At 38.9% G+C, this 288,358-nt stretch overlaps 4 protein-coding genes, 1 long non-coding RNA gene and 1 other non-coding gene across 9 annotated transcripts; 3 read left to right on the forward strand and 3 right to left on the reverse strand.

Moving 5' to 3' along the window:
• Positions 1-94,929: 94,929 nt before the first annotated feature.
• TRNAI-AAU (transfer RNA isoleucine (anticodon AAU)) lies at positions 94,930-95,006 on the forward strand. The gene has a single exon. It is a non-coding gene; the product is annotated as a tRNA-Ile (tRNA).
• Positions 95,007-114,012: 19,006 nt separating this feature from the next.
• Positions 114,013-177,027, reverse strand: BRD1 (bromodomain containing 1). Of its 4 annotated transcripts, none has more exons than XM_075727742.1 (13): positions 176,996-177,027; positions 171,290-172,670; positions 158,183-158,339; positions 151,462-151,593; positions 147,097-147,225; positions 145,971-146,283; positions 144,927-145,187; positions 141,216-141,320; positions 125,999-126,134; positions 124,550-124,677; positions 118,989-119,098; positions 117,043-117,197; positions 114,013-115,942 (listed from the first exon to the last, which is right to left on the reverse strand). In XM_075727742.1, exons 2-13 carry the CDS (start codon positions 172,654-172,656, stop codon positions 115,759-115,761), a joined length of 3,177 nt encoding a protein of 1,058 aa, XP_075583857.1. In that variant the 5' UTR covers positions 172,657-172,670; positions 176,996-177,027; the 3' UTR covers positions 114,013-115,758. The 4 variants fall into 4 exon arrangements, with proteins under 4 accessions (XP_075583857.1, XP_075583854.1, XP_075583855.1 ...); XM_075727739.1 differs by having other exon boundaries at positions 141,216-141,704; XM_075727740.1 differs by lacking the exon at positions 176,996-177,027 and adding an exon at positions 176,102-176,146 and having other exon boundaries at positions 141,216-141,704.
• A 3,119-nt stretch (positions 177,028-180,146) lies between these two features.
• On the reverse strand, positions 180,147-186,267 carry LOC142597157 (uncharacterized). Its single transcript, XR_012831989.1, has 4 exons — positions 185,716-186,267; positions 185,295-185,398; positions 183,569-183,731; positions 180,147-182,006 (listed from the first exon to the last, which is right to left on the reverse strand). It is a non-coding gene; the product is annotated as an uncharacterized LOC142597157 (long non-coding RNA).
• A 23,094-nt stretch (positions 186,268-209,361) lies between these two features.
• ZBED4 (zinc finger BED-type containing 4) lies at positions 209,362-212,881 on the forward strand. The gene has a single exon (XM_009484208.2). The coding sequence runs from the start codon at positions 209,362-209,364 to the stop codon at positions 212,878-212,880; it is 3,519 nt and encodes a 1,172-aa protein (XP_009482483.1). The 3' UTR covers position 212,881.
• An 8,138-nt stretch (positions 212,882-221,019) lies between these two features.
• On the reverse strand, positions 221,020-231,863 carry ALG12 (ALG12 alpha-1,6-mannosyltransferase). The gene is made up of 9 exons (XM_009484207.2): positions 231,684-231,863; positions 231,400-231,532; positions 230,695-230,868; positions 229,133-229,327; positions 227,745-227,848; positions 227,038-227,261; positions 226,145-226,314; positions 225,871-225,946; positions 221,020-222,323 (listed from the first exon to the last, which is right to left on the reverse strand). The coding sequence occupies exons 1-9, from the start codon at positions 231,846-231,848 to the stop codon at positions 222,092-222,094; spliced, it is 1,473 nt and encodes a 490-aa protein (XP_009482482.2). The 5' UTR covers positions 231,849-231,863; the 3' UTR covers positions 221,020-222,091.
• Positions 231,864-236,578: 4,715 nt separating this feature from the next.
• On the forward strand, positions 236,579-250,534 carry CRELD2 (CRELD disulfide isomerase 2). The gene is made up of 10 exons (XM_075725037.1): positions 236,579-236,734; positions 237,922-238,004; positions 239,036-239,146; positions 242,095-242,186; positions 243,202-243,378; positions 244,666-244,764; positions 247,001-247,078; positions 247,873-247,968; positions 248,826-248,966; positions 250,476-250,534. The coding sequence occupies exons 1-10, from the start codon at positions 236,579-236,581 to the stop codon at positions 250,532-250,534; spliced, it is 1,092 nt and encodes a 363-aa protein (XP_075581152.1).
• Positions 250,535-288,358: the final 37,824 nt, after the last annotated feature.

The following is a 288,358-nucleotide window of genomic DNA, read 5'->3' on the forward strand; positions in this document are numbered from 1 at the left end:
TTCAGAAATCCAGGATTTCCCAGAAGTTTCACTAAAGACACAGAGACGCTCCTGGGCTGACCACTGAATATGCCACCACTTTCACATTTTCCTGCTTTTTAATCCTCTCCCAGAACTGATTTTTTTTCCCCTTTTTTTTTTTCTTATCTGTGTATTTCTAACGCCTTCAAAGCCTTCCTCTCTGATTCTTTATTTCCTCAGCTTTCCCAGCAAAGTCATTAATGTTGCCAACTGGCCCTCTTCTTCTTAGTCTAAATTCCCTTTTTCCATTTTTTTTCCTCCCTAATTTCTTTCTTTCTTTCCCTATTTTCTTTTTTTCTCTTTCTTTCTTTCTTTCTTGCTTTCTTCCTTTCTTTCTTTCTTTCTTTTTTTTATTTTCTTTCTTCCTCCTTCTAACTTTATTCTGTGCTGGGCTAAAAGAATTTGAAAGTATCAAGACCAGAGGCAGATGCAGCCCTGAGATGAATGGGGAAGGAACACAAAATTGAGTGGCTGTATCTATATGATGTGACATTTCTACCTGTGCTATCATGACTAATTCTAAAGAGCAGGAAAAATGTATGCCCCCTTAGCCATCCCTCTTTCCCAGAGAATTCAGACACTAGGATTTTTCATCCCTCCCTTTTCCTGTATCTGTTTCTTCTACCCTGTTTTCCCCTCCACCCCCTGTTCTACCTCCTCCATTTAGCAGCATGATCCCTATCAGTCCATTATAAAGCCCATTTTATTGGAGGTAGGATTTAATAAAGCTTTGAAGAATATTTTCAATATATTAGCTTGTTCTAAGACAAAGGAGCTGGAGCAAACTTCTGCCCTTGGAAATGTCCTTTTTTGCTGTGAAAAAATGATGGCAAACATTTCTCTGCCCAACAGTATGCTTTCAGACATTCTATAGGAATCTTATTTTCCTGAGAAGCTGACAGGTATAAAGTGTAATGTGGAATGATAATAACAAGGCCTCCACACTATTCTTCAACTGCAAGTCACCTCCTTCTCTAGTCTCAACTGTAAATGGCTGTTATAAAAATAAAGTTTCAGAAGCTTATTGCTCTCTACAACTACGTAAAAGGAGGTTGTAGTGAGGTGGGTGTTGGTCTCTTCTCCCATGTAGTTAGTGATAGGATGAGAGGAAATGGCCTCAAGCTGCATCAGGGGAGGTTTAGATTGGATATTAGGAGAAATTTCTTCACAGGAAGGGTAGTCAAGCATTGGAACAGGCTGCCCAGAAGTGGTGGAGTCACCATCCCTGGAAGAGTTCAGAAAACGGGTAGCCACGGCACTCTGGGACATGATTTAGTGGGCATGGTAGTGTTGGGTTAATGGTTGGACTGATGATCTTAGAGACCCTTTCCAAACTTAATGATTCCTAGTTTTTACTTTCATTAAAAAATAATGCAGCCACCAAGCCAGGAGACATGAAATTATTACTCTGCCCTTAATTGGTTTAGTGGTGGACTTGGTAATGTTAGGTTAATGGTTGGACTGGATGATCTTAAAGGTCTTTTCCAACCTAAACGATTCTATGATTCTATGATTAGGTGAATACCAAGTTGCTTAGCACTGTTAAACTGGGAGTACTTCTGGTTTGCCTAGAAAATTACTCTTAAGCATTCCAGATGTTGTAAGGTTAGCAATGAATGAAACTTTGGAATTCATGTACACATCTATCGGTAGGCAAATGGTGGGTTTAAGTACAGCAATTTCAGACTTTTGTGACTTATAACCTGTTAAAGTCCCATTGTAGACACTAAATCCTTCTTGAGGGCTTCAAAATCTCCTAAGTGCTATGAGCAATTTTATCTGCATTCCCAGTTTTATAATGATATCCAACTCGAATAAAACATGAAGGGAAGCTGTTTGTGGCTTTAGACAACAAGCATGCATCCCTCTAACTATGTAACTTGTGAAAAGCAAATGCTGGAGTAAAGCCTATGATGAGAAATATATAGAGGTATAGTCCTCTTACTTCCCAGTTTCATACCAGAGACCTGGTACAAGTTCCTTCTAAATATTCCCTACAGAAATGCTTATTTCTCTAGGATCATTGTAAAGGTTTGGAGTTCCTTTTTTAACATGAATTTCTGTATCTTGAACTTGTTAAATCTTGAGCTTTGTCTTCACCTGCTCTATTATGATTCACTCCTAGGTCTTTTTTATTTCTTCTTTCACATAGATAAGGCAAAAAGATTATGAATTTCTTTCTGGAAAGGGTCATATTGATGGCTTAGTGCTTAAGTTCCCAGCTTTGCTAGTGAACAGTGAAGTGACTTTTCTATCAAATACTAGACTCTAAAACTATAGCACAGGACACACCCATATCTCTGAAAATCTGCAAGGCAGAGACAATTTGAAGATGGTCGTATTGTATTTTTTTGTATTTTGAGAAACATACCCACCTCCCTTCTCTCACCCTATCTGTTGCCATGTTCTGAGTGTAATCAGATCAGTATAAACTCATCAGCATTCAAGCCTTTAATCAAGATATGCAATTGAAGAAAAATACAGGCCAGAGTAAAAGCAGCAAGCATACTTTCATTAGCATAGCACACAGTTAAGTGGATCCAGTGTAGGAAATTAAATGATCCCTCCAGATAATTCTTCAGCTTGCTTATATGTTCAGGCCATTCCTTTGACTACTATCACCTTTCCTCTGCAAGTGGGTTAGAAACAGAAACAAACAAAAAAAGACAATATCATCCCTTCATCCCTAAGAGTGTATGAATAATATCTTTGATTTCTTTACTTCCATGCATTGACCGTTTTGATCTGTTAATGCTACCAGCCACCAGCTGTAATGGACAAAATGTTCACAGATTTTTTTTTGGTAGGAATTACAATAACTGATGTCTATTTTACTACATCTCCATGACACTAGAAGTAAGTTAAAGATATCCTTCTGCGTTCTGTTAATTTATCCTACTGGGGAAAAAAAAAATACAACACCAAAGCAGATCACCAGACTGACGTCTAGTATCCTAATTAACACAAATCACATATTACAAAAATAGATTGAGAATTTGGCTCAGTTAAGGTGAATGAGACATTCCAAAACAATTGACAAGTGGTTTTATGTAAATAAACAGAGAGAATTAATTTAAAAAAAAAAAAAAATCTATTCCTGTGTGTCTAAACTGGAGACAGAAAGCATTTGGAAAAGCAGAAGCTCACATATGTCTTCCCTACTGTTCATTTCCTTTTCTCTTTTTCCAGAATTGTCCAGTTAAGCCCAGTTAAGTTTGCTGTCAAATGAAATAGTTGATAGTATTTACTACAAGAACTGCTCTAGATTTCCAATGTTAAAAGAAAGGAACAGACCACTCTAAAATTTTGTGTTGAGCAGCAAATCTGCAAATGAATAGCATAACCTAACCTCTCAGAAAAAACAGGTTTAGAGATTCATTTCAATGCTACATGCTCATGAGAGAAAGAGGAAATTTTCTCATTGCCCAAAATAAAGCTGCAGTATTTAACAAGTGTTCATTATAAATTAACTCAACACAACACAGAATGTCCATGTTACTTAATAGCTGTCTTAATGAAAAAATATTGCTGGATCAAGTGTTGCTGCTTCCTCTTTACTTCTTATGAGAAAGAAGTCTTGAGGTTTAACAGCACTGAATCCTAGCACATATGTTCAGGCGGTCTTGGAGTTCAGACTCAAGAGGGAACACTTGTGTACTCTACCACAAACCTTTGTTTGGTAGACCTTTGATGAGAAATGTCATTTGTATGCTTGATTCATTAGCATTTGCCTCTAACAAGAAGCTAATGAAAAGAGCTCTATTACCCATAGATCTGCAGAGAACTCACTGAAATTTTTCTACCACTACAACTACAAATAAGGCTGGACTGTATCAGTAACAAAGAGCATTTTAGAGTTCTGGGCTGCCTGTTATCAGGCTTTTGCTATTATAGCTGGGAGGTCAATAGAGTCACTCACTGAAGAGCTTTGACCTGGTATACATTTGTGTTTAACTTGCTTCAATTTATTTTCAGATCCTGTTTTCTCTTAAGGATATTAATTTAGGAGAGAATAGATGATTTACAATGAGAAGAATCACTTAATCATATTCTAAGTTTCTACCTCAATTTTACACAGGAGATTCTATTATGGCCCTGTGTCTCTGCTATATTGATCTGTGGTTGTGCTTTATACCCTCCTGTTAAATAAGCTGAAGCACTGAAATGAACAAAGTAAGCATACTTCACACAGTTCATTATCCCTGGAAGTGTTCAAAAAACGGGTAGACGTGGCACTCTGGGACATGGTTTAGTCTAGTCTACCCTTGATTGGTTTAGTGTGGACTTGGTAGTGTAGGTTAGTGGTTGGACTGGATGATCTTAAAGGTCTTTTCCAACCTAAACAATTCTATGATTCTATGATTCTATGATAAACCTGTGGAACTCATTGCCATGAGATGCTGTGGATGTCAAAAGTATAAATGCTTACAAGTCATGGAAGAAAAGTGTGTTGAGGACTGTTATACAAAAGATGCAGCAACAGCTTTCACCTCAGGAAATACTTGCACTACAGCTTCTCCAAAGTGAGTGCATTTATCAAGGGAAGTACCACTCTATATGGAGCCTTTCCTCATCACCTTTTTCTAGAGATGGCTCCTATCAAAGACATGATTCTGGGCTGAAGGGTCATTTAGTCTGTTCCAGACATAGCCATTTTTCTTCCTGTTCCTAAACTGCCTATGTGAGCTAGCACTACAACCCCATTTGAATGACTGCAGCTCAAAGGTAATTGCTCTTCCAGAGCTACTAAAGTAGCTACTGTATCCAAGAAACCTTCCTCAGCAATCAACAAAATGAGACATCTGTCCAAGATGCCCCATACTTTTCTTTGCTTATGCTTTATATCTCCTATTAAATAAGCACCACGTATGGAAGGAATGTAAAGCACACAATCAAGATATTTTCTGATACACAGACAATAAAACTGTGATTGTGCTCTCTCCTAGTTCATTGCAAAACTGCTATGCTAAGATGTGCTACAGAGACGTGTAAGTTGTGCTTTTCACATAAAACATGGTTTGGAAACTGTTTTAAGTAGAAACAGATTTGGACTTGTAGAAAGCTCCTGTGATTTCAGTGGGTCTCTGCGTGAATGCAAGCACCCTCGCAGAGGATGCCTAGAAGAGGCACTGAAAAAGCTTTTCTTACACAGTCAGTCATCTGAGGCTCAGCAGCAGTGCCTGTCCCTGCATGCCAGCACAGAAAGGCACTTCACTCTGTACAAGTGAGGAGGAAGGAGTTGCAGTTGCTGACTGGTTGGCTTTTCCCATGAAAATCAGCTACAAAATTAAGACACCACACTTCTCAGTGGCAAACCAGTCTTCCAGTCCAGAATTACCACAGTTTTCAACATGTGGTAGCATAATGGATGAAATAAATTTCTGCAGTTCCCAGTTTCAGTGACCTTTTTTTTCTAAATTTGCCTGATGAGATTATTAGAAATCAGAATTATCTGGCACTGCTCCCTGTTCAAAACACTCAAATTACTTCATATTGCACAGCTTTTTTGTATTATTCATTTTTCATCCTAATTCTACGACATGTCAGTTCTCTTATACTTAATTAATATTTTCCACCTCCACGCTTTATTTGGTAACTTTAACATATTCCTTTCACACCTTGTCTTCTGTCAGGGCAATTTAGATTATAAGGACTTGACAGAAAAGAAAAAAAAAAAAAAAAAAAAAAAAAGAAGCTATTAATAAATTTGGCAAGACTTGTAAGAAGGAAAATATATTTTTATCAGGATAAAAGTAAACAGTGTATTTTGGGACAATCACTGTCAGTTAAACAGCTATGAAAATTGTTATTTCTCACAAGTCTGGCAGAAACCTGGGTATAAATGTTTTAATACCTACATGCTTAGTCTGAAATCAAAGCCAGGCAGCAACCCTCCTTTAATAACATTATACATTTTATTACAATCTCATCCCCCTTTCAGAGAGACCCAAGATATTTACTTGGTCAGAATACTTACTTAAATATTAAATAGCAAATTTAATTTATACTAATATTAAATATTAAATAGAAAATTTATTAATACTGCTACCTAAAGCAGTATTAATAAAAAAACTTTTAAGGCTATTAACATTATAAATAGTTGCAATGAATCTTTGCAGCCAGGAACCTCAGTCTACCCAGAACACAGTTAATTATCTTTGCTTCATTAAAGTGCTATTTGTGGAAAAGCTCACCTAATTTAAAACAGTGTTGTTTCAGATATGGAACTGTTGCATTTCTTAGCTGCATCCTCAGCTGGACTTTGGATTTTAATATGAAGTTTCTTATCAGCCCCCAAAGTGACAACATCATCTACATACTATTTACATTTCTAACTGTTCCTCAAAAATAAGTAATTATTTAGTAGGGAACAAAATTGGTTGATTCCTTTAGTTATGGGTCAGCAATTCCATAGAAGTTCATTTAAGAATAAACTACATTTAGCGGGGTACCGGCCTTTACTAGTGGCCATGTACCTTTAAAGCTATCTCTAAAACCCAATCCTCCTGGTAGCCAAAGGAACAGCAACATAATTTAATTTTCTCTGTTCTAATCTTCAGGCTCTTTCTCATACTGCAAAATGGTAAATAAATGTCAACTCAAGAAGGAGCAGCAATTTATATTCTTGTACACTAGAAAGTCAGTTCCAAGCTCTTAGATTTATTTTGCTTTTACAACTCTTAGATCATACTGCCTTTTTGTTATTTTTAGGGTTGAAAAATAGTTCTCAAGGGTCTAAGTTTCTTTGTATCATATTAACATTGTGCACCATTCACTCCTCAAATTTGTTCCTTTTTCTTTTTAAAGATTCCATATTTATTCTGAGCATTAAAAATAGAAGTAAATTTCAGTTATGAACCATAAATTATTGACAACAAAGCAGTATTCAAGTCTTGTTCAAAGTCACTTTTTTTTCCATGTGACACTAAAACCACTGCCATTAAAGTCAACTTAATTTTGAAAGTTTAAAATAGATCAGTATTTCCCTTTTAAAGCAGAGGGACAACTTTAAATGAGTTTCCAGAGCTCCTACTTGTACAAGAATAGAGCACATATTTGTTTCCACAGAGGTAACAACTATTCTGCATCCAACATGTAAAAGCATGTCTCCTGTGTAGTATCATTGTGAAGAGGAACCTGCCAGCCTCCCTAGTCTTACTCTGCATGAAGCCCAATTACCCTTGCTGTAAATAGTACAGAAAGCTTCACTTTCACTGAACGTGAGTTTGTATACAGCTACCATCAATTGAAATTAGAAACCAGTTTAGGCTGGTTTCTTGGAAAACTGCCTTTCATATTGTAAGAAATTAATAGATTGTATGAAATGCTCCTGGATATAGGCTCTTATATTTAAATGAAATTTTTTCATTAGAAAGAAAACCAAACAAAAATCCAGTTCTGTATGTCTTCATTGATATCTGTTGCACATCCTGGGAACCTTTATTTTTTTAGACTACCACCTTCCCTTTTGAAGCAGTAAGCTCCAGAAGGTGATCTTTGAACCACAGGTGATCCACAGGGCCAGATGGTGCAGTTTGTAGCTGTCTCATGCATTGTCTTAGATTGTGTTTCAATTAAAATTGTGAGGAGAATGCATGTGTGCATGCATGGAGGTTTTTGACCAGCTTTGGACTCTGGTCAGAGTATTTGGCTATCTCTGTTGAGGACATCTAGAAGGTACTAATGAAAGCTTTCTTTACATTGCCACTGATATTTGTCAAAGTCACTCACACAGGTCAGTTTTTAAGGAAAGGAAAAGTGTTTCAATTGACTGAAAGCTTCAGGTTCTCCCCCAATAGTCAGCCGATAAAGATGGCATTCCATCTTTACAATTAATAAGACAAGTATGTGCAGTAACAGGAGATCATGGTACTATACTGTTAGGGTCCTGAGGCCACCAACAGCCCTGACTGTCCCAGTCCAGCTCCCCCTCGTCCCTCCCCCCACCCTGCCCATGCCCAGGACCCTATTCCAGACCCTCAGGGCCATCAATCCCTGCCCCAGAGATGTTGTAGCAAGGCCAGTCTCCAGCTCCCCACAGCTCTGCCTTGACCAGCCATGGGCCCCATCGAGCTGGGCCCACCCACAGGTCCACATCCCAGCCCAACCTTGGCCCATCACTGGTGCCTGGGGCTGGGGCTGCCCCAGTGCCCCCCGGCTGCCCTGCTCCTGACTGGAGGTGGGACAGCCCCTGGCTGGTGAAATCCCTGACCCGCTAGCCCCTGTGGGCAACCCCTGTGGTTCCTGGTCCCCACCCCCAGGGAACCTCCAGCCCTCAGGGCACGCTGACAGTACAACTAGATCACTAGAATAAAATCAAATGTTTTGGGTCCTTATTTATCCTTTCTTCAGCTTCTCTTTCCAAAACTCCATGTTTTCCAGAATGCAACAAGCTGTAACTGCTTGGCAGCCCTGACCATCAAAAGTGCATCACTCCCATCTCTGCTTTCAGTGCTGGCTCCCAGCTGACTATGATTTAAAGCTCAGTGTTTTGGTCCTAATCTTGAAAGGCCAGCATATGACTGGCATTGGCAACCTAAAAGATGGTCTCAGTCTCCCTGATCATCACCTCCCATGACAACTGTCTTCCTCTGGGGAACTGGAAACGTCAGACATCAAATTAAGACCCATGACCATGGCAGACAGTTTTCTCAGCAGCTGGCTTGTGACTAAGAAATTCACCTTGACAGAGATCAGAGTGACCACAAACAAAATTTAAAGCTCAGATGTTTGACCTAGCTTTCCCAACATCATGATAAAAGGAAAAACATCCACTGACAAGAGGATGAAGAGGAACATTAGGACAGATCCTCAGCTGCACTAAAGGTGTATTGTTTGGATAAAGCCAAAGGAGATGAGGATCCTTAACCTATGGGTCCTCGCATGTATATTACTGTTGCTAGAGAAAGTTTTGCTGGAAGATGTGTCTGGTAGAAAATGATGATTTCATGAAATGGAAGGTTTTTACCAGAGTATGTTAAATTTTTTAAAGGTATGAGAAATAACAGAAGTAGTGTGTTCTGCTAGTGTTAATATACTTTATTTTGACCTTATGGAACATTTTAAGTTCAATGAAGTCAAAACATGTCAACTTTTATGTTAATTTGATGTACTGTAGTGGTTAAACCATGTCAACTATTGCATTATGTCAAGCTAAAGTAATATAATGAAATAGAATATGACACTTTCTGTCATAATATAATATTTCCTGGCATGTTTTGACATATTCTATTATTGACATCACATTTCTAAAATAAAATAAATTAGAAGTAATATTTTAATTGTTGTGTCACAATAGAAATATTTCTAATCAAATTACCAGTATAGCTATTTCATCAGTTGCTTACAGTCACAATAAAAATGTCAGCATTTCCAGTAGAGTGGAATTTTCAAATTTCAAACTTTTCTCACACTTAATTTTTATAATGCTTAGATGACTAAATACTTCACTGGTAAGTATAACACAATAAGATAGAAAAATCAAATGGCATTCACTGTCTCCTTGTTTGTGTCATAAATAGCCCTAGATATTTAGAATGACTGGCAATGTCCAACCCTTCAAAGATGTTCAGATGCTAAAAATTATTTGTAAAAGCAAACAACTATGGATATGTTCTACTCACACAAGAATTAACAGTTTTCCCTCTGTAGTTTAAAGGCATATGTCTCTGAAATTTCTCCTTTTACGACATGCAGATGATGAAAAATAACCTTATCACCCTAAGTGATTTTAGATATTCATCACTAAATCTGTATTTGTTATGCACAGAATCCATTAAGGAGGATTTGTCTCTGTGGTAAAAGCCTGGGTTTTGTAGGGGTTGCAGTAACATCTGTGCAGTCATCCTGATACTTCCTTTACAGTGTGACACAGGCCTGGATGATAGAATGTTGTTAAGCACTAGGCATTTCAAACAAGGCCTGCAACAGTAGGTAAGTGATGTACATAAAAGCTTTGTCTGATCCACTGTCATTAACAGCAGTGACATTGTTCTTAAGGCTTACAGTGAATTAGGGAACACCAGAGAGGGCGTCATTCTTAAATTCTGGTTAATGAAAAGGCTCTGTTGAAGAAAATAGCTCAAAGCACTTGATAAGCTAGATTTGCAGTTGAAGTCAATGTAAGAAGTTCAGAGAAGACGTCAAAGGAAGGAGTTTATGTGGGATGGAGAAAGAAATTTACCTCTTCTCTGAGGCTATTTATCATCAGTTTCACTCACAGGCAAAACTGATGCAGTTATGCTCTGCACAGTGTAATACTCCAAAAGCGTTACATATAAACTCATGTTTTACAAGCCCTAGTATCCTTAAAGAAAGAAGAGAACATTCACAGCTTTAGTGCTATATGACTTTATATAGTCTTAAGCAATATCTCAGGGTTTACTTACTTAAGAAATGGAGCTGGTTGAGGAACAGCTTCCAAACCTCTATTCAGATAAAGAAATGTCTTGTTGGACCAGAGTATTAGAATCAGAGAAATCCAGGATAGGGAGAAACCTCCTGGTTCCATGAATAGTAACCTGCTACCATATCATCCAGTTCTTTTCCTAAGTATAATCCTTAATAACAAAGATACAATAACCACCTGAGGCAGTTCCACAGCACGAAAAAAATGGGGATTTTAAGACCATAAGTTGAAAATTTAATAAGGTCCTCTAATCTGTCATACTATTAGTATCTTGACATTGGTAAGAAAATTAAGGTCTTGATAACATCTTTTTAAGAAATAATAAAAAGCTTTAAAGACAACATCTTGGATCTCTTCCAGGATGAACTATTATCCAGTAATTTGAAGAAAACTTTCTATTTGGTGTTACTTGAAGCTGCTAAAAATTACAAACAAGCATTTTCCTTTACATGTTTTGTTGATGATAAGAAACAGTCAAAAGTTTAGTAACACATGAAAATATTTTTTTGTACAAATTACTTCTACAGGAGGAGCAGACAGGGCATAAGCTAATCATGTGAAAAACCTTGTTCACCTACCTGTTTGCATCTTGAATCCCCACGAGAGTGTTCAAAGAAATATTGTTCCCATAGATAGAGGAAAACTTTCTCATTGACTTTACTGGAAGGATGTCAAAAAAATAAGATATCTCCAAGAGCTCTTTAGTGATAAAGTCTGTTCCTTTCCTATGGCTGCAACACACATGATAAGAATAATCTCTACCTTAAGCTATACACTTGAGGTTTTGGGCTGTTTGAGGCTTTTGGGTAAGAAGTGAGAGGGTAAGGAAGAGACAAGCAGCAGCTGATCTGTAACCTAAAAGCATAGTTTCCCCTTTCCCAGAGCCCTGAAGATCAGAGAGCAACATTCGGTGCTTCAGGCTCCATGGGACTTGTTCAGGCTCCATAGCTTCTTCTCTTTGCTAAGAGCTACTTTTTCAAATACCTGGAAAAGATTCATTGTAACTTTTTTATTACAAAACTACAGCTTCATATGAAATCAATATTTATAAAATCTGAAAATAAAAGTAAGAAAGAAGTGTTATGTTCCTATGTAGACAGGAGACTGGCTTCAATAACCAGAATTTTTCTGGAGGGGTGCAAGGACTAGTGTTAAGATATAAATTTCCTGCTATTCAATTTCTCACTGTAAGGTTTTGTGGGAGTTTTGCTTTATTGCTAACTGCCTTGCATGTGTGTAAGTTCAACTACTTAACTCATAAAACAACTTTGCAGACTTTCTTAGACAGGATGCAGTCCTTTGGGCTGAGGTTTTACTCCACAGTTAGTCTGTTCAATGGGTTTCCTATTAACATTAAGTTCTTATATAGCAACAAGCAATATCCATGAATACACTTATCAAGAGAAACCATGACTAGGGTCACTCAGCACATTTTTTGTCAGTACAATCTATCTTCTAGTTACCAAAACTACAACAAAAATATGTGTCTTACCACTCTATTCACTGATTTCTGATGGAAAAGGTCTGTTTTACAAAGTTCCCATTGACCTGGACTCAGTAATCTAAAAGATCACTAATGCTCTGGCATGAAATATGTGATCAGTAATCTTTCTAATGAGGAACAAAGGACCAAAATTAAAGTTCATTGCTACAGAAGACAATTCTCTCACTATCCTTCAGGTGGAACTAAGAGGAGGCTCAAAGGTCCATGCAAGCATCAGCATTCTCTGACACAAGTGTCAGGTGAATTTGTGTGATTTTGATTCTTTTGATAAAAAACCACTCAATGTCACATCCATAACAAATTCTCCATGAACATATAAATCAGAACAAATACCAAAATACTGTCCCACAGTCATAATTCTTCTTTATGGAGAAATAAAGAGGAAAAGACTAAATCTTACATGATGGGAACCAGTGATGTTATTTAATTTACTAGTTTAAGGTACTCACAGACACCACCAAGCCATCAACAGGATAAGAACCAAGACAGACCAGGAGACTCCTTTCCAGTTGATTAACTTTCACAGCTACCTCCTTTTAGCATACAAGAAGTGTTTCTGCCAGACTTCTCTGCTTGCTAAGTAAAGTTACTATCTCAGGCATACATAAGACTCCTGCCCTGAAAAGTTTACAGTATAATTAGAAATAGCAAGGAAAATAAATATATATATATGATCACAGAATTATTATTAATGCATTATATTTCAGAAGGGGAAGAGATCCACAAGGGTGCACAAGAGTTTTAAAGTGGAATTAAAGAATTTAAGTCTGTAAATAAAGAACACTTAAAAATCTGTAGGATACAAAATTTTAGATATTTTAGTATTTAAGTGCACTAAATATACAGAAGTAGCTTAGTAGCTCTGCAGCAACTTAGGACCTATTTCACACCCTAATCTATGCTGGGCTTTTTAAGGTTTGTATACTCTGAAACAACTGATCCAGCAGATGTGCTTTAAAGATGTCTGTTTCTTGTCCACAAGACCAAATTCTTAAAAAAACAAAACAAAACAAAAAAAAAAAAACCCAAACACAATGGTGATTTTTGTTCAAAAAGTTGTGTTGGTGTCATCATTCCATGAAAGTGAAAACACTTGATTTTGTTGTTCTCAGATTGTTCTTTTAAGATCAGGGTCAAAAAGATCCCTTTAGGGAAGGAGATTCTTTTCTCCCAAGCAAGTAAAAGGTTCCAGACCATGAGGTATAGCAGGTAGGTAGGTGAAGCAGTGAAAGTTACAGCAAGTAAAAGCTAGGAACATAAAAAAAATCTGAGGACGCTGCAATGAGGAGCAGACTCAGATGCTCTCCAAGCTTCAGAGGCAGTGGAAAGACCCTCTCACAGGTTAATCAGGAACTATGAAAAGTAACCAAAATAAAATGTATAAAAAACCCCAGACCAAAATACATTGTTACTACTGTTCTTAAAGAAAACTACAGATAAATCTTGAGGAAGAAAATAACCGAAGGGTCACTTCTTACACTCAGATCCACAGCTTGACTGTGACAGAAGTCTAGTCTTCATATTCAGCACCCTAATATACATGGGGACAACTAGGTGTTTGAATACTCCCAGGTATAAACCACAACTGTTCCACAGCCAGGGTATTCAGACAGGCTGCCCAGAGAGCCGGTGGCCCCTCCACCCTCAGACGTACTGAAAACCCCCGTGGAATGGAGCCCTGGGCAACCTACTTTAGGCAGGTTGGACACGATGACCTCCAGAGGTGCCTGCCAACATCAGCCGTTCTGTGATCCTGTGATCTCACACAGCACCTGTTGTTACCACACAGTGCGGGCCAAGGCAGGGAGCTGGGAGTGGTGGGGCTGCCAGGCATTGGGCACCCCCCTGGTGACAGGGACGGGCTGAGATGTCAGCTTGTGGGTGGCTGTGGCTCAGCAGGGCCCATGGCTGTGGGGCAGCGGGAGCTGTAGCTCAGGCAGGGCCCAGGTGAGCGTCTCAGCTGAAAGTGGCTCCCCTGGGCTAGGGCCAGCCCTGGCAATGGCCACCTCATGGTGCCTAGAGGTCTCTCCCAGGGTCACAGCACAGAAGGGGCCGCCCCCAGCAGCACCAGCTCAGAGCTGGCCCCTCCATCTGTGAGGTAGGGGAGGTCTCCTGGTGCACCCTGATTTGGTATTACAACAAATAATAAAGATATACTTTCATTTTCACAGGAGCTAAGTGCCACTAACTCTGGAGAAGAGGAGGCTGAGGGGAGACCTTATCGCTCTCTACAACTACCTGAAAGGAGGTTGTAGTGAGGTGGGTGTTGGTCTCTTCTCCCAAGTAGTTAGCGATAGGACAAGAGGAAATGGCCTCAAGCTGCATCAAGGGAAGTTTAGACTGGAAATTAGGAAAAATTTCTTTACGGAAAGGGTGGTCAAGCATTGGAACAGGCTGCCCAGAGAGGTGGTGGAGTCACCAACCCTGGAATTGTTCAAAAAACGGGAAGATGTGGCACTTGGGGACATGGTTTAGTCTAGCCTACCCTTGATTGGCTTAGAGTAGACTTGGTAGTGTAGGTTAATGGTTGGACTGGATGATCTTAAAGGTCTCTTCCAACCTAAACGATTCTATGATTCTATGGTATTATGCTCCTGAATGCCCATCTCTGCAGTGTCTGAGAGACTGCAGACCTCAGCCAAGAACAGTAACAGGAATTCACAAGCAATACAACTGTGCTGCAGAAATGAGAAAAAGAGATGGGCTGAAAGAGGGTGAGAGACAGTTCAAGGGTATTATTATACTCGACTAGGCAGGTCAGGTTGAGACAGAGGAGTCCCTTAAGTAAAGAAACAAAACCCAAGGTGTTTCCTTTCAGTGATAAAGGGCATTTGAGTGAATTACTTGGGGACACTGAGTGGGCCTGCCTATATACACTTTGGGAAAGTGTAACTGCAGTGAAATTAATTCAAATCACTGTGCTTTATGCTCAAAGGTCATGTAAGTCAATGCCACACCTTGGAATGGAACTGCAGTTTCTGGCCAGAGGACTTATTTCAACACTGAGCTTGCTAAGCTTCAAAGAGCGTCTACATAATGTCAAAAGTCAAATTGATATGTATGTCAAATGGTAGCAGTGGGCTAGACTTACCCATTCCAGGCCTACATTTTTTACTTTTTCCTTTGGAGAAAGCTGTCTCCAAAAATAAAAAACAGCAGCAACTATCAGCTTTATATACATTTGGAAGAGGTTGCATAGCAACTACTTCAGAGCTATCTTCCTTCTTCTTGGAAATTTATTACTGTCTGGGTGACTAGTGGGATTAATTACCTGTTTTGCTACCTTTTGTCTCTCATGTACTTTGGAATTAACATCTGGAAGAAATGGGTTTTTTTCAAAAAATATTTTCCATTGCTCTAAGAAAAAAATAGACTCTTATCACACTAAATACAAAGTAAGATGCATATTAGATGCAAATGTTACAGCCATCACTCTCCATTGGTGATTATTAACAGTCAACTGGAACATACAAGGTTTAACTAAAGTCCCTGCCATAAGCCTAAGTATGACTTTTCCAAATCAGAAGTAATAAATTCCATGGACTATTGAATAAGGAAAAGTAGGGACATAGTTTCCCACAAATGATGTGTATGCCACTCATTATTGATGACACTATTATGCTATTGCACTTCCGAATAATATGGAACAGATGTGTCTCACTAACACTTTCAGCTGAGAAAGCAACCTATCAAAACTGGGAAACAGATTCTATGAATAACTTCAGTTTCAACAAGCTTACAGGTTTGGTAGAAAAATAACATAATAGTTTTCTGAAAATTCTTGTCTACTTATTACTGAAGATTCATTCCCAGACTATAACTGATATTAAACTTATGTAAACAGAGTTTATATGTGTCTAGCATGGAAAATAAAGAGTTTGTTTCTTAATTTCTGGACTGTAACACCAAACAAGTGAATTTACCTTTCTATTGCATTCCGTTGATTCTGTTACAGCCACCATCAGGGGATCATTAACACTGGAGTTTTGGAACTTTAGATTTCTGTTCACATACTGTTCACATGCAGGCATCAGATGAAAATATCTTTGTTGTTGGCTATATGAGTAACTGAGAGATATTGAGCCACCTAGAGCAAAGAACTTAAGTATCCTTAGCAAGGCTCGACTTCATCATTCTCAGGCACTAACCTTTGGAAGTGTTTTGTTGTACAACGCAGAGATTCCTGTGTTAGACTAGGACTAATATGGTAAATTTCTCTACAAACTATTCTTCATGCCATAGAAAATCCTGTGCACTGTGGACAGCAGTCAATGCAAGGAGGATTTGGTCTTCGGTGTTACACTTAGAATCATAGAATCATAGAATGCTTTGGGTTGGAAGGAACCTTGAGAGATCATTGAGCCCAACCCCCCTGCAGTAAGCAGGGATTGAACCTGTGAACTGGGCGTTATTAGCACCATGCTCTAACCAACTGAGCTAACCTGGCTGGTCTTAATTGGTTTATTCTTTTAATGTGAATTTTTAAAATACAATAGACACAGCAATAAATTTTTAATCTTCAGTATCTTTGTATTCAATGATTTTTTAAAAAGCTTGGATGAAATAATCTACATAATATGATAAACCATTCATTTTTAAAGACTGACTCAAATATGAAGAGAAGCAAAATAAAAAATGAAGGTTTGAATCATGTTTATTAAACCATAGCATTTCAGCTCTATCCAAGTAATTTTTTGTTAGAACAGTAATTTGTTGTTGTTGTTTAAAAAAGAGAGCTTTATGATATGCAGAAGTTTGGGACTGTCCCATGAAAGTAAAATATTCCTGACGTGAAGAATCCAGAGATACTGTTAGTCTCCTGCTACTGTATTTTGTAAAGTTTCTGCTGTGGTTTGCTAAGGTATGAAAGACAAACCAAGCTCTGTGATGTACTTAGAATAATTCTTCCTACTTTAATGAGATCAACAACATCATCTATCCATGTCCTGGCTGGTCAGCCACTTGATCCTCTGACTAGACAAAGTATATCGTTTGTCTGAATCTTCTTGCTTTTGCCATTTTTCAAACCAAGTTCTAACATGTAGGTTTGCTTTAACAAGCTTTTCAATGTCATTTCTTAGCCAAGCATTATCTTACTGCTGACTCTATTCAATACATCTTCTAGGTCATTATTCTCATCTTAAAAACTTCCTCCTGAAGTTGCTTCACATTTCCTTTTTAAATTGTTTTCAGCTAAATACAATTTCAGCTAAATACTCTAAATATAGCTCTACTGTATATCCCTAAGTGTACAGAAGGTAGAACAAAACCACAAACTCGGTAGATATTTTCTAACATAATTTTCAAGAAGAGGAAAAGTCTAAGTAATTCAAAAGGAACTACTGCATATATCTGCAAAGAGAAGTCCATATAAAGTGGGCAAAGATGTAATAAAGTTATATTCAGCTGTAAAAGATAACATAATGAACTGCTGAGTCCCAAATCTCTTTGAAACTGTGTTAAAAGAATGATGACAACTTCAAAAGCTTAAGTTAGATTTACCAGTTCTAAATCAATTTGTATACAACACATTTTGTTACCCCTTACCGCTGTATGGCTATTTCTTCTATTCTTGAAGATCTGCAAGGTTTTACAAGTTAAATAAATTGTATTTCCTCACCACAATAGCACTGGAGAACTGAGATGGGTAATGCCAAATTTAAATGCAATTACTTACAATTATGAATTTCAGAATATGATAAATCTTTCTGATGAATGTCAGTGCTCAGAGTTTGGTGTTTTTCCTCAGACTAGACTTTCAGAATGAGGTTAGTTCTATACTGATAGATAACTGATACCAGGCACATTCTGTTAAAAAGTCTTACAAACAATCCATACTGTCACAAGAAGTCAGGACACTGTCATTAAAAAAAAATAGCAAAAATGGTCTTGTACAATAAAAGCAGTTAGTGGGCAAACTGTAAAAGGGTTCATAAACTTTCAGTCTTTCAAATCTTGTAAGTTTGAGTACAAGAAAAAAAACTCTTTGCAGGATGAGAGTCTAAAATACGCCTCAAACAAGAACTTTGAGTATTCACATTGCTTTGTTCTTTTGTATTCAGAGTGACCTGTGAAATGCTGAGAATGCAGAAAAAGATGTTAAGCAAAAGACACCATGGGATAAGCAATAAGACACACTGGGGGACATGAATAATACTATATTACTTCATGCCTGGCATGTTGTTAAAGACAAGTGCCATTGGTGCAATGAGGTATGAAATAATACTTCATAATTCACACACAGAAGTGTCTTATTGCAATTATGATTTTGTGTTGTAAAGTGTGATTTTAAAAAAATACTTGCGTATGTTAAGAAATAGGGTCCATAAACTACAACCAGTTCTTGTGATCATAAGATCACTCAGTTTCTGCTGTCTATTTTTAATGACAATTAAGCATGTCTTCGATTAAAATCATACATAGACAGTTGTGTCTTCCAAACCTCTTTAAAAAATATTGCAAATTTTCTTTCCATTTCAATGGTCCTTTTTTTCCCCTTCTTTAAGTGTTTCTTTTTAATGTTTTAATAGAGTTCTTTTTTAATGATTTCTTGTTGTTTGATTTATAATCAGTTTAAGGCATTATTGTCATTGTGAATCACCTTTGTCTAAGCAGCAGTATTGAAATAGATCATGTCTCCATCTTTCTATAATTATGTGTATGTAGATGTGTGATATTTAGGCTCAGTCTTCAGGTGGTCAACTAGCCTGAGCCACTGAAGCCAACCTTCCCTGTTGACCTTATTATCATCCTTATCCACACCAAACTGACTTCTTATTTCTTGAGCCTGACAGTTCTCTCTCAAGTTTCTTTGCAGAGCTTTCCAGGTATTAATCTACAAAATACTTGTCTGTGTGTCCCTCCAGATTTGTTTCTGCTCATAGGCAGTAGAAAGAAAAAGTGAGGCACAAAGGGAAGTAACTCAAAACATAGAAAAATCTGTGCTAACGAATTTCTTGTGCTTGAAGACCACTCTGTAATCTCCAGCCACTCTGGAGTGGGAAGGTTAGGGAGTAAGCAGTGAGAAGCCAGCCACGTATGCAAGAGTTCAGCAAAGCCTGCAGGCTCCAAGAAAACTGTCACTGGAGATTATGGTCAAAGATTTGAAAGTTACACATGAAGACAAGCCTTATACAAAACATGGCCTATGTAACATCCCATGGCCATTCTTGCATGGCTCACCCTTGCAGATGGCCTGCATAACATTTGTTAAGAATATGGGTGCGGACACTATGGGTGAATCAAACACACCAAACTACCTGGGAGGACATCTGCCCCAAACTGGTCATGTTGAAAAGGGAGATGACAATCAACTGGATTAAGCAGTTACCAGGGGATTACCAAGGGACTTCTGGTAAAAAGCCAGTTCCCAGGCTGCCTCACCGTGGGGCGGTGGCTCTGTGGGGTGGCAGGGGCACCCCTGGAGCCAGAGCGTCCACCTCTGCCCAGGGAGTGCAAGGGGGCACCCACACACTGGGGAGGGGATGGGGAGAGCAGGGTGCGTGTGACTGTGTGGGTGTGAGCCGGGGGAAGGTATAACTTTGGTGGATTAGCTATAGAAGGGTCTTCAGAAATTTGTGGGCTTTTGTTAATATTTTGTGTGTGTCTAGTACTGCTGTTTATCTGGGGTTTTGTTGTTGATCCTGATGTTCTGAGTCTCACATATTTATGTCATTAATAAATCAAATGGCTTTCATCCTTATTTGACCTGACTACATGAACTGAACAGTTTTTTCCCTGTAACAGAATATATAGAGTGTTTCCATATATATAACTAAACTGAACATGCACGACTTCTGTCAGACTAGCCTGGCAGACATGTGATCCATATCAGCTAACCAGAGGCTTTTCATGCACACTTGACTGAGACTGCTAAGCACTGCATCTCAGCCTGTGAGGACCAAAGAAAAAGGAGATAATACATGCTAAAGGGAGAGCTGGGAGGAAAGTGGCATTGGGAGTGCATGAGAGGATTGAAGGAAAGTATCATATGTGTGTCTAGGAAGGATTACAGGGTTGAGGAAAAGGAAATGAGATGAATGAAAGGTTGTAAGAGGAAGGGAAAACAACAGTGCTATAATTTTTTTTTTTTTTTAAGGGGGAAAAAAAAAGAGTGCTAATAAGCTGTCACTTTTAATGGCTCACCTATTGCTCGAACAAGGCATTCGTAGCATAGTTGTGGATCTGAGGAAACCAACATATTCAGTCTTTACTAAGACTATGCAGATTCAGACAAAATGCCATTTCTAGGGAGAGCTGCACATCCATTTCTTTTCTGCTCTATGAAGATTTCCAGAGAAGAAGCTCAGTCCTCATCTTCAGAGAAACCCCAAGCCTATTGGTCCATAGTATCACTATGGTATTTGGTGAAAAAATATTGGTATCGGTTTCCTTGATCATCATTGTCAAAAGTGTGTGAAAATGCTTGGATGTTTGATGCTTTTCACTGGTGATGAAGCACTCCTAACATGACCATAGTTTTCGTATTTGCGTCACCCCATAGACAAAATGTATTGGTGTGATTATAGTTAATTCTTGGCAGTTTCAACTGTGTAAAATTATACTAAGACAGAACTTGCATTCCAAATTTATGCCAGTTGAGATCTTTCTTGACTTCATAAGGATGTGTGTCTTGCTTGATTAAGCCCAGTTTTGTATATAAAAGGGGATTTCCTTTGGGATATTTAATTAGATTGAATATGACTTGAATTACAATAAAAATTCAAACAGAATGAATTCATTCAGTTCTATTTCCAGTGTTTTCAGGATTCCATCCTGATCTGTGAGGTCTACATTGAAATACTCTAGGGCCTGGGACTTGTGAGTACAGCTTCACTGAACTATGGGTAGAATTATGTGTTTGAATTCATATAATACACATCTTGCTAGAAAAAGTTCTTTCTGAAACTGTCTTTACAAACCTTGGAAGGACTCATGAGGACTATTCAGCTGCTTCATGACAACAGCTACTTAGAATATTTCTCTACAGCTGGAAATTTATGCACAAGCTTGAGTCAAAATGACAAGAGACCCCTGGGATATTCTTTGGAATAGATTTTAATAACACAGTTACATCAAGCTTTGCATTTGTAACAATATAATATCAGAATGATTACTAAACAAGGCATTTTTCATGCATGCAACATAGCAAATCCCTTTTATATTGCATCATGAAAGCTAAATTTATTGATCTAAAAACTTTGGTAAATGTTACAGTCCTGCATAAATTACATTTTCTTGTATTATTCCTATTACAGAGGGAAGATAAAGAAGAACTGCTTTGAATAAAAGAGATAGAGTATAAATGAAGCAAAGTTACACTTAGGCTAAAGCTGTTTTGATTACCCGGAAATAAGACATGAAATATTTCACTGAATGCACAACAGATATAACAAGCCTCTGATGCTTCTCCCTCCCAAGCAGACAAGGTGAATTTGTATTAGTCAGGGTATTTTATCCATTCGCCTTATTTTAAATGCATAGGTCTGGAAAAACTGAGTATCCACAAGTCTTCTGAGGAAAAGTCCTGGAGCTTTCATCTGCCTCCTTATTCTTTAATTCTCATGCAGGTTAAATGAGAGGAGGGATGCTTTTATGTAAACTCCATTTAATTATGTTGCAGTCTTTTGACTCTTTTTGGTCATATTCGATTTGTCCAAGGAATTGATGGCCATTACCAAAAGGGTTAGATACAATAATAGCTGTTATCTATTTGAATTGTGAAGCGGCAGTTAGTGACTCATTTCTCCACTACTGAGGGTTTTTTCTAATGTGTACATGTACACATACACACAAGCATATATATATATGCATAGAATCATAGAATGCTTTGGGTTGGAAGGGACCTTGAGAGATCATCGAGCCCAACCCCCCTGCTGCAGTGAGCAGGGATTGAACCTGTGAACTTGGCATTATTAGCACCATGCTCTAACCAACTGAGCTAACCCAGCTGGTCATGCAATGCTTGAGCTCTCCTCAAACACTACAATTTTCAGTCATACAAATGTATATTATCAAAGGAAAATAAAACTCTGTAATCAGAAGATGTTTTAAATAAGAATTCACTTATATACTTGTGTGATGGTGTGCTTCCTCTCCCACCCCACACCCCCCACCTTTATGTCCCATAACCCCGCTCAGGTGATAATCACCAGTGACAGTCATAATGGATGCATCTGGTCATGATGGCTGCATCCTGCTCAAAGTGGATTCAGGAGACAGATAACACCACAATAGCCAAGGGCTATTGTGCAATGCGCCCACCTAATCACAGTGAAGAAACTAAAACCTGTGGCCAGTATGCAAACATGGCTATGAGTCAGTCATCTTAGCCCCCTTAAATAGTGAGCAGCCCAAGAGCCCTCTGAGCTCTCCTGCATGGCAGCAGGCTGCGCGCCAGGATCTCCCCTTGAGTAGGGATACCTCTCAAGGTTACTCCTCGACGTTGAAAGATTCCTTGCCACAACAGATCCTCGGAAAGTGACTACTAGCATGCTAAAATTTGAAACCTTAGCTAAGTAATCAAAAGGATTGATTGTGCATATATAATCCTTTAGACATAAACCGTTGACCAAGTCTGGGACTAGTATTGGATCCAGCCCCACCTAGACTGCTCTCTGAGGAAGGAGTTTAGAAAGAAAGGGGGTCATTTCTGAACCTCATGGCTCAATGGGGGGGTCTCCCTGACAGTTTTGGCTGACCCTGTCCTCTATGCAGTAAATAATCAAGTGTACCTTGCCACCGAATCTTGTCAAACCACTGTCAAAATTGCCATTGAACTTTGTTAACTTGCTGGTTTATATCAATAAGGTATATTTTTGCTTCTCTCTCACTCCATCTGCGACAACTTGACATACCTAATAATGCTTCATTTTGTGGAAACACCATTTACATAAGATCCTATGAATAAAACTGCTGCTGTCATGATATTTTCTATGGTATTATCTCAGGTGAATAAGTACAGTAAGAAAGTGGCCCTTGTTTTCTTTTCCAATCTTCAATTTCTTCAATAAGGTATTATCTTCCAACCTAAAACTTATGACAAGAAAAGTAAACCTGTTACAACCACTCTGGTAGTTTTCTTTTCAGTTTGATCCAATGTTTGAAGCAATTAAAGCATCAATCTTGCTAATTACAGTGTTCAGTGTACACGGTTACCTAACAGGTAAATACTTCGCTGCACATGAAAGCAATATTCATTTTCAGTCAAAAAGTAGGATAGTGTTACAAATGCACAAGCATTTTAATTCCAGTTAATCAATTTGTCCACAGCCTTATTCAGTGTTAACTCACCATATATAATACAACATTTTTAACAGTTAAATTTTGAATCCTGGTAGCTGCCAAGTAAATGAACTTCTCTGCCAACATATCTTAATGAAGGGTGTGACTAGACTTTACATAAACTTATCAAGGGTGTATTAAATATTGTTCTCCTAGTGTGCTGGAGCATATCATGTGCTCATTTATTCAATTATTAGATTAGCTCTTTATTTTAGGATTAATTTTTTGAAGCACTTGAATACAAACTTCACTGTAAATAAACCATTTGTAATTTTAGTTTTAAGTGGAAGACCAGGCAGCAATGTTCTATTGTTAGAGTCCTAAACTATAGAGCTGTCCTTTCTGTCACATTTTCACATTTATATATTCTGTATGCAATCTCAAAAGCATACAATACTATGAATCAGAAGTGCAACAAAATGTTTTGGGATGTGACCCATGCTTAAGAATCAGGGCTAGATTAGTGACAAGACCTTGCTAAGCACACTGAACGTTTGACAAAAAAAAAAAACCAGAAATATTTTTCCAGAAATTTACTGGCATGATGTATACGTTAACAGTTATCTTCAAATAAATTGCCACAGGACTGAGCCCGGGGCTGTTCAGTCATATTTGGCCAACTTCTTGTCTCCAATTACACACCTCCTGGGTGCTGCTTCTCCCTATCCTCAAAGCCAGAACATTTGTGGCAAAAATCATCCTACTGGCAGGAGCCTCCATCCAAGCCTGAATCTGCAAATCTATCTCCCTATTCCATTCCCCTCCCCCCATCCCTTTCCCTGCATTTTAGAGAGCAAAAACTGTGCTGGTTTCCTGACCTTGAGTGAACAGCCACACTGCACAACTGAGCTGGGTGATACTGTAAGGACAGCACACTCTTGACCTGGTTAGAATAAAGTACTAAACAAATATGAAGTGTTCCTGTAATAAATAGCTGGATAGGTCTGAAATACTTTCTGTGAGCTTTGCAGTATTGTCTGCTTTAGGCTGGCTTTCCAAGTTTTTTAGGTGATCATACCACATGGTTGCATATTCATGTGCTGTAGCTATTACTTTCTCAATAACTTTCACATTTATTGCTCAAATCTAACCAGTGGGATAGAGGTTTCAAAGATTATAACCCCTGACAAATGAGTAAATGGAAAAGACATTTACTGTTGTCCCTAATGAGGAAAAATGCTAATAATCTTACTCAGGCCTATCAGACTCCACAAAGAGAGAGTTTTCCATGGCCCTGTTCCTCACAGTATGCCTGTACTTTTCTCAGTTCTTCTCACAGAGTTATTTTTGCTTACCACTCAAGGAGGCTGAAATAAAAAAGCCAGCTCAAGGCTTAAAACCTTTCTTATATGGTATTGCAGCTGTAGATTTAAAGCATCTAATTGGACATCTTCAGAAAGAATGTATTAAACCAGCACTTCAGGAGCCAAAGAGCTTTACCATCTTTTATACCTTCCTGACAGTGGCCTTAAAGAAAGAATGGGAATCAATGGACTCAAGGAACTAATGGAACTGCCAGTTCTCTGAACATCTCTAAGAACCATGATCTAGACAAGTGACCAAAGATAATGAAAAGAGTGAAAAACAAAGGCACAAGAGAGAGGAGAATTAAATCTCTTCTGAAGGTATTTCAGCATTTTTTTTCCATTCTCTTTTTCTACTGTGCTGTTTATCTGCCTTTGTCTCTTGACTATTTATTGTGATTCAAACCATTTACCACAATGTCCTGGTTTTGGCTGGGATAGAGTTAATTTTCTTCCTAGTAGCTGGCATAGTGCTGTGTTTTGGAGTTAGTATGACAATAATGTTGATAACACACTGATGTTTTAGTTGTTGTTAAGCAGTGCTTACACTACTCAAGGACTTTTCAGCTTCCCATGCTCTGCCAGGTGCACAAGAAGCTGGGAGGGGGCACAGCCAGGACAGCTGACCCAAACTGGCCAAAGGGTTATTCCATACCATATGACATCATGCTCAGTATAGAAACTGGGGGGAGTTGGTCGGGTGGCAGCAATCACTGCTCAGGGACTGACTGGGCATTGGTCAGCAGGTGGTGAGTGGTTGCATCATTAATTTTTTCCTGGGTTTTGTTTCTCTCTCTCTGTTGCTGTTCTCCTTTCATTACAATTTTTATTACTATTATTATTATTGTTATTTTATTTCAATTATTAAACTGTTCTTGTCAACCCATGAGCTTTCTTACTTTTGCCCTTCTGATTCTCTCCCCCCTCCCACTGGGGGGCAAGGGTGAGCGAGCAGCTGTGTGGTGCTTAGTTGCCAGCTGAGGTTAAACCACAACACACTATGAACAGAGGTTACTGGAATTAAATTGTGAAAGGACCACGTATTTTTTTCTTTCGAGCTCTTGCATTCAATAAAGGAACCACATTTTTAAGTTGAAGTGCATTGTGATTGAAGTTATTTGTTGTGGTTTAACCTGGTGGGCAGCTAAGCCTCACACAGCTGCTTGCTCACTCCTCTCCAGTGGGATGGGGGAGACAATCAGAAGGGTATAAGTAAGAAAACTCATGGGTTGAGACAAAGACAATTTAATAGATAAAGTAATATTTTGTGTGCAAGCAAAGCAAAATAAGGAATTTATTCACTACTTTCCATCTTAACCATCTCCAGGAAAGTAAGGCTTCATCACATGTTAATGGTTACTTGAAAAGAGAAATGCCATAACTCTGGATATTCCCCTTTTCTCCTTCCCCCAGCTTTTATTGCTGAGCATGACATCATATGCTGTGGAATATGCCTTTGGTCAGCTGGGGTCAGCTGTCTCAGCTGTGTCCCCACCCAACTTCTCGTGGACCCCCAGCCTACTCTCTGGTGTGAGAAACAGAAAAGATCTTGATGCTGTGTAAGCACTGATCAGCAATAGCTAAAACATTGGTGTCTTATCAACAGTGTTTTGGTCACAAATCCAAAACATAGCACCATACAAGTTGCTATGAAGAAACCCTTGAAATTTTTAAGGTACCATTGTCAGGTACCATTTTGTCTACGGAGACAGAAGAGTATACTTGTATTGTCATTCTCTGTTCACAGTAGCTGGATGGAAAAATCAAAACAATGCTTGCCTTATAATTAATAATGAAACTATGAGAACAAAGCTTTCTGCCAAAAATCTGCAGCTTATATATTTTAGTAGATAGAAAAAAACCTTTACTCTAGGTGATGCAACTTTCATCCCTGCCACAACTTTGTTACTCATCCTAGCAAATTCTTTAGTGATGGACTTGCCCCATCTTCTCTGAAAGCCATTCCATAAAGTTCACTGTACTTCAGGAAAAAAAAATGTAGCATTTTCTGCACTCCAGGAAACTGCTGATAAAATAAAGGAACTCAAACCACAAATAGATGACTTCTATCTCAGGAAAAACAAATCAGCAAAGTAAGAACAATCTTGCCAAGATATAGAAATGCGCTCTTTGTTATTTCCTTTTTTTCCCCACTAAAGAACCTGTCACTACAAATCTTTCTTTTTCTCTGACTTTCATTCTGATCTCTACTGTAATTATCCAATCACTAGCGATGAAGTGCAGCTAAAACATATTCTTGACTGGATTTAGAATTTGGTCTCCCAACATTAGATCTTTTGTTGTTCAACACTCTATTAAATATCAGAGATCACTGCTATTTCTACTCTGAAATTCTGTACCTTTTAGAACTTTTGGAAAAAAAAAAAGCCCTTCTCATCTGTATCAGAGAGTGATCTAATCTGAGCGAGGTTCAAACAAAACCTTATTTAATTTAGATAACCCAGCATAGACCTTGACTACATAAAATAAGGTTCCAGAGAAGGAAACATTATTTTCAAAAAGGCAAACTTTGTAGACCTCTTTTCTTTAGTTGCTTTTCCTTTTGCATTCCTTGGGTTTCTTTGTAATGATGCCAGGCTAATTGGACAATTTGCTTCCTTGCATCATTCAGACTTTGTCCATGCTATAATTCCAGGATACAGTCTGTACTGCTGGATTCTGCTCATCTGTGAATGTCTCAGCATTTTTACCTGACCTTTTTTACTTAAGTACACATATAATAGAATCAAATCAGACAGAAAATGATAGCATCAGGATATTATTCTTATTGATAGCTGATCTGTAGCTTGGAATTTCACTGGGTGCAGGGTAGAAGACAAACTGAGAGAGCAATATTAAAGGAATAGGAAAATGGAAAATGAATAGATGCATATGGAGCACATGTAACTGAAAGGAGTAAACTGACATATTTTCATCCCCCCTAGAAAGGATCTGTGGTAACACAGGACTAATAGAAATGGAAGCAGGGTAGGAAATAGACTTGGCACACCAAACAGAAATACCATATAGAAATTTCTCACATAGGAGGGGAGGTTAGAAATAACAAGGGAAAATATAATTAGAGTACCAGCAAAGGGGGGTGGGGGTGGGGGGAAAGATGGATTGAGATAAAAAGAGAAAACTGGAAACAAATGATTAAATAAGAAGGAACAAATAAATAGAGAAGATCAGACTGCAACATGCAAAGGCCAAGGACAAAAAGCTGACTGGGAGATGGAAGTGAAACTACAAAGAAAATAGTGGGCAAATAAGAACTAGTAAGAAGAACATGTTTTGTGGGACAGTTAGATAAAAATAACAGATCTTAATAAAAAGACAGAGAAGGATGGGAAAGAAGAAAATACTTTTTACCAAAGTGAGAGGATGCTAAATATTCTATGTGCTGTCCAGCCACTCTCACTACCTAATGCAGCAATATACAGACAACAGTATTTTGGGTTAAAGTAGGAGACAATCAGGTCTAAACATCCAATAAATATTGAAACAAAAGGTGATGAACATGAATATCCATCTGAGGAATGTAGCTCTTGACAATTTCCTTCTCTGTCAGCTGTTGATTTAACAATAGCGAATAGAAGGAAAGGGGAAATAAGTTAGCATAGTAGCTAGAAAGGTATTCTTATTTCTTTTCAGATATGCAATTCACAGTTCTTGAAACTCTAGGAGAATGGAAAATTTTCCTCTTCATACAGGTTTGGGTTATAGCAATGCATTCCATGCATAGGGCATCTGTCAGATAAAGTCCTTTCATCTTGAGGGAAATCTGAGAATGTTGTAGTTACCCTACAGGCAGAGGGAAGAGAGCAGACCAGTGCCATACCAATTATACTATTTCTCAGAGGGATCCATTACAAGCGGTTAAACTCCTTCAATTCTGCTTCATAAAGGCAGTCTGTGTCAAAAGCTGAAAGCCACTGGTTGAATTCTGAGCTGCAGATCTTCACTCTCAAGGATTTGGAGGAGTGGAATATGACTGATGCCTCCCATAATGATGAATAATCTTCTTTGAAATGTTAACAATCATGCTGCATGTCCCATATTTCTCTATTTGTGCACAGTTCATATGCAGCTAATGATGGATAAAATATGCAGGGACAAACAGCTATAGTAATGTTTTTCACATTAAAAAAAAAAAAAAGAGAGAAAAGAACAAAGACAATGAAAATGTTTTGATACTTTACTTTGAATTTAAATTTCTTTCTTTTTTCCCATCCCTGGGTGGTGCTCATTAATGATGATGACTATCTGTTGAAAAATAGGTCTTTATAACCTTTCACATATGTGTGTTGTTCAACTTTTGGCAAAGTACCATTTGTAATTTTATGCAGGATACTAATCAGTCCTTGGGGAGAGCAAGAATTCATTCTGAGGTAGATAGCAAGGCCCCTATTCTGTCCTTGCACAGGTAGGAAGGAGGTAAAGAGGTCACACCACAGCAGAATAATTTAGGCTAGAGAGAAACTCTGGAGGTCATCTCATCCAAATCCCTGCTCAAAGTAGGGTCAACTTCAAAGTTCAATCAAGTTGCTAAGGGCTTTGTCAAGTAAATCTCTGGATATATCTAAAGATGGAGACTCCACAGCCTTGGGCAACCTATTCTACAGCTTAACCATTCTCTTTGTGAATATTTTTTTTCCTTCCTTGGGGTGGATTTTGTCTTGCTACAGCTTGTGCTCACTGTCTCTTGTCCTTTCACTGTACACAACTGAGCCAAGGCTGCCTCCACCTCCTGTATAACCTCCCCTTCAAGAGTTAAAGACAGCAGTCATGTCTTCCCTTAGCCTTGTCTTTTTCAGAATAAAAAGAAACAGTCCTCTCAGACTCTCTTTGTGCATCACATGCTCACCTAAGCATCTTGGTAGACCTCCGTTGGAACTGCTCCAATGTCAATCTTGTACGGGGGAGCCCAGAGCTGAGCACAGCACTCCAGATGTGGTCTCACTACCTGCCTCACTGACATACTAACTCCACATTGAGGTGGGATGATTTGGATATGCACTTTGTCCCCTCAGAAAGTTTTAAAAAGTAATGCTCATGAAAGAGAACAGTAGTATTAGCAAAGGAGAACAAAATCAAGGAGGACATTCCCCAACATTTAGGCCCAGGGCCATAAAACAGGAAAAAGCATCATCCTTGGCTAAGATTAGACTACCTCCTTTATGGTTCATGGACAATTTTTCTAAATGTGAAATATGAAATTTAAGAAAGGTTAATTTACTGGGGGTTTCCAAAGATCAACAAATTTCATACAATGAAGGAAAAAAAGATAATTTTCTATAGAAAACAGGTGTTTTGATAAAACTCATAATTACCGCCACTATTACTCAAAAATCATGGCAGGATATATTATGCAGTTCTGCTAAAGCTTGGGTCCTGGACTTGGCATTCATATGAAAAAAGATGGAGGGGGTGCGAGAGCTAAAAATGGAGAGAGCAAGGATGTCTGAGAGGAATGCAAAAGACTAAGTGCAAAGGCATTACTGAGAGGACACTAAGTGTCATGAGGGACTAGTGGTGATAAAATTGGTGTGTGGGGCTCATTCTGGGGGCAGATGAACTGCTGGGAGATACACCCAAGGAAGGTAGCTCAGAACATCTGTCAGCACTAAAGGTCCAGGAAAAGATTTTCAAACATACTTTCCTACAACATATTATTAAAATTTGTTTATGATTTTAGGAATCTTCCAAATTCCTCTGTGCAGAATGTATTGCATTTCAAAGAAAGTGTGATTAGCTGAATGGAGAGATGTTGCTCTCCCTATTTGAGTGAAAGCAAGGAGAAAGGAGGAATTAGTTTCAGCTGCATGAAGTGCAAGTATAACATGGCAAAAGTGGGAAGCTATGTTACTTATTCTTTTTATTCAGTGCTCATCTCAACGACATCACTGTCTGTGCCTGAGAATACACAAAGCACCATACTCCAAAAGAATATAACTCCTGAAGATACCATCTTATGCCAAGCCAAGTTCTCTGAAGAGTCTTGCAATTATGTTCCCCAGTGCTACCACTGACTGTTAGGTAGATGCCCTTGTTCAGACCAGAACCTGTCCTCATCTGCTGTCCAACTGTGTTGCTGCCTTGAGCCTGTCAACATAGCAATGTGAATGTCTGTAGAAATCACAGACATTCCTCTCTCTCCACCAAACTTAGCTTGTGCTCACTGTGGCATGTACCCATCTTTTGCCTCAGCAAAAGAGAGATGCCTTCATCAGTATACTTCTTCACTAATTAAAAGTCTAGATTAATGCCAAGTAATAAAATTATTTACCAGGAAAAGCTGCAGGAAACACTCCGTTTTTTATGTCCTGTTTGTATTTAGTGCCAGAAAGGAAGGGGCCTTGTAACAGAGAACAGAAATCAACAAGCACCTGAGGCACCACTCTAAATTGGATGCAAATTGATAGAATAAGAATTAAGAGGATGCAGTCATGCAAATATTTAAACAGAGCAATCTGCCTTAATCTATAAGGAACTCTATCCTCAGGTGTTGTAGTTCTTACCTCTAGATATCAGCTCCATGTACTTTGTTAACTCTAAGCAACAGAAAAAAAAAAATCTGTCCCCTTGTTACAGACAGAGGGTATTGACTAAAGCTGCCTGGAAGAAAAATAGTTTTATTACACCATACCCAGAGGAGGAGAGCCTATTTTCCATAATTTTTTTTTTAACCAACCACTGTTTAAAATTATTCTTGAGATGGTTTGTTTATTCCTCCATCCAAAAACCCACAGAGGTTTATTTATCAAAAAAACAGTTTTCACTAAACCATTGATAACAATCACAATTAAATTTAACCTGCAATTTGAAGTAAGTCAAATTATGCCCCAAAGCTCTGTGGCATGTTCACTGCTTCTCCATCAAGTCTCATTCCTCATCAAACCTTGAAGTTTTGCATTCCCCTTGGACTGCATTTTCCTTTCTATCTTTTAATGCTATGAACACTTCCAACACTACAGAAGTAAATAATTTGTTCATTAATCAGTTTCCTCTGAATATCAAATTTGTTTGTTCATTTCTCTTGTAACTTGCCAAAGCAGGATTTTTATTGTCTTTGTTAAAATGCATTTACCTTGCAAATATTCAAAATCAGTTCTGTTATTCCATTTTCTGGTCTCATTCTTACATGGTGGTACTTCTTGTTGAATAATATGAATGCAATTTCCATAATGAAAATATAAAGACAAATTAAGTGTAATTTGTTAAACATATGCAATATGGCAGCATCCTGCTGACACCGCTGCACAGATGTGGAAGCAATTTAATTATCAAGATGTTATTCTCTCTGTAAAATACTGAGAGCTGCTAAGAAGCAAGACATACACAACACTTGAGGTTAGTTCTTTCCTTTCTATTTCACCTTCACAAACATCACATGCATTTAAAGATAATGAACATGAGACAAAAACCAAACAAGCTTACTCAACCCTTTGCCAGTATGACTCTGTTCAATCATGGTGTTAAATTTATGTAATTAAAGTTTTAATGGTCTTCAGATACATTGTAGAAAAAAATCCTCTATTTTTATTCACTAGTTATAACCTCATAAAAAATTTATTTCCAAATCAAGTTATATTCTCAATGGAAACACTCCTTTTCACTAAAGAGCATATATGAAGTTCAGGAACAATGCTCCTGTCAAAGTGAAAACACATATTTACAGTGATAAATCTATACTTAAAAGAGTAGATATGAAAGATATTATAAACCACATTACTTCTGGCTTGTGACTTAAATATTCTGAAAAACAGGAGGGAAGGGGTGTGAAGAGTATGCCTACAGATTATTTTCATTCAGAGATATTGTTAATCTAACATTTGTGAGTATAAGATATATAATGAAGATATGCAAGAAAATTATGTCTTCTTATAGTACAGCAAGTATATTTTTAAGAAAAAGACAACACTCCTGGTTACACAATCAGGTACAAAACCAGCCTCCTCCAGAAAGTCATCTCATATATGACTCTTTTTGAGGTCAGTTTAAAATGGGGTTTGTATTCCTGCTGCCTTCAAAGTCCTGGAGCTAGTGACACAATCACCAGCTCATGAAAAGTCACTGGTAAGGTACTAGGTAGTGATTCACTATGGTGTCCTGTCCAGCTCCCTTTGCTAAGACTATAGGACTTCACTGTGAGTTAAAGCTGGCTTCTTAGTGCTTTTGCTAAATGAGATTAATTGGAGCAATATGAATGCTGGATTAGGAATAGGAGAAGCTCACTTTTTATGCATTGCAACTCAAGTTTGATTTGGTTGTATGGTAGCTACAATTAAAGGAAGATGCTGCCCTCTTTCCTCAATTCTGATTCAATATATCAAAAGTAAATGCAAGCAGAAAAGTCTCTGAGAAAGGAATTCCTGAGGAAGAGACTTGTAATAGCTCAGCTGTACAGATTTGTGTACATTAGGTGAAGCATTGTAGGGGCAGACCTTCAGCTGGCATTTCAGCTCCATTAACTTTCAATAGCACTATAACAAATTACACAAGCTGATGATGTGCCCCATGTTGTTTAATATCTGATGACTGGAGAAAAGTGGCTTAAAGCAAGATCAAAGGCATATAGGCTCCTAACTCTATATAGATCAGTGTGAGTTTAAGCTTAAATTTCTTTGTAGGTTTCATCCTTCAGTTATTTCAAGTATCTTATTCAAAGACAGCGAAACATTGTTTAGCTGAGATAGGGAGTCAGGACGATCATCCAGTTATACTGTAACAAATGTATTAAATAGTTTTCTACTTGCTTTTCAAAAAATAATTCAGTATTCGTTTAAAACTGAAAATATTTTGTGTTGTTTAGTTTATCACATGATATATAAAACATTTAACATATTTATATTGTACTTGAAATTTGCTTTTTTCCTACTTGAGGATTATATGTATAAAACTTCAACTATCAATTGCATAAACTTTCAGTATATATCTATAACCATTTGTGATGATACGGTACTGATTCTTGTATTGCTAGTTTAGATCTCAGACTTGAACTACAAATTTTCATATATAAGAGGCATTAACACACAGATTCACAAAAAAACTATAGAAAATTACACAGTGGAGGAAAGTAGTTACTAAGAAAACAAAGAATTTTTTAAGGTTAAATAATGCCTGCCATTTCAAAGCACTTTTCCCTCCAGAATCCCAAAAGCAGTATTTATCACTGGTAAATATATCCTGATCACAGACCAAAATAATGTGCACCTTTATCTAAGATTTTTTCCACTAGGATATTTCAGATTTAAAAACCAAACAACCAACAACAACAAAACACATAGAAACTATTTGATGTCAAGCAGTTTCTAGCATGCCTGTATTCAAAATGTAGTAAAGTTGTAATAAAGTTTTCTCAACCTCCTGAAACTCTTTTTGATGAATCTAAGTACATGTTGGAAACTGTATCCTTGCAGGTTTCCTACTCATTAAATTGCATATAAATAAAACAAGGCTTTCCTAAAACGGACTGAAACCTAGAGTAAGAGATTTGTTAACTGAACTGAGTTATCAAGCTAGATAATTAAGGTATAGTGCACCCTTCTCATATAATTGTCATAGACAAGGTCTGTTTATAAAAGCTCTGTTTTCCAGGTGGAAACAGGGATCTGAAAAATTTCATTTGCTTGAAAATGAACTACTTGAAACAGAATTGAGATGCCTCTCTGTATATACTTTATTGACAGTAATTCAGTATGGTACACAGACTGTATAGATTGTCACACAACAGGCTTATCCTGGATTCTTCAAAGTATTCTTCAAAGTGATTTTACCTTTTCTAACCCATCCACCCTCTCCTCTACACCAGCAAGTATAGCAGTCATTTACTTGTGCTCCACTCAGGAACAACCACCAACACAAAGAGCTGGATTGTGCCAAGATACACACCGAGCTCCTCACATTTAAGAGCAAAGTCATTGATATGAACAATGAGACAAAAACTATTCCTGCATTAAATGAAAAAGCTTCTGTGCAGTCATCTCGTTACTACTGACTGATAGCAAAATGAAGGCTGAGCAGCTTAGTGGCCCACTTACGTGAAATAAGATCATTTAAATCTATATTTCAAGTACCTTCATTCTGTTTGCACAACATTACTAACCATGTGTCCTAGTAATAAGAAAGCAGGGTAGAAAAAAGTTCTGCGACCTCTGTTATTGTAGAGAAGATTATTCCTAATAATTTATGTGCTTAGATTCCAAAATCATCAACATGTTTCTGTTTTCCCATGCAAGTTTTTGGTAATAGGCTTGTAATTCCTGTTTCAAGTTACACAAAGTCTAACTTGGTGGGAGAATCTGAAGCCCAAGCCAAAGCCAAAGCATTAGGACGAGTTTGGAAAGAGTGAAGAAAATGGTGGTGACTAAAGAGAGTCAAAAATTGGTTTCAGTTTCTCCTTCTAGATTGATTCCTCACTAAATTAGTCTTTATCAAAACCATGTCAGCTGAAGAAATAAAAGTAAGCCAAAACAAATCTTCAAAAATATTATCAACATTCAATCAAGAAATTACACAGAAAAGTATTCATGATCCCCCAATTGTCATACAGCTTAGTCCCATGAAGGAAAAGAGGTAAACTGATTAAAATATAAAATATAAGAAAATTTGACCCAATTCAACCATTGTGAAGTGTGACTGTAAATTTATGTGGCTGGAGAGAGGTAGAGGGGCAAAAAATCTAGATCTGCAAAGAATACTGTTTTTCTAATTACATCTGGAATAAACTAGATTTGAATAATTTCCCTATTAACAAGATATGATTTTCAATTTTGACAAGATTCCTCACTATGTGACATTGCTGGATACCATGCTAATACTTTAAGGCAGAAAGGGCTAAACTCAGCATCTTTCTAGGAAGCATGTAGTAGGCTTGAGTAAAATCAGGATTAGATGATACCAGCAAGCAGAGGGATTAGCTACAGTTCCACTATAAGAAAACATATGTGGCTGCTTATATTTAAGAAAAGGGTGAGGGTCATTTGTCTGAATAATGCAACTATGGCAAAAAAATTAATTAGCAAGTCAAAACTAGGTGTTAACCATTTTTTTCACTCCCTTATGAATTAAGTCACTGTGTTGATGAGACTAGAATAATAGTTTTCAAATATATTCTGTATATAACAGCAGTACTCAGCTTTCATTTGAAATGGATGCAAATTGTTCTCTACTTGAATCCTCACTTTTAAAATAAATCTGCAGCAGAACTGCACACAAATCTGACCTGTTCAGAGATCCATATCTCCTACTATTAATACAAAGTGCTTTATAGTATAATTCATACATTTATATTGGGGTCAGAAAAGTCACTTATTGGGATATACTTTATATCAGAATGTGACAATTTAGTTGAAAACAATTAAGAAAAACTATGTTTTATTGCATAGTGTCAATAATGAATTGGAAAAATTATTAGTCTTTTGTCTTTTTTAGTCCTACTTTGGCTCATGTGCTAAGAATTTCTTATAATGTGGTCTTTTTATTTAGATGACCTACATTTCCACAGCTATACTGTTGTGGTTTAACCCCAGTTGGCAAGTAAGCACCACACAGCCGCTCGCTCACCCTCCTCTCCCCCAGTGGGTTGAGGGAGAGAACTGGGGAAAAAAAAGTAAAACATGTGGGTTGAGATAAAGGCAGTTTAATAGGATAGCAGAGGAAGAGAAAGTAATAATAATAATTATTATTATTATAAAAGAATATACAAAATAAGTGATGCACAGTGCAGTTGCTCACCACCCGCTGATCAATACCCAGACAGTCCCTGAGCAGCGATCGCTGCCCCCCAGCCAACCCCCCCCCCAGTTTATATACTGAGCATGACGTCATATGGTATGGAATAGCTCTTTGGTCAGTTTGGATCAACTATTCTGGCTGTGCCCCCTCCCAGCTTCTTGTGCACCTGGCAGAGCATGGGAAGCTGACAAGTTCTTGACTGGTGTAAGCAGTACTTAGCAACAACTAAAACATCAGTGTGTTATCAGCATTCTTCTCAACCTAACTCCAAAACACAGCACTATGCCAGTTACTAGGAAGAAAATTAACTCTATCCCAGCCAAAACCAGGACATATGCTTAGTAAAACTGATGAGAAAGTTCAAAGAAAAAAGGAGGCCCGATATTTCAATATCTATCTGAAAAATGTCTTTAAGAAACTATCAGTTTTGGCATGTATCAAAAGAAGATTGATATGCCTTTATGCTGGAAAGTCCATTAAATACAAATCTGTAATTCAAAAAAGTACACCAGTCTGTTTACAGGCTTCGACACTGGCTTTCTGTAGGACATACACAGCATCAACTGAATCTCTTCTCAGCAAGATCACTTTTCACAAATGGAGACAATCAAAGATAATTGCACTTCACAAATGTATTTTTAAATACATTCCATGATTTGATAAAACATGTCAACCTCTTTCTGTACTTCTACAATGATACAGCTTATGAAACATTCAGTAACATTTTCCCACAAAGAAATTACTGTGCTTACACAATTCTACAGTTACTAGCTGGAATATCAAGAATCCAAGATAGTTAACTCTTCAGACTGCATCTAGCAAGTAGTAATTAGAAAAGGAAGATATATGGTTTACATTTAGCTTTGGGAGAATTTGGACCTACGTGTATGTTTCTCACTGCTGAACCTTCCTTGTAGCCCTGGTGATGGGACTTATGCAGGAAACCCCAGAGGGACCACCAGGGACTGTCTTCCCTGAGCCAGTTTTATTCCACCTCGCTGGGTGACGAACGACTAGTGAAATTCTGCATCTTATATGCACAGACTGCGAAAGTGAAAACAGTGATATTACTGATTTTATCTAGATAGCAAAATCAGGGTTATACTGAAGTTAATCAATGTGTGCAATCAACCTCAGTTAAGTACAATTCCGTATTAGCACACAGTGTGGCCTCCAGGGAGATCAGAATGAAGTTCTGCAGGAACACCAGGGCAATTTATTGGCCACCCAAAATATATTTGCATGTTAATTTAATTTTCTGCACTTGAACAGCTCCACCAAACCTGGGGGCAGGGTATACTCATGTTTATGAAGTTAAGTACAGGTGTAAATGTTTGCAGAATCTGTGTCCACATGCTTCACATATTCTGCCATTTCAAATGGTCACATTGCTTAACATTTTCCTGCTAGTCAGAATAACCAAGAGTGCATAATAATCATTATAAATTTATGATGTGAATAATTTCAGGGGGAGTGTTAAAAATCTTTTGGAGCATAAAATGCATCTTACAAAATGTCAAACGTTGGTGGCTCTCTCAATTTCTGTAACTAAAATATGGCTAATTCAAAATGTTGTCCAAAAACTGTCTTCTGGACTGAGAACATGAATGTCAGGTTTAAACCCAATGAGGATTAAAATGAGATTTAATAATGGAAACACTGTCAGATCCTTAACTATGGCAGAGCTTCCAGGCACAGCAATAATACTAGCAACAGTTGTTTGCAGATGTTCTTGTCATTTTAATCATCCAGTTAACAGAATTAGCAATGATCCACAATTGTCTTTAGTATTCTGTTTGCAGACTGTTACATTGTGAAAAGATGAGGGGAGTCATGACAGTTTAATAGAAAAACATTAGCTCTTTATAAAATTTATCACTTACGGTATTTAAATGTGGAGTGCTGGTAACACTATTAAAACTTTTATTTCAGGAACATTTCCCTTATATTTTTTATTGCAATTTTTATCTAAAACAAAGTTAGACTGCTTGCCTTCTGTAACTGTTACTGCCATATATTCTTGCACAGTAATGCCCCATGTAGCACATAATACCAGGTTATCCATTATATGCATTGCAGCCATTGCCTTTAGTGTTATCAATTACATATCGAGCATATCTTAAAAGCCCTATCAAGATGTAATTGAGGAATGAAAATAGCCTCCACAGAGTTAAAGAACAGACAAAAATACATTCTTGTAAACCTAGGTTCTGTTTCTTCACTAGTTCTGTCTATTCTGCAACTTCGTCTAGATTTTTTCTGGCTAGTTTTGCTCTAGATGGGATCAGGTACTAAAGAAGTCAGCTGCAACAGCTATGAAAGGCACACATAAGGTGCCAGCTGAGCATAGAAAGCCCCAATTATCATGGCCAAATTGCTGTCTGTCCCCAGGCAAGCTAGTTTCAAAACAGAGTTGGCATGTTTACAGGTGGTGCAGTCAAGCTGCTAGACTGAAACACAAACACATTAAAGTTGTGCTGTAAGTGAGCAGAGAGATCATATAGCCTGAGAATTATGGCCATACTTTCATGCTTCAAGACATCTTCCTAAATACTTATTACCATTAAAACAGTGCCTGCAGTCCAGCCAAGAATCAGACTCCCCGCTATGTTAAGCACAGTGTAACCACAGAATAGGGCTGCATGCTCCTTGAGGCAGGATTTAACAAAATCTCCAAGTTTGCAGATGATACTAAGCTCATTTTTGTCTGATGGCACTAACAAGGCATTCCAGAAAGAAATCACAGAAGTGAGTGGGCAAAAGGTAACATCAGATGTTCTTCACAGTAGCTGAATATAAGATAATAAAGAAAAATAGGGAAAAATAATCTAAACTATACCTACACAACGCTGACCTCAGAAGTAGCAGTTGCAATTCAGGAAAGAGATGTTGGTTTCATCAACAGTTCACTGCAATCATCAGTATTGTATGCAACAGCAGCCAAAAAAGTCAACAAGATATTGAGAAGAATATTGAGAACAAGGCAAACGTATCATTTTGGTGTCATGTAAAACTGAGAAGTGCCCGTATCCTGAATAGTATGTGTTGCTCTGGTCCCTGCATGTCAAGGAGGGCCTAGCAATGTTAGAGATCAGCTGAAATGCTAAAAGCAATAAAGCAGCTGCCTTACAAGGAGAGACTAAAAAGTCTGGGAGTCTTCAATTTGGAGAGGAGAGGGATAAGAGATATGATCGAAGTTTACAAAACTCAAGGTGGCAGCGGCTAAGACAAATACCAAATGAAATTCACTCACGTCCTCAGTACAAGAATAGATGGTGCTTGATAGAAATAGTAGGAGTTCTATTTCAAACAGATAAAAATATTTCTTTACAAAGAATGTAAGAGTGTAAGTCATATTTCTTTCCAGAATGTAGTAAATTTCTGGAATGTGCTGCCACAGGAGGCTGTGAAAGCAGACAGCATCAGCAGGTTCAGAAAAGGATTAAAAAATTGATGGGCAGCAAATCCATAAACAAATATGGTAAGTGATATATCCTTTTACATCTTTAACATGATGGCTATGGGTGCCAAAATGCCTATATGAAGAACAGACCACAGAAAGTCGTGAGGCTGGTGCTCTTCCTAAATAGCTTGTCTTATTGCTACTTTTTTTCCCCATTTCTGGAAGCACTGCAATCAATACCAGCTAATACATGGAGTATACAGAGCTAGCTAGCTTCTAGTCCCAGCCCCAAAAATCTACCTAATATAAAGTTCCCGAACCAAGGACTATCAGATATTAAACTGGTACTAACAAACTGAAGACTAGATTGACTGGGTGGTTATTTTTACTATTCTTAGATAAGCTTGAAGCCACAACTTCTTGATACCTCTTAACTAAGTCATTTCTTAGGCTCCCAGTCTTCAGTACCATGTCTTGTTACAGTACAGTTCTATTTTCCACAGTGCCCTTCCATTAATATACTTAGGACATCAGTCCCCATTCCTTGAAGCAAGTGTTTACACTGAGGCCTCAGTAGGTTGCACACTCATCCTTTGCCTTTCATCCAATCCAAAAACCAATACTAATTACCTCTTTTTCCTCCAAATGTCCCCAGTTTTTCCTTTAGAAAGAGTATAACAACCACTCCAGGCTTTTCCGGGTGAAACCATCTTATTCCAAATAACTTCCCTGCTTGGCTAATTCAGGACCTCCATCCTGAATGACAATAATCTTTTCATTTATGGCTCCATTCTCTTTGGACAATACCCTTATACAGCAGCTATTTTGGGGGAAAGGAATTTAACAGCAGCCAGTGGAGAAGATTAAGCTCTTCATTTCCAAACTTGTCTCAGTTAACTTAATGTGGGTCCTCTGAACAGAATGGTTCAACAAATGTCCATACTCCAAACACTGCTGGGAATTCAGGGGAAGCTGCAGCTACACACAAATGCAAGGTTATACAGGTATTCTGCTGTGTCTTGTAAGGTGGTGACGACTCTTGCTTCCATAGTCTCCAGCAGATTTGGCAGAGTAGGCTAGCTTGGGATTCATCTTGTACAGAAAAAAACGCATGCAGCTCAACAGAAATTTCCAGCAGAAGTTGGAACTGGCTGATAAGCAACATCTGGTTTATGTGAGAACTAATACATCTTAATTCCTCCTGGTTGGAGATTTTGCAGTAGCATTGTGCAGGGACGTACTGTTACTGTATAAAGCAGTGATTTGTAGCTTCTCACCCAATGGGGTAATAATACTTACCTCACACATTGCCTGTTGTTAGGCTCTGCTAAAATTATCCTAGTGTACATTAACTGTAGAAATAAGACTTTCATAGGTGTTTGGTTTCAAATTTGCAAGGCTGATATATTTAAATTCTGACTATTCATCTTCAATTTACCACTGGATTGCAGCTTAAGCCCTACACGGTTAAAATCTTTGACAAGGTGCAGTTGCAGCTGTATATATAAACTCTCTGACTTTGCTGGGATTTCTCATGTGCTTAAATCCTTTTTTGAAGTGAAGCTTTAGCCTGTTAGAAAAGTCAACTATCTGAGGCTTTGAACTTTTGAAAAGAAACTCTGTAATCTCTTTATGTTGTTATACACTTGATCTGACAGAGGGTTTACAAAGGAAAAGTGTGGATCCTACTTTGCACTGGAACAAAATCTGATTTTTGCAATCCCCTCCAAAAAGTACAGCAAAAAGAGGGATTCTATACAACACTTTCATGCCCTACGGGAACTATGGGCCAATGTGCTGAAATTAGCCTGAACACAGGAAGAAGGTGAATTATATGGATTCTACTAATATATACATACTTGGCCAACTATCAGAAATATGTTATATACTGACAACAAAATATTTTTCTTTACCTTTTTTTCCTTTGGTACAGCAACTCAGGCAGTCTATCACTACCGTATTATTTTAAATATATATTCTGAAGGCCACTATGACCATCTGTTGAAATTAAACTCCAGAAGGAGAGGCATGCTTTGTAAGTATTCATTAGCTTATTGATACATTAGTTAGCTTATAGATGCATTATGTTAGTAGTGTATTTCCTAGGCATATATAAAGAGAGAAACCATGTCTTTGACAGTGCATCTGTAGCACAAAGATAACAGGCTCCTCATCAGTCAGTGTTCTTAGCATCCAGGAAAGCAAGACGTGCTGAAAGAATGACCTTGTCATTGCACTAATTTTAGCCAGCATCTTGCACAGGCTAAAGTACAGACATACTCTTACCTCTTTCAAGGAAGCTAGTACTCTATATTCCTTTCCTTAAACTTCTGCATTTTGGGCAAACCAATAAAGTGTCCTTGAAGACTTTCCATACCTCTAAGTAGTAGACATTCATGCTTCAAAATAGCATAAAATGTGATCGTTGCTTTTATTTCTCTCTTCTTGGCAGTGTGCTTCATTTCTGAGTACAGGTGAGAATAGAGGAGTGACGCAGAGTGCAGGGAAGCCAAACTTTCACTGCCACTGGATTTCTTCACAAGCTCTTCAACCATTCTTCAACTGGCTTAAAAAAAAAGCAGAGGAAACCATTTTCTGTTATGCAGAGGCTTTTTACTTTCTCTTGGCCTTCCCATAAACAATTTCATAATGACTCCTGGTTTTCTCTTTGCAATTTTTCACCAGTGCCAATATCCTTGCTACCGCTGCTGTAGCAATGCCAATACTAGAGCATTCCAAGAAAGCAGAATTTTTTATTATTTACTATATTCAAGGGATTTTTTTCTCTCTAAGTCTGTGTGTTTTATTATAATTTATGAGTCTTTATAATTTACTTGGATAACATTTCCAAGCAGTTCTGTGTACCCCCTGCAGTGGGAATTCCCTGTATATTAGAAAGTTACAGAAACAATGTTGAGCACCAGTAACACTGGATGTTCTCAATTTCTTTTACCAGAAAAGCACAAAAAGTCATGCTCCTTAAGGACTATCCATTATAGTAAAGGTGTGTATATTCCTAATTTTTTTCCATTTTCTAGGATTCTTCGCTGTCCTAACTTCCTTTCTGATCTGAAGCAAGTAGCGCCCACCATAGATGAAATAGGTAGCTTATGTGAAGACTAGTTTCCCTCTCACTGTCAGTATTATTACAATTGTTCCTTGAAGACCTCACTGTGCTTTGCTGTATATAAGTATGTTAATTCTTAAGCCAAAGCATTTACAAATTCAACAAACAAAAAACTGTTAAAAGATGGGAAAAAAGAATATTATGTTGAAGATGAGAAGATGGGGTACAGGTTAATTACCAGCAAGCCAGACTCTCACCAAGACTGAATGAGTTAGTGAGAAATACCAGTCTCCTCGATTCAATTATAAAATGCCTGAACCAGAAAGCCATCTTGAATCTTAGTTTACAGATGAAATGGAAAGACCCTACCTAGTGGATTACTTCTGTGTACACCGATTTCCCTTATAATTGTTCCAATTCATATAAAAGAATGGATCCCTGGCTAGTTCACCGAAACAAGTGTCTTTGGTACTACTAAAGAAATAAACTCATTAATAATGTTTTTATTATTATCAAAAGCCTGGGTAGAATAAATCCAAGATACTCTTGGTTGTGGGAAGGTGCCTCTTTGGAAAAAAGTGTAATTAGGTAAGGAATTGTTCAATAGTCAGTGACTGAAGCTGAAATTTCAAGTATATTGAAGCCTTCTACCAATGGGATGTTAGACTTGGTTTTTTTCAAAGATTACATATATTGAGATATTACATAACAAAGAAATCAGTCACCTCAAACAAACCAGACACCAGCCTAAGACACGCAGTAGCTTAATTTTTAAAAGACTACATACCCAGTGATATTTTATTTTGAAATAATCCAAGTTAACTTTCAAAAAGTTTTCCACCACTAATCAAATACAAAACAACCATGACTATATTGTTCATCAGTGACAGTCTAAATTCTCCAAAATTAAATAAAGTTGAAGATCCAGTTGAAGTTTACAGGTCAACCAGGGGATCAGGCCCAGCCAGCATGGGTTCACAAAAGGCAGGTCCTGCTTGACCAACCTGATCTCCTTCTATGACCTGGTGACCCGCCTGGTAGATGATGGAAAGGCTGTGGATGTCATCTACCTCGACTTTAGCAAAGCTTTTGACACCGTCTCGCATAATATCCTCCTCGGGAAGCTGGCAGCTCACGGCTTAGACAGGCATACTCTTCGCTGGGTAAAGAACTGGTTGGGTGGCAGAGCCCAGAGAGTAGTGATAAATGGTGTTAAGTCCAGTTGGCGGCCGGTCACGAGCGGTGTTCCCCAGGGCTCTGTTTTAGGGCCAGTCTTGTTCAATATCTTTATCAATGATCTGGATGAGGGGATCGAGTGCACCCTCACTAAGTTTGCAGATGACACCAAATTGGGTGGGAGTGTCGATCTGCTCGAGGGTAGGATGGCCCTGCAGAGGGACCTGGACAGGCTGGATCGATGGGCCGTGGCCAACTGTATGAGGTTCAACAAGGCCAAGTGCCGGGTCCTGCACTTCGGTCACAACAACCCCATGCAACGCTACAGGCTTGGGGAGGAGTGGCTGGAAAGCTGCCTGGCCGAAAAGGACCTGGGGGTGTTAGTAGATAGCCGGCTGAACATGAGCCAGCAGTGTGCCCAGGTGGCCAAGAAGGCCAACAGCATCCTGGCTTGTATCAGGAATGCTGTGGCCAGCAGGAGCAGGGAGGTGATTGTCCCCCTGTACTCGGCGCTGGTGAGGCCGCACCTGGAATACTGTGTCCAGTTTTGGGCCCCTCACTACAAGAAAGACATTGAGGTGCTGGAGCGTGTTCAGAGGCGGGCAACGAAGCTGGTGAAGGGTCTGGAGAACAAGTCTTATGAGGAGCGGCTGAGGGAACTGGGGTTGTTTAGCCTGGAAAAGAGGAGGCTGAGGGGAGACCTTATCGCTCTCTACAACTACCTGAAAGGAGGTTGTAGTGAGGTGGGTGTTGGTCTCTTCTCCCAAGTAGCTAGCGATAGGACAAGAGGAAATGGGCTTAAGCTGCACCAGGGGAGGTTTAGACTGGAAATTAGGAAAAATTTCTTTACGGAAAGGGTGGTCAGGCATTGGAACAGGCTGCCCAGAGAGGTGGTGGAGTCACCATCCCTGGAGGCGTTTAAAAAACGGGTAGATGTGGCACTTCGGGATATGGTTTAGTCTGGTCTACCCTTGATTAGTCTAGAGTGGGCTTGGTAGTGTAGGTTAATGGTTGGACTGGATGATCTTAAAGGTCTTTTCCAACCTAGATGATTCTATGATTCTATGATTCTATCCTCCACATTTCAAATGTGAGGATCAACAGCTGTGATTATTGTGTCATTTTATTTTTAATTAAATCAGTATTTGGTGTGCCACACCACGATACATGCACTATTTCTTCTTCAATGTCCTAACCAGTAGGCTAGAGTCAAGTTTTTGTTCATTGGTTCTTTTTCCTCTCTGTAATGCACATTTCGGGCCCCACAGTGCCCTTCTTAATTGCTGAGGTGGGTTCTTCTACACTTGCCTGGCAACAGACCTTGTGGTAAAAGAGAAACACTCATATCCCTGGAAGATACACTCTGGAGCATTCACAAATGACTAATGTCTGATGAGTTTGATGCCTCCTGAGACAGACAAGTAGACTGGAGAGCTGCCTAGACTTAAAAGGATTTTTATTTGTCTACAATCAAATTTTGTCAGGATTTACATAGACTGGATTCCACCCACCATGTGTTTGCAGTGGCAGTCAAAACATGATTACCACAGCTTCAATGCAAACCAAGACACACACTGAAAACGCACAAAAAATTGTGACATCGGTATACTTCATGTACTCCATATACTTTATTCATTAACTAAACATTTGGTATCTGAAAAGCATTGCTGGAAAGGAACTATTGTTCTTTTTTTACAGATAGAGCTGAAGCAGATAGATGCAGTTGTTTGGTTAAAAAAGAAAGTTTAATAGATGGATTAAGCAGTGCACTGATGTACAGGCTTAATTTTAAACATATATGTATTATCACTGGATACAATTACATATATTTGATCAATTGAGAGATAAGTTATCTACTTTGGTGTCATTTAGATAGACATTGAGATGAAATTTTTGGAAGAAAGAGAAATCCAAAATAATCATGCCATTATAAAACAGGTATTGAAGCTTGGCTTTGTTAATCTTTAATAAAAATATTCTTATTCTTTCATAGAATCATAGAATAATTTAGGTTGGAAAAGACCTTTAAAATAATCCAGTTCAACCATTAACCTAACACTACCAAGTCCACCACTATACCAATTAAGGGTAGAGTAATAATTTCATGTTTCCTGGCTTGGTGGCTGCATTATTTTTTAATGAAAGTAAAAACTAGGACTCATTAAGGTTGGAAATGATCTCCAAGATCATCAGTCCAACCATCAGCCCAACACCATCATACCCACTAAACCATGTCCCAAAGTTCCACATGTACCCATTTTTTTAACACCTCCAGGGATTGTGACTCCACCACCTCTCTGGGCAGCCTGTTCCAATGCTTGACCACTCTTTCCATGAAGAAATCTTTCCTAATATCCAAACTAAACCTCCCCTGATGCAGCTTGAGCTCATTTCCTCTTGTCTTATTGCTAACTACTTGGGAGAAGAGACCAACACCCACCTTGCTACAACCTCCTTTCAGGTAGTTGTAGAGAGCGATAAGGTCTCCCCTCAGCCTCCTCTTCTCCAGGCTAAACAACCCCAGTTCCCTCAGCTGCTCCTCATGAGACTTGCTTTCTAGACCCTTCACCAGCTTCATTGCCTTTCTCTGGACACACTCCTGCATCTCAATGTCCTTCTTGTACTGAGGGGCCCAAAACCAAACGCAGTATTTGAGGTGCGGCCTCACCAGCGCCGAGTACAGGGGGATGATTACTTCCCTGCTCCTGCTGGCCACACTATTCCTGATATAAGACAGGATGCTGTTGGCCTTCTTGGCCACCTGGGCACACTGCTGGCTCATGTTCAGCCGGCTGTTGACCAACACCCCCAGGTCCTTTTCCGCCAGGCATCTTTCCAGCCACTGTTCCCCCAGCCTGTAGCGTTGCATGGGGTGTGACATTGCCTATCACTTACAGGTTTTTTCCCAGTTTGTTAAAGAAAGTGGTCTTCATTGTGGCATTTTCTCCCCAGGACTGTATGGTTGCATGTTGTCCTTTGCTTCTATAATTTTATATTTTCCTAACTCCTAGTTTAAATTGGAGCTTCTAAATGAAAAGAATGCTAAACCTCAAACAGAAACTCAGTTAAATCCATTAAATTTCATCTGCTTGAAACTGAAACCATGATAAATTATGAATTTCATCTGGTCTCAGTAAAAAAAAAGTAATAAATTAGCCTGAGCAAAATAGACATTTGGGTTTCACACTCCCTAAATCAAGCAAACCAGAACACTCTCAAAAGTTCCAGGTAGGGTCAATGAAGTTCTGCATTCTCTTCTGCTTATGAGGCTTTTGCATACTGCCTACTATGTATTGCCTGAGTTAGTTCTTTATCTTCAGCATCCTACAGCAACAGATCATATAAAGAAAAAATAAAACCTTCCCAAAATGATAAAAAAATATTTATGTTTATGCTATAATGATACTGAGTTCCTTGATTTCTTTTCACCTAATTAAGCTTCAATACCTCTATAAAAGATAAGCACTTTTTTGCTACCATAACATTATTCAACCTGGGGGTTTACCACTATTGTCTGCAAAATCCAACTATTTTTACTCATACTCAAATCACTGGCATTTAATTCTTAGGGAAACTTTTTGTTTCACCAGAGAGACTTCCTGTAGAGTGAGATCGCCCAGGGCCTTGGCTTATATCTCATGGAAATATAAAATGTGCCTTGCGCTTTGATTCAAATACAATCTATGGCTTACAAAACGTATCATTGTTTAACAATGAGTAATGTGATGGAAAAGATAAAATAATATTCTCTAACCAATATCAGTGAATTAGCAGATAAGGAAGCAGTGATATATAAATTCTCCTTAATCTTATAGAAAACTACAGCTTGATAGAGAAGGATTACATGACACAAACACATTATCGGACATTTGCTTCTGGTTTATCATAAAATATTTGTCCCAACAGTAAGAGTTGAACCAACCTGGAGCTAAACAAGAAAGGAGGGAATGCAAATAGTTTCTTTAGTCTCATGTTCAACACAGAAATCAAAAGCAGAACATCACTTAAATGGTTTAATTTAAACTTATTAGGGCATTGATACCTGTCGCTGCTTTAAGAATTGCATTGCCAACGAACAAAGGTATTAAATGCACACAAAATCTTTAATGGCACTTACTGAGATTCACAAATGTAAAAGACTAAACCAATCAAATATTTTTGTAACAAACAGTAAAACTACAGAAGACCTTTATTTTGAAAAAAAAATCAGAAATTAAAAAAAAAAATATTATTTCAGGTAGCTACTCCAGAGAAATCTTGTAAGTGTTGTATCTCCCACCTTTCATTTGTAAAGATATGTTTTCCAAATTGATAGGAAACTATACTTCACATTTTCCATGCACTTGAACCATTTATAGTTTAGAACTGTTCTCTATCTTCTCCTTGATTAATTTAACAGCTAGCAGTTTTTTATAACAACTGTAGTAAAAGATTCTGTTATTCTTGTTATTCTGCTTGCTGGCATGAATAAGAAAATTAAGATAATGTTGCATGTAAAATAATACATTGTTAGGGGTAACTCCTCAACTTAGAATGGATGACTCCCATTCTTAGATTTAACCATTACTTCCAATAACTTCATGGGGAAGGAGGGAGAAAGTAATGAGGACAAGTGTAATTTTCAATTGCCAAAAAAGTCTAAACTGAGGCTCATTCTACATGCATTGTGGGAAATTACAGGAAATAAAACTACTTAGGTGATTTATCAATATGCCCAAGACAATGCAGAAAAAAGCTTCCAATCTCATGCAGACTCCATTAAATAATCATTCAAGTTGTGTAAAGTTCTGAATGATCTCTACTGTGCTTCCAATATGGCAGAAAATAATTCACCTATAAATTTAGATGGTTTATTTGAAAAGTACTTTTTTAAAATTATTAACCAGATTTATAGGTAGTCAGGTAACACTGAGGGATTTGTTTATTGATGATAATAATTCTTGCCTTTTAAATCCCTTTTACATATTTGCCGAACTTTGAACAGTTGTGCTTTTCAGAATATTAATAACTGTTCTTGATATTACTCAGAAAGGCAAAGACAAAGATAAAATAACAATGTTATATTGTGTCATTTCTAATTCCAACATGTCAGAAATACATCACCATAGACTTCATACTGCTCGAATATTAATCAATGAATGGCAGAACTCCTGTTGATTGCAGTGCCCTAGAAAATAGAACACAGGATGAAATTCACGAGCTTTAACATATTCCCAGTTTAAAGTGTCTATACATATGTATTCATTTCTATTTAAAAATAGAGGGAAAAAGCAATAAAGGGTACAGAACAGATCATCTACTAATGCCACCACCATGTTTGTGTGTTATATGTCTTTTCCTGACCTTGGCTGTGGAATTGGTCCGAATATTCACACTGATGTCAGATGGTGTAACAGGGGACTTTCTGTAAATGAGGGGATGAATAATTGGGTCTACTCTTAGTAAATCTCAGATTCAGATAGTTTGTCATACCTCTTGTATGGTATCTTGGGCCTCTGCAATCCCTACCCTATACTCCTCAAGTGAATGTTTGCTATTCTATGTATAACATCTAGAACAAAGAAGCCTCTTCTCTGCTGGCTCTTAGGCACTACTGTAACATGAATAATAGCAATAATATATTACAAATGAGTTATCAGCTGTGCGGTGAAGGCATTTAGTGCTTGTGGAAGTAAAGAAAGGACCACATCATCTAAGCCAATGTTTTCACTGAAGTCAGGGAACAAATCTGATTTAAAAACTGTAGCTGAAGCTATATTAAATACCATCAACACATTTGAAAAAAAAAGGAGTGGTATTTTCATTGTAAATTAAATGGTAATCTTCTGTTCTTGATGCATCTAAAATTGCCATGACAGTCAAGGAAGCAGTGAAGGAGGCCTATCTATAATGATCGGTGAGTGATTAAGGCACTTTGAACACTTCTGTGCCAGAAGAAAGAGACCTAGCTTCAGTCATTCTACCTATAAATGTGATTTGAACCTGGATCTTCCAAATGTGAGAAGACTGGTCCATGCTTCAATAGAACTTAAGAGTCAGGTACATTTTCTGTGGAAGGGCAGATCAGATTGGGCAACTTTAGGTGAGAGCTTGTAATTAAAGAGTAGAGACAGACTCCCAAATCTCTGAGGGATAGAGTATGCACCACACAGCCATTCCCCAGGATTTCACAATGGTTAGCTACATTGCACTGCATATTGTTAGGTGCTGAACTTTGATTCTCCTGCATTGCATGGTGAACACAAAGCAAAGACCTGCTTTCCAGTAAACTGCAGGGTTCCTACAATGCTTTGTCTTATACTGATAAGTCTTCATGTGTGTCTTACTCTGACACTTTCTGAAGATGAACTCATGACAAGAACATTATCCTCTTACAATGTTTAAAAAAAAAATTACTTCGAATTAATTTGAAACAAAGCAAATTCATCATGTACTGAATTATGGAGGATTTTTTTTTTTTTTGTCAGAACCAATTTTCAAAATGAGAATTCCCACTTGTACTGGTTTTGGTGAGGATAGAGTTCATTTTCTTCATGGTAGCTCATATGGGGCTATGTTTTGGATTTGTGGCCAGAACACTGTTGACAACACACTGATGTTTTAGCTATTGCTGAACAGTGCTTACACACATCAAGACCTTTTCTGTTTCTCACACTGCCCTGCCAGCAAGAAGGCTGGTGGTGCACAAGAAGCTGGGAGGGGACACAGCTGGGACAGCTGACCCCAACTGACCAAAGGGATATCCCGTACCATATGATGTCATGCTCAGCAATAAAAGCTGGGGGAAGAAGAAGGAAGAGGGTGACATTTGGAGCTATGGTGTTTGTCTTCCCAAGTAACAATTACATGAGATGGAGTCCTGCTTTCCTCAGGATGGCTGAACACCTGCCTGCCAATGGGCAGCAGCAAATGAATTCTGTGTTCTGCTTTGCTTGCATGAGTGGCTTTTGCTTTACCCGTTAAACTTTTAGCCTTCTGATTCTCTCTCCCATCGCACTGGGGGAGAGTGAGCAAACGGCTGCGTGGGGCTTAGCTGACCACCAGGTTAAATGACAACAGCTACAGAAACATCGGAAGACAAACTTGAAAACATCACTTCCTGAGGTGCGTTGACATTGATCAACTGCCAGATACCCACCCAGCTGTTCTCTCACTCTCCCTCACCAACTGAACAAGGGTGAAAATAAGATGAAAAAGTTCATGGGTTGAAATAAAGACTTGGGGAAAATTAATTTGTTGCCAACTAAAATAGATTTGGGTAGCAAACAAAAGTAAAAAATAAAACAATACTTTCCTCCCACCCCCCTTCTTCCTAGACTCAACTTCATGCCTCCATTCCTGACCCATCAATCTCTTCCCCTCTTGAGCAGTGCAGGGGGATGAGTAAGGGGGGATTGTATTCTGTTCATAACAGCTCTGTAACAGCTCTTCTTTGCCACTTCTTCACTCTCACACTTCTTCCCTACTCCAGCATGGGTCCTTCCACAAGCTGCTATTCTTCAGGATAAACCTGCTCCACAGTGGTCTCGCCATGGGCTGCAGAGGAGTCTCTGCTCTAGACCCTGGAGCACCTCCTCCCCTTCCTTCACTGACCTTGATATCTCCATGACTGTTTCACATTTTCTCACTCCTCTCTCAGAGCTGCGGCATAGCTGTCTTTATCCTGTCTTAAACATGTTATCACAGAGGCACCACCAGCATTGCTGATGGGCTTGACTTTGGCCGGTGGTAGGTCTGTTTTGAAGCCAGCTGGCACCGGCTGTGTCCAGCACAGGGCAGCCCCAGCCTCTCCTCACAGAGGCTGCCCTGCAGCCCCCACTGCCAGCACCTGGGCACAGACACCCAGTACACCTCCCTGTGTAAATTTACCAACTGGGGGTCCTTGGTTTCATCATAGCACTCACACAGTAAAAGCCAAGAATGCTATTAAATACCACTGTGAATCAAGATTGTTTGCTAGTTAAGTGATAATTTTTCACCTTTCTTAAAATGAGTGTGATTTTAAATCTCATGGTTACAAACTAAAATTGAAAAGCACAGCTAAAATTCAATGAATATATGTATTCATGCTTACAACAATATTTTAATGAATAGTATTAATCCAAAAGGTTTTACCTGTTTATGAAACACATTAATGAACACACTTTAAAAAGCAACTTTATAGAAAAAAATAAATTCTTAAGGAAGTTTTTAATCCAACCTCATACCTGGCAATTCTCTTGAGTAATAACAGAGGTTCCATTTTGGATGTGGCAGCTAGGTTACAAACATTCACAACAGTTTTCAGAGGCAGAACCACAAATGACTGACACCTGCTATCACAGATGCACACACATTCACAAAATACCTTTTTCCCCAACCAGAGCAGAATGCAGCCCTCTGGCTCTAAAACACTGAATCTTTATCTGGGTGGCTTTCAGGAGGTTCAATTAGATTAGAAAGAAACCTCTCAATTCACACATACTATCATCAATCAGGTTAAAGAAAAAGGAATATGAAATCAGAATATAAAATCAGCCCCATGGGGCTGGACTAGACAGGTTCCTAAAAATGACACTTACAAAAAGCTAATAGTATCCAGGCTGAAACAGAATTTGCAGTGTGTACTCATGCAAGCAAGTTTATCTTTTCTTACTACATTTTTCTGCTCTAAGCATATTAAAGAAAAATATTTTCACATTTGTTGAACACTGACCAGATGCCAATATCCTTATTCACCCATGAGATACAGACCTATGTTCTAAAAGAGTTCCCAGCAGCACTAGGATTCATGGACAAAAGCATAACTTGAGATAAGTGTGGGTATCGAAATCCAGCCTGCAACTGTCCTTAACCTCTTTTTTTTGTTCTATTCTAATTTTGCCATTTAAGAGAACAATCCATAAGCACATTCTTTATTCAAGTTATGCTAAAAGTAGCATGCGATCTCCAAACGGGGGAGATGGGAGAGTTAAAATGGTTCCATATAGAGGAGCTTATTCAAACCAAAATTTTAAAAGCCTCCTTTTTTCAAACTAGTAAATTTAAGTAATCTTTAAATGTATCATTCCATATGTAAAAAGGTATGTATCAAATTGCCTTGTGGTATGAGCTTCTTATGTGAAAATGATTGGGATGTACATCACAAAATAAAAGAAATACAGGCAGATGAGGAGAGTCTTTTTAAATATTTTTTTTCTGTAATGCTGATACATAGTGGACTTTAACAAGCAGCAGGTGTTTTCTTATCTTTCCAGGATAATCAGTAAATTGCTTGCATGGTGTATCTGTCAGCTTTGCCATGACTCTTTCAGCGTCTGGTGCTATTTCATACACTCTGGGGGTCTTTAGTGTAGTTCAGTCTCCTGACAGCTATTACAACCTCTTCCCATCACCTCTACTTTAGCTGTTTTCAAAAACATGGAAGTCAGACCTTTTATTTAAACGCATTTCGCTTCAGGAGTTTTAATATTTTTTTCTTAGGAAGATTAGAAATTTTACTGGCATTCTAGTGCATCATTTTGGTTTGGGGTTTGTATTTTTTTTTTATGTTGCAAAACTGTTATGACATTCATTTCTTCTAGCAAGCAAAACGACATGAGGCTAGGACCACAGCAGTGCTAAGTGCTCGTATGTGTTGCGATGCTGAGGAGTAAGGGAAGAATTACACTGCCTTGCAGGGGAGGAGTCCATGTAAATTCAAATCTTTGCCTCACAACAGGTCCAGTTAGAAGTGCCCAGATGCAATGCTTCCTGACCAAGGAAGCCCTGAGCAACCTGACCTAACACCAACCCTAACACAGAGTGGGACTAGGTAACCTCCATAGGTCACTTACAACCTAGGCAAGTCTATGATTCAGTTTCTTGCCCTCCAGAGATACCATCCCTTCCACTGGTGGTGAGGCACTGGAACAGGTCACCCAGAGAGGTGGTGGAGGCCCCATCCCTGGCAACATCCAAGGTCAGGTTGGACGGGGCTCTGAGCAACCTGATCAGGTTAAAGCTGTCCCTGCTCACTGCAGGGGGGTTGGGCTAGATGATCTCTAAAGGTCCTTTCCAACCCAAAGCAGTCTATGATTCAGTTACCAGTACATTAGTCTACTCTACTATGAACTCTCTAAAGCCGTGTGAAGATGGCAGCACAAATACACTTTTCTGACTGCCCTGTCATCCTGGTAGGGTGGATGCCCAGCCTGAAGGAACTGTTGGAGCATATCACTCTTCTCTTCCAGCCCTTATGCTGGCCTTTCTTTCCTATATGGGACAGCAGGATGTAAATGCAGTGAGAGTGGGGGCTGTGCACCTGCACCCTGAGAGGTGCTCATGAGGGGTACTCACCTGGGAAAGACAGTGCTTTCTAGATTTCTGCAGATCCTCAGGCATAGATGGGGCTTTGTTCCTGACTGATTTTGACTGTCATTTCCAGAAGTAGTTATGTCTCCTGGACCTTCAACGTGAAAGGACACTTTAAAACATCCAGGTGGAAAGAAAAAATCCGGGGATACATAGCAAGTGTGATGCTATGTGTGATTCAATTTAAATTGAAGAATAGATATTCTCATTTCAAACTTCAACCTTTGCAAACACATATAGGACTTCTTGCAAGTGATTTTCATACACATTTTTCTAATAAATTAAGATGAATTAGTAAATTAAGATGGATTAACCAAAGCAATTTTAAGAGGATCTTCATACACTTTTGTGTTCATTCCCAAGAGAAAAATGCACTGAAATATTAAAGTTTTAGTGTGTAATGTTTGTTGATAATTTTTCAGAACAGAGTTTGTCACTGACAACTTATTTCCATTATTTCTTAGATAAGTAATCAGTAGAGGTACTTTTTAGATGCATGGAACTTTTCATTCAAATGGCTTACAGTCTTTAAAACAGCAATAAATTGTTTCTTTCATTTCATATTTTTCAAGGGGAAGATCGTCTCCAAACAGGTGTGCCTAGGAGTATACAAGTTTTTAGGTACTCGTCATCCTAAGATCATGAATCTTGTAATTAGCTGTCTCCATAGCCAGCGTTTTCTTTCAGTAACTAAAAGGACTAATTAAATTATGCAAAGGACTCAGATCATGTAAATATATTTCTTTCTACTTAATTTCCATTTGTGGTTCTAACAGTTCCACTGTGTTTCTCACTGAGGTGCTTTACAGCTTTGTGTGTCCTCAACACAGCAACAATTTTCCTGGCACCACCAAACTTCACCAGCTTTTCAAACCTCACTCCATTTTTGACAAAAAAATTCTTTCAGTAAATTCATTATGCAGCAGGATGCAGGTATTATGTTGTTATTAAGTTTTTAATTTTGTTTCACTTATTTAAACAAAACACTTGCATGACTATTTGAGTAAACTTCTAAACAGAATTTCTTACACTGAAATGTTTTCCCAATCTCTTGTAAATCATCTGATTATCGGACATAAGGTACTGGAAAGCTCACCTTTCCTTTTTAGAAATATAGGACAAAGACATCTCAGGCTCTCATCTGTGTTCAGGGAAAAGATCAAATGTTTTTGAGATGACAAGTAGAGATATCAATGGAAAGTAATTATAATTCACATCTTTAAAATTATTAAAATATTTTAAATATTATTTAAAATACCAGATAATTATTTTTCTTTCTAAGGCACCCTTTCTTTTTCTCTTTTGCTGAAACAAAAGCTAGCTGAAACTACAATGGTTCTGTAATTTATAACCATGGCTGGATCATTAGGCAAAAAGATTGCTTTGATGAATTCTTACAGGCAGTGAAGTAGTCCCCAATTACTCCTAGAACCTGTTTTATTCCACCTAAAAGAGCAGATTTAAAAAAAAAAAAAGTCAGCTACTACTTTTTTTTCCTGAACATTAAACATCTGGTTATGGAAGCAGCTGAGAGATCAATGCCTTGCAAATGGTGCAACTGGTCATCTAGAACACATTCAGGTGAGAGGTATCTATTGCATATGCTTGTGGAGGTTAAAAACTTCATCTACGAGAGTCCAGATTTGGCATTTTAGTTACACAACTGAAGCATGGGCACAAACAACAGCATTTCTTGAACAGATTACTTCTTATAAGCTATTAAATGTTCAAAAGACGAAACTCACAACTGATGTAATTGCATATTTTATTTCAGAGAATTATTTTAGAACAAATCTGGTCTACTAAGAAGCTATATTAAGGTGTATCACATGCAGCGTATATTCCCCTAATAATCCATTTTTATTCTACTGGACACTAATTTACAAGTAAAAGATTATCTCCTGAAACAAAAGGTGCAAAAGTCATCAGCAAAATTTTTTTTCAGGTCATCAAAGATTCAAACCCTCCATTATAAACTGGTTTTTGTTGTATCATATGGTACCATTAGAGGCTTCTCTTGGAACAGAATTGTTGAATTCAGTGTAGTCCCTTTGTATTCTTGGGATAGCCTGCTAACTTTGTGCAGCCATAAAGTTATAAAGCCTCGTAAGACATGAATAATAAGTATGTTCTATTTCTGCACAAATACTTTTAGCTGAAGAAAAATTTACTTCTCTATGTGACTTGACTCAATGCAAATAAATCGTATTCCGCTAAGATGTGAGTATGTGCAGTCCTCATGATTTATTCCTGTACTTGACTAGCATCTTTTTGTAATCTCTAATATCTATTAAAATAACTGACACTTAGTTCATTCCACCAAGAACTCTGTGTAAAGGGATGTACAAACCAGAAATGGAAAAGCCTTGGCAAGAGAAGCTAGTATATATCTTAATCCTCCAGCTCCTGCACAGGGAACTGTAAATACCCAAGAATATGCATGTGAACAAAAACCAACTGGGCAGGCCAGGAGGTAGCCTTGAGGCAAAGCAAGACTTGTAGCATCCCATTACCTATCTCACAGAAAATAATAATGCTTTCTTCCCATTTACACCTTAATGTCTTTTTAAAACCATTTGAGACTCGAGGTCTTGGATCCAGCTGCCGTTACCAAGCAAGAACAATTCAGCTGACACTCTGCTGACAGAGAGCAATAGATGCTCAGTAGACAGAAAAAAGTGAAAGCAAAGGACCATCACAGGGATGCCCTGGCCTCCTGATAGCTTTCAGAGTTCAGAGTTCTTGGAGGCAGTCCCTGTAATTGTTCTCCAGCAGAACAAACCTTTTACTTTTTGAAGGCGTGAAAGGGAGAAAAGCTTCCCAAAAGGAAATTTGCAGGGATAGTTCCCACTTCACGCTGTTCTCTCAATTTTTCCTCACAATAGGGAAGTTGTCTCCCCACATTTACCAAATACCTCATACATGAAAGAATCACTAAAGTTCTTGTCACGTTGTCTTTTCCATTATAAGGAAAAGTTTTAGTGGTTCGTGATGCATTTCAAGCTATACAATTATTTCAACTCTACCTTCCTCAATCCATTACCTCCTCCAAAGTGCTGCTTAGCTCTTCTAAGATGGATGAGTGCATTTAGTGATTTTAGGTATATTCATTATGATTTGAAATCATGGAAATTACACAATTGTAGTCAATTTCAAAACAGGAAAAATTGGACAAATTATTTAATAAGACTATATGTTCAGCTGCTTAGAAAAGTCTACTGTGGAATCTAATTCACTGAAATGCTGAGAACAGTGGGAATAAATGACACAGCACAGACAAAATTAATATTGTAAAACACATGTCTAGCCTTGTTTTTTGCCATAATAATCAAGAATTCACAACTGCTATGCAGATTCTTTTATAACAGAATCCCATTGTGCATAAAATAACTCTTTAATCTACTTTTTATTCAACAACATTGTTATATATTGAAGGATAGAGGAATCATCTCATCGCTGCTCATTGTTTGGCATCATTTTTTTGGTTATACTTCGAGTCGCATGTCAGATAATATATCAAGAAAATTCTCATTCTAATATTCCTGCAAAAGCTGCATTAGGTTTTAGTCCAAACAAAATCCAATGGATTTACCTGGACTAGTTCCAACAGTGCTTTTGGATTTGTCTGATCTTAAGCTCATGCAAGAGCTAGAGAAGTTAGCCTTTAATTTGCTTCAGATAATCATAGCCAATTCATCCGTAAGTACTGGCAATCCCACAGGACGTAGTCGTCATTCTTAAGACCTCAAAGAAAGGGATAAATGGAATATGACAGGAGTGGGTAACACAGTGTGGAATGTTCTGGCTTATAACAAAAGAAGAAAGAACCAAAATTCTCTCTCCCAAAAAGTCTGCTCTAACCAGAAACTCTGTAATGTGAAGTAAGGAACACCCACACCTTGGTATAACCATAGTAAGTCTTAATGGGATATAGAGACCCTCTGGAGCAAATAAAAGGAAGAGAAATACAGCCCAGCAACCAGACCAGTACATTATCTCCCACTACTGAACAAACGCAGGCTAAAATAAGTGTGTTTCTATCAAGCTCTCTAAAGCAACAGTTCTTTAATAAACAGTAATATCCTTCTGAATACTAGTAATGTAGGAGTCAGTCTCAAGATGCTTTATCAACAGTCCAACAGTGCCATCTATCAGATTTCATTAGAATTATATTTTTCATATGGCAACATAAATACGGCATTTTCTAATGCTAAACAATTGCAAGATTTGAACTACAGAAGGTGTATCAAAGACTGAACACTGATCATTCACACATTAAATTAATGCATGCAGAGTTCAAGCTAATCATAAAGCTATCAGGATTGAGGGGAAAAAAAGAAGGAAAAAAGAAAAAGAGGCAAGATTATCTTATCTTTTAAAAAATGTTACATCTATTTATTAGAGAGCATCAGTTAAATTCTTTTTCAGCAAATTGGTTATCTTTTCTTCATGTAATTGCCAAGGGATTTTCTGGAGTTACAAGCTTTAAATCCTCTCTGAAACTCACCATCTACCAGTCTTACAAATATAGTCTGTATCATCTAAAATAATGAAATAAGAGGTAGCTCCATGAACACAATTGTTTTTTAAACCAAATATCTGAAAAATTATCATTAGCAAAAAAAAAGTGTCTTCTCTTGTCCTGAAAAGTCAGCAGACAGGATAGATAAAAAGTTATCCTATCATAAAACTCCCACAACTCACGTAGAATGCAATTAGAACAAGACAGCTATATCGTACTTGACTTTCAATTTAACATGTAAGTTTTAGTTTCCTCTTCCTCCAATGAATAAAACTACATTGCGTAAACTTAATTTAAATAGAGGAAATGTACAGGTGGGTCAGAGGACAGGCAATACTCCCAACACGTAAAGCTCAGGTAGGGAAAGGCAGATGTCACCTGTACACTTAAATAAAATTGTTCCTTCTTAAAATACATCAAGGAATGGTGCAATGGTACTTCTCTGAAGTTAAGTTGAACTGCTTCCTATTAATCCAGACTGGGAACTGACCCATTGTCACGGTATAGTAGTAAACACAAAAGAGGGTAAATATCACCTGTTTAATAAGTACATAAGTTCTATAGTGCTTAAGGGAAAAGTGGGTAGATTCCAATCCTCTTGACTATATCTGTACAACTTGCAACTAGTTGCAACTGTACAGTACTGTACAAGGAAGTTCCTATCCCCAGACCAGTAAGCAGTACAGATCTATCACAAACAGATATGCAGATGTAAGTCCTTCTATGATGAAGTGGGTCTGAAAATTAGATGTTTCTGGTCTTAAATTTATATGATGAGTTTTATTCCAGCCCATAGCTATCAGTGAGAAAATCAGATTAAATACTACTTGACAAGTTTTATGAATTTCATTACATAAATTATTCAGTAATATTTTTCTTACTTTTGCCAAATTTATAGAGAGAGTAGAACAATTAGTAAATTATTCAGAGATAGATGAATCTCTCTTCCAGCCCATTGGCACTAAAACATTCCACATTGTGTGCAGAATATTATATTCTTTAGCAAAATATCCAAAGTTATTTTTGAATTAAACTAACATCTGAAATTTTTGATGAATCATGTATGTTTACCTTTACAGTATTATAAAGCAGATTTCTGCAACTCAAAATGTCAAGATTAACAGAACAGAAATTCTTCATTTACAATGAGTGGGAAAACTAATTCTGTCATTAAATCTTAAATAATGAATTGCGTTTTCTGTTCTTTGCTGGACAATCTCAGTAGAAAGATCTGTCTTGAATAGACTACTGACTGGCCTTGACTTGGACACCTAATTTTTAGACATGTAATATTGGGTAAAACAAATTTCATCAGATACTTTGAAATCACTGAGCTGCACAAACTCATAGTTAAATCAATAGTCTTCATTATGAATAATCCAATAGTATCTTAAAAATCCATATAAAGTGAGATTTTCAAAAACCCACAGTATTGACCTAACTCTGCCCCATTAAAGTCAATGGGAGTTTTATCACTGACTTATGGGAGCACTAAAGAAGCAAAAAGGGAGTAATTTGAAAGCATCTGATGTGGCAAACTTGGCAACATCAGCTCAGGACCAAGTACTTTAAAAAGTCTTACCCTCTATCATAAATCCTCAAACTTGTATATGTTCTTAGCTCTTTCCATGCATTTACAAAGTATGAAAGTGAGTTGCACAGGTAAAAGTACTTTGGATCCATGTGGTTACTTTGAACTATTTCACAGAGATATAAGCTAAATAAGAAAGCAGTAGTTTCTTTTTCTCCAATAACCATGCCTATTCAAGAAACCATTTGTTAGAACACATCTTAAAATCTCCCTCAACATTATATTTCACTATTTTAGCTGATACTTAGCTGAGCTCAAATCTTGTAGCTTAATTTGAGGCAACACACGTGTGCTTTCATGCTAGTTTAACATCACTGTGAGCGTGTATTCAGAGCAGAAAAGACTATACCAATTGCATCTTGTGCAGTTTATTCCTACCAGGGCAAGACTAATGTATCTGAGATGAAGGACAATGGGGTCACAGAAGGTATTGTTAGATTCAACAAATACATTTTCATCAGGAACTTTTTTTGCTACAGCTGGAAATGTTCATGAATTCTACCATATATTTTTGTCATTTCTGCCATCATATCCTATTATATGACATGTCCTATCATAATGAGCATGAATTCTGTCATCTTTGGGGAGACCACAACATGGGCTTTCAAACTCTAACCTTACAATTCCTCTGTTCAAATTTAGCATAATAAGCATGTATCCAGCTACAATATATAACCAGAAATGGACCGCCTGTGTTAGCCTGTCTTCAGAAAAAAAAAACAGCTCTGCAGCAGAAAAGAGAGTACTCTTTTAAATGATCTAAATGAAAAATTCCTCTGCAAATGCAAATATGCAATAAATACAGTTCTAGCACAGTGTAGCAGCCCCCTGTTTATAACCAAACACATTGACATTCAATAAACACTGCTGCATAAAATATCATCTCCCTGTGGGGAAAATTTAAACTTACTTTATTATTCCTTTGGAATATTTTAAATGAGAAAAAAATGAAGATAAACTGCAGTTGACCCTAGGCATTATAAATGCCATTAAGGCTCTCGCTCTGTTAGGCCCATCTGTTGCTTTTCAGGCCAGCTATTCATTAACCTTATTAGCACCAGCCCCTATAGCCTTGAGTTGACATTTCCCTAGTTAATATGGAAAGCCCATTTCCCAGCACACATGAAGAGGCTGATTAAAGAATTTGTATGAATTGTCTAATAGATGCGGTAGGATAGAGAAACAACTGATCTGTTTTTCCAAATCCAACACAAAATTCCTTTCTGTGGGCTTCTAGGGGACTGCAGTGTTCTTATATATTAATACGTAGCTTTGCACAGCTACTGTCCTAATCAAATCAGCAGAAAATAAGTCTTCTTGGCATCAGTAATAATCTCTATCTGTTGCAGCAATATAAATCCAACTGGTATACTATCAGATTTTGTACTAGATTTACTGATGAGCTGAAAAAACAACAGCAAATGTATTCATTCAACTGATATACCCAGCATCTTAAATTGATGCCAATACATAAACTGTTTATCGCATTTAACCCATTGATATGAAGTCACAGTAAGGTGAATTGTTTGGTATTTAATCCCAGTGTTTCTTCATGGTGGGCATTCATGCAATCTTTTACTCCCACAGAGAATATTGTGAGCAATTTAATTTGCAGAATGAGTTTAGAGGAAGTGTTTTTCTCTCTCCATTTTAGATTAGGTACTGCAAGCATAACAAAATTCCATATATTTCTAAACCTACACACACTAAAACATTTCAGAAAGCAAACAATATGACTTCCTTTCATGTTGTCAATTTGGTGGCAACAGCTGACATTATTTTACACACTGAAAAGAAATTATGAGCTCTTTTCTGTCAAGAGGTGGTTTTCAATTTTTTCTGAAAAGCCTAAGAGTGAAAGTAAAAGAACTAGTGGGTTAAACTAGACACGGAGAGTTCAGCAGCCTTTCTCAGCATCTCTTTGGTGCTTCTGATTCTTCTTGTATCTGTGGCAATACAAGGTAATTTCCAGATAATTTTTGCCCATAAGTGGAATGTCAGGATAATTTATAGAGGTGCTCTATTCTTCTGGACCAGTTCATTTAGTTAGGAGTAAGCCTTTTAGGATTTTAAGGCTAAAATTAAGACTGTCCATCCTAAAAACACGCAATTCAGCAATGTAATTAATTAAAAATAAGATCTGACCTGCAGAAATTACTACAATTACTGTAGGTAGAACGTACTGGATGGAACACATACTCTGCCCCAATTTTTTTTACCTCAAGGATGTATTCATCAAGTGTTCTACCTCTCTTAATCATTGTGTATCTTTTCTCATGAAGTTATCTGTTTCTACCATACCTTTCCTAAGCCTGTATAAGACACAGCCTCTCTTTACACACCTTTTTCAACCATCAACAGGCCAGCATTAATTGGTATGGAAAAAAAAAAAGAATAATAGTTGTAAATGGTATAGATCTTATCCAGAACCTAGTGAAATCAATGGAAAGACCTGCAGAAAATTCACCTGGTTTTGGAGTATATGGAGTCCATTGAGTGACTTGCATAAGGGCATGTGTCACTGATAATGTTAATGGTGTACTCCTCCTCCAGTTGTCGTCACTGGGATAATCTCTGTCAGCTCAGTGTCTTGACTTATACACACCTGAGGACTGGGCCTGCACCTTTATTCCTTCAAAGAAATGTTGATATTTGCAAGTGTTAAGTAACCAAAATGTCACATCACAGAAGCTATTTAAAAATGGTGCTTTAACACAAAAAAGGAAAAGCAGTTTCTATTGAAATTTCTACTAATAATGGATAAATCTTAAAGATGGAGTTCAAGTTTGATAAGCACCTCAAAGTTTGTATGCTTATCTGAAAGTTATTGATTAAAAAATCTGATGATTTGCATCTGCTCAGTTTAGATGGGAAGAATCTCTTTCTTGAGGCATGGCTAATAGATACAACCGAGGACACTCAAAGATAATCATTAAGTATAAGGATTGAAAAAAAGAAAAAGAACCAAATTTCTTCAGACCTCAGAAACATATTTACCTCAGATTTGATTCAGGAAATAGGTTAAGAAATTGATTGACTCTTATTTTATTTATGTCACTGCTTTTATTTGTTAATATTATTTTAGTTATTAATATTGAGAAAAAAACTACAGCATGTTAAAAAAAATTGCTTAGCATTTCAGTGAGACACAGAGGGAGACAAAAAGACCAATTTCTGTCTGCTCCTCTGCTTTTACTCCTCTGCAATGTGCTGAGCTGTAAGCTGAAGCTCTGTAATAGAAAAACTTTCCCAGTTCTGGTGCAACAGATGTTTTTGCAAGTGCTTCGACTCCCAGAGAAGCAAGGCTGGAGATAACTATATAAGCTCCCTCGTCCTAGCAGAACAGCATATTACCCAGCAATCACGAAGCAGCCTTTATGTGAGACTTCATATAAAAATATAAGGTACCAGAAAAAGAAGTTTCACACCTAGGAAGCTACTGTCTTTTTTTCAATGTAATTATTTCTTTTTTTTTTCCCTGCATATGCAGCTCTTCCAGCTTGTGTGGCTGTGACAGTACATCTATCAATTTGCTGGCATGAAGTTTGTGCTTTCCCTTAACTTGCATAATGCTACCTCACAATTCAGTTCCTAATTCAAAACAAGATTTCTTTTTCAAAGCCCTGTACATACAGAAGAAAAAGCTCTGTGCCTTATCCTTTATAACTGAACAAAGATAAAATGTAGAAAGTGTGAGAAAAATAGACTTTCTTATTCCTGTTTTTAAATTAAATTTTCTTCTTGTTCTTCTGCAGTCCTTTGTTCTCCACCAGAGTGAGGCCAAGAACAAAATACCACCCAAGTAATTCTTGTTAGTGCTGTGAGGTATTGGTATTACCTGTGTAAGTATTAAAGAAGAATATTGCATGGGGTTTTTTTCCTAGACAATTAGAAGGACAAGTAATCTGCTAATTTCTACCAGCAAATGAAAGTAAAACACAGAGATCATGCTTCCATTTCAAAACAATTGTCCACAGAGTTTTGACTCTACTGAAATGTCGTTATTTTCTCTGGGGCATTGGAAGTTCATCTCATATCCAGAAGAATTTAATACATATTTCTTAAGTAATCTATTTGAATGCTTATTACTCAAATACCAAATAAAGCTCATTCCATCTAGAAAAAGAAGAGGACATGTCTCTCAGTCTTACTGGAATTGAAGAGATGGACTGTCAAGGTTTTAAACATGCAGGGTGCAGGTGAGGTTGTACTGCTGATAGCAAAAAAGCAACCCAATAACAACCGTAAAGCCCTTCTTGTGAGCTAAGTTATGTAAATTGAAGAATGCCCTTACTGTCAGCAGGTATATTATTTCAAAGAAGACAGACAACTGTGTTAATCTCCCTTCTGCTTAATCCCTGTGTCTCCACAAATCATCATGTCGACAGTTTAAACAGATTTAGATGTGACTGAAATCAAGAAAAGGAGATAGTCTCAGGATGCTGGGGCTGATGCAGGCCTCCAAGAGGTAATTTTGTTTGTGGTAGAGAGAGAGCACGGGAGACAGAGTAAATCTAACAAATCTAACAAAGCAGCCCTCTGGCCCAGCCCTGAGGATCAAATCCAATTCTACCAAGATACACATTAAGCCCTGTCTATCACAGCTTTGCCCTTGAAAAGACAAATAATGATGAGATTCACCTCGTTGTGCTTGTCTCTGGAGAGAGGAGACAGAAGACATTTAAGGAACCTGCACTATTGCTCATTTTGAATACCTTTTATTATTTAATTTTTATTATCCTAGAATGGGGGTAAAAATAAAAGTTAACTCTGTTAGTTTAACCACTTTCTGTCCCTTACGTAAGAAGTAATAATCACTGGAGTAATAGAAGCAGTCAATAATCAAGAAAGTGGTGGTCAGTGGAACAGTGGCTCATGCATTATGCATCTTCACCAAATTATTTGTTGCAAACTGCAGCTTTTGTACTTCTTTTAGGTGAGAAAGACCAATTTATGCTTACTGCTCTACTGAAAATCATTGTGGAAAATGTTCTCAGAAGACTGCTGTGAACTGAGAAAAAAACGCAGTACAACTTTGAATATTTAATTTAATCATTTTCTGATAGTATAAAAGTTAAATTCACTCACATTACTTCTGTGTCTGGACTCTGTCAAAAACAGTCCTTTAGCACTATTTTTGAGTACTTAATAGTCAACTTTTAGATTAAAAATGCCCTTTTTCAATAAGGATTTCTAGTATGCCACTCTTGAAATTTTTTAAAGCAGAAGTTCTATCATTTAATCACTTTAGCTTTAACTCTTATCTAATCAAATTAGCATTTGCAAGACTCCACTTAAAATAAGCAAGACTACACCTAAAATAACAAAAACAGTCTTTGGAATAATCTTCAGTGCAAAGAAAATTATAATTACCTAGGTGGTCTGCATGATCACAGCTTGCAGTTCTGTGTCTTAGAAGAAAACCAGAAAATTAATTAGTTAATGTTAGTGACACTCTTTGAAGATGAATGGCTATGTGAAAGTACTGAGAATTATTACAGTTATTAGCTATCACAATTAACCACCTCTCACAATTAAAAAATTGAAGTAATTTAACTGAACTAAAGGGGATGCCACTGTTTGCAATTCCTTGGCCCAGCTCCCCAGGGTCTAGCTGAAGGGTTGAAGGGAAAGCAAAGGAAAATCTGGGCAGATCATCAGTGCACAAGACTGCAGGGCCCTTTGGGAATGACCGAAAGGGTACAGGCTTCTGCATCCAGCAGTGGCCAGGAGCCATTCTTCAGATGGGGACTGCAAGAGCAACATCCTCTTTGTCCCCTTCTGCCAAAAAGTGCCATTTCCCTTTCTGTCCCTCACTGTGGGGTCTCTCCTACATGAAGAGAGGCACATAGAGGAAAGAGGTGGGGACACCTCACAATATGGGAAATGGAGCTTGTGTTTGTATTCACTTTGGAACATTTGTAGTCTCTGAAACCTTCCTACTCAACTTCAGCCGAAATTATTTCTGAGAAAGATTTCTGGTTTTGACAAATTAGCTTTTTAATGTCAAAAAAAAGACTTTGTCAAAATGGCTCTGACCTATTCTAGATGCAGTAGTTGACTGCCTGGACCTTGAAAGTGCCTCTTTTGGCAGGCACTGCCTCTTCACGGACAATTACTATGCTGTATTTTAGCACTTTTATCTATTTATAGCTATCCATTCATTGTGTCCTTTGGAATATGTTTTCATGTTATTCAAACATGGTACTATGTGGCAATTGCCACCTAGAGATTTATTTTATGTATGTGGTTTAAATTGAGTTTACAACATCTGCTGTAGATTTCATTCTCAGCCAAGTTTCTTTACTTCATGAAATACAATTTTTTAATTTCTTAAATGCTTTGAGATCATAGGAATGAAAGAGCTAAGGAAGTACGCGATGTAATATTCAAATTACATATAATAATATTAGCATATAATTCAGTGAGGATTAATTGAAAAATTTAGATTCCCCTTCTACATTGTGAGCTCCCTTTCCTGGAACTATTCATAATTCAGACATATTAGGAGAGTCCTTAACTGTGGTATTTTATGGACTGTTGAATATTCTTAATTTAAACTATAGATTTTCTAAAGATTGCTCAAAGGACCTGCATAGTGAAATTTCTGTTCACTGATTGCTTCATTGTTCATGAAGAATTGCTTGTGTTTGCAAAATCAGAAATGAGCTTCTAGTAGTACTTTCTCATCACTTTTAAAATTTGCTTCATGAAAACACATTGTTCAGTGAACTACTTTGCCTGGATGTCTGCAACAATACTCTAACATTATTGTGCAGGTGAAAAGCAATTCCTGATGGCAAGTTTAAACTAATTCTTTGTCATGGCCACCTTGATCTTTTACTGATTTTTCATGTAAATAATTAATAGAAGTTTATAGTTTTTGAATTGGATTTCTTTCAAAAAGTGTGAAAGCTATGAATGATTGTGCATATGCGTTTAGTGCGCCAATGTTTTAGTCACTGCACACACAAAGGGCACTGAAAGTCAGCAGTGAGCAAAGCTGCAGACTCCTTAAAATGAAACAAATCACCCTGGCAAGGGAACCGGGATTTGAAAAGATCTAGAAAATGTAGTAATAATTAAGCACAGTAAGAGGAATAGTCTCAAAGTTAATTACATAATTGGAAACACAGAAGAAAGCTGTGACAGCGCTATGGCTCTGAGCTATTTCTCTAGAGGAATCGTCTCTGCAGAGATACCCAGCGCTCTGTACTGCACTGGGAAAAGATTAAGGGCGGTGGCCACCTTACTTTGCCTGTGGTAATTGTAACCTCTTCAGAGACTAAAGAACAGAGATGTAGATGTCTGCAGTGGCTGAGCCATTGCGAGCGTTACAGCACCAAACAGCTACACTTTATAATGGTAGAGCTAGACAAGATTGCCCTTTTAGGGTCATTAGCCATCGTATTTGCCCAGATGCTACATTTATAACTGGATGCTGCATGTGAAAAGATTAATAATGCATCTTTCCAAATGCAAATAATGAAGAAGCTGTCTCTAGCTCATGGCTGAGGTGCAAAAGCAGAGCACTGTCATGAAACCTGATCAGTCACTGTTCATGCTGCCAGTTCAGCCCTGAAAACTGGTCTTCATGAGAGTGAGCGCAAGGGTTGTGATGAGGAGAAGGTGTGTACTCAGTATTATCTCGTGGCACAGTCAGGCCCATTACGTGTAGCAATAAGAGATACTGAACTTTTCTGCTAACCTTTATGCTAGGCTAACAAAGTACTGCATTCACTGAAGAAGGAGGATCAGAAGGAAATGGTCCAAAAGGTAAAAAATATTTTAAAGAACACCTTGCTTAAATATAGATAATATTCACGTCACCATTCACAACCAAATATGTCACCATCTTCATTTTATGCCTTTGCATTATTAGATATTCCAGTGCAATTCTAGCCTAAGAGGTAAGAACAAAGAAAAGCAGTAGGCTGGATATTGCAGTATCAAGCCTTGCAGTTAAATTCCTTACTACTGCCCTTGCCTGGCACTGACTTCTTTGGGGCAGTTGTATTTTATGTACTAAGTGGAACCATGTGCTAGCTGAAATACGGCTTGTAATGCCTTGGGCCTGGATTGCTTTATATTTTATGAAAATATTAATTGCTTAGTAGCTATCTTCTTTCATTTTTTAATTAAACATTTTCCTAGGAAAATTTTTATTCTTGCAGTGTGCCATGTATTGAATCTTTTTAAATAACCCCCTTGAACTAAAAGAAATACAGTCTTTCTGGCTTTTTACTTTTCTCATATTTCTAAATTTTATTTCTCTGTTCTGCTATCTAGATAGTACTGATGAACAAAAAGAATCATATTAAAGACTCTGTTTAGTTCAATTTTTGGCTGAACTTTATTATGATGTTTCTATTGTTCATTATTGTTCTGGTTATGCAAATATCTTTATGTAGGCGAAGTTTAATGAAAGCAAGCCTGTTTCCAGTATCTCCGTGAAGTCTTCATGCTTTTATTCATTACACCGTAGTGTCTGAGAGAAAAAGAAGAGAATGCTATCTAGAAAGCCAAGTATAGAGTGCAATGAGCATGCCACAATTTACTGTGGAGGTTTTTTCTGGTTTTGACAAGTGACACAAGTAATTGTAGAGTGCAGAACCCTCTCCACTTCCATCAGAGCCCAGCTGCTCCACTTAAAAAATTCAAACTCAGAGTAAGTCAAAATCGAACTTCAGAGAAGTCACTGCTGCTTTCAAGCTGCATGCACAAATATAACCAAACCATACACATGTGCTCCAGGAAGATATTTGGTGTAGCATGTTTCTTCGGCATCTGCAAGTCTAATCCTCCCAAGGTTATGCACACAAACCATCATCCTGAGAAGTCAACATATGCTACAGATGGGAAAAATTATGCCAGCATGTTCCTATGCAGTAACATTCCCCAGAAGAAACAGGACCTGACTGGAAGACGAAGAATATGACTTGCACTGAAAACAATGCTCAAGATAGGAATTGTCAAGTTTCCTTTGCCAGATCCTTCCAGCAGCTCTCAAGCACTGCACCGGAAAATTTGTTCACTAGCATGTCACAGAAATGGGAAAGGAGGCTGACATCCCAAGATTATCCCATTAACCCAGGTTTTCTGCCCTAACCATGGTATGTAGCAACAACAGCCCAGTTCAGTTTCATAGAATTAATGAGATTAAGGAGAAAGGGCTCTTTCCTCTTGTGTATGATAGCAAAGACCTAACTTAATATCTTTGTGATCACATTGTAAGTCTTAATAAAGTGATAGAAACAATTGCAGCTGATTAGTGTTCTTGATGTAATGTTCTTAGACTACTGTAAGGCCTTTGGCATAACACATTTTGCTTATGAAATTAGAGCAACACAAAGCCAATGTGAAACCTATCAAAGGATTAATAAATGTGTATGATAAAGTTTGTAAATGGGAAAAAAAACTTTCATAAATGGGTATGAGCAGCTCCCACCTTCAAGGATCTACTTCACCTGCTAGTTGTTTTGTTCCCTTGGTTCTTTCTATAAGCAGCAGAGAAACTTCTTCAGAGGGCAAAAATGTAACTTGCATGCTTAGAAATAGCCTTGGAAAGAACCCACTACCACAATTCTGTAAGGAACTTTGGGAGACTGGTAACTGAGATAACTGAAATTGCAATCCCCCAGACAGAAGAGGTAAAATAAATATCATCATTTGCTTCAAGAGTGGACAGTAGTTATTTTTTTAACATACGCTGTATGATATATCTGTGATTACACAGAATTAAGTACTTCTAGAGGACATAACAACATGTGTGAAAGGCAAACAATAAGGACAGATCACTACTACTAAGGTTGCATCACTTGCTACAATGAGCACCAGTGTAAACACTCAGTATGGCTTTGAGTATTTTTCAATGCATTTAGTATGGCCAAATACAGCCATACTTACAGAACAGAAGAATCTGTCTCCTATTGCTTACCTGAGGACACAGGCATTAAGAAACCTAATCAGCTAAACAAAACCTCCAAATGAAATAGCATGGTCAAAACCAGTCAGAGAAACCCTGTCTGAATAAACACGATATTTACTGGGAATAGATAAAAAATCTATATTTCTGTACTTGGCAGTGGTGCAAACACCTTACTAGGATATTGTGTTGTCCAGCTCCAAGGCCTATGATATTAGAAGGGTGTTAATAGTGTAGAAAATGTTTATATACATGTCCTTCAGTAACCAGTTCATTCAGTCTGCCTTAATGAAGGGACGGTTAGGGGACTGCATGCCCAAAGTCTCTGTACCTACATGACAAACAGGCACTTCATAATAGAAGATTCATCAGTCCAGCAGGTAATTCTGTAATGAGATCAAATGATCTAGATGAAGCAAGCCAAATTCAGATCGACCATAAAGCACTAAAGTTAAAGACTAATAAAACACTAAAATAATTTGCTACTGATTATGGCAGACTTATCTCTAGAAACACTTTCAACAAGATTGGTTATTTTTCTAAATGGAACACTCATATGGGAATTAATTCAAAAATCTCTGATGGACTGTGTTATGCAGGAGGTCACAGGAAACTATCACAATGGTTCCTTCTGGCTTTTATAATCTATGAATCTCTGAACTTGGTTCAATAAAATGAGTACAGCTGCCTAGCTGCAGGCACACCAGATAATGGACTAAGCTTTCTCCTCTTCCCACCATTGATATGTAAGCTCACATTCAAAACTCCCAGCAAACACTGAAATAAATGAATATTCATCTTAATACAGGTGGCTGGTGCATAATTCTGAAAAATCTACATTGACCGTTTTATGTTTAGGAATCTTGGGCCAGAATTAAAAGAAAATTTAAGTACCTAGAAGAGGCAGTCTTTAGGGATAAGACATAGCTTACTAATGACTAGTAGTCACTTCCAAACTCAAGAAATTCACATAAGCTTTCTCTATAAACAGATGAGAGACGTGGGCGTCTCAGTGAGGTGACTGCAAATCCCAAGCTAAGTGTCCAGGCCAGTTTGTATGATTCACTGCTTGGTGGTGCCTTTCTCCCTTGCTGACTAAGGTGTACCATAAATGCCTTGCATAGACTAAGCACCCAACTTTCAGACAGCTAGGTGGACTAAATCTGAGAGTATGTGATTAAGGGTAAAATTCTCATTCACACTCTCAATGGCTGCCTAAGACTGGTGTTGCAACTAAAAATATGTGTATATATACCAGCCAGAAAATCAGAGATCATTGTGATAGAAACATTTAAAAGACTGATAAGCCAGGCCAGTTTCAAACTTCAGAACAACACTTAACTAGATTGCCACTCATTAACAACACACATTCCCAGTGGTTACTTCTTACTCACTGTCAATCATTATCAGTACATATTCAAAACATTCAATCCTTAACAATCATATCCTAAATTAACTGTGACTACACAATGCCACTGAACTGACACAGTACAGTTAGATGGCTGACAGCTATGGGCCTTGATAGCCTTAGCCATGTAGACTGGGATGACCAGGTCTAAAAAGTCTTCAATAAATAGTCATCAAATATCTATTAAGATTTTAATACACATAAGGTTTAATATCTTGCAAAAAAGTATTAAATTGAAAGCACTTGACCCAGAATTTTTGTATAAACTGTTACTTATTGTAATTTTAATTTTTATTTCTGCTACACTCAAAATATCCATAGGAGCAAAAATGAGACACACCTCATATGTGGACCCAGGAATTTATTTTTAGGCTAAATAAAATCTTAACAAGTTTGTTTCTGGTGACAAGGGTCCCTTCCTCAGCTGTAGCAAGGTAGATATAATTTTACCATTCCTGGTACAGGGCCACAGGTTCTGCCCTGAGCTGAGAGCTCAGGTCTCAGGGCTGGCCTGGGCTCACCTCAGCTGTAGCTGAGCTGGGCTGTTTTCAGCACCTGCCTTGGGGCCAAGTGCCTGTTGCCTCCTCTGCCTGAGCCTGAGCTCTGCCGGTGCCTCGGGTGGAAAGGGTCTGGCAAACCCAGGGAGTCACTGCCCACCAAGAGACCTGGTGGGGCTGAGCCTGGGATGCTGTGGGGATATGCTCACGCTCAGAGCAGCTAGAAGGCGGCAGCCTGGGGCAAGGAAATATATAAAAATAAACCTAAGTAGACCCCAATACTGAGGATGAGAGGACCCCTACCAGCAGCACTGCATCCAGGTAAGGACTCGCTGTGACAGCCCAGCAGCACTCGACTGGAGGAAGAATGACTCCTTTGGCCTTATGACCTTATGAGGTGGGTGCTGGTCTCTTCTCCCAAGTAGCTAGCGATAGGACGAGAGGAAATGGGCTCAAGCTGCACCAGGGGAGGTTTAGACTGGAAATTAGGAAAAATTTCTTTACGGAAAGGGTGGTCAAGCATTGGAACAGGCTGCCCAGAGAGGTGGTGGAGTCACCATCCCTGGAAGTGTTCAAAAAACGGGAAGATGTGGCACTTGGGGACATGGTTTAGTCTAGTCTACCCTTGATTGGCTTAGAGTAGACTTGGTAGTGTAGGTTAATGGTTGGACTGGATGATCTTAAAGGTCTTTTCCAACCTAGACGATTCTATGATTCTATGATTCTATGACCTGGAAGGACACCGGGAGGATGAGCACAGCACTGGCAAAGAGGGGTAGACTTTAGAAAGGGGTTTTTTTAATAATAATTTTAAGGATATTATTAACATTGAGACATTTCTGTATTAATTTGGACTGTTAGTGCTAATATTATTGTAACTGGCTTAATGACAACTGTTTGCTGTATTTTGATTAGATTGTTAAGATTTTAATTAAGCTGAAAGTTAATTCTTGCCTCCACATATGAGGTGAAACTCATTTTTGTTCATAAGAAGATTATGAGTTTAACATTTCTGTCAAAGCTCAGATTTCTTCAACTACAGATTGATGCAGAAAGATATGATTCCTCAATGACATATTGTACTGGTGAAGATGACAAAAGAAACTGATAAATCACCCTGTTTATTGATTACACTAAGAGAACTGTCCTGCAAAACAGCTATCAATTAAACAAAAGTATCAGTTACGCCTGAGTAAGCACCAGATTATAAGATCTAGGCAGCTCCAGTTTATTATTTATTGTGCATGTTTCTTGATTTGTAGATAATTTCACTTGCAATATAAATCTAAATTTATCTGGTACTGGTCTAAGACCTATTAAAATCATTAGGAGACTTTCTACTGACTTCAATTACCTTTGAATTACTCCACAGGTCTTAACTCTATGTACAAAAGACACGAAAACGAAGAGGTTATTTAAACAGATGTTCCAGCTTTCTGCAGTTACTACATGGTATTGCTTTATGTTGAACCAGATAAACAAAAACTTTCCAAATAGATGGCTTACATGTACCAGTGCAGGTGCTATCATCAATCCATGCCCGCTCATCTAAACGTGTGGCTGTAGGGATGAAATTCCTTCTAGATACAGTTTGGTTGTCAGCAATCACAACAGCTCTTCTGCTGAACAGAAAGATGTCTCATTTCTGCAATGCATGTGAGAGTCAGGGAAGATAAACCTTGGAAAGCAATGAAAGTTGTGGTATACTAAACACTTTAAATTCAAAACCATAAAACTCAAGTCTATCCAGTACGATCTGATGTGTCCCTGCAGCAATCAAATGAGAAATCAAGAATGACAGGTCTTTAAAGTCTGTAGAGGACAACAGTGTACGAGTACAGATGTGTGCTCCACCTTTTCTGCTGAGTTAGAACATAGTTGTTCACTGGCATGATGAAGGAAAGGTGCAGCCAGGTGAACTAGAGGAAAGGGAGGAAACCACTCAGTGTTTACCATATCAACATCACAATGACAATGCTGATGAAGATGGAGTCAAGACAAACAGGAAAGCACCTGGTCATCACAAGAAAAAAAGCATAAGACAAGGTAAGGGATGTGGTAAAGACATATCTCCCCAAAAATGGTATACTTTAACTGATAATCTTGAGGTTCAGTTTTGAGTACAAATAACCTGAGAAATCACAGAGACATTTTGCCAACCACTTGAAGAAATGACATCTCTGGGCACTAATTCAAAATGTAAATGATATACTGGTTGACCAGATCCTTTCAGTTCTGGTCACTTTTCACAGATTTAGTCAAAAAAGGAGCAGAATCAACATTTCATGTTCACTTCTCTAATGATCATGGGTCACTGATGAGAAAAAGTAGAAGCTGAAAACTGTGCTAAGTCTATTGCTTTTTCCATACTATAAGAAACTGCTCTTAAACACGGTGAGTAAATGGGTGGGTGGATGGATGAATGGATGGAAGGATGGAAAGAGAACGAAGATAACGTGTGTGCATAAGTATATACACACACAGAGCTTTCATGTGTATAGAAGTGTGCGTGTATGTATAGATATATATCAAAAAGTGTATTTGCTACAGACAAATCTTAGTTCAGGCAGACCCCCTGGGAATGCATTCAAAAAGAAAAAGAAAAAAAAAAAGTTCTCCAATGAGAAAGTTTTTGAGCACCCTGAAGTTAGCTGACAAACATCCATTTCAAACAAATTCAAACACTGCGGCATGCAGGAATGGTAGACAGTTGTAGAAAACAGAACAGTTTGCAGTAGTAAGAAAATCTGATGCTGTGCAGTAGCTAAGGTAACATTTTTGAATTTAAGAATCAAAACAAAGAACTTAAAAAAACAGAAATGAAATAGATGCAGTACAGCATACACGGCTTATTAAGTCAGTCACAACATTTCTGTTTTATGCTGCTATTTTAACCACAGACTTCTGATTTTTAAACAAAGCTCCTGATCTCATGCAGGGTTAGCCTGGATTTTAAATTCTGATAGAAGTGGTTTCATATGTTAGAGAAAACTCAATAGATGGAAAATAGATTGTTTTTCTTCAGTGATTATTTTATTCCACAGATCACGGAGTTGCTAAATGCAGTAGGACGCTCCCCTGTGGTGCTTTTTGCTTGGTATTTGTCAAGTGAGTTGCAGAATTGTTCATCCGGTACTAATAAACAATCTCATTAATGCTGTCTGAGCCCTGCTGCCTGCTCCAGCAAATCTGTCCAAACCTTCATAGACTAGTCACCTTTACTGCAACACACTCTCTCCCCTGTGTGCAGGGAGAATTCCTCCTCCCTGCTGCATTCCTTGTCTCCCCAACTACCTCTTCATGGTCCCAGTCATTAAATTAACACAAAAAGAATGATGTATAGAAACTAACATACCATTTAACAAGTGTATATCGCTTTCACCAATTACAATACACTAAGCAGCACAAACCATATGATCCGGGGGACTGATAATTTTTCATCCCCCTATTATTCATGGACCTTTTTTACTCAATGCAACATTAAAACTAGAGAGAAAGCTAATTTACAAGTAAGTTTTCAAATTCTGTTTAAGGGCACCTCGGATCTCAGTCGTCTAGGAAGATCACATTAGTTTGCTCTGCTAGAGCTGAGAGTCCCTCCAAGAGCAAATAAAGTTTCAGGATTCATTCTTTTTGTCTGATTAGACACTCCTCAACATGGTAAAACCTTGCCCACATGGACAACATTTGTGTGGTGGGTCCCCAGGAATTTCCACTCCAGGCAGAAGGTGAAATAATTAATACTGTTCTGGAGAAGGTCCCTTAACTACAGAAGCAGCTAAGGATCTTCGTAGCTCTAAATAGAGATATAAGTAGATAGCCAGTTCCATCTTTCTAAAAGAAGCCATTTTGCTTTGGGAGTTTAAAAACTTTAGCTTCACTTTTTCTTATTCAGTTACTGTTTTCATCATATGTAGAGTCTGTATAGAGTATTTGTGCAATAGGCTTACAGTTCAAAAAGATATTTATCTGAGTTATGAGAAGTGGAACCATTAATGACAAAATGACAAGCCAGACTACGCTTGTAAGAGAAGGTCTGCAGATGTAAAAGTATCGAAAATAGTGTTCAGAGCATCTATGCAAGGCAAATATAAGATCTGAAGGCTCTGAAGCCTCCAGAGTGAACAGACTCAATAAAAGAAACATGAAAATAACAAAAGGTCATTACAGAGAATGTTTCTATACAGCCAGAGATCTCAGCTCCTGTTTTGAGAGCTGACCTACACACAAAACATCCAGGTGACAGATTTCTTTGGGATCAGGGGAAGGCATTCATGTGTCTACATGTCACATCATTGCTCTGCTCAACCCATTCCAGTACTGAAATTCCAGGATCCTTCTCTTACAAAACTGTGATGACAGAGAGTCACTCCTTTCTGACTGAGCTAGAGTGAATTCACAAAAGGTGATAGTTCTTTCTAAAGGCGTAGGAAAATAACTGCTTAATGAAGAGCTGGGTAGCATAGCTTTCCCTTCAAACTTTGCTTGCAGCATTCAGGGCATCTGGATTTTCGCAGTCTTGCCCAGAATTATTCATGAACATCAAGAAATCTCATTTATTTTATTCTTTGTAAAATACGCTTAGCAATTTACTAATGCCAAAAGGGGAAAAGGAAGATGATTCTTTACCATTAGATTCAGATGCTGCTTCAGAACTGAAAAGCGGAGATTTAAAAGTGGGCTGAGTTCCATTAATGCCATTTCATAAACTTTCCTCCTGCATTCTCATCTGAAACTCTGCATCCTGCCCGGAACAGCAACCCAAACAGCTGTCATATGAGAGTGTCGCTTAGTCACTGCCATGCCTAGATCCACCTTTCAAGGTGGGTGAAATAGGAAAGGCCTCATATTCTTCTGTCCCTGCTTTCTAACATCCATTTTTTACTAAAAATATATAAAACATAAACAGTTTTTCAATATAGTTATGTTTTAAAGGAGTAAACACAAGTGTAAATATTTTCAGTAATTAGTTCTTAATCTCCTTGACACAGGAAAGAAAAATTTTAGTGACATCTGAAATAGTTCTTCATTGCCTAAAATTCATGATATGAATTCACATGCATAAAAAGTCCATGAAGCACATGACGAACCCCTGGAAAGTAATCCAATGCATCCTGCATTCTTAACTGAATTAGATAGTTCTGGTATAATCTGGTGATTAGATGACCTTTTTTGTTAGACACATCACCAAATCATGGAACACAATGAAGATGGTACCTTCAGCTACAAGGGGTACCATCTACAAGGCAAACAATAAATATATCTTTAAAAAGTTTGCTCTCGAGCTGTTTTTTTCAATTGTCTCTATATGCAAAAGAGAACATTGCAGCAGGGTTTAATAAAACTCAGGTTTACTTTTTATTTTATGGAATTATTAGCCATCAGACTGAAATAATCCCAATGCATGATTATGGTGAATAACCAGATAGTCAGCTAAGCCATTTCAACAAAGCCTAATCCATAACACTCTACAAAAGGAAACAGAGATTAAGAAACAGATTATCATCAAATAAAACCAATATATTCCTCACACAATTTTCTTATTATTGCCATTGTCCATTTTCTCTCCTACCATTCCTGTTCATTTTGCCAAATCCAGTTGTGCTTTATTTGATCTCTTCTCGCATTTCCATGTTTTGTCCTTTCTAGTTATTTTCCCCTTTGTTATAATATCGTCTCTTTTTTTTTGCCTTTGCAATTGCAGTCTATAGGACTTCCTAGACTTTTCACTTCTTTCCTACATAGTGATTTATTTGGTTTCATTTATTTGGTTTCTGCAATCTCCCGTCTAAATTTTCTACCCAATCTTGTATTCTGAACATGCACTTCAAGTATTTATTTTCACTTTTTTTTGCTAAATTACATTCACCCATGCTCATGCTACATTGTTCTGCTTCCTAATTTTTAATTTCAATAGACATTAGCAATGTACTACAAATTTGTTGTTAAGAAGTCAACCATTTCCTTACTAAAAAAAATGAGTTCTCAGATAAGGAAGTCAAATGTTTAGGATGATTAACACTAATGTTTTCAGCATGACTGAGTGACTGAGGGGAGGATCTCAAACATATCCTATTAAATATCAGCAATTTAGAAAAAAAAGATCATATTCTTTACTTTTACATATGTGCAACTGCTTGCATTTCATTCAGTTCTCAATTTGCACATACGTGACTTGATGACTTTGAAAGTTGCAGGTCTACACTGCGTATCAGTGCCCAATAAGTAGCTCCCTGGTTTTGCAGTGACTGCCACATTTCAGTGAGGTGACATGCAGGCAAAACAGCTCAGGTATGGAAACAGTGAACCTATGTCTGGGCAGTGCTGCACCTGACTAAATAAGTCCCATCTCCTTTGCATGATTGAGCTATGGAATAACACAGTTACACTTCACTCCTTCTGGGTCCCAGGATCCCCTCCAATGTCTCTTGACACTGCTGGAAGGCTTACCTAAGCCAAATGTCTCTGTACCCACGATGCAGTTGGACTCTTAAAATGATAAAGGACAACTATGCATAAGCTCTTCTTTGGCAGCATGGCTGATAGGGTTTTGTAACCTGAAAAGAAGTAAATTTGCACCCATACCAACAGCATAGCTGAAATTTTGCAATATTTTAATAATATTTAGTTAGGTGTTAAGTATAGATATATTTTTACTATTGCTATGTAACATGAATTTCCAGGGACCTTGAGAAATATGTGAATCCTAAAATACAAATGTCTGAGTGACAAGGAATGTATCAGAACTGTATTGAATTCCATCTGGAAAAATATCACTGAGATGCCAAGGCTTAAAAAATGTTTTAAAGAATCTGTAGCTGAAGAAAATTCACTACATTATCCTGATAAATACCTAAAAAGCTTTAGCTGCCGATGAAAGGTTATCCACAGACAAGCAGCACATCACATTAATGCAGGCAGGAAGCTTTAGTAGCAAAAACAACTAACCATTCTGACAGCATAGGTGGAATCACCTCTGAGTTGCATATACCGGATGCAACAAACCACAGAAATGTGCAGGGATTCCTTTTCTTCAAGAATTGTTTACTGTGTTGTGCTGTACTGTACTGCTGCTTATGCTAAGTACTGTCTTATCATAAAAGGGAAATGTAATTCTCATATTTGGTCTCCACTTTACATTTATGTTCAGTCAGTCTGGCTATCTGCCCTTGAGGTTTACTGTAAAATTCTGATGCAGAAGACTGATCCCTTTCTGGATAATATTCAAAATTCTGTGCCTCAGCGTCAAGACTCATCAACCCCATCCAAGGGAGGTAGTATTATTTGCAACATCCTTCTATGTCAGGAAGCTAATCTAGCACATCAAACACAGGACTACCTCCCATGCTTGTGCTCCACCACAGTGCTGGCTATCACGTAGTGCCTATCCAAGCATAGTTATGTATTATGTCAACACAGCACTGCCCCACAGGACAGGAGAATACCCCTAGTTCAGTACCCACTCACGTAACAGCTGTCTCCTTATTCACATAAAAGCAGCACAATCAGAGAAACATTCCTCTTTGTGGCAGACAACATGCAGCCCTGATACTAGAGTACCTGTGTGAATCCACCATTCCTGTAACTACAGCACTTTTCAACCTCTGCTGCATTTTTGTGGTGGATTGGCCTTGGTGGGCTGCCAGACACCCATCCAGCTGCTCTATTACTCTGCTTCATCAACAGGAAGGAGTGAAAATAAGATTAAAAAGCTCATGGGTTGAGATAAAGACAGGGACATCCCTCATCAATTACTGCCATGGGCAAAACTGACTGACCTTGAGGAAAACTAATTTCATGACCAGCCGGGTTAGCTCAGTTGGTTAGAGCATGGTGCTAATAACGCCAAGTTCACAGGTTCAATCCCTGCTTACTGCGGGGGGGGGTTGGGCTCGATGATCTCTCAAGGTCCCTTCCAACCCAAAAGCATTCTATGATTCTATGATTTATTGACAATTCACATAGATTTGGATAGTAAGAAATGAAGACAAATTAAAACAATACCTTCCCCCCACCCCCAAACATCTTTTCCCAGGCTCAGCTTCACTTTTTCGTTGCCAACTCTTCTACCCAGCCCCAGCCCTCAAGTGGCACAGGGGAGACGGGGAATGGGGGCTGTGGTCAGTCCATAACAGCTCCTCTCTGCTGCTCCTTCTTCCTCACACTTCTCCCCTGTTTCAGCGTGAGTCCTTCCATGGGCTACAGTCCTTCAGGATAAACCTGCTCCAGAGTCTCAGTCTGCCCTGCTCCAGGGGCTGCAGGGGAATCTCAGCTCTGGTGCCTGCAGCACCTCCTCCCCGCCTCCTTCTCCGACCTTGGTGTCACAGGGCTGTTTCTCACACTTTTTCCCTCACTCCTCACCGCCTGTGCAGTGTTTTGCCCTTCATTAAACCTCCTTTCCCTGAGGCGCCGCCATCTTGGCCACGGTGCTGGGCCGTGCCCTGCGGGGGGGCGGTTGGAGCCGGCTGAACCGGCTGTGTCTGGCGCGGGGCGGTTGGAGCCGGCTGGAACCGGCTGTGTCTGGCGCGGGGCGGTTGGAGCCGGCTGGAACCGGCTGTGTCTGGCGTGGGGCGGTTGGAGCCGGCTGGAACCGGCTGTGTCCGGCGCAGGGCAGCCCCGGCCGCCCCTCACAGCGGCCACCCCGCAGCCCCCACCGCCAGCGCCCGGGCACCCGCACCCAGCACAACTTTTTTCATCACATGAGCCCTGTGGTGGAGGAATGTGTTATTTGCCTTGGAAACAAAGGTACAGACAGGTTAAATGAGTTGCCCCAGATCTTCGAGTGTGACAGAGCAACCTCAGCAGGTAATTACAGCTTCTTGTCAGCCAGAAGTTTCCGCAGGGTCTCTCAGATGGTTCAATCCCTGCTCACGGCAGGGGGGTTGGGCTCGATGATCTCTCAAGGTCCCTTCCAACCCAAAGCATTCTATGATTCTATGATTCTATGATGTCATTTATGCCAGTTATGGTTGTGAACTGTGAGCAGCGGCCACGTCAGTTCACGGTTATGCACAAACACAGCTGAGCAGAATTTTCTTGACATTTATTTAAGCATCTTTAGATGTTCTTGTCATTTTGTCCATGACCGCAGAGAGAGGTACTTACTACTTGAAATGTTACATTTTTCACATTTTCATCCCTTAATTTAGCTTTAGTTTAGCTTACTACAAGGTCAGTAGGATGTTTTAGCTCAGTCCTGTTTCTTAGATCAAAAATATGCTATAGCATATTCTGATAAATGTACAAGCAAAATTCTTGTGGCTTTCCTTACTGTAATATCTAAATGCCTTACAGTAGTGATGGTGCTTATATTTTGATATAGACCATATAGTTTTATATGTTTTTAACAAGTGTTTTAGGGATTGTATTATGTAGATCCCAAAGGAATCTGATCTGTAGAGGTTAAGAGGTATCTGTAGTAGGTCCATGCATACCAATGCATCCTTCAACAGCTCTAACTTCAGTAAATGTTTCCTTTCAAGTGTTCACATGAAGAATTAACATAAGTCAAAGACAAAAACAGGAAAAAAAAAAAGAAATGTTTAGATGATGTGAATAGAAAATGAGGAGAGGAGAGGAGAGGAGAGGAGAGGAGAGGAGAGGAGAGGAGAGGAGAGGAGAGGAGAGGAGAGGAGAGGAGAGGAGAGGAGAGGAGAGGAGAGGAGAGGAGAGGAGAGGAGAGGAGAGGAGAGGAGAGGAGAGGAGAGGAGAGGAGAGGAGAGGAGAGGAGAGGAGAGGAGAGGAGCAGAAGAGAAGACAAAATACAGAAGACCTGCTGACTGTGTTGGGAATTCATACAGGAGGAGGAGAGCAACTGAAATGCCCATTTACCCAGCCAGAAGAAAATCCTCAATTATAACAAAAATCAGCTTTTTATATATCAAAAACAAGTCTCATTATTTATATTTACACCTGTTGTGCATAGGTATATAGGTGGAAAGGTGGGTTAGGTGTGCAACAGATTGTCAAAGTTGCCCCTGGTCTTCACTGAAAAAAGTGGGACAAGGATGGCTTTAGACCTCTGCAAGCCTTCTTGACCAAGGGCTGCCACAGGGACATGGAGAAGTTAATACAATGTAAAGTATTTTTACCCCTAATTTGCAACAGTTTGTACCAGCCCATCCTCTGGATTGTAGAACCAGCCAGGGACTGGAAAGTACTGTACCCTCTTGATACAGTTTCTTTGTACTCCACCAGATCACCTCTGCTACAGTAAACTCTTAGGTACCTACATAATGGAGCATTTTGTCCCTTTTAACTGCGCTGAGAAAAGATCAAAACCTAATCTAGACTATTCAAAAATGTATATTTGCTTGCTCTCTGAAACTAGCATCAGACATATGAAGTCACTTAGGACAGAGAGGTATTTGCACAGTACTAGAATGATTCAGAAATATATTGTGGTTGAAATAAGTCATAAATTCCTTGTGATTGAATATAGTCAAGAATGATGTACTATAGAGTCTTCAGTGGACTGCACTGATGATAACAATGATCTTGAATGTAGGAACTATAACTTTCTGCAGCTATGCAGCTGCCATTTCAAGTATTTTAGTTTGTTTTCCTCATCTAAGATTTACAAAAAACATAAAAGAAAAAAAAATCCTTTCCACTGCTGAGGTTTTTTGACTAAATCTGAATATTGGATAAGATGCCATTCACTGCCAGAGGATTGTAAAAGGTCTTATCTGAATATAACAACCTTCAAATGTCTGCATAATACTTAAACTGCCCTTAATGTAGTAGCTGGACTGAACTAATTATCACCAACATCAAAAGGTTTCCAGAAATACAGTCATTATTTTTTTTTTCCTTTTCCTAGCATTAAAAAGCAACTCCTAGCTTTATTAACATAAGTTTTCTCTTTAATTGGGTGCTAATGATAGCGCTTTTTCAAGGATTTTTGCCTAGTACCTTGGGGTAAGTAAACATATAAATAGGTCTGGTAAGCTTTGGGGCTGAAATCTCAGGTTAACAGCATCATTATAAAAAGGGTATACAATTACAACACTAAGTATTTCCTTAAATTAGCTTTGGTGCTTTACATTTTAAAATTACTCATAACATGACCAAAGTCATTAATACATGGCCAACCATTAAAAAAAAATAGTGATTTTTCTTACAGCTTGAGTCAACCTCTAAACAACCATTTACTGAATTTCAGCAATGCATTATTTATCAGTATCCTAGTTAATATTTTTTTGCTTCAAAGTGAACTCAAGAAATGGAAGACTCCTCTAACAACAGGAAAACACCTCTCAAGCAACTGGAATTTGAAGAAACAGGACCTCAAAGCAACATTCTTAACACACATTTTGTTTTTCCACATATTTAATTAAAGACCATTTGCTCACTGTAGTCACAACTGATGTTTATTGGTACCTTGAGTTCTTCTATAATTTATATTACATGCTACTTTGTGCCCAAAGATTTCAGGGAGGTGATCAAGCTTCTGTCCTTCTTCATGACTTAAATGGATTCAGGCTAAGGCTCTTTCTTTTATCTTTTCATTCTGGTAATGCAGGAGGGTATGGAGGAGTGAGGGCTGTCACTGATGACATCTGAGGCGTGAGGTTTGTCAGTGATGGAGCACCATAATCCCTGGTCCTACCTTCTCTCAGTCTAATGGTAACACAAGTCATTATTCTTTAGGAAACCCATAACAGCCTGCTGTCACCAACCTCCAGTGTGCAAAAGCATTGTCTTACACCAGAGACTCTCCCTATTCCTGTTCTCAAAACATAATGACTTCTGCTTTGAGATTCTGGAAAAAAAAAAAAATCAAACTATTATTAATGTGTTTTATGCACTGACCTTAGCAGCAGTGACTTTAGCTGGAAAAATACTACTTTTTAGTAAATATTCTTTCCTACAAAAATGCTTCATTCTGTATAGAAGACTTAAACCTTCTCCCAGTCAGACAAGAAAGAAGAGAAGCTGGCAGCAAGTGAGCTACAATTCAGCTATTCTCCAGACTTCCTAGGTCAAATTTCCCTTTACCTGAGATTTTTAAATGCAAAATAACTGACACTAACATGAACTGGAAACTCTCCATTCTACAAGAATTCTGACATTTTGATCAAGATGATGAACTGATTAACCTATGAAATAGGAACAGGGGAAAAATAAAACACAAAAGTTAATATTGAATACATTCATCTTCAAATTTTGTATCTGTTTATAGTATTTTATAGTCCTCTTAAAATATTTAAAATTTTCTTCTTTAAATGAAAAATTGAGAATGATTCTTTTATTTCTCATCAAAAACTTCACCTTTCAGTGAAGTTCATCTGAAGCATCTGAGAGAGATGACCGTTGTCTCTCAATACATCATTAGTTGTTCAGAGGCAGTGGAGTACTTAGTGTGTACATGGACTGAAATAAAGGCAGCCTTCATCAGAAAAATACAGAATGAGACTTTCTCAGCACTGTGGTGTCTTGGCATTTCCAAGGCCACTGCAGAATATTTCCTATGCTACTGAATCACAAAAATGGTATGCAAACTTATTCCCTGTCCCATGCAACCTTTTTCCTTTTTTATCCCCTAAGCCATATAAATTTAGTTTCTGAACATAATTCTTGCAGGTCATTTTCCTAGCATTCCTGTGGAACTACTAACAGTATTACTCCCCAGTGCTGAAAAACTTCCCATTCTAAAGATTTTCCACAGACAAAAACCCCACAAATTCTAATGATTTAAGTAAACAAATTCATGTTGCGCCTTTTTTTTTTTAGTTTTGAAACAAGGAAACATTTAATTGCGACTGAAAAAAATCTACTTCAAACCAATTTCCCTCTACCTTTGAATAAGGTGCAACTATAACAATTTGATATGCCAGAATGAGACCTAGACCTTATTCTTTATAACTGAAAAGTTTGCTCACTAGTGTCTTTGTGCTTTTAGCGATATGAATGCATCACCCTCTTTAACAACGCCCTCTGGTCAGCTGGCTTTCTGCACTAGACATTCAGCTCCAGACAGATGTGGGGAATATTAAACACGTCAGTGTTTTACCTCCTGCTGCCCTGACCTTCACTGGGGAAAGCAAAGATCTCAGAAATAGAGTATCTGAAAGAGCAGATTAATTTGGGATAAGTCCTCTTCATTTTGGGCCAGATCCCAAGCCAGAATCAATCTAAAGACTCTGCTGAAGCCAACAGAATTATATTATTGAAACCAGTTGAATACCTTTTGCCACAGCAGACTCCATACCCTTCAGGAGAAATTTTTTTCAGTTGATTATAGGCTGCTGGAAATATTAAAAACACTAAAGTAAGCATATCCATATTACATGTAAATCGTACACTACAGATTCTTTGGGAGCCGAATTGAAATATCATGATTGGCACCTTGCTAATTTCTCTATAAATAATAATTAATTTCATTCTTGCAGGTTATTTCTCAGATAGTTTTGCAGGCTAGTTTCTTCTGATAATTGCTGGATTTTTTTTCAGCACCCTACTAGTACAGTATTGTGAATATTTGAAAATATCCAGTATAGTTTCTTATTTGCAAGGATGGTTCTAGCCTTTAAAGCTATAGCAAAAGGCAGAAGAATATGTCTCTAATATTTTAATGGCATAAAAAGTCTACACATTAAATTAATCAAAAAAAAAAAAACCAAAAACTCTCCCCAACAAAAACTCTGAATATTGAAAACAAGCTGGTAATATTCTGGAACATTGTTCATCATATTTCAGCTTTTGAGACTGGCAATGCAGCTGTTAGTCCTGTTTCACAAACGAAGAAAGCGAAGTAGGGTTTTGGATGAATTGGGGTGAGCTGCTTTTGAAAATGAGCCAAGTGTTAGGTTTCAGAGGCAGCAGGGAGCACTAAGGTTCCCAAAAGCCCCAGGTAAAAGCTCAGACTGTATTCATCTACCTATTAGACTGTATCATCATGTCATGAGCTAATGCCTCAGAGAAAACTAATCAATCCTTGTCCTTTCAGGGAGATTGTAGTGACAGGCTCCATTTTGGAAAGCCAGAGACCCTAGCTCCAAACCTGCGTGCAGTTCTCCAGGCTATGTAACCCAGTGCAACATCAGAGCAACAGTTGATTAGGCAAATTTGTATGAAAGTAATATAATTTATTCCAGTGTAAATAATGTAACAAATCCTCACAGATGATTTAACTAAGCGTGATACTGGCAGTTGGCAAGAAGCATTTCTGACAGGGGAAAAAAAAAACCAACAACTTTTAATTGGAAAGTGTATTAATGGCCTCTATTTTTAACAAAGAATAAATGTTCATGAGACCTACCATGTCAGTAATTCATAACTTCCACCAAAAGCAGCCACAGCTGGGGCAGGAGCTGAACAAGCTGCCCCACTAATGACCCTGAGCCCTGTTTTGAAGGAACAGCAGTGCCAGTGACAGCAGGTCGATAAAACTTTGACATACGGGACGGGAGAGGGGCTGCATGACCAACCAACCATAGTCACTTCTCAAGACAGAGGAGCGCCTACCCTTTGGGGCAAACTCATGCATTGGCATGAGCTAACGCCTGCCATCAGAGGGTTTCCGGTGTGCCAGGAGCCCATGGCGCAGGAGCAGCTTCCACGCTGCTTGGGAGTAAAAGGAGTGCCAGCTTCTACCCTCCCTGTTTGATGAGATCTTATCACCAGATCCTGATTCAGCCGTGGTCCTGAAAGGGAGCTGCTCTACCTTTTCCATACGCTGGACACATTAGATGATACCAACATTTAGACTCTCCAGGGTTTGCAGATTATTAGAAGCAAGAATACCAAACTTGAGTGAGGTAACTTCTGCAGGGGTAGCTCAGCTCTGCGGGATGAGATGAATTGCAGGAAAGGTTTGGAAACCAGAAGTATCACAGCCTGTCAGGGTCCGCGTGCTGCCACGGCTGCCACCCTGGGGGGCTGACAGCTCCCTCGTGAAAGTCGCTCTCAGGACAGCACAAGCGCAGGTTCCCTGTCCAGGCTGGAAGTGGCAGTGGGGGCATGCACAGGGGCAGCATGCCCACTCCCTACCAGGCACACCAGTTTGGTGACTGTGCAACACCCATTCAGCAAACACAAACGAGCCAGGCACCAGAGAGGCTTTAGGACACAGCCAACAAGAATGATTATCACTTATCACTATTTTTTCTTTGGTTTACTTTGTGAAGACAAAGGCAATAAGCTTTGAGAGAAAAAAAAAATAGAACTAAGTGTTCTCTGTTTTTTACCCCTTCCTCCTTGCCTAGTGAAACGTCTCACCACTTAAACAGTGGGAACCAAGGTCCTGTAGGGAAGAATTACCGAGAGGTGCTTTAGAGCAGCAGTGCAGTATGAGCATCCAACTGCATTCAGCTCTGCTTCCCTCAAAGTAAAACCAAGTGGTATTACAGTTTGGGTTTAGAACAAATGGTTTCCATGCTGGTCTTATACAAAGCTCAGTTTGCAATACAATGGGTTTTTTTACACAGTAATTCATTTTAGAAAAGCTTTTTTCTTTTTTTTTTTTTTAATTATAATACTTTCTATAATAGTTTTTTTTGTGATAACCTACAAATCCAAACAGCCAGTTAGGAAATTCATGCCCTCTGGAGTGATTTCTCTTTTAATATGTTTTTATTTTAAGGATAATTTATTTATGCTTTTTAGTGTATGCAATAAATAAAAAGATAATATTGATCATGCATGTGTTTACTGCAGAGAAATAGTCTCCCTTTAATTATTCTGCAAATAATACAGCTTTACATGTAGAAATACAGACTAGCAATGTACACAAGGTTATCAGAAATGGTAAAAGAAGAGAAGAAACTCAGCTCATGTATACACACTATGTTTCTTCAGGCAGTTTGGACTAAAAAAGAGCTCCTGCTGGGACATTTTAAGAATAAAAGCGATTAACGCAAATAACTGTTGACTGTTTACATTCTCAAGAACTGATCTCTCTCTTACTAAAAGCAATTGAAAAACTCCCCACTACGTAACAAGACTTAGATGAGACTTTTAATTTTTCTGTCACCTTTCTACACTGTTAGGTGTGCTGTTATTTTGCTGGAAGTAGAGATAAAATGAGAAATTACATGGGTAGGTTTTCTCAGTGTTTAGATTACCTTTTTTATGAGCTCTATACACAGTTCTGAGGATCAGGTCTAACCTTCCTGCTAGTATTTCTGAGTCAGACTTTTCTTTAATAAGCATGAGATACTAAGGGAGAATTATTGTAGACTATTCTAAATTCATTTCACAATCAACTCTGTCAGTGAAACACACTATAATTCAGTAATATTGCATTCTGGTAAGCTCCTTTTTTTTCCCAGAAATACTAGCAGAAATGTGCAAAATACGATTTTTCTTATACATGCATAATCAAAAAAATATTGCAGGTGATGAATAGAGGTGAGATAGATTTATTAAAACACTTTGTGTAATGTTTCATAAAACCTTACTATCTCCAAAATTAATTTCAATTGGAATAGTAATAAAGACAATCTTACAAAGTGGAAACTATCTGAATAGCCATAAATACACATCACTGATAAATATCAAAGTTTTGATTTGTGGGCAAAAGTATCGAAGATCCGGTTTTGTTTAGGATTTCCCTGTCAGATCTGGAAATTGGGAGTAAAACACGATGCTAATAGAAGGAAGTTTGAGAAACAAAACAAAGGTATCTAGAGAAATTAGAAATGTGATATCAAAAAGTGGTACAGCTTAAGGAAATGCAGTCTCTTACCTCTGCGGAAGACTAATGTAGATCAAAACTTGAAAGGAGGAGAAACCAAGAAAGCAATTACATCAGAGGGGTTCAGGCTGATGGCAATTTCCTATAGCTCTGTGATAGCATCAGCTCCTGCCAGGCTGCCTACACCACTATTTTCTGGACAAAGCTGAGGCTACAGCTGCCCAGATGAGCTCTTGTCCGTTTGCACAGAGGATGAGCGTAGGGTCAGAGGAAGGCCTCAGCTAATACAGTTCTCTATGGCTACCTTAGGTTTTGTCCCTTTTTTCTGAAGGACATGGAAGAGCAAGCTGGATTTCTTCATTTTGGTTCCAAACAATCTTTATTCTTTTAACTAAGCCTGGTGGGAAAGAAGTCACGATAGTCTCTGTATACTTTATGCTTTGGAGAAAGGTAGTAGTACCTCTTTTAGATCCCTAGAAGCCTTCAGTAACTCAGAAAATATAAAAAAAATCAAATGCAAGAAAAGAGAAAGTTGTTCATCTTATTTTTCTTGGCTTTCTCCCAGATGATTTCCTTTTCATACTTAATTCTGGAATTTTCTCATTTCCATATCCCAAATTCAAGCCTTGACAAGTTGAGATGCCCTGAACAGTAATGAGTAGGTACAGCTTGTTCATTGAATGAATGCAAATAAATTACAAAATTAAATGTTTTTTTTCACTAAGGCTAGCTAGTGAGGGTTTGTCATTGTCCAGATTTTGAAATTATATTTTAAGTTGGAGGAAACAACTAAACCAGAACTCCAGCGATGATAGGTGATTGTGACACTCGTGTTCTGCATGGCCTCCTCCAAACACCTTTTCAGGGCCTCCTGCTGCCCATTTGTGAAACCATTTGCAGGAAGGCTGAACTATCCCCTAAGACAACGTTATCATCTACACTATATTATATAGTCTAATCTTCAAAGTGGCATAATGCTTTTAAATCTTTGAATGCCCCATGAGATAGCAGCTCATTCCAGGGTGTACACCACAGTGATGTGGCACTTCAGGACATGGTTTAGTCTAGTCTACCCTTGATTGGTTTAGAGTAGACTTGGTAGTGTAGGTTAATGGTTGGACTGGATTATCTTAAAGGTCTTTTCCAACCTAAACGATTCTATGATCCTATGATTCTATGATTATGCCGAATTCAGTGGAGCCACACTAGTTCACAAAGTTGAGAATCTACAGCTATGGTGACTTGCTAATACTGATGGTCTTGCATTAAGTTAGTACAGCTCTACTGCAGACTCTTACAACTCTGGTTAGCCCAAAAGTGCATCTTAAGTGAAGCTTTAGTGGGATTTAGAAACTTCAATCCATGTGTCCTCATTCTTTAAAGTGTTAGGTACCTAGCGGTTGTGGGCAACCATGCTGCTGTTTATGCTGCAGAGCTGCCCTCCGTGCAGAGCCATTTGAGTGATACAGCAATCTGCAGCATAAAAATCCCTGATTTTCTTGTCTGTGAAGACTATTATGTATCTAATATGGTGTTTCTGCCTACTCTTCATCCATTTCTACAAGACCAGAGGAAGGGCTGTCCACCACCAGGGCAGTGACTTGTGAGGAAGCACAGCTGGAGAAGCAGACCTGTAACACAATAAAAGTCTGCAGGAAACCTCTGTCCGTATGGGTGTGTCCTAAGCTTTCTTGAGAGAGAAAGGCCACTTGTAAAAAGAAGCAACAGTACTGCTAACTACATAACTTGCTCAGAGGATACATGTTTTTAAAAAGACTGTCAGGTTTTAATGCTGCGGTAGGGACAGGGTGAGGTAACATTTACATCCAGCTGTTAATGTACAGTATATGGTTTTGTTTGAGGCTTTTCTTTGCATTAAATGTACAGAAGCCATTAAGAGGTATTCATAGTACTAAACAGCCTCTATACTTTTAAACAGTTTATTTCAAAACTTGAATTAGAGTGCGTGTCACTGGAAACTGGCTAGAGCAAAGAAAGGAGCATGTTTTTGCGTTACCTGAGCTGCCAATTTTGAGGGTACTGGGGCCCATCTGAAAGTGCCTCAGGGTTGTTTGCAGTGCAGCCCCAGCTATGAGCACAGCATACCATGCTTCAAACCTGCTACCAAAGTTGGAAATAGCAGCAAGACTATTAACAGAATAATTTGTGGAGGCACTCTCAGTCCAAGATTGCCATCTTGTGGACTGTGATTGCAGAAGAAAATTTTTGAAATCTAGGTTTGCCATCCTGTGATCAGTGATGAAGACAAATTTTGTATCTCATTTATTGTGCTCCAAAAAAAATTGATTATTTTTTTAAAGACTCTTTAATGAATGTTTAAGAGCAAAGTAAGGATGTTGAGTACGCCTGAAACAATCAGAGAAATTGCAGTTTACAAAAAAATTAATAATATCTAATAATAAATATTTTACAGCAGCAATATTTTACAATTACTGGGAACAGTTTTATATGCAAGAATTTTCAATATAATTTAATGGTTTATAAATTCAGACATAAAAATTTAATTAAATCTTTTAGAGAGAGAATGCCTTGGTAAAGAAATCTGGTCTCCCAACAGGCGTTAGCTAAGAAAGCAGCTTTAATACGGGAAAACTGCTCTCTTACTGAGTTACACAGACAAGTGTGGTTTTTTTGAAGAGGTCAGTGGGCATGAAGTATTTTACTTACTCAATATTTTGATCTGAAATATTTTAAAATATCTGCATCCTAGTTAAAAATATTTTGGAAAGTTGATTTTTTTAAAGAAAAAACATTCAACATTGAAGAAAAGACGAATGTAATAAGGGAAAATTTTAAGCACCATTATCTGGATGCGATAACATATATTCAATATACATATATGATGCAGCATTGTGTGTATGATTTACTTAGTTTTACCATTGCCACACTTGTTCAAACTGCCTGCTTTGTAAGCAGCCTGTCCTCCTGGAGTCTGATTGCTGGGCTTGGAAATGTCAGGCAATCAGATGCTCCCAACAGCAGGGCACATCTGGAAAATGCAGGTTCATTATGGGAAACAACGAGCCCTGGTCCCTGCTCTGTCATCTGCTATCAAGGAGACTATTTCATCCAAAGATAAAAGCTAAGAGCATTGTTTTATGTTTTCCAAGGCCCTGCAGTATGTGCGGCTCCTTCTTTGTACTGTTAATACATAGCTTACTATGACACCTCAAAATGCCAAATTCATTTGAGAACCCAATGAGCAAGTGTTGAAAGGGTGCCTTGGTTGAGATGATTAACAATATATTGGAGATACATGATATAGAGGGTATCAAACTGGAACATTAATAAAGACATACTATTTTTCTTTAAACATTTTGCATTTTATTTCAGAGATACAAATGAAAAGCAATAACAAGTTTGAAATCTAATCACATAGTAGCAATACAATAATAATCAATTACTATCAGCTTGATTTGCATTTCATTTACAGGTTCATTTTCTTAAATGGAAACTTTCCCTCAATATTTTATACTGTATGGCAGTCATTTTAAATGATGGGTTAAATATGTAATATCAGCTAGTTAACTGTAAGAGAGTTCTGGTGTAATTTTCTATAGTATTTTACATAATAATAACTCATTCTCAATTTTTCTCTGCTCTGTTTACTCTGCTATTTATGTGGTGTAGTAATACACAGATGAGATTCTAAGTTAACACAAGTTCTATGACAGGAGTTGAAAAAAGGTATTCAACCATTTGTGTCCATAATAAGCAGGTTAATTTTAATAGTGAACATTCATTTTGACTTTCCAATTTGAAATTATTCATACCTGGTTTTCAGAAGCTCTTAATTTTCTCCTGTCTAAATTAAATGAACAGAAATCTTGCCCCATTTTTGAAAAACGAATTATGAAAATCTTGAATGGGGCATGTAAGATCATTGTATTTGAAAACATACAGCATAATGCCTCAGTGAACATCAGTGCCTGTCTAAAAGGCTCAGGTCTGTAATAATGTGAACTCTCTAGAGCAAAGGCACTCTCTAGAGTAAAGAACAGGGTAGACTATTTCAGTCCTTTCAAACAAGACAGACCAGCAAACAGGCCAGCTCCCTTCCGCCAGACACTAAGGTGTGGATTTGGCTAACAAAAGTCACTCCCATGTTAAGATAATCATATTGCAGCGGAATAAAAATCACAGACATCCACTCAGCTGTTATTGAGGCTGTAAATGCAGGACAGATATGCCATAAGCAGAGAGAAGACAAAACCAACACCCAACTCTTTTTGGTGTTTGCCCTTGTAGTAAGCTTGTCAGTTTTATTACTTTACCTTTTGTTCAAATTCTGCAACTTTGCAACTTTTCACTGTTATCAATTTTCTCATATGAATTATGAGTAGAAACAGGTATCTTGGGTCACAACAGTAACAAATATACATCTCCTCATGTGATATATTTTGACATGTTTACATTATCACCTTTCTTCTAAATCACAGTTTTGGAGACAACAGATGTGACACCAGACATCATAAAAAGGAAAATATTGTACCTATAGAGAATAACTGAATATGAATAGCTAAAAAGTCCATCCCATCTACTCTTTAATGTCCCTGGATATATCAGCTGACAAAATCCAAAATTTTGAAAGTGACTTCTAACACTAAGACACAAGCATTTAATCTGCTCCAGTGCTAATTACTATTGTATCAAAAAGTTTCTTCCAACATGAGCCATTGAGGCCTGTTTTAAAGAGCTATTTAAGGCAACACTGCTGCATGTAGACCAGTATTTCCACTGAAAAGAATATAAATACAATGAGCTTCTGAGATATAACTACTAACTTGTAGCTTCTATTTTATGTTACGGCCCAGAAAGACACAGAGATATAGAAAATTCCACACTAAATGAAAATGGTGGCCCTTCTGCCTGGTGCTACAAAGAGAAATATGTAAGGAGTCCTGCTGTGGACCACACCTAATAGTTTCTCAATGGAATTAATAGGAAAATGAGGGCAGAATTGTGTACTGTTTGTACACATAAAAAGTAATCTACAAACGTCAAAAGCTTAAACTATTACCAGAAAACAATTTAGGTAGGTTTTACTCCTTTGGAAAAAATCAGACATCAGTAGAAATGATTTAGACATTTGTATCTTGGTCATCAACAGCATACACCTGTGGTATTTCACCTTTCAAGCAAGGGCTAAACTTCTCCAGGCTGAAATCAATAAGGTTAATGCTAAGGCTGTGCACATTAACAGTTACAGCTTCCTAGGGCTAACACAATTTATTCATGCAAACTGATTTTTTAAAAAAACTGATTATAGCACAGATTAGAAACCTTGTGCTCACTGGGAGTCATTTTCATCTATCAAAGCAATCGGGATTTCTCGGGAATTTCTGTATGCACATATTAATCACCTGCTGGTCCATATGTTTGCTGTAGCCATGTGCTGAAATTCACTTAAAAATTTCCTTTGATTAAAAAAAGTCACAGCTGTTTCTCCGAAATCTACTTTTCTGGAAAGACAAACTTGGTCTGCTTCACTTAGTTTAATAGACCCTCTGTATTTACAAGGATGCTGAACCATCATTGTGCAGAAGCCAATGGAGCAAAATCTCTTTGCAAACTAGCTTTAAGTTTTAGTGGTTTTAGAACAGGCTTGAAAAGACATTTCTATACCAGAATACAAGATCTAAAAAGCCAAAGGCTGTGATGTATCCACAGATGCCTGTGAAGTAATGTAGTTTCAGTGTGTCTCTCGTGTTGAAAATTGAGCATAGATAGTTTTGTACCTACATTCTCTACCTGTGCAAGTAGGTAATCTTGGTGGAAATAGAGATAATTTTAATTGGTGCAACAAAATGAGTCTTGCCATTATTACCCACAGGTCTACTACATTATGGGAATTCTCCATAACCCAAAGATGAAAAGATATTAATCCTGCATGACAATATATATTCTTTGTACTTTGTTGCTAGACATTTTTATGACTCATGTGCTGGGACCTTCTGGGGGAAGAAGATTCTGGGCTCCTCTCAACTGCTGTAAGTCACTTCACACACAAAAGGAGTTAAAGCTGTGGGTGTTATTTTCCATCATCCTATTTGGACCAATAATATGAGTAAGCTGACCAGAGCCCTAAGGCAACTGATTTAGCTCAGTTGGTTAGAGCGTGGTGCTAATAACGCCAAGGTCACAGGTTCAATCCCTGCTCACTGCAGGGGGGGTTGGGCTCGATGATCTCTCAAGGTCCCTTCCAACCCAAAGCATTCTATGATTCTATGATCTAAGTAGCTATGATTCTATGATTTCTGTCATAGCAACAGTTATCAGCTGCATTCCCACATAATTAACAGGCACAGGAGGCCTTGGTCTGCTCCCACAGACCCCATTTCTGATGAAGGGAGCTGCTGAAGGGTGAGGAACTGCTACAGTGTCTGTGAAAGACTGCATGAAACAGAAAGGTGTGACTACAACATTGGCCTGGCAGCAAAGCACATGTGCCACTGCCAGAGAAACACATCCCTGTGTCGATGCTGCTGCAGAAGAGAGGTTTCATCTGTGTTCTGTTCACTATGGAAGATGCCTACATCATACAGTGTGCTCAAACAGTGACAACTTTGCAGAAACTTTCAGGCAGTGAGTCGGTTGTACGGGGACCACCTCAGCAGTGCCCCAGATGTCCAGAAAAAGGGTAGAAATAGTATAATGCAACGTGATTAAATTCTGCTGCTTTTGTCCTAAATAACCCAGGTTCTGTCCTCAGCACTTTGTATTCATTTTTTCATGAAAAGGAAATTAATTTCAAAGTCCCAAGTAAACTGTCTTTGAAAGGTGGATAGTGGCTTTGCACCCAAAGAACCCATTGTTCCATCTTAAAATCATGTAAATATTTTAAACAGACATATTCAAAGATCTCTGAGAAGAGCTGACCACCTGTCAGGAATAAGAAGGAATCCCTCCAGATCTTGTTTTGGACAGGAGGCTGCATAAACCACCTGTCTGTACATACATCTATAGGGACATTTGGGACCGGCTCAGTATGACCTCCGTGTTCTTTTAGATTTATTTTAACAGCCAATATGTTATGTTAAAACAAAACTGTCCCTGCGGCATCACCCATCAAAGAGAATACCTGCAGCATAAAAAGCAGGCCTTCCTCAGGGAAAACACACAATTCTTTTCAAAGTTGTCAGTATTCTTGAGGTTTTATTCAAATCATAGTTGGAATTTTCTCTGGGTAAAGTTGGGTGCAATTAGAATGGGCATTTTCATTAAAAGTATTAAAATAGGATTTGGATGTGAAGTTAAATCAAGACTGACATAGGAAGAAGAACACAAATGGTTATGTTGCTCTCATTTCTGGTACAAAACAGAGGAACCTCCTGGTTTTAAAATATGCATGTTAAGATGTAAGAAATTTCCTATGAAGGAAGAGGTTTGATCAGGTTTTGGTGATATCTAAACTAGTTTTGTAGGACATTTTGTCTCTTCTTTGTCTGTAAGCCTCCAAAATATTTCCAGGCACATTTTTTATCACATTGATTATAAGAATTACAGTGTCAAGTTAGGATAAAAAGATTTACACCTCAACCACACACGGTTTTCCTGTTCAGAGCACTTTTATGAGAGTTCAGATGATAGCAAACCCATAATAATGAAATAATTTTCTGTTAAAATTATAATAAAGTGTGCTACACAATGTCATTGTAGAACAAAGATGTTCTTAAAGTTTCAACTACTCTATTAATTTCAGTATTGTTAACTCTAATACTGATAAAGTTATTTTAAATGTCAGTACTGTTAAGTATTTCACAATTAAAAGACTAAGAAATGAGATGAGACTCATTATAAATACTTACATCAGCATTAAAAATATGGATAACATCAGGCACATGCAAAAATTGTTCAGATTAAAATGCCTTTGTGTCATGTGAAATGTCTTGAGCATGAGTAAGTGCAGTTTCAACAGACTAATTTAGCTTTGCTGGTTTTTGACACAAACAAAAATCCAGCAAAAATAAGAAAATCACTTACTTGGGTAACTCCACACTGATTACTGAAATGTTGGTGATGATTTCATCTCATAAAATGGTTTGTCTTTTTTTTTACAACAAAAATATTTGTGAACCCATATAGATTGAAATTTCAGCCAGAAAATTTCAAAAATTTTGAACCACTTTTAATGTGTGCCATTTCAGTTTTCCACTTGGAAACATTTCACTTCAGAACTGCCTATGTTTATTTTTAACTCCCTGCAAGTGGGAAAATATAAAAATGGTTCACATCATATGTAAAAGTTTTAATCACAATGAAATTTGCAGAAAAAGGGGATTGAAATATTACTATGCAAAAAGAAAAAAGAAAAATCCATCCTGAAATAGTTTAATTAATTTCTCTGTTAAGATAGCAAATTGCAAAAATTCCACAAAGTTCATCAGCTATCTAAACCTGAGCTGTGAAATTATTACTACTAGGGAGCTTTTTCCCAAACATCAAACCTAAATCATCTTGACAACAATTAAAACCCACTATTTCTTTTCCTACACAAAAGTTCTTGCAGAAAAAAGTTCCTTTTTTCAGCTACTTTTTACATATGGAAGGCTCACCTTTCCCTTCTCAGAATTAAACACCACCAGCAGTATGTACTACTAGACATTTCTCTTTTGGTTGAAAATGAAATCTGTCCTGCTGTCTGAAAATAGAGCCAGCTTCCCGCTGCATGAAACCTCCTGAACGATGACGACAGCAGGGCATGTGCTGCTTTGTCTTTTCCTGTTGCTACTGTTAGGAGAACTAAGAGCAGGAAAGGGACAGGAAATAAATGACTAGGTGAGTAACATCATGAAAAGAAAGTAGTCTTTGGACCCTTCTGGATCTATATGTTTCTCATACAGTTGTTACTCAAAACTTATGTGCTAAGCATGTATGATGCGTTTTTTCTGTAAATCTTACATGAGCGTGAATCCTGCAGTCAGACTTGTAATCACATTGCAAGAGTAGGACCATGGCCATCATCCAGACCAGCAGTGCCAAAAACCTGCAAAAATTGTCAGGTGTATGCAAAACACTTAGTAGAGCATGAAACAATTAAACTATTCCTTGCTGGCTTTTCTCTGTAGCTTTATGTCTTAATACACACTTTTGTACTGCAATGTGCAAGGAGGATGGGGAACAGCAGTGATGCTTCAGCCTCATTTAAGGGTCTTGGGACATGGCTAGAGATTGCCTGAACTGTTTGTTAGCTTTGATACACTTCAGATGGCAGTGCAACATAAAGAGCACTCAGCATGAACAAACAGTCCCTGTGCGAACTGGATTACATTATACAGGTTTACCTATACATGTATACTGACACACAGAAGCTGAATTGTACAGGTGGACTCATCAGAATGTTCCCTGTAATTAATTAGATAGTGCTTCTTATTCCTAGAACTCAACGAACTGTTTTAATTCTTTGCTGCAGACTCATATCAACAGAGGAGCTGCAAATAATTGCAAGATATGATGTTGCCTAGATTCATTTGGTGCATACCCTCAAGGTATCTCAAAGTGTTGCTTGTTCTGTGCCCTTTGAAGTAGGAATCATTTTTATACTACCTATTTCTGTAACCTTGTGACTCCAACTGATTCTTCAAATACAAAAAAGAAGCTGTACTTTTTTGAATCTGATAACAGTCACCGCTCAGCCTTTGAGGTTTGTTGTCACTTTAAAGCCTTCATTAACAGTTAAAGAACAACTGTCTTAAAATATCTACTTTAGCATCAGATTCCTCCAAATTGTTCTATGTTGGTCATATATACTCAGACTGATGGATCTGCAGCCCATCAGCCCCACAAATACTGATTTAATGGAAAGTCACTCAATAGTTTCAGTAAATTTTAGAAGAAACTCTAGCTAATTTATTTTGATATGTTGGACAGGTAGTAATGAACCAGCACGCAGAAACAGCAGCTTAATGATCAGGAATCAGGGAAAGTGAGGAGTTAGTTCTAGCTAGTCAGATTGTGAACAGTGGGGAATAACAGTGCTCTGCAAATGGTCTGAACAAAAGAAATTTGGAAAACATAAAAAAAAAGCTTACTAAATAGCATCCCCAAACTATGCTAATTCTGCAAAAGGAGTGATCCAGCAGGGATGAAAATACACCATAGCATTTAGGTAACTGGCTGTACATTTAAAGTGTAGCAGCTTAGAGTATTAGACTAATACTTTTAGAGATACCTGGATGGGACTTGTCACAGGGAAAATGACAGGAAGAAAACCCACATTTGTCAAATAAATAAATTCAGTTATTTTAGAAGAAGATTCAAATCTTTAATCTGAGATAAAAATTGCCTTTAGTTATTTACTCCAAGACTCTGGAAAACATAAGAGAAATTAAAACAATGAAAATGTCTACATTACATGTTCGATTTAAACCCAAAATTTTCACCTGAAGTCTCTTAAAATCTATAGAGTTAATTGCTTAGCTGAGGCCACCTTCACCCTGGAAACCCTCAGAAGGTCTGCTAGAAGACCCGTCCATTCTCAGCGTGCTTGAGGCTCTCCAGTATACAATATATCACATAAAATAAGGACTGGAAGACAGAAACAAACAGCCTTTGCCAACTGAGCAGAGGATCTGTCTGGGTCAGCATTGGTGCCTTGTTCCAAAGCAAAATCACACAGATAAGCTTAAATCATCATAGTTAACTATTTTGCCTATATTGAGCTTCTCACTGCTGCTGAAGTTATCCCATTTTAAATAAGCAACTAAATATTTGTCAGGCAGGGAATCTGAATCCAGACATCTTATGTCTCGTGCTTGTTCGCTGGCCTATAGAGTGAGTCTTTGCAGAAACAGTTTAAAATTTGCCAGAGCTGAGCAGCTCCACCAGAAAAGCAGACCAAAACTATCTGCTTGCATTGTAGCCATGAAGAGAGCGGTGAAGACATCTGCATTAGATGCAACACAGCTGCATGCAGGTTCCTTGGCAGACTGAAGCAGGGCACAGAGCTGGTCTCACATATCCATCCCAGACGGTTACTGCCAGCCTGCCAGGACCACAAGAGTTGCTTCCTTGATGGGTGTGGTGGGTTGACCTCAGCTGGATGCCAGGTGCCCACCAAGCCACTCTATCACTCCCCTCCTCAGCTGGACAGGAGAGAGAAAATGTGATGAAAGGCTTGTGGGTTTAGGACAGGGAGAGTTCACTCACCAATTACTGCCACAGGCAAAACAGACTTGACCTGGGGAAATTAATTTAATTTATTACCAGTCAACTCAGAGTAAGATAATGAGAAATAAAAATTCAATCTTAAAACACCTTCCCCCCACCCTTCCCTTCTTCCTGGGCTCAGCTTCACTCCTGATTTCTCTACCTCTTCCTCCCAAGCAGCGCAGGGGGACAGGGAATGGGGGTTGTGGTCAGTTCATCACACGTTGTCTCTGCTGCTCCTTCCTCCTCACACTCTTCCCCTGCTCCAGCATGAGGTCCCACCCATGGGAGACAGTCCTCCATGAACTTCTCCAAGATGAGTCCTTCCCACAGGCTGCTGTTCTTCACAAACTTCTCAGGCATGGGTCTTTCCCACAGTGTGCAGCCCTTCAGGAGCAGACTGCTCCAGCGTGGGGCCCCCACGGGGTCACAAGTCCTGCCAGAAAACCTGCTCCAGTGTGTGCTCCTCTCTCCATGGGTCCACAGGTCCTGCCAGGAGCCTGCTCCAGCACAGGCTTCCCATGGGGTCACAGACTCCTTTGGGCATCCACCTGCTCCAGCATGGGGTCCTCCCCGGGTGCAGGTGGATCTCTGCTCCCCCGTGGAGCTCCATGGGTGCAGGGGCACAGCTGCCTCACCATGGGCTGCACCATGGGCTGCAGGGGAATCTCTGCTCTGGTGCCTGGAGCACCTCCTGCCCCTCCTTCTTCACTGACCTTGGTGCCTGCAGGGTTGTTCCTCTCACATGTTCTCACTCCTCTCTCTGGATGCAGTTGTGCAGGTTTTTTCCCCTTTAAATATGTTACCACAGAAGCACTACCACTGTTGCTGGTGGGCTCAGCCTTGGCCAGTGGTGGGTACGTCTGGAATTGGCTCTGTCGGACACAGGGGAAGCCCCTGGCATATTCTCAAAGAAGCCATCCCTGTAGCACCCCCCCGATACCAAAACCTTGCTATGTAAAGTCAGTACAATAGGTTATCTGAAAAGTCTATCTTGGACCTTGGAATATTAATTTACAAAACCAGTGTTAAAATTTCTCTATTTCATGGAAGTTTGAGGTTCAGCAAACCGACCTTTTTTGATAAATGAAACTTTTAAAATGGAAAAGTTGTTTAATGCTTATACCCTAGAGACTTACCCTTTGCTAGCATATCTTCTTTGGAGCACAGGTCAGGATTTAATTCTGTCACACCCTAGGGTTTCCCATGATCTTCTAAACAGTTAACTTTCATAATTTAGCCTTAGAACATTATCGGCTTTCTCTGCCAAAGGCCTATTGACATTGCTATTATCTATATGATCCTTAGACATCATTAGCAGTAAGTCCACTCTGTGATTTCAGTTAAGTTGAAGGACACTGCAAACTGCCTCTCATTTCTGAACTGCATGAATTAAACCATGACAAATAGTAATAAATTGAGTGAAAGAAAACTGATTTTACATATTATTATATTTTCATGCAAGAGTTCCATAATCCAAAAAGAGGCGTTAATCTAAAAATCATTAATTCACCAAAACAAATTGAACATGAAACTGTTCTGCTTGGAAGAATGCAGGCATATTTACTGAATAATAAAATGTTTTTATTACCTTTACATTATTTGTGTATATTTGTTCTGTTTGAACTGGTAGTTGTCATAGTATATTGTTTGGAAATCAGCATCTTTCCAGACTCGTATTTGTCTGTAATATGTATAGTTTTTAAAAAGTTAATACAAGAAATCCAATCAAATTGCTACTTTAAAATTTCTTATTTGATATGTATTTTCATGCAGTTGTAAATGCCTTAGTGTTAGTTTTAAACACTAAGACTTGTATGCCTTCTCAGTGTGACATTGTGTAATGGCAAAAGTCCCATGCTGAAGGTTTGCTCGGTTTGTTCACCTCCGTCAGAGTTAACATTTTCATTTCCTCTCTCAGATTGGAGAAGGAGAAAGAAAATCAACCAAAGGGAAAACTGAAAATGCTGGACGGTTAAAGACAGACCCGTGAGAGATCTAGAAGATTTAAGGAAGACGGACAAAATGGAAGGCAGGGTGAAGTCCTTTTCATATCTGTTTCCAGGCAGTTACTTTTCCGTTCCACCCTTGAGAAAGAGTGTCAGAAATTATAAGGGATGAGAGCAGGGAGGGGGAGAAAGATCATATATAACCTATGTCCAGACCAATCTTCATCTTCAGGCCTGGGGGAAGTGTGAGAAGAGCGGGCATTGGAGCAGCCCGGCAGCGGCTCGTTTACCTGAGACCCGCCCCCTCATATATTATAATACTCATTATTATTAACTAACAAAGGGGGTCTACTGTGCATTAGGATAAAGCTTTCCAAGATATTAGGGTATCTTCAGCATTCAAGCATATCCACAATTCAGTTCTCTTATATCAAGCAAACTGACTGAGAACCAGTTTTCTGTGCTTGCATTTCCACAACTCCTTTAAAACAAGCAAACAACCTTAACAGAGTAAAAGAATTAGGTTTAGTCTTTTGCCAAAAATTTTGGTCCACGGCTGTAATTTTTCAGTAATAATATATGAATTTTAGCCTAAACCATAAGTCTGGGCAAAATTCACCCTGTGAAGGTATTTATATCTTATCTCTGAGGAGAACAATTTAACTAAGGTTGTACTTGTTTAGTGAAAATTAATTATGTTTGTAAAAGATACATAAGCAGTTTATAATTCTACTGTGTTTTCACAATAAGCTGCTCTTAATGAGAAAAGTTTTCCACAAGAAAAATTATGCCTACCATAGTTCTCCTACGTCTTTGTAACATATTTGTACTAAATGAGTAGCTCATCCATCAGGATGAATTACTCAAATCCCTTAAAGACCATTGTGCTAATTTAGTGCTATCATTTGATTAATACTCAGTGCCTCCACTTTTCCACAATAAAGGATTTTTTTTTTCTCTTTTTGCTACTTTAACATACATTTTGGGAATCATACTTAACAACCTGTCATCTTTTTGCCTAGAGATCTAGCAGTATAAAATGGACTTACACAGAAAGTTAAAACATTCATATTTCAATCAGCAGGTAAGGAAATGGAAATACAGTTTCTAAATGAAGCAGCAGAGAACAGTAAAACCCCATAATTTTAAACACAGTCCAGATGAATTTAAACTCTTTAACTACATGCACAAATTATTTGGTTTGGTAGTCCCCAAATGCATTCCCAGGAAGCACAGTAGGAGTTCTGTTTATTTCAACCCTGTCATGGCATGCCTATATAGATTGTATACTGGGACCAGCTAATACCAGCAGTCAATAGAGCAGGAAATAGATTAGGATCAATTGGTATCTGTTTTATAAAAAATGTTTTATATTATGCCTCACATCTGCAGCACAGGAGTAGAGATTAGGTAGTCAAGATTTATGGGTAGGTAAGAGGCCGACATAAATAATTATACTGATGAGAAACTTTTCGATAAAATTATTAAGCTATTTTTTGTAACTGTTTTAATTTTTCATTGAAGCATATTCATTTTAACAAGTTTTTTTTAGAAGGCTTCCTATTTACAGGATGGATAGTTGGGGTAACAGGAGCCCAAGTACAGTGACCACAGGGTGCAAATGGGACACAGAGGATTCACTGGTAAGTACCTGTGCCAAGTTCAGAGTGGGGCCTTAAATCTGAGTCTCCCATATCCCATGGGATTGCTCTGATTACAGCACTATTGACTATTCTGGCAAGAGGTTAGAGGACTTCTGCCTTAAAAATAAATTTAAAAATTGTCCTGGTTTTGGCTGGGATAGAGTTAATTTTCTTCCTAGTAGCAGGCACAGTGCTGTGTTTTGGATTTAGTAGGAGAAGAATGTTGATAACACACTGATGTTTTTAGTTGTTGTTAAGTACTGCTTATGCTAGTCAAGGACTTTTCAGCTTCCCATGCTCTGCCAGGCGCACAAGAAACTGGGAGGGGGCACAGCCAGAAGAGTTGATGCAAACTGGCCAAAGGGCTATTCCATACCACATGACGTCATGCTCAGTATAGAAACTGTGGGGGGTTGGCCAGGGAGCAGCGATCGCTGCTCAGGAACTGTCTGGGTATCGGTCGGCGGGTGGTGAGCAGTTGCATTGTGCATCACTTGCTTTGTATATTGTTATTATTATTATCATTATTATACTGTTACTATTAGCATTACTATTTTACTTTATTTCAATTATTAAACTGTTCTTATCTCAACCCAGGAGTGTTTCTCACTCTTACTCCTCCGATTCTCCCCCCCATCCCATCGGGGCAGGGGGAGTGAGCGAGCGGCTGCGTGGTGCTGAGTTGCTGGCTGGGGCTAAACCACGACAAAAATTTATCATAACAAGACCTTTGATGCTGATGCAAGATAAAAGCAAATTGAAAAACCTCAAACTTTTTGTACTGGGTCTGTCTGCAATGGAGTTAACCTTCTTCACAGCAGCCTCGATTGTGCTGTGTTTTGGATTTTTGACTAAAACAGTGTTGATAACGCACCAGTGTTTTGGCTGTTGGTGAGCAGTGCTTGCACAGCATCAAGACCTTCTCTGTTTTTCTCTCTGTCCCTCCAAATGAGTATGCTGGGGCTGGGTAAGAGGCTGGGAGGTGACACAGCCAAGACTGCTGACCCGAACCGGCCAAAGGCATATTCTGTATTCACTTATTAAACTGTCTTTATCCTGACCCACGGGTTTTCTCACTTTTGCTCTTCCTATGCCCTCCCCCATCCCACTGGGAGCAGGGAGTGACTGAGCAGCTGTGCGGGTGCTTCGCCGCTGGCCAGGATCAACCCATTGCACTTCTTTTTCTAACAAATTTCTTTTTCTTACAAAATTCACTGAGTGGCTGAGTTAGCGGTTAAGTTCCAAATTTACCAGCTGATTAAAAAAGAAGCCGTATCTCAGCAGTTGAGGCAGAAGTGTGTTCAGTTCAATTCCTAGCTCTGTCCCAGGCTTCCTCTGTGGCCTTGGACAACTCGCTGAGTTTCTGCTTCATTCCCTTATCTGTTAGCCAGAGATAACAACACTCCCTATTAGGTTCTTTTGTCACATCTAAATTACATCCAAGCCCCCAGAAAGTTGTGGGGCACGGTGCGATACCAGACCGAACACAAGCAGCAGGATAAGCAATACCATATAAAACTGAACACAGGCAGTGGAAGTGCATTTCCCTTTAATGACCACTGAAAGTACCTTCATACACCTTCCTAATACCACATACAGACATATCTGTCTATGCACACATCAAGTATACATGATACTCTATTGATTAGTTCTGCATACATGACTCAAGTACAGGGCCATACCAGCTAGTAATTTTTGTTGCAGACTGACATACACAATCTAAAGAGGATTTCGCCTGTGCTGTCAGCTACGCGCAGTATTCACAGGTTGTTGCACAGTTCTGTATGTGGCCGTGTGGCTATGTGATCCCAATTAGGAGGCTTTTTTCCTAAATTTTTTTCTTCCCATCCTTTGAGACGCAGTTTCCCCCAATCCTTTAAACTAAATTGTTTTCCACCAACAGGAGGTTTATATTTTTACCAAAACTTAATGTCAGCAGCAGCATTAAAGCCATGTATTGCTTTTGTCTTGCTCTAGAACTGGTATCCTTCCTGTTTGCATTCAAATTAATCAATAAGTGGTCATCTAAGCTTACAGCCATACGGCCTCTGGCTTCATTTTATAACAGATCCCATGAAGATCAGAAAAGATAGGGGTAATTTGATTATGTGCGCTTGAGTGGACTAACATCTACTGCAAAGTTTTCACATGTTCTCTTACTGTGAACACGACAGCTAAGCAGGCTCATCTTCAGCTTTGTATCTGTTTTTTGACCTTCCAAGGCTGTTTGTTCTTAAGCTGGTAATTATACACATATGGCTAATATTAAAGAGAGAGTTGAATACAAGAGCTAATATGAACTTCAGACTGTCCCCAAAACTAATTTTAGAAAGACGGGTAATAAAGCAGACTTGCGTAGTTCATTAACTACACCTAACCCTAGGACTGACTGAATACATCACTGTCAACTCTCATAACCTTGGACATAGAAGATAGTGTCACATTAACTAACGTTAATGAAAATACTGAATGTTAAATATGAAACAAGACCAGAGTTTTCAAAGGCAAAACTTTTTATTGCTGAGGTATTAAAATGTTAATGGTTTATTTTTATGTAAGTAGCTTATATGAAGCATGAGAGATTTGATAGACACTTTGAGCAATTGCAATAATAAGACAGCAGGATGAGCAGGGTCCCTGGCATGCAAGGCTCTGGAAGAAGCGTCATGCGACTCTCCGCTGCTGCTATTGTCTTTGACCTTATTTATTTTTATTCTGACTTTAAATTCAGAACTCTGCCCTCATTTTCTATGCAGCCTCCTTTTCCTTGCCTAGAAATTAGGACTTGATTAAATAACAACAGTTTTACTGTTGGTTGTCAAATTCAGTTTTATTTGATTTTTTTTTTTTTAAATTTTCTGGTTGACAGATATAGTCTGATAAATCAAATAATTCAGTAACTCTAACTGCTAACAGTTCTCTCTTACTGCTTATTTTGATGACAAGTGTTCTTCATTCCAGAAAATCTTCTGGAAAACAGAAAAAAACATCTTGGTTTATACATTTTTATTTACCTAAAATATTATCTTTAATAAGCTAGAGCTCTTATACCTCTTAATGATATGCGTTGTATAAACACCACCACAACCACCCTTGGAAGAATGCAAAATATTATGAAGTAAATAATAAAAAGAATGTGAGAATAAATAAACAAGAAGGAGAACAAAAAAACCCAGCGTGTTTGCTTTTCTCATCTTGGGAACCATTAATTCTAATGACTTATTCTGGCTTTATTTCAACATATAAATTGGGGGAAAGGGCAAAAATCATTCATAGTAGAATTAGACTTATGAAAATTAGCTAAAAAGCCAAAGCCAAATCATATTTGCCTGCCACAGGGCAGCTTAACAATTAGGAAGTAGCAACACAGCACTGAAGAGACCTTCTGGGCCATCAAGGGCAATCATCTGTTATTGCAAACAAATGAGTTGCATAGTTCCTGTCACAAAATTATTAAGCTACCTTTTTTGGTGGTTTGCCCAGTTCAATTTTAATGCCCAGTTGCCTTTAACCCTACTGCTTCAATGGCTACATGTCAAATCCATTGTAGAAAGCTTTTCTTTCTTTGCCCATGCGTTAACACACTGCATGAATCACAGAGGGGAAACACTGCTGCACAGAGCACCTTGATAGGGATTGTCCAAACCCCAGGACATCTACCCTCTTCTGTGTAACATCTTGTGATTTTCTCCATTTTCATGCTTCCTAACATGTATTGGTTTGCTGTTGTAATACTCATTTTCAGTGAAACAGCTGAGGAAGAATAGATTTTGATGGTAGCATTGAAAATCACAATTACTGTAAAAGAAAAACTTGTGGTAAATAAAGCTGCCCTTTTTATTTTTTTTTTCCAAGTGACCTTTGTTTTAAAACATAAAATATTATCTGCCTTAATTATTTTCATTATAAAATGTGTTAAAGAGAAAAACTTGAGAAGCAGCACTTTATGAACACCATCATAATCTTTATTTTTTAAATGAGTCCTAAGAAAAGAAGACATGATTGGTTTCCTCACAACTTCCTACCCTCCCCAAGGTGCCTTATAATTTAAACTGATTGAAAGTGTTACAAAACCTTTGTGAACTCTGCACACTGAAAAATGAGATGATCTTCAGGAAGAAGGCTAATGGTATCCTGGGCTGCATTAGCCGAAGTACTGCCAGCAGGTTGACGGAGGTGATCCTTCCCCTCTACTCAGCTCTGGTGAGGCCACACCTGGAGTACTGTGTTGAGTTCTGGGCTTCCCACTACAAGAGAGACATAGATGTACCGGAGAAAGTCCAACGAAGGGCCATAAGGATGATTAAAGGACTGGAGCATCTCTCCTATGAGGAAAGGCTGAGAGAGCTGGGACTGTTCAACCTGGAGAAGAGAAGGCTCATGGGGATCTTATCAATGTATATTCATACCTGAAGGGAGGGTGCAAAGAAGGCAGAGGCAAGCTCTTTTCAGTGGTGCCCAGTGATAGGACCAAAGGTAATGGGCACAAACTGAAACACAGAAGGTTCTGCTTGAACATCAGGAAATAGTTTTTCACTGTGAAGGTGACTGAGCACCAGCACAGGTTGTCCAGGGAAGTTGTGGGGTCTCCATCCTTGGAGATACTCAAAAGTCATCCAGACACTTTCCTGGGCAACCAGCTCTAGGTGACCCTGCTTGAGCACTCTTTTCCCCAAAACAACCGTCGAAGAATTTGGGTGAAACCTATTGTGTACAGGAAGCCATGCACAGGGCTGCTTGATCCTACTTAGTACCGAAGACTATAAACCTCTCATTACCTATTAAAGACCAACTAAGACTATAATTTATTTACATACATGTCAACATATCTATGGCAGTTGAAGTATTAAAAACAAATAACTAGTAATAAATCACACTCAAACCAGGAATTTTAAGAGATCTTATAACGTAAAGTCAGTTTAATGATCTTTGATTGAAAAGGGAGTAATGAAAACTCAGCACAAAAATATACCAGTTTGTGAATTTCAAGAACACAACATTAAATGTATACGTACGTTTCTTCTTCCAGTTAGACAAAAAGCCTTTTTTCTACACTGCTGAAATCCCCTTTTAGAGTAACATTTTCATTAAAAGTTAGGACTATTTTTTAATATAATCAACAATGCAACCAAGACCCATATTCTTCTCAGCTGGAAACACCTGCTGACAAGTACTGTATTAGACATTTTCAGAAGAAATAAACATATGTGGACAGAGGCAGACAATTATGCAGCAAATCAGATTAGCTTGGTTCAAATTGTTTGATGAAGGTGATCTGAAAAATTGATCTTCATGGTTCATCAGCATTTTACCGGCATCTTGTATATGTTCGCCCTGTGGTCATCATCTGGCAGAAGTACAGAGAAGTAGCTTCAATTTCACTTTTCTTCTGAAATGTATAAATTAAGTTTCTACTACTCAGTTTCACCATCATAAATATGGAAGTTACAGAAAAGGCATAAAATTTAGATTGCCAGTTCAGCTAAGTTCATACACAACCTGACTGTAGTTTTACTTGCTTTATTTTGTAAGAGTCCTTTTCCTTGTGCACAGACAGCTATTCCACTGAAAGGGAGGGTGGGGGGAGACACACCTTTAATGCAGGTCTTCATTTTACTTTCTAAAGGAACTGCTGCCCAAATGCGTCATCTTGTCCTGGTTTGGACAAATAACCTCTCTTTAATTCCAAGTTCCACCTGGGCTGGGGGGAAAAAAAAAAAACAAACCCTACTGGTATCCAAGAACCACATTTTATAGCTAGTTCAGTGAAGTCTACATGTCAGTCTGTAACAAAACTAATTCTGGGACATACATATCACAGATAGAAACGTCACACCAAGTAGGAAGCAAAGTATGAGCCAAAGAACTACGAAAGCAAAATAAAAGTTCATTCAAAACATCGATGTAGATACACACAAAAAACCCTGGACTAGCATTTAAGAGTTTTGCAGTGGTATTTAGCATGAAAGTATTAAATACTATTCACTAATGTGCAGACCCAAAAGGCAGACTATTGAAAATGTTCCCCCAGTTTCACATCAAACCATTGACAGTTACTTTGTGAGCTGCTGAAGTTTTTGAAAAGACTGGTTATTCTAGGTGATACTTTTCTTGTTTGCCTATGAAAATATGATGATGAACATCAAAAGTGTTGGTGAGGTCAAAAGTAATTCCAACTGTTACCTCCCCTTTTATCCACTCTTAGGACTGTTATCCTATCCTACACAAGCAGCAAATACTTTTAAATTAACTAAAAATTAAGTTCTCCATATTCTTTAACTGCTTAGAAATCCACATAATCTGTGTCTTTCTAAGTAGGAAAGTAGGAAAATACTGTTGCCCTTTCCCTGCCCACCTCTCAGCTTTCCACCTAAAATCCAGCCACCATTGCTTCTCTCACCATGTCCTCGCAGTGGCATTATCTTTAGCAAAACTGGTGGACAATTCTCCAAATACCCCTTTTTAAATGAAGGCACTACTTTAGTGCTTCTCCAGTTCTTTAGAAAGCCCCAAAGCCCTTCATGAGTTCATGATGAAAATTGCTAATGTTTTTCCTATAGTTCCCCATTGACTTACTGAAAAAAATCACTAATGTTCTTCCTGTAGTTCCCCATCTACTTGAGCGTGAGCATCAAGGTCCTACAACCCTAATTAGTCAAGGAAGATATTCTCAATTTCTTTTTATCAAGGAGTATGAAAAAATGAACTGACATAATCTAAAACCCGCTCTCTTTGTGAAGAATGAAGCAAAGAAATCAATCAAACCAGCTCCAATCCTCCATCATCTTTCCATCATCTATTAGCAACTCTGTTTTCCTGTTAAAATGACAGGCATAGAATTCCTTTTGCCTTGTATTTTCCATGTATTCAGACAAGCTTTTTCTGTTTTGTTTTATGCTATAAAATTGTGAAAATTCCCATCTTCGTACAGCTAAGTATGGAGGAGTGAAGGACATGATAACTGAACATAGATGAGGAAGACGTGTGAGCTCTCCTAGACCATTCTTAGGCTAAACCAAATTTTTGTAATTTTGGGCTGTTGCCAGGGAAGTTGAACAAAGAATTCAGTTAGGTGTCCCTGGGTTCACAGTGGAGGATGGCTCAAGACAGTTTAAATAAGACTGCTACAATGCAGATTAATGGGGGAAATGGGAAAAGTAGTATTAATACTTAGGCTCACTGTATAAAGAGGACCAGCCAAAGACTGGACATTGAAACTACATTACCACAGATCTCTGTACATCCAGACGTTAGCCCAGGCAGCTGAGACTTGCCTGTTTTGCTGGCAGTGCTGACTTGTTGCAGTGGAGATGTCAAAACAGACGAACAAAAAATGAGCTGAACTTGGCGGAACTGTGAAAACAACCAATAGAGGCAGCAAAGCAGCAGTTTGACCAGAGGACTGTTTTCCAAGAGACACTGTGATCACAATGGGATTAATTTTAAAATTTTAAAGAATAAGTTTAAATTTAAAAAACCCCATAAAGCTAAATTTTCTTTATTCTGTCCCCTCTCTCCATGTAGTATCAGCAGAAGACAGAATGGGGGGACTGCAGTCACTGCAGTGTTAGATTTTTAACACTACAGAAACAATCTTAAGAGAAAAGGATCTCAAATAACCTTAAAGTACAGCTGCCGAGATCCTGCATTTTCCTCACCGATCAGCAGAGATTTGATAGCAGTTTCTGTGCAGAGGCAATGAAAGCAAGCTGAATACAGTAGGCAGACAAAAATAAATTTACAGCCCCCTCCCATCAAATACCATTTTCCAAAAATGTTTTAAAAAAAATATTTACCAATTCCATGCTATTCCAAAAGATGATTTTCAACTTCATAAACTTTCATTAGCTGGAATTTACTCTTTTTCTACCTTATAAGAGAAGTTTTAGAGGAAATAAGTCTTTCATGGAAGAACTGATAAAATAGGTAAGTCATAATAACTGAATGATGTTATACAAAAATGTAAACGAGATAACTGAAAGGTGTTAAGTAGCACGTGGACAGTAAATGCTTCCTCCATTTGCATTTCACTTCTGTATTTATTTAATTCCCTTGTGAATATCCTCAAGACAACCTTCCCTCACCAGCCTGCAGGACAGAGCAATTGTCTCATCTCGCACCTTCAGCTCCAAACTTGAATATTTTTGCTGGTGATTGCTGCGTGTTTGACTTGCACTGCATTACTAGCAGCAAGCAGCTCTGAGTCATTTTCTGTTCATAACACTATAGAATGCACCCATAGCAGTACACCTGTAAAAAGAAAATCGACAGCTAAATAAAACAGTGTAAAAAGTAACTCACCTGTCACTCGCAATTAGACACAAATAGAGCCAGAAAATACAGTTGTTGTTCTATGTACTAAATCTACAGTTAAAAATAAGCATTCCTAAAACGGCCCACTTGCAGCAAGAACATCAGAGAAAGCTACTTTTTATGGACTACAAATACTAGAAGCAGAAAAGACTGTTTACCAGCAAAAAGTTTTAATAGCAGCATTTTGAAAAAAATACTGTGAACATTGATAGTCTGTATGTATTGCTCCCTCTAGTGTAAAAAATGCAAAATCACAATCAACAAACATTCAGAAAAATCAGTTTGGTAACAGACTTTTTTTTTTTTTTAAAAAAAAAATCATTCTCTGTTTTTTCCCTAAATATTTATAACATGATTCCTCACATTTTAATACAAGAGAAGACAAATTTTAATTTCATTTCAGCTTCTGATCTGGGATTCTCACACTTTATTAGCAGGAAATGATTGTACCAGAAGAGAGTAGTGAATATGCAAATCTATACCCTGTATTTACTGCTGTAATGCTCCCCAAGAAATCAGTAAGATACAGTGTGGTGTTCCCTTCTTTTTTTTGCCTTCCACTAAAATACTGATTTCTGCTCTATGGTTATGTTACAGTTATTAATGGTGTCATAGAAGAACTTGGTCTACAATGTAGTGAAGCACATTCTGACATGCACGTATTCATTTGACTACTGTACCTAGTTAGGCCTTAGGATTTGGAAATAAAGCGGTTTTGGAGCTTGGATTTCCTTTCCTAAAGAGGTATGAAATCCCTTAAAAACACACAAGTCACCCTGAAGACTGACAAGTCTGAGAAATTATTTTAGACTTTAACCCACCCTGAAGAGCCACTGGATGATACTCTACTCCGGCATAAGAGAGCACGGTAACAGCCGTAGCCACGGCTGCAACCTGCTCTCAGAGAGGATCTGGGAGGGATTCCTGGGACAGCTTCCATCACATACACAGAAGAAAAACAAGGCAGCCTTTCATGCTAGTTTCATCAAAAGAATATGCAGTGTGCTTCATGAGGATGCTTAACAGGCCGCTTGTATTCAGTGAAGTTTTCCAGCTCAGAATTCTCTTAAGCGCGCACACACGCCTCTAAGATGAAGGCAGCAAATTTATGTTCTCCAAAAACTGACGGACCTGTCTCTGAAGATAAAAGCCAAAAAGTGAGACTTGGAAGTCTGAGCAAAATTCAAAATAAAGCTTTCACTGAAGATGTGATTAAACAATTTGTTACAGAATAATGAAATGAATGCTCTGCTTTTGTTTTCAAAAAAGGAGCTTTTTTCCCCCCTTCCTATGTTGCTACCATGAAAAGCAGTTGAGAACTTGGGAAGCCTTCTAATGAATCACTTGCCAACTCTGTGTTATACTTTTTTTTTTTAACTGTGACTTCATACGTAACAGGTATCAAAATTCTTATCATACAAGTACCAAATTATCATCCTCCTACTCCTATTGTAACTGCAATTTCAGCTTTCCAAGGTCTGACAGATCCAAAAAAACCATTTTCTCTGCTTGCCAGAATGAGGCTGCAAATCATTATGCAGTTTCACACACACCAAATTTGAGTATATTTGGTGGAACAAATCTGAAATACAATCTGATTCAGGGTGTTTTTTTTTTTTTTTGAAGACTCTTAATAGGCAGTCCTAACAGATCACAAGTGGTTTTACTGTCTCAATTGCACAAATTAAGCTCCATTCCCTTCAAAGATGAGCATGGTTATATGGCAGATGCTTCAAGTCATTACACAGAAGTTCTATTTAAGGCAACCACAAAATTTTATTTTTATTTTTCTACCCGACATGGCTGTTGTTTCTACCACAGCAGCGCACCTCAATGACAGTCCTTACAGGATACCTGCCAGCACTACTCCCCTTAAAACTGTGTTTACTGTCAAGACTAAGAACTATGTGCTTGATCATTTGTGAAATTTATCCAACTAATCTTTGTAATTATTAGAGTCCATTATAGGCAACTGGTCTCAGCTAGTGTAGCGTAACTAGGATACCTACCACGCAGAGGACTCAATAAGGATGATACTGCATGCCACAGCAAGAAACAACCAGGTTCTTGAACTACTGCCTTGGTAACAGCTCAGTCATGGAGTAAGAAAATGGGCACTACAGCAAAATCTCAGGGGCTAAATTCAGGACAAAATTAACAGTTGAGAAAGAAATTTTATTCAAGCTTCTAAGGGGGTATTACAAACAATAGAGAATAAAAACATTAAAAACTATTTAAAAAGTAATTGTCCCTTTAAAATAAAGATTCAAGCAGGTTTAACAATGAAGTATGCTATTCAATGAAGTTTTAAAAAAAGATTTTAAAAGTATTGGTTTTGCTGTATTTGCTAATCCTTTATAAAAAAGCTGGGCATAAATACTTCGTGCATTCATATGCATTATTTGGTGTTTCATATTATATAACTTGGTACAGTATTTAAGATATCACTGCAAAAGAGTTCAAACACAGTGCATTTATAAATAATGGAGTCATTATAAATCACATTGCAAACATACCTTGCCATTTTCATTGTTACAAATTCAGTATCTCAGTGAAGGTAGGAATAAAGTAGCTACAACAATCAATATCTTGACTTTATTTTTTTTTCTTTTTAATATAAAAATGCAGTTCTGGAAACCCACCCTCCTTCTTCCCCCTGCCCAAACATAATGCTTTACTTCTTAAAAATAAAAATAAAGTACTAATTCTATATACATCACATGTACCATACAAAAATGTATCCAAAGTTTCTATTGCTACCAAAGTGTTCTAAATCAAAAGTTACATAAATCCCCTCATTGGAAACAAAGGATTACAAGTTACAAAAAAATCAAATTACACACAAACCATCAAGTTTTTATACAATTTCCAATACATTTTTCTCCCAAAGCAAGTTGTCTTCTCATGTGCCTGTATAAAAATGCATATCAATATATTTGTCAATTTTATTTTTCATTATAAAGCAAATTAATACATTTTCTACAATAAATAAAACACAGGGAGGCACACATATCAACAAAATTAAATCAATGGGAGATAAATGGGATATGGTTTTGAAAGAAACAATGTGCTTGCAGGCTTTAAGCCAGGTTTGTTTAAAACAAAAACAATCTTAAGTTATTCTGGGCAACAATGGAGTGTTTTTGGTGATTTGCAAGTGATGTACATAGTATAACTTTTTTCTTGATGTCTTTCTCACAAAGTACCCTCCAAAATAATGCAACTTCCTTTCTTAAAATACATATTTGTAATTGTAAATTTACATCAATCTTAAATATGTGGTACTTTGTGCAAAGAGCAACGATTTACACAAACATTCAGAAGTCTTCTTCAGAAGCTACAGACCAAAGAGAAATGATACAAGCAGCACCATATTGTATACGATTTAGGCAAATATATATTTGATGTCATTTTGATATTAGGCTTTAAGATCTACTAAACACCTTAAGCTGGAAGATGGTGCTTAGGTAACTTAACCTCAGAAAGAAATAAAGGAAAAAAAGTAAAAAGCATGGAAACAAAAACCAACTCCCTCCCCAGCAAAATTATAAAAGGAATTAAAGAGCTACTTCTAAAATCAGAATAAGTTAAGTGTTGAATATACATTTATGTACAACTATGAACACTATGAACAAGACATTTTAACAGGTTTAGTGGAAAATCCTCCAAACTACAACACGATAAAATCATTAATCAATATGGCAATGGTGATTTAGAAGAATTGCTCAACTATTTCAAGTTTGCAGAACTCAGCCACTGAATCAACAATTAAGGGGTTGTATCTTCAATACATTCTTTTAGACAAGAGGTTCATTAGTAGAGTTCAAGTCTCTGTGGTATTTTTCATGCCTTGGTAGAATCTCTGTTAGTCAATATCACTGAAGTCACTGACTGGTTCTCCATGGACTCTACTCAGGTGATTCATAGCACGATCAAAAGCAATTCTTACTGCTTTTCGTATGCTTGAGTTACGGCCTTCCATCATTTTTAACTTGTCTATGGTCTCATCTATCCCAAGGGGAACCATTTTGGATTTGGGAAGCCACTGCCTGTAAGAAATTGTAAAATAAGTATGTTAAATATAGAATAAAATCAAGAAGTTTGTCCAGAAATGTCACAGTTGCTATACTGTCTTTCTCATCTAGCAGATCAGATTTACTGTCTTAAAGAAAGTGGTAGAATTCCTTTTAAGATAATACTTACCTGCCTTAAATATTTTAAGAACATGAAATACCAAGAAAGCCTCTTCCAGAAAACAAAGAATATATTCCAATTCTATGATACTTATTTAATGACTGATATCAAGTATCAAATGAAAAAAACTAGCATGAAATACTGATGCAGTTTAGGAATAGGCAGCAGAAACTAACAATGAACGTGATTCATGATTCACTTGACATAGTATTGCTTCTCTTCATTCTTTCATTTCCATTATTACAAGGAATTTGCAGATGATTAATTTTTGCCTTACACTTAAGACATCTCAACTTGCTTTTTATGGGGAAAGCTAAACTGTCACGGAAGTTCTGTTTAGCATGCTTTTACCCTGCAGTATGAAATCCCGCTAACTCTGTATTCATATTCAGAGTACCCTTCTGTTTTAAACTCCATGAATATCATTAATTGCTGGGCACACTGGAGTGATAATGAAAAAAGCTCTACACCCCATTTTTCTAGGAAAAGCATTCTAAATACCTAATTAAAAAAGCATGAAGTAAATTTCCATACATGTTTATCTTAATCCTGTTTTCTTAAGTTACAGGTATTAAGGAAAACAAAAATTAGATAAACTAATCAATATCTATTAAAAGTCTGTTACTGTAGTCTGCAATCCCAACCGTGTAAATGGCAGAAGCCATGCTTCTGTTTAAAAACTTCAGTTTCGGAGTCCATTTGAAACCAAACCAGCTGCAAATCAGACAGTGAAGTATGATATAAAACATTTTCTTCAAAGATTTTTTTAAACTGAATAAAATTGTCTCTTCAAACATTATTTTTTATTAAAGCACGCTAAACTACAACCCCATAGTACTGAGCACACACACTGAAACAAAAAAAAAATTCAGGCATAAAGTTTGTTCTAGACTAAAGGGTACAAGCTTTTAAAGTTTTAAGTCCCTACATCAAACAATACATTTCAGTAACATACCAACTCCTTTTATTGTCAAAAAATAGTACTAAGAATAGTTTCTCATCTGATTTGGTCTGCATTTGTTCTCCAATTTTCAGTACATCCAGAGGTGGCACTGGTATAGTAACACCGTTGTGATGGCCAGCAACACGAGGCATCTTAGGGTCAATAATCTGTAAGAGAACACAGGACAGTTCCCAATTTTTAAAACTACATGATTTATTTTAAGGAGGGATAACAAATAAAGTTAATGGGAAAAGAATCATAAACTAAACAGCCACTGCATATAAACTGGCTTTGTGTTACATGCTTACATAACTTCTTGACATTCTGCTGAATAGGCAGAGTGGATGCACAGTGGTAAAAAGAACTGAAAAAACTACCTCTAGAGCATTTTTTCACCCATTTTTTCAGTTCTTCTTGAAGTCACATTTGAATTTCACTTATTCCAACTTTGTAGTCTGACAAGCAGGTTTCAGAATAAGAAAGTTGAACCAGGATTTCTAAAAGCAGCTAGTCATAACTGGCCTCATATTTTGGGTTTTGAATTTCAGATACCTTAAAGAAACAACCTATTTTAAGGTATAAGTATTTGCTTCTGCAAAAGACAAGCCCCACACTCAAAATCTGAAGCAAAACAACAAAAAGCAAAAAAACCGAAACAGAAAAAAAAAAATCGGAAGTCACTTTCAAGTATCTTGCATAACCAATTTAATGACTCAGTTTTCAGCAAAACATGCAGTTACAGTCACATGTTCTTTCTAAACAAATGTTGGGGGAGGGGGAAAGATGCTGCTAACATTAAACTAATCAGGCTGATGGAAAAACTCCTTTGTAGGCAGATCACAGCATTATCAAGCGCTCAGCTTCCACCAAGACAGGTTATGTCACTCCGTGCCTGTTCCACCCACCTCCTACCCTACAAACTCGTGTTGTTTTTCTAGCATCCACACTGACACCAATCTTAATCCACAGTAAACTGATTACAGGAACTAAACCAACAGAGAGCTAACTCTGTGAGGAGTTTGCAGAAATCAGAAGCACTTTCTTCTCTTGACTGAAGTTTAATTCCTCAATCAACTCATCACGCACTCAGAAAAACACCAGTGCTGACATAAAGGAGTGGGCAGAAAGGAGCCCTTTGGTCATGGATCAGCTTAAATCTAACACTAAAGTGCCAGCACCATTCAAGAGACAATCAAATAATCAAATTTTCAGCATCTGACCAAAGAGGTTTTGGGTCACCCACTGAGGGCACTTAAACTCAAGTGCTCTGAATCTCACCTCCCCAGGTTTTAACCCCACTCTGTATGATTACATTTCCTGATCTCCCCAGCACACATATATTAAACCAGTCATGACTGTTCAGTCTATTATATAAATCAAGCCATAGTGTATGAACTGTTTCTATAATCCCAAATGCCTGAAGCCAAACACTTCATAAACAACATTTTCTCTGAAAGCTTTAAGTAGAACTGTGTGTATTTCTCCTAAAATAACATGGGCACAACAGCTTTATGTTTCCAGTCCATTGCTCACAACTGGATACAATCATTCAAATTTATTCCGACCTTACCAAGTTTTTTGTTTCTTTAATGAACTGCAGAATCAGAGTATTCTTTATACTCATTTTGCAGCAGAAAGTATTTTATAGCTCCAGCACTAACAAGATATCTGCCAAATGTTTATTCAGTTGATCCTTTAGACAATAATATATATTGCAAAAACAAAGACTACTGAGACAGGTATTGTACATCTCAAAAGATGGGTAGGGTAGTAGAGATTATTCACTTAACATCAGATACTGCAATAATTTTACAAACTGGATACATGGTAAAGAGGGCAGAATAATCCACCTTTATTGAACCTTAATGGGAATTTATCAGTTACCTTAAGTTCATGCACCAACATTCTCAGACCAGAAACAGTATCACTAGTGTACTGATGGGAAGCTGTGTACTTACCAGAGCTGGGTAAGAAGGATATCCACTGCATTTGGCCCATACTACTTTCAGAGGCTCAAGCACAGATGTTGCAGCATCGGTTGAAATCCACATACTGCTATGCCCAACTTCTAAGAACAAATCGTAATTAAATATAAAATTAATATGTTAAAGAATAAAACCTCAGACAAATCTTCTGCAGTTTTGTTTCCTCATCAATATCTCATGATCATTAGAATCCAAATACCAATACCACCTTTCATGCGCATAGCAATAAAAAGCAGGTAATGTTCATAACAGCTCTTTAAATGATACCAGTACTTTGATCCAAGCCTACAGACAAAGAACAAGTTTGTAGACACTTATAGAAACAGCATGTCTTAAACCACCTTAATTCTCAAAAAGCAAGTGTTTGCCAAATACTAACAATCCTTCCCCTTCAAAAAAGCTCAAAAGAAAACATAAAATTATGGTACTCTAAATAACCAGTTTCTTTTGAAACCACGATGACAATCATGTCAAAGAGGTGATGGTACTGAAGATGCAAGTTGCATGGATGTTTCCAAAGTGTTGGATATAACACAGTGGGATTACCACCCAACAGCTTACAATGCTTGTCTGGTACACCTTTCTATTCTTATGCATAAGTTCTAATCTGCATTTTATTTTCTATCTATCTATCTATTTATTTATTTTTAATCAGCCCTTCTGGGTCTCCCTGCCCAGCCCTTTCCTGCAGCGAAGTTTAAAAAGACCAACAGGGTTCAAGGAAGCAGCTGCAATAGTGTTTTTTTCCTTCTCAGGAGGCAGCGTAACAAAAAAATGAGTTTATGTTACTCCTCACTTCTACCAGAATCCTCCACTGTCTTCTCTGTTGCTCACCACTGGACTGAAGCATGAGACAGGTTTAAGCCTTTCAGTCAACCAGAACCAAAACTGGCCCCCTAGACACGCAGGGATATGGTCGAGAGACTGGGCAGAAGACAGTGAGTTATGCCCTCAAGATGGAACTGGGGGTGGGAAATGTACGAAGGAGGTAATGAACATTCACAAGCTGTACAGATGAGGAGGCACTTCTCATATGGGGCAATGTGATACCATAATACAGTTCAGCGGATGCAGTTACACTTTCTTTTAGCAGTAAGGCACTACTTGATAGAAATAGCTCTCTACTTGCTAAAATACAATTTATTCCTCAATTCTTCCCAATCTGCTCCCATTGAAAATGGGCAATTTATAATTAATGGGCTTATTTATAATGCAATGTGGTGTGCAGATATACATTAGTTACAGAGAGTCATGAAGGCTTAGATTAATGTATCCTTCATACACAGACTATTTTTAAAAATACATATAGAACTGTATCTGGTACTGTCATGGTTTAGCCCCAGCCAGCAGCTAAGCACCACGCAGCCGCTCGCTCACTCCCCCTGCCCCAATGGGATCAGAGAATCAGAGGAGTAAGAGTGAGAAACACTCCTGGGTTGAGATAAGAACAGTTTAATAATTGAAATAAAGTAAAACAGTAATGCTAATAGTAACAGTATAATAATAATAATGATATACAAAGCAAGTGATGCACAATGCAATTGCTCACCACCCGCTGACTGACACCCAGACAGTTCCAGAGCAGCGATCCCTACCCCTGGCCAACTGCCCCCCCCCCCCCCCCCCCCCCAGTTTCCATACTGAGCATAATGTCATATGGTATGGAATACCACTTTGGGCAGTTTGGGTCAGCTGGCCTGGCTGTGCCCCCTCCCAGTTTCTTGTGCCCCTGGCAGAGCATGGGAAGCTGAAAAGTCCTTGACTAGCATAAGCAGTACTTAGCAACAACTAAACCATCAGTGTGTTATCAACATTATTCTCCTACTAAATCCAAAACACAGCACTGTGCCTGCTACTAGGAAGAAAATTAACTCTATCCCAGCCGAAACCAGGACAGGTACATAAAAACAGTGCAAGTCCTCTTCTTCAGGGCAGCTAACAAGAAAGGAAAGAAACTTAAATTATTCTCAGCTGCAGAGTTGACATGAAACAAAGAAAATTATATTTGAATGCTGAATAGAAGGTCATATACAATCTGACAGGATGCACGCAGCTAATTCCCTCAGAGACTTCTCGGGTGTATACACAGCAGGGAAGAGTCTCAGAATTTTTCCTAGTCAGAATTTATTCCATGTGGTGATAGGGGTTTAATACACTAGCACATATGGCTAGTAGTTTTCTTTTACAACATAAAATACCTTTTATTTCTTTAAGCTATGGAAGACAATGAATTTAAGTTAGCAGTCAGGACAACATGCTGCTTAAATAACAGTACTCCCACTAGCTGAAAACCGAAAGTAACGAATTACCACAAACCAGACTTAAGATCCTACATAGTTCAGGGTAAAGATAAGGATGTCTCATTATACCCTTCCTCCCCTTACAGACTTTATTTCTTACAATATTTTTAAAACAACTAGTGGTTTTTTCAGTATCCTTCTCATAATAAAGTCAATGTGTTTAATTTTTTGTGGGAAGTTGAGCAAAACACCCATTAGGCGCCATCATCACGAGCCTCAAAACTTTAAGGCATTTCTGTCTTCAAAAACAGAGCCAAGAACTTCACACCCAGTATCTGTATAGCTTTCAGCAGGAATGCGAGCTCTTCATAGGCCAATTTTATTTTAAATCAGAAACTTCGGCCACAAACAGGAAAGTCTACTTTACTGAAAGATGACCAGATTAACAGTGCACAGTGTTATTTTCTTTTTTTTTTTTAAATTTTCAAATTACATAGAGGAAACTTATTTTAACACTTAAATCTGCAGACAAATCCACTGACACTGAGCATATTTAAGCTCCAAAACTACTGCCCCCCAAGAGGTAGCTGTGGTATCAGCAGCGTAGACAGATCATTCTTTAGCACAAATGATAAATTGAGACTTTCTTTTTACTGTGTAACTTTTGGCTGGACAAAGTGTTCTCTCTGCTGTCAATGTTACTTGTTGAAATTAAGACCATGCGGAGGGGAAAGCTATGTGAGTCAAATGCAGCAAAATGTTCCCCTACAACCTACCCCCTGCCCACACTTGCTCAACAGTCTGATGTGACTGAAGGGAAAGTCATCATCTAGACACTGCTAGCAAAAATAACGTCACTAAGATTTACTGAGGAAAAAAACACCTGACAAGTAGGTGGAGCAACTGACTGGACAAAGATGGGGCCAAAGAATTGAAAACTGGGACAAAAAGCGTAAGAGAGCATGGAACAGGAGAACTAGACAAGAATCTTGGATCAGGGAACAAGGAATAGCGAGGCCAAAGGACTGGGCAAGGCTCAGGAAGGACAGGCAGAAGAACACATTGCCACTTCAGCACAGCAACTTCCTGACCCTATAAAGGAATCCAAGACCTACAAACCTCAGCACATCTCCGTATACAGCAGCTATTAATGAGAACCACTCATAGCATGTATCTATTCAGCTTCCAGTGCTCTTGCACACTAAGGACAACAAGCTATTACATACAGATAATTATACTTGAAAACCAAGAAAACCATATTAAGCCTACAAGTCCAAGCCCCAAAAGTTAGACAGAATTCTGAGTCACTTTTGAAACTTTAATTCATCCTCTGTATTTATAAAGAATCATAGAATCACAGAATCATAGGATGCTTTGGGTTGGAAGGGACCTTTAGAGGTCATCCGGCCCAACCCCCTGCAATGAGCAGGGACAGCTTTAACCAGATCAGGTTGCTCAGAGCCCCATCCAACCTGACCTTGAATGTTGCCAGGGATGGGGCCTCCACCACCTCTCTGGGCAACCTGTTCCAGTGCCTCACCACCCTCACCGTAAAAAATTTCTTCCTTATATCCAGTATAAAACTGCCCTCTATCTGCATCTCAATATAATCTTCACATTTCAATATAGAATATATTTTTCCATAATAATCTTAACTTGTCCAGTATACTGAGTGGACCTGGTTCTAAAGCATACCTCAGTCTCACGAGTCAAAAACGCTGAACATGGCAGCAGTATTACAGAAAACAGCATGCCCTAACTTGCACACTTGGCTTTCTGATTTCAATAGCGCTCTTGTAACATTGCTTGCACTTGAACTAACATATTTCAGTGCGCGTGCATTACAATGATTACATCCATTAATCAATGCAAAACTGCATCCCATCATAACTGCAGTATTACAACATACCATACCATAGGTTCTGAGACAGCATCTTGTAAATAGAAACAAGATATTCCTTGGACCTAAAGAGAGCAAAACTGTAAGCACTGTGTTTGTTTCTAAAGCATATATACTGTCAAACACAACTGTTTTGAGACATTTTGCCAAGAATGAATAACCCTTTATTTTAGTTTCTCTGTAAAATCTGGGATTTCACTAATAAAAAGTAAATAATAAGTTCCAATTATGCACAGAATGTAAGCAGATTTCACTTCACTCCTACTTATTTCCTCTTCTTGAGCTGCTGAGGTAACAGGGTACAGAAGGCAGCCAAAAGAGCTCAAATTAGACAGAATATATAGTAATATATAAAATAGTGCTGTTAAATGTCATTTGCTCCTCCTTTTAGGTAGCTGTAGAATGTATCTCAGAACAGAGATGGAATTAAGAGAAATCAAGGAGAGTTCTGAAAAAACAGGTACAGGAATTCTAAGTGGAAAGTGTTAAATATAAGACTACCCAGGACAGAGAAAAACAAATGGAAAAGGTTAAGTCCTGTATAAGAGGTTTCCATGCAGATAATAAAGATACTAAACCTGAGAGTAATGAAGCTGTAGCTGAAAACAGATTAGCTGCAAGAAAGAAAAACAAAACTGATCATCTGGGGAGGAAAGAACAGACTAAGGCAAACAAAGAGTCAGATAAAAGCACTAGAAAGCCATGAAAGAGTCCTGGACAAGGAACACCCAGGATGAGGGAGCAAAGAGTTGTAAGGTCAGAAACTAAAGACAGGCCTGCTAGACACTGCGAAGCTGATGCCTAACTTCAGCTGGGAGCACTGCATTACACCAACACAGTTCTACTTACAGAAGAGATGACCTACTTAAATCTTGTAATGCAATTCAAATATCGAAACAGGTGGAAAACGTATCACCAGAACACAGTTATTTCCCCTAAAACTCAGTAAGTTATTATCCTCTACATTCCTAGAAACTTCCACTTCTTTCCAATTTCAAATTTTTCCTGAATCAAAGCAGACCATGTCTTACCAGTTTGTCAACATGGTCATGCAGAACAGTATACGAGGAGTAAACCCTAAACCAAAAAAAGCCCAACAAAATATTGACAGAACCTTAAATAGTACTTCAGTCCAAGTTTTGCTTGTACTACTACAGTAGCTTGATCACTTTAAGCACCATTTTTTAATCACAAAATCAGGTGCTATTCTCTTCTCTTCAAAGTCTTTAAAGAGTCAAAAGCAGAAACCAGTAGTTTCTGCAATGCTATTAACACCACTTTCAGAACACTTAGGTGTATTTCAGCAGGGAAAATAGGAATGTTAGAATCTGTCAAATAAATGGACAAAATTAGAGTTATACAATATTACTAAGAATACAATTATTTATAGTTACCAGCTGCAATTCTTGCTGCTTTGGCATAGTTTCCATTTTCAATGCATGATATCAATTCACTTCGGTCTTCCAGTGTGTGTCTTCGTATAAGTGCTGGTTTACCTTTACCACACTTCGGTAGGCTGAAACTATGAAAACATTAACATTAAACCCATTATTTGATAATTAATGTTGTTCACTATAAATCAAGACTTTGAAAAAAGAATTTAAAATTCATCAGTACACAGTAAAATCAGAGCAGCAAGCTCTAACAAATCTTACATAAAACCCACAACCAACTACATAAAAGCTAAAACCCTAGACTATTTTCATGCACAGAACTGCCTGGTTATCAGCAAAAGACAAACAGTATGCAACTGCACCTCAACTGCTGTACAGATTATACATGCACAAATGAGAGAAGCTGTTTTGTCTCCAGTGGTACAGTGGATACTGGCCAAAGAGAAACATGTTCCTTCTGCTCCAACAGTTCCACTACATAGGAGACATGATTATTTTCTCTTCTATTTTTCACTACAAATTCAAGTCTTTCAATTGTGGAATGTCTATATGCAAAATGGGAATTTTTTTTTTTTTTTTTAAGACTTCAAAGAATCTGAACAGCAATTATTCTAGATCAAATCCTCAATATATCACATTTACAAGAGATGCAATATTAAATTCTCTTTTGTTTCTGAAGGCCTGTTTGACATGAGTGCATTAAAACCATTTGCTTAAACAGTTTAATACCAATCCTGAACACATGAATAAATCCTTCTTTTTTAAAAAAAAAACAAAACAAAAACAAAACAGATTTATCCTATATTCCTGTATTCCCCATCCTCATAGCCTGGGACTGGAGACAGCTACCTTTTACCCAGAGATTAGTGTGCTTTTGGAAGATGTGCACCATTGGTGACGGAGAAACATTTATCAATGGTGGCAGAGGTGACCATTCTGACAGTCCTACCTTTAACAGCAGCCTTCACAAAGAGGTCAATAGATGGTATACGGGTACTATCATCACTGCAGTAACCAGCCAGTAATCCAAATCACAGACTGATAATCTACAGTTTCACAGCTACTGAATTTACCTTCCCTGTGTACAAGACACTACTTTGGAAATTGCTTCTCTCCTTCCCTCACCAAAATAAACACACCCATTTTTAGCATTCAGGATTAGGAAGGTAATTAAAACAAGATACTATACACACAAACATGCATACGTATCTACACAGAGCAAGAGAAGCATAATCAAGTATAAAGTGTAACTGCCCGGATCTGCAATAACCTGAGTTCAACAAAAGAATACTAGCAATCCTGAAAGTTGTCTCAGATTTGACACGCAACTGAGAAAATTGGAATGTATTCTTTTTTCTAAAATTTATGCAATCCTCTGATGTAGGTCACAAGCAGTATAGAAACTAATATATTCAATCTCAAATTTCTATTTCAGATTTACAGTTTTACCTTGAGTTACACAAAAGACTGTTACTAGATGAAATACTAGATTCTGATGCACAGCGGCGACGAGGTTCAACTTTTCTTCCTGGAGTATCATCTAATGCTCTCTCTTTACTTCCATCTCCAAAACCATTTGACAGACCTACAGCATAACACAAAAATAAACTGCATCAAACTGGAAGCCACACCATTTTCATTAACAACTTTCTATAGTCACACATTGTATCATTACTATTCTGTACTTCAAGTATTTTGATGTGACCAAAAAGAAAGAACATGAACATTAACAAAATACTGCATTTCAAAATACAGTATTATAAACAGGAGGTTCCTGTAGTCCAGATTTTAAAGATAGGAAGGAAATTTATGTTACATAAAAAAAGGTGAAGATTTTAATACAGGAAATGCCAAATGGAGTATCAAATCAGTCTCTGTATGTCATGTTTCCAACTACTAAGACAATCAGGCTGCAGAAGCTGGGTAGAAAAAAAGAAAAAAACAAAAAAAAACAAACCAGGGAAAAAAAACCCCAAACCCAAACAACATTACAAACAGGCAGATTTACCAAGTCAACACAAGACTCATTTGAATACAACGTTACAACTGGAAGTCAAGACATACTTTTCAAACACTGTAAGTAAAGGGTGGTAGGGATTCCCTCCTGATGCTATCTAGTTCTTCCTGAAAGTCTTTCCATTTTAGTAAATTCAGACTGACATCATCATGCCTGTTTTCTGGGATCAACAATCAATAATACGCACATTATTGTTTTTTACTATCCTTCCCCTGGCACAAATTTACATACATTCAAGGACATTGTATTTTAATTTCGTAATTGTAATGAAAATGTAACAGAAGGCTTTTTATGTTACAAGCTACTGATTTGATGGGCTGCCACCAATCCTGCTCTGGGTTTGCTAATTCACAAACAGTATAGTTCTTTTTCAGCCACTTCCATGTTTGATTAGAGGCACAAATGCAAAGGTTTAAGACAGTGTTCTGAAGACTTTCCCATGGCGGGGGAGGCAGGCAGGAATTAGGACTGAAAAAGAAAGAACCCAACACCAACACATACTCCAGAGTATCAACAGAAATGAACTGACTGAAGACAACGGTACTGGCCTGCAATCAGCTACTGCAAGCTGTAAACTGCAAAGAGAACAAAATTCTAACACTAATTCTGAGCACACTTACTTCCTTACAATAAATTAGTTTCTACTTAAGGCATATGACCCACATGCTTCTCATAATGCAAAAAAGAGCTATCCATCCCAGCCATCCTATTATCACAGTCTTAAAGGTCACAATGATCTTTGTTCATTCAGACATAGTCAAATAAGCTTCACATGCCTCTCCACAGAGCATTACACTGTAAGACAATTTTGGCAGAACTCCCTTTGCTAACTTCTAATTCTTCCAGTCTGTTTGCTATAAATATGTCTGCAAAGAAGGCTGACAACTAAGGCACTTGAGATCATCAAGTTACTTTGTACAATCCAGTTGTATTTAAAGGCATTTCCATACAGGGATTTAAAGGATTTCCTCCTCCACCCCCAGGAGACCTTCCATTTGGATTATCAACACAATTTTAGATTTTCAAGAGAAAAAAAGAGAATTTATTCATTGGTCTTAAAGATTAACAGATAAGCATTTCCTTTCATATGATTTAGTTGACACTGTAGAACATTCATTTAAGAGTGTCTGTTTTGTAACTCCTATATTTGCCTTTGATTTCCTGTACAAGAAAAAAAATGATAAAGGTAGCATTGCTTGAGTGTTCAACCACCAAACTACATGCTATTGATTAATCTTGTTCTCACTCTCAGCAAGTCAGTACAAATAGCTGGAGATTAAGTAGGAGAGTTCAGTCTTAGACTATGCTGAAAGACCTGTCAAAACAGAGTATGCTTTATGAGAAAGCTTAAATTCCCCTATAAACTATCGCAGTACACTTCACATAGCATCTGAAATGAAAAGCTGAAAAAACATTCTGCAAAGATAAAAAGGAGATCTCTTACGTCTGTGCAAATAACTATTTTTTATTCTTAGATATCCTGTCAGACAAGGTATAGAAACTGTTTTGTTTTCATCCTGCCACAAGCCAGAGAGACATTACTCATGTCATCATTCAGGCATCTAGGTAACATAAATCAGCTATCAGCAGAAAGAAATTAGATCACAGATTAAATTTTAAATTGAAAGACAGATCAAGTAAATATTGCTACCAGAACACAGTTCAGGTTCCCAATGGACTGAGAAAGTGAAAGGAAATATCTGTTTATTCTTGTAAGAGTGTATATATATAAAATGTTTAACCATATGTATGCCAAATATGACTTGGCTATGTATCTCTGCATACACTGGTTCTGTATGTATATCCAGGACAAAAAAAATTAGGGAGTAGCTTCACATTTTGATTGTTTCAATCAGTTTATGATTGTGCTGCCGCTGAAATGGACATTTTGGCGCTCTCAGTCCCTTGCAAGGGGTTTCTTCTCATCATCATCATGTCAGTACCAAAAAATACGTGGTCATGTAATGAGCTAGTTTTCAGCCATGCACTGAGCAAAGCCCATGCAAAACCATGGCTGGGCATTGCCTGATTGCTGATGTTAAGAAACAAGGGAAACAACAGACACATGCAACTATAGCAATGGAGACAGCTCTCTGCAGTAGTAGTCCAGTCTTATAGTAGTTTAAACATAACCTACATTACAAGTTTAATGATTCATTTAATTCACTAACATAGGTTTTTAAGATTACAGTAAGCAAAGTTTTTTCAATCTGTAGAATGGTCACTAACAGTAAAAAAAACCCCTACCTTCTTCTGACAAATAAGGAATATTAAAGTGCAAAAAGAATTTAGAGCTTCTCAAGACACGTTACTCTCTTGCTTGTGGAAGTATGAAAAACAAAGAACATGCAGGCTACCAGCAGGAGCAATTTTCCTGAATATCAAGCCCTGAATGACATGAACTTACGCAGTCCATCAGGCTCAGTTTATACAGTCAACTTTTCAGAAATTATAATGAATAGGCATTATTTTAAGAAAGGAAGACCTCAATGCTTCTTTTAAAGAAAGCACACACATATCTAGTCACAGATGCAGCAGTTCCCAAGTGACCTTGTTACTTGACAGAAAAATGCAGGCAATAAAATGTAAGTGCTTTATGGTATCACTGATGTGCAAAAAATAAACAGATACACTACATTTACATGCTATAACTGGGAATTTGTTTTTTTTAGATCATTACAAAAGTCTCTCTCCCACGAATCAAGAAACACCCAATTTCCTGTAGCTACCAGAATAAATGAGATTAAAGAAGATCCATTAGCTTTAAGGAATTTGTATTTTACTGGCTCAAAAGATATTACTAAGAAGGTCAAATAAAGAAAATCCATTGGAGAAATAACTCATCCTGCCTTTGCGGATTAGTAGCCTGGGTAAGCCTGCAACAAACCTATGAAAGCCATTTACATTTTCCAAAAGCTCATGATTATGTTAGGTCAACTGAGCTTTTTCTACAGTCATGGAGAGAAACTTTATTAGGTCAGGTACTGAACTTCTTACACATACCCCCGCACCAACACCCTTGACTGAGAACAACCAACACCCTCCCCCCAACCCTTTCATTAGTGGATGATGCCTTTTTATCTTCCCCTCTGTTCTTAAGTTTCTTCAAAAACCAGTCTGCTCTCAGAGGCAGAACTCAACTTTTTTCAGGTTAAAAAAAAAAAAAAAAAAAGGAATTGACATATAGTGAAGTCTGCTATCAATCTTAAATGCAGGGTAACTGCCATTTCCAATCTTCAGTTCTAGACTTCAATTTACATAGAAAGTTTACTGCCATGTCAATCATGGCATATAAGACACATAACCATTTTAAAAATAAAGAAACACTAACAAACAACTGTAAACAAAGAAGAAAAAAAATAGTAAGTCAAAGATTATCGGCTTGACACTTTTTCACAGGTTTCTCACTGCCCTGAAAAATTGTAATTATCAGGGAAAGTTTCAACTTTTTCTCAACAGTAGCAACTTGTTCTTAAACTAAAATTAAAACTTTCACTGACTACCTACATCAAGCAAGTTAGAATCTTGTTGCCCATACCAAATTAATGGAAGCAGGAAAAGGTAACTCCAGAAAGACAGCAGAAGTTCAGAAAAAATGACAGAGGAACAAAACTCGGGACAGTCCAAGGAGCTGCATGCTCCATGAATGTACAAAACGCTGCCACAGAATACAGAATTGTGCATTTCAGACTGTAATCGTGTCTTGCAGTTCTGCTGAAACAAAAATAAAGAAGCAGAACTTGTATAAAATTATTCTAAAGCAATTAAAACCTTATTATGCATAGCTTGATGCAAAACCAAGCATATCCAAATGTAAGATGAAGTACTGTATTAAAACCACAGCTGAAGGCCTGAGAGATAATGAACACCGTTAAACAGCCGCTAAAAAAGCAGAAGCGTTCAAAAAACAACTGCACACAGTGCACCAGCACTTAATATAACACTACTTAGGTTAATTTTACCAAGCAAGGATTAATGAAGTCCTGGCTTGAGCACTTACCCAGCACCAGTGACATTAGTCTTCATTAGAATATATATATTAAAGAAAAACGTGTATTTTATTAAAACTACATAAATACACAAAAATAGGTAAAACATTTTTTTTGCACGCTTTACTTCTCCAAGGAAGATTAGACTTGTTTTTTGGGGAAGGGAAGAAGATGGAACATTCTTAACTAATCGGCTCTCACAGAGCACGTTCTGGGAATAAGAACACTGGGACTAGTAAAAATCTGCGACCAATTTGTGTCACATACACTACAACATGTACAACTTTATAACTTACGGAAATGGGGCAATATATTGAATGAAGAGCATAGTTTCATATATGTCAAAGACTTCCTCCAACAGTGTTCATATTTTTTTTTTTTTTGTTTTAAGGATGGCTGGTGTCTCCAACATGATCCAAAATAATTACTTCAAATGTAATTGTCTTTCTGCGTTCCAAAATGATCATTTAATTGAATTCCATTCCATGTTGAGGATAACAGAAAATAATTAGGATCCAAAGAGATAAATACCCAGCATGATATTAGTTAATATGAGAACCTGGAAGACAGTGAAAAAGCCATTAAGTCTCTCTGAAAGGAAACAGAGCTTTCAAATAAATAAGCCATCCTTACAGCAGTGTCCAGAGACAGCGAGAATCATACAAGTGTTCCACGTATTCTAACACTAATACTCATCTGAAGTGTCAAAAGGGGCAAAACTAGATTAAAAGTTTCACTTTGATTCAGTCCTCTTTATTGAGAAAGAAAATATATGCAAGTCATTGAAAGCACAGAATACAACCTCCATGTGCATGATATGCATCAAGGACATGGTTTTGAAATGTGTCTAAAAATCCCTCCAAGTAAGAGGAAGAAGGGGGATGATCCTAATTTAAGAGGATTTATATATACAGGTATGCACAGACAGGATAAAGGAATACTTTAAGGTAATAAATAATCCGAAATGATTGTATTTTTAAATATGCAAACCTTGAAAATGGGCGTATTGCACCAATAGGAAGGCATCCACAAAAGTTTTAAAAAGTGAACCCTATACATGTCTACTTCCAACAGTAAATTCTGGAGTGCACGAAGAACATTAGACACAATTCTTTTCAGAATACACAGATGAATATATGAGCACGCCAAAGTTTACAGTTCTTAAAGCAGTCTTCAGTACGCAGACGAAATGGGGCCAGTTACCCACAAAGATGATAAAGTTTGGTGTGAAGAGCCCCCTTGGAAATAAAGCTTTTAAAACTTGTTTAAAGTTTGGTCATGGACAAAGATAGCAAAGAAAGCTCATGACATGGCACCTACACACTAAACAGCAGTAGCTTTCAAGATCCTGAACAGAAAAATTTCATCTTTGTCGGTTTAAGTAACATATAATAAATACAGTTTGGTGGCTCACTGAATAGTCAAAGTTTGATACGTTTCAAAAGAATGCTTAAGAATTCATCCCGTAACTACTAATTTTCTTTGAAATCTGGGAATAAGAAGTACCTCTGGCTAATCAGATGAAAGTCTGCTAAAACAGCTGAATCTGAATTGCACAACAGAAAGGAAAACTAATCAACGTTTAATAACTACAGCTTCCACAAGATAAGGATTTTCTATTGCTCTGTGCACAACAACAGGATCACTGTACTGTAGGACAATTGTTCAAGACATTTAAAAATATACAAGTGGGAGGCAACGCTAGTGGAGGAGTTTGAAAACATTCCAGAAAAATCTGAAAGGGAAAAAAGAGCATACAAGCAGAAACGTTTCTCAAAACTATGTTGCAACTTCTGAAGAGTATCTATCAGCTATTCCAGTGGTACAGAAAAGACTGATGACAGCGGCAGTATAGTAGAAAATGTTATTAAAAAGTGCAAGCACAAAACTTGAAGAATTAAACTAACTTTACAAATTGAATTCTTTAGTCAGCTCTAGTTTATATGATTTATGACATGTAAAACACACACAGATGATTGTAAAATACAAGATTTAAGTGTCTGAGTCACACATAGATCAATTGTATGTCATTCAGGATCCAAGAAATATAAGACTATAGAAAGTCAGTAATATTTAGGACCATTTACTTCTAATTATCTTGGCAAAGACTACTTATGAGGATTTAAGATCAGTATCTTTCTTCCAAACATTTTTTCTGAATTATGCAGTAACACAAACAGTAAAGGTCCTTTAGAAAAAATACTTTCTTACGCATTTTCCATTTGAAGATTTCTATTTTCTCACCTACCAAATCCTGACATAAAAGAAAGAAAACTTTAAGAGTTATTAAAAACTTAAATCAATAAAGATTATTTTTGTTCTCCACTTATATAATGAAAAAGCATGATAATTATCTATCAATATATTGCATCAAAAACCTAGTGCCTAGCAGTCTTTCACAGCATCCCAGCAGGACCTACAAAGGCAGGCTATTCCATTTCCTAAATGGAACTAACTTCTTTTTCTTAAATTACCATCTAAAGGATTTTATACAGAGCTTTTACCAACACATTTTTTTTTTCTTCTTTGAAAGTAAATGTTTCGCTGTAATTGTGAGAACACAATTGCTGGGCACGGTATCCAAAGAAAAAGAAACAGACGGACCTGTGAACCTCAGAGCTCTCTTAACATAAGCATGTCCCGCAATCCTACTCTATTAAAAAGGAAACAAATAATTTACCATTTATTTGCCTTTTACAGCTATTTAGAAAAACTGGTTCTTAATTTGTGCGTCATTCTAGGACAGGGAACACAAACTGAAAGAGAAGTTGCCATGTGAAAGAAAGATGAAGGCAGAAACTTTTACCAGAGATCTGCCACTCCTGAGATGACATACAGGACACCACAGTAAACTGCAAATCCCTGAATTAGCCAATTACTTCATTAAGTTACACAGCTGCATTTTTGGACCTGATTTTCCAGGCCTTTTGTACCTTGAGAGGTTTTTCACACAGGGAGATGAAAACTTCAAGTGATTCAGTATTAAAGATCCAGTGCTTACTAAAGGCAAGGAACAGCCGCCTCCTATGATAGCTTACACTGTACCTGAGGAAGCGCATGATCTGAATCCTTTTAGAGACCATAACATCACACTAAAAAGTTATTCCAGCCTAGCAGAAATTAAAAGTGCTTGCAATCCTAACACTGTCTTCCTGGTGTCAATGAAAGGAGCTGCAAAGACAAAACAAGATGTTTCACTGCTCATGCAGTCAACCTGACAGCACTTGAAGCATCAGTCAAGTGAAGATAATCAAGGGCCATTAAACACCAACCCAGCTTTGCTGTTTTTAGGCAGCACTGAACACAAAGAGTTAAAATAAGGCTGACTTGCATATTCACATATTTGTGTCTAATCAGATTAATCTATATTTTAGGTCTATAGGCATAAAATACTTTTACATTCAACAAAAAGGTATTTTTATAGAACTCAGGAGTACTTAACCATTCTTATCAGCCGAAGGTTAGCTCTCAACATCTGCTTTCATCTCCCATTTTTTTCCAGTAACATGTTGTTAGAAAGTAATTTCTGAGTGACAGCTGTACTATTACAGTTTTGGAGGGAGGGGTCAAGTACAAAGTAAATGAAGAGGAAAAAAAGGAAGGATGAGCAAAAGGAAAATTAAAGTGGGGGGAGCATTACCATGTTAGGATAGTATGGCCTGACAAAGTCTAAGTGACAGCATGACCAATGAACACTGTTTTGGTACCATCAAAATAAAAGCAACTTCGTTTCACTTATTTTACCTATTCCTGAGTAATACATGTTTCTTTGTATGGGATACTTTCTTATGTGCACACTTCCTGTACGCACAACAAAGAAACTATGTCTGGATACTACAATGGGAAACACAGAAGAGAGCTATCAATTAAAAGCATCCCAAAATATTGGACTGCATGTATGATACAGTGAAAGAGTACATACTACCATAATTACTCTTTATGGAGGACCTCTCTCTATGCATGTAACTACAGAATCCATTCTCATCTAGGGGGAAAAAAAGGGGAAAGAAAAAAAAAAAAAAAACTGAAACCCCTGCACAAACCTTTTCTGAGACACATTCAGCTTGCAGTCAATCGTACTGTGGGAACTGTGTGTCTCTCTCTCCACTCATAGCAGAATGAGCTCTAAGTCAGCTTATTTTTGACTTCCAGGTTCAGCACCCAAAGTTAGCGCTGGAGTCACTCAATTCGTTTTTATGATCATCCATCTCTTAAATCAGACACGAGGGTGAGTATGTGGGGGTTCAACTACAAGACCTTTAAAGGTCCCTTCCAACCCAAACTATTCTATGATTCTATGATGTTCCAAACAGGTCAAATATAATGGTGATTTGATCCACTCTGGTACCTTATGTACCTGTGAATTTGAAGGCAGGTCATCTATACTCAGCCAACACCATGGCAAGCATATTCTTAATTTACAACCATAGTGTGGATCTCCAAATTCACTCTTTTTTTTAATACCCTCAATAAATCCCACAGTTCTCTGTTTACCATCTGTACCACACTGAAAAATTAGTGTTAAATGCCACAGATGAAGCACATAGGGGACTATGACATTTTATTTTTCAGAAAGCCAAACCTAGGCCAAGAAGTGAGCTAAGCACTCCAAAAAAATGAAATGCCAGAATACAATAAAAGGCTCCACAATTCCTACAGCACCAAGACAAACAGAAGAAATGTTGTTTTACTATTACAGAAGATTCAGTTACACTGATCTTAGAAAACACAGCAATTTTAAGTTGGGTGGTAATAATTAATATCTTAAAAATAACCCAGAACATAGCACTTTAAAAGAAATTAACGGGCTTAAGACCCAAGAAAAATTTCTAACATGAATGCATATTATAACTTACGCATGCACACACTTGACAAGCCTTGAAAAAGGACAAAACCCCCATTTATCCAGTTGTTCATCAAGCCCTACCGTTCTTGACTATATTGCTCAAAATTCCATTCTAATAACATAAATCAAGAAATAAGCAAAGGATTTTTAATGGTGAGGAAGTTAATACTATGGTTCTTTAGATGAAATAAAACCAAAAGGAACATTTATTCTCCTAAATGTCATTGCAATTGCTGACTGGTATAAAATAGTTTTCTGCCTTATGCACTTACTTTATTCCACAATTATTACAAAAATCCTCTCCTATTTCTCAAAATTTTTCCAGAAATTAAATTGGCAAACATTTTAGTAGGGCTGCCAGAATTCCTGTCTAAAGCTTGAGTGGGCCAAATACAAATAAAGAAATGCAGCATTCAGGGTTTTTTTCAAGTTTCTCTCCTTAATTTGCCTGATTTTCTTAGCAAATAGTCAAAAGTTTCTCCGTGGCCTATCATCCCATTAAAAAAAAAACAAAACAAAAACCAACCACCAAACAAAAAACTTTGTCAAAAACCAAGCAAAAATGCACTAGCATCCCCCCCCAACAATTTTGGTAGTGTTCTAGTCAAACTTTAGTTTCTCAGCCTCTTTGGTACTTATGGGCTGCTGTGCTGCCTGGTTTTATCCTGACAACTCAGCAGTTGAGGTCCTGTAGTCCCTGTGTTGCTATACTGACAAATTTAACAAGCCAGGGAATAATTCCTTTTAGGCCTTCACAATCTTCAATGCTTTGTTTATTTGCATATACACCTTAAAATGTTTTATGTTTTGAAATTCCTGAAGGCAAGCAGCTGAAGTTTTTGGATATCGCTAAGTGCTTAAATAACTAAATTTCACATCAGATTTTACAGGAAACAATCACTACGCATCTAAAGAAAAAAAGAAAAAAAAAAGACAACCGTTTTAATTCAAAGTAAAAGGACTATGGATCTGTCAGTAGATTTAGTCAAGTTATTGCATTTTACTCATGAATATATGTATACACTATCATTCCAGTCTATGTTAATCAGACAAGTAATTACGCCAATTTGTTTTTTCACTGAGCAACCTCTAGTTTAGTTTGTTATTTACTTAGAGGACATAATTTCTATTCTTAGGTATGCATGTTTTACTTTCATTTCTTTCATTCAGAGAACAGTAACTGAATGCTGCACAAATGAAGCTTGACTTTTAATCAAATTGGCCTGTGTTCCAGAGAGCCAAAGATTTATTAGAAATCAAGTATTGAAGAATTAAAAAAAAAAAACAAAAAAAACCACCTGTGTTCCATTTTACCCCAGATCTAATCTCTGTCCTTACCACACCAAATAAAATTAAGTGGTCATTGCTACAATATTAAATTATATCAAATGCAAGTGGAATTCATATACAGGTTACTTGCAAACAGTTCTTAAGTGCCGTCAAACATTTTGTAGCGATCCAGCAGAAACAAAGCCCAGCATTTACTAACAGACTTAATAAGGTATAATTATGCTTGTTGTATATTGACAACTGCATGCAAAATATATATTGAGAAATTATAAATTCCCCCACCCTGCAAAAACCCGTGCTTTTTACTGTGTTAAATACTCTAATTCAGTGATCCATGTTATAAACATTTGTTTACATCTGTTTCAGTGCCTGAAGAAAATCTGTGTAGCTGGAAGCAAGAAGAATACTAAATAAATGACATGTGTCACTGAAATTTTCTATTACTGCTATCTAGCCAAGAAATAATAGAAAACCAACATACTGCACTATAATAATCACTATCTGCAATCCTAATTCAATGATAAGTTAAAGTGATTGCTTTAGGGTAGTATATTATAAATACTTAGTTTCTAATTAAAATAGACAGTACCAACACAGTTAACTGAATTACTATCCTAAATTTATGAAAGCTTAAAGGTGACTGATAAAACCAAGAACAACATGAAAATTTAATCTGAACCTAGACTAGCATTTTAAAACACTCAAAAGGTATCTTAAGACACTCATTTTTTCCAGGAGTTTATCTTACCTATACACAACTGACAGAGGCAAATTTTTAAATGGTCGGTAAAATCTACCTTCTATCCATTAATCAGCTTTATTTTTCTCAGATATAGTAATTGCACTAGTTTCCTGATGAAAAGGATCAATCTTTGTTACAGAAGTCCAAGGTAAGTATACAATGGATATTTTGAAGAGGTCATTGAACTTGTCGCAATTAAGATTTGACATGCCTGAAGTTCAAGAATCATATATCAATCTCTGATGTGACCAAAATTTCCTAAGTAAAACCAAACTATCTTCTTTTTGAAATTGCTAGATACCATATGAAGCAAAACCAAGATACATCAAGAATATACAGGAAATTTTTAAACACATCTCTCGGCTATGTAGTTGTCAGTTTCCACACAGCAACTGTGGAGAAAGATGTGCTACATATGTAAGTGATAATGCCCTAGTACAACACTATGAGGTTAAAATTTAAGGTTACATTACACTATTGCTTCATATTTTTTAAACAAAGATTCACATGTAAAGGGAGGTCAGAGTATTAACGGGAACTGCTTCCAGTCCTCTTTGAAGATTAAGTCATGTTGTGCAATAGTCCCCTACTTCTGAAAAAAACTAGCATTTCAGTAACTATTTTCTATATGAAAACCAACAACATATGGGACACCATACTTACAAAGAAGTGTGCCAAGGGATCCTGTATGTGTCTTTCTTGAAAATAACTGGCAAGCACACCAACCTCAAATGTAATTCAAGAGAGCTTAATAAAAGGCAGTCTATGAGAATAATGAAACGTCAAAGTAGGTGTGGTTTTACTTAACTAGGTAAGCTTTAAAGTCTTCCTTTGAACTTCTTCATATAGGAATACATATGAGTGTCATGGAAGGGGGAAACATTGAGGAGATTGAGTAAGGTGAGGAACAAAACAACACGGCATCCTTAAATAACGGCAGAAAACCCATGCTGGTTATGAACAGCTAAGGAAGAAAAAAGATGTGACAGCACAGCTCTCGACCACTTAAAAATTTAAATGCTTTGTATATTAAGCAAAGTACTTTTTAATGACTTTTGTCCTAGATCCACTAGAATTGAGGATATTTAACATTCATATCAGTCAAAGAAAACTGTGCAATAATAATTCATTTTCAACTACAGTGATTGCTCATCAAGTTCCTAACTCACAAGAATGCATGTAAGAAGCCTGAAGCATGCCTTTTTCTGTCATGGTATGGGTTTGGAGGGAAAGGTTGATGTCTGCTGAATTCTTGTGACTAAAAACTTTCTTCTTTTTTCTTTAACAACAGCATGAAATTAAAATTTTGTGAAAAATATCCAAATAGGGGAAAAAAATATATATATTACTGTATACATAATCTCATTTATTTTTATTAAAACATGGACATCTGCATGAATCACCAGCATGTGCAAAAGTGAAACAATTCAACTGGTTTTAAATCTTGGAAAGCATCTGAGGTTTGTGCTGGTTTCCTGCCGAATCGTAGCTCAAAATAGCTGCCAACTGCAAATTGCTTAAATTAGTGTGGAGACACAAGTTTGAAAATAACATGAGGAATAAAATCCCTAATGTGAAAGCAAAATGTTTGGTTACAAACGGAAAAAGAATCACAGGAATAAGATATGGTAAGCTGACGCATCTGTATGAACCATGTATGTTTAAAAAAACACATACTATTAAAGAATAACTAGAGCACCTTCAGATGCATTTAATTTGGCTAAAACATTTCAATTCACATACACAGTCTCTTCTTGAACAAACAAATACAAAGTTTGAATATAAATTCCTCCTAAGTATTAGTTCTACATAAATTTAATTCTGTGCATATCTTCATTAGCTGCAGGAAGAGGCCACAGAATTTTATTTAAAAATTTAAGAAAAAAAAAATTCTTTTAACCTTTGGGATTTTATTCCTGTTACTAGCCTACATATTACATAAAAAAAGAAACACAGAAATTCTTAAATGGGAAGAGTACTCAGATTAGAAGAAACAATCCACAATTGTTTGGGTGTTTTTGTTTTTTTGTTGTTGTTGTTGTTTTTGAGATTATCAATAGTGTATTTGTCCTACATACACCTGACTCCACAGAGAGAAAAGGAACAAAATGACAGATTTTAAATGTATCCAGAAATCTGGTGGGTTTTTTGGTTTTTTTTTGGGGGGCAATAATTAAGTCAGTTTTCCTGTATAATAAAAACTATTTTCCCCCAAAACAACAATTCATGATGCTTAAGATAAAAATTTCAAGGAATCAGTAGTAATTCCTGGTGTGATCTAGCACAAAATGATTCACTGTGCATGTGATAAAATGTCATCTGTGTAAAGGTACATAATGAAATTATCTAGATTAAAGACTGGTAAATTTGAATATTTGGTAGCCAAAGCTTTTTATACCATTAATGAAGATTAACTCATTTCTATCAATCATCACACTACCTTCACATGATTCCTACTTCAGATCTAAAGCACCAGATGAAACCTAAACACTCTTTCCAAGCTGTTAGGAAAAGGAACAGGAACTGGGGCTTTCCAAAGAGGCAAAACAAACAAAAACCCAAAAATATAAACACAAAGACCCTCCCACCCCTATACTAGATCTTAGTTATCATCATCTTATGCTACGATTCCAGCATTAGAATAATTTTCCTCCTCACCTGATCATTCAACACCCTCCCCCCGCCCCCCAAAAAAAACCCAGCAAAAAAACAACCTAAGAAAAAAACCCCAGCCAACCAACTCTCCTCCCCCCTCAAACCACAAAACCCCCACAAAAAACACAGACAGCTTTTGGAGCACATATTCACAATAAATGTTCAAATTAAATTCCTATATCTTTCATTCAAAGACACAAAAAACCACATGCTGTTTTCATACCTGCATATGGGTAATCAACATGACAATGAAACAGAGTATTTATTTCAAAGGTAATATAGAAATCATAGCAATGGCCATGGATGTTAAGGAAATATACTTAAGTAATTTCCTTATGCTGCTGTTCTTCCTCAAAGACAGTTTTATTCAAACTTCTCCAATAAACAGAACTACGGTTTGCTAAGAAAAGGTGTAATTAATGTCTTCAACTGTACTGCACCAATGTATCAAGATAACATTTTTTCTTAATGTTCTTTAGAGAAGTCTCATTGAGAGCACAATCTTACATTTAGATTCTTCAACTTTATTTTTTAAAATGCACATACTAAAGAAAAGAAAACAGAGGAAATGTCACTATACTTTGGGATTTTAACACGTCCATAAAATACATGGGTATACAAAGCACCTCATACACAGTCATCAGTTTCATAATGTGAAAATATGCTTGGAGTAACACTATGGCAAAATGAAGTCATACATGGAACATGTGTTTTCCATGCTCCTCCTTACAGGAGTTCTAGTTTTGGCACCATGTATGAAGTTTCCATGTAATTTAACAGGGAATTTTCAAAAAAGCAGCTGATTCACCTTTCCTATTGGTTGCAACAAAATGAAATAGAAAACATCTTAAAAAAAAAAAAAACACCCACCCATACATGTAAACCTGAAGGTTCCATTGCTAAAGTGAAAACTGTGAAAAAGTAAAGCTTGGTTCACTAACTCTACTTGTATAGGGCCAACACAAAAATGAATCAGTAATTCTTCTGAACTGTAACTGCTCAACTATGAGGAAAAACTGTTCCAAGTGCTAAAATCTGAAGATTAACAATTACACGTATGTCAAAAAAATTAACAGGTATGTTAACTTTTCGGATGCATCCATTCAAACAAGTTTTGTAACATTTACCTGTATCCAAGCGCTTTACAGGGGACTCATCATCAACCTCAGAATCTCCACATGCACTCCTTGATCTTTTCCTTGGGTGCAGAAGTGTCTCCAACCTTGGAAGGACTACAGACAAAAAGGTTTTGGTCCCTAGCTGTGGAGAAGTTGGCTGGGTTTCAGTGTTCTTTGCAGACTTTTGGGGGCTTATACTTTTCGATTTGCAGAAGAGAATGGATGTACGTCTGTTTACATCAGTTGATGACTCAGCTACAGAAGAAACAGTCGACTCATTGAGATTACTGTCAAGTAAGTGTTCTGGAGTGTGTCCATTTATTTCTTTCTGAATGGAAGTGCTATATAATTCATTATCAAATTTTACTCTTTTGTAAAGCTTACTCTGCTCTGGATTGAGTTCTACTGGTTTGAGGGTTGGTGGTTCTGAATTAGTCTCCAAGTTTGAAGGAAGAGGTAATGCATCTGATGGTTCAAGTTTAGGGGGAGATTTATCTCCTGAAAAAATTATAAATAGAGTGTGATTTTTGAAAACCTGTAGTTATAAAGTCTATTATAAAACTCACTATAAATGTGCAGCCCACCAAATAAATTGTTGTTTGGAAACAAAGCATAACATTTTAAAAACAAACCTTGTCTAGCAACAATCTGTCCTAGTTAGTAGTTCCTACTTTTATACTGGGAATGTAAAGGGATAGAAAAGTAGGTGTTTATAGTTGGTGTTAACAATTTACACCTGGATAAATACTTTTTACTTCTCATGCAGTTATGTTAGTTTCATTAACTAAAAACTAAGAAATCTATTTTTTTTAAATAGAAAGTTGGGGTGGTGGATGATTATCAGTTAAATGCAATTACACTGCCATTCAAGTAAGATTTTGATAATATACATTTTTCTCTACTTCACCTTATCAATATCCACCTTACCTGCCTAAGACAAATTTTATCAGATAAACATTAAAGAAAAAAAATATTTGTAATCTGATCTACTAGAGTGAGCTAAAATGTGTTAAAAAATTTACAGAAAAGCAAGATTTGCAAAGCTGTTTTACAGTTGTGGCTAGAAGTTTTATCTACCAAAAAGAAATAAAAAAAGGGGAGGGACACACCCCCCCCAAAGTCTTGCAGCTTGATTAGCCACTAGTTGGCAAATACACACTTGACAATGCAGACTTGATAGGAGAAATCAGAAAAACCACCCTCTACCATTTTTTCTTCCTTCTCCCCCCAACACCCGCCCCCCTTTTTTTTTTTAACATAATCATGTCCCAGTCAATTCCAGTAATTCCATGCTGGGAAAAGACAACGGAGATATAACTGTGAGTGTATGAAACTAGTTTCAGTTTTTCATCCCAAGTGATGGGGGGCAGGGGACGGGACCATTCTACTGTTGCAGCATTCCCAAATACAAGTAGAAGGACTTCCTAACCCATAATTATCAACTCAAAAAGATGTTAAAACCATCTTTCTAGCTTCCAAAAGAATCATTTAAAATATAAATTAGTAAGAAGAAAGAAGATGCTTATTCTAGAGTAACTGTATGAGACCAAAGTAATATTTATGCTATCACATGAAATTTTAAAGTTTACTGAATTTTTCTATGCTACCTGAAAAAAAGCTATAAAACCCCAACGGTTTAAGCCCTGTATCTGTAGCAGATTAAATATTATCTCCGTATTGTTCTGGTTTTGGCTCAGCAATGCTTACTTGGAAATCAATGACTTCTAAGTGCAGAAAAATATCTGCCCCATTGTTTAAGGTTTAATCAAACAATAGCATAGTTCATATTAAAAATATTATTAAAATAAAGTGTGACTATTTGCTGACATCCTTTGAAGGCATGCAAGTATTACAATTCCTAAATAACAGACATTTAGAAGGAAATTTGCAGTCAGATAAGCACATTTAAAGTACCACCAATTAAAAAGCCTGTAGTTTAGAATGTCCAAAGTGACTGTTCTTTATGAACAAATTCTGATTTTCTTAAAATTAATTAGAAAATATTCACAAATAGATTTACACGCAGAAAAACACCTGAGAACTATTTAGACACTAAAACCTAAATTTCACAGGGTTATTCTGGTACTGTATTTTTCACATGATCAGAAACTGAAAACAGAATTGCAAGGGGGTAATTCACAGCTCTTCTGAAATCAGCTCCTGCAGAGATCCTCAGCACCGGATTCTACTACTTCCCTCATCTTTCTTTTTGGCAATCTGTTTTCTTCACTCCTCTAAGTACCTTCCATTTCAGAATTGAAATTTGAGCTAATGCCTATTACTCTTCACTAGACCAGAACTGAAACAATGCCAATCAACTCTGGATCATGCTCTTATGCTTTTTCTGAAAAGCGTACTGTAAATAAAATAGCTACTGCTCACTTTTTGACTAATTTTTGCACAACACCTGCACTGAAAGGCTGTATCATAAAAATGTTAAGCTACAAGTAAAAAAAGTTAGCGTATGCATTATCTGCCAGAAACTACATTCCTAAACAACTATATTCAGTAGCATCATCACTTGAAGATTAAAAAAACCCAAGTAAAAAAAGAAAAAACCCAAAACCCAAAAACGATTTAAGGAATACTTAATGGCCTCAGAACAAGCATGCTGATTCACATACACTTTTTCTACTACTGTTGTTCAAATCTCAAGCAAGTTATATGTTTGAAAAACATTCCCTTAGTCACACTAAGAATTAAACACCAATTTGCTGTTTGAATGGCAGTTAAGGACAGTCATTTTCACCTTTCAAAAATTTTGATAGCATCAAGCTGCACCATACACAGGCTGTTTTATTTATTACCATGCTTCCCCTTTCCCTTGAGCTCTTTCCTCCTCCCATTCAATGCACTTATTCAAAATGAAACACGTCTCTAACTCTTCTAAAGAAAAATAGTTTAGCTTTTTAAAGAGCTGATCGTGAAATAAACTCAATCGATTTTTTTTAAAAGACTACATTTTCTTTGCATCATTTAAAAATGAGTAATAAAGACCTCAGTAATTGATTTAAGAGCTAAAAAAGCAAATACAATATTCAACTGAAATATGAAGTTAGCTCTTTCTAGTATATTGCTCCTATTGAAATCAATGGGAATTAGCCAAGAGCAGATGCAGTTCTGAGACCAATGTTCTGAGGAGGAAAAGAAGCACAAGGGGAAAGGCTGGTTAGACACAGCTGACTTGATTCTACAACATGAACTTTGTTAAAACCTATCAATAGTTAGCTTTATTTAAAAAAATTTAAAAAAAATTAAAAAAATTAAAACCAACGCAAACCTACCCTCCACCCTCCCCAGAGTCTGGAGTAGAGAATAAAAAAAGCTACAAAAGACAGTACAACAGCCAGAGTTTTCAGCACTATTGACCTCGGCTCATATGATCCCTAATACATATTTTGGCATTTAAGTGGACTTCCGAAAGTACAAAGATGTTTTCCACTCAGGCATTTCCGATTCCTTTTCGTATGAGTTTGTACTTTCACTTCTTAACACCTAAATTTTTAAAAAGCCTTACTACTGTGAAAAATAATGGAGGGAGATTTTGGTTAAAAAGATCATTCTCATATTCTTAAAACATCTGTTGTGATTAAGTGGCTATTTGTCCATTTAAAAATTAAATATAATATTATTTTATTACAGTCTTTAATTCACATGATCAAAGCACCTGACTGAAGAGGTTCAGAACAGTACTATTTTAAACAGGGTTTAAAACCTTACCTTCTTCTTCTCCGTCTTGTTCTAATGCTGCATTTTCTTCTTCAAAACTTCCAATACCTGATTCTATTTGAGGAGCTTGGTTGTGTTGCTGGCTTAGTTTGTTGCGAATAATGCTGATTTCTTTCTTTAACAGCTTTGCTCTTTTGCTCCTTGACCCACTGGATTTCATTGCACAGGTGAGATCAAGTTTTTCTAGCAACTCTCTCAGCTGTTCTTCCAAGGACATATGCGCTCTGTTTGCAGGATTCAGTAACCTATCCACTGAAGTCAAAATACGTATAATTGAAAATGTGTTAGTGTTTCCCAGAATAACAACATGAGGAAAAAAAAATTAATTTGCCAGAATTAAAAAATGTCATCAAAAAGCTACTTAGATTACAGTTAGTAGCTTCACCATTACCAGTGAAGAAATGTTGAAATGAATTCCTACTATATAATTACTATTCTTCTTGATCAGCATTTTGCTCCAGAAAACTATGTAGTAGAGCAAAGAATTAAAAGGTCAGAAGGAAGACTTAAGTAATCCTTCCCACGCTAATAGAGGATTTCCTTCTTGTCAAAGAGAAGGGCAAGATTATGGTTATAGAAGAAGTGTTAATTGTTCTCCTTTACTACCAAAACCTCAGAAAACTGGTATGTATGTCAAAATAAGTAATTTTAATTCCTAGTATTACAAACGTGCCTGATTTTTTAATTCAATAGGTCATTTAAGAATGCTCTTAAGTTTATGTGCACTGGTAGTCATTTTCCATGACTCACAAGCATATAGAATCATGTGAAAGAAAGCGCTCAATTTAAAAATCTTTTTCATGTAACTTGTTAAATTAGGATCTGGCACTGTCAAAATCAGAATGTGGATAACACTGTTTTCTAATGACAAATCTACTAGAATAGAAACAATTCTTTCAAGCAATGTTTTTAATGGCGGGGAGGGAATCTAGTCAGCAAACTGAACAGCAACAATCTTAAACATTTGTATGGAATGTACACACTGTGCGTAATGAAAAATTTTAAAATTTTAAAAATAATCCAGAAACATCTTACCATCTTCCCAAGAGAAAGGCTGGGGTGACTCAAGTTTAGGCCGTTCAGGTAAGTGCATTCCAGTTTCATTATTATAACCGATTCCTTCAGCATCTCGCCTAGCTTGCCTGAGAACTACACCTCCTTGATCTCTTAACCGCACTGCAGCTCTATAGAATATTGTATCTTTTGCATTGTATTTCATACAGTTTTCTATGATAAGATTGAAGTCGTCTTCAAACTCACTGAGGTTTTTATAGCCTTGAGCATCTAACCGTTTTCGCATGGTAGAGAAATCCATAGGATGTTTAATATGATCCAAATAGTCTGGAACCTTTGAATAAACATTTAAAACACAAATGGGTAAAATTATCTTACTACAGACAAAGTAACATTAACTGATCCACGTTTTTTAACATATTTCATAATACCTCAAATCAAGAACTTAAAAATGTAGCTTAGAATTGCACATCTTGGTATTGCAAACATTTGCACGCCAACAGAAGTTTACATATTACAAGATTCTGCATTTTAGATAACAAGTTGGAGCTCTACTAACAGATGTTGAAGTTACATGTTTTTAGAATTCTGTGGTTTTATGTACATATGTGTATTTATGCATACGCATACTTATAAATGTGCATGTTTATACATGTGTACACATATAACATATACATGTATATGTAGTATATGCACATGTGTATATATATGCAATTTATATAGACATGTATAGATGTCTACATGTTATTTATACACACACGTGTTGTATGTGTACGTATACACACATACACAGACACTCTTAAGTTTATCTGGTTTCTCTCTGAATGAAAAGGAATTTCTCCTGCAATTAAGAACACAGTATCCACATTTCAATTTTTAAGACACCCTTCAAGTTTGCTTTATCAAATAATCTTATCGCAAAAGATCAATATGTACACGTTATTCCGTAGAAGTATTTCCCAGAAGTTTTTTTGTATATGAGCATAAACAGACTTTCATAGCAGTAAGTCACAGCTCATAACATAAATTATCAGAATAGAGATAAAAAGGTAACACCACTCCCAACTCTGTATGCAATGATTTATTTCTTGTACTTAAGTGCCACCAAGTCATATCTAAACATAAGGAAATAGAGCTTAAAACATACCTCTTTAAGGTTCACTGGCTGAGCAAATATACGAGCAGAATCCTTTTCTTGCAGCTGATCCAGAACCGATCGCAGAAGTACAGTGAATGGAGTAAGCTGAAGTTCCATAGCAACCTGCTCAATCTTGACCTAAAGAAGTAATAATTATCTCATTGAGCATTTTTCATTAAGATACTCTTTTAAAGTTGTTTTGCAGCAATAGCAAAGTACTTTAGGTATGAACCACAATATAGATATACTTTAAGTAAATGAGTTCAATGCCACTTTCAATATCATCAGTTGACATTTGTCAGACATGTTTTCAGCTGATGACTTTGTAAGAAAAATCATTCTCAACCCTTCATTGTAGACTCAACTTCAACTTGAGCTTCTCAGAACTCAGATTTGTATTTTATCTATAAATGAATTTTGTTCAATTTTTAACTATTTCTTTTCTTTGAAAAGATGTTATACAAGAACAGCTTCATATTTTGCGAACAATGCGAAAATAAGAACAAGAATTTAAAGGTAACGTTTAAAATTAAATTTCAGTTGTAGTGCCACATTCAAAGTGTAAAAAGATAATTTTATGAACATTTACAGACTACATAAGACCAAAACAAAGAGTAATTTTAAAGACAATGTTCTATGTAAATTCCAAGAAAGTAATTTAAAAAAACAGAATCAACAACGTCTTCAAATACTTGATCATCCTTCAGAATTTTCATTATTTTTGACAATATTACAACTCCTCTATAGTTTTATTTTTAGGCCATTTAAAGAGTTATCAACATTGAAACAGTCTTATTATGGCAAAAATAAATTCTTAACGACACATTAATGGTGTGTGTGTATACATATAATATAAACATGTGAACAATGTATACACAAACACACACATATAAAATACACTTGTATAAATAATACATAATACATGTGTATAGCAAGTGGTATGTGAATGTGCAGGAATGATGCACGGAAATCCAGAAAGCACTCAAGAATTACAAACTATATTAGCTTGCAATGAATAGTCACAGCTTGCAGAAAGTAAAAACTGAATGGTGTTTGTGTTTTTATAAATAAAGACAATTAAAGACTCATCAGTGCAAACATTCTGCTTCCACAGTTTTCATATAAAATGTTATATTTCTGCATTATTGCTTCCTCAAATCTGTTCTCCCAGCAATGTTATCTCTATAATGTTGTAGGACTTAGATGCAGTTTTTTCTTTTTTTTCCTGACAGAACAATAAAAGCATTACTCAATACAGGCACTGGGAAAACCCAAAGAGATCACATTTTCTATAGTTCTTCAGAAACCAATTGCCTTTGCAAGTCTAACAGAATGGCTTGTTAAGTAATTTCTCTACACCAATGCATGCAGCATGGGCAAGAAACAGGAGTTGGAAGCCACCATGCTGCTAGAAAGCTATGACCTAGTTGCCATTACTGAAACTTGGTGGGACGAATCCCATGACTGGAGTGTGGCTATCGATGGCTACAGGCTGTTCAGGAGAGACAGGCGAGGAAGGTGGGGTGGAGGTGTTGCCCTCTACATCAAGAAACGGTTAGATTTTGAAAAGCTGTCTTTGAAGAACAGCCGCAAGCAGGCTGAAGGCTTACGGGTAAGAATCGGAGACCGAGGCAACAAAGGGAACCTTGTGGTTGGTGTCTACTGCAGGCTGCCCGATCAAGGGGAGCCTGCTGACAAAGCTGCCTTACTCCAGCTACAGGAGGCATCATGCTCACAGGCTCTCGTCCTGCTGCAGGACTTCAACCACCCTGACACCTGCTGGAAAAAGTAGCATGGCAAGCTGCAGACAATCCAGGAGACTCCTGGAATGCAGTGAGGATAGCTTCTTAAGCCAGGTAATAGACAGCCTTACCAGAGGTGGTTTGATACTGGACCTGATGGTCACCAAAGCAAGTGAGCTAATTGGTGACGTCAAGACTGGAGGCAGCCTGGGCTCCAGTGACCATGCACTGGTGGAGTTCGGAGTCCTGAGGGACATGGGTCAGGCAAAGACTGAAATCAGGACCCTGAATTTTAGGAAAGCAAACTTCCAGCTCTTCAAGGAATTAGTCCATAGGACCCCCTGGGAAACTGCCCTCAGGGACAAGGGAGCAGAACAGAGCTGGCAGATCTTTGACATTTTCCATAAAGCACAAGAGGTCTTGATACCCGGGTGTAAGATATCAGGAAAGGAAGGCAAGAGACCAGCATGGATGAGTTGAGACCTGCTGGTCAAACTGAAGGGCAAGAAGGAAATACACAGGCAGTGGAAGCAGGCACTGGTATCCTGGGAAGAGTATAGGAACACTGCCTGGTTGTGTAGGGATGGGGTCAGGAAGTCCAAGGTGCAGCTGGAGCTGAACTTGGCAAGGGATGCAGAACAATAAGAAGGGCTTGTAGAGGCATGTCAGCTCCAAAAGGAAGGTCAAAGAAAGCATACCCTCCCTGACAAATGCAACTGGCAAACTAGTAACAACAGATGAGGAGAAGGCTGAGGTACTCAGCAACTTCCTTGCCTCAGTCTTCACTGGCAATCTCTCTTTCCACACCTTGAGTGGATGGACTGCTAGACAGGGACTGGGGGAGTGAAGTCCCTCCCACTGTAAGGGAAGATCAGGTTCGTGTCCACCTGAGGAACCTGAATGTACAGAAGTCTATGGGACCTGACGAGATGCATCCCAGAGTCCTGAGGGAACTGGCTGATGTAGTTGCCAAGCCATTCTCCATGACATCTGAAAAGTCATGGCAGTCAGGTGAAGTCCCTGGTGACTGGAAAAAGGGAAACATTGCACCCATTTTTAAAAAGGGAAGAAAGGAGGACCCTGGGAACTACCAACCTGTCAACCTCACATCTGTGCCTGGGAACATCATGGAGCAGATCCTCCTAGAAGCTATGCTAAGGCACATGGAAGACAGGGAGGTCATTCGAGACAGCCAGCACGGATTCACCAAGGACAAGTCCTGCCTGACCACCTAATGGCCTTCTATGATGGAGTGACTGCATCAGTGGACAAGGGAAGAGAGCTACGAATGTCATCTATCTGGACTTTTGTAAGGTCTTTGACACAGTCCCCTACAATATCGTTCTCTCTAAATTGGAGAGATATGGATTTGATGGATGGCCTGTTTGGTGGATAAGGAATTGGCTGGATGGTCACATCCAGAGGGTAGTGGTCAACACCTCAGTGTCCAGATGGAGATCAGTGACGAGTGGCATCCTTCAGGGGTCCATATTGGGACCAGTACTGTTTAATGTCTTCATAGATGACATAAGACAGTGGGATCGAGTGCACTCTCAGCAAGTTTGCAGACAACACCAAGCTGAGTGGTGCAGCTGACAAGCCAGAAGGATGAGATGTCATCCAAAGGGACCTGGACAAGCTGGAGAGGTGGGCCTGTGTGAACCTCATGAGGTTCAACAAGGCCAAATGCAAGGTCCTGCACCTGGGATGAGGTGACCCTCAAGATCAATACAGGCTGGGGGATGAAGGGATTGAGAGCAGCCCTGCCAAGAAGGACTTGGGGGTACTGGTGGACGAAAAGCTGGACATGAGCTGGCAATGTGCGCTCACAGCCCACAAAGCCAGATGTATCCTGGGCTGTATCAAAAGAAGCATGGTCAGCAGGTCGAGGGAGGTGATTCTCCTTCTCTAGTCCACTCTTGTGAGATCCCACCTGGAGTGCTGCATCCAGCTCTGGAGTCTTCACTACAGGAAAGATATGGACCTGTTGGAGTGGGTCCAGAGAATGGCCGCAAAAATTATCAGAGGGATGGAACACCTCTCCTACAAGGACAGTCTGAGAGGGTTGGGGTTGTTCAGCCTGGAGAAGAGAAGGCTCTGGGGAGACCTTACTGTGGGCTTTCAATATTTAAAAGGCACTTATAAGAAAGATGGGGACAGACTTTTTAGTAGGGCCTGTTGCAACAGGACAAGGGGTACTGCTTTTAAACTGAAAAAAGGTAGATTCAGACTAGGTATAAGGAAGAAATTTTTTATGGTGAGGGTGGTGAAGCACCAGAACAGGTTGCCCAGAGAGGTGGTAGATGCCCCATGCCTGGAAACATTCAAGGTCAGGTGGGATGGGGCTCTGAGCCACCTGATCTAGTTGAAGATGTCCTGGCTCACTGCAGGGGGGTTGGGCTGGATGACGTTTAAAGGTCCCTTCCAAACCAAACCATTCTATGATTCTGTGGTAATTTTATATATTTTAAACAGTTTGCTTGAGTGTGTGCATGCATGTACGTTTCTGGATCCTACATGAGGATTAAAAGACAAACACTGCAGTCTTTCTGTTGCAAAAACTGTGTGAGGATACTTAAAACTACCTTTCCTTCAGAAAATTTTCACCAAATTAAAAAGGTACTCCATTTACCTGTTCTCTTTTTAATTTTTCACGCTTACGTATAAGTTCAATCAACAAACGTGCTCTTTCAAGATCATGGCGCAGCCTTTGCCAGTACTTCAATTTTTCTTTTAAGGCTTGCATTTCTTCATCATCTTCTCTCTAAGAAAAGAATCAAAAGGTTTTCATGAAACGAAAAACACTAACCTCTTTTTATAAGCTAGTTTTATGCAATTACAGAACGTGTTCACAGGAAAGGAAAAACTACTGTCTTATAGTTATGGCACTTGGTCATAATCATAAGCTTCATACTGCAGTAAAAGAAAACAAAAACCTCTGGTCAGGGTATCTTCTAGAGTTTCTCAACCATCTAGCTGAAAACAAGATCTATAAACTGGAAAGCAATGCTATGGTGAAGGCTATCAGAAAAAAAACCAATATAGCAAACAGCAACCTAGCAGTGTAACAAGCTGCAAAGTGAAATTCGGTATTTTCACATCAAAATCCAAAGCAGGTGAACATCATCAGCTTCTTCAGAAACTCAAGCCTGGGAGAAAAATTCTTGTTGTGCTTAACACAGTCCACCGCCCCCACACCCAGTAGAATTAGGACACACTTGTAACAACAAAATCGTTATGACTTCTGAAGACAGGAAATGAAAAGCAGTTTATTAAGTAATATAGTAACTTCAAATGATACTGCAAATGGGTAATGCAGTAACACAGCCTTTCAGTGAATAGATGAAAGAATTTAATTCACACATTTTTAGGAAGTCGTTTTTAAACACTTGCAGTATTTCGTTTGATTTGTACATACAGACAACAGAGCCTTTCCTGTTTGTTTTTACTATTTTTCATATGAAAAAGTATTCAAATGGTATTGGTAATTCAGGAGAAACAAGGCCATAAAAAAACTGAAGTCCTCATATTAGTACCAAGTACACAAAAGAAACATCTGCTTTGGAAAATTATTACATTTAAAATGAGTATTTTATAAAAGAATCTCAGAAAGAGATCCAAAGCTTTGTATGCTTGCCCGTAATTAGCATAATGCAACATACACTTGATAATTGTATTTTTTTTTTAAACTAAACCAAACAAACAATAAATTCTGTAAGTTGTAAAAAACTGAAGACAGAGGAATAAAGAAAACTGGCTAAGCAAATGAACAATAAATCGATGTTAAAAATTATTACGTTACAAATTTGCATTGACAAATTGTCAAAAACCTCCTTAACAGAAGGATAATTTAGAAATATCATAGGTCCTCTAAAGGAAACTTGTGTAATTTTTCAGACAGAAGGTTCTAAAAATAGAATTACAAAAACTGGCAGTTTAAAAAATATCTAATAGATTTTCGAGTACTATGATTCTATGATCTGCACCATATTTTATTGCTTTATACATTTTGTAAAAGTAAAGGCAAGTACCTGTGGAAGCTGTGAAGTTAGTTTTATTCAAATCTCTGACTTGACTGAAGTTGAAAATCCTTAACTATCTCTGTATTACAATATTGCAACCTGGGAACAACAATTTGTTCCTCTTTTCAAAAAAAAAAAAAAAAAACCCAAAAAAAACCAAAAAAACCCACACAAAACCCCAAACCAACAAAAAAACCCACCACAAAAAAAGACCGAAAAATTGTAGCTAGAAACTTCTAGTTTCCTTTCCTAATGACTATTACTACTGACAGCCTTTCTTTTAAGGAGTTAAGTCTTGACTTAGACACACAGTAATTTTACTGTTGAGGGTCAGAATAGTTCAAAGTAAATTTTGACAGAAGAAATATTTAGTATGCATATTTTCAGTTCCTTAAAATTCTCAGAGACTCACTGAATTAGAAAGTCTACACTGCCACTAATTGCTGTTCTCCTACACCCCTTCATCTCTGAGTACAGAACCCATGTGTGGAAAAGCAACCTAACTGTTAACTGACATAGCTATACAACTTTTTCATAGTTACACTGTTTTTCAGGACCAAAATTAAGTTGTGGCTATTGCTAAAAGTGGAAGGCTTGCCCTCCATTTGCTTTCAGCCAGAGTCCACTCTTTTGCCCTATGTAATTGCACAGTTCATGAAACTGGGGAACTGACCCTGCTGAAAGCTAAGTCAACAAAACCATACCAGTTTTAGGGTGGGTCAGGAAACTTAAATACAGCAAGAAAAAAAATGTTACTTTGTTACACCAGGTCTTGGGATAGCTTATTAGAGACTTAAGCATTTGGCTAAATCTGAAGGTGCAGTTGCACTTTTTAAAAAAAAAAAAAAAAAAAAGATTATTCAAAGATTATTCTTTTAGTTCGATCAGTCGTTTGACCAATTTCATTCCATAAAATAGGCAGGCAGGTGTAAATATGCAGATGTGACCCAAAGTATTCAAAAGCACCTTGCTTGCCTTTTTTTGGTGCACACATACACTCCCTTCTGGAATGTCACTCTGACTTGGGGATTAATAGCAAGCCTCCAATTTTTTCACACTTCTGTGCTAAGTAATGTCAGCAAACACAGTTACAACAGCTAAGATAATAAATAAGTTAGAGTAAAAGGAGTTTATCTGACATACAACATATACCTTAATTAGATTAAAAGATCCAGGCAAGCTGAAAAGACATGATGCGCTGGTTTCCACTATCTAACTAGTAAAAACTTGAATAAAGAGAGTTCCTTTCAAAATTTTTAGTTTTCAAAGGCTTTCTGACAAGGAAAGTTTCTATTAACTTCCTGGTAAAGAGTTCTTCTTCCAAACCTTTCTTTCTGTAACAAAGCCAGGAAGTTTCTTCTGGCTGACGACGCCAAAAAAATTTAGAAAGAAACTCTGGTATTTTCTGATGGACTTAATTCTTGCTGAACACCAAATATTGTCTAGAAAAGCTAAAACTGACACATTTATTAATATTTGGGGAAAAAGGAAAAACTTCTAAGTCTATACACAGAACATGCATCAACTGAGAACTGGTCTTCAGCTCCAACGCGCACCATGAGTACATTGCCAGTCTCTGCATACCAGCAGGAATACTGTCAGCGTACCATCACTCTTTATGCTGGATGTGAATATATGGGGACAGCCTCACTCCCTGCAGGGACTGTAACTTAGTATGAGCCAAACAAAATAGAATCACAGTGATGAAACTGGATCTTGATCAATAAAATTAGTTTTATTAAGATCCTCTGATAGCACTCGTATGCCAATCGGTCAAAACCATTTTGTGGTTGCAACTTGTGTTCTTACTGAAATCTTCAGTAAGATATGTCAGATACGACCTTAGTCACCAGCGCCGTCTACTTTGTTTCTCCAAACAGCGGTTTTAAACCAACCTCACTACAGCAGCAACAAGCTACTATGCTTAAATTTCATGCCTTATTTTTATTCAAGCATTCTTTAAGTACAGAAAAAAACCTAAAATCGGGGATGTAAATTTATTAGAGTATTTCCAATACCTTTCCTGAATTTCTAGGTGGAGAGAGAAGTGACAGTACAACCATTCTTTCAGATGGTTCCCTGTTCCTGCAGATGGTGAGGTAGTATATAAGCCAAGAGCTTTTTGCCTGGTTTAGAACTGTTAGTTGATGTAACATCGCCTTCAAAAGCGTATCATACCCGAGCTCTGAAACACATTAATTAGGAAGTAACTCTAAATCACAGGATGCTTCCCCCCCGCCAAACCTGTTCTAGCAAACAAACATTAGAAAGGGATCAAAACCATCTTCCACTAGACATCTTGAAACCATTTTCAGGGTTTTGGTTCCTCTTCTTAACATTTCTTTTCAGTTTAAATAATAATTTTTCAAAGTCCCCTGAATCTGCATTACATCAGTGTTTATGTTCCTTTGATTGATGAAAACCTATTTAGGTTTCTTGACTTTCTGACCTCTCACATGAAATAAAGTAAAAAGAATTTTCCCATCTAGACCAAAATGAACAGAATAATGGTCTATATCTCAAAATTTTGAGGCGTTCTCACAACAGCCATGTCACAGCTGTTTATTAAAGTCTTTATTATGGTTTGGCTTATACTTGGAGTAAGGAAGATGACTAATGCATAAATGCTTTTCAGTTATGACTACTTTAATAGGTATTATAAATACATATTGAAGATGCTATGGAGAAGACACAATGTCGTAGGACACTTGCTACTCACTGAAAAGCAATACCTACACATTTTTCACCAACAGAATCATTTAATACTCAGCTTTGCTTGAAACTTGCTTTTTCTTTTCAAAAGACAAAGTTAATTTCATTTATAAGTTTTTTATGCATAAAGTTTCAGAAGTGCCCCAATTTTTAGTAAACCAATATAAATATTTTCCAATTAATTGAGAAAACATTTTCATTCTTTTAGGAGGGAAAGAGGAGGGAAAGAGGAGGGAAAGAGGAGGGAAAGAGGAGGGAAAGAGGAGGGAAAGAGGAGGGAAAGAGGAGGGAAAGAGGAGGGAAAGAGGAGGGAAAGAGGAGGGAAAGAGGAGGGAAAGAGAGTGCTTGTACAGGAGCACAAACAGGCAAAGGGATTTTAAACAGCTCCTATCTAAGGCTTACTTTATTATAATCAAATATCAATTATAAGAATTTTTTCATTTTTGTAGTTACTATTTAAATATTTAGAAATACTGCAGTCTCATCATGCCATCTCAAAAGGAAAAGTACTTCCCAACTACCACATATAATTTTTTCAGACACTAACTATAGTCTAGGTCTACACTGCTGCATAAGCCTTGGACTTCTGTGCTCAATTCTATTATTTTTAAGGACTCAAGCTCATTTTAAAAAGAACCCGTCTACTAATTGAATAAATTAATTTCAGATATTATTAGGTAAACACCAGACACCATTCTTTAGAATAGAAACTTCTCATACAGAATTAAAAGATTAATCAAAGATTAAATGTATAATAAAAAATATTTTAGAGAAGTTACAACCCAAAAAATAGTATTAAAATGGAGTAATACAGAAGCAATGAAAGAAAGATAAACAAGTGGCCATTTTATATTCAAAGTTAATTCCACCTAAAAGGAATTTGAGCATCTCAGCTATGACAAAAGGCTGGGGTAGCTGGGACAGTTTAGCCTGGTGAAGCAAAGGCTTGGGGGAGCAGGAGGGAATCTCATCAACACATATAAATACCTGAAGGGAGGGTGCACAGATGACTGAGCCAGGCTCTTTTCAGTGGTGCCCAGTAACAGGACCAGTCAATGGGCACAAAGTGAAAAACAGGAGAGTCCATCTGAACATCAGAAAACACTTTTTTTTTTTTAAAAAAAACTGTGAGGGTGACTGAGCACTGGAACAGGTTGCCCAGGAAGGTTGTGGAGTCTCCACCACTGGAGATATTCAAAACCTGTCTGGACATGGTCCTGAGCAACTGGCACTAGGTCGCCCTGCTTGAGCAGCGGGGTTGGACCAGATGACCTCCAGAGGTCCCTTCCAACCTCAACTGTTCTGGGAATTATAATCAGTTTTTTTTCATTAAAAGCTAAGAAAAGAAACACACAAAGAAAGGACAGATCAAATACTTAGGAAGCAGTGTTGACCATGGTATTTTTATGACTATATCAATTAATGGCTTCATCACCAAATGGCAATGCAATTCAAACAAAAATAATAGTTAAGCTTTGGGGGGGGGGGAAGAAATCTCAATTTAATGCAAGTAAATGATTATAAAATGCATTCTTAAGTTCTAGAGGCTATTTTACAGGAACAATTCCAGTGGAAGTCGAACACCTGGAGAATGGAAAGAACACATCCAACTATGTTTTCAGTTCAATTAAAAAAAGGTAACTGGGATGCAGTAAGAATTTCCATATCATGATGCTTCACAGCATTTCAAGGTCTACACGCATGGATCCATATACAGAATTCAAAAAAGAAGTTTTAATTATTTTCAAATCCACCCAGTGACTTGAAACAAAAACAATAAAAGACCTGCCAAAATCTCTAATGTCACTGAAGAGCTGTTAATATTACAAAAATGGGAAGCAGTGTTCATATTACAAAAACGGGAAGCAGAAGAGTACCGCTTTCTGAATCTGATACACATCTGGAGTGACTGTATTTCAGCAATTCTGACTGGTAAACATGTACAACTTCAAGCAACCTAGATGCATTTTAAATAGGATGAGTTTTACTTGAGCAAAATATCATCATAAATTTATGCTTGTCTACAATCCCACTTAACTATGTCAAAAGTGAAACTAAAAGTTGAAACAGGTCTTTGAACTTCATCAACAACTTGCTTTGATCTGTTATTACCGAACAAGGTGGGCAATAAGGATCTGAATTCAAAAACTGTAAAACTAGCATGTCTAACCTTTAGTCTGTAAAAATCCCTGCTCTTCTCATTTATGTGTCAAAGACAACATTTACTTTGCATCTTTTTATTAATTTAAAATAGAATTTATTTTTTATCTTACTAACTCATAGCACACTGAGGAATGAGTTCCAAAAAGACACAATACTAGTCAATGAACAATGGTATTAGGATCATTTTGGTGACAGTATTTTTGTGAAACATTTAAGAGAAACAAAAAAAAAAAACCCCTCCCAAATGTATTTTTTTCCATATCTCACAAATTAAAAAGGATTAGATAATGCCTGATTTCCAATACAGGTCATATTACTTAAGAATAAGGTAAAGAATTTACTCAGTGCTGAGTAAAAGAAAGTTTTTACTCCATGCTATGTTTCCTGGTTAATTTTTTACTCTATAAAATAGAGATTTTCTGATTTCTTCTTGTAAGTAAGAAGTGTGTCACATACCTGTTGCGTGTTTCTTTGTGACTGTAAACTGGACTGCAGCCTTCTCAACAGAGGAACACCATTCCTAGACAGTCTCTTAAGCAACCAGTAACTGTGCACTCGTTCAACAAACTGCTTCTTCCGCTGAATGGCCACCTGATTCATAATCTTATTTAATCTAAAATATGGAAAAACTGACATTGTATTTTTCGCAGCAAAGCATAAAAAATATTTGTCTATGGAAGTTAAACATCAGACATATATGAGATGTATAATGTTACAGCAGCAGCAATCACCGTATTACTACTTTCTTTCAATGACACCCCTTCCAGTACACTTATTTCCCAGCAGTAGGTTACAATCAAACACAGCCGCTTGACAATGTAGTTTCTACCAAATACATTAAGGTACTTTACAAAACTAAAGGGTATCAATTTTTTCATTATCATTATCTCAAGAGCAATCCCAGATTAAGGCTGAGAATAAAACTTTATGCGCATTTTAGAATTACCTTCCTGTTGAAAATAAAATCAGAAATAAAGCTCTAAATCCCTACAAAAGTTTTCAGATCATTTGTTGCCATCTTCACAATTAGTTTTTTTTGAAGACAATATATCTTCAGACTTTTTACACAAAAACATGCAACAAAAGGATTGTATTACTCATCTACTAATATTAAAGTTTTCGTAAATAAAGCGAACAAAAAATGTAAAACAGAACACTTATGATTTTACCACACACATATGATGAAAATATCCACACAGGAAAGATGCAAGAGAGGATGACACACACAATCAAGCACAACATCTTGATTAAATAGTATTTTTTCCAAACTTGTTTTTTACCAGATGCAAATACTGTTTACATATATTTTGTTTACAAATACTCTAGGAAAGTGCTGTATGAACATCACATGCAACAAACTTTGACTTTTTAAAACAATGACACATTAAAATGTCCCAAGTCTCACACAACACTAACTTCTCAAAACTTAGATTAAAAAAAAAAGTTTATCTGAAACAGATCTTTAACTCTCTGTGCCTACAATGTCTTGAAATCATGGCAAAAATGTAAAAAAGAAAGTTGATGGTTGTAAAATGAAAAGATCTTTGTAGGATATTGCAGGGATTTCTCACTGGTGGCAGCCCTTGCAAAATTAACACAAGATGGCCCAAGGCACCAACCACCTGTATTGTTAGGGGGACTGTTCATTCATTTGGGGGCAGTGGTGAGTTGGACAGAGAAAAGGATTTCCCCAAGCTGGACGCAAGACAGACTTAGAGAAAGGATAATATCAATGAACAGAAATCTGTTAATTCTGCACTCAGTATATTACTGCCCATAGAAAAACTCTACAGTGGATAGTAGGAGGTTTATCAGAGATTCTCCAATAAAACTTAATACCAAAATAGGCAAAATTAAATTCAAGAAGTGCCTGATTTTTCGACCACTACTGTGAAATGTTTAAATAAAAATCAGGAACATATACACATACTAGTATTTTTCTGCTTTTTCCCTTTTAATATTAGGAATAAAGCAGTTTCACAGGTTAAGTGGTAGAAGTAGTCAAATACCTAAACAAAAGGTAAAGCTGTAAGTAAACCTTGGTTAAAATGATTTTTAAGAACAGCTGAGAAACATGAATATTTTTCAGGCAGACATACAAGCGAGTCTACAAGTGAGTTCACCAACAGTCATCTACCCCTGGTTGTTTTTCCTGGGCTGCAGAGAAGGTAAGGAGCAACAGGTCTACTCAGTGCTACACTAACTGTAGCTACAGAGCTTTCAGTCATCACAGGGTAAAGGCAGAGCAAACACAGGTTTTCTTCAAAATACAGTGCCATTGTGTCCTTTGGTTCTTCAGTGACATTGTTTTTCAATGAATAACTAAGCCAGTTAGGCATTCTTGAAAAATTTTAGCTTAACTTAAAGCTTAGAAAGTCTGCAGATGGACTTAGGACTGTCTTGTAAGTCTTTCACTGAAGGGCAGAGGCAGGCTCCACGAAGACTTACTCAATGCAGAACAGGCCTTAATGCGACTATATTAAACTTTGAACACAACAGAATTACAATTAATCATAGAATGCAATCACAATCAAATAATTACTTTCACAGCTCTCTCTTGGAAAGGGCAAAACCTACCGAACTGAGCCAAAAAAAGCAGAGCCAAAAAAAGCAGAGCCAAATATATACGTATTTGGAAAGATCAGAGAATTGCAACTTAACATGAAGAAAGGTGCCTTGGCTTCACGCCCATCAGATGTGGCAAGACTAAGCAAACGTCTTTAATTACAGCTTTAACTACATTTGCCCATTCACATAACAAACCATTCTGTTCATAGATAATTATAACAGTAAAGTGTTAGAATAAGCTTAGGAAAGATGTTCACAGAAGATATTCTCCAACTTTAAAAATACAAATAAACAGAAGGTAATTTGGAGTGCAGAAACTACCTAACAATGGGTAGGAATCTACTCCTCTCTGCCTTCCCTCCAAATAAAAACAAATAAATATTGGCTGTTCATATTTCATTTAGATGCCAGACTTTGGTAGTGGCAATATGCCACCAATTGCCCCTTAATTTCTCAAAATACAGAAGTCAGAGGCTCTCCACATGGCAGGTATCTATGGAGCCTCTACACCATGATCATATTGACATAACAAGGATATTATACCTGCTGTTAGACCCTAAGAACGCACTAACTATAGCACAGTTCTTTGATCATCTTTTTGCTTAGTCATATACTCCCAGGTAGACTTTTACTGTCCGAAACACTTTAAATTTTGACAGACAATAAAACCATTTTGGGGAAATAAGAAACAATTTGTCCGCTGCTGTAGGACCCCAGAAGTAGCAGAGATTGGGTATTGAGTTTGAAGCTCCCACCCTTGAGAGCACTACCATATTGGGAAAGAGGTTCTCACTCACAAAGATACATTCAGCTGCAGGGAAGCTGAACACAACTATGAAATAAGGCACCTAAGTATGCACCAGTCCTGAGCAAGTTCCTTTCTGCTACCTGAGCTTGAACTAAATTTGTAAATGTTGAAATTAAATTTTCACTCCAGAATTTAGAAATTCTTTGATGTCTTAGAGGACCTTGCTGCACATTCCACTTCCTTTTTTTCAATAGAGAAATGTACTTTAACAGAAATTATTGAAGAGTAAAAAAAAAAGTATATACTTGAGGCAGGTAAGGGAGAGCTATTTGAAGACTTCATAGTTTTGCAATCCAGGATCTGACTTGCACAAGGCAGGATTAACTGCTACACTACACTGACAAATCCCCCACACAGAGGCAAGGCTTACAGAACTTAGGTCACCTCCCAGAACTACACAAAACAGCTCAGCAAAGGCTTTTTTTGGTAAGGTGTCAGTCCACCCTAGAACTTTATTCACGTTGTAGTGGGCAAGGTTTTGGTAGCAGGGGGGCTACAGGGTGGCTTCTGTGAGAAGCTGCTAGAGGCTTCCCCTGTGTCCAACGGGGCCAATGCCAGCTGGCTCCAAGATGGACCCTCCGCTGGCCAAGGCCAAGCCCATCAGCAATGGTGGTAGTGCCTCTGGGATAACATATTTAAGAAGGAGGCGGGGGGGGGGGGGGGGGGGAAGGGAACACAAACTGCAGCTGGAGTGAGAATACGTGAGAGGAACAACCATGCAAACACCAAAGTGTGTGAAGAAGGAGGGGGAGGAGGTGTTCCAAGCACTACAACAGAGATTCCCCTGCAGCCCCTGGTGCAGCCCATGGTGAGGCAGCTGTGCCCCTGCAGCCATGGGGGTTAACCATGGAGCAGAGATCCACCTGCAGCCTGTGCAGGACCCCATGCCAGAGCAGGTGGATGCCCAAAGGAGGCTGTGACCCTGTGGGAAGCCCATGCTGGAACAAGCTCCTGGCAGGACCTGTGGACCCACGGAGAAAGGAGCCCAGGCTGGAGCAGGTTTGCTGGCAGGACTTGTGACCCTGTGGGGGACCCACACTGGAGCAGTCTGCTCCTGAAGGACTGCACCCCATGGAAGGGACCCACGCTGGAGCAGTTTGTGAAGAACTGCAGCCCATGGGAAGGACTCGCATTGGAGAAGTTCATGGAGGTCTGTCTCCCGTGGGAGGAACCCCACAGTGGAGCAGGGGAAGAGTGTGAGGAGTCCTGCCCTGAGGAGGAAGGAGTGGCAGAGTTGTGTGATGAACTGACCACAACCCCCATTCCCCATCCCCCTGCACCGTGGAGTTCAGCCCGGGAAGAAGGGAGGGGCGGGGGAAGGTGTTTTTTAAGATTTAGTTTTTATTTTCTCATTACCTTACTCTGATTTGATTGGTAATAAATTAAACCGATTTCCTCAAGTCAAGTCTGTTTTGCCCGTGACAGTAATTGCCGAGTGATCTCTCCCTGCCCTTATCTTGACCCATGAACCTTTCGTTATATTTCCTCTCCCCTGTCCAGCTAAGCAGGGGGAGTGATAGAGCGGCCTTGGTGGGCACCTGGCATCCAGAACAGCTTTTTGTAGTGTTTTATTTTCTAATGGCAACTCAAGAATAGTACTGGGAGGAAAAAAAAAAAAAAAAAAATCAGATCTTTAAAGCACACATTAAACACAAGTGTATCAATTGAACCTGTACTTTCTCTTCAGAAAAAATAGACCAGTCTCATTGCAATGAGCAATCTCATTACTTAATAATTTTTTATATCTCTGTTAAGATTGCTAAATAAGTGCAAGACTACTATTGAAGACAGCTTACAAAGAAGAGAATGTAGGAACATACGTCTGGAAGATACTACCAGAGTTACTGTCTTCACTATCACAACTGACTTTAGATACGTCACAGGGGAAAAAAAAAGAAAAGCTATAACTATATTGGCTACAGAAAGGAAGGTTCTGCATGGAACAGAGAATTCGTTTAGACAAAATTCCCAGGGAGCATCCTGAAACGGACCGTGTTAAGTGCTAAACACTTTTCTCTCAAAACATTTAAACGATTAACACAATTAAGCTAAACCCAGAGCAGAACAGTTCATACACTGTAACCTGCTGCAGCCTGAACCACTGTTCTGAGGCTTTAAGAACAGCTCAGTGTGGCTCACAGTATGTTGTTTTTCCCTCAACATATCAGTTATTTAAAATAAAGTACACTGAAAAAAGAATTTGAAAATTCTTAAAAAGGTGGCTGTTCCCATGAAATTCAGTAGCTGCTGTTATATAACTGGTCCCATAAAAGAAGCATTAGGTTTCAAGCTGATGACCGCCGCAGCCTTTTGATGTTTTGGCACCACCAGTCATACTCCCTCTTGTTTTTTCCTTTTTTTGGGGCTACATTCCAAGACTACACAGATGTCAAAACATTTTGCAAAACTGTTTTATTGTGCCACAGGCAACTGAGAAAGCCAGTAGTACTTCCCTTCCCCAGCCCCACTTGTATCTGACTGTGAAACACTGTGACGTGCACAACAAACATGATACAGAGGTATCATACAATTCCCTATTTGTCTTTAGAAAGGGAAAGGTCCCTTTTCAACAAAAGCTTTCAAACAGCACCTGCAGTTCCCAGCCTGAAACCGTAGTTTAGGCTGAAGTGTAAACCACAGCATTAAAAATATGCTGCATTTACAAAAGCAACAGAAGGATGAGGAGAGGAAACTGGTTTGTTTGAAAGGCTAAGACAGACTCAAATAATTTAATTTAAAATGAAAGTTTACTAGACAACAGCTTTGATGAGAAACTGCAATTTATCAGCTGATCTACACCAACCTTCTCACACAGAACCATCTGATGGGTAACCTACCCTGCAAAGGGTGATACTCTTAATGCTCTGGTCAAAGTATTCAGAGAAAGCTGAGTGTTACTCAGCCCTGTGTTTCCTCATCTTTTAGATAAATGCATAAAATAATTTTCATCAACATAAGACATGTGCTCTTGTCATATTAGCAACCTCACAGCTTCCTTCTTCCCACTCATGACTGCCTTCCTCTCCCAGTTTCAGTTACATGTCACTGTGGCAACTACAGCAACCGGTTACAAGAAAAAGTGAAAACAGTATTTTTGGTGACTGTGCAGCCGTTGAACATAAGAAAGCCAAAGAGAGATAATCAGCCACTTTTCTGTTAATCACCACTACCGCTCCACCGACCATATATGCTTTTTAACACCACAGATATCATTTTAGTATTATATGAAGACTTCTATAGCGTCTCTCCATTCTCAAGTTTTCAAAATACAAACTGGAGAGAAAATTTCCTTAAGTATGTGATTTTGCCCATGTTACTATAGTAACTCAGCCAGAAGGAATTTAATATGAAAACCTGTAAGATTAAGTAAGATCAAACACCCACTAAAACCAATCAATTTTTAAACATGAACTAAACCTAGTATTTTAATTACTATACTTCTCCTGAGCCTCCAGTTTCATCAATTTGTTATTTTGAATCTTCCTTTATTCAACACAGCTGTATTAAAGGTATATGCAAAGGACTAGCAAAACTAAACTATACACTGTAAAATTGTATTCAGTATCACTAAAGTACCAGTTTCTCTTGACCTACGGTAACACCCATAAACAATCAAATGATGTTCCACTTTACTGGGCAAATAAAATACCCCTATTTTCCAACACAAAGATTGCAGACATTTCTAAAACCTGTCAGAACAAAACATAAAAAATGTAAATTGAACAAATTGCAACAAAGTAAACTGAGTTTCAAGAACATTTGAATTTTCAAGCCTTGCTCAGCAAAGTTCCACAGAACATACCAAGACTCATAAGGAAGCAGGAAAGACACAAAAATTACCTACAGACAATTACAGTAATTCCACTGACACTAACTGGAAGAGAATTAAAAGGAAAAGAGAATAAAAAGCTATGGAAGTGTCTATTTTGGAAACTGGAATTAATTCTGGCACCTTGCCAACTCTCCCTCCTACTTCCACACCCAAAAACTGCAGCTTTCGAAGATGAGAAAGCCTGCTTGGACAGATGAAACACTACTCGTACCACACAGATCCTCCGGCAGCAGCTGCCTATCAAACAGTGTTTGTAAAACTCACCTTTCAATATACTTTTTTTAAAAAAAAAAAAAAAAAACCAAACCAGCAGAGAGACAGTTTTGTTGCTGTGTCTGTATGTTATCCCCTCCCTCAATAAAAAGTTCAAGCTACTGCATTATTTCTTAACTAAAAATAACCCAAACAAAGCCTTTTGATCAGCTTTAAAGACAGCACAGGTAGATGAATAACAGTGTAAAAACTGGAGTCCATTCACATGTCTTTATTTCCTTTTGAAAAAGGGTAAGGATAAGGTTTCTTTCGTAACTAGCAGAAGTCAGCTATGTACCCAACAGGGTACATATCAAATCCTGAAAAGACTGACAATGATTTCATTTAAACTTCTGTGCAACAATTCTGCAGAATCCCCATGTGACGAATACACACTTTCCTAATTATAACTACTTTCCAGCTTTTGTATTGAAGATTTGAAGAAACAGGAATGTCCCGTTCCCAGAATCACTGCCTCTACTAGTCTAACACTGTGTTTAATCATCTTCACAGTTACTCCTTTTTGTCTGTATGTTTTAAAATTCTAGCTATTAAATTTGCCTTTCTCTGCTAGGTTGATAATTCAACAGTATATCTACTGATAACATCTTCTGAAGCCTGAAAGTCTCTCCACGTCCCTATTCTTTATTCTACATTTATTAGTATTTAAGTAATACTTCACTTTGACTGAACATGTAGGAAGCACTTTTTCTTGCTTCACGTGATTGTGAAACCAAGTATTTATTTTTCAACTTGAGCAAACAGCTTGTAAAATTTTTCTTGGACAGGAAAAGTAGAACATTGAACTTAAGAGTTAAGAAAATGCTGTGTTATTTCAGTCAATTGTCTGTTAGTTTTAACAGGTTACTTCGTTCCTATTTTAACAATTAAGTTTGTGATCTTCCAAACCTTTGGATAAGGAAAAAACCAAAACAAAAAAACTCCACCCTGTCATACTGGAAAACTTTAGTCTTCTCAGAAAAATCACATGCATACATTTACTTCTGCCACTTCCTATACATAATATGGAGTCATGACTTTTCCTTAAAATTACTCAAAATATTTTTCTGTGTTTTTGTAGTAGTCATAACCGTACCACACACAATTTTGAAATCTAATCTCAAAAGGCTAAATTCACATGAGAAGATAAAGTATTAATCAAAAATGGCCTTTTTATCTGTAATAAAAGAAATCTCAGTATTTATCTACTCATTTTTGTGCACTCTAACTTGACTATTGAATAAAAAACTGCCAGGAGACAGCTCTTCAGACAATGCATTCTGAAAATCATGGTTTTGTGTGGCACTTATAAGACACAACACTCTCTAATCACCACCAAAAAAATCTAATGAAAGTTCACATAACTGGCGAAACTCAGAAGTGCTGAAAAATAAGAACAGGTGAATTTTTGTCTTCATGACTCCATTATCACATATATGATCAGTGCGGACTGAAACCCTTAGAGGACACACAGAATACTAATGGTACACCTTACAGAAATATCTAATGTATTAATTTCTGTTTTAAGCTTCTTTGCCCTCTACATGGAAAATAAACGGAAGACAGAAAAGAAAAAAAAGAAAAAGAAAATTATATGTACACCATATTCCTATAACCATTTTGTAAAAAGGGCATATTTAAATCTGAGACAGCACTTCCATCCTCTGGATTTTGGGGCAGGGGAGCCAGAAATCACCCCTCGGACATCCATCAATGTGGCTTTTAATGCCAGATATACAAGTGTCTTCCCCATTACTTTTATGCAAAAACAAAATCCACTTTTACAACCTATTTAATAAGTCACACTTTCTCAAACACATTAATTCTTATTAAGTAAGCCAACCAGAGTCTAGATGAACTAGCTTGAAAATAAAGCTCTAAAGTTACCTTTTAAATACCACTGAGGCAAAGCTAGTGAACACTGTAGTAGCTCTTTTCTTGATTTAGGCAAAATTATTTTTTCATTTAAGCAAGGAGGTCAGGATGACCTTAGCAGTAGCTTCCACATGCATCAGAAAGCTTTCGAAGTCTATCAATTTTACAAGAAACATCAGTAGAAGATAACTGCTAGCATCCCCTTCCACTTTACCTAGGTGGTTCCATCCATCTACTTCCCAGAAACATCCGACTTTTAGATTAAGCTCATTTCTGCCTTTTCAAAAAAAAAAAAAAAAAAAACAAAAAAAACCCAAACCAACCCCAAACTGATAATGCAAGCTGTACAACATAAGCAACCTCTTCAACCGTTTTCTGTTTCAAGAAAAATTGAATGGAATTTCCTAGTAAAGAGACAACACACTTCTGTAGCCAGAAGGCCTGATGCCAATCATAGATGCAGAAGAGGTTCCCGAGTGGTCCCATATACTATTCCAAGTGCTAAGCAAGTTACTAAGAAGTCAGCACTGACTGCACTGAAAACTGAAGTCACCTTAAGGTTCTAACATGACCTACTGCACCTTTGGAAGTGGATACTTAGGTATAGACGATCTAAAATACCTATGCAACAGGATAGATAGATGCTCAACATTAAAAAAAAAAAAAAGAAAAAAAACAAAGAAGAGACAGGGGAAGCAAGCATTCATCTCCTATCATGGAGATGAATGGTTAAAAACTTCTGATCCTACACTTAAACCAGTAGTTCACAGATGATAGTCTGAGAGGCCATATAATTAGTTTATAAATGACCTACAGAATAACACTACCTATATGACCTAACAGCAAAAAGCTTAAAGTATGACATCTGTGTAAGAAATTCCGGTAACTGAAAAGTGTTCAGCTCTCAAAATCATTCAAGGCAGTAATGTAGAAACCTGACCTACAGATAGCTGATACAGAAATTCATGAGCTAGACAGAGTTGTGTAGAAATGATGAAGTATGCTCTACACCAGTCTTTTTAACATATCCTGAACATTAAGGTAGGTGTTTCAGAAAACAGAATTGTTACAAATGATGTTATAAAAATGCCCAGTCTTTCATATACGCTCACTATCCAAGTAAGGAAACAGTATACAATCCTTCCACCTTAAACTAAACAGCAAAGGGGCTTTCCTGCTTCACACCTGCTTCAGCAGCAGGTGTGCTCAGGGGCTACACCCACCAAGTATTTTCCTCCTCACTACAATCTTCATATTTCTATACTTCTCCAGCTACCAACTCTAAAGAACCAGCTATATGCCAAGGAGACATATAGTCTACTTACTAATGATTAAGAAAGTACACCAAACCAAATGTCTCCACATGTGCCTCAGTTTCCAGAGATGCTGAAATCATCTTCATTTCAAATTCTTTAGGAGAAAAGCGCTAGTGTTTAAACACTGAGCATATATGTTTCTTCTCTGATAATTTAAATAGCTTAATTGCTCCTCCTCGAGATCTCTGGAAAGGCAAACCATGTTTCAATTCCAAGGGAAAAAAAGCGCATTAAAAAACAGATTAAAGGGATCATTTAAATGAAGAATGCTGCGAAATTATCCACATTGTTCATTATTAGTTTATGGGTATGTATTTAACTCACACACACACACGTTTTTTCTAAAGGGGAAAAAAAAAAAAAGAATAGTCAAAGAAAATTAGACAACTAAGATTTGGGTCTGCAGCATAATCACTTTTCCTTTTAATATGCCCATTTCTGTTTTGCTTTTAATTCAGGTATTAGTTTTCTAGGACTAAGCACATTCACATTACAAAGAGTACTTAAGCAAGAGTCTCCTTCAGCTAAAGACAAGCAATTTGTAATAAAGTTCAACTTTAAAATAGTTTTAAACTGTGCCCATTTTTTACACTTCTGGTATAGAATACAGGAACTATACTTGTTTCCAGTAACATGAAACTCACATAACAGAAGAAAGCTGCATCTCTCTGCAGTCTGGAGAAGAAATTTAGTTGTTATTTAACAAAAAAAATTAAGTCTTTATATTTCTGTTCCTGGCATCTAATGACACTGTAAATAAAAAAAAAGAAAATCTGACCACAATATCCTTTTAGGGTCTGGCTTTTATGAAAGTTACCAATGGAAAGAATTGCCATAAGTACAACTGAGAATATGCACTCTAATCCCCAACTCTCACTTAGTTCATGTGTCTTAAAAAACCAAAACACACTACACCACCAATCAGAACTGTCCTAATTAAGACAAGGCCAAATTCTTTTATATAAACTCCCCCCTCCCATGGACAACAGTACCTGTTTAAATAACAGTGTTAGTTGCTTACTGTCAACTTAAGCTTTTCTGCAGTGCACCACTAAACAAAAATACCATTTTACCAAGCAAATCATAACAGAGAACAGTGCAATCAATCTGATGTTTGTAAACACCACACAGGAGCTACAGGCTGTTTGTCAAAGTCAGTCAATAAGTAACTACTTGCATTAACAAAACTTATTACTGGAAAGGACTGCAGTCTCAAAATATGTATTTATTTAGATTAACCAGCCTTAATTGTCCACTACCTGAGACTTGGGAGTCAGCTTTCAAAAAAATGGGGTTTATTTGTATTATTTTAAGAGCCCTCACTGTCTTGAGCATTCAGAGTCCTGTCACATTACAAACAATGAACCTACATGTGGAAGTGGTGCCTGCTTTGGGAAACTTTCTAAACTACTGTTCTTAAATCACTAAGAATTTAATTCAAGGGGTGAAGAAACGTATTGATATTGTAAATGCTAGAAAAAACCCAAATACTCCATAAAGACAAACTTGGTTTTAGTACCAATAGTCCAAATTTGCATTTCTCAGCCCAGTATATTATGCCTCAAAGGTTCAGCAAAGCCAAAACTGTATCTTTCTACCCCAGAGCTTTCTGTCATTGCTCAAATCCCAGAAACAAATTATTTTCACTATTGAAATGCATTATAGCTCAGTTTAACTGAAAAATGTGAGAAGAGATGCTACTGTTCTAAGCTAACTGAAGTTCATACCGAGATTTTGAACTCGTAAAATAAAGACACTAAAAATCTCCATTTTGCTCCAACTCTATTATTACTTATGAAAACATCACTTGAAACATCCCTGCTTCCTGACACATCACGTCACTAGCCTCACCAGATCTAAAGCCATCTGCCAGCCCCCTGATCACCACTGTTAAAATATGGCATGTTAAATGTAAAGAACAATTTCAGTTCTGAAGTTTATGCTTTATATTTGCACTCACATAACAAAAGCTCCTGCAAGAACTGCAAAAGACACACTAATATAAAAATTAGCTTAAACAGAACTTCTTACAAGTATAAATTTGTAAGCAAAGACAAGATCAGGATTAAAACTCTTTGTCACATGCGTTAATTCATTTTTGTTCAAACGCAAACATTTTACTACAGTTACAAGACACATACTTGATAGCATCACTGAATGGGAGGGCATGTTCATTTCAGGTTCCATGACTAAGAATACATTAACCAACTAACTTACCATCACTTACTTGCTAACTTTTCTAAAAAAAGGCTACAAGGTACCAAATTCACCCAAGCCTTGATAAACACTACTGCATTTGCAAAACAAATAATGCAAATTTAGGAAGCACCTAAAGGGAAGGTTAGTCTGCCCCAAAAGGAAAATACTTCCTGGAGGATTTTTTCTGTACTTGTTACATAGATCTTACAGTACAAGTTTATACTTAATCTAGGTGAGATGAACAAGATTCAAATCTTGTATATGCAAATGTATTTGGGGCTCTTAAAATTAGGAAAAGAAGTTCAGATTCCCAAATTATGGATACAGTTAACCTTGAGCTTGGCTGTTTTTTTTAATATGAAGGTCAACTACACGTGCTATTCTGAATTCAGTGATTAATTCTCAGAAGTACAGCGAACGACAACTGAGCAAGCCACATGATTTGGTCTGACAAAAAAAAAAAACGTTTCTGAGGACAAGACTGACCACTTGACCACTTACTAACTTCTCTGGGGAAGCTCCTGCATTTTTAATGCAATTTCACAGAAGTACTATGTACATAATTTACGTTAATCCTCTGGGTATGGCCTTTAAGGAAAGCATGTAAGAAATGCACAAAAAACCCACCCCACCAAGCCATCACCTAAAAGCACTGGTTTAAAATTAAACAGATAATTAAGTAAAGGTTTCTCTCACTTGGATTGTTTGCTTACCTCTGGGGGGGGATATAAGGAGCAGATACTGTTGGCATAACTGTACAGGGTTCAACCACTGCTTTCTTGGCCTTTTTTGTCTTTTTTCTGACTTTTGATGTAGACCTAGCAGTTCTGACTGACCCCTCCTTTCTACAAACACCATTTTTGATTTCAGCTTCTCCATAAATATTTAGAGGTCTCCGCGTGCAACCTGGTGGAGTATGTACATCGCAATAGGCAGTCTTTTTTACAGAGAATGTTGTCCCACTGCCAGTTAGTTCTTTCACAGGTTCCATTTTCATATATAGTCCAGCCTTTTGAGCACACGTCACATGGAATGCAGTATAGCAGTTTGCTTTGTGGCACTGGATGCAGGCACCAACACCTTTCTGTTTACAGAGGTAGCATGTTAACTTCCATCTGGCTGGGGGAATGTTCCTGACACCATCAATTGGCTCAATAAAAACTGTATTGGCAAATCCAACTTCTGGAATCCACAAAGCACACACCACGTGTCCCCAACGATCATCATCAGTCTTTTTAAAGGCACCTCCCTTGTTTGGGCACAGCACACAGTCTACAGGCCGAGAACGGGACTGCAGACAGTGTCTGCAGAGCCACTGGCCCTCAGGTATATATGGCACCCCGTAGCATTCCTGATGTACTGCTAAATTACACATATCACAAAACAGGATTACATTGCTGTTCTGACATTCACCATCCATGCATATACAACACACCGCATCTTCATCAATTAAAGACTGATGATCACCCTGTTTTTGGTTCTCACAGTAAGACTCTTTTTCAAACCTATCCATGAGGAATTCAAACATATTTTGCGAAACAACTGACACTCCATCACTTTTCCTCTTCTCATTTATTATTTCTAACCACGCATAATCTTCTTCATCCATGTCATACTCAACTTCGTTATCAAGTTCTTCTGCTGACTTCTCAATGAATTTGTAATAAACTGGAGGTCTCCGAGGAGCTGAAGGGGGACTGTATTCAACAATCCGTACTTTTGGTTCTGGAAGAGGAGTTGTTGTAGCAGGTATACCATGTGAGCTCGGAAGAGCTTCATTTTTCTTTTTCACTTTGTTATTTTTATGCCGTTTGCTCCTTAGACAAACTGGTGGTCTTTCACTATTTTCTTTATTGCTGTTGCATTCACTCATTTCCTGGGCTGTAAGATCATCTTCTAATATAATCTCTAAAGGATCAAAGATACTGATCCTGTGCAGGCGACCTTCAATTTCTATTTCAACCATTCTCTGAGCTTGAGCGTATGTCAAGGTTTCTCGTGTGGGGGAGTGCTTAATACTGCATGGGGAAGAAGAATGCCTTGCTGCCGATACTCGATGACATCTTCCTTTTCTCCTCATTTGGTAATGTTTACCTAAAATTAGAGCAACAGTTAATATTATGAACTCCAAACATTCATACTAAAATATTATTTTTATTACAGCAACGAAAAAGCTTTCAGTTCTATAGCCCCCAACCTATCTACTCAATTAAAAAAAAAAAAAAAAGCCTCTTACCCTTACTTAATAGGACTGCTCACACTGTTTTGCACAAGTCTAACCTAATGATAAACAGATCTCCTAAATAATGGCTTCTCTAAGCAAACACAGCTGCACAAAACCCTTGATATAAAAATCCTACTGAAGAGCTACCTGTAAGACCTCTGCATGAGGGAAAATAAAAAACATTTCAGAAGCGCTACAGAAAAAAATTACACCCGTTACATTTTAAGAAAACCTTTAAAACAGTATTTCCTAATAGCTGAAGGGTGTCTGCAGTTTGATTTTTTTTTTTCAACAGCTACCCATGACTTTCTCCAGGTATCTCCCCAAAAAAACTAACATAATGGTGAACGAAGAAACAAGTTTTCCCCACTATTTTTTCCAGTGCAATTTGAAATAGTCATGCTAACAACTCATTTACTACACCCATACTTAAAGCTAGAAAAACACTCATACTCCTAAATTTGCCAAGTATGCAGTTTGACAGCCCTTTACTTTCTTACTTCTCTCTTCTCCATTCTTAGTGAGCCCTATTATTCTTTACAAAATGACAAGAACACAATTGAACTTGCAATGCCCAGTACGGCGCAGCATGGACTGCCACTAGGAAATATTCCACCTGTAAAGCAGATCTGACTTATAGCAAAAATATGCTCCCTGCACGTAAGTGTGCGTGTATGCACACCCTTCTCCCTTAACAGATTCAAGAGTTGTTCTCAGAGCAACTGGGGTAGATAAAAATCTCCCTGTCTTTAAATCTAGTCCCAAGCTCTTTAACAGAATTATCAAGTTTACCACTTTACTGGAAAAAGATTGTTCCACATACCATACAAAGAGATAGCTCCTCCCCACCATGAAGCACCATGATTAGGACAACATGCATTCTGATCGCAAAATTTCTAATTAAAAGCCTCCATACTTAGGCCTTTTGACATTTTAATGTTGGGGTTTTCTTCCTATGAGGGTTGAAAATATTATAAAACCAACTGATAACAGCAAGTTTAAACATTCTATCCCCCTCCTTCCTTCTTCCTAATAAATCATTAATAAACAGCAAAATTCAACCTCAGCTACAGAAACATCTCTTGATCTTTAATCACTGGCTGAAAGTATTATTAGGGCGTCACCATTTCAATTCCGACCAATCAGAAATTCTGCAATTCAAGTCAGTACTGTGTACTAGTTAAAATACTGCAACTAGTGTTAGCATGCATTGCCAAAATAGCAGAGAACTGTAGAGATCAAACATAATTATCATTAAAGACTAGTATATCTATTTCATGAAGAAAACAGCAAGGACTGCAACAATTGCATAAACTACTCCATGTAGACTGCCTTTTGCTTAGTCTATGATGCCAATCTCTAAAGGTGCACCTTCAAAGTACTGAAGGAACTCCTTTTACAGGAAGACTAAATAATATAAGCAGCTAGCATTAAAACTAGTTCCTGAGAGGGTCTGGTCTACCTGCTCTCACAAACTGACCTTGTTTTCCCAGAGAAATTAAAAAGACAAATCTAAGCTGGTTTTATTATTCATGCGAGAATCGTGTTACCCATAGATCTGGCTTTTACACGAGTAATCCTTAACTCTTCTTACTTGTTTTTATAGCACAAACGCAAAACCAGACATCAGTCAGTGTTTAATCATGACAGACCTCTGATCTGCTCTATATAAATAACAGATGAATAAAAAAGGCTCCGCCTCTTCAAACAAGTTTGGAAGAAATATTTTACGATTTAATTCTTTAAAACAACATAGGATTAAATCATATTGATTTCTTAACTGCAGAAAAAGTTTAAACCACTGATACCGCTACAGAAGGTCCAATAACTAGAAACAAAGATATACTGATAATTTAACTGAAATTAAAAGTTAGTTCCCGGTTTCAGATTTTATAATTCGGAGGCCAAAGATAACACAATGCCCGATTTCTGTTTGTTACTGTTTCTTATTGAGGGATTTGTCAGCTAAACACACTGATGTGTCAAGGTACAGAAACCTGCTACAGATCAGAATGGTTTCATTTTATGACTTTTTTTTTTATATCTGTGTTTAATTTAGTCACCAATCAAGAAAAACAGATCATTTACATTATGTTTACCTCATATAATTGCACTTCAATTCTGTCTACATGTAAAAGTCTGTATTTTTTTTTTTTTTTTAATGTCCCTTCCTGTATCTTGGCTCGTTGTGTATCTGTTCATAGCGGCTCACGAGGATGGTGACTGCTTTGGACGAAATACCGGGGTAGGGATGAGAGGTAGCCTTCAGATATAAAAAAATGTGCAACTTGTCCAAACTTCACTAACTTAACCTAGTACCACAGAAAAACACATTAATGCTACGTTTCCAAGCTCTCCATCCCTCTCTGTTCCCTAGATTCTTAAGCACGGCTGCAAGCAGACAGCAGAGAACAGGAAGGAAATATTCAAAAGCCCAAGTTTTCTTGCTTTAAGATTTAGGACTACTATCATATAAGTCAAACAGACTGTATGAACCAGAATGACAAAAAACAATTGAGCTAACATCTGAGCACCTTCCCTGTAATACTCAACTATAACTAAAGCTAAGTTAGGAAACACGTTACAGTCACAGTTAAATGTAGAATGGATACCCTACAAATACAATGCAATGAACACAGAATTGGAACTGGTAGCACTCTGGCCAAATTTCATAGAAACTCAATGTGAATAACTTTAATGCTCCAGAAGCCAAAGCAGTGTTTTGTTTTGTTGCAGCAGAAGTCTTGTATTTGCAAATGTCCTATAAATATTCCAGAGGAAGACCAGATTTCTGCATAGCAAATTCATGACTGACAATTGGCTTGCTTTTCCTAGCTAATTACCAGACATCTTTCTTCCCTCCCCCTCATAGTACCCTGTAGATCCATAGGAATGAAGACCATGGACCTAAGTTTGAAAAAGAGTAAACTAAGACAGTTTCCATTCAGTATTAGTAGAGATACCACACTAACAGCAAAATGAAATTACTTTAACGCACTTCTGTTAGCACTTATTTGACTCTTAGAACAACTCAAAGACCGCAGGAGATAAAACAGCAAAGTTATCCACAGCTTTCCTCTCTTGGAATTACATCAGCTGCTTGGGAAGAAGAAAGTCACCAGCAGACGTTTTCCCTCACCCCAACAAAAGTACATGAAGACAGCTGTTTGTGCGGAATGCACGGTATGAGAAAAAAAAGTACTTTTTGTCAAAGCGTAGGACAGCTAAAACCAGCAGGAAAAGTAGGAAAACATATACGCTTTTTGATTACAAATGCCTTTACAATCTCTGTCCTGGTCACCTTCCTCCTCTTCAACTCAATTGCCTTTGGCCCCTGGATCCCCTGCTCAATGGAAAAGGGAATTCCACTCTCAATGGACACTTTCATGCGGCCCATTTAAGAGAGAAAGACACAGGAATGCTCTTTAGCCCTAGACAATGAGCGAGGGTGAGCAAACGGTGCTTGCAGGCACCCGGCGCGGACACCGCCCACAGCTTCAGCAGCGGAGCCGGAGCAATCCCCTCAGGGGAGCGCGAAGAGCCGGGGGCCGCGCAGCGCGGCGAGGCGGCCCGCGGGCGGCTAAGCGAGGCGGGATGGCCGGGGCCGCCCCCCCCGAGGCCGGGGCCGGGGCCGGGGCCGGGGCCGCCCCCCCCGCGGCCGCCGCCTCACGCACTCGTCCCGGCCACCGGCGCGGCTCCCGCCGCCCCGCGCACGGGGCCTGCCCACGCCCACGGGCCCGCCCTCGCCGGTGCTGCGCGAACACTTCCTGCCCACGCCCAGGGAGCCTCCAGCGCGCACACACCCCTCCGCGCCGATGGTTCCTGCCCGGCCCCGGCATTCCCCCCTCCCGGCCCCCGCGAGGGTGGTTCCTGCCCAGGCCCATCATCTCCAGCCCTTCCCAACAGTCACCTCCCTCCCCGCCGCGAAAATACTCGGCCCACAAATATGGCGGCTGACAAAACAGCTCGAGCGGCGCCCTCCCCCAGACCGCCGCGCTCGGCTCCCCCCCGCGCAGCCTCCCCACCCGCCTCGCCCCCGGCCGCCTCTCCCCCCGCGCCCTCCCCCGCTGCCCTGCCCTGCCCTTCCCCCCGCCGGTCTCCCGTCTCGCCGCGGCGGGACCCGCCGGCTCCCGGCCCCGCAGCACCCCCCCCCCCCCGCCCCGCCGGCCCCCGCCGCCCGCCCGGCCTCACTCACGCTGTGGGAGCCGCCGAAGCGCGGCTGACAGACCTCCCGCTCCGCCTCTGCGGCCGACGCTGCGGCCGGTTTAATGGCGGAGGTCCCGCCGGTGCTGCCGCCTGGCCCCGCGTCCGGCAGCCGCGGGCGGGCGAGCGGACGCTGAGGGGGCCGCGCTGCCCGCGGCGGCGACCCGGCGCTGGCTGCGGGGCTGCTGCTGCTGCAGCCGGGCGCGGCGCATTCGTGAGGCGCGGCGCAGGTCGCCGTCCGGCTGCGGGCTCGGCGCTCAGCTCCCGGGGCTGAGAAGCTCCCCTCCCCCCTCGGCACAAACAATGCGGCTTCACCACAGCGCTGCGCCGGCGGGGGGAGGGAGGGAGGGAAGGGACGTGAGGGCGCCAGGCACCGCCCAGGCCCGCCGCCGCCGCCGCCGCCGGGCGGGGCCTGCGCGCCGCCGCTCCCCCCGCCCCCGCATGGCGGAGGCGGCGCGGGGCGCTGGGGCGGGAGGGCCGGGCCGGGCCGCGCCGCGGGGGTCGGGGCGGGAGGGCCCGGCGGCGGGCAGGCCAGCGAGCCCCGCCGCGGCCCCTCGGGACGCCCCAGCGCAGGGGGAACGGAACGGGGCGGAGGGGGAACGGGGGCGGGACGCGGCTCGTTACAAAACCAGGGCTCGAAACTACAAGCGAGCGGTATTTATTGTTTCTCGGGGGAGGGGCGGGGGGGAAGGCCAAGCTCGAGCTTCGTACGTAGGCAATGTGCTTGGAAGTTAGCTCTTGCGCGGTCTCCGCGTCAGGCTGCCGCGTCTAGATTAACTGCTCACAGCCTCACACTTCGACAAAGCAAAAGCAAGTTACTTCTGGCTCTCCCTGCGAAGGACACCCTTTGTTACGTGGTATTTTTAGACAGCCATTACAGCCATATTCGCGATCTGGAGGATTTTACTGCAAGACATTTCTGCTAGGCAGCTGCACCCACACGCTTAAAAAAACCAACTTTCAGCTGGCTCAGCCCAAGACAACCCTTGCCTTTGCCAATCATACTGAACGTGTCCCGTGTGTAGTAGAGAGCAAACAGCCAAGAGTAGGTATGATCCTCTTTGCCTCTCCGCAACAACCAGCCGCTGAGTAAGGCTTTCTTCAAAACGACTTCCCGACCAGTTTTTACGTTCTCTCCAACGCTACTGTGTTTGCTTACCTCAAACAGCAGTTAGTCCTACAATACGTTTATAACTAGGAATTCAGAAATAGATACACCTGTCATTACTTACTTGTAGAAAGTGAATTAAGGTCCAGAAAGCTTAATAACTTGGCTAGGGAAATCCTGTAGAACAGGCAAAGTACTTTCCAACTCTTCCCCCCCCACCCATCAGGGACCATCCAGCACGCTGATCCCTTCGCAAAACAGAGGCTATTAAAACAGCTAACATTTGTGCAGGGCACTCAGTGTTGAAATAGATCTTTAGGATCAGATAGGCCCAGTAACTTCAATTTCCAATAAGAAAAAAAGCTTGTCTGAACTACAGGGGCCATCTGGTCATTTGCGTACTTCCCCGTGAAGAATTACTCTCTGGTTGTATTGCTTAAGCGATCCTACCATCGGTCTCGGAAGTCTTACAACATGCTGATTTAAGTTAATGTTGTTGCACTGGAATATACCTTGTGATAGATATTAAAGAGGGAGCAGCACACTAAATCATATACATTAGGTGCATAAAGTATGAAAATTACTAGAAATGATAAATATTGTCAAAAAGCTAATAATAAGTATAATAAAATCTCATTTATGATAGAAAACATGTTGTTTTATCTTTTAAGTGATGCTCCACATGTGTATCTGCCCTGCAGCTGTACAAATGCTTTATAACTGGAGACAAGTTTTCCACAGGGAACTTGGTGGTGTCCATACTCTCATGTGTCTGATGCACAAGTAAGTCTGGCACTTTTCCAGTTTCTTTCTTCTGTCAGGTGGACTACAGCATTCCGTAGCTGGACTTCAATAATGCAGTGTTCCTTACTGGTGTGTGTATCATTTAACCATCTTTTTCAAACATTAGCTTTATTGTCTCTAGTAAGCTCTACTTACATGACTTTTTCTTGAGATTCATCTTCCAGCTCTGCCTGCCCTGTGCACAGGGCGCACTTGGTAAAAAACACTCCATCCATAAGGTGTAAGTAAGGTCTTAAACTTCACATTGATAAAAACAGAAGTGGCAGTTCCAAAATGATTTCATTAAAAAGACAGCAGCAGCAGCATTGATTCCCACAACCTATTGACCAAGGACTCGCAGCACAGCCTGAATCAATCACGACAGTGCGCTGTGGTGCCAGGACCTGATCTCCTAACAGATTTGAAGTGAAAAGCTTCTGATCCACTTCAGACTAATGCAGAAAGGCCTTCCTGCTCCTCAGATTCTCTGTAGACTTTCAAAGAACTGCTGAGCTTCATTTCCTGGTGCCCGTACCAAAGACGGTGTCTCCACCTCAAATTACTAATATGCAGGCAGGGTTCATCAGCGTTCTAGATCCTCTCAATTCTTCTCAGTAAGAAGGTATGAGGACTTTTCACTATGGACTGTCTAGGCTCTGGCACAAAATGCATGCCATTCCTTAATACAGTACTTCAGAGCGATGGCACAAAGATCAGGGCAGGCTCGACGCATAGTTTGGTATTAGGAGCCTTACACTTTCAAATCATCTCTCATTAATCTTATGACAGGCTACCAGATCAGAATCCTCAACCCCTCCATGTTAAATATTACTATGTTAGCCCATATTATTTCAAAATGCAGCAGTATGTAGTATTGTCTGGGGCATTTGGCCAGTTCTCAGCACACACTTCTATAATCTCAAAGATCTGTTTCCTTTGCCTTTTCCATCTCACCAGTAAGACCTGGTGCCTCAAAATAGTATTCCTTCTATTTTTGGACAAGAAGGAAACAATTCTTCTGGGATACCATACAATTTCAAGCAAAAAATAACTGACCCTCCGAACCATAGTTTGATGGCAACAGGACCCTCACCACCTTTTTTGGCACTAGGTCAACATGTGCATGGGGCTTCAGTCCCAGTCCAACAGAATCTTCACACCCCTGCTTGGCAGCATCAAGTTTTTATTTGCGTTGCCACTGCTGACTCACCCTGCATGGAAGACTTCCACAGAAGGAGCATCTTCTGCCTACCACCTTTCACCTGCACTAGTTATCAAATTCTCAAGAGAAACATTTCCAAAAGGAAGGATCATGTAAGCAAACACAAATGCCGCTTATCTGCTTCAGCATCCTCCTCTCTCTCCTTGCAGAATCAAACTGCACGAGACACATTTCTACATTGCTAAAGTGTATCACCTACACAGTATCATCTTTGTTTTACAGATTAATAAAGATCAACTCAGATTTGCCATAGCACTTAAATATTGGCAGTGGTGCTGATCTTCCCTGGACAGAACTCTGTACCCCTCTCCCTGTCTGAACAGCTGGCTGGTGAAGGGACAAGCAAGAGGCAGAGTCCACTCCGCACGTTCTTTAGAGCCTGCAAGAATCCTTCCATTTCAAGACAGGTTTTGGGCTGCCATAACATGTGTGTGTGGGTCTTCTTCCTATCACAATGACAAATCTGCCTAACCTTGCTAAGTCATGTGATGCCTCAAGCCAGTCTATCCCTATGAAGTTTTCAAGTCTGGCTTCCCCACTATATATTTTACACCTTTAGACTCATCTATGCATGATGAATATTCCCCCCCCAGAATACGGTCCCTTAAGAGACAACATGACTATGGTCCTCGCATCCTGCAAGGGGATGCTTTTTGATCTCATGTACTTCATCAGTCGTGGTGTACGGCACTGGCAAAGTACTCGTGGGCATGACTGTGCAAAACTGGTTGTTCTCAAAAGATGGTTGTTCCCAAACCTCAGAGAAGCCAGAACAGCATGCACTGTGGAAAAGATGCTGCAACCCTATCAAAAGACATGTTACAGCAGTGCGCTGACAAACAAAAACACAACTGTTTACCTTCAGTCTGTGAGATGGCTGATCCATCTCCTAGTTATCATTGACACTCTGGCAGAAAGGCTGACTTCTTTTTCATACTAGACTGAGTGGGATATATGGTCCAAAGCCCTCGATGACAATCCCAGAATGGGGATAAGCCTTTTGGCTTCAAATATGGAAGAAAAGTGTTGGCCCTTTTTACCCCTACATGTTTACTGAATATCTTTCTTGTTCTCTGGTTAGGAAGAATTGTCTGCATTTTCCTTTTCATTCCTCTGATCCTGAAGTTTTAGCCATATTATGACAAAAAGGTGAGTAAAGATGAAATAATATTGGTGCTCATCCATGTTCACCAACTGCTAAGGAATCAAAGTTTTTTGCTTCTTGTGTCCTCACTGTTACTTCCTGCATGCACCATCTTTCTCATCCTCAGAACCAAAGTGGTTCGCTATTTATAAAATTGGTAAGAAGACCCTTTAGATCTGAAGAACAGTTCATGTTGATCCAAACTAACTGTCTTCACCGAAATATGAATTTTACAACAGACTGGAGGCTGTGTCAATGCCTTTTATGGTACTGATAAAGAGAGCCCTTTTATCATCAGAGCTCCACCAGAACTCAAGCTACACGAGTGTGCTTGCTAAGAAATACCTCTGTGAGTTGCATCTGCTAAGCAGTCCTATGGAATGTTATCTATAGATAATACTTAAAGACCATTTGACAGAGTGGTCTTTAAGCTGTACAGCTGCTATGCACAGGCTCTAACGCCATTTCCATTTAAGCATTTGTGGGAATTACTGCTTGGAATCACCTACTGCAAGAAGTGGTATGTAGACTGTCACTTACAGACAGAAAGGTATGTTAAGCAGTTTGCTGAGACATACAATTGACAGTGAAACCTCCTTCCTGCCATACTTACCCCTCCACTATCTAGCTTGAATCCTTTAACAACATCTACCTTTGGGATTTTGCAGTTATAAGGCGCTCTCTACCATATGCGCTTGTAACCGTTGAATGATGGAAAGTGGGGCTTGAGCTCACCCCTACAGACACTGCAAAGATTAAAAAAAAAAAAAAAAAAAAAGAAAATTATCTTTGGTATTAGGCAATACATGAAACCATACGCAAATTATACTTCAACCAAAAAAAAAAAAATCCCTGAATTACAAAACGCTGCACCAAAAGCACAAAGCTTGCCCATCTACTCACCTGTAGGTCTTCTAAATAGCAAAACTACTACCTACTGGAGACTATTTTATCGAGCACAAACCTTTAGAGCAGAGTTATTTGCACTCTCATGTATAACAATATTGTTGTTTACAAAAGAGCAGACAGAGCCATAAACAAGGGAATAGTATTCCCCTTCTCTCCCGTCATTGCCTCTTTGGCATTAATTATTCAATTCCTAGTGTTTACAGTTTGGCACCTTCATTATGTTCTGCACAGTAACTCCACCTGCAAAGGTCTTTATGGGAAGCTACTCCTGCCAAATGGTAACCACCATCGGAGTAACTCTTCACAAACAAGTCACTGATTTTCTGTTTAGCTCTCAGAACTCCCTCCCTGCATGATCAGATGAAAATGACTGCCAGCACAAGGGAGGCAGTAGGAAAGTAAATCCAGGGTTTGGGAGTGCCCTTTCAGCATCCCTAGTTATTAGCCATCAAAAGAAGGTGCATGTTTAGAATTGGAGTGTCTGTCAATTCACAGAGCATAACTAACTGAGCCAAGTTATGAGCAAAGACAAAATGTCAGTGGCAACGGGTAGGAATCAAAAAGCAAAACAATAATTGCTATGTGAAAAGTTCTAAAAATAACATACTTGCATAGCACAGAATTGCAAGACACCATGGCTAAACAATTTATGTTGGATTTTCACTTCTTTTTTTGCAAGACATGCTAAGGAAACGTCAGCAGCAGATAAAGACAGAATTTATAGAAAGTTAGTGCAACAAAAAAAGCATCTATTTGAACTGAAGATTCTTGTCAAAGGCAGCCACAGTGAAAGGAAAACAAAGTGCTCTCCACACAAATATTTGATACACAGTATATTTCTCAAATCAAACACCATTTTCAGTACTTTTATTTCTAATTTCTCCCTGTGGTTGTTCTCCTCATTGGGTCTGGATTTCAGAAGATACTTCATTTAGTATGAACTCAGGTAACTGCTTAAGCTAGCATAACCCATGTAAACAATAATACTGCAAATACATTATTACTTTCTCTCATAACCCTTTTCTACTCCCTGATCCTTTCCTCTGCACTGGAAGCAGCCTTCATTCAAGCAAAGAGAAGTTACTCACTGCCTTCATAAAGTTTAATAATATAAAAAGTTTATTTTATTTATTAAATCCCTTAGAGTGACTTCTCAATTCTTTGCTGTCAGTATCAAAACTTGCAAGTGTAATATGTGATGAAGTATAAACTCTGAGTGAAGTCGTTTTCCTAGTTGGGTCACTCACAAACATGTGTCTCCAAGAAACTATCGCCAATGTTTACAATGAGTTAATACTTCAGCCTTAGTATAATTAAGTTAAAATTCAATCAGCAATGAGACACAAATCCAGTCTTAATTACTTTACTACCTCTTCCTCATTCATTCTAGAGGACAAACCTGGTCTGCAGATGATTAAGATGGTATGCAATGGAGGAAGCTTTGCTGTTAGAATCCCTAGCCATTTACTGCAGAAGAAATCCCAAAATAGATGGGCTCACTCAGAATTAAAACGTCTCCTCATTACATGGGGAAGGACTACAAAGCAAGGTGACACCAAAATCTGGGGAGGAAAAATAAAGTGAAAAATAAGTCAGAAGCAAGACTCAATAAATGACATCCACAAAAAAAAACCCCAAACAAACAAGAGAATCAGACATGGCTCAGAGCTTCCTCTGTTCAGAGAAACACAACTTGTATGTATCATTTAACAAATAGTAAGGAGCCCTGCGCAGGTTTTCTTGCTTTTTCTCAGACATGCCTACCACCTCGGCGAGTGCCTGATGCTGGCTAATGAAGAGATTTTTCCAAACTCACGCATCTATAAATCAGTTCCAATATATAATATGGCTTCATAATGCAGACAGAATCTCAATAGGCTCAAAAAAATGCTAGAACAGGAACTTCAAATTGAGCACACCTGAAAGACGTATTCCAGCACCATCCTTACTCCATGTAAAGGGTAAGTATGAATAAATCCTGTGAACATCCTATCATATGCTCAACTCCAAGTCAAAAATCACTGACGTACACCTCTGATGTGCTATAAATCCAGGATGATAAAGAGCTTAGACAGTTGTTGTTTGTAACAAATGAAGTAAGTAATAAAAAAGCACAAAGGCATCATGGTTTTGGCAGTGAACGCTGCTTAAAGTTGCTCACAACTACTGTGTAATTGCTCATTCTTTGTTTTCTGAGCACCCAACTTGACACCTGGGATCTGACAAGCACAGCCAAGTGCCTGCTGAAGTTAGTGGGGTATGTATGCTAAATATACAAGTACTCTCCTATGTTAAGTGTTCTTAGAAATTGTACCCTCATGATACTAAATTGGATATCCAAATGTAGTACTTCTGACCTCTATTTTAAGGTTTTGATCATTAAGTTGACACTGTCTAGATAGGGTCCTGAAGAGGCTGGAGTCTATACAAGGAGGAAAAGAAATCATTTTATTAAAAGTATTACCTTAGTGCATACAAAAGGCAGCAACTCTTTGTGCTTGACTTAAGAACTATTTCTTGATACAGCCTTCATGATTTCATATGGAAAATGCATCACTGATGCAGAAGCTGCTAGAGGTGAAGCCAAAGGTTTGAGTGATTCAGTAAGGAAGATAATCTTATCAGAGCAGGTTTGGAGATAAATACATTAACTGCCCAATTCTGCTAAAACAAGGTAACAGCAGGAAAATGATTAATACTCCTGACACTGATATTATCAATATGCCATTATAACACTTAATGTTTCCAAAGGTATACATATTCAGAAAGACAGAACTACATCAGTTTACCATTGCAGCATCAGTGTTATCTTTACTACCAAGAAAGAAATGGATAGAAGGAAGGAAGGAAAAAAGTCAGATTAAGATGAACAGCTCAGTGACTGGAGAGACTCTGGGACCACAGAACACAAAGCGCTCTCTGCAGCACCTGAACAAGATGTAACATAATATTGACAGAGAAATAGGTACATTTAAGCATGTTTTAAATTCTGTCACAGTAGGAAGGGATACAAGGATTTTGTCTCATTTCCAATTGGTTTTAGGCTCTTGTTATAGCCTCCCTGGGAGCCTTACAAGTTCAATGCGCACCCCAGTATTGAGCATGACAGACAGTTGGTTACTTACTGTTACTGCAGTGACATTTCCTCCTTCTCTGAACTTGTAACACCTATTCTTCAGAGTACCCAAACAGTTTCTTTGAGAGCATGCTCTCTCAGCTTTCCGATATTCTACAAAACATAACAGGTAACCAGGTACTTGCAGTTTGCTCCAGGGACTGGAATGAGAAATGACTTTTTTTATATTTATTTAATATCAGATCACTTTTAATTCATACCAGATTCAGTTAAACATGCAAATAAAGACGTTTATTCACAATATCTGAAACAGATAAAAAGTTTATAAAGGTATAAATGGGGGAAAACGAAAAAAACCCACCCCACTCTTTTGAAGTTAAATAAGAAAAGTTTTGGTTTCTTCCTGTCAAGATGTCTTACACAGACTTTCCTTCATCTTGCCAAATGCCTACGTTCTTTCACATACTTACACCTCGGACTGCATGCTTTATGGAGAATATTCAGACTATCACTACACCAATGCTGCTACATTCACCACAAGCTGGCAGTCTGGAGCCTAGGAATTGCAGTTACTTTTTTTCCTTCCTTTGCAGTCATGTCACCAGATCACCATCATCTTGTTTTATTCTTCATATTACTCAGTTGTTTGTGAAACGACTTTCTGGCCCGAGCTTTGCTCAGATTTTTTTTTTTTTTTAAGACCTACTTTCTTAAGTTTCTGGTGTATATTTGTAAAACGCAAAGAAGTTTCAGCTATTTCACTCAATCTGTGATACACATCTATAAATTATATACTGAACCACTGATTGGTTCTCAAGCCACTTAGAAGATAATTTAAAGAAATAACCAACTTTCATCAATCTCAACTTTCACTAACCTTTAAGGGAATTTTTGGAAGTATGAAAAAATGAAGAGGTACAGAGAGATGCATACAGAAAGAGCAACATGCAGTGGGAAAGCACAAAGTTTATTTCCAGTCTTTTTTAATATACTGTACAATTTTTGACTATAAATTGGGAAACTCTTCAAAGTCATAGCTGTTTCAAAAAAAAAAAAAAAAAAAAAAAAAAGGCAGTTAAAAGAGCCAGATATTCTAATACTATCGTGCTTTTTGTGGTGTGGTGAGTGTAACTATGCAATTCCAAGTAAAATTCAACATACCTGTTACAATTTTAGAGATCTCCAAGAGATACTTTATGAGATGATATTACTCATTATTATTATTGCATGTTAAATAATCACAATAATTACCTGTCAACAGACTGGTGATAGAGGCTTCTTAGCTAAGCTCTCACACCTCTATTACTGAGTCTAGTTGGCAGATATGGCCAAGACCAAACTTCATTTTTAAGTAGTCATATTCACATAAATGCACTTTTGTAACAGTAGAAACTGGGCAAGTCAAAGTAACTTCACCTCAAATCACTTTGACCTCAGTCTTCTATAGTAGCAATTCAACTGTATCACTAAAAATACACTGTAAGTTACAAAGTTAAGATATGGAATTAAGGACTGCCAGCACACAGTGCAATAGCTATTTTGTTGTGATTTTGAGTACCATATGAATGAAAAAAAAAACCAACTTGAGTTTTCCAAAGGAAATATTAACTGTCATTTACTTTGTTGACAGGCACCATCCATTTAGAAGACTGCACCGGTACTGTTGAAGTACAAACATACAAATACTATAGAAGGATGTTCAAGAGCTCCATTTCAAATCAAAAAGCAATCAATCAATTTCTTCATTTACTGCCATATATCCACCAAAACATTTTTTACTAAATCTATTCAATTAAAAAAATCAGTCAACTGATAAAAACAACTCAGATCAAAAATCAAGTACTTGCTGAAGCACTATTTCTCTCTCTAAACACTGTCTTAATCTAAAACTTAGCATTACTTCCAAACCAGTGGTGTTACTGTTTTTCTCCTGCAAACAAGGAGATAAGATGCAGGCAAGATGCAAGCTATGACCAGTGACACTGAAATCTAAGCAGCAGAAATCTGTGACTGCCACTGGGAATTTGACAACAAATGCCAGTCTCACTAGATCGTATCTTTACCCAGCTCTCTGTAGAAATAACATACATCCAAAAAAAAACCAAACCAAAAAAAAAGAACAAAACACCCTACTTCACACCCACCCCACCCAAAAAGCCTGTATCCCTCAGTCCACTTGACAACCTTGACTGATCTTTCTCAATCACAGAAGACAGCCACCGGCCCACAACTGAACAGCAACACTGGAGCAGCTTTATCCAGAAAAATTCCAGGATTTCAAGCACAGAGCAGGCTGCCACTTTGCTGAACTGACTCAACGCATATCCTTCGTCCCTGAACAGCCTTCCCTGTGCTGGCTACACAGGAGATCGGGCTGAAGTGCCATATAAAGGGCCCCTCCGGAGGCAGACAGCGGCTCCAAGTACAGCAAAACAGAGCCCAGAACCAAAGTCGAGCGTGCGTTAGACCACCAACACACATCAAGGTGGGCTTCTCTAAATGCAAATAAGCGTAATAGAGGTTAAATTCCTGAAAAGGTGAGGGCTGCGTACAGGCTGGCGGCGTGCCGGCGCTCCGGCCGAGCCATGCCCACGAAGGCCTCTCCGCGGGGTTTCGGCCAGGACAGGCTGCCCGCCCTTGCAGAAGCCGGACCCCGCCGCTCGCCGGGCACCAGCTCCCCGCGCTGCCCCGCCCGCCACAGCCGCCGCGGCGAGGACGGGAACGGCCGCTTCGACCGCGGCCGGCCCGGGGGGGGGGCTCTGGGCGCCCGGGGGGGGGCTCTGGGCGCCCGCCCGCGGCCTCCCGGGGAAGGCGCGGCCGGCCGGGCAGAGGCCCCGGCAGCCCCTCGAGGCCTGCGGCGCCGCAGGAACCCCCAGGCCGGCGCCGCCCCGGCCCCGCCGCCCTCCGAGCCGTGGCAGCTGCAGCTGCCGCCGCCCTAGGCCGCCCCGGAAACGAAGCGGGCGGAGGCGAGCGGCCGCCGCGGCTGCGCCTTTGCGCGGAAGGCTCACGTCTCACCCCGGCCCCGCCGCGGGGGCGGCGCAGCAGGACACCCGGCTCCCTGCGGCCGCCGCCGCCGCCCCGATCCGGATCCGGGCGCGGAACCGCCCCGCCGCCCCCTGGGCGTCACGGCCCCGGGGGCAGCCATTTTGCGGGCCGCGGCCCGGATGACATGTTGCGCGTCGTGCGTGCGCCGCTCGGCGGCACCGCCCCCCGCGCCCGGCGCCTGCGCACCGCGCCCCGTGGCGGCCGAGCCGGGGCAGCCTGCTCAGCGCCGCGGCGGCGGCGGCGGCCGGAGACAAAGCGCCCGGCTAATGAATGGGACGGTCCCGCCCGGCCCTTCCTTTTAACTCCTTCGGGCCCGGCCGAGCGGCGGCGGCGACCTCCGGCTTCCCCTGCGGCGGCCGCCCGGGGAGGTGAGTGGCAGCGTTCCGGCACCGGGAGGGGGGCCGGGCAGGGCGGTCCGGCTCGCCCTTCCCCGGCCCCCAGCCCCCCCCCACCCCGCTCCGCTGCCGCGGGGTTTTGCCTCAGCGGCGCCGGTGCCTGCGCGGCCGGGGCCCCGCTCCCCGGGCCCGGCGGCGCCCCGTCCCGCCTGGGAGCGCCCGCAGGACAGCGCCGCCAGGCCGGGGAGGGGGCGTGTGGCGGCGGGGCGGCGCAGGAAGCCGGGGACTAGGCCCGCGGGGCTGGCTCCATTGTCTGCGAGGCCCCGGGAGGGGGCCCGGCGGGCGGGGGTCGCCGGTCCCCGGGGGCCGGGCGCTAGCCCGGGCCGCCCGGCTGGCTCTGCCGCCCCCCGCCCGGGGAGGGGTGCCCGCCGGGCCGCCGGCCGCGCCCCGAGCCCGCCCGGCATTGTGCGCGGCGCGGGCCGGGCCGGGCCGGCGGGACCCGCCGGGTCTCCGCGCCCGCTCCCACCTGGCGAGGCCGCGGGAGCCGGGGCCGCGGAGGGAGCGGGGCCCACGCGGCTGCTGCCGTCCGAGCTAAGATGGCCCGGGCAGCCCCGGGGGCGGGGAGCCCGCCGCCCCCCGCAGCTGGCGGCCGGGGCTGCGCGGGGACCGGCGGGCGGGCTCCTCGGGCGCAGGCTCGCCGGCCGGCCGGCGGGCCCGAAAAGCCCAGGAAACCGTAAAAAGCGTTCCCCCCCTCCCCGTGAACGCGGGACACGAGGGGGGCTGGCGCTCGCCAGCGGCTTCGGCCGCGCCGTAAACACCGCATCTCTTCCTGTGTGGGGTGAAGCTCCCAGCCCCTCTCTCTTGGGCAGAGCCTCTCAGGAGAAGTGCGTATGGAAAAACCGCAGAATTCAACTTTCGCGTACTCCTTCTCTCGTTTTCTACCTGGGACGTGGTAATTTTGCTTAAAAAATGTCTTCTGTAACTTCTAGATCCACGCTGAGACAGCTGCTGATGGTAGAGACCGGCTGTGTTATAACGCTTACTGGGTTTCAGAGGTTGTCTGATACGCTTAAAGCTGTCTGTTGCACATGCAGTCTACTAAAAGTGTAAAAACATTAATGCAGTGAAAGGTAAAGGGTCTCTCTTGCATTAATGGTGATTCTAATTATCATTGCGAAGTTTAGTAGTGTTTGGCTTTGCAGTGCAGAAAAAAAGTCCTCTTTCCCCAGTCCTTTCTCCCCGGTGCTTACATGTTAGAAGCAGTTGTCTTGTTTCTGGGGAGTATCTTTGAGAGATTTCAAGAACTGAGCGTGAGCTGTCATGCTATGCCTATAATGCCAATTAGAGAAAGTTTTTCAAGCCCCCACAACACAAACGTACTTCTCAGGCTTTCCTTATGTGTTGTTGTCTCTATGGCCCGCTATGTATGTGCATGTCTTTTGCTTTTCAAGAGAGTGAGTGCAGTTCTTTTCTTCTAAAGGTTATCTTCAGGAATGCAACGCTTCACTTAAAGCACAGACATGCACCCTTGGGAGGATGCTCATCGAGTACATACTAGGGGTAGTGAAGTCTGGAAGAATTTATCAACTATCCCCAAGATACCGCGCTGCTGCTAGAAAGCCTATATTTCTACAAATACTGGGCAGGGGCATTCTAGTTACTGTTTACTATGGAGATTGGTTTTGTGGAGAAAAAAATCTTACATCTCTTCATTGTATATTAAAAGCAGCAGAAATTCTTTTCTGGACTCCTAGAATTTGAGTGCTGTCTGCTACGTATAAGACCAAGAGGCAAGGTGCTGAAAGTTTTTATACTGTTGGATGTCTGTCTACTTTGGTACTTACAGTGTTGCTGTAAGTATTGTCCAACTTTAAGAGATGTTGAGGAATTTATTCCATGGAAGTTCTCCAGAGCAGACAAATGTAAGAATTGATGGAGAATAAGTAAAATGAAAGTAAAATGAAATATCTAAACTGAGCATCTCAGAAAAGTTTAGAAAACATTTGTACTTTTGAATAACAGTAACTCTTTTACTGTTACTCTATATAAAGCAAAATTGTGACAAGTACAGGCTCTTCAATGATAATGTGAAAGGCAACGAATACAGTAGCAGAAGGCTAGGCTAGACAGGTGATGAGCTTAGAGTAATGGTTACTGTCTTTCTCTTACCTTGTCTGCTATGGCCTCTCTCTGTTTGGTGTTTCCACCTATTCGGGCTCATTTTAAACCTAGACTGCAAATGTCCTGAGCAAGAATTGTGTTTGCAGAACAGCTAGTGTCATGGGGTCACGGGTGGTTAGTGCAGAGGGGGTCTGCTTCAGTACACATAATACATTACTAAGGCTTATAACAGGTCCTTTGGAAATGCAGGAGGGCAACTGAATTTCACATGTTTATTTAAAATTCTCTATCCACATAAAGTAGAATATCCTCCTATCAAAGATTCTTAAGAACTAGGTATTACAGAAGGAAGTCCTGGCAAGCTCTTAGATCGTAGGGAATAGTTGCTGGTTTATGTGGCTTTTGAGCCTTTGTATTTTTTTTTTCCTCTGCTTTTTCTTGGAATTTGTTCTTCTCTGATTTTTAGAAACCTAAATACAATAACTTCGTAGAGTTGTTTTTTGTGCCTCTGAGAAAGTTTAAGGAATGCAGATGATGTATCTCCCAAAACCTTGCTGCATTTTACCACCATTCACAATGTGGATCCTCTCTGTATGAGAGGATTTTGTAAATCCCGTCTTTTGAGGCTTGCTTTCAATTTGTAGGTGTTCTCATCTTAAAAATGTGCATATTGTGGTATGGGGTTGCCACTGTAATGTACAGTTAAAATAATCAGCTTTATGCAAGTAGGTGTGGTGATACCTATATAGTAGCTTAGGTTTACATAGAAAACAGTATTACAGATAGTTTAGTTGGGGATTTTGCACAATGTAGACCACAATGTTTAACTCATCATCATGACTGACATTTTGTTCCTAACTAGGGACAATCTAGGTATTTTAGTAGTATTGACATAAATTAATACAATTTACATAATGTTATCTGTTGGAGTGTACACTTTCAAAACAGGCTTCACAAGAAGGTGTTCTCTTGCATGTGGCAGATGTGCATTTTTTTCTGTACAACTTTGGCTGTTTGTTTTGCATTTGCTACTGGCATCATCAATATCTCTCAATTCACAACTATGGGAATGTTTGATTTCAACCAATTAGTGAAAAACTTGAGTAGTTTCTGTGGCCTGAAGATAGCTTTCAAGTGAAGTCTAGAGTTCTAAAGTGCACACAACAAGAAGTAAGAACAACTAAAGCTTTTATCATCTTTTTCCACCGAAGTGGAGGAACTTCTATCCTAAATTAGTGTGATACATAGTTTAACCATGGCTGTATTGTTTTGTTTCTTCTTTTTTTTCTTGTGATGAGATAGAGCATAATATGATGCTCTGTTAAAGCAACAACAGGGAAAGAGCTTGATTTTTAAGGTCCTTATTTGCATTCAAGTGTGATAATTCAGGACAAATTGTCAATTTTTTATATTGAACAACATATTGGAAAGTGAAGTATCAGTCTTTCCTATAACCTGTGTAAGACTAATTTTCAGTGGATGTTGACACAAAAAATATTATGATACTACCATAATCTTTATTTAAACTTGCAACCTGTGTGCTCTGTTTAGCTATTATTGCACACTTGCCTCCCTTCCATCTGTCACCTATTTCCCTTCCCCCTTTGCTTTGTAATGACATGTAGGGCTGGACGATCCCTCTTTGAAGGTTTAGAGGGTTACTAGTTCACTGTTACAGCTGTCTGAAAGCTTGTTGGATTTTTTTTTTTGAGTCATATCTGCTAGTTTACATTCACTAGTGTCATACATATATTTTTCCCTTGGTGTGTTAGAGTAATTTTTGCGCTAAGTGCTTGGATTTTCTCTACATTTAATACAAAAGCCAGTTCTAGATTTCAGTAGTCAATAGCTTGAAAGTTATGGCTGCAAATAGGCTTGGTTTAACAGCTGTGACATATTTTAGCAATACTCTTTTGCAATTCTTTACAAAATGCATGGAAAAGAGTATTTAATATTTGTCTCATTTGACAATGATCAAAGAATTTGTACCAGTTTTGCCCCAAATAGGTCCATTTAATTAGCATTTCAGTAATCATGCTACTTACCTGTTGGTGTAATTCTGTATGCTGTTTTCTCAATCAGTGTTTGCCTCTGAAGAAAATAAGCTCGGATCCAGCTAAAATGACTTTTTCTTTGTTATTCTCATTAAAATAAACAATCAGGAAAACCCAAACATTAATTTGAATTGAATGAAATCTTTGGCCCAGCTTGAAACTATTTTAATAGTCATCTTTAACAAATGAAAGAATGGGAAAATGGAATGGAAGGGTTGTGGGGTTTTGGTGGTGTTTTTTTAAAGACAACAGAGAGGATAAAGATGCATTATTTGTACTCTATCTTGCCTGTAGTCTGATGGCTCTCGCACTTGTAAGGAATGTGGGAGAGCCAGGTTCTCTTCCCTGCTTTGCCTGAGGAGCTGAATCCACATCTCGGGAGAGTTCCCTAACTGCTCCTGCTGAGCACCCTGCGTCGGGTGGGTCTCTGTCTCCTTGGCTGACACCTTCCTCTTTGTATACATTATTTAAATGTTCGCTATAGTAGGGACAGCTGAAGTGTCTCATCTTAACAGTCAAATTAGCCAGCCACAGAGCTCTGGAGATGTTTTCACTTGCTTAAGAGGGAGTATGGAAGTATTTTTAAGTGAAAATGTCAGTAAAAGAAGTTACGTGTAATTCATTCCATAGTGCACAGTAAGCCAGCAATCAGGACTTTCCACCCTCTGAGAGGTGCTTTCCTTCTCAAGGAGAAAAAAAAAACAAACATGTGTGTATATATCAATCACTGTCTCGGAATCTGAATAAGAGCAGTAAGCACTGACTGGTGGGAAGACTGCTTTGCTGATTTAACCCCTGTTGATGCTTGATCCATATGAAGTTTGGAAAAGAGGACAAAGCACCATCCTGACCACTAAGTGTTGCAGAGTCCAGCATTTTCTGCACTCGGATTTGTAGTCAAAGTTTACTTTCTGGATTTTCTAAGATGGTAAAAAGATTTCTTGGTTGATTTTTTTTTTTAGTGTACTGGGGCAGTGAAACAGCTGGGGCCTCTGCACAGTGACACTTAGGTCTGTATAATGGTCAGTGGGACTGAAGTTGCAAAACTCAAAAAATACATCCTGTGATAGACTGTTTTGGTCTGGTTTTGTTGCTAAGTCAAAATATCTGACTTAATATGCTCCACTTGCAGTCATTCCTTTCTCATACATGGGGAATGATAATCTTGTATTGATCCTATGCTATTGCCTGTTGGTTATTGCACATGCTAGGTGCGGTGTGTAAGCAGTATGTTTAGCTCATGAAGAAAAGGTGTAGCAAGCTACCAGATGAATCCTGTAGTGCAAAGGTGTCGGCAAGCTCCTTTGAAATCTTACATGTAGTGTAGACTTGGTTTCATTCATCATGAGATGCAGTCACACCTAAGCATAAAAAAAAAATGAAGCAGTGCCAAGACAAGTACAAAAATTTTACTTTTAGATCTTTGTAGTACTCATCTTGGAGAGGGTTATTTTGATTTTTTTTTTTTTTTTTGGTTGGCTTTGGAGCTCTAGAGTTGAAAATGTTTGTCACCTAAAGAGAAACTTGAAACATCCCATGACTTGCCACTGTGATAGTTAATACAACTAAAATAATTTATTAAAAGGAATTACTTTCTTCTTTTCCTTAGATACAATCATCATCATTAAGTTTGAGTAGCAAGTATTTAACCTCAAATGAAGCCGCCTGCATGCAGTGGAACAGATGTGTAAGTTTTTTTGTTTGGTTTTTTTTTTTTCCCTCAATAAACTAGTGGGCAGCTTGTTTGTTTTGGGTCTTGTATCGTTGTTGTTATTAATTTAGAGTAAGCCAATGGATAAAGGTAATGAATAATTGTATGCCTGTGCATTGACTTGTATGGAGCTTAATAATTCAGCAGGAGGTTTGTATGAGTGCCTGAGACTTAAAAATTAAGTTTGGAAGCCTGGATATCTTTACAGTGTTGCAGTAATAGTAACTATTTTATGATTTGTGGGCATCTCTTACTCTGTGGTAACAGCTGGCATATATACATCCTTACCCTGCAATCTACCTCTTAAAAAAGGGGAAGTAACTTACATACTACATTCCTCTTATACTCCAGTTACACTTGTCTGATTCAGATTTTCATGTCCTCACTGACAAAGTGAATTTTAATATTTTGTTCTAGGGTTTTTGTCTGAAACATTTTTTTTTCTTTATATATTCAGTTTGAGCTGTTGAGCGCACATTTTTTGGAAGCTTGAGATTCCTGACTAAGATGCAGTAGAAAAAAATTGTTCATATGCAGATCATCTTTTATATGTAAATTAACAATAAAAGTTATTCTTGTATAGTGTTTCAGAGATTTCTGTTCATTCCCCACCCTGAATAAAACAGTTCAACTTTTAAGCTGCCTATATTATCAGGTAACATGCATGTTAGCAAGAGATGGACAAAACATTTAGACAGGTAAAATGTTGAGCTAGGAAGTCTTGGTGGGGTCATAGAATGGTTTGGGTTGGAGGGAACCTTTAAAGGTCATCTAGTCCAACCTCCCCTGCAATGAGCAGGGACGTCTTCAACCAGATCAGGTTGCTCAGAGCCCCATCCCACCTGACCTTGAATGTTTCCAGGCACGGGGCATCTACCACCTTTCTGGGCAGCCTGTTCTGGTGCTTCACCACCCTCATCATAAAAACTTTCTTCCTTATATCTAGTCTGAATCTACCCTATTTTAGTTTAAAATTATTACCTCTGGTCCTGTTGCAACAGGCCCTACTAAAAAGTCTGTCCCCATCTTTCTTATAAGTGCCTTTTAAATATTGAAAGGCCACAATAAGGTCTCCCCAGAGCCTTCTCTTCTCCAGGCTGAACAACCCCAACTCCCTCAGCCTTTCCCCATAAGACTTTGGCCTCCGTAGGAGAAGAAAAATAAGAACACGATTCAGATTCATTTCTTGAAGAAAAGTTTTCCTAGGTGACACATACAGAAGGTGTGGGGGATTTTGTTACATACTAAATCTGCTTGTGGATCATTCTTCATCAGAGTCTGAGCAAAAATGAACTGCTAGTGCTTTCCAAATCCGTAGTGTAGCCAAAGAGCAGGAAAGAGTAGTCACGGTTTGCAGCAGCCTTTTGAGTCAGTTCTAGACCACTGTAAAGAAATCTGATAAAAGAGACAATGTTGCTTTTGCCAGAATACCCAAAGGTTCACTGTCATGTATTTAATGCTGAATTCTAATATACTCATCTTGGGGTCACTGTATGCTTTGCAGCATTTCATTACATGATGTCAAGCACTGAAGCATTTTATAGTTCTACCTAAAGTGCCTTTCTAATGTGGCTCTCAAGGTTAAAAGCCTTCAATGAAAATACCCACTTTAGTATTGCCTGCCTACTGAAAATTAACATCTGGTCTTAGTATCTTCAAGAATTATTTCTTGAATTATAATCCAAGATGAAATAACTGTTGACTACAAATTCAACTGTTCTGATAGATAATAGAAATTTCTAAGTGGTTAGTCTTAAAGAAATTGAATGCCAATATGAGCTCCAACAGAAAAGTGTATACATTTTATCACCTGTTTTTCATCATATTCATGTGCTTCATTGAAATTCAGGTTGTGAGCACGTTGGAATAGAGTTTAGATAATTTTGGTCAGCCTAGAAAATGCATTTATAGAACACATTTTGAGTTCCTTACCACAATTTTTTTTCTTTAACTATTTTGTAAGATTTTATAGAACACAGTCATTTTCACATGTTTATTTCAGGAAATATGAGGAATATATCAAATACATAATTTTTTAAGTGATCTTGTAATACTCCCTGCTGGGATATTTTTCCTTTATGGCATGGTAGTTGAAGACTGACTTTGTTTTTCCTCTGTGTTTCAGTGTATCAATATGCAATATGTGATGTATTCACCAGTACAGATTGCACCATGCAGTGTATTATGAACAAGTTGTTGCATACTAGCTCCTGGAGTTAAGTAGTGCAGCCCAGAGAGAGCTAGCATTTTGCAAATGTTCCTTCTGTCCATGATGCTTTCTTCATTTGTGATTACAAGGCGCTCTTTTGGTAGAATGGGTACTTATCTAGAGCTGGAGTCTTCTGAGAACAAAGATGGGAATATTCTGCTTGTCCAGATGACTCTCTTAAAATTTTAAGTTTCAGTAGGTTGGAAATGTTATAGATTTACATCCTTTAGCATCCACTGTAAGAATCAAAGTCTTCCAGTGCATATGCTATGCATTAGTTTTTATGTGCAGTTTAGATCATTGAAGAAAATCTAGTTCCTGATTAGAGGGATCTAGTAGCGTTAGACATGCCATGAAGAGGTGGGAGAGGAAAGAGCAGTGTGGAAACTGCTGCCTGTTTTTAACTCCCACCCAACTACTGGCTCCCAGCTCTTGAGAGCTTTTCTTCCTTAAGATTTGGGACCACAAATTCTTGCTAAAATGTGGCATAGATAGTGGCAATCATAGATTTTCTATTTTTACTCTGTCGTTCCTCTTCTTTCTTCTGCATTAAAGGTGGGAAAGTGATATGCTAATAACTGTGGGAGCATATCTACAGAGAGGGGAAAAAACCCAACCAAAAGACAACCAGGTAATACTCATTACATGAGAGGCTTTCACTTGTTGCAACTTGCATTAGTAGCTGCTGAAATAGTGGGAAGAGTGGGTCAGCTTTCAGGGAGCCAAACAGTGTGCAGGCCGTGCTGTCGGCAGCATCTTTGCTTTTGACACTGGCAAACAGGAGGAATTGAGGTTCCATTCTTCTTTTCCTTTCCTAGTGGTTTTGAGTCGACTTCTGTGGCTTACTGTGCTGTGGGGAGGCCATAATCCGTTTATGACAGGAAATACAATGATGCTCATAAAGAACAGGGAGATTCTTGATCTTTCTCCTTTCTCTAAATGTTTTTATTTATTTCCCTTTTCTATACCTCACAAAATATTAGGTTTATTAAAATAATTATTATGGCTTCTGTATAATAATAGAAATGAAGCAAGTGGGAACAGCAAGTGCTATCCTTTTCTTTACCTGCTCTCGTACGAAAAATGTTGTGGATCCTGCTCTGAATAAAACACCCGTGTAACCTTGTTCTGTAAAACTTATTTAAATTACAGGTTGCATTACATGAATTAAAGCTCATGAACTGCACTGGTTAGAATAGGTATAACAAAAAGCTTTATTCTTAATTAAAATTCTTTTTATATTCTTTGTTAGCTCCTTGGGAAAACCTTATTTGCTCAAAGTAAAATCTGTGTCTATGGCAGTAGGATGATTCTCCTATAAACCATCTTTTGGGAGACAAAGACTGAGCTATTTGTTCACCAGGGACAGGAGTGTCTCTGGATTTCCTGCTAATGCTCGATGTGGTGCTAGTGGAAACAATGTTGGCTTTCCTGGCTTGGTTGTCTGTGTCAGCTGGGTTTGCTGCAAAGTCTCACCTTGCCTTGAAGAAAGCAAAGAGAGTATGTCCCTAAAAGAGGTTAAGAGGGAAAAGACCGCTTATCACGGAAGCTAGGGACAGGCTGGTTGAGAAGCGAATAGGGAAATCCACACACTCATTTCTCTCTCCCTCTCCCACATTTTATGAATAGGAATGTTTGTTTTGAGAGGGACAGAGTTGAGGTCATTGTTTTTTAAACTGGGATATCAGGTGAAAATGTCAGATGCTACTGATAAATGTACAATTTACTTAGAAAAGGGGCGTAAGAAGTTCACCCCTATCATGGGCATGATTGATTATGCCTGCATGTGACATAGAGGCTTGGCTTTAAATTTACCTGTTGTTTTTGTTGTAGTTCTTGTGCTCGTTGGCAAAATGAAACTGAGTATTTCTGAACTCTATAAAAATTATCTTGGATGCTATTGTGAATATTATTTTCTGGTATATTTAGTATATTCAGTAAAGAGTTGGTCTTTTCCTTGCTTCAAGTAAAATCTAGCCATATTTCTTCAAATTATTACAAGACGAAGAAAGAAGATACCTGGTACAGAGAAGAAAAGGATTTCTTTGGAGAATCATTTGCAATTGAGGGTATCTTCTGACTTGAAATAAAGTTTTGTGACAAAAGAATGATTAAGCTTAGCTGTAAAAAATCCCTTCAAAGTATTTAAACTACTGTTTACCCTCTTGAAAATATTTTTTGCCTTTTCGGGGACTATGAGCTGCATTTCCTTTCTAACCTGCCTTTATGTGCACAAGCATTCCAGGATACAAATGTATAATATAAGCATAGTACTATGTCATATTACACCTATATGAGTACAATATATGTAAATCATGGAAAACCTCTTGATAGCACAAATGAAACTGAGGACATGTAACTAATTGGCATCAATATCAACACAGAATTAGATTATTGGTTAGCTGTGAAGGGTTTTTAAAACAGACCTCTTCAGACTTGATCTGGTTAGTATCACAGTAGATACTAATATATGATAGTCTTAGCAGTTCAACAGATATTGTTCACATTTTTTTTTTATTGTAGAAAAATTATAGTTCAAACAGGTTAATATAATACTACATTCTGTGTAGGACCCTGTTTACATTTTGTGAGGGTTTTCTCACTTTATACTTACGCGGATGTTTTCAGCAAAAGCTCCAAGAAGACTTACTGTACACAAGACATGGCATGCCTCTCCTAACTGCTTTTTCATTCTTCATCATCCTGCCTATTCAGCTTCATAACCCTCAGCTTTCTCCTTTACAGGTGTCTCAACTGTTTGAAGTCATCCTTAAAGTGCTTAAGGTTTTGCCCTTACTAAGTTTAAAGGTAGACATTTAAAAAAAACTACAAAAGTGTGTGTTTCCTAGTATATTGCAAGCTAGGAAGGTGGACTAGTCAGGAGAAGAATCTCCTGTTGTAATCCTATCCCATTTATTTTGTCAGCTGTGGACTGCACAGGTGGAGGAAGAGAAGAGTGTAATGGGCTAGGCAGAGGAATTGATCACTTGGGGAAAAGTGTCAGAGGAGCTTTGCTTTGAATTTTCTGATGCTTTTCTGAAAGCAGGCTGCTGTTGTCTAGCAACATGGAGTAAATGTTTTGTCTTTTGTCTTTCGTTCTTTCGGAACTTATCTGTTGTTACAGTGTTTTTGGTTGTGTTGTTTCCTGTTCCATGATAATACTGATGCATCTTCCCTACTCTGTTCTTTTATCTTCTGCATTTTACCCTTGTATTGTGTTACTGCAACCTTCATTTGTCTCCCCTCCCCTCAGCCCCAAATTGTACAGCATGAGATACTAAAAGCAGCTTTGATGTCCTGCCCCAAAAATGCTGTAAGCCGAACAATACATGCTTCAGCTGTTTAAAAAAAAATCTAAATTTTTTTTCTTAAGTATCCCACCTTATCTCTTGTAAACATTAAGAATTGCCCCATCTTATTAGCATATAATATTTGTTTCTCAAAAATTGTAAATGGTAAAAATATCAAAATAAGAGTATAATCTCCTGTAGCTTTCACTTGGAGCAACATTGAACTGATGCGTAAGACTTGGGAAAATCGTGCTTAAAGTTTTAATGAAATTATTGCTTAAAACATCAGCATTTTAACAAATGACAGGTATATCTGACATTTGGTGAACAGTAGCGTAGAAACATATCCTTCAAGTATTGCTTCAGTAGTATCATACCAGATAACGAGAAAGAACAATTCAACACTTAAGAGACAGGTTGGATCTTGGACAAATGTTGGCATAATTTACTTGTCATGACAGATCCATCCTTTATGAGCGATCTCTTAGTAAAAGCTGGGACGGAAATGATTAGCACGTGTACAACCTGCTTTTTTTTCCTCCTTTCTTATAGTGCACTGCTATGGGGAGTTAGTAAAGGACGTGAAGGAAGATAGCCCCATTTGAGATCTGATGGTATTTTTAGTGCACTAAGAAAAAAAAATAGCAACAAGTAAAGGCTTATCAGGTGGTTGTAGGTGTGAGCAGTGTTACTATTTGTGGTGATAGGTAATACTATGTATGGTGGTACATGCAACACTGATTTTTTTTTTTTTTGTATAAAACTTGGGAGTGACATTGTTTTGGCTGAGGTGATTTTGTTGTTGTTTTAGCTTTGCATTTTTATTTTATTTTTAAGATAAATGCTGTTTGAAATCATGTGGAATGGGGATTTCTCTGCTATGGACTTCATAGTGTTTAACAGTGCTGCTTAAGCCTAGGTGGTGGAGGATGATGCTTCAAATAGATACATGCTTAATAAAGGGTCAAATAAATTATGAAGACTGATTTCTTCTGAAATAAGCTTGAGTTTTGACTCCCTACCTTACATCAGACACCTGCTTTATTCTTAAACATGCTGAGCACTCAGCCTGTATCGCTGAGGCCTGATGAAATGTTTGGGTACTGAGCATGTTTAGCAAATCTAGTTGGGTGCTAAACAGGGATGCCAGAGCTAAATGTCAGACAGATGTGAATAATATGCATGCTAACACAAACATCCTTATTTAGATCAGACTTCAAAAATAATTCATATGAAATGTATAATATTTAAAAAGTGTTATGTCAGTCTTTTAAAGAAGTTTTATGGTTGAGGATGTACTGGTGTAAGAACTGAATGAAGAACCAGATCATGTTTTTTTTTTTTTTTTAAATTATTGATTTTTAAAACAAAATCTTACTTCATTTCTGCCTTTTGTCTATTTCAAAGTATTTTTTTTAAATTATGCTATTTGGAAATCATGCTGTTTCTCTTCAGTTTTGCTATTGTCGTTAATTATTTTCACTTCTTTTACACATCAGTATAAGAGCCAGTGAAGTTTTGTGCAGGGGAAGCTGGTACACACACTTTCTTCCATACACCAGGATGCAGGTGATTGAGGGTTTGAAGATGGAGATATTTGTACAAAGCTGGGGCTTTTAGTTCTTGAATCTTTCCTGAGGTTTCAGGGAATATCTGAAAATGATCAGTAAACAGACTCCCATAGACTTTTTGATGTTTACAGCATCAAGAGGAGAAAACAGATGCACAAAATAAACTGGTTTTTAAAAGAGTAAGAGGCTAAGTTTGAGTTTGTGCAATGTTAGGTGGTTTTTGTGTACTGGTTAGATTTTAACTTGACACTGTCCCTTTAACAATAGTCTAAAACTGTCACTTCTGAGCCGTGCTGTTGATCGTTATCTTCCTGCATTATTGTTAATTTAGTGGTGGTGGTGAAAATAGAAGACAGAGAGGAGTCCAGAGACCACTAAAGCAAAAATATATAACTTGGCACTAGCAGGTCTATTCTACTGCTTAATATAAAATATTCCACGTTCACAGTAAAATTATTTGAAGTTTTGGGGGACAGGAGGCAAAAAGGAGGAAATATTTACATGTAGCTGGTAGTATTTTTAACTTTTCAGTCTCTACTTTAGCTAAACTGCTGCATTTGTACTTAGGGTTGAGTACCCAGAGTTTAATGATGACAGTTACGGCTATAATACTCATCTCTCAACACCTTGTTTTTTCTCTGTCTGCAATGACTGATTTAGGCCCCAGCTTACACCAAGCACGGAGTTTTTCAGCAGCGTGAAGAGGCACGAATGATCTTTATACTTGGATAGATCGGAGGTCTCTGTGTCGTGTCCTGACAAGTAGCATGAGCACGCTAGGGAGCTCGCATACCTTCCTTGGAGGGCTCTCGTTCTTCCTGCTTTGTCTCCAAGCCTCTGAGCATGTACCTTTGTCCCATCACTTTCTAAAGCACCTTTTTTTTTTGTTTCCTTTCTTACGCGTTACTCTGGATATGTTATTTTCTCTTTTTAATTTTTCCTGGCTTCTTTTCTCTTTGGGGATGAGTGAGTTGAGGGCATCAGCTGCCCTGCCAAGATGCTGCCCCGTTCTTCTAGCAGCTGAAGCCCAGCAGTCGTAGCATCCTCGGGAGCTGCCTGGTTCCTGCCTCCCAGCCTGTTACAGCTCCTACGTGGAGCATCCTGCTTGGCTGGCCACACATCTGTGAAATGCTCCAGCCTTGGAGAAAATAATACCACCCCCCCTGCCCCTTCCCACCACCAGCCCTAGTCTGAGAGCTGAATTGGTCTTTTCTTGTTTACCCAAACATATAAAACTGTTCATGAATGTTCCCTATGCATAAACTAGGATTTTTCAAAATGTTTGTCTCACTCAAAAATGGAACTTTAAAAACAATTATAAAAACTTGGTTTTTGTCTTTTTTTTTTTTTTTTTTTTCATTCTACAAGTGTTTCAGGAGTACTTAGGGAGCCTTAGTGAGAGTGAGACCTTGATGGATAAGCTATGTAGTAAGATGACCTGTAAAACTCATGGTAGAATAGATGGAACAAAAACAAAAGATGAAAGATAAAATATTACAGCCCTCCTAACTGGGAGGGAGTCATGGAGGGAGAAATTTAGACTTCTGCAAGACCAGTAGTTTGTGACAGAACAAGAGCTAAACCTAGATATTATTTCTCAGCCAGTATTAAAAAATGTTGTATTTTTGTTACTTCCATGTATCACTTTTTTAAGATACAAGTAGGGAAAAAAGAATAGTAAATAGTTGAAATATTAAATGAAAATAATTTCAGTTTCTAACATCAGTCTTTTCTCTCTAGTAACAGAGCACTTATAAAAGTAATAGCTCCTGACTTTTCCCTGCCCACCCCCACCCCACCCCCCCGCCACGTATGCCCTTTTTGGTTGTTTTTTTTTTTTAATTGACTTGGATATGATTTTGGTTATGAAGTTTCCCCTTCCATTAACATATGTTTCTCCAATATTTTTTTATTTTAATTTTTTTTTACATATTTTCTGTTAAGTACACAGATTCCTATAAACTTCAACTCTTTCATACAAGATTAATAAAAATGTCTAATATTACTTGTCCTAATTGTTATATTCTGTTCCAGTATTCGGTTAGAGTGAAGACTAATCCTGTCAACAAGGAGCAACATACAGTATTGGTGGTGGTGTTGCCACACTTTACTCTTCTGTGTCCAGATGGAGCGTTTGGAGTTGTGGACATGAGAGGTTATTTTGCAAGTTGGAGAGAATAACTTTGTAAAACCACGACAGTTACCTGTTAATGCAAGATCCGCCTTTCGGGTGACTGGAGAAGTAATGGAATAGTGAAGGTGGCTTTACCTTCCTCTTTCTTTCTCTCCCAACAGTCTTCTACAATTCATACTTCCCATGAGGTCCAAAACAACTCATCTCTTTTATTATGCCTAACTTTCTGTACTTTGATCCCGATTACACTGCTGCATCCACTAGTTCATGCTTGTACCTCTGTGCAGATTCCTCTGAGCTTCAGTGAGACTTGAGTGTAGGACCCACCTGGTTTCAGAGTGTGACTAACACGCTAATTTTGCAGTCTCTTCTAATACCATATTTTAATTGCTCAGTATCTTGCAAACTTCTGCAGTTCTTTATGGGTGAGCTAGTACTGATACTTTGTCATAGGAAATTTCTATTAAAAATATGTCACTTTTCTTAGTTTTCCTTCTTCAAGGGATTTGTAACTTTGAAAAGCGGTAAAAGTCAATCTAGACTATATATTTGTAAAAATACATTCTGCTTATTTGTTACAGGTTTTTGGAGGTGTGTTTTGTTTTCAGGTTTTTTGGAGTTTTTTGTTCGGCTGTGTTTTTGCGGTGGTTGGGTGTTTTTTTAGCAAATATTCCTTAATTAGCATAGTACCTGCCATTGAAGCGGAAGCTAATAATAATTTCTTAAAATGTCTCCTCCTTATTGCTTGCTTTTAGGGATTTTCTTTTTACTTTATGTTCTTAACGATGCCTGTAGATTTCAAAAAACAAACAAGATTAGCACTATTCATTCTAAAACTGACATCCATTGTGCAAATTGGTTTTAATGTGCTTTTACGTGCCTCCTACACTCAAAATCTGTCACTACTTTTGATTTTTTTTTTCAAACTAGTAAATAGTTTTGCTTTCACTTTGTCTCCGCATCTTGCATCTTTCCTGAAACAGCTACTCTTGCATTTTGCAGGTGTATGTGTTTGTCTGTATTTACACTATATGCACTTGTATAATAATTTAAAGTTTTTTTGGTTTTAAACTACTTTCTCTAAACCATTATTTGCACTAAGATTCTGTGATATAATCAAGTCCATGATTATTGCCTGACTACTCCACCTAAAGTCTAAAATTATTTAAAGCTTGTAGGCTACTATCTGCTTTACAAAGAAATAATCTGCTTAGTGTTCTTGCTTACTTCTCATACCTCTCTATGTTAATGGATGTCTCTGCAATCCCAAGACACCAGTGTTTCTCTTCTTCTACCCCCTTCCTTCAGCAGTGATTTCTTCTGGTCATGGCAGTCTGCTGTGGCACTCTTTGGATCAGTGACAGTCTCCTGACATTCCTTGTCAACCACATACGCTTTCAGTAATCCCATTTTGAATGGAAAATCCTATAAAATGTTTCTGCAGGCTTCTTACCACAGCAAACCACTGACTGTCTACAGCCGTTCAGGAGCTAATAGTCTAGAGTAGTACATTTGTGTAGATAATTGTTCTCTAGTTCCATTTATTTTCTTTGAAGATTTTTGTTGCAAGGGTGACTCTTAATTCTGTTTCGCTGCTTGTCTGTATCTAATTGAGGAGATTTCAAAGGCATAAATCATTTTAATTTTGAGTTCACTGCCTGTAGTCTTTTGTACCTTTGAAAACATTTTTCTTCTCCTTGACTATCCTGTTTGTTTAGAAGTAGTCCTTAACTTTGAGTAGCTTGTGTCCAAGGGTAAATAAGCTATGTAAAGGTGGTCATAAGCAAATTCATACTTTATTCAAGGTTACTATAAAATTGTGAAATAGGGTGGAGCGTTTTGTTTGTTTTTAAGACAGATTGACTCTTGCATAGAGTTGACATGGGAGGGGGAAATGAAAAACATATCTAACCATGAGCATTTTGGGAACTGTATTCTAAGGAAAATTTGGGTTGAACCCTCAAGGGTGTTTGAAGGGAGGGAGCTTGACTTAATTTTACACTCTGATGTAGTAACACTCAAAGCAATAGAGATCATACTTAGATGTTGGAAAGGAAATGGAAAAAAAAAATACATGCAAAATCTTCTAAGGGGCATCTAACTTTGGGGATTTCCCAGGAAGTGATCTAGCAGCTCTAACGAGTCTCCTCTAAGAATCTCAGCTATTCTGCATTCCTAGAAGGCAGCAACAATGCCCAGAAAAATATGTACTATGTAGCCAGAGACCTGTAAGAGCCATAAAGTGGACAAGATATAATTAAGGTTTTATTGTCCTAAAGTCAGTCGTAAGTACGCTAAAGTAGTGTAACTGGCTGTAGCTCTCTCACCTATGCACCTCAGCTTCAGCAACTATGACCATCAAGGACCATAGCCATCAGTATTTAACTACATGACATCAGGTCAGTGCTATTGTGTACTCAAAGCTAATTTAGGATAAGATGATTAGGGCCTAACTGTTTGAATATGTAGTGATAGTGGCTGATAATGATTAAGAACCACTGGCAATGCGTGTTGTTAATGAATGTCAATCTAGTTCAGTATTGTTACGAAGTTTGCAACTGGTCTCATTTATCAGGTTTCCAAGTCTTCCCATCACAGCTACCTTATGCTTAGCTGTGTTAAGCAGTAACTGCTTATCAGGACAGGGACAAGTGAAGCATCTCCATGGATTTTTCTATTCAAAGCCTAGAATTGTTCTTGCAGAGTTAAAAAATTCTAGCAATTGCAGGCTACAGATGTGATTACCTGTTCTGAGGCAAAGAAATTGTGCACAGCTTCATTAGAACCTGATGACAATGGATGCACACATGTATTTTGTGCAAATCTAACTAGGAATCTGTAATGTGCTTACTGTAACTTGGCACTTACATGCATAATTTATGTTCTGTAAGCTCTGCATGGAGTTGCTTGCTTGGGAGCCTTTCTATTCTGTGATCGTAAGTCACAACAGCTTATTATATATTCTTCCTTTTCCTGTTTGCAGTACAAGCTCCAAATTCACAGATTAGATCAAAATAAAGATGAAAAAAAAAACCGCATAGATTGATTTCTATTAAAAATATTGACTTTCTTATGCTGTCTCTTTTGTCCCAGATGCACATGCTTCTATATCATCAATATGTGTGTGATCACTAACTTGTGTTTCATTCAATTTTATATTGAGTGATGTAAATCTAGTCTCTGCTGCCAGAGTGGTTCTTAAATGTGATTTCACAAACCTGTAGTGTGTTAAATTAAATTTCTCCTGGAAATTTAAGGTTTTTCTTTTTTTTCAAGTCTCTCCCTTCGTTAGAACTGATGTTGTTCATGCTCAATCCTCATATCTTTTGGTGTCTGAAAACTTCTTTTTTTTTTTTTTTCTGAGGAGAGAGAAGGGCAGAGCACAAAAACTAAAACTTTCACAGAAAGAAAACCAGAGTTGCTGCTTCCTTTTTGCAAGTTCTGACTGCTTCATCTCCCTTTTCTTAAAAATAACTGCAATAAGCTGATTGCCCCTCCTTTTCCCTGCCCCTTTCCCTGCACTGGAAAAGAAAGCAAGTTATCCCTACAGTAAGCTTTCCAGAAGTCTGAAATACACGGAAGATAAGTGTTTCTGATCTCACTTGTAAACAGACCTCAGAGAAATATTAATTAAAATAGGTTACAAAGCTAATATGACATTGGTCTTGATACAGGGGGGAAATGTCTGTTTGAGTACAACCTAGGCTTTTTTTATGTGTCTTGTACCTATGGCTAATTTCCTTCTTGTGTTTGAGTAACACATGAAAATTGTGTGAGAAGTTTTTAAAATAACCAAATCAAATTCATATTTTGTCTTCAGCTGGGGAGAAAGAGTCCCATAAAATCCAGTTTGCACAAATTGCAGTGCATAGTGTAGCATCAGCTGTGTGGTCAAAAAATTTTTGTTATCTTGAATGAAGGTACCAATAACTGTGTTAATCACACAAGAGAATAAATGAGAAAGGGTTTGGCAAATTTAGAATTCTGATAGAACTGCAGAATCATAGAATTGTTTAGATTGGAAAAGACCTTTAAGATCATCTAGTCCAACCATTAACCTAACATTACCAAGTCCACCAGTAAACCAGTTAAGGGTAGAGTAGCAATTTCGTGTTTCCTGGCTTGGTGGCTGGATTATTTTAATGAAAGTAAAAACTAGGAATCATTAAGGTTGGAAAGGATCTCTAAGATCATCAGTCCAACCATCAACCCAACACCACCATGCCCACTAAACCATGTCCCAGAGTGCCACGTCTACATGGTTTTTGAACACTTCCAGGGATGGTGACTCCGCCACCTCTCTGGGCAGCCTGTTCCAATGCTTGACTACCCTTTCTGTGAAGAAACTTTTCCTAATTTCCAAATGTACTATGTAGTAAAAAGGAAGAAAAAAAAAAAAAAAGAAAAGGTGGCTGACAAATGCAGACAGATTATTCAGGTTTGTGTGGGGCTGGTGGGGGATTCTGGTTTTTGAGCCTGTTGTTGCCCTGTGATTTATATGCAGCTGTACTTCAAAAGCCTGCTCTTTGTACTGGAATTGTCGGTCAGGGAAATCTTTACCCAGGAGGGAAATGAACTATCTTGGTGTAAATGGGCTTTCTAGTATAGCCCTTGGGTCCCTGAGGAACTTGAGCAGGCAGTGCTGCACTAGGCACCAGTGTATACAGCTGTATGTATCTTTGCTTCTGAATGATCCTATCGTTTTGGGAGACCTCAGTGTATATATGGCATTTGCATAGCCCAGTTATCCTAAATTAAGCATTCACTTTTTAATCGTGAAACTCTAAAAGTAACTTGTTTCTTGTCTGGGAATGTTGTGGTGCAAATATAACCATGTGAGACTACGGTCAGAGGAACAGAATGAGAGAGATTAGTGTGACTAAACTCTGGACACTCTTACAGAGGTTTCTGGTAAAATAGTGTATTTTTAAACACTGCTGTAAGTAATGAAGGGCTCACATGTACAAGAGTGTAACTTAACATTTGGTTTTAAGTACATATTTCTGCGCTGAGTAAATGCCTACTTGTCTTCATATGTATTTGTAGATATAGACACCTATATAGTATATGTTTGTGTACATATGTGTGTATGTATGATTGTGCAGTGGTTGAATTGGGATGTACGATGAGGCATAGGTATGTCCAAGCAAATACAAAAGTGCATGTTTTCAGTTCACCTTTACTATAGCTATTTAGAGTGTGTTAGTCAACTTCGTCTTCTGATTTTTTTCTTTCTAGATGGTGCAAAAGAATCGCAGTTGCCCAGTCAAGATGAACAGAATGGCTTCCTTCAACAAGAAAATAGAACATTCATTTTTTAGGATTATGTCTACAACATGAAGCATTTAACAGTAGCTGTCTCTGAGAACCTTCATCTATGACCTGAAATGTCCTGATCCTGGGGAAAAAATGAGATTCCATTAATTAAGTCTATAATTTTTAAATGCATTTGTATGACTAATCATATTTGCTTATGCACAACACGGATACAGAATTCATAAACCAGAGATTATTTTAACACATACACACATTTGTGTCTGTGCATTCAGTATACAAGATACATAATTTTAATCACATTTCAAATAATCTTTTAAATTATCTATATTTATTAATAAATGAAGACTTGGCAAGAAGAATTTGTCATCCATGGACAAGAGTAAAGCAGGTTCCCCCAGAATGGATGGTAGTTTTGTGTTGGGTAAAATCAGTAACTTAAAAGTAGAGCAAGAGGAAGACAGCATTAACTGTACTCTAGAAGGAATGGATATCAAGACAGAACAAGATGACTTCAAACACGTGGACAGCAGTGATGAACAAGATGACAAAGAAAAGAACTTCATTACTAACAACCCTGGCAAATATTTATCTACAGAAAATGAAGATGATTACGGATCTCTTTTTTCTCAGTATAGTAGTACGCTGTATGATGTAGCAATGGAAGCTGTGACACAAAGCCTCCTTTCCAGCAGAAACATAAGCTCCAGAAAAAAGTCACCTGCTTGGAACCATTTTTTTATATCTCCTAGAGATAGCACTAAAGCAATATGTATGTACTGTATGAAAGAATTTAGCAGGGGTAAAAATGAAAAGGACCTGAGTACAAGTTGTCTCATGAGACATGTGAGGAGGGCCCATCCCACTGTACTAATTCAAGAAAATGGAAGTGTGCCAGGTATATCCTCCTTCTCTTCACCTACATTGTTGCTGCCACCTCAGTCCGCAGATGTTGGAGATCTGAGTTCTATGTTATCCCCTATAAAACTGGTCAAGAAAATGGCTTCTAAAATACCATCTCCAGATCGAATAATTGAGGAATCTGTTTCTATTGTTTCTTCTGAAGAAATATCAGATCTCTCAGTTTCTGAAAAGTGCAGCAAAGAAGAAGTCATGGTTGGGTCATCTCCACAGCTACCCAACAGCCAGTATGATGACACTGTGGAGAATGTAGCAGAAAAAACTGTTGTAATTCCAAAGAGCACATCAGGTTCCAGAAGGAGATCTGCTGTCTGGAAACACTTTTATTTGTCACCTCTGGATAATTCTAAAGCTGTCTGCATCCACTGCATGAATGAATTCAGTAGAGGAAAAAATGGAAAAGACCTGGGAACAAGTTGTTTAATAAGACACATGTGGAGAGCCCATCGTTCCATTGTCCTGCAAGAGAATGGGGGTGGGACCAGCATACCACCTCTCTACACTGCACCTCCAACTCTGTTGCCTTCCTTACTACCCTCAGATAGTGATCTGAATTCTATGTCATCCTCTCCTGGAAAACTAATGAAAGAATCAACTTCTGTTTCTTCTTCTCCAGACAGAATCTCTGAGGAGATCCATACTAATCTCTCTTCTGGAGATGCTCTAGTGGAAGACTCAATGCTGTCATCTTCTGATGATATAGGTGAAGTCTCCTTTGTCTCCTCTCCTGAGAAACAGTGTGAGGGATTAGGTCCACTAATATTTGAACCTACTGCTGTATTTCAGCAAAATAAAAGGATTATGAAAAGGCTTAAATCAGAAGTTTGGCATCACTTTTCACTGTCACCTGCAGACAGTCTAAAAGCAGTATGTAGATACTGCAGTTGTATGATAAGTCGTGGTAAAAAAGGAGATGTGGGCACAAGCTGCTTGATGAGACATCTATATAGACGCCATCCTGATGTGATTGGAAACCAAAAGAGCTTTCTTGGTGTGAGTTTGGCAAATTCTCCTTATGCCACTTTGGCTTCTGCAGAATGTTCATCCTCAAAGTTGACTGACTTGCCTACAATGGTTACACATGATAATCAAATTATATTTCCTGTTAATAGTAAGAAGACCTCAAAACTGTGGAATCACTTTTCAATTTGTTCTGCAGATTCGACAAAAGTAGTATGTATGCACTGTGGACGTACAATAAGTAGGGGGAAAAAGCCAACAAATCTAGGCACAAGTTGCCTTCTAAGACATTTGCAGCGGTTTCATAACAATGTATTGAAAACGGATGTCTCGGAGACAGTATTATCCTCATCTACGGATAATCACATGCCACTGAGCACAGAATTACTAGGATCTTCAAATTTTGATGAAACCAATGACAAGTTTTGTGACTCTCACCCAGTTGCCAAAAAAATCACAAGTCTTGTAGCCGAAATGATTGCACTTGACCTTCAGCCATATTCTTTTGTAGACAACATTGGCTTTAACAGGCTGCTTGAATACTTGCAACCTCAGTATTCTTTACCTTCTCCATCTTACTTTTCTAGGACAGCAATTCCAGATATGTATGATAATGTAAAACAGATAATTATTTCTCATCTTAAAGAAGCTGAAAGTGGAGTGATCCATTTTACGTCTGGAATATGGATGAGCAACCAAACACGAGAATATCTAACCCTGACAGCTCATTGGGTAACATTTGAGTCTTCATTTCGACCACAGTGTGAGGATTACCATTGTTCAGCACTATTAAATGTATCGCAGATCGATTGCGACTACAATGGAATCAGTATTCAAAAGCAGTTAGAGTACTGGTGGGAAACATGGATCACTTCTGTTGGGCTTCAGATCGGGATTACTGTTACTGATAATCAGAGTATAGAAAAAACTTTAAATGAAGGTGATCATTCAAGTGTACAATGTTTTAGTCACACTGTTAATGTCATTGTAAATGAGGCTATTAAAAGCCAGAGAATGGTTCAAAATTTGCTTAGTATCGCAAGAAAGATCTGTGAACGCGTCCATCGGTCAGCAAAAGCAAAAGAGAAGTTAGCTGAGTTGCAAAAAGAATATGAGTTGCCTCAGCATCAGCTAATACAAGATGTTCCATCAAAGTGGAATACATCATTTCATATGCTTGAACGTCTTATCGAACAGAAGAGAGCAATTGATGAAATGTCAATAGAGTGCAGCTTTCGGGAGCTAATAAGTTGTGATCAGTGGGAAGTCATGCAGTCGGTGTGTCATGCTCTCAAACCTTTTGAAGCTGCAAGTAGGGAGATGAGTACACACATGTCTACTCTAAGCCAGGTGATTCCAATGATTCATATACTTAACAGGAAAATAGAAATGCTATTTGAGGAAACAATGGGTATAGATACTATGCTAAAATCTTTGAAAGAAGCTATGGTGAGTAGATTGTCCTCCACGCTTCATGATCCAAGGTACATTTTTGCTACACTTCTGGATCCCCGGTATAAAACATCCTTATTTACAGAAGAGGAGGCTGAACAATATAAACAAGACTTAATCAGGGAGCTGGAAATAATGAGTTCTACCTCAGATGATGATAAACCTGTTTCCAATGGATGTGATATAGGTTCACCATCTACAAATTCATACGGGGAAGATAATCTTTGGTCACTCATGGGTGACATGAAGAAAACGAAAGACCTGAAAGAGAGAGCAAAGTTACCAGAGGAGATGGTGCTTTCTTACTTGGAGGAAGAAGTGCTTGAGCATAACTGTGATCCTTTAACTTACTGGAACTTTAAGAAGTCATCTTGGCCAGTACTGTCAAAATTGGCTGTTAGGTTCTTGGGTTGTCCACCAAGCATTGTTCCTTCAGAGAGATTGTTCAATACATCCAATGAAAGCAACAACTTTAGTCAGTCAAGGTTAATGATTGAACACTTTGAAAAGCTTATCTTTTTGAAAGTGAATCTTCCTTTAATATACTTCCAGTATTGAAACTAATGAACAAACTGCTAGACTAAATCTATTGTTGCTCACTGGATATTAACTATCTATAACTCAGATTGTTAAATTGCTCCAATAGGGGCCATGTATGACATCTAATCAGTGACTATAATTCCAAATTTTAGTTTCATTTTTTTCAGCTTTCAATATGTCTACATGTGCCTTATTCATAGTACTTCAGGCCAGATATTGTATATATGTTTTTTAAAAGTTCACACTAGAGATAGCCTGTCTTGTCAAATTATACAAAATAATGTAGGTTTTAATCCATAACTGTAAATGAACTTTAAAAAAGCTCAGTCATTTGTTTTAATAGAATGGCAAAAAAAAAAAAAAAAAGATGTAAACAGTTCTATTCTGTAGTTTTTTATTCAATTATTATGTAAAAACCATAAACCAGGTACTGTATTTTAGTTGAACATTGCTTTAATTGCAACAAAACAGCTTTTGTAGTTGTCAGAAGAAAGCTGTACATGAAAGATGGGGTTCAAGCCATCTTTTTATCATGTGGTGTTTTTAACTGCAAGCCCTAAAGTACTTAAAGGATTAAGAAGAGTTATTGAGGAAGATGTGTTTACAGGAGACTATTGACTTAGTATCTGAAAATAATTCTTAAATTTGAGATGATATGGAATGTCAGTTATACAGCAATCGGTAGTAAAACTTCCCACTCTGGGTTCTCCTGTTCAGGTTTTGCATTTTAACTGAACTACAGAAATATTCTGGTTATTTATAAAAGCTCTTTGGAAGTCTTATCAAAGTTTGTGAATTAATGCTTGTTATTTAATGCCGTGTACAAAAAAGGCAAGAAATTTACCATGAAGACTCTAATGTCATTCTAAAGCCTTTTCTAATCTTTAGTGCATCAAAACTATAAGGTTCCCTATTGTAAAAATTGAGCCCTTACTCCTAACGTAATATCAGTTGTGTAGAACAGCCTGTCTTAAAGCTCCTAGTACAGAAATAACTGATCTTCTGATTTTCAGTAATAGCCTTATGGATATGGTGCACTGCATAGAATTTTATGTAGTAGGATTGATTCTTAACTGTTGGTGTCCATCAGGCAAATGGGATATAGAGCCCTCAAAACTTCAATTAAGATGGAAGAAAATAGCCAGCATTTTAATTTGAAAGGAATGTTCTCCATGGTTTTTTACCGCTAGAAAGATTAATCTTCTCATTTCAGTTTTCATTGAATACTTTTTGGGAAACAAGTCATCATTTGCCTATGACCTTTTAGAAAAGTTGTAGCTTTGTTAAAATACTGTACCTATGCCTAATCTAATTTTGCATTTACTATGTTTTAGTGTATTTATAAATGGTGAACCCAGTTTCTGAAATTAAACATTTTATTTGCAATTTTCTAGTGGTAGTCAACACTGCCTTTTATTTTCAGATGGATTTAAGACAACCATTGAATAAAAATTGATACAATTGTAATCATAAAGATACCACAGAAAATGCTATGTGAAAAGATTGCTTTTCTGTTTAGCTCTTTGGACTTAAACCTGGATTCTGGTTCTTTTCACTTCACTCAAGCTATTCAACCTCAGGAAAATTTGTTGAGTTCTTTCCCAGGAGGCTTTGGTTTCCATGTGACGTTTCTCTAAACTTTTTATGGTTTCAGGTATTTCACTTGTTATTCCATCAGTTATGTTTACACCTGTACTATTTAAATAAGTTATTATATAGTGTACTTGGGAAAAACTAATACTGCATTTTGTCTCCAGTATTTTAAAAGGTAACTTTTAATTCTATCGACAAGTCAGCATTTCTTTGTTCCTCTAGGGTTAAATGAGAACATCACGTGTTTTTGCTGCAGTAATAAAACAATTTGTTCTAGTTTATGTATAGTTCGAACTAGGTGAGTTTGAAGCAGCTTATTGGGAAACGTGTTTAAATGGTTACTGGTTAATTATTATCTCCATTTTTCCCCTACATTTTAACTGTGAATATAACCTTGACCTTTGTAAAGGAGATGTTTAATCTCTCCAAACCAGCAGAGAGGGAGGTAGAGGATGAAGAAACTTTTTTTTTTTTTTCTCCTTTTTAAACAAGTGATACAATTTTCACTCTAGGCTTAAATGTAAATACATCCCTTGGCTTAAAGCATTGTAGAGCCACATCATACCAGCAGGTATGACAGTGGTATGGCAGGTATGGCAGTGAACACACTTACCTGAAAATCCCAGTTCTCTGGAAACAAGCAGCTTGGCTCCTCTGAAGGCAGTCTTTACTGTAGCTCCTATGTAACTCTCATGTGGAAAGTTGAAGTGATGGCATTTTGTAGCCCCCAATTTGTATCATATTCATATAGATACTTAATTGTATAGTCATGGTTTTTGTTAAAACTTCTCCTGAGAGCACAGGAACTAGTCACTACTTTTAAAAGTAAAATTTTATCAGTAAAGTTAGTTTACTTTATTTGTACCTGCAATTTCCTTTTTTTTTTGAAGGGCTTAGTTCTTAAGACCACACTTCAGTATCAGGATGCCTAAGAATTACTAATTACATTAGAATTTTTTTTAAAAATAATATGCAGGCCCAAAGGCCTGTTATTCTTAAAAAACTTAAATAAAAATAGGAGAGACTGAAAGCACAAAGCTGCTACTTTTTTTGGTTGTAAGCCTTGATCCTACTATAGGAGTTATGGGAGCGTCTCTATCTTCAGTTTAGGCACTGCTGCCTTTGAGAAAAGAATGACTTTGAAAGAAGGGCTGAAAGCTTTCATTGAAGTATTGAGGTAAGTTATTGAGTGGGTGGGTTTTGTGTTGGGTTTACTTTATTATTTTTAATATAAATTCTTAGTGACTGCTAAAACTTCCTTTTTTTCTTTTTCCAACCCTTCTGATATTTGTAATGTATAGAAAACTCCCTTATTTTTACATTACCCTCTCTCAGACTGTAATAAAGCACAAGCTCTGTTAATAGTGGGAGTTTTCATCAAGCTGAATTTGTGCTGGAACAATCCCTGCAGCAGCAGACAGATTCCTAATGCATAGTGATACGGTGAACCTGCAACAGTGATAACTTATTTTATTTAAACACTTTATTTCAGTACATTAGCAACTTTAGAAATCAATTTAGTAAGCGGACTTTTTTTTCCTTCTTAGCATAAAAAGTGTAGCTGGGTACTAAAGATGATACTTTGTGTCATCGTAAGAATCTTACAGCTTTTGCTTCTTTTAAGAGTAGGCAGGTGTAACAACTAATTGCACACTGCAGCAAGAAGTATTTTGTAGTACTAAAGGTAGGAAGGGGAAGAAGTAGAGAACTGCACCAGTCTTTTCAAAGAACTCCCGTCTTGAAGGGTATGTAAAGGAAAGTATCTATGGAGATCTGTATTATGCTCCAGAACCCTGTGACAGTGTTCCCCCCACGCTGCCCCTTTCCATTTGTCGTCTTTCCCTACCCACCAAGTAGAAGTGAAGTAAACCTGTTTGACTGCAGAACTTGGCCAGTGAGCATTTCCTAGGAATACTCATAGCTTCTCCTTGCTCCCCAAGAGCAGCTTCTGAATTTACAAAGAACCAAAATCTCAGTCTAGAACAGTTCAAAATTCTAGCATAAGGACGTGATTTGATTAAATGTAGATATAGATGACACATTCGAAGTAGATGTTTACAGTTGTTGAGACATCTGTCCCTTAAAGTTGCATTTTTTTCTGCCACTATACAGAGCTGACCATAACAAACTTGCATTTAGGTATCCCCAAACACAGGAAAAATAAACATATAATTAGCAAATAACACTTTCTAATTACAGATTATTTAGATTTTATAAGCTAAGCATTTTAGTCTTTCCACAAATATATTCATCCTTTCCTTTATTCTTAGCAACAAGAAAGAGTGATTCCTTACCTTCTCAGTTCCCTTGCAAAACTGACCCAAAACTGCTTCATTTCATAAAACGAATATGCCAGCCAGCAATAGTAACCACAGCGATGTCCCCAACTCAGGTATCAACTTGGGTTCTAAGGGCTAGATCTATGCCTAAGCAGTCCCTGCCTTTTTTTTATTATTTATTTCTGTATGAACCAATTCCTTCTTCCCATTTCTTGATTTAAATTGTCAGTTTTAAAGGAAAAGATGAACTCCATTTCAGACAGCATTTTTACCTTACACTTGACATAACTGGACACAAATCAAGCCTTGGTACAGAACCAAGGGCAGTTGCAGCTGAAATAAAGCAGAATTGGTGAAAGACTGACTGTGATAGTAAGATGTAGAATTTCAGAAGAAACGCTGGCTGTCCTTGCTATCATAAACAAAGGTCTGAGATGAATGAACAAAAGTAGTTGTAGTTGCTCATGTTGATCTAAAGGGCTGATATAAAGTAAGTAGTTGCATGCAAAAATGGATCAATTTACGTTTAGGAATCACGTATTTAAATAAAAACCAAAACCTTCACACAGGTACTCTTTGTCATTTAACTTCAGGAATTTTTGCAAACACCCTTTTAATCTGCTGTCTCATATGTTAAGCAGAGAGTGATACATTTCATTTAAGACATAGCTGATTCTAATTATGTAACCAGCTAACTGAGAAGGCTGTGGCTAAACAGTCGTGCTTACACCGGTGATAAACTCAGCTTGTGGTTTTGTTCTTTTCTTGCAAATAGAAAGTGAAGTCATTTGTACAAAAAAGACTCTGAATACTAAGTTACAAGGAAAGCTCTCAGGGGAGGTGGCGAAGGGGAGTATTCAAGAATGAGCACAGGTAATAAAGCAAGAAAGGCAGCACTAGACTTCTGTGTAACTTCTGTTAATGTATGGAAAAGTGCTCTTGGATGCAAGGGACACGCACACATGCATTGAAACAGATACAGCAAACAGGTGCTTAAATCTTGTATCACCTTTCAAGCTCCTAAGTGTTATGATAAAAAGTATTTGGGAAGATAGGTGTTGCCCTAGAACAGTAGTAGTAGGAGAGGCAGCACAGTCTCAATCTTGTTTGCCTGGATGCGTACCCAGTCTCACCAATGGGGTATGTGAAATGGCCAGGGAGTGAGAAAAAGGGGTGTGACCAGTGTTTCAAAATGCGTTACACATTTGCATTGCATTGAGGTTGTGTTCTGATGGCTGGAGTGAAAGAGATGGCAAAGGGAAAAACCTGAGACGTGTTCTGGCTTTTCTCAGTGTTAACAGATAAATATATTTTATGTCAGATCCAATACAACCATTCTCCAGCTCCCCTCACTCCAAATTCACTCTTGAGAGAGAAGACCCATAGTAAGTACTTAGGGCAGGTATAAGGTAAATACAGTCTGGTATTTTTTCCCAGCTATGAAAGCTCTGTTAGAGACTTTATGAACTGGAAGTTGTTCCTTGATCTTTAGTTCTTGTAGTTCTTGATGGGAGAGCAATCTGTTTAACCCTGTTTTGAAGCTGCTTTTACTTTCAGCATCCAAAAATGTGCTCTATCAGTGAGTTCCACAACTTCTTTCATGCAATTACTTTATTTAGTTTTACAACACAGCATGTCCTAAATCTCATGCTGTAAGACACTGATTATTCACCATCTCTGGGTGAAATTACATGGTGACATGTTTGTTTCCAAATCATTTGTTAGCCTTGCTCTTTACAGGAACAAATGTTGCTTGTAAAACATTAAGTCAAACTTCAGAAGGCAATGCATGATGCTATGCAACATTTGACCTTTGGGGAGTTTCATAAGACATCCTAAAATAAATCTCATTCTACAGCAGCATTAGACATGTTAAACGCATATTATTTACAAATCCATTCTGTGTTTGAATGTCATAAATGTAACAATTTATAGACAGACTGTACTATCTGTCTTTTGCTTTATCCAGATTAATTTTTTTTATAGAATCATAGAATGCTTTGGGTTGGAAGGGACCTTGAGAGATCATCGAGCCCAACCCCCCTGCAGTGAGCAGGGATTGAACCTGTGAACTTGGTGTTATTAGCACCATGCTCTAACCAACTGAGCTAATTCAACCCTTGATTATTTGAATACACTCACTCTATTTCTGCTTTTATTAAGAAAAGCTATACTCTAAGCTAGGGTTGTTTGTAGTCAAGACAAAAGGAATTTTTCTTTTAAAAACTTGAATAGTCATAAGCAATTTATTATTTTAAAGTCCATTCAAAAACCACCAGGTAAGTCTCTCTTACCTGCACCACTCATGCAGTAACTTAAGGCCTCACCCTATGTCCCCCAAATACAGAAGAATTTGTAATAGCCCACTTCAAGTTTGTAGATGGGGTGAGACGCTTCCTTAATGCCCTATTACATCTAAGGAAACTTAAACCCGTACTTTCTTCCATGCAACTACACTGAATATTAATCTATATTAAAGGAGATAACAAGCTCTGTGTTTCTGTGGAGCTAAAGAAAGACAACACAGGACTTGGAGATGAGAAGATTAATTAAAGAAAGAGATGGCTTTAGTTTCTAGTCCAAGGACTGACTGATTATTGAAAGCAGCCTTTGGGGAAAAACTGCAGTAATCTTCATCCCAGTTTGACATCCTATTCAGGGGGTGGGCTACTGTAACACTCTTGCCCTGGGTTTGAGGGCGTTACCCGTGCTGTCACAGAAGCCGTACAGCCCCTGGTGCTATGGTGCTGCATGAGTCATGATCTAGCCCTTTGCCTACAAACCCAACCATGCTGCAGATCTTAAAAACTAAGCACTTTTTCAAGAACCACATACGCAGAGCAAGAGACAACAGGACGTAAATAAACTTCAGACACCATTCAAAACTGCAATCCAGTATCTCCTTCCTGTCTCTTTGTATGCATTTTACCTTTCTCTACCCCCAAAAAATAAACTAAACAGGCCAATTTGAGCTGATAGCTTCCTCAGCTGAGGGGAGACCTTATCGCTCTCTACAACTACCTGAAAGGAGGTTGTAGTGAGGTGGGTGTTGGTCTCTTCTCCCATGTAGTTAGCGATAGGACAACAAAAAATGGGCTTAAGCTGCGCCAGGGGAGGTTTAGGTTGGAAATTAGGAAAAATTTCTTTACGGAAAGGGTGGTCAAGCATTGGAACAGGCTTCCCAGAGAGGTGGTGGAGTCCCCATCCCTGGAAGTGTTCAAAAAATGGGTAGATGTGGCACTTCAGGACATGGTTTAGTCTAGTCTACCCTTGATTGGTTTAGAGTAGACTTGGTAGTGTAGGTTAATGGTTGGACTGGATGATCTTAAAGGTCTTTTCCAAACTAAACGATTCTATGATTCTCATCTGCGGTAAAGCTGTAAGCAGTAGTACACACTACTGCTGCAGGTGAACATCATCACTGGTTTAAGTCAAGTCCAGCATCAAGTCCGGCAGGCAGCACCCAGACACCAGAACCAAAGCCTGTGGGAAGGACCCAATCAGTCTGGCATTCAGCAAGACTAAACTCTTCAGGTGCCTAATGTCCACATATTCTGTGCCACTTCAGGCATTAGCTTGAGATACCTATGTTACAAGCATAATAGCCCTAGGTTTTCTCTGTAGTTAACAGAAGCAAGTTTCTGCAGAGGGATTCTGACAACCAGGGATTTGGAAAGCTGGAGTAACTATACACCTAACTTCAGCAGTGCAGATACTTGTCTATGCTTGGGCAGGATAAATTTTAGTCTAGGTTCTTGAGTTGGGGCTTACAGTGCGGGGGAGTTACATAAAGCCAATGATTAGGTTTAACATAAGGGCCTATATCCTTACTCAAAACTTTTCCTTTGTATTGTTCCAAATTCTCAGCTATTTGCACATGTACTTCCTTCTGTCTCATGTGAATTGTTTGATGTTCAAATTGGCTCTGGAGGAAGCCGAGTTTTCTTCCAAAGACAAGTCAAATAGATAATACTTGAATGATTTCAAGAGCAGCCAGAGACCGGACCAACAAGTTCTGCAGGTTGCCTTTGCCAGATCTGCTCAGTGTGAGGAAGGCTGTGCAAGAGCAACAGCCACCCACGGGGGAGCAGGCTCCTCCCCACCAGATCAGTTCCTCTGATACATAATCTAGAGGATAAAAAGAAAACACGGTCCTAATGAAATGTATGTGGGTAAATACCATTCCTGAATGAAACATACTTTAACAGTAAAAAAAACCAAACAAAAACCAAACCATTCAGTAAGAATTTTTTTTTTTACTCAAGTTTTCAATCAGCAAGGAATAGTTTTCTGCCCATGATTATTTCAGCAACACTGATTTTTTTTACACTAACGGAGTTCCTGTCATATTACAGCTGGCCCTAACCAAAATTCTAATGCTTTTTCCCTTAGTTTACCCCTTAACTTGTTCCATTCAGCAATCTAGGCAGACATCCTTAACAAAAACATCTAATAAAGAAGAGATTACAGAGCATGCTATCCTATTCTAGTTTATAGAATGCAACACATGGCACATTAGATTATTCCTTTCCAAAGGGACTACTTAATAAAAAAAGGAAAACAGCACCTATCTTCTTAAAGTGTATTCAAGTGAATATTTTCATAGGTAAATTTTTGCACTGCAAATTAAGATAATATCATTGCAGCAGAAGAGGGAAACATTTTAAAAATTCTTTTTCCTGTGAAATCCAAGTTGCTGCTTATTCATGAACTGTTGGAATAAAGATACCCATCCTTTAATACTCAAATCTGTTACGAGACAGTGCTTGTCAAGAAGTCCAACTGCTTTTTAAGCGAATCTTTCACTTTAATTAGTTTGATAGCCTACAGGGCACAATTAGGTATTGTGATGAAGCTACAATGAATATGGCTTTCCTATGTTGATAACATCATTACGTTTCACACAGGCAATCTGACAACTGAGGGGGTTACAATCCTGCAGATACATCAAGTAATACATCTTTGCACACATAGACTACATATCAAATCATTGCTGTAGCACAAACCTGTTCCATTATGTCTCTTATATAGGACAATTAGGACATACCTGCGCTACATTATGAAACAGACAGCTACCCAAACCAAGTAGACAGGTTTTACTTAACACCACTAAAATTGTAGGTAGCCTCTCTCAAACATATCTAACAATACAACTCGGTATTTGAGTATATACCAATTAGGAATGCATTGTAATATTTACGTAAGAAACAGGACGGAGCTAAATACCAATCGGTACAAAGATTTTCCGTGCCTTTCCACAGAAGCTGAATTGCAGTGCTGGAATGACAATTTGCTGCTGTTTTAGATTATTCAGTCATCAGCAAAATTACATCGAAAGACTTACTTAAAATTCACAGTCAAGATGATAGAGGAAGTTTTTCCAACAGTACTAATTTTGGTTTCAAGTTTAAAGTAAAAGGAGGTAGCGCAGTAAGGTTCAACCCAATTTTACTGATGCCAGGTATATTTGCCAGTGGCCTATGGGTTGTCTTGTAATGTGATATTTGAAGAGGGTTTGTTTCCATCAGTATGTGTGTGTAAGAAAACATCAACTGGTCTCCTGGTTTAACATCTTCTCTTTTGTCGTACCTGTAAAGAATAAAAGAAGGCTTATTTACATTCCTCTCTTTATCTATTAAATATCTCCATTATCGCAAGGGCGTGTAGCATTCAAGATGAAACACAGAAGGAACTTTAACATTTTTAGTTATATCTCTTGATTAAATTAACTAGTACTGGAGGAGGAAATAGTATTTTTGAAGAGTTTATTGATCCAGTCATTCCATACAAGTCTTTCTGCTGCCACTGTGATATAAATCAGGACTCCCAGAAAATTTCTCACTAGTCCTCCATTTGAGTTCTGTGGAGAAAGGACACCAAAGCCTAAGACTGTAGAAAACTGGACTCATTTTAAAGTTTTACACTACAAGAATTGTGGTTTGGATAAGTGTGGGGTTGGTTGGGGTTTTTTGGGGGTTTGGGGGTTTTTTTCTTATTTTTTAATTAAAAAAAAATGTTATGAGGCACTTAAGCAGAAACCTTTCTCTTCTGGTAGTCATACATTAAAGTAGGAGCCTCAGAGAATATCAGGGAGACTTCCTTGAACACTGCAGGAAAGAAAGAACAGCCTGGCAATTATAGTATTAACTTGGCACTTGTTATTTCTGGGTTCAGTTCCCTGATCTGCTACATGTTTGGGCAGGTCACGTTGGGTCAGCTTTTATAAACCTATTTAAGTATCTAAATAAATATAAAAAACATTGTTTAAAAAGTAATTTATGTAACTAGTGAATTCTAAAAGCATTTAACATGTACACTTACAGTTATTTCATAAAAGGAGTTATATTCAATATAGCTGTAGAGGGAATTTACAGCATGATAAAACAAGTCACTTAAGCATTTGGCAGGGATGTGAAAGGCCTAGGTTCAGCCACTCTCTGTCTGACCTAAGCCCAGAACTGAAGTTCATTATCTCACAGAGCTGCATGAATCTCTCTGATTTTCTAGAAATTGAGGTAGATCTCCCTCACTGTCTCATGAAGACACTGTTCTACTTTGCAACAGTTAGTTATTCATTCACTGAAGAGAGTCAGGTGGAATTTATAGCCCAAGGGTTAGGATGCTTATATTGGACATGGCAGCCTGGTGGAGTCCTCAATCCAACAACTTCAAAGGGGAAGAATAAGATAAGTCCACCCCAAAACACTCCATAGACCACTGTTAAGCGTGCTTCCAAAAGTGGGAGACCTGGATTCAAATCTTTGCTCTATATCCCAGAAAAATGTTCTACACTAATGCTGAGTAACAGTCCAGAAGACAGAGGTTACCATGAAGGTTACTTACCTTTAGTTTGTTTATGACAAGACAGGCATCTAACTATAAAAGAGTGTCCATGCTCTGTAACCCAAGTGAAGAGCAATGCCCAGTTCTTCGCCCTTTCTATTGCCCTTTTCTGCAAACTGTTTCCTACCAGCTTTTGGAGCTCCTATTTCTCAGCACCTGATTCCTCCCACGCATTTCACAAGCAACTCACTCAAGGCCGTGGCTTTTCTTACAGGCATGGACACTGGTAGGGAAGTGGTGCAATCCCAACCCTACAGACTCTTAAATGCACCTAGAAGTCAATCCAGGCTGCATCTTTTGCCACATGTGTCTTTGCAGGCCTGGCCTCTTATCTGTCTGAATTCTCTGTGAAAAACTGGAAACAATCTCAATTTATATTTTCACAACACTCCCCGACATAGCAGTCATTAACATTGAAGATATTTAAAGCAAGTACTCTACAGCAAACTAGAGGTTTTGTGTGGATTGTTAACTATTAAGTTTGGCAACGCATAACAGACCCCAGGCTGACAGAATCCAGAGCTGTCAATATATACACCATATAATGCAGAATTAGACTTTGCACACTGAACAAGTGCTTTCTTCTTCTAAAAAGAAATTGCATGCTAATTTCATCTGCTGTTTCAAAAAACAAAAAAAATCACAATACCACTTAGGATGGTACAGGCATCCAAACTGGCAGAAGGAATGGCACACTTTGTAACAACTTTACCAACTACTAATTTTGCGTTTTCTTCATCAGCAAATAAAGGGCCTTTCATCTGGCTGCAAGCATTTCTGAATTTTATTATTTTTAAATACTTAAAGCTCACACAGCATATTTATTCCTGGTTCAAAGAGACTGCACTAATTGAAGACAAGATTGTAACACCTGTTCTGTGCAAGAATCTGCATCAAGCTTCTTTCAATCACCCTTTGAAGAAAAATAATGGATCACTTGCATTTTTCTTGAGGCAAATAGATCTAATCTGAGCACGCCACTAAAAGCTGTTAACTTTAAGATACTTTTATTTATGAATTGTAGTTATCCTGATGAATCATCAGCCTTCATAGCCACTCCATCCATAAATCTGTTTTCACCTGATGTACACAGTCTACAAAGATGGTAAATTAGTTTTCACCCATCTGAAAGGCTGTCACTTCCTTGGATAAAGGGAAAATGGGACAGCTAGTGCCACTAACTTTACACTGCTGTGCTGTCAGACAGAGTGGTAGTCCTGTGTATGATGCTCAGTTGTAGATTTTGCCTGATTTTTTTTAATGTGAAACTTTATGATGAATCAGCCCTCCCTTGAGGCTTTTTTTATGATGAGTAAAGATAAAAGTGAAAGAGACAAACTGCTCTGTAGCTCCAACACTATGAAACTTCCATCAGTGACAGCGATTTTATTCATTCACCTTCCAATCCCACTACACTACAGCCTTGCAAGCCCAAAACCAACCACCTCAAAAAGCTCATTGAAATTAAGGATTGTATTTAGAGAGTAGAGTTGTATTTAGAGTAGTGTGTGTACTTGAGTATATTCAAAAAACAAAGACTGGAACATTTTAGCTATCATGCGTGTTCTATCACTTGTACTGTAATAGTTTAATATCTCCTCCTGACTGTTCATGGCTTAAGACTTTCTCCAGATGGAACATGCAAAAACCAATTTGAAATAAACATTGGATAGGTAACTGTGAAGGCAAGTCAGCTTTAAACTGCCTGTACCATCACAATATTATGAGAGAGCATGGAAATAATATAAGGCAAAGCAGGCTCAATGATTTTTACAATTCCCCCAGAAGCGTACTTTTCCCTTCCTCCTCTTTACTTCCAAACTACTTTTATCTATAATTATACCAATAATTAAATAATGTTTCTTCATCCGATCCTGAAGACTGTAACTGGGAAAACGAACTCCACGCTCAGAGTACTTCTTAAACCAAAATCTGTTTGTATTGCTTTTGTTTTGTGCAAGTATGAAGTGGGGCTTTGTGTCACTTTCTGCTGAATGATTTTCATTAAGATGACATTCTAAATTTGAAACGTACATGTCAGCTGAAGAGGTAGCCCTAAGAATCAGAAAGGTGCCTTTTTTTTTGGTCTGCATCCTGAAAAGCAAACAATGCCATCCCACAAATGCCTCCTGCTATTCATTTCAATATTGTGATTCTTAACACTGTTTGTACATCATTACTGGTCATGGTAAAACCATAGAAACCATATCTGTGATGCTTGCCCCTGTGCATATACAAAAAAGGAAAAAGCAGGCTCCTGTCTTCAGATCAAAATACCTCATTCATAACATACCTCCAATCTGAATTGATTTCTAGAAACCGAGAAACTCCTGTTTGTGCTGCAGCCACGTCAATATGAACAGACACGTCTACATGAACAAAGAAAACAAAATACAATTTCAGAATTCTTCTAAGAACACTCCGATTAATAAATTAACAGAACAGTAACAGAAAAGACGCATGTAAATAGTATGAAGAAGTAATATCCAATACACGTAAAGATACACTAGCAGAAAAAAAACTGCAATTGAAATTAGGTGAACATACCTCAGGCCAACTTTACATACCTGCTGTTGAAGGTACCAACTCATGCAACTTCTGAATTGCCACTCCTCCAGGATAATTGAAATGTGAAACATATAAAGATGTTCCTGAATAAGCAGCATTAACTAGAAGATGCATTATAACAAAGAAAGATCCAAGTTTGTACAGCCAGGATTTCCGGTAGTTATTCAGACTGTTGAGGAGGGGAAAAATGAGTAAGAATAAACTGTTATCTTTCTGTCATACTGGTCATTGACTATTCTGACAGAACTTTTACGAAAACTCCACTGCTAGATAATAAAGTTTAATGCAAACTTTATTACAATCGTGTATGGAATGCATTTTTTATCCATTTCTAAAAGACTAGCTTTTAGTGGCATTTAAATTAGAATATTCTCATTAATAAAGCTAATGAAAGCTCATTAATAAAGCACAGTATTTTTGTGTTTAAAACCTTTAGCTATGAATGTATTCCCTTCAAAGAAGTTCAGAGTTTAACTTCAATTTGTTTACTCAATATACCGAAGTTTAACTATTTAATACAAACTCCATGCTTCATGAGCCCCACCTGTATATTAAACTATCTCCTAAGGTAAGTTACGTTAACAACACAGTCGTACACTGGAATGTGTCTTTTCCTCTGGTGGATAAAATAAACTGAATTGTAACAGCATAACAGTAAAATCAGGGCTCTGTTCTCGACTCTGCCCCAGACTTGCTAAATGGTCCTGCCAAATCCCTTAACTTTCCTTTGCCTCAGTTTCCCTCATTACTCAAATGGGTACAATGATACAGACTTCAAGATGATCCAGATTCCAAGATAGAAAGAAGTGCATAAAAATAGTAATAATAGTTTTGCTTTTCTTTTGCATTTTCAGAGGAAAAAACCCCAAACAAACCAGAATTTTGAACTTACATTCGTGAGCACATTTTAGCAGCCACTATGTTGAAGACAGGGAAAGTATATATGATAAAACGCAGCTCTTTGTGTGGGAGAAACGAATACAAGAAAATAAAGCCCAGTGCTGGCAAAAGTAATATCCGAGTTCTCTTTTCTGCTACACCTAAAGGTACAAATATAATGCTGCATCCCAAAGCACGAGGCAGGGCTGAATAGAAATACCACAAGAAGGGGGAGGTCTTCAAGGTGAAAAGGAGAGTTAAGGATGCTTTCACTGCTGACAAGTAAAGCAACTATTCTTTGCAGGCGCACACGCAAATTTTGCAAACATGCAGTATACTTTTTGTATATCACATTCTTCCAGGCATTTGGTTTTCTGCCTTACCCTTTGAGGAAAAAAACCAGAGTTGCCTAACTACATTCACATCACCAAACAAAGGCACATCAAATGGCACTCCTGATGGGCCACATGAAAAATCAAGGGGAAGAAACCTGGCTCTATAGTAGTAGAGCACAAAGAAGGAACAGTCAGCAGAGGAGAGTTAAAATTTACGGAAAGATCTAAGAAACAGATATTGTCTGATAAGCTTCAAATAAATGAAATACTAGATGAAAAGCAGAATTTAACATCATAACCGAGTCTCAGGAATAGGTTACATCAAGTCTTTGCTTTGGCTGGTAGTGTTCAATAGATCTTTTTCCCTGGACGTTTCAAAGGATACTCCCCAGTTGGAACTTTTGTTCAAAATTGTGTTATACCAGAGCACTTTCCCCTCAGGCCACACAAGTTGCCTCCAAAACAGAGAATCCACAGCAACTGTTAGCCCTAAAAGAATTAAAGAAATACAAATCTGCATGAATTAAAAACTAGGGAAAAGCAAACTAGCACATCCAAATTGCACATTTACTGATGAGACCAACATAAACTGGAACATGCATTGTAAGCCTCACCCGAAGCCAGAGAGAAGGTTGAATCTGTCTTGCAGTGGAAATGCAGGGGAGAGGAGGCATTTCTTAATAGAAGTACGTTAGATAGGAATCTGATTGAGATTCACCCCACTCCAACCCCAGGTGTGAAAAGCAGAGGTTTAATTAAAGCTTGTGTTAGAAGAATATTAGAGCATTAAATTTAATGAATCGTAAGAAACCCAGGTTAACGGTACTAAATGCATTTTTATTCTAAAGCTGGTAAGTTAAGAAAAACAATCTCTAGAAGTTTGCTACTATTTATTAGGTGGGAGGGAAGAAAGAGGGTGAGGGATGAAAGGCAAAAAGACTGAAGAGCAGCAAATCGGTCAGCCCCATCTCCTCCACTCAGCTCTGTGAAAACTGCTCTGGTATTTAAGAGAGGGAATGGGAGTACCAATGACTAATTCCCATTGGACCTCCAAACTCTTATGCTGTGAGGTGCCTCCAAATGCACATGGCATGGTCTTTTATTGTTTCTACTGTGCACGCTGTGGAAGGGACAGCACACTACCAGAGGTTATCATCAGGCATCAGACAACAGCATTCTTACTTAGGCAGACTGGCAGAGAAGCTTAGCGTATTTACGTCCATATGCATGAGCCTTCCGTGGATGGGTAAAGACAAGGAGATTTTTCAACCTCTCTAGCATGGATTATCACTTAAGCTATTAAAATTAACGTAATAAAGAAACAGAGCTGAACTGTGACTCTCCCCACAACCCTCCTGCTGAGTATCCCTGTCTGTCACACTGTTGTATTTTATCCTGGGATTCAGCTTATTGTCATGGCAATAGATCCTACAGCTGATAATGCACGCGTAGCTACAGCCAGGTACTAATTGTACTGAAGTCAACTTGCATGCCTAACGCTTTCAAAGACCAAGACATTATACTGTAAGCATCTAAAGGTGGGGGGTCACAGTATCTTTCTACTGCTCTGTGCACCCCTATTTCCTCACACAGAAATTTTCAAAGAAATAAATACCCTTGTCATATTACTAGCAAATGCAATCAGACCAAAAAAAAAAAAAAAAACCCAAAAAAGCTCTAAGGGCCAGGTCATCAGAGAAGTCATTGGTCAAATCTCCACATTTCAGCTGTATTTACTATGTGGCATTTGTTTTTTTCGAAGCAAACACTTACCCAACCAAAAAGTTCCAGCAGGAACAGCATGGGAAAGCACCTTGAAAATGGAGATTCTTTTAGTTAATAATGTCACCAGGAGCATGAGGCCTAAGAATATGCAGAGCTCTGATCTGAAGACTATAATTGCCAAAGCTGAGAACCAAATGAATGGCCTTTGCTTTTGCTGTATCCAAAACGTCAATGCCAGGAGCACTGCAAAAATAAAGCAAGCACACCATCTGACACAATGAACTATTAATTTTCTAAAGTGCAACAACTTCTCTCAATGCTAGCATCTTGTTCCTCTAACTTCCCACCAATCCTCTCTTGGTTTTCCTACCATTTCTAGTCCAGAAATTCTTCCTGTTAGAGAAACATAATTTGGAATAACACACAACTTTCTACTGTTGATGCTTAAATAATTAGGAAAAGTATAACCACAGAAGGAATACATAGGAACTCTTCCTAGACAGCATATTTAATAGCTTTTGGGGAAAAAAACCCCACAACCCTTAAGGGAGTACTAAAAGCTTTCAAACTAAGATTCATAATTATTATTGCTCAGTATCAGCTGAAGAGTTAGTTTATTCTCTTGGCTGAGTACATCCTGTATTCATGATAACACCACCCCATTTCAAATATGAAAAAGAGACTATAGACTACCGCTCAGGGAGAAGGAACTATAAATCATTTGCATGGTTAGCTGGAGACACACCATACCTCTACAGATGAAGTTGCCTCTACTATTTCACAGTTTAAAACACATGATAACACTCACTACGTAATAAAATGGTCATGATCCTAAGGAAAATGTGTGAAGTATTAATAGTACAAAACCATGAAACAACCTGTATTTTTTAATACCTGCAGAAATTTTCTGAGAAGTTTATTACTACACAGTGTTTATCTGACAATTCAACTGCTTTTTGTTTTGTTTTTCAGTTCTGATGTACACAGGTTCTTACACCAACCTCGTGATTTTATTAGTTGAACAACTTGCACTGAAGCGTTAAGTGACTCAGCTAATATGTCACATGTGGTTAATCTTCCCTCTCATCATCTCTGGGGAAAAACTGTAGGTGCAGAATAAAGTTTTGACTTTTTTTTTTCCCCCTTTAGTTTCAGTGTATGAACTGCTACATTTGTAGGTAACTCCAGAAGCGGAAAGCAGAGAGGTTACGGTGGGAGTTTGTTCCACGGTCTCATGAGAAAGCTGTTTCCTGTGTAGACTAAGTTCACAGATTCTTTTTGAACTGCAGGTGTAACTACTGCCTTTTCAATAGCTCTATGTTTTATGCATCAGATATGTGTACTCAAACCTCTAGTTAATCAAAGCCATGTGACAAACTCCACATACACTCAGGTTCAATAAAACTTGATTGAGCAGTCATTGTAAGCATATACGGTAAAAAAAAAATAGAAAGAAATCACAACTGCTTAAGTTTTCTAATCTTGTTATCACACAATTTAATCAAGCACATATATCAATTTGGTCTGACCACACATTTTCTGTACTTTAACTACTGATAAACTTGAGAAGAATTTTTATATTTTAAAATTATTCCTATGCAAATACTTACCAAAAGGAAGTGCAAACACATTAGGGAGTGTTCGTGTACAGTAAAACATCAAATGAAACTGAGTAACAGTGATGAGACAGAAGATTGTTGATGTAGTTGCTCCAAACTGCTTTCTAACTTCTTTCTGCAACTTCCATAATGTGTAAATCACACTGAGCCCCAAGCTTCCTCGGACTATTATAAGAACGAAAATGGGAAATAAGAGTAATATCAGATGGATCACTGACAAACAACCATGTTAAATAACGTAATGGGAAGAACTTAACGAGGAATAACACTGAAGGTATCACAATATAACCCACTTTAAAGAAAAAAAACCCAAAACTTCCCCATTATCTATGTATTTTAATCCACCTTTAACTTGTCTGATACTTTTCAATGTATCAATGCTTCTATGCCCAAGTTAAACAATATTTTCTGAAGCGTACACAGAAGTACACATGGGATTGTATTCTACGAAGACACTTGCCTTTCCTACACTGTCTGACATTTGTTAGCACAGAACTTCTCTGTGCTGTTAGTTACTCCAAAGAGGGGGTGGAATTGCCATGCTGGCTCTAAGTACCTACAGTCTGCAAAATCTCTCATTAAGGAAAAAGAGCATCACACTTTAACCACTAATCCAAACAGTGAATCTTACAACAACATCACCCGTTAATCCAGTAGTAAAAACATCTCTATTCTGATGATTTAGAGTTCTCATACCTATCAGCTGGGAGTAAAACTTGGACATTCTTAGCACAGAAAGTACATATATAGCTGGGCTGGAAAGAGCAGCAATAAAAATTGGTCCAAGGAACGTTCTTGGGACAACTCCAGGAAATTCATGATGGTCATACTGCAAAAAGGAAAATCTAAGTAAGATAGGCAAATCAGAAACAAAGGAAAACTGGGATATATCATATTCACATTGCATTTATCCTACTGATATAGCTGGGAATTGTAATCTTTAACAGTGTCCAAGAAAGAACACCCTCTTTCCAATTTACCTTATCCAAGTCCAGTTGGTGGTACACCACATCGTGGATAGCTTGTAGGTTAAAGCTTTCCTCCACTTTTGTAAAAGGACAGACAGTTAAATGAACAAAGGCCACAACAATAAACAGCAGCAGCAATGGGAATGACCGCCCACTCGAGCTCCTCTTCTGAGCCATATTGGGTTTGAAATTCACGTATATTCTAGTATTATTAAAAAGAAAATTAAAAGCAAATACATTAATAACATGATACAAAGTATACAAACAGAAGAAGAGAGATTGGTAATGCAAGGAAAACATACTACAGTACTGTAAAAGTTTAAACAAATACTAATAAATTAAATAATCCATCCATTTTTTTTTTTAAATCTATTCAATGAATTGAGTAGATAGCCAAAAAAATATTCAGGCAGCATTTCAGGATTTATGCCACCATGCCACCTTCTGTAAATGTAAAGGTTCTACTTTTCACCTAAAAAAACCTCAGACAACATAGACCCTACTTAAGAAAATATTTCCCTTTGTGTCCCATACTGCCACCACTGCCGAGAGTGCCACCTCAATTACACCCACGTTTTGCAGAAGACAGCTTTGTAATTTACTCTCACTTTAATCTCACACTGGATTTACACATGATGTTCAGAACATACTCCCTCGTTTGTCTAGGACTCTGAAACTAGTGGGAGAGGAACCACGAAGATGAGAAATTGCTCGATAAAGAATACTTTGATCTTTTCAGTTTGCCAGCTCGCCAGCGTCTGGGTCTGGCCTCGGCAAGTGAAGGATGAATCCCCTTGGGCACCCACACCATGTGTCATCACGGCGTGAGATGGTCTGAACCCCATCCTTCGCACACCTACCCAGAAATGAAGGCCATCTCTCCCTAGTGCTTAGTTTCACAACACTGTGCTGAGCCATTCCTATGGCAGTACTTACGATGTATTTTATCATGATGACAAAATCATGTGTCCAGGTGATGCCAGAGCAAATAAAGCATAGGTATTGTCAGAGGTAAACAGCTCATCTTTTCTAGTTTCAGATTATAAACCAGCAGGTGGCAGAGGGGGAAGTTATTTTCCATCACCATTTCCAGCAAAAACATAGTGATCTATTTCATGTTCTTTTAATTTAAGCTTCCCACTTTTTGCAATTTTACCATTTAAAAAAAAAGACAAGCTATTTTGGTTATTGTTATTCTTGTTCTGTTCGTACAGAAACAAAACTTTAAAAATAGCACCTTTAAGGTACAACTGGGGTTTTGGCTAGAGATGTTTTCTCCTGTGTTTTGGTCTAAATATGTCCATCAAACAGATGTAAGATAGTTGGCAGATTTCCTAGGATCACTCAGCAACTGCCTCCTAGAGTTACCTTTTCCCGAACTGATGTTTGTCCTGCTCATTAGTAAAAATAGTGAGCTAATGCTCCTTCTTTTCACAGCTAACACCAATAAATCCCCAAATTTGTGCACTTCCTGTAAATTGCATGAATCTGCATATTATTTTGTATATCCCACTGACTGCATCTCTTTTCCTCATGACTGCCGTTGTTACAGACTGTAACCCTGGGCTCAAAGACACAGAGTTCTGTGGTAGGTCCTTACGATTTTTGGCTGGTTTTGCAACATTAAGAGCCTAAATAAACACAACATCCCAGAAAGTGTGAAAAAGTCTTTTTAACCTGTGCCTAGTATTCCTTCTTTACCAGGGTGGATAAAAATGGGTCATGCTACAAGAGAATCCTTTTTCCACAGCAGTAGTAAAAGACGTATGGGACTGCCCCATCAGGGCAATTTATCTCGCACAAGTTCTTGTCTCTAAAAAGCTCTCTTGCTGAATTCTTCCAATAAATAACAGAGGCATCTCTTGTTTCTGGCCAAACGTACCCGAGAGAAAAATGGACACTGAAGGATCAATCTACCACTGCACATAGCAACACAGGCATTTGAGTAGCTTGTGTGTCATGTGGAGCAGCACGTAACACACCAGCAAGGGAGGTACTCCTCACTCCCAGTTTGCAGCTTCTTAATATTTCAGATATTTTAGGACCCAATGAATCTTCGTAAAAGGACCCAAGTGGCAAGAAGTTCTATTTTTTTCTTCTTAAGTATATCAGTTGTATAATAAAAAGATGTTACCTTCACCTATAAATATTGCATTCATTATACTCTGACCACTCTACAATATAGCCTGTTCCCGATACCTTTAGCTCATCACCACATGATTAATTGGTCCCCGACTTCCTAAATCATCAGAATGACAGTGAAGCTACACATCCCATACACAGTTTATCACAAGGCTTTTTTTTAATCTTGTTGACTCCAGTCCTTTTGTATGCCTCAAGAAAGTAAGCTTGCCAGCACACTCATACATTTTGAAGATAATTATACACACTAGACATACCGAGATTCCCTGAAGGGAAACATACTAGAAGATAAAAAAACAAAGCACGAAGACAACACCTAGGTTTCTGAGATAAAGCCTAATAAATTTAGTGGTCTTGTCAAGACTCAAGATAACTTGCTCCATTGAAAATAGATGCCGACAAATCTCAAAATTCAAGTGGAATTTATCAAGACAGGTAGACACTGAATTTGATGTTTAAAATAAATTTGCTATATAAAGGCAAAATACTTTCAATTACAGCTTTTCTTTTTAAATGCCAAGAACACAGAAACAGGGTTTCACTTAATAAAAATATTTTAATAATAAAGGTTAGAGAAATATCGTAACTGAATACAAATAGTTTTATCCATCATGAACGCTCTAACAACTTTTGAAGAATCCCCCTCAGACCTGTACAACATAGCCACATTGCCTCCCCCCCAGATGTCTACACCAAGACTGAATCATAGAAGAGCAGAGATTTTCAACAGAAAGAATTCATCCCTTCCTGGGATTAAACTGGGTGAAATTGTTTTCTTACATTAAAAAAAAAAAAAAAAGGCTGAGGCACTTTCATAAGGAATGATTTATTCTTTTTTGATACTTTTTCTGTGGAAGGGTCATTAGTTCCAATAACGGACTTCCTACTCTTGCCATGAAAAATCTACCATATTTAGCTCGCTTACATTTTTCAGACACTCTTCAGTATAAATATGTTAGAGTTTGGCAGCCAAACTGCATGTTGAATCTCTCTACAGCGACTGCGTTTCACTCCTTCACACGCTCTGTATGGAGGCATCTAAGCAGAACCACCAAGAGCATCCCACCAGTAGGTCCTCCCTCTTTGGTTTGATCTAGCTTTGGTAAAAGCTGTGTTGTTTTATCTTCAATTTTCATGGGTTTTTCCTATGCTTTAACAGCTCTTCCAACTTCGCTCTAAAGCTAAGTTCTGAATGAGGTCAGATTTAAATCTTGTAGTTGCTGGGACTGCTTTTTCTTGTTTTCTAAGAAGAAACATGACAGTCGCTATTATATACAGTCCTCATGAGTTCGGGGACTGGCAAAAAAAAAAAAAAAAAAAAAAAATTATGACAAAAAAGAGAAAGTTGAGGCAGAGAACGAAGTCTGGGACAGCACCAGGTATGAAGGTACGACGAAGCTATACAGAAGAAGTCACTCTTCGGACCGGGGAAGAAACACACAGAATGCTCTCGACTTCAAAAAAAAAAAACCAAACAAAAAACCAAAAAACCCAAACCCAGAAGGAGCCCAGCACCCCCTGAGCCGGCCTGCACCCCGCCCGCCCCCTAGCGGCGGCCCCGCGCGCAGCGCTGCCCCCTCCGCTGGCCACGGGCCGCCCAGCCACGCGCCGCGCGGGCCACGGAGGCGCGGCGCCGCACCCCCCCCGAGCCCACCACCTCCGAAACGCCGAACTGAGCCCGCCGGCAGCCCGCGCGCCCCCACCCGGGGCGGATTTAAAGCGACTCTGCCCTTCAGCTCGCTGCTGTGCGGCCCCGGGGCGTCTCAGGGCGGCAGCACGCGCCGCTTCTGAAGCCGCCAGCCCCGTCCCCGAGGCCGCACGGCTCCCCCGCGGCAGAGGCCCGCCCGCTGACAGGCGCCGGCGCACGCCCTCCGGAGGCGGCTGCACTGCCCTGCCCTGCCCGGCTCCCTCCCGCCCCGCCGCCGCTACCGCGCCCGGCAGGCGGAGTGCCGGGGCGGGCAGGGCCCCGCCGCCTGCCGCGCGCTTGCAGCCGCAGCCCGGCGCCTCCGCGGGGGACGGGGCTCCCGGGGACGCCCTCTGGCCCGGCTGCGGCGAGGGGACGGGCCGCCGGCGGCGCCCCCCGCTCCCCCTCACTCTCGCACGACCGCTCGCTCGCTCCCCCCCCCCGCCCCGCCCGCCGGCACCGGCGCGGGCGCAGCGCCCCGGGCCCGGCCCGCACTCACCGCCCGGGCGTCCACGTGGCCGCCCCGCAGAGGGCGCCGGCAGGAGGGGGCCGGCGGCGGGAGGCGAGGGGGGGGGGGTTGGGAGACGGCCCCACGCCCACGTGACCACCGCTCCGGCCAGCCATATTAGGTGAGGGCAAAGCACGCCCCCGCCAGCAAAAGGGCTGCGAGGCGGCTGCCCAATACAAATGGCGGATGGAGCTGAAGGCCCTGCGGGGCTCGCGCCTGCCCGTTCTCATGATGGCGGCGCCGCGCGAGGCCTATGGGCGTTGCTTCCTCAGACAGCGCTCCGCCGCGCCCCCACTTAGCCCTCTGCGCACGCGGGGGGCTCCAATTGGTCCGGAGCGTGGCGGGCGCTGATTGGACCACGTTCCTCCGGCTCCCCTGCCTCCGCCAACGGGCGCCCGCGGCCCGAGCGTGCGTGGGGCTGACGCGGAAATCTGAATGGAGCTCGCGGGCCGGTTGCTACGGGGGCCGGGGCGGAGCGAGCGCGCTGCGCGCGGCCGGCGCTGCCGTCGCTGAGGCGGGCTCGGTGCCGCGGCTGCGGCGGCCCCGCTCCGTCTCCCCGGGGCTCCCCTCGCCATGCGGCCCGGCCCCGCGCCTCTCCCGGGCCGGGCGCCGGCGGCCGTGGCGCTCTGCGCTGCCCTCTTGCTGCTGCTGCCGCCCGCCCTGGGCGCTGGCGAGCGGCGGCGCCTGGCGTGCTCCACCTGCCGGGGCATCGTGGACAGGTTCAACCAGGTGGGCGGCGGGGCCGCGGGGAGGGCGGCGGCGGCGGCCTCGCCGTGGGGTGGGGGCGGCAGGAGGCGGCTCCCCGGCGACGAGCCGGCCGCGGGGTCCCGCCGGGCAGCCCGAGGCGCGGCGGCGGCGCAGGCCGCTCCGCGCCTGCCGCCCTGAGGGGCAGCTCCCGGTCTCCGGGCCGGCCAGCGGCAGAGGGGGGCCGGGCCCGCCAAAGGCCGGCGGCGCCGCCCGGCGCGGTGCGGGTCCGCGCCCCCGGGGCTGCCCGCTCGCCGCCACGCAGCTCCTAAAGCCGCTCGGCCAAACGCCGGCAGCGCTGCGGCTGGCGGCTCCCTCGGCGACAGCGTCGGTCTCTGGTTAAGCCGGTACACGGCAGCAGTTTGCTCCCGGCTTCGGTGACGGCGTGGTCCTTAGGTCGGCAGGTCACAGAGCTCCCCGAGCTCTGCTGTCAAAGCTGTCCTGGTGCTCCAGTGCAAAAAGACTGGCTGTGCTGGCTGTAGCGTGCCCAGCTCCGTGGGGAGCGCTGGTGGAAAAAATCCCCTAAAACTCCGCGTCTGTTGTCACTTGCAGCAGTCCTGCATGTCACACAGTAAATTCAATGTAGGCAGCAAGGGGCTGCTTCAGCTTGTGACAGATGCTTAATGCCCTTCGTGTGCGTGTGTCCGCTGTTGTAGGCTTGGTAGATTGCATTAACTGCGGAGATTTTTTGCAAGGTATGATTTGATAGGCATTGGCTGTGACTTGGGGAAGCTGCGCTAATCGCGATGAATTAGCCTGTTGTATGGTTGTGTGTTTAAGTTAAAACGTGGTGAAGACTGGGCTAACTACTGTCAAAACTGAATGAAGTAGAGGTCCTGTTCAACTGGTTAATAAAGCTCCTGAGAACTTAAAGGAGAAGGGTATCGAGTTTCATATGTGTATGTCTTTTGACATAAATGAAGACTGTGACAAGGCCTTGTTTGTGCGTTATGAAAATTGAGTCATGTTATGTGAACCCACACTTTCTCACTTTTCATGGTGTCACTAGCTGTTTCTTTCACTTAACAACTTGATCCGCAGCTTCAGAGCTTTACCAAAGTTTCTGTATGGCGCTTTTTGCAATGTTCATATAAGCATTTAGTATTGCCCTTAATTTTTGTTAGAAACAAACCATACGTAGCTTACATTCTTTTGGTACTTTTCATTTGTAGGGATTAGCAGATACAGCTAAAAAGAACTTTGGTGGTGGAAACACTGCTTGGGAAGAGAAGACGCTGTCAAAGTACGAGTCCAGGTAAGTTGTCTCAGTACTTCTCATTTGGCTACGTTTCATGTCTGCTGTGTGTAACTTCACTGTACCATGTTTGTCTGGAACTTAAGTATTGAATGTTGCAGCTAAAGTTTCACGTGTCCAAGCCTTAAATTCTTATTGATTAGAATGTGCCGTTACATTGTAAAGTAAAGATTACAGTGAAGATGAAACCCCTTATTAATGCCTTTATTTGTCTTGTTTCTGAAAACAACAAAAGTTAATACCATCATTGGTCACAGGTTTTTTTTTCTATTCATAAAATATTCATAAAAATATTCATTGTTCTATTTACCCATTAAAGTCCTAAAATGATGATCTTGAATAATGGTCAGTAGTTAACTGATAGTCTGAAAAGGTGTGGAGTACCGCAGTATTTGTTTTGGAGTTAAAGCGATATCTCCTCCCTAGAGTCGTCACTATTTCAGTGCCAAACAGAAAACTAGAAGAGGTGCAGATTATTGTACTCTTTTGTATATATGTTTGATTGCTGAGCAAAGTGATCTGGTATCTTTCTTCCAAATTTCAAATTAACTTTGTCATCTTAGAGCACTGAGATGTAAGGGTGGGATTTCTGAACCTCAGTTACTGTGAGCTTTGTAAGCTTGTATCAGATATTAACTATACATGAAATTTATTGTTGAACTTAGAAGAACAGAATAGAATCATTAAGGTTGGGAAAGACCTCTAAGATCATCTAGTCCAACAGTCCATACTGCACTCAGAATTTGCTGGGAAGCTAACACTCTATCATAACCTACAATCTGCAGACATAATAAATGCAAGCAGGCCACAGTGGTTCTTGTGGTCATCCTTCTTATTTTTTTGGTTGAAGTAATGTTCATTGGTTCTTTATTCTGGTATTTGCTTTGTTTTGGAACCAATTCAGAACACACCATAAACTGATAAAGTAAGTAAGTAAGATAAAGTAAAGGCTAAAGTGTAGCTTCTCTGTCATGTCTTGAGTGGTGCCAAATGTTTAATTTAAACTTATGATTTCCCTTCATTGCTTGTAGCGAAATTCGTCTTGTAGAGATCATAGAGAATCTGTGTGACAGTAGTAACTTTGAATGTAACAACATGGTAGAAGAGCATGAAGAACATATAGAGAAATGGTGGTTCAAACTGTAAGTATCAAATTTTTTTGTGGAGATCTTTGTGTGGATGCTATCTAAGAGGATGAACTACTCATATTTAATCTTCTGCCTGAACAGTAGAAGTATGGATAATTCTTCATTATCCTTCAAGAGTTGCCATTGGGTACAGCTGGGTTCAGACTGACTTTTAATAGCATGTGCCACTGTACTGTGTTCTTTTTTATTTTCAGTTCCGGAAGTATTGTACCAAAACATCCAGTCTGGCTTCTCATATACTGTCTACTCAGTTACTAGTGAGGTGTTGAGGCAAACTGACATTGGAAAACTTTGAGGTTTATTACCTTTTTTGTTTTCTTTTGTCATAAAACTGCAGGGGACTCTTTGGTTCTTGTGGGGTTTTTGTTTATTTGCTTTTTTCCCCTGAAACATTATTTTGTTCTCCTGGCAATCAAAAAAATAGTTGATACTAACAAATCTAGAAGTTGGATCTCTTGAGTATGATGGTGTAGCAGCTGACTCTTCTATCTGCCTTCTAAGCTAGTCTGTGATTGCTGTTGTAACTAAGTTTTTGATACACTATTATATAATGTAATTAGAGCAAGGATGGCATTGTAGTATTTAAATATCTTAAGATCTTTTTTTAATTCCAAATTATGTTTCTTCTAAGTATTTTTTTACTACTTTAGGCTGTCAGCACTCCCAATCAGCTAGAATTCAATAGGGTGAACTGCCATTATAACATTTCATAACCGGATAAGGATTTTTTGATAACCCACTTTGCTGTTAATGACTGCTTTATTGCTTTATCCTTTTACCTAACTATACAGGATTGTGTATACATTAACATGCCAATTGAAGGAAATAGAATAGCATAGCATAGAATAGACTATTTAAGTTGGAAGGGACCTAAAATGATGAGCTGTTCCAACTGCCTGACCAATTCAGGGCTGATGAAGAGTTAAAGCATGTTGTTAAGGGCATTGTCCAAATGCCTCTTAAACACTGACAAGCATGGGGCATCGACCACCTCTCTAGGAAGCCTGTTCTAGTGTTTGACCACCCTCTTGGTAAAGAAATGCTTCCTAATGTCCATTCTAAACCTCCCCTGGCATGGCTTTCAGCCATTCCTGCATGTCCTATCACTGGATACCCGAGAGAAGAGAACAGCACCTGCCTCTCCCCTTCCTCGGGAAGCTGTAGAGAGCAATGAGGTCTGAATTCCTTAGCCACTTCTAATAGGACATGCCTTTCAGAAAGGTGAGGTATGCAACCCAGAGCCTTAAATTTGTGTTAAATTTGCAGAACTGAAAGAAACGGGTCTTAAGCTAGAGAATTTGGCAAAGTAGACTTCCTAAAATAAACAAAACCATTTATAAAATACTTTTTTTGGGGGGAAGTTTCTGTATTTAATAGACCTTTTGAGTGCAATTTATTAACTTTGCCTTTTGTCCTCTAACCTGCGATATCCAAATGTCATTCAGTTTCTGTGGCAGTTTCCAAAGACAGTTTCTTTGTCCATAAATATCTTGGATCTTTTTTCACAAGTTGTTACATTACATGTGGTACTCAGTAAGCTTACTTTTCAGGGCCTGAGCCTGGGAGTCAATATGGTCAGACGTAGTACTTCAGAAGGAGAAGCTGTACATGCCTCAGGAGTTGCTGAAGACTTCTGTCAGGCTACAGAATATCTAAGCTTTTCCTTTACTAAAGTCTTTGAGACTTCAGCATCAGTGTGATACAGAGATCTGTGAATTGTCATTCAGAACTGTAGTAGTCCTCATGCTTGCTTGCAAAATAATATCTAGCAATTTCATTGTTAATTGGGGTGTATGCTAGTGCTAGAGTAGCACATAACTAACTTGTTAAAATTAAAAAAGCTCCTTCTAAAATAATACTTGATTCATGCTAAAAAAAGAGGAGAAATTTTAAAGGGTACCCTGTCATCAGGTTGGCAATAATTTGAGCAAATGTTAATCTGTCCTGGGTTATCTTCTGCATAGTTGAGATAAAGACACAGCAGTCATCTTTAAAAGTAAGATGTAAATAAGACCATCTAAACTATATATAAACCTTCCCTAAAAATAGGGTGTTAAGAAAAAGGGAGGGTGTGTATGTATCAAGATGAATTGATTTTGTTGGTTGCTCTTATTTCACACTTTTCATAAATATAATTGTTGTGGTTTAGCCCCAGCCAGCAACTAAGCACCACGCAGCCGCTTGCTCACTCCCCCTACCCCGATGGGATGGGGGAGAGAATCGGAGGAGTAAGAGTGAGAAGCACTCCTGGGTTGAGATAAGAACAGTTTAATAATTGAAATAAAGTAAAATAGTAATGATAATAACAACAATACAATAATAATATACACAGCAAGTGATGCACAATGCAATTGCTCACCACCCACCGACCGATACCCAGCCAGTCCCCGAGCAGCGATCGCTGCTCCCCAGCCAAGCACCCCCCCCCAGTTTCTATACTGAGCATGATGTCATATGGTATGGAATAGCCCTTTAGTCAGTTTGCATCAACTATCCTGGCTGTGCCCCCTCCCAGTTTCTTGTGCACCTGGTAGAGCATGGGAAGCTGAAAAGTCTTTGTCTAGCATAAGCAGTACTTAGCAACAACTAAAACATCAGTGTGTTATCAGCATTCTTCTCCTACTAAATCCAAAACACAGCACTATGTCTGCTACGAGGAAGAAAATTAACTCTATCCCAGCCAAAACCAGGACAATAATATATAAAGTTTGAGTGGAGTCTGTTAATAGTATTGTAGTTTAAAAGGTAAATTCATCTCAAGTTGGAGGACGACTTCTAGAAATTGGCTCCTGAAATCAGATCATCTTCAGAACAGAAAAAATAGGTTTCTAGTCTGTAACGTGCAATAGATTTCTCTACTGTATTGTGCAGGTTGTTTTGCGAGTTGGCTTTTAAAGAAGCTTGGTTCTTTTTATTGACAAATGAATGTCTTTCATATACAGAAAGAAGAAGTATCCTGATTTGTTTAAGTGGTTTTGTATAGAAACAATAGAAGTTTGCTGCCCTGCTGGAACTTACGGACCAGATTGCCTTGGTAATTTTTCTTTTGAAAAATACAGTAACAGATATGTTCTTTTTACCTGTTAGTTTCAGTCTTTCATAACATGGACAAATATGTGAAGTATGATATTTTGCGTGAGACAGCAGTCTCTGTGTAGTGTGTACCTGCCTGCTGCATGATAGTTAGGTAGCTGCCCTGTGAGCATCTTGCCTGAAGAAAAAATTTTCCAGGCATGAAGTAACGTACAAAGCTATCAAAGGTGCTTACATGTGCAGAGTCCGTCTGATCTGATGCTCACATCCACACCTGACCCATGTTTAAAGGCTCTCTGTGACATCAAGTCTGTTGTTTAGGTGGCCTTTCAGAAGCTATGTAGACAACAGTCCTTGATCAGTTTCAAGAGTAAAATGGCGAAAATACTGTTGGGGATTAAATGAAGAAATTCACAACTGAGGACTAGTTAAAAAGGCAATGAGAGAAATTGGATAGAAGTAGGTGGGAGACAACTGGATGAAAGTAAGGTCTTTGATGTAAAAGTGATAAAGGAAGTATTTTGGCCCCTGATGTTTGTATAATCTGTAAATCTCTAAAACCTTGCACCTTGTTGGAGATCAGCTTTGGCCTCTTACATTGTTAAAAATTAAGTGCCAGTTCCCAATATTTATCTAAATGATTGCTAGTACATTTTTTCCAACTGCAGTATGAACATTGTCAGGAATCCAGAATAAATAAAGATACCAACTTCAGCTAGGAAAATAGATAAAATTCTTAGCCATGGTCTTTACCCAAAATTAAATTTATAACTGAACTTTCCTGGTGATTGTTTTGATTCCTCCTCTACTTGAATATGTTGCTGAGCATTCCTTGTTGCAAGTCTTTTGGTTGCTCTCAAGGGAAAAAAAGGTTTTTGGAAATTATATCCTGGTTTAGTTTTGTTTTGTTTTTTTTAACTGTCTGTGAACAGGGAGGGACTTCAGGTGCTTGTGGCTGTGAATAAGAAGTTATTTCCTTAAACATCTGATTTAAAAGTATTTTTGATCCTTTTTAGCTTGTCAAGGTGGATCGGAAAGACCTTGCCATGGAAATGGCCACTGTGATGGTGACGGTACCCGAGGTGGAGATGGCTCGTGTAGCTGTAACAAGGAGTATACAGGAGATTTTTGTTTGGACTGTTCTAATGGTTACTTCAGTACCTTGAGAAATGAGACTCATTCTGTTTGTACAGGTAACAAAGTCTTTGACACATGCTTAGATCTTTGTCGTCTTCAGGTTTTTTACACGAAACTAGAAACAATTTAAACTGACAAATGTAAAAACAAAAAATAGTTACAGTTTGGTCATTCAGCTTTAGCCATAAATGACACATCAGTCAGTTTGGTGGAATTCTAAGGTCTTCCTAAGTCATGTCTCCAGGTTGCCCTTGATCCACCACCACCCCACCACATGCCCGCTTTCAATTAGGAAGCAGGATTCATCTATGTCATGAGGGAGGCGGGAGGGGAAACCAAGCTTTGCCCCCCACCCCCCAAGTACTGTACAAAAACCTTGAGCTGAAATTGCTGCATACTTTGAAAGCTAGGTTTTACTTATGTCTCAGGTAAGCTTAACTGGAGTAAATGGGCATGGAAACAGCTGATCTCTACTGTAGGCTACATAGATTCCAGTTAAGTATGTCTAAGCTTAATTTTGAAACAAAGTCAGGTCATAGGAATAAACTTTTCCAGTTTGTCAGATTTTCATCTGTTTTTACATCTTGAATGAGATTTCTGCAGCAACTAAATCCTGACCATGGGCTCTAATGTGATTGTTTTTCAACATGATCTATGTTGGTTTTTTGTCCAGCTGTGTAGTAATTCTTGTGTATGATTTGTTTTATGTTACAACATATAACATGCATATGTTATATATTAGGTGTTATATATGTGTGTAATATATATTTATAAAAATATATATAATATGCATATACAACTGAATTTCTAGTATGTTTCCTTGTGAAGTTCTTCAGACTAGTATCACTTCACACATTGCTCTCATAGCTAGTTGCAAATGAAGCAGTCTGAGGATTTGTTAGGTGGGAGTGGTGAGTCTGGTGTTTAAACTGTTGTCCCAACCCTGAGTGGCTCAGCAAAGTTTACCTTCTGGATCTCCTCTTCCCAAATATTTTGGAAATTGGACCTGCCACTCCTAGTCGCTAGAATTTTATGGCACTGTTTTAAATGGTGCAGATGACTAATTGCCAGTTTTGGCTTCCAGGTTTTTTTGGGGGGGTTGGGTTTTGTGGTTTGTTTCTTGGTGGGTGGGTTTTTTTTTTTTCTTGTTAGGATAGAGCTGCGTTTTTGTAAATGATGTCTCCATAAAGTCAAGATTTAATTCTGTGAATGGGAGGGTCAAGCTACTAAAATATGATAGGTTCCAGTGAATCCTAAATAAGGTTTTCTTTGAGAATTTGTGTGCCCATACTTGTCTTGGAATCTCTCAACAAAGCTCAGATTGTAGTTTTCTCTTATCTCAGCCTGCCACGCTGCCTGTAAAACTTGTACCGGTTCAAGTAACAAGGACTGCCAAGACTGTAAAGAAGGCTGGATTAAAAATGAAGAAGCAGCTTGTGTGGGTGAGTAATGCTTGGTAGACTTCAAACAGGTTTTGTAGCAACATTGGCTAGTGAGATTAGATGACATCACATTGAGTTTTATTGTATTTTATGGAAATGTTCTGTCAGTTTAGATTTCTATAGTTTGTACTCTCTGTCTTCCGAACTTGTTTCATATTGCAGGAAAGCAGTATTTCCTTCCCACTCGTCGCCTGGTGGTTATAGTTGTCTCTATCAAACTGTTCACAGTGTATCTTTTTAGTTTAGTGGAATACTGGTAGCAGCAAGTAGGGTGTTTGTTCCTTTTAAGACATAGGTTTTGTGTTTACATGAACACTAAACAGTGCCCTGCTCTTGATTTGAACTATTTTGTCAACTGGAAGATTTCTGTCAGCTTATCTACATATTTTTTTAGTAACTGCACAGTTGTCTTCATGTTACTGTATGTTTATAAATGCTCAACCCTAATAGAGTTCAAACATTTCACTAAAAGTCAGGCATACTAACTTTTCCTATTATTGGAGAGAACTATCAGGAGAGATCAAGCTCAGGGTTTCCATTAATCTCTTACCTATTTCTAGCTTAGCATTTCTCTTGGTTTATGAGGAGATACGTATGAAATACTTAAGGAAAAACTCAAATACTAAAAATATTCCCAATGCAGGAATGCACTAGGGGGACAGTAACACATTCTGGTTGAATTTGACCAGTTAAAGACCCTTAACATAATGTCTAGAAACAGTATCTTAGAAATTATGTGAACACTGCTTCTTTCTAAAAGTGCTAATGAGAACTAGGATTTGAATTACAGCTCCTGCGATACCTGCTTAGGCAACTGTTGAATGCTCCAAAAGCATTTTTAAGATGCTCCAGTATTGTTTTCTGTACAGATGGGTTTTTTCCAAATAATTATTGTAACTGATCAAGTATAAATTAACTGAATAGTTGGTAGGAATGATGTCTGCAGCAACAGGATGAGATAGACAGCAAGGGGACTGAAATAGCCTTTCTCTGTATGAATTTTTTAGTTGTGAGTACTGCTGTGCCCTTTCCTTGGAATCACAAGGCTAGTATGTTTTAACTTCCCAGGTAGAACTGGTTTTCAGCTTGACTAATCCTAACCATAACTTGGCTTTCTCCAATTTGCTTTGTGTAGAAAACGAAGTGTTGTATGTGTGTGCATTTGTGTAATTTTTTTTTTAATACTTTAAAATAGCTTGGTAATTTGTCGTGGTTTAGCCCCAGCCAGCAACTAAGCACCACGCAGCTGCTCGCTCACTCCCCCTACCCCGATGGGATGGGGGAGAGAATCGGAGGAGTAAGAGTGAGAAACACTCCTGGGTTGAGATAAGAACAGTTTAATAATTGAAATAAAGTAAAATAGTAATGATAATAATAACAATATAATAATAGTGATAATAATAATAACAATATACACAGCAAGTGATGCACAATGCAATTGCTCACCACCCTCCGACCGATACCCAGACAGTTCCCGAGCAGCGATCGCTGCTCCCCAGCGAACCGCCCCCCTGTTTCTATACTGAGCATGACGTCACATGGTATGGAATAGCCCTTTAGTCAGTTTGGATCAACTATTCTGGCTGTGCCCCCTCCCAGTTTCTTGTGCACCTGGCAGAGCATGGGAAGCTGACAAGTCCTTGACTAGCATAAGCAGTACTTAGCAACAACTAAAAACATCAGTGTGTTATCAGCATTCTTCTCCTACTAAATCCAAAACACAGCACTATGCCTGCTACTAGGAAGAAAATTAACTCTATCCCAGCCGAAACCAGGACAGTAATATAGGAGTAGAGAAATCAACAGTATTCCAGAAGAGTAGTCTGTCTGCTTATTTGTTATGCTATTTGCATAAAAAGCATAAATATATGCAAAACACTGACTTGAAAATGTCAAGGATGGCAGGTATTCTGGAAGTTTCATTTAATTTGAGCTCTTGAATTTCTGATATGTCTGTTATTGTCATCACAAAACATCTTCTGAGCATCAGTTTTGATTCCTTAATGTAAGTTTAAGCTGAACAAAACAGTATATGTTCCCATGTTACTTTTATGTCTAACATGTTGCATATCTGCTCCTGAACTCATTGTAACAACTACTCTCAATGCAGTCAGTTTAAGTTTATAGCTTCTGTGGGCCAGTTCTTTCAAAATCTCAAAGCATAGCATTCAAGTATTAATCTGGCTATTTAATCATGACTACTATCTTAGGTAACTTGTTGCTTTTTAACTTTCAGATTTAGATGAGTGTGCTGCTTCTCCTTGCAAAGATCACCAGTATTGTTTGAACACAGATGGATCCTTCTCATGCAAAGGTTTCTTCTTAATATGCTGTTGTACTTTGTCATCTAGAATCCTCATCTGATGCCAGAAAGGGCGCGATACCAGGCTTTTAGTACAACGTGATTGGTCCTGACTGGGCATGGGGAGGATGAGGCTTTAGACCTATCTTAGGAGGAAAGCAAGAGATTTCTGGTTATTTCTACTCCCCTCTTGTGTGACCCCACCTGGAGTACTGTGTTCAGCTCTGGGGCCCCCAGCATAGAAGCCATGGACCTGCTCGAGTGGGTCCAGAGGAGGGCCACAAAGATGATCGGGGGCTGGAGCGCCTCCCTTATGAGGACAGGCTGAGAGAACTGGGGTGGTTTAGCCTAGAGAAGAGAAGGCTCCAGGGAGACCTTAGAGCAGCCTTCCAGTACTTAAAGGGGGCCTACAGAAGAGATGGGGAGGGACTGTATCAGGGAGTGTAGCGATAGGATGAGAGGTAACGGTTTAAAACTGAAAGAGGGTAGATTTAGATTAGATATTAGGAAGAAATTCTTTACTGTGAGGGTGATGAGACACTGGAACAGGTTGTCCAGAGAACATGTGGATGCCCCCTCCCTGGAAGTGTTCAAGGCCAGGTTGGATGGGGCTTTGAGCAACCTCATCTAGTGGAAGGTGTGCCCATGGCAGGGGGGTTGGAACGAGATGATATTTAAAGTCCCTTCCCACCCCAAACCATTCTACGAGTCTATGATTTCTTGTGTGGGTAAGCTGACTGACTTTAAGGGTGGTACTTAAAACCTCAGATATATAAATTTTTATGCTTAAAATATTTTATCTTTAGCATGTGATGCCAGCTGCGTAGGTTGCACAGGGGAAGGTTCTGACAAGTGTAAGACCTGCGCATCTGGATACACGAAAGAAGATGAAAAGTGTACAGGTTGGTGGATTTGGCAATACATGGTAGAACACCAGTTAGCTCGCTCTTGGTTAGGCACGCTGAGGAGCTGTTAAGTACATCTGCATTTGTCTGCTTCAGTTTTCAATCCTATCAGAATGAATCCGGTTGTTCTGGTATTAGCAGCAAAGACTTTCTAACTTCCTTTATATTATTGAGCTAATATGCATTACAAGGCTTATAGGTGAAACACTGCTACAAAAGGAACAAAGTATTTTATAGTGGGTTCAGGAAACAAATACATGAGTCTCTTGTCAGTTATCTACCACTTCACTAGAAGTGTGCATCTATTCATTTTGTAACAGAAAGGCAGGAATGCAATGTGGATTCTGTTCTCTTTCTGTTAATTAATGTCCAAGTTCAAATGATATTAACTCATAGTGAATTATAACATGAGAAATGATAGTAAAAAGAGTGAAATTAGAGCTGCTCTGTGGGGAAGAGCAGCAGGTACGCACAATCTTAACTAGCTGTTAACTATGATGATGTAGTATTTACAGGCTCCTTTCCCTTTAGTTGTACTTTGATGGCATCAGTAGAAAATGACTATGGAAAATCTTCAGTAGGTTAAGACAAGTGCCATTGCGTAATTCATTTCCCCACATGGGGGCCTGCAAAACATAGAAAAACCCAGTACCATCTGAATAAATTTGAAACACAGTCTAAATCATGAAGAACCGTAACAGATTATTTTAACAGAAGTTAAATCTATTGCAGCAGCATTGTTCTCCTCAGTGTTGTTCATATTTGAAAAGAATTTTGTTTATATGACTGAGCACAAATAAGTTTTATAACAAACTAACAGCAGTGGACTCTTTCTTTCCCTATCCTATCTCTAGATATAGATGAATGTAACCTTCCTGAAAAGGTCTGCATGAAAGAGAATCAAGACTGTGTTAATACTTCAGGTAGTTACAAGTGTGTATGTTCAGAAGGGTTTGAAGATAAGGATGGAACGTGTGTTCAAACTGTAAAAACAGGCAAGTGGCTTTTCAATGACTTTTTTTTTTTTTTTAAAATCTGCTAGATCAACAACTTGGAGGTGTATCTCTATCTAAGGGTCTAGTCGCTTGTAAACTGTTCTGTATAATTTCTCATCTTCCTACAGCTGTGGTCTGTGTCAAGTAGTTTGTGGTGTAGGCCACATTCTGGCATGCACGTTTTCTTGCTTAAAGACAGTGGATTTTTTTAAACATCCTGTTCTTGTGTTGATATTTTGTTGCTTAACTCAAGGTTAGTCACTTCAGTGTCTGGCTTCATTACACAAAGTGAACTAGCAAATTACTGCTATCATAAAAAGGAGGTCTTCCTCCCCCCCCCGCTTTTTTTCCTTTGTCATTAATTATAACGACATAAGGGTTTATCTGATCACATGCAAGCTGCTTCAACTCACTGAAGTGTCAGAAAATTAAGCAGAATTCTTTTTGCTGGATGAGCAAGCTGAACTTGTTTATTTTGTGATCACAAAAGTGCCAGAGCTGGTGTGAAGGTGAATATGGAGAAGACATTCATCTTTCAGTAGTAGGGAACTGTTTAGCTTGACTTGAATTTCTTGACTGAAGGTACAGTTTAAGTGTTATTCACTGTAGGATGCATGACACATTATGGGCAGAATTGCGTTCATTAGTGTTTCATTCTTCTATCTAGGCTTTTTTTACAATTCCAAAGTGAAAGACAAGATTATTTTGCAATAAAGGTTGTAGGAGAATAGATGAGAGACACTCAGTTTCGTACCTTTATTTTCTTTCTACCTCTTAGCTTGTTTGGTTTTTTTTCTCTTCCCCCACCTCCCCGGCCCCTCAGCTGCTTTACATCTTGTACTAATAAGTTGTAAAGATCTATGTAGTATTGCTACTCAAGGCCATTCAGTTCAGGCCTTATACTCACTACTCACTGTTCATTAGTCCTTTAAAATCAGTTATGTGCTTTTCCTGTGCAGATACTCAGGATATCAGTTACTATGTTTTTTTATGTGGCCTGACATTTTATGGGAATAAAAGCAAATGAGAAGTTGACAAATTGGCTTAGCTTTTTTTCTTAGATAAATACTTTTACTAATATAATAAAATTGCCCTGCTTTTTTAAAGGCTGTTTTAACATCCGAACTGGGCAGTTTACAGTACAGAAAATAATTCTGAGTAATACTTACTTTTTGTTTTCAAATACCAGAATTTCTTCTGACAGGTCATGTGGAAAGGAGAAAGTTCACTGTGAATAGCTGAAAACAAAAGCTTGGTGTAGAAATAGCTGTGCTGCTTTTTTCTTCCGCTAACAATATCATACCAGTTTATTTGAAAAGTTTTGTTTGCATCTAGTAAAAAAAAAAACTTAGACTAGGAGGATGGTGCAAACGGCTCTTTTGTATGGCTTTATTGCTTCTCTGGTTTTGATAAATATGTTGATTTGGATTTCTCTTTAAAAAATTCCTAATGTCAAAAACTGTATGATATAATACATTTGTATTTTAATTATGATACTTAATTTCACAGGAGAGGAAGTAGAAAGTGAAACAACTGAGCCTTCACCTTCTGGACATGATGATTTATGATCTGCATTCAGAACCAAAAGACATTCCTATCTAAAGTTTTAAATTATTGGACTAAGCCTGTGCTAGCTGACATATTGTGGAAATGGTATTTAATATGCAGGTTGCGATTAAGATTTTTTTTTTTTAAATGATGATAAACTGCTCTTTAAGCTGCATTTCTTTATTTTTAAATGCCACTTTTTATATAATTCTTCAAGAACAACACTGTAGGTGGGTTAGTATGAAATTTGAATTAACATAACATTGTACCCAGCAATTGTAAACAATTTGCAGGTTTCTCATTCTAGTGCCTACGGAAAACTATCATCATTTGGAAGGGCATAGTTGCACTTCATAATTCAAGAAAAATTTAGACTGAAGTTTGGTGTTTCTTGACATGAGAAATATTTCTGTAACTGAAATACAGCTTTTAGAAATTGTCAAAGGGAATCTCTTTACGGGGGAAGCACTGTTCCCTTAAACAAAATAGAATGCCTAATACTGCATTCAATAAAAGTTTATTTTGTTGGAATGTGCCTTAAAAATTTTTAAGATGTTAGTACCTTGCTGTGTTGTCATGTCTATTTTTCATTTAAGCAGTGGAGGAAAAAAAGAAAAAAAAAAAAAACCCAAAACCCAAAAGAACCACAAAAACAAAACCCCAGAACCTTGTAAGCACCGTATTTCAGTTCAGCACTGAATTCCAGCACTCAGTTGTGCTGGAATGTATGGGGGGCAGAGGGAGGTATGGGAAGAAAAACCCAACAAAAAACCCACACGTACACTTTCCTCTAAAGGAAGACTTACATCAAACTTAAACAATTTTCCAAATGTAGGTAGACAAGTCTTTCTTCCAGGTGCTTGCATTAAGTATGTAACCTAGTTTATACAGTGATGAAAAGTACGTTTGGCTAATGCCTGCACTCAGTGGCTCACAGTTATGCAAGTACTCTCTAGAACTGATGAATACATGACTTTCCCTCTGAAATGGCACAGACTGTAGTGAAAGCTAATAAGCATAGCATAAGCACAACTTCCTACGTGTTGTCGCTAAGCTTAAAGGCAAGCATAAGAGCTAGAATTGGTATATTCTGCAGGACCACCGCAGCTATAAATAAGCTAAGGGCCATCCAGGTACAGTGTTTAAAGCTCTGATGGAAAGTAAAGTAAAGTTTGGAATACATTGCGGTGGTGGATACAGGGAGCATAAAGAGGGATTACAGAATGCAGCTAAAAAGTGCATAGCATAGGCTTGGCTATGAAGAAGTTGTTATAAACAGTGCCCTGAGGTAAGTGGAAATAAGGGTATGAATAGAATTGACCTGTTGAGCAGTGAAGGCCAAACACCTGTGTAATTCTGAAGACGACTTTGTTCAGACTAAGTCACAGTTCCGTTTGTGAACAGTGCATGTAGGATTTGTATGTGCAATAGATATTTATGTGAATATTGTACAAAAAAGGATTCTGTTGGATTCTTATGTTAAAAACTAAGCTGATCTTTTGTCCTGTAGTTTAAATACCCAATGGTATTAAAGTATCTGTAACAGTTTTAAGTTATTTTCCTTCGGCTATTATAGCTAGATGTTTCTTAATTTGCCAGTCTGAAAACTTCAGTGCTTTGTCAGCTGTAATTGCCAGAGATGGGCCTATATGTTACCTGTCTTTCAAGTTGTAGGGTAGGTGGTGTATTTAAGTGCTAAATTAAAATGAGGAAAAACTAGGCAGTTAGGGGAGCACAGCAAGTACAACTCCAGGATCTTTAGTGTATTTTAGTACAGGTGTAGGTAATATTAGGTCTCAAGGATCTTACAGGAGTGTAGCTTGTCTTTGTTGCTCAGTCATTGACACTTAACTCCCAGGTGTTCCAGATGATGGTCCAAATGGTCCTTGTTACTATTAACATGAAATGTCAGTATCTTTAGAAACTACCATCAACTCAAACTCAAGGGAATTGTTTCTCCAGTACAAACTCTTCTATTTATGTTTCAAGCCTGAAATAATGCTTCCTCATATGAAGAAACTGCTATTTTGAGTTCCCTTCAAGTTGTTTGGGACTCTGGGGCATACCTGATGATGTCCTTAAATACATTGTGGAAACATTTGCTTTCCATTTCCTCCCTGCCCCCCAACCTCTGGACAAAAAGCCCTAACTGAATTGGTCCTAGTTAAGCTCAAATCTGGGATGAAGTAATGAAAAACAAAAACTTGAAGAATTTTTTTTTCTCTGGTGATAGAGAAGAGAAACCTCTTCCTAGCCTGGCCCACAAAAGTAATGTGAGTAGTCTGATATAACCAAATTGGTTTTCAGTTCCAGAGAATAATGCTGTCAGCTTTCCATTACCACAGTAGAACCATCAGAGTGCTGTTCCCTAGGAAACATGTGGAAGCAGTACCTGGGTATTAGAAGTCACTAGTATCTTTTTCTTCAATCCTCCCATTCCCCGCACACACACCCCCCGCCCAATTATTAGCACCTATTGCTCTGCATTAAATTATTGTGGATAGACTTGGTAAGTCAGGGGTCCAGAAAGGTGAATTCAAATATTTAGAGCTTTCTCTGAAGGAATATTGACCAAGTTATGTACCTGATAAATATTTAACACGCCTCATGCCCTCTCAGTGCTGAGTTTCTAAAGAGTTAGTCCTCTTGTTTTATTCTGCATCCTCATTTTGCTACTTCAGACTGTAATTACTTCTCTGTTTTAGAGGTTGGAACTAAAAATTGTTTTGACTGAGTTTATTCTTTGGGGTTTTTTTTCCCCTCTGCCTTGAACAGAGTGGGGATTAGACTCAGTTGTCTTGGGTTTTGCCCCTCATAATCAGAATGAAGGGCGTGGGGGAGCAGGATTTAAACTGATTAGCAGAAACTGGCAATGAAGTTAGTGTTTTGCGTTAACCAAACCAGTCCAGGATGTGAATGCTTTCTACTGTATGTGTTAACAGCTTAGTGCTAAAAAAAATGAGCTGTTCCCATTTAATTTTTTCATTAGATTGTAAGGAGATCTGGTTATGTAGTACAAGACTTTGTACTTACGGTTGCCTGGAATTACAGGTCTCATGTCAAACTGTATGACTATGTTGCTAAATACTTCAGAAGTGATCTGAGATATCCATCAAACAAGATTTGTGCCTTAGTGAAGTGTTGGTTAGGTACTTTTGTCATAAATACCAAGGTGAACCTTGAACTTCCAGATTCACACCTGTTACTCTGTAAACTTGATACTGTGTGGTATCAAACTAAAACCAGCATCTCTTTTGCTAGTTTGTCTTGCCACTTCTTTGGGGTTTCTTGACCTAAGACTAAGCACTTTTTTGCGATGGGGAATACGCTATTCCATACCATCTAGGCACTTTAAAGGACAAGGTTCTCTGGTATGTTATAGTTGGACTCCACAGAAGGTCCAGGAACACTTTCCAGGAACAAGCAAACGTACAGACCTGCATCTTTCAATTAAAGCTCTAAACAAGGCCAGGAAAGCAGTCTCGGGTATGCAGCATGTATACCACAATCCTCTTGCAGTGTCTAAAATTAGGAATCAAAGTATGTGCTGAAATGTTTTCATCTGAGCGTTGGGACCTAATAATGAATTTATTCTTTGGTGTAAATTCCCAGCATGTCTATCAGACATTAAGTTCTCTGCAAATTATAATACCCTCTATTCATAAATAGGGTAAAAGAAGTCCCTTTTGCAGAATAACTTGATGATTTAGGTAATTCAGGAAGTCAGAGATTGCCTGAAAGGGTTCAAATCACTATCTTCTTTCTCAGGAGAGGTGCTGAAGCCCATAGGTTATAGACAAGATCAGGACACGGGTCACTAAAATATATGGGATATACTGTACGAACACAACGCAATTTTTTCCTTTTGTGATTGATGGGGCCTGATCATACATTGTCCTAGTATGTATGGGAGAGGTACTCTTCAGTTGGGCGGTTGTCATTACCTCTGAGCTAACGTTTGCAAGTTGAAAAAGCACCAAGAGTTGTGAGTATCACCAGATCACATTTTGAGTGTTAAGCTCTAGTGTATACAGCACTATGTGCATATGTTAAACCAATTCTCCCTGGCAAACAGGGTGCACCCTGCCCTTCAAGTTGCTTTCAGACCATTCTGAATACAGCACAAGGTTAGGCATACGAATGATTCAAGTTTGCCTTAACAAGGGACTAATTGAAAAGAATGCATGGGGAGGAAAAACAAAAAAAAAAAACCCTTTAAAAAACCCCCAAGCAGTCCTGGATCATATATAGCAATAACATAAAAGACAGTTCTCCATGATGGTCCTAGCTGACATCCTGATACCCCTACCTTTCCTTCCCTCTGTCTATCGCTCTGCCATGGGTTATTTTCTGAGTTTATATTTTAATCTGTTCTGAAAGGAAACTTCTGATGTTTTTCAAAGCAACTATCTGTGCTTTTTTTTCATCCTTGGAATAAAATGGAATTTTCCTCATCTTTTTTAGCAACTTCACACCATGTCTAACTTTCTGTTTTCAGTTCCAATGTTAATCCAGATATGATCTGTGGATAGAGCTCAAATATGTTTGCAAAGATCTTGTTTTTTTTCTCAGATTTCTCTTAGAATTAGATGTTAATTATGTTAATGTAATAGTCTCTCTCGCGCTAGTGTATTAGGTGTTCTTTCTTATTTGAGAGTACCTTTGAAATTGTATTTCTGTTGCATTAGACCTCTTTTTTGTAGCCTTTTTGTCTTGATTTTAACTTTTTTTAAAAACGATATTCAAGTTAATATTTCCTCTTGCAGGACTGGAATGTTAAAACTTAATTTCTAGTCTACTGATTGTTCTTTGTGGCACACATAGCTACATGTAAAGCAGTTGAGATAACAGGCGTGTCCTTATTGCCCTGTCTTTGTTGAATTTCTTGGGGGCGAGGGGGAGAGTTGCTGTCAGTCCTGTTGAATTTAGACCTCTTAAACCAAGATTCTGGAACATAGAAGAATATCCTGGGATAATCTGCTGGGAGGTAAGAGACCTAGACCTGGATTTATTTTCCTTGCTTTCTGAGAATGCTCTAACCATGAGGTTAACTAACAACTGGATGGGGAAGGCTACATCTGGCCACACATCAAAAGAAAAGAGTTCATACAAGTTTGTTTGTTGTTTTAGGTGTATGTGTGTGGGGGGGTTGGTTTGTGTGGGGTTTTTTGGGGGGGGAGGGGGTCAGTTGTTTTGGGGTTGGGTTTGGTTTTTTTTTTTGTTTTTTTTTTTTTTAGAAAGTGAGTATCTGTTATCAGTAGATGCAACTTGCTGATCCTGATTCATACACTGAAGTTCTGTAGAAGGAATGAAAAGTTGGACTTGTTCATGTCCTGGATGGGGGAGGTTTGAGGGGTGGTTTTGGCTAGCAGTACATATCTGGCTTGCTTAACTTTGGCTATCTAGAATGTAAATGTCAACGTCTGGCTGAGTTGTTTGATAGCACTGAGTTGTTGGCACCCTGCTCACACCTAGTAGGTGCTGGGCTGCTAGAGTGGAATCTAGAAGTCCAGATTAGAGAGTGCGATTACATGAAAGTACTAACTGTTCCACTCCACTCCTGGCACAGTGCAATGTCCTGTACCTTGAGCTAAGCTGGGCTGGGCCTGGCCTAGCATCAGCTTGCTTTGCTAGTATGGTATTACAGCCATGAGCTGCAGGTCCTGATTACACCGACTCTGGTTGTCCATTAAAGTTGGACTGTAAGGAAGTTAGTGACCTGTCTCCTAAATGTGCCTGAGACCCAGGTAACTCTTCCACACTTAGATTTGCTGCAGCCAGAACTCATTGTGCCACTTGACCACTGCTGGGAATATAAGCCAAACAAATTTCTAGATGACAAAATCACAGAATGGATGAGGGTAGTATGTTCCTTCAGAGGTTGTCTAGGCCAACAACCCTGGTCAAAGCAGGGTCAGCTAGAGCAGGACCTTGTTGCTCAGGACCATGTATACTTGGGTTTTGAATATCTCCAGGAATGGAGACTCAACAACCTTGCTGCCTTCTTGTCCTCAGGAACCTTTTCCAATCAGTATGACTTATCAAAGATGATCAAGAATGGCTTTGCAATGACATTGGCTAGTCTCCACAGCACTCATAGGTGCATCCCATCAGGCCCTATGGCATTAATATCTGTCCAGGTTGTTTAAATGTTCCCTAATCTGATTCTCCTCCAGGTAAGTCTTCCTTGTTCCAGACATTCCCACAGGCCTGGGAATCCTGAAGGCAAATCTTACCAGTAAAGACCAAAGCAAAAAAGGCATGGAGTACCTTGGCCTTTTCTGTGTCCTATGTACCCTGGTCCCCTGCCCACAGCAGTGGGCTCGTGTTTTCTGTTGTTTTTCATTTGCTGCAGGCATGCCTGTAGCAGCCCTTGATGCTCTTCAAATCCCTTGCTGGTTCTACTCCAGGTGGGCTTTGGCTTTCTTGACCCTATCCCTTCACACTGAGACAGTGTCTCTGTATTCCTCTTGGGTCACTTGCCCCTGTTTCCACCTTGTGTGTTCCTTTTTACATCTTGAGTTTAGTCAGGAGCTCCTTGTTCATTTGTGCTGGCTTCCTGCCACCTTTGCTTGATTTCCCACGCATCAGGACTGGAGAAGGCCATCAGTGAAAATCAACCAACTATCCTGGACCCTTCTTCTGTCTAGGACTGTCTGCCTCTGCTTCCCTTCCCTGGCCCTGAACAGGCCAAGGTCTGCTCTCCTGACATCAAGGATTATGATCCTGCTATTGCTTTGATGGCAGAATGGTATTTGGTTACACTAGTTGGTCTGCTGCTGAGGTAAAAATATTGTCTCTCTACTTAATGATGCTTTTTTGTTGAATTTGACCCTCCTAATTTAGCCTTTGTCAGTAGGGAGACTGTAGGCTCTTTGGGGCTGAGGGTCATCTTTTTAGTTTGCTTTTGTTAAATAGAGTCATGCCCTAATCCTCACCCATTCCCCACTTTGCATCATAGCATTTGATATGTAGGATCCACATCTACCACTGCATCCAGTAGTGCAGAAAGTGCTTGAGTAGTGGCTGGAAAGTTGTGCAGCTGTGAGAAACATTCTTCTCTTGCTAATTCTTCTGTATTCACAGGGCACAGTAAGTCCAAGAGGGGGAAAAAAAAAAAGAAAAAAAGTTGGATTTCATACTAGCTGTAAGATGAATGCTCAAGTTAAGCTTGTTAATACTGGGACAATCATTTTTAAATACATCTTGAGGCTGCTATGTCAGTATTTCTAAGCATATTTAAGGAATTATTATAGATACTTTGGTGATGGTGCTTCAGATTTTGCAAATCTGTAATGTCCATGTAGTATAATCTATCATTTTGGTAGATTATGTATACAATAACTTTATAAATCCAGTACTTTCTGTCCTCTTTTTTGACAGATACCATCCCCAGACTAAGCATATTTACCTTCCTTGAGGAAAAAAGAAAAGGCACCTCAAATAAAATCAGTTCTGCTTCACATTGTTTTTTTCAGTGTTTTCTAGCAATCTAGTCTGGATCCTGTTATTTTTGCCCGTTCTGTGTACCCGTAAGAAGTTATTTCTAATTAAACACAAGTTACATTGTTTTTCTTTAATATTTCTTAGTTTAAAACAAAAAAGCTTTTTTTTTTTTTTTTTTTTCAATAAAGGAGAAGGAGGAGGAAGGAGGAACATACCCTTTAAAACCAAAAAATAAGGTGGCCTACATATTGGGTGGTTTGGTTTTGTTTTGTTTCTAGATAAGAAAGGCTGCCCAAAAAAGGGATGTGTGAATAAATTATTCAGTATTCTAACAGGAGAGACCTTGTAGGTCATCTTACTCTTCCCTTGCCAGTGTGGAATTACTCTCTCTGTGCCATTTGGAAATGCAGTATCTAATTACAAAATTAGAGGTAACGTCTTTTCCATCATTCCCTATTATTTTATCTATCAGAACATATCATCAGGTGCTCATCTGATAGTAATTCTTTTTAATGACTAGCACAATATAAGAACTCTCCTGCATGCAGCTGTGATCATGGCCTCATTTGTTTGAGGTAACACACAGACACAAAAGATGGTCCTGTGTAAGATTTTTGCCTTGCAAAAGGTGGAAGAGGAACAGATTCAGGGAACTGAGACTTATCTTTGACATTTAACATAAATAAAATGCAGGTTTTTAGTTCGCTTTCAAATTTTCTGGTTCCTAGAGTTAGGCAACGTCACATTTTCAAGCACTGAACCAAAGAAGGCCAGAAACTACCACTTAGAAAAGCATAACAACAGCTGACATTTTCATATGAAATGCAGTTATGTAAAGGAAATGGCTAACCATAACTCTTGGCAGCAATGAAACACGTAGTTTCAGTGCTAAGATCAACTTTAACTTGCTCTCGGGAAATTCAGAAGTTCTGCTGTATGAATGCATCCCCTCAATGACTTTGAAACAGACTTTAAGAAAGTTGTCGTTTCATCTATTTATCAAGTAACAGCAAGGTTAGCTGTGGCTGCTCAGCACTGGCAAATAGAAAGGTCACACATCACTGGGAATGGAGAAGAGGGAATGTAGGAAGTCATCAGGTGTATGAAGCAGCCACCAGAAAGGGGTGGTGTGGTATCCGCCATCAATGGCAATCTCTTGGAGCTCTTTTAATAATTTTGTCCAAGGGCCTGGACTGAAGCAGCAGCTTCTCCTTAGTAATCTCCTTAGTAATAGGTTAGGAAATAAAGAATTGTGTCTCAACTGCATTTTTACATTTACTCATCTATACATCTAAATGCTTATGTTTATAAAGAAATACTTTCATAGGTACGTATGTATAGACCTACATGCCATAGTATAGATAAACGCCTTTCAGTTGAAGTACTTCATAACTTTGTATCCTTTTTTTCATTATGCATTATAATATATGCAGTGATTAAAATAAATCCTTCCTACCTGATGTCAACTTTGCAACAAGAAATTTGACTGCAGTGTGAGCTGTGGAAGGTGGATAAACCCTTCCCATGAGCTCACAAGGGAGAAAGATGAGTCATTAAGACACAAGCTGTTCCATCTTTCAGGACATAATTCTGTTACCAATTCATTGCATGCTGTTCATGTTCAAAACAAACAGAGTGTCCCCAGAATAAGTTTTATTTTATGTTGAAGCTCTTCACACAGATGGCATTTGACAGGCTATTTGACAAGACAGGCATCCTAATGGGATGACAGCTCTGGAATTCCTGTTGTTTGGGAAAGAGAGCCCTGTGGCAGGCGTGGTGTGATGTTGCTTCAGGCATTCCCTTTGTAGATGATAAATGTTATTGCACAGCTGTTTGACCCATGCAGAGATGCACAGCTGTGCTGCACTGGGAAAGGAGTGTATCTCTGCGATGCTGTTTCAGTAGATTGTGCTGCAGATTTTCATAACTTTCTTGTTAAGCCAGCAGAGGGTACTCTTAAGCTTCCAAGAAGAAGTTGCTATATTGGCTGCTCCAGGAGGCCACTATCTCAAACCCAATTACAGTACTGAGGGGAGGGGCCAAAAATGTGATCTCTTTAATTATATGGGCCTGATTACACTTAAGTAAAACTGAAGAATTGGTCATATAGTTCTTTGAATTAATCTTCTACTCTGCATTCTTTCCAAAAGCGCAAACAACTGAGACCTTTTCAGTCATATAAAATAACATGATCTTAGAAATGGGAAAATTCAGGTTGGAGGGGACTTCAGGATGTCTCTCATCCAACTATCTGCTGAAGCAGGGTCAGCTGTAAGGTTTGAGTAGCTGCCTTACCCACTCTTGAAAACCTCTAAGGATGGAGACCTCACAACCTCTTTTGGCAACTGTCCTCGCAGTCAAAATGTTTTTCTGTATATTCAGGCTGAACCTCTCTTGTTCCAACTTACACCTGTTGTCTCTCCTGCCACGCACTGCTATGAATCCTTGATCTTCTGGCTCTGCTCCTGCTAATGCAGCCCAGGAGGCTGGTGGCCCTCTCTGCTGCCAGGGCACTGCTGGCTCATGCTCATCTCGCTGCCCACCAGGACCCCCAGGGCTTTTTCAACAGAGCTGCTCTCCAGCTGTCAGTCTCCAGCCTGTATCATTGCAAGGGGCTCTACCTTCCCAAGTGCAGGAATTTGGGTTTGTCCTTGTTGAGTTTCGTAAGGCTCCTGTCAGTCCATTCCTCCAGCTTGGATAGATCCCAATTTTCTGTGAATTCTTAGGTTTACACCTTATTTTCATTCAATTCAGCAGTTCTGTTGCCTTTAATAGAATGAATTACATGTATAAAGCCTAAAAGTTTGTAGGCTTGTGAATTACAGGTTTATATATAAAGTTACTACAAGCAAAACTACAAAATTAGGTTATGGGTTTCTAACCTATTCAGCAAACAACAGAGGAAGAGAGTTTTATCTTTTGTCTGAAAAATAATACTTCAAGAAGAAAAATAACCTTTCTTCAATAGCTTATATATCTCGTGTGATGTGATAGTCAAAGTACAAGGCACAAATGCACAGTGCACGATACTTGACAGGATGATGTAAACCTCATTATAAGTAGAACCTTTATTTATAGAGGCTCATAATCTTTCTCTAAAAACCATAGATATTTATGTCATTACTCATCTGTACAAATACAGTTCATTTAAAACACAACTGTTGCTCCCTCACTGGTTTTCAGTCTTTCCCTCTGCCAGTCAGCTATATCACCAGTTGTTCCTATTGCCTACAGCTGTATGTTTCCTGCAGATTGGAAGCAGAGCAATGAGGTACCCAGAGAAACACCTGGAACCTCTTTAGGATTCTTGCTGGCACATCTGGAGCTTCCAGGATTGTCAGCGCACTGAGACTAATGCAACCACTTTTATGATCAATTTGCAACCTGGCACCACCTGAACCAGATGAGTTTTAATGAAAGCTGATGACTCGTTAGGCGCAGTATAGCAATGTTTTGTACAAGACCCTTGACTTGATACCACAGCCAATTAAATTTTACCTCTTTGTTCCCAAGACCTTGTGGAAATGTATTGGGGCAGTAAAAATGTATGGTTTTGTGAAGGTCACAGTCTAGTGTACTTCCCCTTTTGTTTCTTTTTTTTTTTTTTATGGTTTGATAGTTAGAAAAAGTAAGAGATTAGCAAGGAGGGAATTATGTACTGGAATATGTATAGACCAGACAGTTAGCATTCTTGTTTCCTGCAGAAAGGTGAGGTCGGTCTTCTGCTCCTTAGAGCTCTTTTATTTTTCCAACCATCATCACTTTAAATATGCAACATTATTATTTTTTAAACTCTTCTTTGTCACTACCATGACGACCATTCAAACAGTGTGATAGAAATGCCAGATATAATGATTAGAAATGTTATTTTAGTTTGGCATAAGGAATACACATTGCTTCAAATGTAAAATCCTTGTGTTTGTATTTTGTATGTGTACATGTGGTTTTTATTTCAGCTGGTTTGGGCACTCTTCAGAAGAAAGCAAATCCATGCAAATATACGCATGTACATCCTTATTCAGGAAAGTGTAAAGCTTAAGTAGACGGTACTCAAAGCCAAACATATACATAGTCCTCTTCCCATAAAGTTAGTGGTTTTAGCAGAGATTTAACCAATTTGCTGAATCAAGTAGATCAGCATGGGTGTGTGCTTGACGCTCTTCAAATAATAACATATACGTTTCATTTTAAGGTTATGAATAATCTCACTGTCTTCAGTGTGACTGGTGCAATTAAAATTTAACACACACATGAGAGGATTCAGCACTGGCCTGGAGGGTTCAAGCAGTATATTGCGCTGTTGAAGAGAGAGATATCTGCATGATGGCTGAAATGTTCCAGTCTATGGCAAGGGTCAACAACATATGGCATAAGTGCCAAAGGTGGGGGAGAGGTAGATCCTGAACGTCACTCAGGCATAAAGAGCAGGGGCTTCTGGGTCCTGACAAGACATTTGGTGTCTCTCTCAACTCTGAGTTCAGAGCTCAGACATCCCTGCCTCACAAAGGGAAACGATCGGCTGCATCATCCCTTTCAGAGGCCGTATTTCCTAGCTCCCACTGAGCTCTTTCCAGTGTACTTTGCTTCTCGTTTAGGAAAAAAAAAGTAGTCTGGCACACTGCACTTGAGAAGATGCTGACCCCAGTTCTACATCTCACACTTCCACAGGGAACATCCATGGTTGTTGAATTTAGCTATATCAGAGCATGTGTTCCAAATCCTGTGAACTTATGTGTCTGTTAACAGCAATTTAAAAACCTGCCAGTTTTCATAGTGTTCTATAAACAAGAATATGTAGTACTTCTGAAGAGTTATCTGCTATTACTCTGAAAATAGTATGATATTTGCCAGGGAAGTCATCACCAGTGGTAGTACATGCTCCCTATTGGCTTGCATTCTTTATTGTAATAATATTTGGGCTTCCCACAATGTGCAGTAAGAACACAGTGTTTACATGAGTTAGAAGCACAGTACTGGAAAGAAGAAACTGTATGAGTTAATGTTCTTTGAATAGCAGTTGAATAAACTTCCATGGGAAATTTGTTTATTTCTGAACTTAAAAATGGTTCCAGGAAATACTCGTGCTGTGACAAAGTTTCACTGTTCTCTGGGGTAGAGAGGGATTTTATCACGGGATCATGGCCTCCTGAGTTTGCCAGTGAAAGAATGGATGTGCTATACTTTTTATTCTGAGTCCTTGTGTTTACAAATACAAAGAAAGAGAAAAAAACCCTCATAATTCTGCAAACTAAGCTTGGCAGTTGTATTTAAGGTCCCAGGAAAACCTTAAAAACCGTACAGTTCCTAGTAGCAGGTTGAAGAAGGAGATGGTGGCGATTTGTAAAAATAAGCAGTTGTGGGAAACAGTCACTGCTGAGCTTTGTCATTGCAAATATCGCTGCTTCTAGTGCTGTTGTCCTCTATAAATAAGCAGTAAACATAAGATTTTTACCAAAGCATCCAAACTGTAGGTAAGCTTCACCTTAACAACTTTTTTTTTTTAAAACCAATGGGACTATAGGAAAAAATAGATGTGGTGACATGTAGAGCAAAACATAGAATCTTTTGAAAACTAGAATAATCCTGAATATACGGTGAAGATGATGCCAGTGAAATGGAATGAGCAGACCCTTGCCACAGAAGTCATTTCAATGGCACACTGATGTTTTGCTTGGTTCTTCCACAGGAAGAGCTGTGGAACACGTCTCCAAAGCTTTTTGACTTACACCTGTCAGCAAGGACGGACAACTGACGAGTTAAGGTGGGTGTAAGAGTAGCACACTGAGGCGTCAGTCAGTTGCCTCCTGCAAGATAACAACAAAGATTGCTCCGAGTTTTTCCAGGGATGCCTTCAAGGTACCTTTTTGAAAGTGCAGGAGGTTCAGATAGCATGTGCATTAGGAAATCCATGGGAAAGCACAGTCTGGTGGAGTACAGGCAGCGGTGAGATTTCTGAGTTCTAGGTCTAGCCTTGCTGGAAATTACCTGTGTGATTTTTGGATCATTTGCTTCATTGAGCTTTATTCTTTAGGTGGGCCTGTACTTGATAGGCTGGCTTGGGGAGTGTTATCCCAACGTGAAGTAGGAAGGCATCTCTCTTAATATAGAGGGTGAAACAGCTCCAGTGCCTCCCATTGAATTTGGAGGCCAGACTCAGGAATGGAAAGCTTTTACCTTAACGAGGAAACTTAGTGGGCTTAGTGGCCACCCATAGTCACTGTTATTCAGAGCATCCTCATGGTTTCCTGACTTGCTCTGGAGAACCTGACAGGCCCGTGGCAGCCTGGGCTTCGGATGAACACAGTGGCACCTGGTACAAACCAAACACCTCTAGTGAACACAGGGTCAAAGCTATTTTGTGCTTCCCAGTGCTTCTGTGAAATTCATATCACGACAGAAGTGGGAGAAGCACTCAAATATCCCAAAGAGAAGTGTCCAAAATGATGAAATAACTACAGGCTTTGGACTGTGGAGCATCTCTCATACCAGTTCAAACAAAACTGAGAATTAATGCAGATTTTTTAAGGACAGGCAGCTGCATTTTTGGCAAGAACTCAAGCAAAATACAGGCAGGGGGAAAAAGTTGCTTTTGATTATACAAAGTTTGGCTGTATGGTCATAATTGGAATTTACACAGCCTCTTGTTCAGGGAATCAGCACTTTGCTGCATTCCCACAGCAATAATAAAATAGATGTGCAGAGAAAATGACAAAATGCAACATGACGAATGCATACTGTCCCCAATCCTTCTCTTTCCAAATGGAAACTTCTGAATTTTTCCTTTTTTCTCTGAAAAGTACCAGTTCTAATAAAAACAAAGCTTGTTAGGGGATGGTATTAACAGCAGGACAAAATGTTCTTCTTAGCAAAACCAACTTTTCTTTTCAGGACATGTCAAGAAATACTAAGCTTCATGAAACTTCTTTAACCTCTCATTCTTTCATAGCAAGTGATGTATCTCCTGGTGACAAATGATGATGTAGAATACTTGTTTCTGCTAGCAGAAGTCACAATATATTTTCCAGGATAAAAGCTCCTAGACAGAGTGATTCCTGTTTAAAGAAGAAACTGATTTTCAGAATCTCTACTGTAGTGGAAATCACTGAAACCAGACAAAAGGAATTTTTATTCTTTTCCAGATGCAAATGCAGCTTAAGATATTTTACTTGGAAGGCCTTCTCCAGCTTCAAAGTTATGTACAAACATTTCACTAATTAGTAAAGTTGTGCACACAGGCAGGCAGGCAAGAAGTTTGAAGAATGCTTTCCAACGCCAAACAGATTTTGGAGATGACTGGTGATACTTATTAAGCGATGCTGAGGATCATTTTTTCTGGCTAACTCCTTGGCTCTCCCCACCCTTCCCTTCCCCACCTGCCGCATTCCTCCCCACTCCCTCCTTGCTTTTATCTGCAGCCTCTCTCCTTCCTCTGACCACAGCTGTCCAAACGGCTTTGCTTGCTGCCTACATTTTTTCCGCTCTCAGTCTCAGCTTACCTCACTTCTGTTGGCATCTAAAGAGACATATTGGCTGGTTTTCCCCACCAGTAAAATCCCGGATGATCCCCAGGGATTCAACACTGCAGAAGGGATGGGACCAGTCAGCATGTAAGTAGCCCGAATTGTGCAGCCAACCCTGTCATTTTGGGGTATCACTGAAAGTAAGGCGTGACCATTGCTGTGATCAGTGGGAGATTTGCCCGCAGCTTTTAACTGGACCATGGCTGAGACCTTAGAGCACTGAAAATGAATGAGAAAAACCAGAAAACTTTCTGCCAATGTTTTAAAGAGGTCTGTTGCAAGGAAAATACCCTAGTTATTGGGGACTCCTCTGTATTGGAGCGAATGAATTTTCAGAAAAGAACAAAAGCTCAAAAAGAAAGAAGAGAAATAGATTTTATCTGAATACTTGATTTAGAGTATTAGAGAATAGAGTAACAGAGAAAACTTTATTTGTTCTTGTCCTCTCACAAAGAAAAATCTCAAACTCCAAAGAAATGCAAGAATAGGGGTTAAACAAAGGAATAAATATCAACTATTGAATAGCAAATGGTTTTGCTTGCCCACATGTGAGAAAAAGCAAAGTATCTTCGTAAGCCAAACCTTCACATGGGAAGTTCTTGCAAATAAGGACCGAGCGTGACACGTAGCAGGAATCTGGATGATACTGGGTAACTGCATCTCTGGGCCCACAGGTGCCAAATGCTTCTGAAAAACCCTCTCCTCCCAAAGCGCCGGGCTGGGGTGGCGGAAGATCTCTTGGTACAGTGCCAGTCCACATTAGGTGCTTCACAGAGATATTATGAGTTGTTTATTATGATTGTAGACTTTCTCTACAAGGGTTAAGCAGTACTGAGCAAGGCTGGCAGTGTGTTTATACACCTTAACCAAAGCCTGGTAGTCTGCTGAGTAAAATTGCAAATAAAAATATTTATGAAACTGTTGTCCAAGTAAAACATAGGTAATGTTTTTGAATACAAAGGCTATTACCCATCAGTGAATTAAATACTGCTATCTTCATGATGATTTCTTGTTTTGGATGTGTCAGTGGCTTTATGCAAAGTCAGACTATTATATCCCTGATGAAGTGGAGAAAACAAAGTAGCACTCAGCAAACAAAATCAGTCTCTCCCGTTTTAGAAATGTATAGCCTTCTGTCTTGCAGGGAGGCTTACTTTGGCTTGAATTAGCAGAAATGTCATTGTAATGAGTATGCAATGATGGAAATCAAGTCTGGCTTTGGAGTACTGCACCACTTTGAACGCAGGTTATCACAGACTAAGGGTATTAATGAGGCTTGGATGCAAAAACACTAAGACTTCAGAATCAGCATATGTTTTTCAAGGCAGATCTGCATTGCAGTTTCACCACAGAAAAGAAGAGAAAAATGTGTCCTTTTTTATTGGAAATAGTTCTTCTGGCAGACTGAACACCCCTCAGTCAACAGATAAACATATTTTATAAACTCTATTTTATCACATTGGTAAGAATTTATGCCCGCAGAAGTGTTATGGGACAGAGCAATGATAATTAATCCCAAATCCCATCAGTTGTATAGTAGTTTTAGTGCTACACTACGTTATTGATAAATAGCATGTCATTTCTGCAGGGTGAGGTTTCTCATGCAAGGAGTATATTTTCATTGTAAGATTCTATTGTTATGCTGGTTGAGCATGTCTACCAATTCAGTAAATTATATTTCTCAACCTAATTTTCCATTATTATTATTAATGAAATAATTTGCTATTCAATTATAATTGTTAATAATTGTCTGTGAAAGTCTGCTTTCTGTACCAATTTTACAGTTTCTCGAAAAATGACAAAAAATGTAAGTACGGGGGACAGTTTATGGTAAGTCATCGTATGCCTTAGGTATCTATCAGGACCAGACCTGTATGTTGCAATTAAATGTTTTGGTATTTGTGATAACACCTGCTTAATATCTTCCTAGTCTTCCAAAAGAAAGCATGAATTTTCTATGTGTCCAGCTTTGCGTATATGAAATTTGTGGTGTCCAGCAGTGGTAGCTTTTAGGGCTACTTAGGAATTCTCGGCTCCTTTATCGAGTCTCTCCAAAAAAACTTTTCAAGTGTTGATGTCATATATAGCTTACTCTACAATGTGTATGGTCCAATGTGCAATAAGCTGTCCATGAGGAGCTAGCCTTACTGCCAGGGCTAAAGTAAGAGTAAAAAAAGAGTAACAAAAAGTAAGAGTAAAGAGATGCTGGGCATAATGTGCTCAGAGACTCCTCAGTGTCGATGCATTGCCTCTGGATCAGCACTTGTATCTGGCACTGACCCACCTGCGCACTGGCTGTGGGCTCCCTTCAGAGCCGGAGCACAGCGACCTGAAGTCAGCTTTGTCTGCGGGAAGCAGCTGAGTTTGAGAAATCTTCCTCTGGATGTTCAAGAACCTCATTCAGAAACAAAACCTTAAGATTCAGAAGCTCTAGGCAGTTCCCACTGTCTGGGTTACGCTTAGCTCCGGGCTAGGTGGGTGTTGATTTAACCATCAGGGTAGCCAGGGATTCTCTTGGCATAGAAGCCACGAAAATGGGTTTAATAGAGTGTAGCAGCAGGAGAAATTTGTTCTGTAATTAGAAACATAGCCCTTAGGAGCAGGTTGCAGCCCGCTAAGTTTGAAGTAGACTATGTGCTGTTATGAACTCCTGTAGGAGTCACTTTGGCTTCTCGTTGGGCTGAAGGTGATGGAAACAGAAAAGTACATCACTATTTCCCAAATGCTCCCCACTGTGGAAAGGCTGCCCACTCCTTAACTCACAGCAAGCTGAACCTTTCCTCCTGGTGCTCCTGATGCTGAACGTGTCAGTCAGAGCCCATAAATGGCCCCCACCCACTGCCCGCATGAGCGTCTTCAGTCAGAAAAAGACCTCTGTATTACAGAGCTGTTCTATAGGGTAGGGTTAGGAAGAGTTTAAGGAATAAAAGCCACCTGTGAAATGCTAGAGACTCATTGCTTATGCCCAATCAGAACAGGAAATTACTTTCTTCTTAGGATATACTCCTTTCCTGGACTTAGAACTGGGCAAAAATATGGTATGAGGTGCCCGCTCAGTGAGACAAGAATTTGGTGAAATACAGGAGAAAAGCAGATTCTTAGCTCTCTTAGACTTCCGAGTAATTAAACTATACTGGAAAAATGCTGTCTGTGTTCATGTCACCCAGTACTTGCTGAGAGTTCCTTTAAAAAATAAAAAGAAACAGAAAGAAAAGTATCCAGAAGACAATTAGATTCTTGCAGAATATAGCAAGTCATCAAACATAACCCACAAAAGTAACTGAAACCACCTGTTTTCACTTCCTTCCTAAAGAAGAGAGTACTGCAATGTATAAAGCGCAGAGCAGTAGATGCAGCAAGTCCTGAAGATGAATGGCATGTTTAGCAGGGAAATGGTGTATCCCCTTCTTTTTCACTTTAAATCCAAGCATTTGTATTCACTATTTTTTGTATCGCTTCAGCCTGCTAGACGATAAACCTCACCTACTAGAAACCTGGCCTCAGATTATCTGCGCTGCAGAATTTTATTACGTTTTAGGGTTCTTTCCAGGCTTTATATTAATTGAGTTGTGTTTACTTTGGAATCAGATGATGAAAACGGCCATGGGTTCTCACTGAAGAGCACAAAATACATTTTATTCTCACTCCAGCAGAGGAGGTAATGAAAGCTACCATTACAACAACTTCCATTCATTGTGGTCTCCTGCTTAGGTACGAACTTAATACTGATGTTAAATGGTGCTTTACGCTGTGAATGCCATGTCAGTTCATGTTGACTTCATCTGTATATTCACTGAGTAATTTGTACCTCTGGCCAGCAGATGATGCATTCATTCTGTGTGGTCTCCTTTGCTGCTGACCGATACTGAGGTGTTTTGAAACTTCACACTCCTCGCATCCTTTAAAACACTATAAAGAACATTTTCAGATATCGAATAGATAGCTGTCATTATTACTCCTGCCTTTACCAAGACAATTCAAACTCTTGTTTTCAGAAGGACCAGGTTCAGTTGTTTCACATTTTATACAGTCTTTGCCTTATATACAATAGGTGTCTCTACTAGTGTGCTCCTAAAACTGCAACTGATTGTTGCGCTATATAGTTCAAGCCACTATGTCTCCAAATATCAAGACCTCATTACTTAGACCTTTTATCTTTTGTTATTTTTATTAACTTAATGGAATGAAATAACTAAAAGAAAAATGGAAAAAAAAACTTGTTGTAACTGGCCAGATCCTCAGCTGGCAAAACTTCAGCAAAGTTGCTTCGGTTTATGGGGTGAGGCCTTCAGATGCTGGAGAAATTATCTCTGAGAAGGCTGTGTGCTATATACATCATGTATATAATGGTTTGCTGTATAATAGCTGCTAACTGATCATTAAAAAAGCACTGTCAGTAATTCAGATAACATTAAGTATATTATACATTTGCACTTCTTGATCTTCCTTTCACATGCAATTATGACGTCCTTTGATTGACATTTATGTTGTCAACACTTACTCTGCAGCATGCATAGTTAAATAAGGATTAATGTTACAAAATCTGGTTTTAATATCTGCTTGAAAACCACAGTTATCCAGCCTGCTTCGTTACTGTAGCACTGGCCTGAAGTAGAGATGCAGGAGCTTGTACTAGATGGTGGAATGAATTTGTGATTTGATTCCCCAGAGCTGGTTTCCCTTCAGTCCTCCTGTAACATGAAGGTGACTCAACAGTGTTGGTAGCCAACGCAGCTATGCAGAGCATGTTTGTTCGGCGTCTCTTTGCAGTCCTGTTCAGGTTTCCCTGGGGGGACAAAGCAGTTCAGGAACAATAGTGAAATGACATACGCCTGAACTAAGAGCACATGGCATCTGTAAAACTTCCATCCTTAATGGCTTGGCAGTGGATCATTTGGGAATTAGGGATGAAAGCAACAGATGTTATGCATTCAAGCACCTGGATAAAGAAATGAAAACCTGAAAACTACATATATTATTTTGACAAAGCAAAACGGCGAAACTTGCATTTGTCTGTGATGTCCCATCCTATTCAGATAAGGTGCTGTTTGTTTTTAAATGGAAATATGGCTTGGCATAACATGACAAGACCATAAAGGCCCTTGTGGCCATGTTACATCTGGGTCAGATGTATTTGATGTTCTTACTTTGATCTCCTGTGTAATCAGTGTGTTTTCAGCTTAGATCGTGAATCCACGTCTCTTGTAAACAAGAACAATTCCCAGACCTTTTGATCTGCAAAATGACTCATTCTTCCACAACTCTACTCCAGGACAGCAGAGAGAAGTGATTCCTGTTCCTAGGGGTTTCTTTGGCATGATTCTCCGAGACATATAAAGCTCTCCCCTAAAAAAATTAAAGGGGCTAAACAGGGTCTCTACTGGATCTCTTGGAACTTTTTCTTTGACGTTCTTCCCATGGCTTTCCTTGGGACTTTAAAAACTTAGATGAAGTCCGCTATGATGACTGGATTCATTGACCACGTTGCCTGGGACTTGTTTGATAAGGAAACTGGGACTGTAAAGTAAGAAAGGAAATGATGGATGGTATAGAGGCTGATGGATTGTGAAGAAAGCAAAGAAACTGTGGACAAGGACCAGAAAAGTGCAAGATAAGGCTGGACAGGGAGAGAACAGAGACGGCAGAGCCAACAAGGACTTGGTGACAGGTGGAGCTTTGAGACAGGCTAGGCAAGGACATGAGGACAAGGGACTGAGGTGCCCAGGGCAAGGACATTGTGACTGGCTGAGAAGTTTGAAGGAAGAATTAGAAATCTGAACTCTCAGGATCAAGACCTGTGGGTAGAGAGAAGTGATGGGAGGTGGGTGAGAGGGGAGCCAGGCTGCATGAGCGGCCCAGGGCAGGGGGAGCAGCCTGGCTTGGGGGGGAAATAAGAGCAAGCCTTGGAGGCAGGGATGTAGGAAAGACAAGGCTGGGGCCAGCCCAGAGGGAGAGGGAGCCCTAGCAAAAATGGGTGAGAAGTGGTGACCACTAAAAACATACTCTTCACCATGTGACCACACTCCTGACCTTCACTATTCATCCACACTTACCACTTTTTGTGGTACAAACTGGCAAAAATGTCCTGTTCCTTTCAGAGCTGGTGAAAATCTCTCACTCTATTCTATGAATTAAGGGGTTAGGTTTTGTATTAAAACCCCCCGCATTAACCTTATTAAAAGTTTGAGGGTCCATTTCGGTTCAAAAAGAGATTTCTTTTCTTTGAAAGCTTACAACTGTTTTGAAAAACATTTTTTCCCACCTGTCTCTATGCCATTCAACCTGCGAGTACTAAATAAGATATGAATCTTGCTAAAAATAAGATGAGATCACGTAAGGAAAGACAATGGCAATGCATTTACAGAAGTCTGAATTGCAATAATCCTTTTTGCTGGTGCATTTTGACTTTTCAAATCACCCTTAATAGTACTCTTTTAAAACACACTTTTCCATTACTAGATAGAAACATTTCTACCTAATATACTGAGATATTACGCATTATTTCTATTTATGTCTGCCTCCTCTATTGTGCTTCTTTTGTCTGATATACTCAGAATAGCGGGTAGTAGCTTTGAGCTATTTTTGGCATGTAATACTATAGATGTGAGCAATGGATCATGTGTTAGAGACAGAGGAGGATTCTGCAGAAGATATCTCATTAGGTGCTATTAAAAGTATATAACTCACAAATAATATTAAATGCAGCAACCTCCCAGGACAGCAAGGCACGAAACCCATTTGCATGTAAGCAAACAGAAATAGAAAGCAGTGACACATTTTTCTGATTGACGGGTGCTGTCCATCTTCTAAACTGCTTATTTTGACGCAAAGTCACTACACAGGCAAAAATCTTATTTTTTACTTCAGTTTCCCACTTAAATTTCTTTCTGTTTCTTGTCTTTTCTCAACTAGAGGGAAAGCATGTGTCTATATGTCCTTGTCTCATTTCTTTATCTTTATGTGCTTTTTACCTGAAAAGCACTTACTGAGAGCTGTGCCGGAAGGCTTGCTGAGACGTGTCATCCATGAGCATTTCGGCGGCTGGCTATCTGGGAACTGCAGCATCCAGCGGGGTCAGAGAAATCCAGGCTGATGAGTTTCCCTGGCATGGCTTTCACATCATGCACAAACACATGCTTAAAATATGCAGTGTGGGCCACGTCAAGGCACCCCCGTTGCCTTCTCCCTTGCTAAAGGCGCGCTGGCTCATCGGGTCAGTTTTAGCTTTTGGCTAGAAAACTGCTGGGGTTTATTGAGAGATGCTGGGAGTTTCCCTGGTGTTTTCCGCTGGAGAAACCTACATCCTGTTATTGGGGTGCTTTTCCTCTTCCGTTCGCAAAGTGAAAGAGGTCCAGGAATATGATGTTTATCTGTTCCAGACTCTTTCTGGCTCGTGTCTGTCTATGAGCAGCAAGTGCCTAAATAAAAAGGAAAAGCTATTTAGTAGGGTGCTGGTTTCAAAACCAACACAGAGTGAATGGCACTAAGAAATGTCTGTGTACATGTAAGTATATGCATGCGTATAAAAGTATTAAGCACTGTGAGAAGTGATGGGAGGTGGGTGAGAGGGGAGCCAGGCTGCATGAGCGGCCCAGGGCAGGGGGAGCAGCCTGGCTTGGGGAGGAAATAAGAGCAAGCCTTGGAGGCAGGGATGTAGGAAAGACAAGGCTGGGGCCAGCCCAGAGGGAGAGGGAGCCCTAGCAAAAATGGGTGAGAAGTGGTGACCACTAAAAATATACTCTTCACCATGTGACCACACTCCTGACCTTCACTATTCATCCACACTTACCACTTTTTGTGGTACAAACTGGCAAAAATGTCCTGTTCCTTTCAGAGCTGGTGAAAATCTCTCACTCTATTCTATGAATTAAGGGGTTAGGTTTTGTATTAAACCCCCCCGCACTAACCTTATTAAAAGTTAATAATCCTAAAAAGCCCATCCTTCAGGCCTAAAACATTTACATTCATAACTGAAAATTTCTTGCGTATGCCTATCTTTACCTAGTTCTATACATGTGTATGAGTGCGTATCTGTTGATTTCACTGTGTTACATATACCAACGTGGACCTGACCTTTTGTCTTTTTAAAATGCTGGTGAGGTTTCCCTGGTGCCAGCCAGCCACTAGAGGGGACTGCGACTCTATGCCGGAGGAGCTGGATTTAGGGGCTTTTGAGCATGGGCTTTCTGTTGCTAATATGTATTTGTTTAATGTTTCGTTGCCAGGTCTGGGCTGTGTCTGTGATAAGTCCCGCACAGGCAGGAGGCAGGTTGTGCCTGGAGCTTTCCCTTTCACCCAGTTGGACAACGGAGGGTGAGGGACAGTGCTTCTGGCAGCAGCTCTCTGGGCGAGAGGCTGGATGGAGCTGGGGGCTGGTGCCCTCGCACTAACACCCGACCGCACCCCGGCAGGGAAGGGTGGCCCCAAGACCCCCACTGGCCCCCCTGGACTTTTTATTCTAGGTATTTACAAGTGCTCGAGTGATGTGTTTGGTATGAGACTGTTGGATTCACAGGGAAACCTGGTAAGAAAATGAAACCTGGTCAGGAAAAGTTTGATGCATACACATCCCTGACTCCCATTTCCGTAGCACAGAGATAGAAGCATTTGCATGCCTGACCACACAAGAAACCCACTCAGTGATACTTCTTTAAACAATAAAGAAATTACTATTTAGGTCTTTATGGAAAGGCGAAAGCTTAAAATATGTGTGCATTATCTAGATATATTTGGGATATAGCAATCCTTCATACAGTTATGATATTGATTCAGGAAGAGTCAGGGAATAAAGTAAGCCTGGACTCATGTCCACTGTTGTTTCCATGTCCAGTAAGTTTATTATAGAGACATGTGACGGCTTACAAGAATAAACCCATGCTGATGAAATACCCTTGCTTCCCTTGGGGCAAAGAGAAGGCCTCTGAGCTCAGAGATATGGTAGTAACAGTACTAATACATTTTCCATTTCTTTTCAAGGTTAAATACTACCTTCTCCTCTTGAGGCATTCCCTATTGCAGCTGAGTACTGTGCCAAGTCTCTGGCACATGGTCCAAAAATGTCAGAAGCCTTTTCACCTTCCCGGTTCCTCCTGGCTCGCTTTCCTGCACTTCCATGGTATATCATTCCTTTAAAGCTACCCTGCGCTCTCAAATGCCTTGAAAACTTTTGGGGGTAGTCCAGTTTGAAGGTCAGTGGAGTGAGTTAGGGAGGTTTCACTGACTTCAGTTAATTTGGACAAAGTTTCCATCCTGCTCTAAAAGTTGTAATCTTTGTCTTACGTTTTTCAAGCATTTCTGAGATGGAGAAGCATGCTGATTAGCTTGGAATAACCTTCTAGCTGTGTGAACCATCACATGTACTGCACTAGAGTGCCTTTAATTTATACAACTGCCTGACCATGTGTCAGTCAACTCTCAAAGTCTCAGTTGAACACCAAAACCAAGAGCTAGGCTCCTAGAGCACCCTCCATGGTCTCAGAGCGTATTGGAGACTTGTTTGCTTATAAAAATGAACCTGAAGACTCCTTCATGTGAGCTCCGGATGAGTTTGGTCCATGTGACGGGTGAGGTGTCTGACCTTTCGAAAGCTTTCAAAGGGTCTGGCATAACTGTAGGAGCATACGGTGTGCAGTGGTACTGGGTTGGAGATTCCCAGCGGGGACCTGGCTGAGCTGGTATGTAGGAGCCTCTCAGCTGGGGAAAGGGACCCACAAGCAGGGGTACTAATTCTCTCTGGTTTGTGCATGTCTACTCTGAGATATATTCAGAGAACCAAAGGCACTGGAGAAATCTCCAAGATTATTTAGTAACTTCTCAGAAACCAGATGATATAAGAAAATCAGCTGGAAATCCCTTTTCTTTAAAAGAAAAAAAAAAAAAAAAAAGGCAGGCAATTGCAGGTCAAAAGTGCAGTGTCATTATAGATGGCAGCAAGTCCAGGAAGGGGAAAGTGAGGACAGCCTAGAAACAGCTCTTTTAAAAGCAATAGGAGAGGAAATCCCCTGAGCTCCAATTTATAAGGAGGTGTCAGGAGGCAGGAAGCAAGTACTGTCGTTCAACTGCAGTGAGGAATAAGGCTTTTGTGGCTTTCTGTGCTCACCCAGGGTCTCTGTGAGGTGACGTGATGTTTTAAACACTGATGGTGATTGAGGTGAATCACTCAGGTAGGAGGAGAGTGAAAACTCCATGGTCATGCAGACCACATCCTGGCCTCTTGAATCCAGATGGAAATCTGCTGCTCTTTGCACATTCAGGGAGTCCCAGGTATTATCATTTTCTCTTTCCTGACAGTGCCTCAGAGGCATCATCAGGTGTGGTGGTGGCTCTAAGCTTACACCAACCACACTACAAAACAGCTTCTGAGTAACCAGGGTATAGTAAAAAAGTTTCAGCCCCTGGCTTTGAACAGGTGATTAAGTGCTTTATAGCCTGTGCTATGCACACCAGACCCCATCCTACTCATATCCATACTAAGCAACATACACCATTTTCCTCTTTTCACTTATTTATCTTTGTGAATTTTTATTGGGGTGTTTTCTCTGTTGCTTGGTTACAGGTTTGTGTTGGACTGTGGATAATTGCTTCAGTTAGTTTCTTGCTTGTTTGGCCTAACTGACCTCATTGATTTAAAATAAAATTTTAAAAAATACACAAATAAACATAAGAAAGAACCAAGCGACTGCAGAAGCAGGTTGTTTTTAATGTCCTCATTTTCACTTGCTGTTTGACCTTGTTCTGCCGCGAAGGGCCAGCCATCAGTGTTTGTGTCTGCACATACACATGTACACACACACAGATACAATGCACCCTTTCACAGGCAGGCTTTGCCAGTAAATAGAGAGTAGTGGTGAGTGCCTGCTGCTCTCCTGTTCGTACAATTAGCTTGGATTTGATCGTACATGCTTTCGAATGCTCCCTGTAAGGTGCTTTGTGACCTCGGATGTCACACAACATCCCTCTCCTGTCCGATGGTTAAGTACCAAGCTGCTAGAGCATCTCCATGTGAAGTGGATTTCAGGCTCTCTGAAAAAGCTGCTTTTTATTCAAAAATTCCTTGTAAGTATGCTCCAGTAAATGTTCCCTTTAGTTTAGACAAGGGTATGAAAGGCTTCACTTAACAGTATTACTGAGGTCGTGTAGTAGTGAAAAATGTAGGAGCCCAAGGATTTGTTTACAGCAGGTTTTCTAGCAGGTTGAAAGTAAAAACTATAAAAAAAAATCAGTGCATATAAATACCCTTGTATATACATTTTATAGTGCAATAGTTCAAGGAAGATCAAATTCAACACAAATTTTGTTCTTTAAATATAAATGTCAATTTCTGAGCAATGTTGTAGCCAAATCATATCACTGTGGAAAGACAAGGGCTCTCTTGCTTACCATGTCTCTCCAAATTACCTGCAATGAGTTGTGCAGACATATATAAACAAAGCCCAAAATAATAATTTTCTAGGTACACTGCAAAGCCCAATTTTTATAACCGGTAATCACAAAGGGCTGGGCTGGGAAGTGAGAAAAGGACCAGATATAGAGTTAGTTGAGGACATAAATGTCAGGCACACTATCATACTAGTAAAATGTGTGTATGGAATAGAATGATTTACATTTGCATATTTGGCGCTGTTTATTTTTTAGTTCCCTAAAGCATCAAGGATAGACATATCATATCAGCCAAATCTCATAAAATTGGCTCCTGCCTTGCTGTGGCATGCTGTAAAACATGTATTTTAAATCCTAGCAGCAGTCTCCCTTCTGCTCTGTAAGTACAATGCCAGCTGCCACCGGTCAACCTGATCTTGCACATTTGCAGAGCGGTCACTGAGTAGGAGGAAGGCCGTAATGCTGAGCAGCAGCTGGGAAAAGCATGTACCTAGCCCGGAGCCAAGATAACACTGCTGTGAATTTTTTAAAGAGTAGTGGCTGGTCTGACTAAAGCTATCTGGGACTTGGACATGTACCTCCTATTCATGTTGAAGGCACATACGGAGTGTGTATATTTAATGCCTGTGAATCTAATGGCTGTGATCTTGTACATTCCCTGGCCATTTGGGAACAGGAGATCACTGGTAGTTAAAACCATATGTGTAATGCATGCAAAGTGATAAGAAAATGTGGAGGAAACATATATTCATTACATGAACAAATGTGGTAGGAACAAAGTTCATCTTAAAGAAGTTGCTCAAAAAGTTAGTTATTTAAATCTAAGATGTCAAAGTTCACGTTTATTTCATTCTAGATTAAACTCATGTGCATCTGTATTCACTTATCTAAATGTAGGTCCTGTGTCATTTCAGCGTAGGTCCTGTGTAATTTTAAATGCTTGTGAGACATCCCACCTGCTGTTCCAAAAAATTTCAAATCTTTTGCAAATTAAGTGTCATATGCTATCCCTGTGAGGATGCGTCAAATGGCTTAGACTACCTAAGTACTCTAAAGTAGCACAAGACACCTACAAGTATTCCTTGAATACTTTAAACACTTTTGACACCGAAACCTAGTTGTCTTAATCCAGTGCTAAATGCCACTCCTAAAATGCAGTGACATCAATTCCAATCAATAAACCTCAAAACTTCAGCTTTGCAAATGTCCATCAATATGCTTGTACTAGTAACTAGACGATCAGTATCACACTGATTTAGTAATGACGAAGGCTTTGGACAGGAGTAACGGGCTTAAACTAAGATGAAAGACAACAGATCTAATTACTATTCTTTGAAAATATGAAGGAGTTAGATTTTTGCTTCTTTGAATGGCTCAGGGACAAAAGAGCCTCACAAGTCTTCAAATTTGGAAAGTAAAAAATATTGCTTTACGAATAATGATGAACGGACCAACACTCAGTATTCTTACACATAATAAGCTGTCATCAGTTACTGAATCCAATCTGGAAGCTGGAGATGTTACTGTGGTCCTTTCCGGAACCTGTTTTATTTATGTAATGCAACATTTCATCCAGCCATGCTGCAAGGTCTCCTTGAACCTCAAGTTTGTTCTGAAATATGGCAATTTGTGATTGTGAAATGAAGTTTGAGATTCCCCCCTGGGAGTGGGACCATCTGCTGTTATGATCTCATGGATAATGGCCTCTCCCATGAAAGAGTTGCCCGCATGAGAAGTCATCTCCTACATGGCCATGTCGGTAAGGCACACCAGTGCAGGTGCAGCGTATTCTGAAGGGGAATTTTTTTTTTTTTTAAGGGGAACTTCACGCTTTTGCTCAGATCAGTGAAACCCTTCTGTGTCTCCTCTCCATTGTCATGGCACTTGACTACATGTAAAGCTTAGTATGGTCTGGAAACTTTGGGATTTCACTGCACACTTGCTTCTCCAGGTCATTGATGAAGATGTTAAGTAAAACTAGTTCCAGTATCCATACCTGGGGATACTCTACTATTTTCTTTGTTCTGTAAGTGACACTTAAGACCTATTTTTTGCTTCCTGTCTTTTAACCAGATCTCAAACAATTAAATAATTGCTTAGATCATCTAAGCATCAAAGTACAGTGAGACCATAGGATTAAGATGAACTATGAAATAATACTTCCTCCAGAACAGTGGCATCTTGGTCTTGGCAACCTTTGGCGTGGAAGAGTTTTAGTTAGTTTTTCTGTACTTCTAGTTGTGTTATTACCTATTTATTGCTTCTGACCTTAATTAAGATGGTCAGATTTCCATGGCAGACACTGTCTCTTGATATTGTGTGAATGACATGTAGCACGGACCAACAGTCCCCAAGCAGTCCCAATGTCCTTTTCCTATTACTGTCAGATGATCAGCTCCCACTAAAAGATTTTTAAATGCTGTGCCGTAAAACTTTAATATGCCACAGAACTGCCCAGACACAGGTCTCTGGGACATCAACATAGACTTAGTTTTCATCAGAAAGTACAAAGGAGAAAAGCTCCTCATGAACTTCTGTTCCCCAAATGTGCACATGGACACAGCTGCTGGAGTTCACCTCATTACTTTGTGATGACTATGGCAATTTCCAGCTTGAGCTAAATATGATCTAAGCAATTTGTCAATAAATGTGGTGCTATTTCTCACCTACATATCACCACTGAACATCATAATGTCTGTTTTGGACACTGTGTGGAACTGCACATGGAATATGCTTCATGGTGTCAATTAAGCCGTAACTTTTGCTTTTACTGCATCATTTGATCATTGATAAAGCCTTTGAAATGAGAAGAGTCTTCTGCTTTTATCAGCCATCCTTTTATTGTCTTGGGGATTTCTGGATAGTGTTAGGTAACTCGTTATGGTTTTGGTACAGTGGCTGGTTTCTGGGGATGGGCCCCATTTGTATACAAAAGCAGTCACGCAGCCTCTGTGGACCAGACCTATCACCTGGGAGCAGCCACACTTTAACAAAGCTCCTGGTCAGCTAATCCAACCAGACACACAGCTGAAAGATTATTTCACACTAGTTTTTAGACTTATCTGAGAACCCCTCATAGTTTGATTTCACGATTTTAATTTAGACCATTTAGTCTGTAGTAACTGATGTCATTGGTTATAGGGAATTAAACCTTTAACTTAAAAAATAAGTTTCTAGCTATGAAGTATGTATTTCTATTTTGCTTTGTGTGTTTTGTAGGAGGCAGTCTGTCTCTTCCTCTCACATGTTTCTGATTTATTGTCATGGAAAAAATACACCTCTAATTTTGTAAAATGGAGAATTTTTTTTTTTTTTTTTACCTTGACGGAATGTAGGGATGGATGGAGCAGTTTACTGAGGCATCTTCAAAAATATTCCACCTTGGGACAGAAGGTAGAAAGGAAAGATTTAGCCTATTGCAAAATGCAGCATGTTTAACCCCTACATAACTGTGTACCTATATAGACATAGCAATCAAAAAGCAGTATTTCCTAACAAATCACAAGTGCATTATATGGTTTCTAACAATGCATCTAAGGTAGCTGCGTGGCCCCATCCAAATATGTGCAAGCTTCACAATATTTAATGTTTTCTCTCATAACATCCCTACTAAAGAGAGAATGCCTCTGTCCTCCTTTAGCAGACAGAGAATTGGGAGGGAGTTCAAAGCATTGCCTTACAAAGACCGCTGCACTGAACTTGAACATCTGAACTTGAACATCTGAACTTGTTCCTGAATTTGTTCCAGCACACAGACTGCTGTGGCTCAGACCTATGTGCTATGTTCCTTAGCCCTCCCCACTGCAGGGAAAGGAAACATCCAGGAGGGAATACATCTGTGTAACACCATAAGCAGTCATACAGACAGGTATAGCTATGCAGCTGTATAGCTCTGCTAATGCAGGCCGTCAGTCCTGGCCAACGCGAAGCAGCATCGGCTGGTCCAGACAAACTACACAGACTGCAGGACCTGAGCCAGGTTGTTCAGAGCGTGCCCGAGTGCCTCCAGGTGACCTTATACTTGCAGAGGTGGTCAAGCTCTGTGGCTTGTGTCTTGAGGCACTGCTGTCATAGCTAGTGGAGCTTTCTTGCATCTGTCTTAAATCTAAGCCAATTTGGGAGCAAATTAGACCCATCTAGTACACACTATGGGTATTGAGTTCAGTGCAGAGCAAAGCAGTCATTTCCAAACCACAGCTGAAGACAACAGTGGTAGTACTGCACTTCATGTTGTATCAAGTTTAGAGACGTTAATCAAAAAGCGGGGGATCTGGTTTAATATTCCTCTCATCCTGATGAGATTCAGGTTGTCCTTCCCAGGAGATGGCACTCTATGGCAGTCCACGGAAAAGCCTGTGGTGATGGTCATCTACTCTACAGGCAAAATGTGAGACTGATGGGAGTGCAGAAAGCAAAAAAGAGTCTGGTCCTGTGGGCTACTATTTATAGGTACATCCTTGGCAAGGAGAAAACCTTGATTCTGCTTCCTGCTTCCATGTTGGCTTGTGCACTTGATCCAATGACCTTTAATGAGCTCAATTCAACACAACGTGGCAAGGCTTTTATGTTGTATGAGGTAGTCATGGCAAAGTGTAGAATGAAGCAATGTTAATCAATAGTCACCATGACTGATAAGTTGTTTCTTTTGGTCAGTGCTGGAGATTGCTAAAATATTGCCAGTAGTCCCTTCTCACAGGGAAAGTGGCAGGGGGTGGGGGGGAGTTTTAAGGCGTATGAATGGGATGAGAGCAATAGGTTATCAAACTGTTTGGCATGAAAGCAGGTGCTGGGAGTGCTGGAAGACAGAGCTATTGCTGCTGCTGGTGATCGCACAGGACAAAGAGGAAATGAGAGCCAAGAAGGAGCTGTGTCATGCAGGGTGTTTGCGAGTGGGCTGTGCCAATGTGAGGAACAACATAACAGTGAATTGGTGTCATCTTTCCTTGTGCCTTTAAGTGAAAAATGAGAATAGCGATATCTTTGTAGACATCTAATCTTTCTTTTACTCAGTGTATATATAATTTTAATTGAGAGCTGCATGCCTCCCAGGCTGGGTCATATAATGGTCGTATTTCTGCTCTCTCCCCTCAGTGTTGGGTTATTCAAAAAGGGAAGGATCTGGCCGTAAGGCTGCTACCCCAGCTCTGGTGGTTTCTTGACATTCAGGACCTCACTGCTGAGGCTGTTGCCACAACTTCTGTTTGTCTCTGTGCCCCCCTGCCCAGACACAGCCACTCTGATTTCCAAAGCATGCGAGAAGCTTCGTCCCTGTGCCAAGGACATGCAGGTGACCGGCACTGCCACAGGGCAAGAGGGGTTGGTGGGTGGGCAAGCATCACCTGAGTGATTTTCAGTGTGTAAAGCTGGATACTCTGTATGGCTGCATGAATTCAAAGAAGGTTTCATTTCCAGGTAGAGAAGGATTTTCCTTGGACGTGTCCACATTTTAGCGTATATAAAATCCTTCAAAACAGATGCTCATCTTGAAAAGATTTGAAGAGATTTCAGCAATTAAGGCAGGTGATCTTTGAGGTGAATTGTTTTCATACCAAACCATGGTCATGGTGTTAGTCATCTTCTATTCCATGGTCCCTGTTAAGAAACTGGAGGGAATGAGGGGTGTACTATGAACTCATTGAGTTTCCTATTTGTTCTTCTTCAGGTTTGTTTCTATTCTTCACTGGGACAGGAGAGGTATTCTTTAGTTTTAAATTTGAATTCTTAGTTCCTTTAAGTCAGATTTCAAAAATGCAGAAATCCCGGTCAATCTTTACAGCTCCGGGCTAGGAGAGAACAGAATGTTTGGTGCACAAAAGTAAGCAAATCAGTCAATCAGTCAGTCAGTCAAATGGTTAGGGTCCTTCTCTGGTAGGCAAATAATCCATAAAACATCATGTCAAATATTTAAAATGAATGGTCACCCCTTAGTTCAGGGACTAGTGCAGGGTGTGCTGGAATTTCTCTTTATACAGGGTAACATTGCTTGCTAGAATGGGAGAATTTAATGAAGAATTTTGGCTGTGTCTTGAGTTATAGTCAGCTGTCATTTATCATCTATGATCATAGGGGTATGACAAATTTTTCTTGGCAGTCTAGACACTTTCAGAGGACATTAGAAAGATATTTAAGTTGGGTGAGAGATGCAGTACTAAATGAGGGCAAGATTTTGAAATCTAGAGATTAAGGGAAGGGGTGTGTATGATGACTAGAAAGCTCCTGGCTCCAAACTGCCAGTGATTGGGTCAACAAAATTTAAACTGGTTTCCTCCTGGTTGGTGGGCACTGAAGACTCCCTTTTGGTGGTCACTGAAGCCTGATCCAGCAACAAGATAATGGGTCATCCTGCCAATTGTTCAAAACCCTGCTAAATAACAAATGCAAAGTTGAAATGTTACGAGCATTAGGACTCGTCATTGGCCAACATTTATATACAGAGTAACTGGGGTTGTTGGTTTAGGAAAGTTATAACAAGAAGATTTTCGCTTACCACCATATTTGAAACTAGTTACTATACCTCTTTTAAAATATGTCAGATCAATCATCCTGAATTGCTGAGTTATAGAACAGACTTGATTGGTATTCATTGTCTCAGGTAGCATCCTGTGACTGTTTCTTTGGACTTTATTTCTTAAATAGTCAATTATCAAAAGTAATTATACTTCACAATTTGAAAATAATTTAGTACAAAGAAGCACTAAATTTACTTCAGAAATGTTACCTCAGCTTTCAAAGCTCACTAGGAAACTGAATTTCAGTATCTACATTTTTTTCCCTCTCTATGAAAAATGTGTCTAAGTACAGAAAAAATACTGGGATCTAAAGCAAGTAGTTGTACAGTAGTTCCAGCAGTGAGTAGGTGAAGCAGCAAGTTAGACATCAAGAAAGTCAGCATTTTATTTCTGATCCTTGGGCTTTAGCCTGCCACCACTGAGGCAAGACTAAATTTTGCAATGATACATACTCAGGAGAGCCCTAAGCTAGCTCTGAGTGAAAGCTGTGTCTACAAAGTGCAATGCCGCACTAGACACAGATGTTGGCTTGGTCATATAAACAGTATATTGCTGTGAACAGTACTCTAAGCCCAAACTAACTCTGCTTCTAGCTTGGGTTCAGGGGCTGCACAACCATCACCACACTACTTGTTCTCTCCTGTGAGGATCAGCTACGTGGTGGCTCTGCACTGAATGCCCTGATACACTGCCAGCATATCCTGGGGTGCTCTGCTGGCCTCAGATCTTGCTGCTGTAGGTCTGCACAGCTCCACTTACCTCTTGGTTATGTGTCAAAGAACGGGCAAGAAAGAGAGATTTGCTGGGCTTCGTTTTGTTTTGTTGCCGATGCTTTTTGAAGGTTTTACATACAATTCGGCCTCAGCTTGTGGTGAACAGCAGTGAAGGACATCTCCATGACTCACTGGCCATATGTTGATACCTGGCCTTTCTATATAGTTAGGCAGTGGTCACTTGGCACATTAGCTGTTCTCCCTTGCTTTACAATTTGGCTAGTCAGGTATTTTTAAAAATAGATCATCTTCATAACCACAGTGTATCAGAGGAGAGTAACTGCCTTCCTTCTTTCAACTTTGAATGAATCATGGAGTTAATCATGGACACTTAGAAAGCTGTATTTCCAAATATCAGGCAGCTATTTAAAACCTGTGATCAGCTGTCATTGTGTCCTGATGGAGGTTGGATGGCTCTGAAATGTTGACAAATGCACTATTTGAAAATAAAAGCAAGTTATAACACACCAGACTGCAAGCATCTGTACTGTGAAGGCTGGATGCAAAGCTTAGAAAAGAATGTGGAGTGGGATTGCATGCTGACAGTTCTCAGGCGTTTTTATTCAAATGTTTCATTTAGGATGATTTAAGACCTCCATGAGCAATGCCAACAAAATAAATGCAGACAGGCTACGAGCAGGCATCTATCGTGGGAGAATGAGAAACGAATACGCACATACCACATTCTAATGGGGTCCCAGCTTGTCCACCGCCTTGGTGCAACAGGCTCTGTGGGTTTCTGAAGTGGTATCAAAGCCATGCACTGACTCCTGATGGTGTACAGATGTGACATCCCTAAACACTTGCATGTGTGTGCACACATGTGCATTCCTATCCCTCTGTGATTCTGTTTGTGAGGACAACACATTAATAGGAGAATAAACAGCATGAGAAACCACCTGGAGAGCTGAGGTGGCAGAGAAGGGAAAAAGCGGAAGACATAGCCATTGCCTGGTGCCTTTTCCCTTGTCTCCTGCACCAGGAGCCCCCTTTGGTAACCAGTGCCCAGTCACCTTCCAGTGAGGTCAAGGTCAGCATTATCACAGTGAAGAGAACTGTGGAGCCACTCCTCATCTTTCTCTCCTTCATACCATAGCTCAGATGCCTGAATCACTCTTCTGCTGATGATCCAAAGATTGTACTAACTCTCTCTGCCATGGACTGTTGGAAGATCCCATGGAACATTCAGCTGATCTCTAGTCACACTGTAAGTCCTTCTGTAAGGGCTCTTGGGTGTCTTCATCTCACATCAGCAGTGTCCCGGCATGTTGTCATAGAAATGTCTAAGGAAAGGCATAAAAATGGGATAATTGTCCAGTGATACATTTCAGAATATTCTTCCAGCCAGCCAGGGGCTTTCTGAGGTGGGCATAGTGTCTTTAACAGGCTTTTATGGATTTTTCTTCCATAAATTTCTCTAAATTATTTTTGATCCTATGCCAGCATTTAGCATCTACTCTTACTTGAGAGAAAAAAAAACAACTGTAGCTTAACTCTGCACTGGATGGAGGCATAACTTCTTGTGTTTGTTTTATACTGCTTTTGTTAATGCTGTGCTCTTCAGGCATGGATCTCCATGACAGAGCCTGGCTAGCTGAAAGCATGACCAGCATTCTTCATTTCTAGGGGTAAAAGTTTGTACAGGTCTCTGTTAATACATGTTTTGCAAGGCAATAGAGAAGAGTGTTATACAGGACCTAATAGTGGTGTTAAGGCACCTTTGAAGGATCCTGAGCCAAGACTGTGGATACACTGTGCTAGGTGCTGTACATAGATATAAATAGATATCCAGACCTTTGGTGCTGATGGTGAGTCTTAGCTTTTGGCAGAGTTCTTTTCAAGGGCAGGCAAACCCAGAATGTTTTAAAGCTAAGAGGACTTTATATACTTTTGTATGGGTGTTTCCTTGTATTTACATCTTCTAGTAAGACTGAAACCTTAGGAAAGGCAGATAAAATAGTAGGGAAAAAAGGTATTATTAGCTATGTTTTACAGGTGGAGAAATAAAGTACAGAAAAGTGCATGAACTGCTTGGGGTCACCTAGGAGATGTTTGTGCTTCTGCTGAGCTGTGGCTCTTGATGAGATGAACATTTGTTGGAGCATTTTCAACCTGGGAAGCTCCTGAAAAGGTGCATCAGGATGCCAGGGAGTGTGGGAGAACAAGCATTCATGGAGGGAAATGAGCCCTCATGGCTTTCATACTGTCACAGGAGGCCATGCAGCACTAGTGTAAAGGGAAGAACACAAGCAGATCAGTAATTGTAAAACATGGGCCTTCAAGGTTTGCATTTCTTTAGCTTTTTCTTCCTTATCATTATAATATCAATTAAGTTGGTATTAATGTATACTACAGCATCTGGACCAAACTAAGTAGTTATCTTTTATATTGAAAGCCCTTGCAATGCTCAGCCCTTCTGAAATAAGATACATGAGAGCAAGAGGTTTATTTGAGCTTATTAACTCATCTGGTCTTACAGATGAGTTAAAAACTCCGGCAATTTACATTTTTACTTAGGAAAAACCCAAACCTAATCTTTGATGTTCTTTGTTATAATCAAACTGAGATTAGAGTATATCTGTGTGATATGTTACTCATGTTACTTTTAGCCTCTCTACTTTGGCCACTTCTTGTGTGTTTCTTCTGCTCCAAAACGTAAAACCAGAGAGAAACTTGTTGGTTCAGGGACCATGTCTTCCATTTAGAGTGTAGCACAGTGGCGCCTATGAGACACGCATTACAAAGTATAACTGTAATAATAGTTGACACTCCAGAAACTCAGCAGGAGTCAAACAGATTTACTTCTCCAGACATTTCCCTCCTCTCCCAGTTTTTGCTTTTGAACTGTTTGCGTTAATCCCTGGCATAATGCAAAAACAATCTTCTCACTTGAAAAGAGAAACAGTTTCTGGATTTGTGAGAAAGTTGTACGATAATTTATAAGAAATCTTTTAGTAAAGACCTCATCATACTTCTGCTCTTTGGCACTATGAACATAGAAGCTGTTTGTTTTCTCTACAGTAATCAGGGCTACATGACAGTAATCATTTCAGTCAATATAGCTATAAGAGAAAAAGACAGCGTTTGTCAGTCTTAGTCCCAGTGTGAAAACAGAGAGTTTTTCAATCAACCTGTAAATTGATTTATATAATCTGGGACTCACTCCCTTTTGTAAAAACATCAATCTGTACCAGTGCCTAAAATTAATATACATCCAATCAAATACATTTCTTCAAGCAGCATATGGGAATTGCATGGATTATATCTAAATTAGTTTAAAAAGTTTTATTTAAATTGGTGTAATCCCTGTGTATAGCTCGCCCTTGGTCACAGAGTTAATCTAGATGACTTTCATGGGAACTTTACTTCATCTTTTATCTTTCTACCAAGCCAGTAGGAATTAGTGGTTGCATTGTGAGGTGACTCATCAAAAATAAGACAGCATTAATCAGTTGGAACAAATCTTCATTTGCATAAGCGTAAACATGTTTCCTGAAATAGAGCAAACATAACGTAAAGCTTCACTAGCCTGTCGCTCCCACATCAACAGGCTACAGCACCCAGCCTTCTCACAGAGGTGACAGTCTTCCTGGTGACTTTTCATACATCTCTTTCTTCAAGAACCTGTCTAACAGAAGGCAAAATGAAGATGGCATTAACACCTAGCCAGGAGCAAATCTGCAAGTATCTGGGTCCCTGATTCATGCCTGGAAACTCAGTATTAGATGGTGATTACCCATTTAGCATGTGTGCTGTAGCACTGCAGCTGAGTTAACTAACTTGGGAACCTCATGGCATTGCACAAATACTCTGTTGTGCTGGAGAGTGTTGACAGGTCTCTGATTTCAGGATACCTGATCCCAGTGTAAGTTACAGGATTTTTTTTAATGGGTACCTGTTGAAGAAAAGTTTCTATGGGAATGAGAAAAAACAGAGATCTACCCTGGCATGTTACCTCCCATTTGACATGTTTCAGATCGTAACTCCCAAAACATCACCTGTCAAAGGCCAGGCAGCTGAAGGAAGACAGGACTAATGCAACCGTGGGAAGGTACATTCTATGTAAGACTTTCCACAGCTAATCAGTGACCTTTTATGACCACTTTCTCCTGAAGATAACTCACATGCCCCACATTAAAAAAGGTATGTACATTTTAGGCAACAAAGGCAATGGGAAGGCCAAAAACTATTCTTGGTGGAAGTTCTTCTATTGA

This window comes from Pelecanus crispus, chromosome 1 (assembly GCF_030463565.1).
Source record: "Pelecanus crispus isolate bPelCri1 chromosome 1, bPelCri1.pri, whole genome shotgun sequence".
Taxonomy (NCBI): domain Eukaryota; kingdom Metazoa; phylum Chordata; class Aves; order Pelecaniformes; family Pelecanidae; genus Pelecanus; species Pelecanus crispus.

Bases quoted from the DNA above. Each gene is read 5' to 3' on its own strand.
- ALG12 (XM_009484207.2), bottom strand. From the start codon at position 231,848: ATGGCTCAGAAGAGGAGCTCGAGTGGGCGGTCATTCCCATTGCTGCTG. The intron at 227,262-227,744 runs GTATCCTTTGAA...TTCACCTTGAAG, and splicing joins ACAAAAGTTCCAACTGGGGA to ACCTCCCCCTTCTTGTGGTA. The intron at 222,324-225,870 runs GTATGTTATGAA...TATTCTTTACAG, and splicing joins GAAATCAATTCAGATTGGAG to GTACGACAAAAGAGAAGATG.
- ZBED4 (XM_009484208.2), top strand. From the start codon at position 209,362: ATGGACAAGAGTAAAGCAGGTTCCCCCAGAATGGATGGTAGTTTTGTG.
- CRELD2 (XM_075725037.1), top strand. From the start codon at position 236,579: ATGCGGCCCGGCCCCGCGCCTCTCCCGGGCCGGGCGCCGGCGGCCGTG. The intron at 247,079-247,872 runs GTTTCTTCTTAA...TTTTATCTTTAG, and splicing joins TGGATCCTTCTCATGCAAAG to CATGTGATGCCAGCTGCGTA. The intron at 247,969-248,825 runs GTTGGTGGATTT...TCCTATCTCTAG, and splicing joins AGAAGATGAAAAGTGTACAG to ATATAGATGAATGTAACCTT.
- BRD1 (XM_075727739.1), bottom strand. From the start codon at position 172,656: ATGAGGAGAAAAGGAAGATGTCATCGAGTATCGGCAGCAAGGCATTCT. The intron at 124,678-125,998 runs GTAAAACTGTAA...ATGTTTTCATAG, and splicing joins AGTCTTTTGTGTAACTCAAG to TTTCAGCCTACCGAAGTGTG. The intron at 115,943-117,042 runs GTATGTTACTGA...AATTTCTTACAG, and splicing joins TTTGACAATAAAAGGAGTTG to GCAGTGGCTTCCCAAATCCA.